Source organism: Oreochromis aureus, linkage group 12, assembly GCF_013358895.1.
Source record: "Oreochromis aureus strain Israel breed Guangdong linkage group 12, ZZ_aureus, whole genome shotgun sequence".
Taxonomy (NCBI): domain Eukaryota; kingdom Metazoa; phylum Chordata; class Actinopteri; order Cichliformes; family Cichlidae; genus Oreochromis; species Oreochromis aureus.
Window position 1 is genome coordinate 29906198 of NC_052953.1, and position 251075 is coordinate 30157272.

Here is a 251075-nt window from a genome sequence, read left to right on the forward strand (position 1 = left end):
CAGCTCTTCTTGGAAGTCTATTAACTTCCATTTATCTTAATAAATATTTTACATGGAAAATCATTAAATAACTGTTTTCATCACATTTGTGGGGAGGTTTTCATTAAGTCTTTTTGTGAAAGACATTTTGTGAACAGTTCACCTTTAAATTCATAGATTTACAGAGATTTCGTTGCTGTAAAAGTTTTTAATTCCTTTTAAAAATGCCAATTCATGTGTGTTTTCCACGCAGATCCGTCTTCCAACAGCTGCTAGAGTTAGCATTCCACCGTTTAGGTTGTGGACAACATGACAGTGTGTTTGGGTTCACTGTCATGTCAAAAAATGAAGCAATTGTCAATCAAAAGCTTTCCATATGGTATTACACCATTGATCAAAACCTGATGGTCCTTTTCTGTCCTGTAATTCCATCAATTTTGACAAAGTCCCCAACACCACTGGGTGAAATGCAGCCCTAAAGCAGAGAGTTCCCCTATTTTTTTATTATTTTTTTTTTTCCTTTTTACAAATTGATGTTTTGTTCCTTAAGATTGGCTTAAGCCATCCTTCCACTGAGACCACTTCTGCTGAGGCTTCAGTGAACAGTAGAGGAATCGACTGATGGGCCTGTGGCACAGATGCATTTCTCACATCCAGTATCATATTTTTTGCTTGATGTTTTCCTTCTTTTGCCCTCTACCTTTTTTAAGGACAGACTGCACAACATGTCGAGATGTGCTAAGTTTTTAACTGATAGTTCTCTGGGAATCTACTTGCTGGTGCAAAAATACTATTTTATCCTTGTCAAACTGTGTTATCTTTGACATTTTTTTGAAGACTCAGTTAAATAAATTAGACCAAAAAAATAACACCAATACCTGAATAAAGTTAAAAATATATAGCCCTTGCAGCATTTTTCTACTTGCACAAAACAGTGCAGGCATACATATTTATATTATTAATATAGCAAATGTAGCTGAGACTCACGAGGAGGACAGTTCTCTTCTGTTTGCCAGAATTAAAAACCAACCAACCAACCAACTAAAAAGAGAGACATTTATAGGTACGGCATCTTAGACATTTATGAAGCTCTTGCAGCCCCTTAGACACACACACACACACACACACACACACACACACACACACACACACACACACACACACACACACACACACACACACACACAAAGCCAGAGAGAGAACCATGCCTGAAAACTACAGAAGAAATGACAAGAAAGCTTGTCTAAGAAAGTTCAGGCTGTGTTGAAGAATAAATGTCGTGATTTCAAATACTGACTTTCAAGTTTGTTTGAATTTTTAAAACAGAGTTTTAAAATTTTAAAGACATGAGCAATAACTTGAGACTCTTGAACAGTGCTGTACCAGTGAAAGTGCTTTACCTTTAAATAAAAACATAGCTCAAATCCTAGATGTGGAATCCTATTTAATCTAATTACGTTAAGTAGTGGCGTGATTTAATCGTGTGTGTTTATTAATGCTTGTCCGTGCACCGTCTGGGGAAGGCCTATAAAGTGGCACCAGCTGCATGTAACGGTACTTCTGGTGGTTGCCACAGCTGCAGGTTGTCAGCACAGCTGGAAAGCAGGGCGCAGTATTTGACCACAAGAGTGAAGCATTGTACCACATCCGAGAGAGTCAGCGGAGCGACCGTCCGTTCCTTATTATGGGTCGTGTAATACATGTATTATTGCTATATACACCTTCAGATATTGCGCGGATTTATAATATATGTTTTTCTATCTAAATTTTAACACTTGAGAGTACACATAGAAGGCTGTCAGTGACCCGACAAGCTTAGTTAGTTGTTTCAAATAATTTATTGTTTGAGCCCAATGTTTCTAGTCGGACAGAAAAGGGACCGAAACTAAACAGCCACGTAGTAAAAGGCGAAGCTCGCAAGAAGGTGAGTATTTGTTGTATTTTGTAGCATTTATCTGTGATATATTTTATAATTTATACTGGGGTTTGTAACAAAGGTGAAGCCAGGTGTTTTGGTGAATGACTTTAAGCGTTTCAGAAAATGGTCCTATGAAGGCGATTCCAGCTTGTAGCAATTCTTAGCTTGACAGGTCCCGTGGCTAATTAGCAGTCACGTTAGCTTCACTAGCAAGTGCTACCCACCTAAAGTTTAGTGCGTCTTTCTTGTCATTGTCAGTTTTATATGAAGTGAAATTATTCAGCCTAGTCGCTGGGAATATAGGGGCTTTACAGTAACGTTTGCCATCAACTGTCTTGCTTTTTTTCCCGAGTTGCCGACTCCGAGTCTGAGTCTGAGTAGATGCTAGCACCCTAGCTACTAGCAGCAGTTGTAGCCGCTGTGCGTCCAGCGGCTGCACCAGTCTTTGCAACACACCCTATGAGTCAAAGGTTATCATTTATAGTAGGATATGATAATAATATAACATGTCACGTGGAAGGGCTTTGCAGAGTACTGCTGCCACTGTGTTTTAATCTTCGGAAAGGCTTAGATTTAAATATCAACTATCCTTGATAAGGCGTATCTCTGGTAGGTTGTACACATACCCTCACAGATTTACTTCAGTGGTGCGTGGCTGACAAATAGGCGATAAAACGGGGAAACTTTTGTTGCATTTCTTTTTAAAGTACACATAAATTATTGCAGAGTTAAGTTATATTTAACCTCAAAAGTCCACTTACCAAGGTAGTTTGTTAGTATTTAATTATAGCTTATGTTTATAAAAGCAGGCTGTTGTTACGTAATCTTATTAGTGAGTAAAACAGATCCCTGGTGAGTCCTTATGGCTTCTTCTGTGTTGCATGTTGATCTTTCTCATGTGTCGCAATCTCAATACTGGAGCTACAAGTTGTTATATATTTTCTCTCTTCTTGTATGTGCTCCTGTAGACTGACATGCTCTCAGCTAGTCTGCCTCCTAAGACGATGGCGTAGTGAGATGCCCTTTCAAGAAGTGCACCAGCAGTGCTGTGACTGTTACTTTTCTTAATGGAAGTGGATACTGAGCAGTCAGTGGCAGCCCAGATGGAGGCCAATACTTATCAAGAGGACCATGTTATAAAATCCAAAGAGGCTCAAGCCCATGCTGTGGAGCATGAAACGTCATTTAAAAAAGGGCTGGAAAACCCACAGGATGCAAAGGGGGATATTCATAACGGTGAGTAAGCATGCTTTTCTGGAAAGGATCACTCATTCCTAGATTGTGAGGTATCCAGTTCAAGTTCTGAAGTGTAATGGTGTCTCTTTTATCTAACACTTGTATTCTGCCATGCATGAACTGTTTTGGTGGTTATGACTAGCCTCTCTGGGCCATCTGCAGCTCCATGTTACACAGGCCTTCGAACAAGCATATTATATAGCTGAGCTGAATTCTAATTTTTCATCATCTTTTTACAGTGTTTCGGTTTTTTTTGTTTTGTTTTTTTGACAGAAAATATGTGTACAGAATGTATCTAATTGTAATGTATGTAAGTGTACGAGTTTGAGGATACACATGAGACAAACTGGAAAAAGTAGCAGGGAGATTTTCTCACACAGTGCGCTACCCAGAAATACAAAATCCTCCAAAATAGCTCAATGTTGATCAGTGTGCTTTTGATGTGTTAAATTATTTCAGGGCATTGTTCTTTAAAGTGGCCTTTAGGCTCCACTTGTAATTACGGGGAGTTCATTTCATTTGAAATATAAATGCGTTTTACTGAATAGTGTACAGAAATATTTTTTGTAATTATATTTGGAAAAAGCATTTGAATATCTCATTTATTTTCTGTACATTTAAATATCCATAATTACATTAGCAACAAACAACATCATTTAAAAAAAAAAATGTAATAAGATTTTAAGATTTTACCACAAATAAACTCATCTCAGCGGGAGATTTCTGGGATGATTTCTTCAGTTTTGAATGACAGCTGCTTGGCAGACGTTCCCGCATTCTATTGTTGAAAATGAATCACGTTTTCCTACTCCATAACTACTTCAACCAGTGACAAGAGGACATAGAAAATGTCTGTCATGTAAAATGAACAAACCACTTCCACCACTGACAGAAAATGGCAAGTTTTGTCTGTAGTCTGTGGGTGACAAAGAAAATAGATTTCCAGTCCCTTTAAATATGTTTGTGTTGCAAGCTGAATCCCAGTTTTGCTCCTATAAGAGTAGATGCAGCTAGGAGGGATGCTTCAGTAACAATAGTGTTACATGAATGTTTGTCGTTGCCTTGTGCACGTAAGCTATTGTTGCTTGACAAAGTTGTCTAGCCAGTTTGCCAAAAGAATCACATCTACTCAAACTAGTTCACAAGAATTTCTCATGACTAATTGTTGGATTCCTGAGGGCTTTTTCCCCCTTCCTCTTTCAGGTCCTGTCAATTCAGATGTGATGCCAAATGGAAATGGACTGGCAGAGGGCTTTGATACTGCAGGGGACACCCTGCCTCTGACAGCTCCTCCCCAGAGCACCAGCTCCCCTGTCAACTCGCAGAACCACGAGCCCTCCCCAGGTGTGGCTGCTTATCCACCCATGATGCTAGAGAAGTCTGAGGGGGCTAGTGCTGAGGTCACGGTTCACAAGGGTGATGCATTGCAGTCACTCAGACTCAGTATGCCTATGCAGGAGACTGAACTGTGTAAGCATAAATTTATGTGCAGTGAATGCCCCCTCTATAACCCTTTCTATTTTAACCTCCCGTTTTGATGTGGAGTGTTTTGGTCGTTGGCTCATGTACAAGTGTTTGCTTTAACTCCCCTGTCTGTGTGTTATCTGGACTGAAGGATTCAGTGAGGATTTCATTTAGCTGTTTGACTTTACCTCCTCCCTGCAACTCCAATAGCAGTCTTTTGTTTAACTAGAATTTCGTGTGGGTGCTTTTTTTTTTTTTTTTTTTTCAAGACACTATTTGAGTTCATGGCTTTGTTTTGCTCCTAATCACTCTGATACATGATCTTTTACATGGTATTTTTAACAATTGGCACGGTTGCCTTATTCACAGTTATGAAAGCTTATATTTTGAAGCATGGCAATAACTCCTGATTTTGTTTGCCTGCACATTATAACTCCTACAGAGAATCAAAATAACTCCACAGGAAAAACCCACATGAAGTATCTCTTAATTGTTGGTGAATACACAGCTCTAATTCAGTGTACATCTATTGCAGTATTATAGCTGCGTACCTCTATACTATAGGAAGCCTTTAATTTTATGGGTGTAACACACAACAGTTATGTAACATCTGCTCTAAAAATGGCATTAACCCTTAAGTCAAGTGGCAAACCTTGACTTACTGCCCATTGCTTTTTACTAAAACACACTTCGTGGCCAAGTATTAAAATAACTAAAATTTGAACAATTTGTTTACCATTGTCATTTGAGAACCAGACCTCCAAGAAGCTTCACTCACCACCATGCCAAATTCCAGCGTTTGCAATCGTGACATAATAGGCTGTTTAAATAATCTGCTTCGTTGTAGTTGGATAGTATATATTAAGCGGTAGCATTTTTCTCTTTGTTTTAACTTTCCTTGCCCTTCAGCCAACCAGAAACCATCACTGGAGATGGAGAATGAGGAGAAGATTCGCCTAGAGGCTCGCCGGCGCCTGGAGGAGCAACTAAAACAGTACAGAGTGCAGAGACAGAAGGAGAGGGTGGGTGAATTCAAAGGGAAAATAATGTTTTTCTGGCAAAAAATATACACATAAACATTTGCACCTTGGTGGAGGAGCTGTTTTATTACCTCAGGACCTGAGAGACTTCCAGCCAATGAATACAAAATTATATCACAATATTTACATGATAATGTCAGAGAAGCAGTCCTTGAACATAATCTTAGGAGAGGTAGAGTGGTGCACCAATTCAGTGTCACTTGTTTCTGCTAATTTACTTTTTCCTGCCTTTTCCTGTGACATTAGTTTAACTTTTTGGCTATGTTTGTGACTTAGATTAGTAATTGTACAGTAATTACTGGACTTATTCTAAGGAGTTTTCTGTTACTTGATGTGAATATAAATATTTACACATTTATTCCGGTTATTTTTGCAGCACACTCATTTTACCAATTAAAGAATAGATGTCAAGTTGTTCTTTTTGATTCAAATACAACCTCTGATTCTCTCTTCTGTTTTTTAGTCTCATCGTACCACCACCAAGAGCAGACCATTCAGTACCCTGGATCCAGAACTTATGCTACATCCTGAGGCACTACCCCGGGCTAGTACTGTTGCCATGACCAAGGAGTATTCCTTCTTGAGGACCAGTGTCCCACGTGGTCCCAAACTTGGTAGCCTTGGAATTCCCCCTCCCAAAGAGAAGAAGTCCAGGTCACCTCGCCCTAACAAGATCCACTCCTTGGCTGATTACAAGTCTCCTGAGAATGATGGTGGTGGTGGTGGAGGAGGAGGAGGAGGCGGCATAAAGGCAGCAGACATAAGCTCTGTCAACTCCACTATTAGCTCTGTGTCCACACTGTCTGAGATCAGTGTGACGTCAGAGTGCAGTACTTCTGAGACAGAGGCACAGTCCGGTGCTCCCCTCCACGTCCGGGACAATGTGTCAGAAATTGATGGCAGTGAATCAGGGGTAAGACCCGGGAATGATGGCAACGACAGTGACAGCTCTTCCTACAGCAGTGTGTCTACCAGGGGAACCTACGGTATGCTCTCTGCAGCAGTGGAGAGGCAGCAGGGGCCATACACAGTAGATGGACGCGAGATCGCCCCTGAGGCTATGGGTCAGTTCCCTTCCCTTCAGGAGGTTCTGCAGGCAGCCACTGAAGAGCAACACTTACTGGAGCTGGAGCAGGAAAGAGAAGGGACAGCAGAGCCTCGTAGCCGCAGGGACAGCTTCTCCAGCAGGTGACGATTTCTTACAAGAAAGGCAAATCAATAAATGTTTGAATGTATTTTTTGAGTAATGAGGTTAGTAAAATAGTAGTGCAGTTGTGGTTACTGTGTATTTTTCTGTAATATCACTTGAAGTAGTGTATGAGGGAACCTGAAAATTCTCATTTTGGAAAAATGTTGACATGTATAATCTTTTGTTCAACCTCTCAACTCATTTGTTGGATCTTATTCACTGAGGTTGTTTAAATTTGTTTTAGTGTTTCTTTGGAGAGTTCTGTGATGGGTCATGATGAAGTGCTCCAAGTGTTGAAAGAGAAAATGAGGCTTGAGGGCCAGCTGGAATCCTTGTCATCTGAGGCCAATCAGGTAATGCAAACCATCAGTAATATTTTATTTATTTATTTTTTATTTTTTTGGCCGTTTTGGTCTTCAGTTCCTAATATAACCTTGTGGGCGACCAATGTAATACAAGTACACACTGAAAATAATCGGGCTACATGCTATAACCACCTGCCCTGTCTTCTAGGCTCTCAAGGAGAAGACAGAGCTTCAGGCCCAGCTTGCAACAGTGAATGCACAGCTTCAGGCTAAAATGGAGGAGGCTCAAGTCAGCAAGGAGAAGCAGAGTGCCCTCACTACAGAGGTTGGCACACTACGGCAAAGCTGTAGCCAGCTAGAGAAGGCTATGGTAGAGCTCCAGAGCAGTCTAGAGAACAAGAATGCCAGTCTGGCTTCTCTAAGCAATGATCTAAAGGTTGCTGAAGACCAGTACAACAGGCTGATGGGGAAAGTGGAGGAGATGCAAAACACTGTAACCTCAAGGGACAATACAGGTGAGTGATGGAGACTCAAATGGCTGAGTGTATATACTCACCTCCACCTCATATTTTTCAATTTTATGTTTTGATCCTGCGCTTTTGCAGTTCAGGAGTTGCGTCAGCAGATGGGTGGTCTTCAGAGTCAGCTTCAACAGGTGCAGCTGGAGCGCAGTACCCTACAGAGCCGACTGAAGACCTCCCAGGCCGAGATTGATTCACTTCAGCAGGTCAGACAGTGGTACCAGCAGCAGCTAGCTCTGGCCCAGGAGGCAAGAGTGCGTCTGCAAAGTGAAATGGCCAACATGCAGGTAAGTTTAATGCCAATGCAGTTGGTTTTAATGTCACGGCTTGGCATTAGTTGTCATGGTGGAGACAAAACCATTGACATGTCTGGTTCTGTTTGTTTTTTTTTATAGGCTGGACAGATGACTCAGATTGGTGTTCTGGAGCATCTGAAGCTGGAAAATGTGACACTGTCACATCAACTCACTGAGACCCAACATCGCTCCATCAAAGAAAAAGAACGCATCGCTGTACAGCTACAGAGCATTGAGGTATTTTCTCTGACATCTTTTCTGAATATACCAGCTTCAGGTTTAAATCTAAAGTCAAAATAAACTACACGGTAACTTTGTTATTTAGCCAAGGGAATTAAATAAAACCAATCAAAGTACTAAAAACTCAATCATAGGAATTGCATTAAAATTTGCTTTTAACGGTTTGTGTAAATGGGTATATTGACTATATTTGAACTTTGTTTAAAGTGCTTTTACGATCTGTAATGTAGGCCGACATGCTGACCCAAGAAGCTGCTTACAAGCAGATCCAGGATGCAAAGAGCATGGTGGAAGATGACCTGCAGCACAAGCTGGACGAATTTGAAGAAGAGCGAGAACGGTTAATAAAGCTTGCCAACACAGCCAGCACCCTGGAAAGAGAACTAGAGCAGGTAGTCACGCCAGATGTAATCATGACTTATTTGTCACCCTGCATGTGCAATAAAATTCTTAGACGTAATTCTTAATTTGTAAACTCTGCTCTTAATGTTCTGTCTTAGGTAAAGCTGACCCTTTCCCAGAAGGATGCACAGCTGCAGACACTTCAGAAGGAACATCTGGAGCTGATGCGCCAGCTGACAACCACTCAGGAGAACTTGCACACCAAAGAGCAGTCCATCAATCAGCTAGAGGCCCGATACCAGGAGCTGGAGGCCCAGCTGGCTGAGCTGCAGACAGAAAGCACTGCCAAGGATGACAACATCCAGTACCTCCAGAACGAGAAGATTGTCCTTGAGGTAGCACTGCAGGCAGCCCGGGCAGACAAGAGCCAACTTGATGAGAGTGCTGAGAGGCTTGGAGAGGATGTTCTGGTGACCTCAGATGTCTTGGATCAACTACGACAGGAAATCCAAGTCAAAGCCAATCAGGTATGAGACAAAAGATGTGTTGAGGTAGAGTTAACTTATTTTAGATTTACCTAAAATGTTTATAGCGGTTCGGAAATGTTTGTGATGGGTCAAAGAGGGTTGTTTTTGTGCCTGAAGAATGAGGATTAGAATTTTTTATCCCCTTTTCTTCAGTGTAGTTAATATTAATTTAAATAAAAGTCAAGTAGCATTGATACAACATATAGTGAGTAATGAAACAATTGTATTATGTTACAGATTGAAACTCTACAACAAGAAAATAATTCCCTGAAGAAGCAAGCTCAGAAATTTAAGGAGCAGTTCCTGCAACAAAAGGTAAGACGCCTTCATAGCTTTTACATGACGTTATATGCTGCCTGCATGAACTTTGTCAGCAGCAACTCAGAAAGACTTAATGTACATTTATAAGCCACTTGTCAGAGTGGCTCCCAGCTGGCTAAGGCTGTGGCTGTCGTGGGAGTATGTATTGTAGAGCCAGATGGCAGACACATTCTCTGGAGGAGAGCGGTGTTGACACGCCTCACTGGATTGAGCATTGTCCAATGCTGCTTTATTTTGCATTGACAGACTGTCATGAAAAGGGTGGAGTTAGTTGACAGAATGACAGACTCATGCACAGCATTGTGTGCCTTTCAAGATTTGAGTTATTGTAGGCTCTCTTTATATGCATGCATTAACATCTTGGTCCATCAAATAGTAATTGAACTGTTTTGAGCAACACATGACAACCAAATAAGTGTACCAGGGACATTAAAGTTTTTGTGAAAATGTCTCTATTATCAATAAACTAATCCCGTTTGTTCACTGGGTGTAAAGAAACTATATTAAAAAGAAGTCAGCTGCATATTTTAGCATGGTTGATAGTAACATATTAAATAGTGGCAACACATTTCTTAGCCAACAAAACAAGGAAAAAATTAGACTAACCCACAAGTCTAATACGAAGAAACACTCAAATATTAAATTAAATTGTGCATTATGAACATTGCGCGTTATGCTCCAGACAACAAAGAAGAAAAACCACTTAAACAGATATTAAACAGATATTAACACAGAAGATGTTCATGTATTACTAAAATATAACCAGAAAAAACCCCATTTGAAAAACGAATAAATCACAACTGAAAGTATGGCGCATTGTGCCGTGCATTATGAATGAATGATGCTTGCTTTTCGAAAAATCGTGACGTTCACTTGAATAACTGTTAAAATCTAAAATAACAAAACAATAAATTATCCAGCCATTTTCTTCCACTTATCTCACTGTGGTGTTCCCAGACCAGCTGATAGATCTTTCCAGCATGTTTGGCTGGATCACCGTACGCAGGTGGTGACAGCCTTAGCTGTCTCCTTTTGATGTGGTGGAGCAGCGGCTCTACTCTGAGCCCCTCCTGAATGACTGAACTCCATACCCTATTGCTAAGGATGAGCCCATCCACCCTTCAGAGAAAACTAATTTCCGCCATTTGTATCCATGATCTCGTCTCCTTTAAAGAACTAGCAATAATAGTGTTAACCAAACGATCAGGCTGATTAACAGATTTATGGCGTTTCTCAACAACATTTAGGACACAAGAATTTACCAGCGTTGGGTATCAATGAAAATTTTAACAATTAGATTAAATGACTGGTAAGTCTGTTACCGACTACTGACAACAGCGATTATTAGTCGACTAGTCCTGCACGTCCCTAATTTTAAACATATACAGGATAAAAGGAAGCAAATATGGTATTTGCTGTCAATTTGTTAAAAAGCAATGTGAATTTATTAGCACTATAAAAAAAATCAGCAAGTTCAGTCTTAGAGAGATTTTTCATTTTAATTTTTTTCTTGCTAATTCATAAATGGCAGAACAGACTTGTGTCCTCTCATTAAAAGGGTAGAAATATATTTGCCATTTTAAAGGTTTTACAATGGTTCACTATAGCCGTTTTCATTGGTGGACTGTGTCCATGTTTGGCCTGCAAAAATAAAGCTTATCCATCTCTTTATGAATAGACAGCATCAGTGAATTAAATCTCTCTCAAACCCTGGTGATGATGCAGCCCTGTCTCCTGCAGTGCTGTCAGTTCTTGTTTTTTCCCTGCTGTGTCAGTCAAGGCAAATATGAGTGAGACTACTTGCACATCTCCAAAGGAGCAAATGCTTCATAAGTATTTTGTTCCACTTTAAACATTTTACTGGGGCTAAAAATGCCATTTACTTCACAGGTGATGGTGGAAGCATACCGCAGGGATGCCAGCTCCAAAGACCAGCTGATCAATGAGCTCAAGTCCACCAAAAAGCGTCTATCGACGGAGGTGAAGGACCTGAAGCAGGAGCTACTGGCTGCTCAGGGGGAGAAGCAGAAGGCAGAGCTGGAGCAGACCCGGCTGCAAAAGGAGGTGGTGAGAGTGCAGGAGCAGATGAGTAACATGGAGGCCCATCTGCAAACCATTCAGAATGAAAGGGATCAGCTTGAAACCCAGATTCAGGTACTGTTTGTCTGATATTTGCTCATGGCATTACAGTATTATATTAATAAAGAAAATATTATATTGACCTTGGGTGTTTTTCTTTTACGTGAATGTGTTGGGTTTTTTCCCCAATGCAGTCTCTACAGTTTGATCAGAGCCAGCTAGCAGCAGTGACACAGGAGAATGAAGGTCTAAGGAAACAGGTGGAGCAAATGGAGGCTGAAGCCAAGAAGTGAGTCATGTGGTCCCACAGTGATGATTTGGCCCATGATGCCCCTCTATGTAGTCATTTGGTATTTATAAATAGAAACAAGGGGTGATGCCTAAACTCCTCATAGAAATAAAAGTTTGTATATGTAATTTTTAAAATTGTATCAATCCTCAGAAATTCTGTGTTTGTTATATCTGGAAGTAAAATACATTTTTATTTAATTTTTTCATTCATATGTTATTTGAAATAGAGCCATCACTGAACAGAAGGTGCGTGTGAAGAAGCTGGGAACAGATTTGACCAGCGCTCAGAAGGAGATGAAGGCCAAACACAAGGCCTACGAGAACGCCGTGGGCATCCTGAGCAGGAGGCTCCAAGAGGCTCTGACTGACAAGGAGACAGCCGAGGCAGAGCTGGCTAAATTGAAGGCCCAGGTATCAGATGAAGGGAACAGCCAGGCCTTGCAGGTAATGAACACTTCTTTTAAAGCTTCAAGCTGCAACATCTATTTAAAGAGTTTCAAGCATTAGAAGAAGTATCACTGTTAGAAAGCTATACCTGCTCTTATTCATTTATAATTCATATCACAATAAATAAATAAAATGGGTGCATTAACTCCTACAGACATGTGTTACAGTCTGTACACCTCTTTTATGATGGACAGTGCTTACATAGGTGGTAGGGATCAGACATTTTTCCTGTAAAATGCCCCTCTACAGCATAATGGATCCACTGGATACCCTCACTATGGAACCCAGGCCTATATCGTTTATGTTAAAGTATGAGTCATCTGTCTTTCTCTCCAGACCAGTGCCTTTGTGCACTACTCAACTCTCAAATGTGCATTAATCTTGGTAATGCCAGGTTTATGCATTGCAACCATGTTGTAACAGCCCTCTCTACAGCTTAATTACATAAGCTAAAGTTAATGTTAAAAATATCATCTGATTCTGAATGCGTGAGGTTTTTATTTTCTTTTTTTGACAGATTTCTTTTTTATATGGATTGACCCATATTCTTGTCATTTGTTACCATTTTCTTGTCAGAAAGTTGTATGCCCCTGCATTTTGAATATAACTGTAGTTGTCGGCTAACTCAAACATTTATTTATTTGTCATACAGAAGAAGATTGAGACCCTACAGGCTGAACTGCAGGCTGTTACCAACAGCAAAGCTATGCTAGAGAAGGAACTTCAAGAAGTGATCACCCTAACATCCACAGAGCTAGAAGAATACCAGGAGAAGGTTCTGGAGCTTGAAGATGAGGTAAACGTTAATCTTTCATCTTATAGCTCATATAGTTTTTTTTCTCAGTTCAAACCTCTTTTTAGCCCCTTTCAGACATGCTTTTCTCTGTTAATCTCATGGCATCTTCCAGCTATGAAGTGTCTCCCCAGAATCTTGAGATGGTCATTTCACTAAAAGATCATTCGCTTTGGAGAACCAACCAAAAGGCAATAATACAAGACAGACAAAGTCTTCAAGTGACACACTTCTCCTGCTGTCTATCTGCTTGTGACAAACATGATTAATAGACAAAAGAATAAATAAAATATACGTATGTTAAGATTTCAAGAACAGCAATCTTGAAGCATAAAATGCATTAAGACATTGTCACTTCATGTTCTGTCAAATTTCTTGCTAACACTGTGGCTTATGTTGATGTGGGTCATGTAATGAAGACTTGAGGAAGATTATCGTAAAACTGGCTTACGTATGAATACCAGAATGCAATCACTGATAATAGAATGATAGGTTAGGTGTCCAATGTGTGGAAAGAGCTTAGTTGGTTCATGGAAAAAGAAATAATTTCATGAACTTTTACATCCAATTTTTCCTTAATAATGATAATACTGTGTATGAGCAGTTTATTTGCACTTCTGAAATGATTCAGTTCATATGTTTTTTATTTTGTTTTTTTGTATCAATGACATATATTGCTTCCACAGCTTCAAGAATCACGCTGCTTCAAGAAGCGGATCCGAAAGTTAGAAGATGCCAACAAGAAATTGGCACTTGAGCTGGAACACGAAAAAGGAAAACTGGCTGGATTAGCTCAGTCCCACAATGCACTGCGGGAGCATGCCAACATTCTGGAGTCTGCTTTAGCAAAGAGGGAGGCAGATCTTGTCCAGCTCAATTTGCAGGTAAAAAAATAAAATAAAAATGATTGCATCTAATAATATAGATGTGGGTTTTGTTCTTTTGGGGGTTTTTTTATTACCCTGGTGACATAAAATGTCATATTACCTGTAGACTAAACTAGAAAAGTGGGGTTTCAGGTTCAAGCTGTTCTGAAGCGTAAAGAGGAGGAGGACCAGCAGATGAAGCAGATGGTACAAAGTCTACAGCTGGCCTTGGAAAAAGAGAAGACCAAAGTATTGGACCTGAAAGAACAGGTAAGAGTTCTGTGCTGCATATTAGGCTAAATTATGATTTCCTTCTCTTTAAGCTGAAGTACAACCTCAAAATAACTCATAATAAAGTATTTTGGGAGTTAAATACCTTTTTGTTTTGACACAATTCCACAAGACACAGCAAAAACCTTCTAATCTATAAATCGAACTGATTAACTGTCACATGCCTAGCTCAGTACGTTTTCCTTTTTGACACCAAATTGGGAGTAGCGTGGTCTTTGGATTTCCCATATTGTTATTATGGAATGTTTCCTTTAGGTGGCAGCAGCAAAGGCTGAGGCAGCCCACAATAGACGGCACTACAGGGCAGCCATGCTGGAGCTGTCAGAGATCAAGAAGGACTTGCAGGCCAAAGAGGACCTGGTTAAAGCTCTGCAGAATGAAGCCCACAAACTACAGTGCGTGCATTTGCCTCATTAAAGAATGATTTTAATCTAATACTGTGTTACATAACCTATAGTATTTGACGATTTGCTTAACAAGTTGCTTAACAAACTCTGCAGGGCTCAGGATGAGCAGCACGCTCAGGAGGTTGCCAGGTTCCAAGAGGAGCTAGCTGAGGCTCACTCCCAGCTCCAGATCCTCCGGAAACAACTGGACGATGAACTGGCAAAGCAGCCGCTCACTAACCAAGAGGCAAGTAATCGTTTTGGGTTACTTTACCTGTTAGTTGGGCTACATTTGTATTCCAACCAAAATATTTTGTTTTTGTTGTTTGAATGTTGTAATATTTGATACTGATTAGCTGAATTGAATCAAATACAACACTTGGGGTTATGTAGTCCTTATTTCCTATAAACATTTCAGTGTTCCAGTTTGTTAAAACCTGTTTTAGTCTCCCTCCAATTCACTGTTGGAGATCACCTCTCAGTAACACTGACGTCTAACACTGGCTGCTGGTTCAGGTTGAAGATTTGAAGTGGGAGGTGGAGCAGAGGCAGAGGGAGATTGAAGCTCAGAAGCAGCAGGTGGAGATGATGGAGCAGTGCCACCACAGGGAGCTCGACAACCTACAGACAGCTCTGCAGGCAAGCTTTGACCTGATTATACAGTATAGGCACAGTGTCTGATGTTTCCATGTTTCTAAATGCACAGAATCATATTCATGTTCAGAAAGAAGAAATCACTGTCATTTATGCCTCTTTCAAGCCATTTACTGGTAAAATAAAATGTCTGACTCAGAATATTAAAGTGGAGCTGGAGTCGGTACAGGAGGAGCTGAGCAGCACCAGGAAGGACAAGTTTGTGCTGCAGGCCAAAGTGGGTGAGCTGAGAAACAGCATGAAGACAGTCCTGCTTCAAAACCAGCAACTCAAACAGGACTTCAAACAGAGTCGTCTAAGGAAGGTGAAGCAACTTTTTGTGCCATGAACGGTTGTGTTATGTGATGTGTTTAGTGCTTTCTTACAAGTTCCTAGCTGTGACATGGCTGCAATTAGCATTATGTTGTCATCTAGCTGGGTGTGCCCATTAATTTCACAGTATGAGTAATGCAGGCATTCTGTCTTTTACAGAGATGTAAAGGTCAGTACTGCAAGTATAATGCCATATAAGATGTGCCTGCTGAAGATAATGTTTTGTTGTTGTTGTTGTTGGAGCAGCAGCGCATGGAACTGAAAAGTGACGGGAACCCATCCACCCCAGTAACGCCAGTTAAGATCCCAGACTGCCCAGTGCCTGCCTCCCTACTGGATGAGTTGCTGAAGCCTTCGACTTCTGTCAACAAGGAGCCACTCAACAATCTCCACAACTGTCTACGACAGCTCAAGTAAGGTCTTTTTTCTGTGTGAATGATTAGGTTAAACGTTATCAGCAAACCAACATGAAACTTTTTTTTTTTTTTGTAGTGCTGGGCAGTTATTCAAATGCCAGAACTGATGTAACAGTTTTTTTTTTCTGTTTTTTTTTTTTTTTTTTCCTTTCAGGGAGGAGATGGACAGCCTCCAAAGGCAGATGGAGGAACACACAGTAACAGTACATGAGTCAATGAGCTCATGGACAAACACAGAGGAAGGAATGGATCAACTGAGGCTTCAAAACAACATCTCCAACTCAACAGAGCTAAACAACATGGAGATGGAAAATAACAACCAAGGGGAACAGCAGCAATCATAACTAAAGAACTTTTTTCTCAGGCCAATAGAGAGAGAGTGGAGTTTTATCCACCAAGGCACTTTTTAGCCCCTTACACCCTTTCTCTTTTAACAATTGCTGCCAACATTTGGCATTTCTCCCATTGGCACAGAGGTGCGTTCGCAGAGTAATACTTTACATACCATAGCTTTATTCTTTCTTCTTTATTTGATGGTTGTGTTTTATTTGTGTTACACCTTTGTCACATTTATTTATTTAGAGTTGACAGATTACAACTTTTTGTTCCATGCTTCTTTTCCCCGTCTATACAAATCTTTCAGGTCATAATTTTTTTTTCCCCTCTCATTGTTAATTTAGCGTTTTTCCTCACAAAAATTGGCTACTATCCACGCAGTGTTAGATCTGTGGCATTCATGCTGCTTAATGATGACTGGCTTCATTTAAAGAAGTGTTTTCAGTGACAGAAACAAACCACGAGGCCGCCTAAAGGCTAGCCACCACATGTTCTTCCATTTATGTGTGCCTGTCTATGAGTGAAGTCATTCGTCTATGAAAAAACTGACATGGTTAAACAGGCAGCCTGTGTTAAAACTTTATCACTCCTGTTCATCAACTTCAAAAATTCACGCACAGTTGCAGTCAGTTATTTTGTATTGCCTCATGTTAAAATGCAGTGTTTAATATGTTTGCTGTAACCATATCACCCTGGGTTCTTAAACTCTAAAAAGCAAAACAAAAAAACAACAACATTAATATCAGTTTGTCTCGCATGGACTGCAGTAATTTGTACGCAAAAAAAGCCTTAAGCAATCTTTAATATGGTATAAAGGACTAATTTGTTTGGGTGAATATATTTCTGCTGAGGTTGTGTGCAAGATGTCACTTGTTATATTGTATATATGTGTGACTGCTTACTTAAAACCAGTTTATTGTAAAATATGTGGATTACATCAACTGACATCGCACACTTGATCAAAACTGGACTGACTGAGGGGTAAAGTTATAAGATGAAACAAAAAAAATACTTCTAATAACAGTAAGTGCAATCAGATGTGTTCAGTTTCTGTTACAGTTAATTAAGTTTGTATTTACAAAAAAAATGAATACCCCTGAATCACTTTTTTTTCCAACTGTTTCATGGGTAATGGGATAAGTTAATTGTTGTTTGCAGAGGTTAATATATTATGTACATGTCCTTTTTTTGTATGATTGTTTATTCATCATAATTGATAGTGTAAAGAAAAATGGAATCTAATGCAAACCATAAATTGGATAACAATAATAATTCTGCTGCAGCTACACTAACATTTCAGTATAGAGTGGTTGTTGGATGATACAGTAGCTTTCTGCATGCAGTTGTGCTGCAGCTGCTGTGCTGATGCTCATTCCCACACTAAAACGCTTAGGCAAATACCCATGTATGCTGATGAATTTCCAAAGGGACAATGCTTGGAGAATGCTTATTGAGATGAAGCAAATAACACAAAACATTAAATATGTTGATATACTGTGTTCCCATATGTTTTTGGACCGTGTTCTCTATTGCTTACAGCTTTGTTATATATATTATTTTTTCCAGACATTTTAACCCTGATTTAAAGTGCCGAGAGATGTGATATTGGTATTTATCATAAGATTGCACTATTCATCTGTCACGGTGTGCCCATTCAAGTATAAGTTAAATACGAAACTGTGTAAATTACCCCGTAGTTTTGTTTCCTGGTTCCCCTTTGAATTTTCTCTTTTCAATCGTTATTTTTGCTCAGGCAGTGTTGTAGACGGAAGCGGGTCCTCGCTCTGTGCATTTTGAAACCGTCGCGGTGAGAAGACACCTAGCAAAATAGCCGGGGAGAGGAGGAGGAGGTGGGAATGGTACAATTAAAATTATATATTAATATATCATTGACGTACAGTTGACCAGGGTACATGTTTACGGTTATATGCAATGTAAAACCAGAAAAAACTGTGCGTTTAACGTTCGTATCAGTTTTTATTATCACTAACCGGTAGCTCGAGTGGTTAGCTTCTTGGCTTGCCAGCTGGCTAGTGACTGCTAGCATGGCTGACAAACTCAGCTTCCTGAAATGAGCCGCATACCTAATGTCACTCTAATCTAATTTTCTAATTTTCATATTTAACGATCATTCGTGCAGTTAATCGTTTCAGTTATTTGAATGCCTTCGCCATGCCCTGCGTTTGGTTTACCCGATAAGTGATCAGTTTGGCCTGCGTACATGGCTTTGTGCTAACAAAAAATATTTACCATTTTCTTTATACTAGTTTTACATTTCAGATTCTTCATTGTTTTTGTATTTTTCTTATTCACTGTAAAATAGTATGTCTGTTATTAACTACAAAAATCGGCGCTAGGTTATCGTTTCCTTGAATTAGTCACGTCTACTAAGGCACAGCATGATGCTACATTAAAGGCTAGGAGAAAGTACGTAAATATGAGGACGGTTTATTTTTAACCGTAGACCAGCAGCCATGTCCCGATAAAGGGTCTTGTCACCAACATGCACAAAATATTTGACATGTTACGTTGAGTATTATTATTATTATTATTATTATTATTATTGTTGTTATTATTATTATTGTTATTATTATTAACAAATGTAAAAACCATAAACTAGTGATGTAGAACGAGTTCAGCAGTGATGTTATTTAAAACTATGTCACATTCAGTGTAAGGTGTCATGTAAATGATCTTTAACCACAACAGTAGCATATTTTAAGAGAAAGAAAAATTAAAAAAGTCGATTTGTGATTGGCTGCTGTCACTTTTAAGTGAGCTAGTTGTAAATTTTCCTATAGACTTAAATGCATCGTGCGCCCTCCCTTAAATTTGAACATGCGCAGAACGTGTTGTAAACAATGAGACTCTTCCAGACCGTCTCCAGCTTTGTGTCTGTCCAACAGTTTATCTGTGCAAAACTAAACGGTTTCCCATAGCTCTCCGTACATTCAATAAAAAATGTTCCTTGGTAAGTAAAGAGACACATTTGTGACTAAATGTTTTTTTTAATCAGCATCATCACTGCGAACACGTATCACATTTATTACGTTACAGCCTGAAAACCCACCTCGAATGACATACTTGGGCGTGACAGCGTGCGAATGAACATACTAATATTGTTATTATGCGCTCACTTTAATGCAGATTTATATTGGTCACTATTCCAGCCCCATCTACATCTTCCGAGCAGCGTCTGTTGTGCTAGCTTTGTCAGGCAAACTCCCGGCTTTTAAAGCTGACTTGCTGGTTAGCAGGCTAGCTAGTAGATGCTAGTCCAACACTGGTTTCGGTGGTTCTGTTGAGGCATAATATGCTAGGTTAAAATAAGCATTTGGTTCATCAGTACCACCGGGTGTTTTTCTGTCATATTAATTTTAAAAAAACAAACATTGAGGCTGTTGAAGACACATACTCATGCTTATTAAAGTTAAATTATTATCTTTTTGCTACTGAAAGGGGGGGGGGGGTCAGTTATGGTAGTATCAGTGTGTTACATTTTAAAACTTTGGACTGACTGTTGGAGTATATAAAATTATGCATGGCATTTAGCTATTGTGCACGCAGTAATTAAAGACTGTTTAATTGCACACGTGTGGAATGCAGTGGAAAATGTTGATATACTAGTTTAAGCCTGATTTAGACATCCATCAACTTTCAGTTTAAGTACTACTTAAACTCTCGGCCATTTGACCTTAGAACTGAAGAAGCTTCTCGGATGAGAGGTGAAACGTCTTCAAGCAACTTAAAGAAGTCCAGACGCTTTTCTTTGCAAACTCCTTTGATTAAGTACTACTTATTTTTAGGAGTAATGATAAAACTATAGTGTATAGGAAGTTGTTTATCAATAACTGCTGTTTGTAAATGCTGAAGTTTGTGCTGTGTTACAGGGAGCTGAAGCATGGAGGCGGCTCTGAGCAGGTTGAGGGGGCTAAGTGCCAATGAACTGTCCGAGGAGTTTGCCCGGGCAAACGTCAAGTGTGGACCCATTACACCCACCACCCGTGCCACCTATGAGAGGAAATTAGCCCGTATCCTGGCTGGACCAGAGAGCAATACCACTGAAACAGACAGCAGCTCTTCAGGTGGTGCCTTGAACATTGTGGCGGATCATGCCAAATCTCTGTCGTGTGCCACCTCGGCTGTTGTGCCCACAACCTCTGGAGCAAGCAGCAGTTCCTCAAAGGCTGCCAATGAAGAGTTGGACTTTGGCTACGGTGTGGGTCTCAACCCTCCAGAGGAAGAAGAAATATCAGAAAATACAAACTCAAACAGCTCTGCTGAGGGCAGTAACTTGCAGTCCAAAGTGGAAACTCCTTCAAAGCCAGCACAAGTGTCCCCAACCCTTTATTATGGAGTGTGTCCACTTTGGGAGGATGTCTTGGCAAGAAATGGTAAGAGAAACTCATCTTCTTACTTTTTAGAGTCCATTAGATATCATGTTTAATTTTGGTATCAAGAATTACTTGCCAAGTGTTGTTGACTTTGGGAATTGTAGAAACAATACCTTGAAACAATTTAGCATTACTTAACGCAGTTTAAAAACATGGTACAACACACTGTTTTTACCCCACCTGTTTGCCTTTCAAGTTGTGCAGAGGAACTGAGTGAGCCCTGCCACCAGTAAGACGATGGCAGGAATGAAGCAAAATGAGTTTCATTTTATAAACCCAAAAAAATCTGAACTATAGAGACACCTTCTATCCTAGTACAAGTTATTTTGGAGCAGCTTTGCTCTCTTTTCACCATCCTTCACCTGTCTTTACTGTTATTGAAAATAGCTGTGGAGATGCTCCCAGCTGCTGGATGGCTAGTTAGCATTATTCAGCATTCATTTGTTGGTTTAATTTTAGAAATGTAGTTATTACTGTTTATGTTTCCTAGACTGTGTGACATGATATTTGCCCTTTTAAGACGGTGAACTTTGGAGTAATAATTGTTGGATTTATTGTCTTGTAATAACCTATATTATTCATATGACTAGCATATTATCACAATGGCTTTAATTCAATGGCTCTAACAACAGAATTGCAGTAACTGTTTTGGATTACAGGCATTTTTAGACATGGTCCCCTATTGTCAGAGGCTCAATGGTAATTGAACAATTGACTAAAAAGCAATTTTTATGACCAGGTGAGGTCTGTTTCATTGTTAATGCATTACAAATAGACTTGATTTCATTTGGTATCTTTTCACTGGAGCTGTCACTATGAGATCCAAACAGATGCTGATGCAACTGAAGGAGGCTATCATTTGGCTGAAAACCAAAATAAACCTATCCTATCAGACTGATCGCAAAAATGTAAGAAATGGCCAAATAAACAATTGTGTTTATTCTTAAAAACAAATAGATGCACTGTCCAGTTTAGCAACTCCAAATGACTTGAAAAATCACAGAAGACAACTAAAGCAAATGTTAAGAAAGACTGAATAAAAGGGGGGTTACGAAATTTCACACCAAGTCAACAAAGTCAAAAATCTCAAGTAGGTAGGTGCATAACTTTCAGGGTTCACAATCAAGAGACGTCTTCATGAATTGAAATACAGAGTGTTTATAACAAGGCACAAACCACACTCAGTTACTCAGTTACACGGCGCAGTTATGGCGCAGTAAATATTATGGCATGGGCATTGTGTGACTGCTCATAGTAGCAGGATGAATTGTGACATGTACAGGGTTATAATTTCCAAAACTGATTTGACAGCATTTCACAGCACAATTGGATAACCACCCAAAGCCCAGTTTCTCAAGGCAAAGAAATGGGATATTCTACAGTGTTTGTCAAATAGCCTTTTAAGCTGCTGAAAATGAGGAGCTAAGTATTAAAATACATGTAATTCCAACAGTTAGTGTAATTATATTGTTAAACCGCTTGAGTTAAAGCTAAAAGTCTGCGCTTCACCAAATAAAAGCAATTTATATTGGACTGAAGCATTTAAATTTGCAGTGTTGTTACAAAAAGTACTTCAAAGGCAAAGAACAGAAGAAATGTCTCAGAAATATGGTTTGTCCAAATAATAATCAGATAATTAAGATAGTCAGACTTTTATAAATGTGTGTGTTGTGTGGGTTTTGTTTGTTTTTAAAAACATGACTGCTACAGGTGCCATGTTGCCAAAGTTCCTCTTAACAGATATTTGTTTAGTGGATGAACGCATTTTCGTTTTTTGGCGGTGAGCAGTCAGGCAGTAGGACAGCCTGACCCCTCTGGGGCAATGATCTAAATTCACTTTGAGCTTCCATAAAAATCAGTGCTGTTAATGTTAATCAGTCAAGGCAGGCTTTTTTTGTAGTTGCAGAAGCAGTGGCACTTACGTGGCTGACAAGACAGACAGGGCAAAAAATGTGGAAAAAACCCCAGCCACCGGTTAGGCCACAGTAAAACACAACAATTAAAGAAAAAATGGAGTACCAAATAAAAGAATTAAAATGGTTTTTGTGTTTTTCTGCAGAGGGAGCACATGTATACACCGATAAGAAAGATGCCCTTCAAGCTGTAAAGACGATGAAAGGAGCCCGTTTTAAAGCCTTTTCCAACCGTGAGGATGCTGAGAAGTTTGCTAAGGGGATCTGCGATTACTTTCCCTCTCCCAACAAATCAATCTGTGTATCTCCTGTCAAACCAGGCCTGCCCATTAGTAAAGGTAAGTACATGAAATGATTTAGGCTTCTCTTCTAAAAGAGCTATACAGTATTTTTTTTGTTTATTTTTTATTAAATTGAATTAGTTTTTATTTTCTGATCTTGTGTTAGTTTATTCCCTGATAAAGCAGTGCACCGTTATCAGTCAAAATTGTTATCACTTTTAAGTGAAGTGGCATCTTTAAGCTGATCGCTGTATTTATTACAGTGTGAATATAGAGGTGCAGCATAGTTCAAACAAAGATTTCACAGTTGATGTGTCTGACATGTTAAAAGACACAAGCGGATAAAAAGACTACAGATCGAGCTAGAATCCAAGTCATTGTGCAAAGCACTCCTGAAAAATTCTTCACTGCAGTGACCAGCTTCGTCTCTTCCTCCCTTCCACCCCAGACAACGTGGAGGTCGATACCATCAACCGGGAGCGTGCCAACAGTTTTAAGAGCCCGCGCTCCCAGGACCTGACGGCCAAACTAAGGAAAGCTGTGGAGAAGGGCGATGAGACGGCCTTCAGCGAACTGGTCTGGGGCAATCCACGCTATCTCATTGGCTCAGGGGATAATCCCACTATTGTCCAGGTGGGAACATGTAGTGAATACTTTTTGGTATATTCAGACTGTTTATAACACTGACTGAAAGGTGCATGGTATTTAGCATCTTAAGATAGCACACAGATGCCTCCACAAACTCTGGAAAGTCTTTGCTATTAATAGAGTAGCATGGCCTGACTTGTCATTTGTTGATACATAAATATTTTGACTATATCAGCACCAGCCTTCCAGTTACTGTGTGTATGTCAAGCTTATAGCTCCTGAGATTAAAAAAAACAAAAAATTGACCTGCTGGGTATGCTGAAATGGAATTTATGCATCAAAGTAATTCATGTGTTTGTTTTATATTTAAAAGTACTTTAAAATTGGGATTTAAAGTGTGTATAGTTGATGCTAGTATATTATAAATAACTCTGTTTGTTTATTAAGCTGCAGGTATTCAAATAAAATCAGTTTCATGTTGTTAATCCCTGATTAATCCCAAAGTTAAAGTCAGAATCTGATTTTTAGAAAAAAAAAAGCTGCAATTTCTGTTAACTGGAGATTAAAAAGGATTTCTGACCTGTTCCTCTGTGGTTTGCTATGTTCAGGAGGGCTGCCGGTACAATGTAATGCACGTGGCAGCCAAGGAAAACCAGGCAGGGATTGCTCAGCTGCTATTGGACACCTTGGAAAACCCAGAGTTTATGCGCCTCATGTACCCAGATGACCAGGAAGTCATGCTGCAGAAACGAATCCGCTACATTGTAGACCTTTACCTCAACACTCCAGATAAAGCTGTCAGTTCTTTCACACTCCCAACTGAACCTGAATAGATTCATTTTAAATAAGGTTACTGGGCTCTGTTCATATTATGATTATTTTGTTTTTTCCCCCTGCTGTAGGGCTTTGAAACACCGCTCCACTTTGCCTGTAAGTTTGGGTGTCCAGATGTGGTCAACGTCCTGTGCTCGCATCCTGACATTGATAAGAACCGTGAGAATAAGGATGGCCAGAAGCCTAGGGATGTAAGTAGTTACATTTTGAACCATTATTTAAATGAGCAGCGCACACAGATGCACACACACGGAGCCTGGATTAAACCACAGAAGTGACCATGAATGTGTACGCATTCATATGAGTGCTGTGTAGCAAATACGGTCTCTCTCAGTGCAATCCTTGCAGTAGTTGTTCAGGGAGGCACAGTTATGCCCACACAGGTTTTTAAGCTGTGACCTCTAAGCTTGCTTTTTAAATCCTTTGGCAACAATCACTCACTGAACATTGTAAGCTAAACTTAGATGAGCAAATTCTTTCCTCACTTGATCCAGCAACAGCTGTACATAAATGTCTGTTCACGCATCATTATTTCTTTTCTTTTTTTTGTTTCCCTCTTTCCCACAGCTTATATGCAGCAGAAAGAATAAAAGTCCAGAAGTGAAACAGAAGATAAGTGACTACTTGGAGGGTAAGGGATTAGCACATTTCTTAAAAATTGAGTTTGTGTTCTCCTTAGGCTGGTTCAACACACAGCATGTGACATCTTAGTTTTTGTTGTTTTTTAAAAAAAATCTGTCCTTTTAATATTTGTAAAATTTGAGTTGCTGTAAATTGGTTAAGTGTCGGTCATAATAGTCTTGTGAGCTTGAAAAAAGACCCCTGGATTTCTTTAGGTTTGAGACATGAAACGTATTCACAAAACTAAAGCAGTCCAGTTACTCTTTTCAAGCTCTCAAGACTGCATGGGTTAGTGTTACTGAGTGGGTATACTCATGAATAAACTGCAACAAGTTTGTTTTGCAAATCACAACAAGTTTTTGTTCAGTCTGGTGAGAGTTGAAGGTATCTGGTGTGCAGCGTCAGACTAGCATTTGGCATGACGTTCTGCATACTGTATTTCCTTATACATTTTGGTATGCGCACACTGCCAACACCATATGCAGCAGCCACATGACAACACATAAACTTAGATTTTGTTTTGACGTACTCTGCCAGCGTAAGGTTCGACTCCCACTGCTTCCACCTTTGACAATATGTAAATGTTGTCATGAGTCATGTTGTCATGCTGACTTTGAGTCTCTGTTGTTTCACAGACCGTTGCTATATCCCTTTGCTGAGGGCAACTGACAACACCTCCCAGCCCATCATTGGTGCTCCATGGTCACCTGAGTCCTCAGAAAGTCTCTCGCTAATCCAGCGACACACAAGAAGCCCCAAGGATCCCATGATGGCTGTCACTGCCTTTGCTGGCCCCCTAAGCCCCTCTAAAGCAAGTTTAAAAAAACCCAACAACAATAAAAAAAACCCTGCTTATCTGTGTATATGAAGGCCATAATAATTTTTTTTTTTTTTTTTAAACACGTATTGTCTTCCGCTGTAGGCAGATGATTTTCGCCGGTTCTGGAAGACGCCACCCAGAGACCGGGCAGAACTTTACCACCACATACTTAAGTCTGATCCTGACAGAGGGGCAGAGAGAGTTGGCAGGTACGTCCAAAACCTAAGTCTTATTTTACTTTCAGTAACTTTCTTAGTGTATTTGGAATATCCGTGTCAGCTGTGATGCACAGATGTCAGATGTTAGCTGTTAAATGCCATCTCTGCACTTTTCAATTCATTTTCACATAGTTATACATATTGGAAGTTTTCACTTCATTATGGATGATTAGCTAAACCACATGCAGATGCAGCAGTATTATACAGTTTTTATGTTTTGTTTTTGTTTAATGTTTAAAATGTTTTGTATTCCATATACCACTGAGAATAGAACAGCCCATTATGTAGCTATGCGAAGGTCGACTTATGCATTAACCTTCCCTGTCAATAATTGTAATAATTTGCTCTTCAAGTTACCAAAATAATATTTAGCAGTTTATTACTATTATTACTGCTATAATGGTGGATACTCATAATAATCATGGCTAAAGTTTTAGTTAATGAGGTCTGGGTTTGTTTGGGGGTCTTTCCCCCTGCCTCTTGGCTCTCTAAAATATTGGACAAGATATCCTTATTATGATAATTTCAGGTTTATTCCTGTTAAAAGGGAGTTTTCCCCTTCCTACTGTTGCCATGTGCTTGCTCATAGGTCATCTGATTGATGGGGTTTACTTACTATTATTGCAAGGTATTTATGTTTCAATATAAAGCACCTTGAGGTGACTGTTATTGTGATTTGGTGTGATATATTTAAAAACTGAATTGAATAGATCTGGCTGTGAGCAACAAAGTCCACCTGCTGTTCAAATTAATTTGTAAGGGAAAATCATAACAAATCTGGCTTAAAGGTAAGGGGAAGCTCATTTTAGAGAGCGGATGACCTGAGTGACTGAATCAAAGTCCAGTTTAAGATAAATGAGGACTAGTTTTGTGTTTTTTGGAAACATGCACAGCTTCTATTTTAAAGTCCAACAGTAGAAATATAAATATAAATTAATGTGATGGGTTAATTTTGTTTATGCATCCTTTTAACCCACGCAGATCAGCTTCAACATTAGCCACAATCATGGGGACACCAATAAATAAACAAATATCTTTGTTATTTAACCTAAATCTACGTCTTACCTACAGAGACCTAGCTCATGAGATGGGACACCCCTGGGCTGAATATTGGGACTTCCTGGATAGTTTTGTGGATCTGTCATCTGGTGAGGGGCTCCGCAAGCTGGAAGATTACCTGAGCAAGAAGGATTTCAGTTCACGGACTCATGAGGGGGCCGGCGAGAATGAAACCAGCAACAGGTTTAAAACCCCCTCTCCAGGTACAAAGTGCTTTATATTTGAGAAGTATGGGTTGCTGAAATGGAATGTGGACTGTGCATATTTCTGATCACATTCTGATTTAATGTGTTAATTTTAGTGATGTAGCGTAATCAGTGTGTTTCTCAAGTATAGCCTCTTGTTATATTAAATGGACTTTGCAAAGTTTCATAGCTCAATTTTTTGCCCTAAAGATTTAGCAAAGTGCACCACTCTTTAGTTTACACGTTTTTGTTACTCATTCTTCGCTAATTGCAGGCAAGCCCAAAAAGTTCTGCAACTCTATTTCTGTTGGTGCCTTCCTGGACGAGGGTGATGATATCAGCCTTGAGGAGATGAAGAACCGGCAGAACGCAGCACTCACCAGCATCACCTCCTGTGCTGCATCCAAGGACGTCCTGAAAGGAGCTGTGGGTGGCCGCGAGTTCCACATCGCACTACACCACCACGGGGCCGACCTGATCGAGACGGCTGCCGAGCAGGACCTGCTGTGCTGCTGCAACGACGGCCTCCTGTCGCCTGGTGTAGTCTGTAAAAACGGGGTGTGCTCCTCCTCCAGAGATAGGACTCACAATGGAGACAAGGTGTCCCCACGCACCTCCCCATCCTCTTCCTGCATGCTGTCGCCTATTTCCAATCTCATGGTGGAGTTTGAGCGCATGTCTCTGCAGGAGACACCAGACAGTCCCACCAGCTGCAGAGAGAGAAGGAGCAGTGGTGGGAACCGTCATAGGGAGGCTCGGGACTACAACTCCTCCTCAGCCACAGACCTGAGCTCTGGGCTGAACCTCCTGTCTCTCAGTCACAGCGGTCAAGATGGTGAGACTGTGGATGGGCCAGGCTGGAGAACAGAGGGAGTAGGTAAAGAAGAGAGGCACAGCAGCAGCAGCTCAGAGGAGTACTTTGAAGCAGAGGAGAGTCTGGAGATGCTGGGTAGGACTAGGGGGTCAGTGTCAGGGTTGCGCAATTTCTGCGCTAGGTCCAAGTCGTGGGACCATGGGGGCAGGGACTTAAGCAGCTCAGGATCCTCTGGGTCCTCTTATAAGTCCTTAGAGAACTCCCATGAGTTCTTACCCAGGACCCCACCACATGTCAGAAGAGGACTTTTTATTGATGGGTGAGTCACACTTGCTTTCACTGCAGAGGATTCAGTTTATAGCAGACAAATATATATATATGTATACAGCAGAAAATGTTCCTGAGAATCTTTAAGTTTGGTATTGTAAATAAAATTAAATATGAGACTATAGGGAAAAGAAACTGAACTACATAAAGCATTTGTGAATATTTTTGTGATAATCCAGAGAAGTAATGTGTAACACACTCTGAGCTAGATGCTGTTAGTGGAATGTGACAGGCAGACAGTACAAATTAGGAGTAGTCTGATGATCCCCAACTGAGCTGAAGTGAAGCTGATTAATCATCTGTCTTTTTTACAGTGATTCTCCAACTAAACTGGACAGAGCGGTCCTGTCAGCAATAGAGGGCACAGACATCGATCCTCAGAAGTATCCGAGTATTCATAAGTGGAAGAGCACAGTGAAGTCATACTCTGCCTCAGATATGCAGAGGTTAGTAAGCTTGTACTAACCTCTGTTTTACAGGCTGTGTGTGTGTTTGACGGCAGTTGTAGGCAGACTTAAAAAGAATAATGAACCAGGTGAATGTCAACAGTTAACATAATTTTATCTGTTCTGCTGCTATCTGTCAACTTATGTCCATTAATCATGGATTACAGTAGGCTAGGTCCTGCTTGGCTAATCTACATAAACTGTGAATTGGTGCTTTCTTGCTTGTGTTGGCTGGGAAGTATGCCCTTTTGTTTTTTTCCCTCTTTTTTTTTTTTTTTCCACAGTGTGCAGAGATGCAGCTAGGCCAGCACAGCTCCATTGTTTTCTTCTGTCTTACAGTTAGCATTATACCTAGTTAAATTTCCTGCAAACCCTGGTTCATAGTTGGTTCATAGTTATTCGTATGCTTATTTCACGTGTGGGTGTGATCCTGCTGGCTTCAAAAGTTTCAGTACCAGACTACAATGATGATGATAATACTGAAGATTTGCTGTGTAGGGAAGGTTCATCTCCAGAATTAATTTCATTTGAGAAATATGTAATGCTGGGCTTACACTGTGCGATTTTTGGCCCATTTTGAGCCGATTTTTCAGTCGTGCGACCGTTTTGGTGATCGGCCCGATTTTGACCTCCGTTGTGCGTCGTGCATCGTGTAGTATACGTGGGGTAACGAGAAGCGATTAACACCTCACGACCAGCTCCCGACCATCAATCGCTTGGTCGGGAGGATTTCAAACCTGTTTGAAATCCTCACGACCGTCGTGAGGGTGTCACCGCAGCCGCTCACACTGCGCACGCGCAAACACATAAACGTCGGTGAAAAAGACGGAGTAGCACAGCAGTGCAGCGTGTGATCTGGACACAAGCGATGGAGGCACTTGTAGAACTTTGGAAAGCTCATCTGAGCCTTTTCGATGTGGCCTCACAAAATTATCACGACCACAACAACCGTGAAAATAGTTGGATCTACATTGCTGCTCAATCACAGCTGCCTGATCAGTGTTTTTAGCAAAGTTGATGGTGGTGGTGTGCGTGTCTGTGTGAGTGAGAGACAGAGAGGCAGAGCGAGCGACAGAATTTCTGTTATAACCTTCATTTTTATGGACGCACAGTGTGAGCACTCAGGTCGCATCAGAGCATCGGGCCGTATAGTGTGAGACCCTGCATCGTGACATATGAACTTCTAACCCCTGCGAGTCAATCGTACAGTTTGAGCAGGAGCTGAATTGCGCGACTGAAAAAATCGCACAGTGTCTGCCCAGCTTAAAGCTGCTTCCAGCTTGCAGGTAACTTAACCAGGAAGATGAGAGGCTGCTGCTCAACCAAAGTAAATGTACCCAGAATGAGACACAGCTGAGCTTTGGTCTCTATTTTAGTTCTCAGACATCTGTCTGAGGTAGGCTCCCCCCCACTACTATGGCAACAAAAATCGTTTATTTGGGAAACGTTTTCAATTCAGCCAACTATGTTTCATTCAAAGTCACAACTGTTATTGGTTGAAACACAAACAGGGTAGGATCTGACCAATCAACGTGCCCGACAGTTTTTTGGGGGAGGGGGTTTGTTTTTAAATGGCCCTGGGATATTGGGCCATTGTGTGACCTGACAAACTGCTGTAGTGAGAAGTGAAACACATTTTCATTATGAAAATGATTTCATTCAGGTCAGCAGTTTACAGAAAATTTGCTGTCATCACTTGTGCCAGTGCATTTAATTGAAACAGTGTCTTATGCAAAATTAATGAATATGTGCCCTCTATCAGCTTATTCAGTGGCTGCAGAGCTTTTTCATGTCTTTAATCAGCACTAAAGGTCAGTTTAGTGCTGTAGTTGCTAGAAATGGGAACTGAGAACCAGTTCTGTGTAATATGTGTAACGCACATTTTTTTGAGTAACAACCCCAACACTGATCACAACAAAGAGGGGAACTGCCTCCAACATGCACAAACATTTGACCACACAGAATGCGGTTAATTTGCACAAATGTTATGTCTTTGATATGCGGCTTAGCGGTGACTCTCAAAATGTAGCCAAGGAGAATCGATAGAGAACTGATAAGAAATCAAATCAATAAGAGATATTGATGATAGAATTGAAATTGCTAAATTCTTATCAATTCTCATCCCTTGCATTTGCTTTTATTATCTTGCTTTTCATTACTGTTTAAGCTTAAAAACTGGCTCTGCACATAGCTTAGAAGCTGTTATTTTTAGAAAAAGAAGTGCTACAGCAGCCCCACATATTTACATCATGACAGAGGGCATCCACAGAAACATTGGCGGAAAAAAGAGAAATCAGTACTGAAATCTACAAGACTGACATTTAAACTACTGTACATTCAGATCTTACCGATTCTGGCATGTAAATGAACTGGTGTTTTCTATTAATTTGAACAAGGCTCAATCACTTGAATGAATGAGCCTTGAAAGAATGTGCTCTTTGCCCTTTAAATCATTTGTTAACTCAAAATCAAGAGTCCAAATACACCTCTTTAAATCCAGGGTGCAGAGATAAAGGCAACTATTAAACATGCACCTACTTAGGGTAGTCTCAGGTCAGTCTCCTAAATAATATGCTTTATATTTACCATTAAATTTATTCTAAATGCAAACACTGATTATTTTGTTGATCTGTATTGTGTAGCTGGCCTAGCCCTGCAGTGGTAAAACCACGACTCAGGATGCAGCATCAGACTCCCGGCTCTCCTATCAGCTGCCTGATGTCTCCCACCGGCCGCTTCAGCCCCGCTCGGCACGCTGCCTCGCCGGACTTCAGCCCCAGCCGGTACAGCCCTGCCAACGTTAGCTACATTCAGCGCCTCAAGCACTTGAACGAGCCGTCAGTTTAACTGCACCCACCTCCTGCGCTACAATGCAGCCATACCCCCTCCAAGCCCTGCCTTCCCTCACACACCCAAATCCAGCTGTACAGAGCTGGCTACACCAGAGCTCAGAAACCACAAACCTAACAGAAATATGCACAAAATGTCTGGAAGATTTGTATTAATAATGTATGGTACGACTCCTATGTAACACAGGAATTCTCATCACAGTTAGGTTGTGATGTCAACTCCAGACTTTAAAAGGTAAAAAAAACAAAAACAAACCTTGATCATTTATGTACTGTATGGGTGTGGACCATGTTGAATTGACGGTAACGTTATTTGTGGCAAGTGTGAAGCACCTGTATCATAGCCTGACTCAACTTTTATGAATATTGTGAACACAAGCCACACCCCCCAAAGTTAGTTGATCACTAAAACTTTAGTGAGGGATCCTAAAAAGGATTGTCACTGAAGATGTTCTTAAAAAAAAAATTAAAATGTCAATATTTTAAAAATTATTTTTTGTATGTTGGTCAGTAGCACAAAATTTAAATGTTTTTATTAATGGTGTTAAAACCGACTGCCATTTCCTATGTTTTTTTCCTCAGTTCAGGAATTGCCTTAATTTTCTGAAGTGATGGACCAGCTCTCTGTCAGTTTGGACACATTTCCTCTAACTCATACATGAAATGTATGGAGAATAAAGAAACTGAGATCTTCCATGTTTTTATTTTGTCCTTCAATAAATTCATACATTTTCCATCTTTTCTCGGTAGTTCCTGGACATATCTGGACTTTTTCTTTCTGTCGCTGTTGGCGACCTTAGAGACTGTGCAATTTTTTTCTTTCTTTCTTTCTGGAGTATCTTTTATGGACAAACATCTCCTACAATGTATGAATGACAAAACACACCCATCAGTATAGTATTATTTCAGATTTGGCTAGTGCCTAGTGTTGAGATCACTTTAAAGCTGTGTGAAGTGATTTTTAACCACTAGGGGGCGAGAAAGACTCAAAGTAAGTTGATAGCAAATAAACCAGATTTAAAGGGTTTCTATGGCCTGTTACAACTGTCTTGTTAATGAAACTGCCTTATGATACAGAGAATACAGATTAGTTGAAAGCTGCTTAAAGTTTGAAGTTGATTACCAGAACATGCGACCCTCATGATAGAATTTGATTTTAACAAAGTGCTAAGTAGAGCTTTGAGGCCCAAAATTTCAGTAATCCCTCAGGTGGTAAAACTGACTTCAAGTAAACTTGTGTAAATAATGGCAAGTTCTTGCAGTCCTCTAAAAACCTGCTGTATCCAGTCTGTATTGTAGGGATAACATCACTGCTGGGTGAGGGCTTATCAGCTGTGTCTAGGACTAAAAAGCCAATTATCCTGAATATTCAGATGGCCACTCGCATTTAAAGAATGTATTTTTTTTTTTTTTTTGTGAACTATACCTTTATCCGAGAGCACAAACTACTTCAGTGCGAAGATTGTGTCGTCATCCTCGTGTTCTCAGATGACAACAGATCTAATTCTGGTTTCTGAATGTGGAACTTTGCAAAAATGTACCTTAAAAAGAACTTCACATGCTTCTTGTGCTTTTAGCATTCTGTGCTTTATTAAAACTTAACTTTCATGGTGAATTCTCTTTCTGTATGTCTAGACCTCATTTGCTTTCAATTAATCAATAAAAAAAAAAACCCTCACTCTTAATTTACTGTTAATGTATCCACTTATTTCACTGGCTGTGTTATCAGTAAAATAAGAAATGTGACAAGTTGTGCATTCATGATTTTATTCACTACAATGGCACCACAACATAATCCTGAAATGTTAAGCTAATAGCATGTACAACAGCTTTACAAATAGATTGTTTTTTTTGGTTTGAAAAAACTCAGTCACTTGTGTAAACATTCTTCATTACATTCAGGAGGAGTTGCTATGCAGCTGTTATTCACTTCTGCTGGCATCCTATGGCACTGAAGTAATAACACCACCACCACAAAGTCTCTGATAACATCAGAGTTCAATTACAAAACAACACCATAATTTTTTGAAGACACTTAAGGAGAAACATGTCATGGGTCAGCCTATCAGGTCCGTGTTAGTTTGTCCGCGGGCATAAATCCTGCATCTCCAAGAGTCCTGAGGGCCACCCTACCACTGGGGCGGATGGTAAGCCATGTGATGCTGCCATTATTCAAACCCATGCGTAACCAGCCCTCTGGAGGAAACTGAAGAGCCCTGAGGAATAAAGAATACGATAAGTGTTACCAATGTCTACTTTTTTTTTCTTTTTCTTTTTACATTGGACTTAACTAATATCTTGATTTTTGAACTACTTTTTGTCAAAGTTATTCAGAAGATAAACTGAAGCTCAGTCAAACAGATCTAAGGGAATAGAAAAGTGTTCTTCAGTCAGTGACTTTAGGACTGGGACAGAATATCAATACATCAATATACCACAAAGCCTCCTCTTGTAACAACATCAATACACTGGCGCCAAATCTCTTCACCCTAACAGATTCCCCCACCTTAACAGAGGTCCACAGTTATTGCAGTGGAGCTTATCAGATAAGTGAGGGTTAACTAAGCAAATGTTAACCAATTTCCAGTGAAGAAGAAAATCTCAGGGGTAAAATGTATCGCAGTGTATTGAGTATTGTGTAATCTCAGTATCATGTCAGCATGGGCAATATCTTATACAATGGTGGGGAATAATTATTGGATTCGTTGCTAAATTTGAAAGTCTGCTCACTTCCAAAAAAAAAAAAAAAAAGTCTATAACTTTTATGATAATTTACTCTTTCATGGAGAAGAATATAAACAAAGAATACAGAAAGAGGAGGGATCTTGTTCCACTCCTCTTTACAGAAACTTTGTAAATGCTTTATGTTTCTTGGCTGCTGCTTGGCAACTCAAAGCTTCAGCTCAGATTTTCTACAGTGCTGAGATCGGGAGACTGGCTAGTCCACTCCATAATATGTATAGCCCCTTTTCCATTAGTACCTACTCGGATCGACTCGCCGCGGTTTTCAATTAGGTCATAGTACCTGCTTGGCCGGGATTTCAAGTGATCCGAGCAGGTACTAAAAATGTAACGTCAGACTACATGCCACTGATTGACTGGTCAGTAGCGAGTGCTTCTTTGTTGCTATGCCGGTATGTTTTGGAGCATCGTTACGCTGGAAGACTGATTCACAACCCATCTTCAATATTCCGACTGAGGGAAGAACACCGTCATCCAAAATTTTATAGTACAAGGCCCCGTCTATTTGCCCCTCAATGCAGTGAAATCTTCCTGTATCCTTAGCAGAAAAACAGCACAAAAGCATAATGTTTCCTTCTTGTTTGCAGAGGATCAAATACTTATTTCATTCAATGACATGCAAATGAATTTATAACTTTTTTTATAACTTTTTTTCTGGATTTTTGGTTGATATTTTCCCTGATTTCCAAACTTAACAAAATCAATTACTATATCACCAACAGTGCATTTATAAAATAATCTAACTTTGAGCAAAAAGAAAAGAAAAAGAAAAGAAAGAGGTTTTAATGAGAGCACAATGACACGAGTGAAGCACAAATTAGAAATCCTATGTGAAATGGCTTGAATACATTGATTAGCGAAGCAAAGAGCAACAAGTCTGGCCTCAGCTGAGCAGCGACAGCACAAACCTGCAGACAAAATAACGGATGACATTGGCATGACACACGATGATCTCATAGCTGTCCTCCTTCTGTTTGGGGTCAGCCCGGTGGATGTAGCGGCGGAAGGCTGCCTCAATGCGAGCTCCATCTTCGTGGTACTGCTGGAGGACAGTAGAAAGGTTGAAAGCCACCTTTGTCACATAAAAGGGTTCTGTATGAACCCCAAAGCAGAGTCAATGCATGTGTGCATTGTAGGAATACATGAAGAGTTTCATTCCAAAAAGAAGCCCACTATGTGGCAGATGTAACAAACGCTAGATCAATACATGAAACTGCTGCAGCAGCACTTCAGTCTCTAAAGAAATGTAATAGCTTACCTTTACTTTTACATTAATAATCCATCTTTATAGGATTGTTCCTTTGTCAACAGTTACCAGCTGGTTTAAAGCATGTGAATATATACAAAATGATACAAAACCAGACTGAACAGCTTCAAGACTCCTCATTTCCAATATTTTGGAAATTAACTCTTCTCATGATTCATTCCTATGCCAGTGCACTGATGTATTGGTTGACTTTCCCACCCGTAAGCCTCAACAAGCACTTGACAGGACAACTGCACAGACATGTGGGCAACAAAGTTACCTTAGGTATCAGCAAACCCGGGGAAAAAAAAAAAGAATATCAAACCTACAGCCCACTCCAGAGATGGAATGGACTGTAGCTTCTCTCACCACAGCATCAGGCTTCCAGTGAGTGACGGGTGGAACCGGTTCAATAGGCGCACCTTCTCGCAGCAAGTCACATCTCACTAACTCCACTCCTGGACCCACGGGGACATAAGAAAACTTTAATTTAAAAGTTCTAAACTTGAACAGTTTCAGAATCTACCAAACTTGAGTCTATGTGGTTGGCTGTGTTGCCTTTTCCATTTACCTGGGAGGTATTTACTGATTATGTTTGCTGTCTCCGTGGCCCTGGTCATGCTGGAGTGGATTAACACATCATACTTCAATCCAAGTGCAGCCAACCTTTGGCCGGTCAGCTCGGCCTGTTCACGGCCTGCGGATGGAGAGACACTGATCATTCCAACAATGCTCTGTCAGAAACAAGGAAAATCTGGGGGTTGGGGGGTATGAGCAAAACAAACAGACAGCCCCAGCACTCACCAAGGCTACCTCCCAGCATTACTTTGCATGCAGGCTGCCTATTAAGTTTCCTGTGGATAAAAATAATAAACACTAACCTAAAGGAGTGAGGATCTTCTCCTTGTCACTATTCCCGCTCAAGTTGTACTGGGAGTGTCTGATGAGGAGGATGTTGCGTGTAGCTTTCGGTTTGCTGTTGTTCTGCTCAGAGCTGGGGTCTTCGGTCGCATTCTCCTTCTTTTTCCCGTTGATCAGAGCAGATGGATCTCTCCTGGTCAAAGTTCAAGCGTAGTGATTTTGAGATTAGAAGTGGCTTACTGTCTCACGTGGTTAAGGTGAGGGCTGGAAAAGTGGGTCAATTTAACTGACTTTAAATCTGCTTGGGAATAATCCCTACGCCTGACCAACTTTTAAAGAGTTAAAAAACCAACACTTTTTTGGCCATCGGCAATGCACGATGACTTTAATGGCGTCATAAGTCATTATGGTCATGTCTTTCATTCGGGAAACACCTAGACTGCCAAGTTATGGTGATGCCTGCTTTAGTCCGTTACATAGCAGCTTGGCCCCGCTTGGTATGACGTTCAATACAGACGTAAAGGGAGAAAAATTGATGAAATATAACGGTGGTAGCCACGTCAGAACAAACAGCGGGTCACGGCACAACACATGTACTTACTTGTCCCAGTTGAAGTCCCAGGCGTGTCCGGTCGGGGTTGGCGTGTGGCTGGCAGGGGTCCACGCCGGCTGGGCAGCTTGAAGGACGGCGAATCTCGACCACCGACTGACCCTCTCTCCGCCCTGCTCTCCAAAGTACCCGCGGGAGTCGGCAGCTGCGGCGGCGAAAACCAAGACGGCTGAGCCTCCAGCGAAGCCGCAAATAAGTTTCAAAGTTTTCCTGTATGACATCCCGTAAGCCACCGAACAAGGAAACTAATGCTAGCTAATTAGCTGAGCTTAACAGTCGCGCTATTAACAAAGTGCACCCCCGCCTCTGCTGTTGTTAAATGGGTCTTTGACTTCTAATTTCAACTTTACAGCAAGGAACAGAAAATATATCCAATATGTTTTCTATGCGCAACTACCTGCTGCGCTCCGGCTGTTGGACGGATACTAAAAATACAGTCGATACAAGCGAAAGCAGACTAATCAGTTTCCTCTAAACTTTACGGTGTCCCGCATGAGCCAAAACAGTCAGCCTTCGCTCTCCCGCTTGAAATATGGAATTTTGTCGCGTGAGGGCGCACAGCTCCCCAACTTCACAGTAAGGTCCACAGCTTGGGCATTTTGTGCTCCGTTGAATGAAGAGGCTCTGTGAACTCCATTCATTCTGCACCATTTCACTATAAAATCATCGTAGGAGCCGCTCAAATCCGCACATAAAATCCTCCCTTACAAGAGCCCGCTCCTGCCTATCGTCAGTGCTGAGGGAAAAATAATAAGGATGCTGAAGTTAAGAGTGGAAGCTGAGTCGTTGGACAAATCAGTTCTGACTGCTGGGTGTTGTGTGCATGCTCGGAGCTAAGCGGAGCAGTATTTAAACATTTAAGAAATAGGCGTGCTACACACGACTGTTGCACATACGGGTGAGAGCTACCTGCACCGTGCAGCTAAGCAGCGTCCTCTTCCCAAACTTTAACACACGGTTTTGCATTAAATTAATGAAAGATACAGCAAATTGTTGAGGTGACGGATGAGTGTTTTCGAGGAAAGCGGATTTTTCCGCGTATAAGCGAAATCTCGTGGGTGAAAAAAAAATTATGAGAAAGAATTTGCGCAAATATCTTTCCTTACAATTGGTTCTGATTAAGACACTTGCCGGGTTTGCACCGAGGCTCCACCTTTTCGAGCGGTTCAGTGACCTCAGCAGTGGGCTGGATTGTAAGGGTGGGATTTCCAGGCTTTCACAGGGCTCTGTGTATTACTGCCTCTGTCTCAGGATCTGTGCAGCTTCAGCGATAGCGAGCACGGACTGCTTGTACCTTCCACAGCCATAGAGAGGCACATTCACACACCACACTGGATCTCCCTTTTCTTCTTCTCTACATGCGACTCCAATCGGAATAAATAATTAAGGAATGTGGAAATTACAGAATGCCCAACAGCGTTGGAAAGAGATTTAAACCCACCAAATACATCCCAGTGTCCACTGCTGCCACACTCCTGGTGGGATCGACCACTTTATTTTTCGTCTTCACGTAAGTTTGCACATTGCTTCCTCTTGATCTCATTCGGTGTGTGCAGGGATTTTCTTTCGTTATTTCTTTCTCTCTTTCTTTCCTTTTACAAACTGTGCGCTTCCCTCAGATTGACACAGACACAGGGTGGATAGGGGCTGGAAGTTTGCACGGGTGGATAGAGTCACATAGGTGGGATAAGTGGGTTTTATAAAGACAATCCCCTACCCCGGTGCTGAGATGCAATGAAAAAAAGCAGCTCTCTGTGCAACCTCGGACACGCCATTCAGAGGTAATACCTGCAAGGCAAACTTCCAATGAGCCTTGCAAGTTTAACAGGGCTAATGATCGTGGAGGAGACCGCGGTTTAGGCCGCAAACACTTCCCTTTAAAGAAAAGCCAGAGGCAGTTATTGATGCTTTTTTTTAATGGTTGCAGTGGAGCAGCGGTAATAACAGTGATTTGTTAAGAGGCACAGAAAAGAAAGTGTAACCATGCAGCAGTGGGGCTCGTTACATCTACCGTTAATGCGTCCTGCATACACACTCACACAGGTTTTCCTTTAGGAGAAATTGGAGGTATGGGCTGCCTCTGATCAGGGCCTACAGGTCTAAAAAATAAGGCACAGTAAAATCAGTTTTCCAGAATTTTTCCATGGTTTCATGGAAGGTGACAGTGGTTCATCTGCTACATTATCACCTTGTCTGTCAATGATCACCCCACCCTGGTAAAGGAAGGTCCCATACTCCCTACATCTGGAAGTCAAAACTGATGCTGTAAGAAGCTGAGATAAGAGCAGGGAGAGTGCTGTGCCTCTGATTCACCTTCCCTCCCTCATTCCCCCTCAAGTGGTAAGCCTCAGGCGAATGGATTATCATTGGAATCAGCATCACGCTCCATCTCACATCTGGAAAATACCTCGAGGGGGTGGGTTTGAAATTCATTTTGGGGACCTCTGACCTATAGAGGGATAGCTTGCCCACCTTCCATCTTGGATGGTCTGCTAAAGAGTGAAAAACTGCTGAATGGGATTCCTCACCCTTCAGCGGAGGGAGGTTTTGCTGTATGCCACAGCTGCCAATAGGAGACATGCTGGCTGTAGAGATGATTCATTCAGCAGCATTGGAACTGATTTCAGTTTAGACATACAAATGTAGCCTTTTCACATTAAAACTGCACAGGATGCAAGCTTCTTCTTCTTTTTTCTTTTTTTTGGTCTTCGCAGTGTGAATTGCTTGTCTCCACCTGGACAGTACATGCTTTATCTGCACCCTGAGTGGTTTTTGCACTCTCTCTCTCTCTCTCGCTGTCAGGTCATTGGCTGAGACTAAAGGAAACATATGGTGTTTGTGGGCTGTGTCATTAAAAATCCCAACTCTGCCTGGTGTACTGTCTGGGGCTTTGCATAAACAAATGGTCTGATTTACAAGTCTTGAAACAGAGTCAGTGTTTTGTGATTTCATATGAGATCTCCAAGGAGAAATCAGAATGTCCTCCTCCAACAGATCTTTTAGAGCATTATTAGTCCGTCTTTTGCTGGTGTTCATGTCAGTCTATACTTTAAGGTTTACCCCTAGCAGATGGTTGAAGAGTGAGGATTAGGCTTTACTTTATTTCACCTTCATTTGCCAGGAAAAGGCCCTAAGAATTGACTCGTGTATAATGGAACCCCCCTGGGGAGCGGTATACGTCCAAACTAGGCCATGCCTCCTCATTCTCAGACACACGCAGAGTCCATTATTTCATTATTTTGAATTCAGTCTAGCCTTGCGCAAAGACACGCTTCCAGTTTTTATCTAATGCATATTTACCGGACTCCAAATTGCAAACGCGCCAGTGAAACATCCATAAGCTATAGCAGTCTGGAGTTAAAGATTAAAGAACTACATCAGTCCCTGATGCACACATGTAGATGCAGATTGCCAGGGACACAAATCTTTTTTTATTCCCGGGCTTCAGTGTGCTAAAGGTCTTACTGCTGCCAGCACACCGCTTGGTGTCATATGGGCAACTGGGGTGTCCATGGTGTGTTACCGTGTTTGGCTTACTGACGCCTGACAGTTTGTGTTTCCCACTGAGACTGAATTAGAACATGTTAGTACAGAATTATTTATATAGCCTCACAGCATGACCACGACTCATCACAAAAAATACTGCCAATAAATTAGGATTTTTAGTCACGGTTTAGCCATCACATCATCATCATCCCAGCCTAATCTGTGGTGCTTAGTCCTGTTACTGTGTCTAAATGTGTCCCAGCTTTGTATGGCTGTACCTTTTTAGTATTTTTTCAGGATGGTCTGATCACTGACCTTGACCATATGTATGTCCTGGAAATAGGACTGTTAGTTTCCAAGTCTAATAGTTAACATGTTAGAGCAGGCATGGAGATGTGTTGAAAAACAGGCGTCGATCGTCTGGGCAAGGCTTACGCTCTGCAGTGCTTGGAGTGTGGAGGTGATTTATGAGAGAGGTGGTCAGTGGTGGCGGTTGGAGGCTGAACATCACCGGGATTGAGACCAGAGCTGCAGACGATAGCAGGCCAGGCAGGAATCTAATCTTCAAATTCCACACATTTCCTCCTTTTCACCATTGTTTCAGTGAATCCAACTTCATTCTCTACCTGCTGAATGCTTGCATTTGTGTTTCATTAAGAGGTGCTTGTGAAGATTTTTAAGGGTATTTTTGACATGGTGGCTAAGAGAGTGCAGATTAGTCAATAGAGGGTCTAGAAAGGGCTAGAAGGAGGAAAAGAAATGAACACTACTGCAGCACGTTCATGGATAGAGCCTGGTCTGTGTTCTGTGCGGCTTATCTTTGTGGAAGTCACAAATCCACAACAGTAGCAGGACAGAGTAAAAGTTCTACAGTTTTTCTACAATCCAAGGGTTGGTGGGGTTGCTCCGACTTCCCCAGTGAGAAATCCAAGTTGAGGGGGCATTCCAACAAAAATTCCAACTGGGAACTCAAAAATCCTGACTTCTGAATTAATGTGGAACACACCATTAAGCCAGCCTCAAAGTTGAGATTAGTCTAACTAAGGACACGCCCACTCTACAGTGCTAATGGTTAGCTTCCATGTCATGATACGAGTTTCTGAATTTACCTAATATTTCATGGTCTCTTGCAGCTACAATGGAGTTAGTCTGTTCCTTCAATTTAAAAAATTTAAACTGGCACAGACATTATTTAAAGAGAAGATGTGGCACTCAAACAATCTTGAAGGATCTAGGAGAGAATTCAGAAATACTAAAGACCCCCCAGCCCAAAGACCCAATCAGCATTAATCACCCGTCATCTCGTGATATTATGAAACTGTGACCGTGCATTGTAAAACTATAACTTGCAGGGAAACGTCTTGCAACGCCTCATGTTTGCCACAAATTTGTTTGCCTTTTAAAGCCATTTCTAAAAGCTATTTTCGCCTGCTTCCTCACCATAAGGGGGCGCCACAGTGGGTAGCTTTGCTTGATTGACGTGGGAGAGTTTTAACTTGATGCCCTTTCTGACGCGAACCCGCTTCACTATGGAGTCGTGCACGTTTAATATCCCAGTGACCACTGAAGTGAAAATGACTGGTATCATCCCATTGATAGGCTGCGTGCTTCAAACCATCTAACTGGATCCAATTTAAGATCGCTGCTGAGTTTCAGGAAACTTTGGTTCTGTTTCATCAGGTGTTTCAGCTAAATGCTATTCACAGCTTTTCTGTGGAATACTGAATCACTGAAAACACAACTGAATGTTTCCATAGTGATCCTCCTCCTCATCCTGGGTGTGATTTCTGTCTGCTCAGTTGCTGCTGTCTTTTTGTTAAGGGGATCAGTAAAATGACTTGTAATCATTAATGTTTCACCGCTTGGTATTCGTGTTCGTTGGAGCTCATTTGCCTTCCTTGGTTGTGACGTTAGTGGCTTCGAGGCGAAGTGGGTTTGACTGTAGTTAAATCAACTCTTGGTCTTGTCTTGTTTATGCTCGCTATGGTTGCCAGACTATCTTGGCCTGCTTTAAATATTGCTCATATGACGCTGGGACTGATTTGGGTTTAGTTTGTTTATTTAAATAGACGATCGAGGACCCTTTGTCAAGTTTGAGCTGTCTCAAGGGCAGAGCATTTCTCAGAAGAAGGAAACTACCCGCTGGCCTAATGGCTCTTTCCATGTCTGTGCTTATGAACAAGCATCTATCAAATCTTAAAAACTAGAGAAGCTAAGCCTCCCTGATGTGATACTTCAGAACATGGTTGCACATTTGAACCCAGTGAGCTTTTGCAAAAATGTTGCCTGATTGCCACAGGAGTAGAAAAATTCCACTTGTAAGTCAAGTTCATCAGGATCCATCTTCAGCTACTTTCTACTGAAAAAAACTTTCTTGATTTCTCCTGTCTGCAGCTTAGCTGGGTGCTCCGACCTCACAGGGAAGGGCTCACCTTCTTTACAAATCCTACCCTACCCCTGGGTCCTGCCCATATTCAGTGAACTATTCTGTCCTCGCACGCTATCGCTGCTTTAGGTTTCAGTCCCTCAGCCCTGTTGGATAAGAAGCAATCTTGTCCTAGTGTTACACAGAGGATGAAACTTTGATAATCTTAACAACGCTAAAAGCAGCTGCAAGACGTGCAGACTCACCAGGGCTTAAACATCCCCTCGGCCTGTACATAAAATCCATGCAGTGCAGTCTCGTGGTTTGTAGAGATAGCTGCTGTATTTTATTTTATTTATTTTTTTCACACTGAGGATGAAAGCAGTAGCAGGTCAGTTCAGTGTGGCTAGCTTTGTCTGATTAGATAACACTGTAATTTCCTCTGTAGGTCCTCATCTATCAGCACCTTGGAGTGAGGGCTTGGAGATTGACAACTGCAGTGCAGGGCTGTGCAACATCCGCTCTCAGAAGGTAGTTAGGGTGACAGAAGGGGCCACATTTCACTTAAATAAATTTTTAAAGAGTAAAATAAAACTGACCTGAGACTTCTCTCCTCACATTACACTCTGATAGCTTGTAACAGTATGTCTTTAGTCTGTGTGGTAGCTTGTGATTAACTATCATTCTTATTGTGGTCTATGGTTTACCACACGGCATTTTTCCCAGCCGGGAATATTATTACAGATTGACCAGTTTCCTTCTTCTGCAGCTCTCCATATCCTGAAAGCTGCTGCAGCAGCTACTCCACATGGAAGTCAAAAGATGGTCCCTTTTTTTTCCTGAAACACCACACTTAAGTCAGAGTGAAGGACTGTATTCACTGGGAAGTATTTACACTTGCAAACAGCCGTGGCCCTGTGTGATGCCCCCCACACCCTAAATGTCTTCATTTGATGGAAAAAAAAAAAGAGAGAGAGAAAAGAATCAAAACTCCTTTGAAATGCTGCGTCTTTGATGCCGTCATGGAGCTTCAGCCTGAGATCATTTCTATTTAAATCCAACAGCTTTGTTATTTATTTATTTATTTTCATCTGTATGTGGCAGAAACTAAACTGCAGTGGCTCATATTAGCTCATTACAGGCATACTGTTTTGGTGAATGTGCTGTTTGTTTCAAGGGAAAATGTAAACGGTGTTCCACAGTACTTGTTGTTGTAAAAAAAAAAGTTTTTTAAGTGTTATTTAGGTTAGTGAGACTGTGCTGGTGTCCACAGAGTATCAATTACTTTCTTCGTCATTAGCATTTGTAATTTTCCCCACATAATTTATTTTTTTTTAAACAACGACTGCTTTCTGATTTCAGACAGTTATTCGTGGTTATTATGCCGATACAAAAGTCAGTAGGAATGTAAGTGAGATGGAGCTTGGCGCAGTTGTTGCACCTGTCACGTCTTTGATCTATTGCATAGTTGTGTGCATCGTGTTGAGCGTAAATGCGAGCAGAGCTTGGATGGATCGCTGATGTTTTGATGGACCGCCGGTGCTTCTCTGCTCGATCGGGACGCTCAGTTGTCACTCCATCACCTGAATCTGGACGCCATCTCTAAAATATTTTCAGCTGCTGACTATAATGGGACCATCAACGTGACTTTCAGATGTACATCTTGATCTCATAACGGTCAAAATGAGCAGGAATCTTAAGTCCAGCTCAGTCCGGCACCAAGTTGTGTAGAGCTGTGTTTGTCTCAAGCACAAAACTGCACAATTTTCACAGTACAGGCTCTAAGCAAGGTTGAAAACCACACTTGATTTTCTATTTCATGTGACATTCCAGTTTGTTTGACAAAAAGAAAAAAACCTAAAACACGGTGGGCACTGGTTTTTATTGTCAGTGGAAAGCTCCGTATACTGTTTTAAAATTAAAGTGCACTGAATTCTCCTTTTTATCAAACTGGATTTTTAGTTTTTTCAGTTTGTATTTTTATCTGAGTGTATGTAACCCTGAAGGTGCAGGTGGACAAGAAGAGAGTTGTAGCACTACCCTGCAAAGTATTCATCTCACAAGTTTCTTTTGTCGTGGAATGAATATGCTAATAGTTACTGAGGGAGTTCTGCCTTACAATTAGCAAACAGCTTGTACAACCGAGATACCCCCCACTCCCTCCACACAAACATAAACCAGTGCTTTCCTCTGTGGTAGGGAAACATCATATATCTGCCATGTCTGTCAAGCCAAGGTATGTTCAGCTGTGTTGTCCCCTCAAAGTAATGTTAGTTGTTTCTCGTTAGGGGCACTGTACCATGAGTCTTTGAGCAACTGACCACACTGCGCGTCACACAAACGCATCAAGTTAAGCTTTAGACTGAGGGTGGGCTTTTGTGATTCGGGCCAACTTTGCAATAAGTTTTATTAGGGCTGTGCGATATGACCAAAATCTCATATCCCGATATAAGAATTCTATCGTCCGATAACGATATAAATCACAAAAATGTAACATTTTCTGTAAATTCTGTGAATCTCGGGCAGCTCGACTTGCGTGAAGTGTTTCCAGCTGCGCGTCATGTAGCTGGAGTCGAGTATTTTAACTGATGCATGAAACGATACATTTTTAGACATAAGTTGTAACGGCTGCCGTTTTCTTTGTGAGTATTTATTACACGGCGTGCTGCGGGGAAAAGCCTGTTCTAACGTTTGAGTCTAAGGTTTACTTTTTAGCACCTGGCGGCTCTTTTTTGCTTCTCATCCGTAAATACTCTGCGTCTTTCACGTGATTGAGTTTATTTTGAAAAGTCTCAACAGGATCTTGAGCTTTATTGTGAAAGGTTTATGTGGAACATAAACAAGCGGACACGCGATGGTGTTACCGTCGTTGTTGCTAACCGCAACGTTGTCGTGCGCTTGTCCGTCTGTAGTGTGCAGTGTTGGGCAAGTTACTTTGAAATAGTAATTCAATTATAGTTACTAGTTAGTTCTACAAAAAAGTAACTGAGTTAGTAACTGAGTTACAATATTCTAAAAGTAATTAATTACTTGGAAAAGTAACTATTGCGTTACTTTAAAAAAAAAACAAAGAACATTTAACCCTCTGGCGTCCAGGGTATAATTGGCCATTTTTTTTACTACTCTTGATTTTCTCTCCACATTTTACCTTTAAAAACTATTTACTTTGCCTTGTTTGGTATCATTCTTTTTAGCGCAACCTCACGTGTCTGAATTTAAAGTTATGTTCTCATTTTGTCATACTGTATAACCAGAATTGATCTAAAATCAGACAAAAAACATAAAATCACAGTAGAAAAAGTTATATTTTTACTGTAACAACCATAAACATGTTTAATGAATCATATTTCATAACTTCAAATGCAAATATTAATTGTCAATTTTAAAATCCTATGCACAAGTTTTGCAAACAACAAAGTTATTTGCATCCATTTACTTTTTACCCCTTTTTAAAATAACCATTTCAAACTATTTACAGAACAATCAGCTGTTCTTCAATAAGATGCCACACAAATTATATGTGCCACTTCAAAAAAATCATTTCTGTCCACTATAAAGGAGAACATCACAGCCTGATACCTGCAGGTCTGACAGCAGCAGGTGTATCACTCCTGTTTCTACCCGGAGACAGCAGTCGCCTCATTGTTCTGACACACAACACAAAACTATCCACAACACTACACACTAACTACACAAGACAACACATTAACTACACACTCCAAACATGCTAAACGTCACAAATCTCACATCTCGCTCTGTCTCTTTTCCTGCTCTCTCTCTCTTTCTCTTTCTCTCTCTCCCTCTCTCTTTCTCTCGCCGTCACTCCTAAAACTTTTTTTTGTTTTGTTTTTTTGCTCATAAGCAGAGAGTGCTTGCTAGCGCTAACGTGGTGAAACTATTGAGGAAAAAACGCTGCGTATATATTGTTTATCATGACTCTGGTTTTACGTGGCCTATCGACACAATTTAAAAACTGGCACCTTGTTGCTTTGTCTTTAAGTGGTCATGTGATTGACTTACCACGACTACTTTATTCTTCCTCAGTCAAACAGCAGCACGCATGCGATTGTTTTGCCTCCTTAGCTCCAGGTGTTGTGCTAGACAGTGATCGTGATTACCGTCCGCGCGGGAGCGCGCAGCTGCTTAAAGCTGTAGCGTCCAGATTACTTACAGCTACTTCCGTGCAACTGATATAAGATGCGGTAAGCTGAACACAGCTTCAACCGTCTGTTTGTTGAAAAATAGTAACGGACCGCGTTTCCTTGTTAGTAACTGTAACGCCGTTGTAACGATAGGAATAGTAATTAGTTAGATTATTCGTTACTGAAAAAAGTAACGCCGTTACTTCCATCACTGGTAGTGTGGTTATATTAAATATAAGAGAAAGAGAGAAATTAAGAAATTAATATAGCCACTACAGTGACCATCAAAACGATGAAAAAATATTGCTGTAAACAGTTTATTTTGCGACACCACGAAACAAACAATAGCGTAAAATGAAACATAGACGTTTTTATATCGTCATCCGATATATATCGTTATATCGAACAGCCCTAAGTTTTATTGTGTATTTATTTAAGCTTGTTAAACTGCATTAAAGAACTCAAAATACAGTTTAATTCAGCTCATTAAAAGCTTTGTGTTGACTTTTTTTGTTTTTGGTTTGGTTTGCCATAAAAGTTTTAAGCACCCTAATCTGTAGAGGGAGGCAATTAAAAAAACAAAAACAAAAAAAAAACATGCTCCTAGATTTCCTAACACATGGTGAGCTCCAATGTGTGTTCTTTAAATCAGGCCAAACTCTGAACTTGTGGGCATTTATTTGATTTTCTCATGTAGTCTGTTTGAATCAGACAAATGTAACACAGCATGAAAACGAGTGCCTTTAAGTTTTCCAGATCAATATAGTTGGATGGAACTTTTTAGATTCTTCTTGCTTCCCACCGCAGCTCATGACTTTTTTTTCTTCCTCCGTGTCTATTTAAAGTGCCTTTGGTTTCTCTGAAGCAGTAACTTTGTGGAGCCAAAAAAAGTAAATTGTGCCTTGTGATGCCGTAGTTGAGCTAAATGGATCCATGTGGACTCGGCGCACAGCAGTGTGTGGGCGAAAAGTGCGGGAAAGTGCACTGAGGTGCTCTCAGAGTTTGCTGTGTGCTTCTGTGCCCTCCCACCAGCTGAACAAGCCCAGGCCTCCTGGAAAGTCTCCTCTCGGGGAACATGTGGGATCAATTTAGACCTCCAGCCTCTCCCTCCTCGGGTTTCTCCACCCTGTTTTCCCCTCCTGTTGTTCTGCCAGGGAGAGAGACCTTGACTATTAATAAGTCACAACAGAACTTTGCATCTTAACACCCTAGACACAACAGCTTTCTGAGAAAGTGTAGTGAGCTGAGGCACCTGGTGTGTAACTGTTCACATCTAATACATCTGGGGAGCTCAGCAGATAGGCTCCATTATTATGCCGCTTTGCCACCTTTTAAATATGTTGAAATAAGCTGCCACAGCCAAAAAGACCAGATATCATTTCTATGTATATCTGTGTAGAAGACCACTTCACACATCCACTTAAAGCTAGTGCAGAAGTTTGATGTAATTTATCATAGCTTATTTGAAACTATTCTAAAATAGGAGACAGGATGTGAATGTGGAAGGTGTTACTTTTATGATTATCTACAGATAATTATCTCTCAACTTTTCACTTCTCTAAAAGCCCCACTATAAGCTTCTTGCACTACAGTTATGCTGTGTAGTTCACTCTCACAGCTCTTGTCAGGGTTGTTTCCACACACAGCGGGTAGCTGTTAGTAAAACATTTTAAAGCCCGCTGCTGTAAACCGCCTGCGTGGCACCGAGCAACCAACTCAGTCGAGCTTTTAGCACCTCTGGATCTGGTAACGAGAGAAAAAAAAATGTGTCGGGAGCACGCTGAATGCTAGATTTGCATGTGCAAGGTTGACAGAAAAATAAATCCTAATGTTGTAGCAGCTTGCGAACAAGTATCCCATCATATCAGCTTTAAAGATGACAGTGTGTCGGTGTAGCGTGATTTCTTGTTACAGCCAGCCAGTTTTACAACAAAAAAATCGGAGGAAGATTATTATTTTTCCACCTGCAATCATTTAAATTTGACCTCCTCGTCCTTGGATGTGTATACATGGAAGACAGAAACAGGAAGAGCAGCAGCCAGACCACAGCACAGAACTATAGCTAGACATTGATATGACATTGAGGCAGCTAGACTTGAGGTGGGTTGCAAAGTGGTTTGCAGCATTTCAGTTCAGTTTAGATCAGCTGAGCAGCATTGGAGCTTGAATTTTCTGCCTTCCTGACTGAACTAAGGTACTCCTAGATCTAATGCAGGTTTTAACATAAACTTGCACTTGTACACATTCACTCTTGTCTCTGACGCTGTCAGTCTTGAGCCATGATCACCTGTGTTAAGCTTGTGTACATTCCCTTTGTAGCTCACCACAGAGGCAGCGTTATCCTGCCATGTCTGTCACATGCTCTTATTTCACACCACTCTGGGCAGTTCATACTCAGGTAGCATTCGATTCATATTTCATGTCACACCTCAGCCTGCCAAAATGCATTTGCAAGCATATAAAAGTGTCCTTGTTCAGAAAGACCTGTAAACAAAAATTTACAAGCCTAGCAAAAAAACATGAATCTCATAATAGAGTTTTGTTTCTAACTTTTATAGCGTTATCCCCTCAAGACCTGATTTGTACATTCTCATATTTTATGATGTTCTTCTAGCATTCAAACATACGGGCAGATACAGTCCTTCTTTCTTGTTTTTTATGCAATTACATATTATCACAGTTTAAACCTGGAGGATCGTTTTTACAGGTCAGAGACTGTGCAGTCGACTTATGCTTTTTTTTTTTTTTATAGCTATTGTTATATAGCTATATACTGTTATAGCTACTGTTTCTGAAAACAATAAAGAAACCCACTGATGCACTTCTACTATTTTTAGTACACAACGTGACAGAAAATCAAAAAAGTGAATAGAATTAATGCTCTTGATCTCACGAAAGGAAGTTGTTGACATATTTGTGACAGAGACGGTGCGCACAACTGTCCAGTGTTGAACAGTGGGCCAGCTCAGAGCTGTGGATTTCCTCTGTTGGTTTGTTTTCTTTGGAACAATTCTGGAGAAAAGTGCATTTTTTTCTGTCTTGTACATGCACAGCTGATGCAGTCATAGCTCTTTCAACCAAAAAACAAGGGCAGGAAGTTTGACTCAGCGTCTGTGCACAGAAAATATTTTACTTCTCACTCATCTTGTTTTGGTGGAGTTCAGTGGTACAGACCGGAGAAACTTCAGTGTGTCATCTTTTTTTTTTTTTTTTTAACATTACGACATCATAACAGTGGGTTTAGCTGGGCACTTGATGTCATTATTGAGCAGTAAGCACTCCCCATTCAGAACAGCAAAGTGGATCATCTGTTTTGTATCTGCAGGTTTTGGTACTTGTGTCGGTGCTGGAGCCTCTCTGTGAGCTGTTCTGTGCATTTTGAAAACTTATTTTGAGGATATACTCACTCTCTAAGACTTTCTAGTGGTATATCTGCCACTGCTATCATTGTAAACAGCATTATAAATGTGCTGTGTTAGAAAGATTTTGAGAACAGCAGCGAGAAACGGTAACTCGGGATAGTGGGACTTTCTTTCAGGGTGTAGGACATTTTCTCTTTCTTTTGCCTCTTGTCTTGCAGGGTGTCAAAGTGATCCAACTTGAGGGGGGGGGGGATCCCTGAGCCTGATCTATTTGGTAAAACCATTAATGTCAACAGAGCAAGCCAAATGAATTAATGTGCGACTTTGATGTCGGCACTTGGAGGCATTTTACTTCAAATTAGGATCTTACTTGGAGTTTTAATCTGACCTGCGCGTGGCAGGGATCTAATTCCGTGACCTGGCTGCACTTAGTTCAGCAGCCTCAAAGCGTGTGATCAGAGCTGACGTAAACAACAGACTTTGTTGCCCAACCCTGCCCCCATCGCTACTACCACCGTGTGCATTCCTAGCAGTGTGAATAATTGCTGAAGTCCCGATTAAACTGCTGTAGAACTATTAGCCGCTTGTCCAAATCCGGCTAATCCTTTAAATTGTTTAAAAAGTGTTCCCGTTGACAGGAAGGCCGTCCTTCCATCAAGGGCCGGGGCTGATTGCCATGTCTAGACTGACACGTGTGGTCCTCTCGGTTTAAATGTTTTTCTGCTTGCACTGATTGAAACCCTTAAAGCTCGTCCTTGTTGATCAAAATGTATGTATTTAAAGTAATGCCTTCATTTCTGTGGTTCTTATCTAACCACAAAACATTCCCACCTTATTACTTACATTAAGAATATTTTTTAATTAAAAGTTTCAAATAAAAAAAAAATCAAATTGGTGATTAAATATGAAAAAGCGCATCTATCTAAATATGTATGTATTAGTGCTTTCAGCGTTAATCTCGTTAAAATGACGTTAACGCCATAACCGCATTAACGCGGCAAATCTTCGTTAGCGAGTTGCGTGGGGCTGCACGGCGTTAACGAGCTAACGCGTTAACGTCATTTTAACGGGATTAACGCTGACAGCACTAGTATGTATCTAAATATGTGCTGGTTTTTCATTTGCAATTCATGTTCTTGAATACTTGCTTGCCTTTTCATACAATTAATCACATATCATGTTGGCTGAGACTCATAACTCTAGAAAATAACAGCTAAACATTGTGAAAGGGTGTATTTAAGCCCTCTGGCTAAAACTGATCTTTTTCTAATTTTACCAGATGGTTTTGTACCTTAAAACAAACTAAACTGAAGAAGTGATCGTCCCAAACAGGAGCAGACCCCATGTGCTGTGGATAAAAGTTTGAGCTATGCCTCCATTAGCATTAGCATTATGTTGGTCTGCAGCAATGATGGTAACCAGCATGACTGAGGAGGACAGAGCGGACGGGCCTGTGCAGGTCATGTTGTGGGAAGTACCCCTCATGTCTCTCATGTCTCAACTAAAAAGATGTCATTTATCAGCTCATGCAGCTAGTTTTAAAGCATGACCTCACTTGAAAATTGAGCACATTGTGCGCTCACAGTCAGCTGCCCTATTGTGTGTAGTGAGTTCATTGATCCACTTCTAGAGAATTTGTCCCTTCTGTTTATCTCCTGCTTTGCCTCCGCGGTCTAAGACCGATATTTTTACACTTTTATAACTGTGGCTACATTTCTCTGCTGACCCGAGCGTACACTGAGAACTTTATCAAGAAGTATTAAAAAACAAAACAAAACTGTGTTTAATTGATGTTAGTATTAGTCTCCCAGAACACAGAGAGGATTCAAATCTACACGGAGAAAATCGGGGCACAGGAGAGCCTCTTTACTACAGTTCATGTTCCTGATCGCCTGCTTTAATTTGGCCGCACCCCGCAAGATGATAGGATGATTTTCTTCTATTGTTATGTATGAAAACATTTCTGTTTGAATCTGTCTTATAGCACACAGAGACTGGCTAACAGCTAGAGATATTTTCTCTGAATATGGCCCTGGGGGTAAATCCTTACCAGTGAGGGATCCAGCTGTGTACTGTGCAAGTTACAGCATCTGTAGTGTGGAGCCAATTTGACCAAAGTGAAGTATTCTCTCTGCTTCTCACTCTATGTGCAATTAAAATACTTCTGTACCAGTTTCACCACAGAAGTTCAATAATTCAGCAGTTATAACGTGTCTCTTTGCATTATTCTCACGAGGACGCCGGCTTTTAGCATCACTGAATATCAGACAGGCATAATCTGTGAATATCAATTAGTGTGTTTTATCGATCTTTGTACGAGGCCGTACTCAGCTCTGTACGCACTGCTCTCCTTAATTCAATTCACATTCTGATCCTGCATATCCTCGACCACCGTGTGTTTTGTGACAATAACGTCCAGTGCAAGTGTGCTTTTTTTTTTTTGTATATTGGCCTCTCAAACATTTTACCCACCTAAAGTCTTTGCCGTGATTCGAGCGAAGTCAGTTTCACAGTCCCGAGTGCGCCATAAACATCTTTCACAAGTTTCTCCATGTCTTTCACTCCTCCCCAAACGCCACGACTGAATGTCCGCTTTTGGTTTGTGGAGACGCCGCCTTTCTGAGGGGATGCACGTATTTTTGTCACCTCTGTGTGGCAGGTTACAGTCCCTGCAATATGTGCCTGTGGGTTTAGCCCGCCTTGCCATATCTGTCTTGCTCCATGTAAATGAAATCATTCAGGGTTGCAGAGCTTATCTGTGACAGGCCCCGGCGTTTTCTCGTACCTATAAGCATATTCCTGCCTGCACTAATATGCTGGGTGCTGCAAATTGAGAAGCTCCCCCTGAGAGTGTGTGCAGAATGTTATTAGTGACTTTCAGTTCTTCCCTCGAGATGTCTGTCGCATTTTACTCTCCGAACAAAGTTTTCGTGGCTTTTTTTTTAAAGGAGAGCTTCTATTGCATACGTATTTCTTGAAATGCAGTGTTTCATTTTGTTTTTTTGTTTTTTTTATTCCTCTCGTTTTATTATCCATATGTATTCACATTTCTTGCATGTTTCTCACTTCTGAGTCCTTCTTAGCGCAGTGCGTTTGGCTTGAAATGGTTACTCCTGGCCCTGTTTTTGAGTATGTTTTAGAAGTCTGAGCGCAGTAAACAGAGAGATGACCAACCAGGGAGCCATAAATGCCATCCACAATGTTGTGACAGATTGGATTGAAAGCCCAAATGAATAGCTACCCCAGAACGGAGGAGGAGGAGGAGGAGGAGTGGAACTCACAGTCACAAACTACACCTGTCTAAAAGAAACACCAGCAGCATGAACAATTGTTTGGGTTAGTGCAGAAACAGCAGTAGTACAGCTGTCTTAACCCCCACACACCTCCCTAAGTAAGCATGCAAACGTAGCTCAGATGTCAGGTTTCGCCCTTGGAAATACGGCGGTTCAGCTCGGATAGTGATGGGCCAAGAGTTGCCGTTGCGTCTGTAGTGGCTGGAAAGAAAGGTTTTCCTCTCAGCAGGTGGGGTGACAGGGAGTGTGACAACAGCTGCCCGGGAATCCATCTTCATGTGACATGGGCTGAGGTGTGGTGACAGCTGGAATGAGAGGACACAGATATGCAGAGCTGAACTAAAGAGGAAAACAAAAAAAACCCAACCAGCTTCTGTGCATCAGCCTTCTGCTTACACTATAGAGTCCCACAAAGTGATATTTTTAGACCATTGCTAATACAAATCTGAGCACCTGTCTCATGGTTTCAGGAGCCTGTCATTATGCTAGTCCTGTACACATTAACAAACAGGTCTGCTGCCATTGTCTGCAGTCTGTCAAACCTCACAACAGCTTCTTTCATTACCGTAACAAGCATGAAGGACGCCTATATGTGCAGTAGATGACCCACTAAAACAAAGCATTGTATGTACAACCAAAAAATTAAACATATTTAAACACTGTTAAACGGAAAGATAATGCTAGCTGCATATTTGCACACAAAGCCTGCTTGTGTGACAATCATGGACTACACAGTATAATGTGAAAGTGTGCATACTGCTTGGCATTACAGTTCACAGATATCAGCACCATATGTGGACATTTGTGAAGCCTGCAATGAGAGTCAAAGCATCTTGATGCCACAACCTCGCGCCTTGTGTGCACATGACAAAAAACACACATGGTAGTGCTGATTTTGGTTTTGAGCTGATACAAAGGGCATGTATTGTGGATACCAATACCAATATTTTTAACCTCTAATGGCAGCTTACATGGGGGAGCGGTGTGTTATAAGATAAGATAAGATGACCTTTATTAGTCCCACAGGTGGGAAATTTGTTTTGTTACAGCAAAAGTGCAAAGTTATGTAGCAGAAATTATAAAACACTGGAAAGCAATAAAATACAATAAAATAAAATAAAATAAAATACCATATACAATAGAATAAAATAGAATAGAACAATATATACAATAGAATAAAATGGAAATACAAATACTATATACATATATTATTGCTTATGAGATGAATCATCACTGTGACTTAACAAAACACACCTTTCAGCTTTTCGTGTATTTTTTTTTTATTGCCAAAAAATGATTTATTCAACACAATTTAGCGGGCGACATACGCTGGTATTGGATCGACCAATAGGATCAATCCAATACCAGCACTGGTATCTATGCTGTCAATATTTGGATTTATCCGTCCACCTCCAATATGGTGCTTTTCCTCTCTACATCATTTGGGAACTATTAAGTGCCCTCCCAAATAACTATGATTAGCAGGAACATTAAGCAAGCCTGCAGGAAAAATTACGACTTATTATATGTGACTGTCGACACTTTTATGTGTCTCATTAATATAATCGTGTCTCTGTGGCCCGCGGGGTTGGTCGTACGCTCCTGTTTACCTCTGAAAAAGCAGGGCTGTGTGTTAAAGCAGACGTGCGGTGCTGACTGGGAGGGGAGAGCTTTGCTGGTCCTGCCAACACATTTTTCAAGCCCCGTTGAAATCATGCCTCGCGGTATGCTTAATGAAGCACTGGGCAGAATGAGCAAGAGTATTGATCTTGCTTCTAATGGGTTATGCATGAAGCTGAAGCTAATTATATTCTATAGACTACACAGTGGAGAAAGTTTATGACGGCAGTGACATGACCTAATCATTTCACAAGGGGTGGAGCTTCATGTGTGCCACAGTTGGAGGCAAAAAATGGCATCGTATTGAGCTTTTGCTCCCATTTACTTCCTTACTTTGCGAACAGAATAGCAGAATAGCCGCGCAGGGTCTACTGTAAAAGACATGCAGTTGTTTGCACTGCTTACTTGTAACATTACCTACAGCCCAGAATAACCAGTTCACCCCACTGTGTCAGACACTTCCTCACTCTGTAACCGTTTTTTTGTCCCTGCTGCTGTTCAGCTGCTGTCACACACTGATAAATGTTCTAGTCTGTATGATGTGCCCCCAAAGGGAAGAGCAGAGGTAAAGTTGTAGCTCTGATTTTGAAGTTTAGAGGCCGTAATATTAATGTAATAATAAAGTGTAACCACACAGGACAACAGGGCACCTCTTGTCCTCATCTGGCCTGCGTACAGACCCTTCATCCATGACAAGCGTGTTTACTGCTCAGCCATTGCTTGTGTGCGTTACTGCTTTACATTCAGTGTGTGCGTCAAAGCTTGCAGAGCCAGCGACAAGGGCTGCCATTCAAACACTTCACTGCGCTCATTTACAATCTGTTCTCCACATTGCCAGGCTAAGTGGTGACTGAGCGAGGCCTATTTTTAACTTCCCAACGTAACTGGAGCACAGTGCTCCTTCATTGACACGAGTAGCACAGCTAATAGGCAGGTAGTTGTCAATCAGCAGTTATAGTTTCTTGTCATTTCCCATTTCCGTGTGCCGTCTCAGTTTTTTTTTTTTTTTTTTTTCTTTTTTTTTGTCTTTCTACACAACATCATGAATAAACAAACAAACAAAACAGAAACAGCACGGCAGATCTGGGATGGCTTTGCTTTTCTGTAATTGTTGCTTGCTGGTACCATTTAGGAGTTTATCTTGGCTGCGAGACTGGAAAAAAAAAACACAAGCATTTTGTGCTCTGACTGAGCTGGCCAGCTGCCAGCCCTTATCTTCAAGCCATATCCAGGAGGACATTTTTATCACACTTCCATGTGTACAAACTCAAGAGCCAGAGCAAACAGCTCTGCTGAACTTTTTTATCTTTTCTTCCCCCTCTCAGACAAAATGCATCATCAAGTACAGGGAAGTGCAAACATTAATAAATCTCGGAACTCTTCGGCCTCTCCACGTGGGCGTTTACTTTGAGGGGATATCACGAGCTGTTAGATTTAGCCTATTTGCTTGCATAAGGTTTGAGCAACCGGTGATCATCAGCTGAGGCTGTGACCTTCCTCCACTGGGTATGAATGAAACAGATGGGTTGGGACTTGCACGGGGAAGTGACTCTGCTGATGACTCCTGTGCATCAGGGCTGCCTCTCTTTGCTCTCAGAGCTGCATGTGCTCACATTCACACAGTGATCTTTTAATGTGGGCTGAGGTCAAATTGGTCTCAGCCAAATCAACATAATAAGTTGATCTGACTGTATTAGGATACTAATGTCTGTGTGAGTGTGCATTTCCATGTTTCTAGCAAAGGCTACTGTGAGTCCTAGTCTAGCAAGATTTACATTTAAAATTGCTCATCTTAAAGATGTTATGGAACCACAATGCTGTAGCACAGTTTCATGTAAAGCAGTGTTAAACTTTGCACAGTTTACTCAAACCAGAGTAATAACAGGACATTTGCTAGAATCTCGGGTTAATTCACATTAAATCTTTTATGTATTTGCAGCATTAGAGCAGCATTTTGGCAGCTGACTCGATATAAACTAGATTTCTAGTTCTCCTTGAAGAAGTGCCGTGAGCGCTGGTCCAACCGTGTGCCTCACTGTTGTGTTTTTAGCACATTTTGAACATCACTGGAGCTTTGTGGCGCATAGTTATAAGCTATAAAATCTTTGTCTACACAAGCTTTGCTATAAAATACTGCTTATCTGGTATGGTAGACTTGTAGGGTTTTTCCACAAAGATCACAGGAAATGGGATCTTATTCCTTTCAGAGCGATTACTGCGGTGATACCGTGTGGTGACTTCTAGCAATGAATGTTGAGATCATCACAGTCTGTGTGAAAGAAGTGGAGAGGTTACTGAACGACCCCCTTCCCCCAGGTTGGCTCATTGTTTGTACCAGACTGTTAATCCATATATCTTTGATGGAAAATATTGAAAGTACCAGACTGTTGATTCAGGAGTATTCTGTCAAATGAAGACATTTCTATGACACAGAACAGGTTAAATCAATCTGAATATCACCGGCTTCCTCGTCAGCCTGTAATGCAGACCAGTCTGCTTTTCTCCTGTTACACCTGCTGCGTTTTACAGGAAATTGAGTGTCTTAGAGCTCTCTTGCTTGGGTACTGCCAGTTCCTTTGATGCCAGGCCTAATGAGGTTTACATGAAGGCCCAGCTGGCAAAGGCCCTGCCCCAACACCGGATACTGACTCAGGAGATGAGGATTGGGTCTGTGCTGGAGGCTGGAGGCTCGTCCCCCATTCCAGGGACTGCTATTGAGGCTATTACACTATGTGTGCCACACATCCAACCTACACCCTTGTGAAGGGGGACAGGGGTGTATGTTGGATGCAGCACATTTCTCCGTCTTGCCAGATATAAAGCTATATTTATCTACACAGGATAACTTCTGATCCAACACCCCTACACAGCACTGCCCCAAGTGAAGCTTATAAATTTACACATACACAGTTGGCAGTGGCTGATTATCATGTATAACGAGAGTTTACAGTGGCAGCTGGAGAAACTAGACACCAGTTTGCAAAGCAGGGTTTAATAATAAATGTGGTATGCTGTTGTAACATTTTGTCCCGTACTTCACTGCATGAATAAAATAATATGGCTCCAGAGCCACAAAACATTTCATTCCTGCTAGCGGGCACAAGACAGCAGTTCAAATATTTGGCGTCATTGGCAGGAAATTAGGTTTGCTGATAGGGGTTTAACGAATTACGTAACAGCTTGCACACCGTAAACAAACGCACAAAGAGACATTTGCTGTTTCCCGTGTTCAAAAAAAAAAAAGATCAAACATTACAGGAGGTATTAGGTAGGAATGCTTATTTCTGTTGCATAATAGCTTTTATTTTCAAAGCTCTACACTAACCTCATTTAAAATTATGGTATTGGATTGGTTTCAAAACACTTACTGTGTCTTTAGCGGAGCCTGGTAATGTTGCATTTTAATGACTGTTGCTACTGAAACAGCTAATTGATTGCCATTAGTGAAGTGCTGCCTTTTGTAAAAATTAGACCAGTTTGTAACTGCAGGTGACAGTGAAAGTATCGTTATCATCTTGTGAGTCTTCCTGTGTGTGTGTGTGTGTGTGTGTGTGTGTGTGTGTGTGTGTGTGTGTTCCTACTTTAGCAGGAACTACAACAGAGGCAGTTTTAACTACTTTGACCAGTGTTTGTGTGTCTGTCTTTGTTTGCACCGAGTTTATTATTTTGATCTTCTCTCTAACATACTTCACAGTTTTGGAGTTGACATCAAAATGTTGGCTGTTATCCAACCAGATGTAAAAGTAAAAAGAGCCAGATGTGTGGACAGGGGGGGGGCTGTTGATGCCCCCTGCCCCAGTTTCTCATTTGTAATGTAACTTTTTAATATAGTGTGTTTTGAAAAAAACTGTTTTTAACCACGTGTGGACTCCTCCAGCCCGTCTCATCCGAATATGGTTCTTACTCTGTCGGTGCTGATTCGAAACACAGTGGATTGTCTGAATCCCACTGTTGGCACGTGTTGCATTAAAGGCTGCAACTGGAACTATCTGATGCCTTGTCTCAGAAGCAGGAATCTGCTCTGCGTCCCTAAAACTACGTGACCAGACTGCTGTTGACAGAAGCTACGTTAAGCTGCACAGAGCAGATGAGGAGACCAGGAAGTCCATATTTAAAATCAAACACCTTTCGCAGACTAAATGCTTCTGAAACACTCAGATGTGCTCTGAAGCCATGCAATATGCGCTCCAGTAACAGCCAAGAAGAGAAATTAATGGCATGTTTGCAGCATAAAATAAAGTTTGTCAAAGGCAAGTTCCTGCCAGTTGTTGGATCCTTCCAATTCCTATATGATCTGTATTTATGTTGAGTCTAGTGGCGCAAAGACACATGGGGTATGGAACAACCAGCTGCGTCCTTTAAAGTCAAGCTAAGAAAAAAAACTTGTTTAGGGAGCAGATTTCCATTTGAAAACTCCATAACAGTAGGCTAGAAACGGTGACACATCCCCTGTATAGTGATGTTGGCATGAGGCATGTGTGTCTTTTATTAGATTGACCCCACAGGGCAAAGGTGAGCTTTGAAACTGGCAGAGAAGCTGACTCAGTGTTACGAAGAATCACAGCGTACTACTCGCTTTGTGCCGAACTCCAAATATAGCCAGTTAAACACAAAGATGCGCTGACATTTTCTCCTGTGACACCTAACAGCTTGAATAGACAGAACAAACAGGAGTTTACACAACAAGCTGTTCACGCACAATGCCGGGGCACGCTGGGGGCAAGGTGCTTAACCGAGGCTTTAGCTTGTTAGTGGGTTTTTTTGGCGATGGAACCGCGGGTGTGTGAGTGTGAAGTGTGACCTGTCACAGCTGTAACAAAGTGTGATGTCATGGCAAGGTGAGAGTGAATGCAAGGCCTAGTTTTCCATGACTAATCCCTGCAGGATGGGATGCTTGACTCCACATAATCCCAGCTAAGTGATTACGCTACTCTTTCTGTCCATTGTATCAGTGCATTCTGCTGCTTTATTTTTTTTTATCTGCTATTTAATGGATTTTTTTTTTTTTTTTTTTTTTTTTTTTTTTTTTAAACACGCATTTCTGGAGCCACCCATGCCAAATATGTAGGCACTCTCCCAGAGCATTAATGTGCTGCTTTTATCCAAAGTGCCTGCATTAGAAAGGTGTACAAATTTAGGATGGGTGACTCCAGGAATAATGGAAACACCATCTACGGCAGCGTGAAAGCGGTGCAAGATAAACCCGCCTAAAGTTAGTCTGCAGCATTGCGAGTGGAGTTCAGTTTTACCTTGTTGTTGCCATGCAGAGTGTGAGAAGAAGAAATTGCATCCATTGTTTAATGACATATAATATAGCTGTTAAAACAGCTATATTATATTTCAGTTTAATTCAGCTTTATTTATATTGTACCAAATTATAACAATAGTCATCTCAAGGACTTTATATTGGGACCTTACAATAACAGAGAACTACCCAACAATGATGTGTCCCCCAATGAGAAAAAACACTTGGCAACAGTGGAAATAAAAAACAATCAAAACACCTTTTTAACAGGATCAAACCTCCAGAGTAACCAAGTTTAGGGAGGGGCAGCCATCTGCAGTGACCAGTTGGGGGTTAGGGGAGAAAGACAAAGTGGTTAAGTTTAAGACATAACCACCAAATTTGTTTTCTTTAAAATGGTTGCAGCCTGTGCTGCTGTAGTGATTTGTTGTTTATGCAGATTATGGCTGATTTGAGTAACTACTGTAGTACTAGAGTTGAGCAGCTTGCTGCACAGACATAGTTACTCATAGCTACTGCAATCCAGTCTGCAAACCCCTGGCACCAGCTGGTAGTACTTCCTTAGAAAAGATTTAAAAGCATGTGGTGATTCATTTCCTCTTCAAATGTTGTAGCAATCTATCAGAACACATGCTGTTTGATCTGACTCTAGAAAATTTTATAATTTCCAACTTTTCTGTGAGTCACACCTCCAACATGACATCCGAGGGATTCTGTTGTCTAAAGGAGCTTCAGGGCACCAAAGGCCCCTGAAAGTGGGTTTTGTTACATATTGCTAAACTGCATGTTCGTTGTTACACTAAAATAGAACAATGTCTGCTGTTTGGTTCCTATAAATATATTTATAAACTCTTTTTTTGTGTATTTTTTCTGCACATTCGCAGTGAGACACAGACTACCTTTCAAATGGTAATGTATGTGGATTTCAGCAAAGAAACATTAACAGTCACAAGTTGACTATATACCTTTAGAGAGGTTGTAGAAGACAGCGATGCCTTCACTATCTCAGTCTTGTAATTTGCTGCGGATGGATGACTGTGGGAGATGGCATGCAATAATTCACATAAATATTGTTCCAGGTTGTTTATCTTTTGGCGGCCATTAAGGTCAATGTTCCACTGTGGGGTCATCTGTGAAAAATGGACTTGTAAAAAAATCCAAATAAAAACAGAGAGCCTGACTGAAATCACCCTATTAGAGTTTAATGGAGGGCAACTAGGTCCAGCATTACTATAGCTGTTGTCATCACCAGAATAAAATGGTGAAACTGAGATTTGTTAGCACAAGTTTTGTGTCAGTTCTCCCCCTTTTTACCTTTGCGTATTCCATACCAAAGTTTAATAAGTATGTATAAGTGTTTCCTACAGATTTAGTTTCTATTTGTTTCTATTTGTGCACATGTACATTAGAGCTGGGCGATAAAACGATAACGATATGTATTGCGAAATAACTTTTTCTCGATAGAAAAATTAAACTATTGCGATAGGCCTCATCTCTCTTGCGCTCTTAAAAAAAAAAAAAGAACAGCCAATCCAAATTAAGTAGCGCAGAGCCAAACCAAGCCAAACCAGCGTCACGTCACGTGACTTGTTATGTACAGCTCAAGTATTTATTATTGTGCGATCTATTGTACAATATAAAGCGCCTTGAGGCGACTTTTGTTGTGATTTGGCGCTATATAAATAAAATTGAATTGAATTGAATTGAATTGAAGTGCCAAGCCGCACGTGTGTATTTGTTTGGGAAGCAGCCAGCCGCCGTGCCGCCCGGGTAATGGAGGAAATGAGTGTGCTGACTAGAGAAAAATCAACCGAGAGCGTGACCGAAGGTTATCGAAGAGAAAACAGATGATGGTTCCAATGCCGGAGAGATTGTCGAACGGAAAGGCCATAGAAGTTTCGTAGTGTGAAGGTATTTCAGCTATTTCAAGTCTGACAAAAAACAGAGTAGCGCGCACTGTAAATTGTGCCGAAAGCAAGTCTGGAAATACAATAAAGCGGTGCATGCTCAATCTCTGACTGAAAGCGCTAATTAATTCATTCGGCTTTTGTCAGACTAAAGTAACTGTTAAAACTGTTTGAAAAGCTAAGCTTTACAACAAGGAGAGATTGAGAATTTCCTTTTAGTTCTCAGTTTATTTGATATTGACAAAAGTTAGTCAATTTTGTCTGTTCTTCTGTAAAACGACCTAAGATTTATTTTTTTAGAATTAATATTTTGTTTCTAAGTGGAATTGACAATTTAGTCTGTTTTGTTTGTTCTATTTTGAAACTTAAACGCTTTAGCGGCTGCCCTTTGTGTAGTTTGCAATATTTGCCTTTTTTTAATCTGAAAAAGTCTCATGTTCCTTAAGTACATCTACCCTGTTGAACTTATTATGGGAAATAAATATTTAAATCAAAACAAGCTGCTGATTATTTCAAATATAGTTATTTGGCTTATATCGTGATATATATCGTTATCGCCTGAAATGAAAAAAACATATCGTGATATGAAAAAAATCTTATATCGCCCAGCTCTAATGTAGATGCGTGTGTATTTATAACTTATAGCCTTCACAGTGGAGCAATATCATCTGCTTCCTCTCCAGTGAGTCTGTCATCCTGTGGAAGGACTCAGACTCCAGCATCTCAGACTGCAGCTGGTTCTGGTAGCTTTTGTTCTGCTCTGGTAGCCTCTGTGATTTTCAGCATAGAGACCAATGAACCGGTTCTCCACATTTCTAACTTGTTCTCCAAAAGCAGATGAGGGACTGTTGTCGGCAGATGCAGTCTTTGGAGCAGTGGAGTTTGATTCTGTCTGACCGCAGGACTAGCTGGTCACTAGCTAAACTAAACTTTAAAAATAAGCGCAACATAACTGGCCACTAGTTGCTGTTTTGTTTTGTTTTCCAAAGATAAAACAAGACATCTCAAATAAAACTACCAGTAACTATTATGTGTCTGTGTGACCTTGTCTGCTAATTTGTCAGCAGTGTTAAAAACCCTTGAATTGGTGCTGAAATTGTGGAGCACTAAATTGGAAATCTGCCGCTGTGTATTTTTAAGAAAACGGCTCACTGCATGAAAAACATTTCTAACCTACTTTTTAAACACTCAAACGTTTGTCCTCTGTGTATTAATTACTCAAAAATGGTGCTGCTGGTTGTCAGAGATGCTGAGTTTCTGACTGTGGGCTGTTGTAGCCCTGGAAAATGTGTCATATTATTATTCCTTCATTCAAAATGTCACGATGCTCTCTGCCCAAAGAGCCATTTCTCTGCAGAGGAGTGACACATTTGAGGTAAAGCCCTAACTGTTCCAGTGTGGCATTAAAGCACGAGCGTGTAGGGTGGTGGAAGAGGAAAATGAAACAGGAGGCGGTTTGTGTTTTCCTAAAAGCTGCCAGCAATCAGAGAAACAGCTCGTGCCGGAGCGCCGAGCTGTTCGTTACCTGCAGGCATTGTTTACAAGAGCACTATGTTAATACCTTATATTGATACTGTGGGTTGTACACAGCATTCATAATAGAGTAAGGGAAGTGAATTGCCCGTTGCTTCTTGGGTGTTTAGTCCTTACCAAGCAATTATCTGTCATCTATGTGACCTTTGTATTTGATCAGCTATGTAAATGCAGTAAATGCAGGGTTGTTTTTTTTGTTTTGTTTTTTCTAAGAATTATTCAAAGTAATGGGTGTCATTTTTTTTTTATGTCTGAATTCATGGGAATCGAACACAGACCACACAATCATAAATCAAGAATCATAAAGATTAAGGTTGGCATTAGAAGCTTTCTGTTTTTAGTCTGCTTGGAGTTGCAGTTCTGTTGAGGAGACATTTCCTCAAGTTAGCGTAGTACGGTGGCCCTAGGAGGTCAAACACACTGCAACCTAAGAAAACACCAGCAAATAGGAAAATGCTGCAAAGGCATGCAAAACATACAAAAACAGCCTCACAAAACACAATGGAAGTGTTTTTGGGAAACAACAACCTGACAGAACAGCTGCAGAAGTGACAAGCTAACAGTAAACGGCCAATAGCAAACATGTATATACATTGTTATATGAATCATGCATTTAAAACACACCCTAGAAGTCCCTGGCAAGAGCAAGAGAGGTAATGCATTTGCCAAAATGTAATTTTAAAATTCCCCAACATTCGTCATTGTCTTCCGAGTTTAAGCTGTAACATGTTTCCCAGAGGTCCACTGAGATTCAGGATCATTCTCTGAAAAGAGGTACACGAAGTTCTGTGATCCTAATAAGTTTTTGATACCAGCTTGTAAACGGATAATGCTCAAAACTTATTTCCCTTAACCAAACGAAACCGAACGCTCTGTTATCGCTGGTTAAAGTGTAAAATCATAGTCCTTGGTTCTCTCTACAGAAAGTTAGATCTTTAAATGGTTTGCTTTCACGCTGGGTTTCAGTTCTGGGCAAGTTAAGAAGTAGACTATGCTGTTGTAAAAGCTTGTAAAATATGTTGTGGTGACCACATTTCAACTAAGTGGGAAAGACACTGTGCAAAATGTTTGAGTTTAATCTGCTCCCAAAATTCAGATGAGCTGAACCCTTAACCCCACAGTCAGTGCGTGTCAGTTACTCAAGTCATGCTTTACAAACCCATACTGTGTGTAAAGTGGTAATAGCCTATTGGTGGTTGGACCTCCCACCTATGCTGTCCCAGAAGGCCTCTTTCTCCTACCTGCTGCTGGGTCGTCATATTTTCCACTGTGGGTTGAAGCAACAGACCATCCAGGCCCAATAGAGCATCCATTCATTCACTGAACCCAGGGAGGAAGTTGGAGGCTGTACTCAGCCACTCTTCTCTTCTCCTTGTGAATAGGTGTGGATGTAAGAGGTTCATGAACTGTTCACTTTATTCGGGGCTCAAAAGAAACCTATGCTGCTCATAATCCAGACTCTGGGGAGATTATGAGGAGTGAAGGCAGCTTTGTTGCAGGGAGAAAGGCACATCTCTATTTCAGTGGCTGCTTTTAATGGGATCCTTGGTTCACATACGTGTGTTTACTGTGAACTCTTCCTACTTCTTAGTCTAAAATAGGCCAATGAGCAAGATGTTAGTCTATCTACTGTGGATCTGAGAAATGAGTGCTTTACATTACTGATTTAACCCGTAAAGCCACGGGACTCAAAACCAGGCTTTTTAAACAGAGTCCTGCCGTTAGAAATAGCTTCATGCATATGTGATTTTGGCGTTTTGACATTATTGCCGGCCTCTCACTTTGTGATTAATCATTATAGGATGAGAGGACAATTAATACCCGTCTGCTTCTTTTCTCAGCAGATAGAATGAGACTGAGAGCCAGCACCTCTCAGCAACTGTCAAAAAAACCCCCCAAAAACTGCTGAACATGACGATACAGGGCCAGTAAACAAGAGAAATTATCCTCTAATTAAAACTTTTTTTTGGCCGTAAAGTGGGGACGTGAAGTTATTTCCGCAGTGTTTATTTATAGTCAGGCCAGGTAGTGGAAACGGATCAAGAATATTTCAGTTTCAAAGGCTTCAAATCATGGGACGCTTTTCTCTGTGTGTGAGCTGTGAAGTGCCAGTGACACCCCAAACACACACACCACCACCGCCGCCACCTCTCTTAACAAGCCATAAGAGAGACACTGTAAAATCTCTGCTCTGATTGGCTATATGCCACAATCACAAATAGAACAAGAATCAAATCGCTGTCATTTTTTTTTTTTTTTTTACACTTTACATATTTATTAAGTTTCCGGCGTTTAAAAAACAAGACAAAAAAAACAACAACATCCGATGTAAAACCATAAGCTAAGTCATCTTCAGGGAAGCAATTTTTCACTCCAAGAATCCCTTTGCTGATTCAATCTCTTTCAACCTGCTGGAAAATGAATTGAAAGTCTTACATGTTCAGCCAGCAAGGAGGCGCTTTGAGTCAGAACGACTGTTTGGTTTTCACGGTGCGATTTCAGGCCGTGAGCTGATACTCTCACCGAGATAAAACATAGGTGCGGAACCTATATGTCAAGAACGCAAGGCTTTAACAGGTGGAGATAGAAAAAGAAGATGGAGAGGGGTGGTGTGGTTTCAAGTAAAAGAGTGAATTATAAAAAGTCTTGGCTTTCTAGAAGAAGGGGAAAAAAGCAAAGAAAGCTGAAGTCATGGCTCGGTTACTGCAGGGAAAGGAGAGTTTGAAGTCTTGGCAGTGGCAGAGATCAAACAGAGCAGAGATGAAGCTTTTATTCACTGAAGGAAACATTTGCTCTCTCTGTCACGAGTGGCTTCTTTGGCCTAAGATTATACTGTCTTTGAAAGTGAGATCACAAATTGCCTTTTGCATCCTGTTGCATCAGACCGGGTCAAGTTCACAGCAAGGACGAACCTTTCTTAAGAGAACAGACACACATACATGCTGTTTATTAATCTGCAAAAGTTACATCGGCTGGTCCTCAGGTAATCACTTCACATCAGACGCCGAGCCTCCTGATGGCGAGTCACGAGGTATACCGATCGCGTCAGGTCCTATGTTGGTAGTCAACAATGAGTGTCCTGTTCAGCACAGGCCCTCTAGGCAGGACGTCATGAATCCTGCCCACCGTACTGATAAAGCTGTAAAAGCGCAGCACTCAAGTGTTTCAAGTGGAACCAAACCGGAACAAAGTGTTGTCCGTGCAGGAAGATCAGCTGAATCTCAGATGTTTCAAACCGCCTGCAAACTGTAGAGAGGGGCTGAATTCACAGGGGAGCACAGTTTCAGGAAATGTGGTGTTACAGTGACTCCAGCTCCTTTAGTCTTGTGTTGCTCCTTCTGCTGTTAATAGATATGAGTTGAGTGAGCAAACGAACATCTTTTAACTGTATCAATCATCTGTACATATTCATACAGAGTACACAAATACAGAAACAGTTACACAGTGGTAAACCTACTCATTTATATAATGTATGAGAACATCATCAGTGTCTGTTTTGTTGGGGGGTTTTCCCAGTACTTTTCCCGTGTTTACTCTGACATACTGTATTTGAATATTTCTTTTAGTCAACAGGCTGATACATGAAAACGGCGTATCAACATTGCACCACTAATCATAGATAAGAGTGTGTCATGACTTCACACTTTCACAGAGCGAATCTCTAAATATTTATACTAAGAGATAGGAACCTGTGCTAGATTAAAAACTGCTCACTGGCTGCTGACAAAATGCTGTCCGGTGAAATTTCATTCTAACATTATCACTTAGAAGAGCTAGAGGCTGACAAGCTAACAAGTTAAAAACAACAAGTTACACCCTTGTGGTATTGGTCAGTGGCACATGTACAGAGTAGTAAAACCGACACGTAGCTTGGAAGGAAGGACAAACTGGATTTGACAAATCTGGACTAATTATGCTTAAATCAGATTAAAGATCTCAAAGATAAGATTAACACAAATGCAGAGGTATTTAATCAGCAGCACTATGCAAAGGTTTCGAGACACCCCTCTTTGTTGTTGGGGTTTTTTTTGCTTTTCCAAGGAGTCAGACTGTCTTGTATTTTTACGTGGTCTAGTTCTCCAGGTTTCTTGAAGGTCTGCCAAACGTTTTCTTAGGACATTAGCTGTTTCTTTTTTGTTTGTTTGTTTTTTCATTGGACTCATTTTCAGTCCAGTCCTACCTCGCCGTTGTTAGAGGTATGGTGTTTTATTTGTTTGTTTTAAACTGATAATTCAAATAATTCAACCATATAACAGAGACTTGCTGAACCATTGTTGTGTCTACAGGCCAATTAGCAAAGAACCAATTTTAAATTGTATCTTCAGGCACTTTCTTGCTACCAATAAGATGATTCCCAAAAAACCTTTTAGCTAAAGATTTAGCACATTTTGGCATGGCATACAGTTTGTCCTTAAGGAAACCGGACAAGTGGAGGATAAAAGAAGAAGTAGCAGACCTAAAAAGTTATCTATAGCAGATGACAAACTATCTGAAAATGTCTGAGAAGTAGGAACAAAGTAGGACCTGACACAGGACCTAAGAGATGCATCTGGCGCTTCAGTCGATCAGTCTGCTGTAACCTCATCAGAAATGGTCTCAGTGAAATGGGGGCTATCAAGAAGGAATTCTTAAGGAAGAAAAAATAGGGAGAAAAGGCTGAGGAATGCCAAACACAAGTCCAGTCCAGTTCTTACACAAGAACTGGACTGATAATCAGTGGCAACAGGTCTTTTGGAATGATGAATCCAAAGTTGATCATTTTAGTTCAAATCATCATCAACATGTATGGCGGTAAGGAGAGAGGCCCAGCAGTGTGTCTACAGGCATCTGTAAAGTATGGTGAAGACTATGGCATAGTTTGGGGCTGCATTCTTGTCAAAATTAATGGAATAAAATAATGCAGCAAAGTACCATAAGATTTTGTTACCATGCAATTAGGGCTGTGTGATATGACCAAAATCTCATATCCCGATATTAAGACATCTATCGTCCGATAACGATATAAATCACAAAAATGTAACATTTTCTGTAAATTCTGTGAATCTCAGGCAGCTCGACTTGCGTGAAGTGTTTCCAGCCGGGCGTCGCGTACCTGGAGTCGAGTGTTTTAACTGATGCATGAAACGATACATTTTTAGACATAAGTTGTAACATCCGCCGTTTTCTTTGTGAGTATTTATTACACAGCGTGCTGCGGGGAAAAGCCTGTTCTAACGTTTGAGTCTAAGGTTTATTTTTTAGCACCTGACGGCTCTTTTTTGCTTCTCATCCGTAAATACTCTGCATCTTTTACGTGATTCAGTTTATTTTGAAAAGTCTCAACAGGATCTTGAGCTTTATTGTGAAAGGTTTATGTGGAAAATAAACAAGCGGACACGCGATGGTGTTACCATCGTTGTTGCTAACGACAACACATAAAAACAAGCGCTTGTCTGTCTGTAGTGTGGTTATATTAAATATAAGAGAAAGAGAGAACTTTAGGAAATTAATATAGCCACTACAGTGACCATCAAAATAATGAAAAAATATTTCCGTAAACAGTTTATTTTGCGACACCATGAAACAAACGATAGCGTAAAATGAAACGATAGACGTTTTTATATCGTCATCCGATATATATCGTTATATCGAACAGCCCTACATGCAATACCATCTGGAAGGCATCTAAGAGGCAAGGGCTTCATTTTTGAGCGTGACAATGATCTGAAATGCACTGTTAATGTGGTAAAAGCATACCTGGATGGAAAAACACACAATGGAACACTATCAGTCATGGACTGACCTTTCCAGAGTCTGGACCTCAACATTTTTAAAGCAATGTTGGATCATCTTGACTTAAAATGAAAGAAAAGGCAGCCAACATCCAAGAAGATATTTGAATGTGCTTCAAGAAACCTGGAAAAGGATTCCTGAAAACTATTTACAGAAATTACAAGAAGGCTTGGCTCAGAGACTTCAGGCTGTTTTTAGACATAAAGGTGGTCATAGTAGATATTTACAATAAAGCTCATTAGTATCATACAGACTCTTGTAACCTTGTAAGACTGCTTATTCTTGTTTCTGCATAGCTTCAGTATTCAGTGTTTAATTTGAGAGCAGGAATATAAAGCTTGCGGGAAATGGCGATAATTTAAAAGTCTGTCCAAAAAGAAGAAAGATTAAGTAGAAGCCCATAACAGCAGCTGTCACTGGCTTTAAAATCCCACGTTAGTCAAAACCAAGTCATCAGAGTGGACTTTTTTGTTTTTCACGTTGAACTCTCACAGCTGAGACACAGAAAGGAAAAACAAGGGCTTTTAAGTAAGCCAGGAACACTGTCCCATGCTCGGATACCCCGGGCCTTTTCCTTCTTTTTGTATGTTGCTGGACTGACACAACCCATGCGTGTCACATTGTGTCCACCACAAAAACTAAAGCTGCACCGGCCATACAAAGTTCATATTTAGAAAGATTGTGATTGTGCTTGTGTGAATAGCCGGCTCCCTAGACTGGCCCCAAGGGCCTGTCAACCTTATTTCCCCTTTGATAACATAACACATTTTGGCTGCTACAAGAGAATTTATGTCTGCTTGCTCTCTGGCTTCTCCACCCATTTATGGTGATAGCAGTGGAGGACTACTCCTGCTGTATTTTTCAAGGCCAAACCCAGACCCCACTGGTTCTTGGGAGAAATTGTTTTCATTACAACTTTTCAAACAGGCCTCTGAGCCATTCTGCCAGCGTGATAGGGGAAACTATTGAAAACGAGACAAATTGGTTTCAGGCCCAGGGGGAAAACTATAATTAGCAGATCTCAAACTCTGCTGCCTTTTGTGAGAGCTTTGCTTTACTGTACTGTGCTTTTGCCATGACGGTCCCTCAGTCAAAGGGTGCGATCAGTCTGTCTTGTGGCTGCTGGCAAAGCCAGACTCGCACCATATTGTCCAGTCACTCGCTGTCCGCCAGCGTTGCACTGCCTGATTGGCGTCTCGGTTTCACGAGCAGCCTTGAGGTCGAAGAAAACAAAGGAAAGTCTAAAGTAAACCTTGTTGCCTCCCACTTCCCTCCTTCCACTTATTACTCTGTCTTTTCTCCTACCCCTACTACTTTCTGCAATCCATATTGCCTCTGCAGCCACTGTGAACTCTGCTCACGTTTCCTCTGTCTGGAAACAAGAAAATCTTTTCTCCTTGCTGCCCCAGTTGTTGGCAACCAAATTCTGTGCAATGGGCCATTCAGAAATATTCCGACTACATTAACTCAGCAGTAAAGAATCTTTTTCTATTTCTAAAATTAACAGGTATTAACAGGCCCAGATTAGAATCTGGTTTAAAACTAGCTCCTAGTTATTGTGTCCTCACCACTGTGGTGACTCGGGCTTAATATAAGTTTATAATGCAGATCTTTGTTTATGTTATGTCATATTTATGACTTTTTTTAAGTTAACGTAATCTTTTGATCTTCACTGCAGTCTGGAACGTCATGAGATTTTTCTTTGACCTCTTTTTTGACTGAAACACTCTCCAAACACAACACTCACATATTATTTGTTGGATTTGAATAGCTTCTGGGCCTTTGGGTGTGGCTGGTTAATGTTAGGGAACAGCTTTCGATTTTACTGACTTTCAGTTTTAAAGTAAGAATAAGCTGAAGGACAAGTGTCCAGTCACCATTGTGTTTGAAGGCCTGCACAGTCAAACATTCTCCTGGTGGGGGGTGGGGTGTGTGAAAGCTTTGGTTTCTTAAGTGATTTTCCTCCTGGAGGTTTCCACAGCTCATTCCGAGCCCAAGGCTTTTGTTTCTCTGTCCACAATCCAGGAAAGTCAGGAAGAGTAAGAAATACAAGTGAAAACCCCACACACTGAAGAGTGGGGGAGGAGAAAGAGTGTTGGCATTCCAAAGGGTGGATTGGAGAGGATTTGGTCCTTTAAATAGAAGCACCTGTTCATCTGGGATTAGTAGGAAGTAGAGCTCTATTTTGGTACAGTAGGATTAGGGATGAACCAGTATGGTTGTTTTTTTTGTTTTTGTTTTTTTTTGTTTTTTAAGAGCTGATGCAGAGAGCGATTATTCCAGTGACTTTTTTGTGGTAGTTTGTGGCTCCCTTCTAACTTAGCTATTAGTGCAACCTAGCTTCATACCTGATAACACTAATAACTATAGCAAAAGTAGCCAATTCTTTTTTTTTTTTAGTATTTGGCAATGACTTGTACTGATAATCAGTTTCTCGGATGTAAGGTATCTCTGCTGTCATTCAGTTAGACCGAAATAAAAGTAGAACATAAAATTGTGGTATTCAGAATGCAAATGCAAAATGAATTGTCCTATGTACTGCTACCAACCTGCATCGCTCTGCAAGCTCACCAGCCTGGTTGCAGGTCACAATTACTTGTGACAAATAACAGATTGCAGCATGCTGGACTTAGCTCGACACCACAGATTAGTAACTGCAGATGGCAAGGGACTGAAGGGCATTTTTAAATGCATTCATCAATAAATCCTTGGAGAAAAAAATAATCAGAAAAATTCCAAATGTGTGAGCGGATAGGGGGCAATCAGCTATCCACTAGTGGGCATATTTTCCCATCTCACCTGTAGGACAGACTGGCTGTGAAACAGAGTCATGAGGCTCCCATCTGTGGTTGCAGAGTGTAATTAAGTCACCCTCTGGCTCTTGCCAGCTTATGGAGATGCCTGGAACAACTGGTTTTGGTAACAGTTTATAATATGCCCACCAACTCAGGGTGGAATTCCAATGTATTCTATGTATTATTTAAAATAAAATGCAATTATGTTTACCTACACATACGTAAAGGTAGGTATATTAGAACAAGTTTTACATAATCCAAGAGTAAGCACTATATAACAGGAAAGGAGACACAAATTATTCTGAGAGTAATTATAAGTACATTTATATGCACTTCATAATACAGACCATGCCCCGAAAACTACAGCACACTTATGATTTCTTATGCTGTATTTAAAATTACTTGCAGTATAATTTGTGTCTCCTTTCCTCTAAAGTACCTTATGTTTGCAAGATGTAAAATTGTTCATGCATTACATAAAATAACTTACGCATTATTCAAAATTACTTACAATATAACTATTTTTGTTTTGAGTTGTGGGCTGTATTATAAAATGTTAGCCTGGTTTCTTCTTTGAGTTCCATTATAATGTCCTAAAGTAAAACCACTGGCCAGAGCTTTTTAATAGGCACTGCTCTGGTGTTTACAATACACATACTGATCTTATCATCAAACCCACAGCAAGAACATGAATGAGCACATTTCTCGAAATAAAAAGTGCTCATAAATTGAGGAAGTCATTCTTTTATTGATGGTGATTTTAAACATCTAACCTTTAACCCACAGTGGCTTTCTTTGGCTTCGTCAGGGCCTCCTTCCTTTTGGTAGGAAATTTTCTGGTTTCAGTATTATTTTTAAAAGATGACGGCAAGCAAAAAAAAAGAAACCCAAAGTGCAGGCTACAGACAACTTTATAGTGAAACCTTCAGAGACCTGATAAGGAGATGCACATGTGCTCTCAGTCGTCCAGATGGATAGTGCAGCTATCTGTTCAGGGATGCATGTGGATTCACTGCACACACAGGACACACTCATGACCGCCACACAGTATGCTTTGTGTGAGTGTGGCCTCATACCAGATTTTCGAGTTCAGGATCGAAGCACTGTAAGATTTTGCTTTTGCAAGTGGGTGTTTAGATTTTAGCAGATATCACATTACACCAAAATGCAGTCGTGCTTTTAGAAATACACAGTTTTCACTCTAAACCTTGCTCGATCTCGCCTTTACAAGTGTGAAAGCATTTCTGAACATTGCCATTATGGAATATTGGCTTCATCTTTATGCATTCAGCTCTAATTGTTTTTAGAGAATCTGCTAGCCCCACCTAGCAGACTCAAGGGGATTTTTTTTTTCTGGCTGGCTTCAAACAGACTAAATCACAGATGACTCTACTCCACCTATAATTGGGTCAGCATGTGTATTTATAGACAGAATGTCTTTCCAAACCCATTAAACACAAAACGGAGCTAGTTGCACTAAGTAGCCTGAATTGTGCGCTAAGTAAACAAAAGCTCTCATCAGTTTCTGTCATTAGGACCAGTTAGACGATCACTGAGTGTAAAACACAGCCTCTGCATAAGCTGCTATATTACTCTGCCTAGCAAAGGACTAGAAAATAATTCTTCATCCTTCTCATCTTCTCCAGGGATGCACAGTAGTAACATTAGTAGATATAGTGAAAGAGAAAAATGCATTAATCTTAATAAAGACCATCAGTCTCTATTCCAGCATGTTGCCAACCTGCTACTCACCATAACTGTGTTGAGCCTTTCAGCAAATGATATGGCCAGGAATCACTTAACAATTCAGTAATGAAATCCCACACCCTTAATGTGAATGTTGTTATTGTAAAAGCCTAGCCAAACACTCCCCCCCCCCCCCTATTGAATCAGTGGCGACTTGACATCAGCGTTTATCCCTGCATATGGCTCCTGCTGCTCTGACTCTCCAGCTCCTGTCTGCCACTGCTACAGCGACAAAAGACCTCGACAGCCCCCCCTAAGCGGATCAGACCTTACATATTGTACCACAATTTCATTAAGGGTCACAATTCGCAGGGCTGTCATGCCATAATAAACTCCCCAGTGCAACAGGAGCAGATGGTGCGACCCAAAGCATCAAGGGAGAGACATCCAGAGGAATCCCTTTAATAAGGGAAGTAGGCCGGCAGCCGGTGCTTTAGAAGATAGCGCCTGCCTTTTCATATGATGCTCGCAGGATCCTTTGGTGAGTGAGTGAAGCCAGATACAGAAACTGTAAATCGTGGTTTGGGCTTTTCAGGAAGTCACAGGGCCACGCTTTTCATTTTCTTCCGTCCAAATTGCTGTAAATCAGTTTCAATCAGCAGGAACCAAGCCTACACATTTACATATTACATTCATACAAAATCCTTTTCTTTTTATCCTATTACCGTTGAAAATCTGAAATTCATTTTAAAACATGAGGGCTAAAACATATGGTTGCTATGATTTATCACCTTTATTTCTCAGGGAGTTGGATTAGTGGTCTCATGTCATCAGAAAGTTTTTCAGCATATTTTTGGTTCTTCACCCTATGAACCCTAACACACACCCACATACGTGCAATAATCTGTTGCGATCAGCAGCGCCACGATTGACATTGCCACAGGTCATGCTTTTAGCCCAGGCTCCTCTCTCTGCCAGCCGTCCTTATTATACTTTAATCAGCAGCTTAAAAAAGGAAAGAATGGATGCTCAATTGAATGTGCTTCACAGAGGAGCTCTTATTTTTGATGGTAGAGCATAGACGTCGTAACCGTCCCCGTGAGGTTTTAACGTCAGCGTCCTATATTTACGTCTGTCCAGCAGCAGCCAGTTTGCCAGCGAGGCTCACTAGGCACTGGCGTGTGAATAGGCACTTGATGTGAAAGAACATATTGATGCTCTCTGCTTAAACGCTAACACTGGTGTAATATCAATTATGCAACTGTGCAGGGTAACGTTCAGTGCGTAAATGTGCCCAGTCATGTATTTGCCATCATTTCGTTCGGAGCTGCAAAATGCTCACATTCAAGACAGTTCAACCCAGTTTATTGACCTTTCTGCCCTCTGTCTGTCCCCGTCTTTGTACTCAAGTTCCCAGAGAACACTGGTGGGATTCTGCCCCACGCTGCCAGCCTGTATTTCTAAAAGGAATCATTGTGTTGTCTTGTTGCGCTCTGGTAAATCAATGGGACTCTTTGTTCCCTCTGCAGCATGTAGGACGTGGAGCCCGGGCCTGTGCAGACGTCACGATTGGTGCCTGCTGTAGACCGAGTGGGTCTTTTTTTTTTTGTATTCTCTGTCTTTTAGAGCAGATAGTCACATTTCATCCCCGTCCCGATAGATACAAGGAATGAACTATGATATTAAGATCTGCCATATTCAATCATCTCAGAGGTTTCCCCTTTGCACGTTTCCTTGCTCTGAGCTCCCTCTGTGTAAATAGGTGTGCATGCATCTCCACGTGCAAGCATGCTCATTCATAGGTAGTGTTCGTGTTTGCTAGGGCTTTCACATTTTGTTCACGTGTCTGGGCGTAAATGCTCATTTTCATGTTTTTGTGTTTGTGTCCCTCAAGGCCTGCAGCTGATCTAGATTGCCTCTGGATTAAAGGGGAAAAAAAATCATTTTTGACAATGTACAATTAAAATTCCCGCAGATGTGAAGGGGCTGCTGATGAGTTTCTTCAGAGGGAGCGAGCAGAGAGGGGTGGGAGGCGCGGAGACGAAGATGAAGGAGAAGGAAGAGGAAGAGGGGGTGGTGAGGGGCACTCTTTAGGGAGGTTTAGTGAAAGCACCTGCCTCAGCTCTGGGACTCATGATGGATGGAGAAGAACAACTGAGAGGGGGGAGGTGGGGTGGGAGCAGGTTTGAGCTTGAAGTGAAGGACATTTTGTCCTGCAAATTTTTCCCTTTAGCCAGTTTGGCACGCATACATCAATTCAATAAAGACACAAAGGTGCTCAGGATGGGGTTAATTCATGTTAAACCCAAGCAATTCCTTTGAGTCGTCCAAAGTTGATTTTTTTTTTTTTTGTGCCTTGAGAACTTCGTCAAGTTCAAAGATCCTGAAATTTAATTCAATTCTCTCATTTAAACTTCTGAACCTTGGCTATGACTCAGTTTCCCCTTTAAGTGACTTGACTTCAAATCTGCTTCTTTAGAATACGACATCAATAAATCACTGCTGCATTTTTGATACATAGCTGGCACAAAGAAGCAACCATACTGACAGGTTCTGCATAGTCTCAGCTGGATTTACATCACATCCCCAGTGACTGGTTTTATTTGTAAATTTGCTTTATTGCACAGCTTTCTGTTAGTGGTGACAAATGGGATTGTGGGGCAGTGCTGTTTTAAGGAGACCATTTAAAATTTTTTGATGTGTATTTATTTATTTTTAATTTTTGCCAGAAATGAGATGAGGAAATCAATACCACTCTGATGTATGTCCAATAAATAAGAAGCTATAGTGAGGCGGGGACTGCTTTAGCCTCCTCTGTTAAGATTTATAGAAGTAGCTGGTGGGGAACATAAAAAGGTCCTGACAAAAAACAATGAAGTTAAAATAACATTTTAGATGAGAATTCTAATGTGAGATGAGTATTGTTCAGTGAGATATTAACTTGAAGTTTATTTGTTTGTTGTTGCTGGTCCTTCATGTTCGATGGTTCATCTCGCTATCTAATTTTGTGTATTTCCCTTGTATTTTTACATTTTTAAATAAAAGTACAGAGATATACGCTAGCAAGCATTTTGACTTTAAGAACTCACTCATGCATTTAGAAAATAGAGCGATGTTCACAAAGACTACACCTTATACCCTCACAGTGAAAAAAAGCATGCACAATTTGTTATTTCCCATGCTGGTGTTGTTCCTGCATCACCATAATAATGCTGGTCCAGGATCAACACCAATATTGCAAATGACCAATGACATTCAGTTAGCATTAGCCAAGATGTTAGCCAAAGCTATTCAAAACCATTGTTAGCAAACCAACACGAGTAACCTAAATTTCGCTAACAGTGAGCCTAACTTGTTAACATATTTATATTATTGTATAAATTAATAAAGTCAACATTTGAAATGCTTACCATTAGTTCCAGAAAAGAGTTTTGAATAAACAAAGGATTTTTTTTACCCCCAACATTGCAATGCTATGACATGATTAGACAGTTGCAATGTTGATCCTGGACAAACATTATTATAACAATGATCTGCTTCCAGGTTCCAAGCTTGTCTACAGTTTGTGAATGCTGTGAAGCAGGAGTGTTTTTTGTTTAGCAGGTTTCCTGCGCTGTATAATATACTCTTTATAAAGAGAGCAAGGTTGTGAAGACACGTCAGTTATCCTTATTTACGGTCTGTCTGCTGTACTGAAACTCCAGAACAGTTTTGGGATGCTCTCATGTGTTATTAAAACCAACCTTGCTTTTTTTCAAGCATTGGCAAAAATAATCACCGAGATATTTTCTGAGCTGCTACAAACCTTATGTAAACATTTAATTGTAATATCGTCTTCTTAATGTACAGGAAAATTGTTTGTCAGTCAGTACTGTTTAACGGCACTGGCTCATGTTGCAATGCAAGATAGTATTTTGTACTAAATAAATATATATATATATATATATGATATATGATTTTTTTTTTTTTTTCCACATCTGTCAGCTCTTTTATTGAAATGGAAAGTACAGCATTATAAGCTGCATATGGACAATCACTTAGGATTAAAAAATAATAATATTCCAACTCTGGCTGAATATCCCAAAATATTATATTTAGAGGAAGTCCAGTATGCCTTTAAGCCTTCAGTGTGTTAAAGGTGAGCAAAAGGTCCATATTGCTCCAAATGAAAGAGCCGAAGATTTTAAGCCTAGAGACTGGATTTGATTTTGCACATATTGAAATGGAAAGAAGCTTTAGGGACTGCTCCAGAGAGAAACATTTAGAACACAGGGAAGACATTAATTACGTTACCTTGAATATGTGGACTGGACTTGGTTAAATTTTACAATATCCACTGCTAAGTTGGGTTAGTCTCTTTTCTTTGGGATTTTATACTTTAAGCAGAATCTGTTTGGTTACTGCCTCTGAGGTCTGGTGTGTTGTGGAAAAGAATAGTTCCATTTTTAAAGAATAACATACACCTTTGATTTTTGCTGGTCAAGTAGCTTATGGTGGCTAAGATGCACTGTGACAACACCTATTGGTTTCTGGGTTCTGCATTTTGAAACTTCAGTGGTTTGGCAACTATTATGTTAGGTTTTTTTTTTTTTACCTAGAAGTTGGCATATCTGGACACCAGGGTGGGACACTCTTTGCTAGGAAGCTACATCCGTAAACTGTACCAGAAACGATACCTGTTTATTAGTGCTATTTAACAGTCTAGCAAAATAATAGAAGAAAATTATTCTTGTATAAGTTTTACCATAGAGTACCACACTATTATGCTACATATTTCTACTGAAAATGCTCAAAAAAACACCAAAATCATAAATACTGTTGGTAGATGCAGATCGAGGTGAAGACTAGCAGACAGCTCTTAGCTATAGCTGCCTATTGCATTGGGTTCATTTTTTGTTGTTTGACTAACATTGCCCACCAAAAATAAGCTACTGGATGCAAGAAACATGGCTGCAAGGAGGACTACCACACTACCTGAAACAAAGAAATGTTCAGTGTTAGGCCTTTTCCCCACAGGAGCATTTTATCACTCTGAGCAGCTTCTGGAAGCTGGTGTGTGTGCACAGGTTTCTTTGAGCTAATTCCCTCAAAACTTAACCACATTAACCCGAACCACTGGCTGTGAGGGAGGACGTATATGTGTGAACATCCCCTCTTGTTTTATTACCAGTAGAGTTTTGTCCCATTCATCTCTGCCAACCTCTGTGCCAGTTCCTCTGTGTGTGTGTGTGTGTGCGTGTGTGTGTGTGTGTATTAAAGTGATTGATGAACAGTTCATTAGGTTGATGGGCTCTGCAGGGGCAGACAAGCTATCAGCCACAAAAGGTGGATTTCAAATACAGCAGAATTTGCTGTGGCAAGATACCAGCTGCATCAGCGGTTTGGAATGGCTACTTCCTGAAGTGAATATATATATATATATATATATATATATATATATATATATATATATATATATATATATATATATATATATATATATATATATATATATATATATATATATATATATATATATATATATATATATATATATATATATATATATATATATATATATATATATATATATATATATATATATATATATATATATATATATATATATATATATATATATATATATATATATATATATATATATATATATATATATATATATATATATATATATATATATATATATATATATATATATATATATATATATATATATATATATATATATATATATATATATATATATATATATATATATATATATATATATATATATATATATATATATATATATATATATATATATATATATATATATATATATATATATATATATATATATATATATATATATATATATATATATATATATATATATATATATATATATATATATATATATATATATATATATATATATATATATATATATATATATATGTGTATATATATATATATATATGTATGTGTATATATATGTATGTGTATATATATATATATATATATATATATATATATATATATATATATATACACATGTGTATATATGATTTTAACCATTTCAGCATGTGTTCTCAGAAAGCTTTGTGGCTCTAACAGTCACATGAACCGATGATAAGTTGCCCACAACCACACTCCTGAAATACCGGTGTTTGTTTTGGGCTTCAGCCCAAACTACATGGCAGGACTTGCATCATGCTGATGCCACTGTTTGTGTGTTCTAGTTTGAGTGTTACTGTGTATTTGTGTTTTTAATGTGTCCTGTTTTCCTCATGAAACTCTCCAGCACCTCCACACGATATCTCCGGCGGGCTAAGAAGGCTGCTGTGTTGTCTTTGAGAGCTGTGTGTGTGTGCGTGTGTGTGTGTATGTGTGTGCGTCCAGCCCTAACTTAGCCTCAACTTCCTGCAGGAAGGGAAAGGAAAGGAGAATTGCACTGACCTCACTGGTGTGGATGGAGCACATTGCAGATGGTGCACAGAGATAAATGGCCATAACAGTGATAAGAGAGCCATAGAGGGTGGGGTTAGAGAGAGGAGAAGGCACATTGTGCATTAAGACCTCGTCTTGCTTCCTAAAACTTGGACAAGGCTTGGACTTTATCTGACTTTTACATTGTGCCTGTTTGTGTGTGTTGCTCTCTGTTTATCTGCATGTGTGTCTCTGTAGAGGCTGCTGTATTTCTGGAGTACCTCCTCAGGTTTCAGCTAAGATCTTCTTATCTCCTCCTCCTCGCTTCTTCTTAGAACTGTTGAGTCAGCCGTGTGCTCGAAGGGATTTGGCATTGCTGCCCTCTGCTTTGGCTGCCAATAAATTTGCATTTACCGAACTGACTGGCCTCTGTCAGTGAAAAATGTTTGATAAAACGCAGGATGTATTGAGTTTCCTTATTTGGTTCATTTAAAATTGCTAAACATCAAACTCTCCTCAGTGTTAAAATTCAACAATGGCCCTTACTTGCTTTTCCAGAGGTTTCAGTTGCATCTTTTTCCTCACTGACAGCACTAGTATCTTCAAGTGCTAGATTTTTACGACAGTTTTACAACAACAAAAAAGAACATAATCCTCGAGTGAAAAGACTTGAAATCATTACATTATGTGATATGATTACACAACATCATTGCAAAGTTATGACTGAGGTAATAAATCCAACGAGAGTGGCACTTTTAGGCCCCTTTTCTGTGAAACCAGGTCCCAGTTTGGATTTAGGAGACAAACACCATCTCTACTTTTAAGATTAGGCTTAAAAGTGTCCGCTTTGATAAAGCTTATAGTTAGGGCTGGATCAGGTGACCCTGAATCATTCCTTAGTTACACTGCTATAGGCCTAGGTTTCTGGAGGCTTTCCATGATGCTCTGAGGTTTCTTCATCACCTTTTTTCACTCACTGTGTGTTTATACCCCACTTTGCATTTAATCATTAGTTACTATTAATCTCAGGCTCGCTTCCACAGTGTGTCTTTTGTCCTGGCCCCCTCACACTCAAACAGTCGCGCTCGATAGTTGCCCCTCCCTGAGCCTGGTTCTGCTGGAGGTTTCTTCCTGTTAAAATTATGTTTTTCCTTCCCGCTGTTGCCATGTGCTTGATCATTGTTGTGGTTTTCTCTCTATTATTGTAACATAAGGCAACTTGAAGTGACTTTCTTTGTGATTTGGTGCTATGTATATATAAAATTGAATTGAATTATCAACATTATAAATAAACTGAATGTCAGATAAACACAATAAATTCCTGTTGTTCTCATGCCATTGGCTGTAAAAGATGGATGCAACTCATCCTTCCCGTTGTATCGACTGTACAACACTACTGGTCCAGCACGTAATTATCCGAAAATAGGCCACAAACCAGTCTGAACGACTCTGTCTGTCGCCTCTTTGCATCATAACTCTTGAGACTCTTGGCCACACTTGCAGGCTGCCATGTTTGGGACTTGGAATAAGAGTGGCTGGGAATGTGACACAGGGCAAGCAAACTTCTTGAGACATTGCTTTCCATCCGTACATATCAGCCTGGCAACTGAGTGAGCAGACCAATGGTTGTTTGAAGCTGGGGTGTCTATGTTAGCAGTATCCAGCCACTCATACATGCATACACTTTGCTACTCTCTAAATAACCCATAGTTACAGCACTTCTCCTGTTAAGCCTCTGTGTCTTTGGCCCCATAAGCCTCGTTTATAACAAATGACCCATGGCACTGTACTGGTTTCCAGTTTCCCAAGCGGTGCCTAAAAGAAAAGAAAAAAACCCCCAACAACGACAAAATAGCCAGCCATGTGTCATCACTTGGACAGCCCACACAACCCACCGTGGCTGTGTTTGTTATGCCAGTTTGGTACACATGTCATTGCCAACAGTTTTTCATCAGGAAAAGTGACTGCCATTTGATTTATGGGATTATGAGAGCAGATGTTGTTGACTTGTTATTTTCCTGTGGGAAAGATGAGTACTTTTGTAAAATCCTTATTGGGTAAATTAACAGGGAGATTGACAAAGTATTGTAATGTTTTTTTTCTTAATACAAAGACAGTGAGTGGGCAGAAGAGTGAAGATGAGGCAAACACATATACACACACACACACACACACACACACACACACACACACACACACACACACACACACACACACACACACACACACACACACACACTCTCTCTCTCGCAAGCACTGTCTCCTTTCACCTCTTCCATATGAAAATATTTTCATTTATCACCAAATGTCATTCATCTCCATCTGCCCCTACAAAATGCTTACACACATTAACTGGAAACAGTACAGGGAATGACTTTCAAATGTTTGTTTGTTTGTTTGTTTGTTTTATTCTTATAAAGTCATATTTCACTGAAACATGAGTGTAAGCATTTAGCCATAAATACTGAATTACACTGCTCTTTTAATATCAATTTGAAATGAAACCATGCGTTTTAGCATGAGCCTTATACGTGTGGAGTCAGGCGACGCTTGTAATAGTATCACTTCACAGTACGCTTATTTATAATGTAATGTAATTTACTGTCGTAAGCTGGTTTGGATACTGTGCTTTTCTGCGCTGGGCAGCCTTCCTGCTGTCGTCTTTCTGTAAACAATCAAAATGGGATTTGTGAATATGTAAATGTAAAAGGGCAGCGTGAGGGGTGAAAAGCATTTAACTTGATTTCAAACGGAGCCTTTGTGCAGCCATGAAAATGCACGCTGGGCTCCGAGCATGCAGATGGCAAACAGTGTACCCCGCGGCTGCTCGGCTTCCACCTCTGCTCTCTAGTCTCAGAGCGAAGCCGACCTTTCCACGAGGCTCCAGAGAAGCAAACACAAGTGAAGTGTGTTTTTTAGTCTTTAGTATTGTTATTAATTTGGAAAACTGTACATGCCTTATAAACATAAATTAGCATAAATAAAATGAAACACAGACGGCTGTTTTTTTTTAAATTACATTTTTTACAGTCAGCTATTGAAGACCACATCTTTGTCGTTTGTCTGTGCTCACTTTAAGTCTCGGTTAAGACTCAGATTCGCTTACAGAATTTGTGACACGGTTTGTGGGGAAGCCAATCAAGGCGCAGTAAGCCTCCAGCTCACAAACACACAGAGGGAGGACAGTTTAAAAATCATATTTATAAATCCTGTTATGTTTTTTTTCCCTTGTACAAAAGGATCGGTTATTAATTCTGAATTGAGGCCAACTGGTCGGACAAAAAAAAGCAATGCAAAGATTTCACTTTGGCCTCTGCAAGCTTGCAGTGGTCACTGCTCACAATTTTTCTGACATGTCATGCTAAAAGCAATGACTAGACTTAATTTAACTACATACTCTAAATGCGAGGTTGAGCGCCAGTCGGGCTGCTCTGCAGTTTGTAGGCAAGGAAGGAATAACTTGGGGTTAGAGGAAGTTTAATTTACGATACCCACTCGGTCTGTGAGTTCTCTGCTTTTCTGCCTGAACCTGCCTCAAACCGTTCTGCTTAACATCTGCAGTGAACACACCTCTGTTTCCACTGACAACAGGCTCGCTGCCGCTGTGTGTGGAATACCAAATGCCTTGTGTGTGAATACAAAGCTTCAGGGATGTGTTTGTGCTGGAGACTGGCAGGTCCTAAGGGAGTTAGAAGCAAGTTATGGTGCTGTTCACGAAACCTATGAGGAGTAAAATTAGTCTGACAGAAACTGCACAGGAGGAAGGAACCGGCGCTGATTTGGCAGGTGGGATTCTGTGATGGACTGTGGGAACTGAGGTCCTAGGGAGATGATTGTAGATGGCATGTATATAACAACTGAGATCAAGCTCTCACAGTAATTTCCTTCAAGACTACAGTTCTCTCACACTGCCTCTTTCTTTTTAAGTCATAATGAAAATTTCCTTCCTAGGGGGTAAAATGATACCAGCCTTACAATGGATTTTGGATCACTGGGTCTCAGTAGGCAGTCTGTACAAGAACACCCTCCCTCGTGTGTCCCACTGGGTTGAGACTTAATGAACTAATCAATGGGTTGGTGTTCTCAGCAGGAGCTGAATACATTACTGTAAGTGTTCCTTCTGGCCCAGCAGCGTCTTCTACCGTTATGGGTGTAATTCCAGCAAGGACTCACTGTTCAAGATGGCTCTGAGATCCAGATAAAAGGTGACATTAAAGTATTTTATTGTTCATGTAGTGAACTTCTATCACTTATAACATTTTGACACCCTAACTAATGTACTGATCAATTAATCTCAAGTTGAGAAGGCAAAATATCAAAAGTCTGTTTCTGACAGGTTTTACACGTATAGTTCATCGAGCACTACTGTGAATGAATCAGAGACGTACTCTGCATATTAATCCATCTTATTCACATTCCCACAGACGACCACGTCTTAAAAATGTCTATGTTGGACAAAGAAAAGTGCCACCTCTCAGTATCAGTCCCCAAAGCTCTCTGGATTCAGTCAGCTTTCTCTTTGATGGTTGTTCAGACTCTGCCCTCCATTTCTCCCAGTGCTACTAAAAGAGCAGATTACAGCAACTTCAAAGGGAAGGCTGTTTTTTTTTTTTCCTGCTGTGATCCAAAAGAAGGAAAATGAGGGACAGACAGATCCGAGTAGTCAAATAGCCTTAGGATGTGTAGTGGATACCATATAGATGCTTGTCATGGTGGGTGATTGATTGTCACAGCACTGTTTCAAGCTTCAACTGTGACTAATGGAGCGGTTGAGCCATCTTAAAAATCATCAAATTCCTCATCAAACACATAATTACTTGACAAAGACTGCAGTGGCTTTTCCTCCCTTCAGGTTTTCTGGATTTTAGGGGTTTACCTCAAAAAAGTGTTTCACTAAGCTTGTGTTGAATCAGCAGACTCAAGCCTGTGGTTTTCTTAAGACGGGATTTGTGTCCAGGATTGTGTTTTTTCTTCCCTTTTACTTCTTTTCTTTTAAAAAGACTGCTGAGTTATCATCAATGGGTTGGTGTTTCCCAAGGGTTTCCCAAGGGTAGATATCAGATACACTGTTGTTATTGTTATTGTTATTATTACACACAGTTTTGGTGACATTTGTCTATCATTATATTATCAAATGATGTGTATCTATTAGAGTAGTTTCATTTTGGGTTACATGACTTTCTTCCATAAAACCATCCCAACATTTGCGTCTATACTTTCTCCCTCTCCCTCTGTGAGCAAATCCAGCTCCACGCACTCTCAAGCTGTCCTCATCGTTACCAATGTCCTCCTTGTTTTCAGATCCCGTAGTGACATAATTTTGTCAAAAGCACATATAAAGTAATGATGCAGCCTAAACGTGGTAGAGTCAGCAGACATGGAGGCCTCTGCTCTGTTCAGAGGGCAGCAGCAGCACATGCAGTTTACAAAGTGGTAAATGAGCTGCATAGCTCTCTTTCTGTCTCCTTTTTTTCTCTTCTTAATGTAAATATAGATCAAATGAACAACTCAGCAGTTGTCGCTGAGCTATGCATACATGTGGTTTTTGTCCAGTGATTTCACAATGATAAAATCTGGATTTTGGAGACTTTGGATGCTCCAAATATTTCTCACTTTTTCCTACTAAACTGTTATCTATACTACACTGAATTCAGCTGGATTGAATTACAGTGTATGTGAATACAGACAACAGCGAGGATGTAAACAGAGTTTTGACAGCTGATACAAGGCGGCGTGTGAACACGATGCAGTGGCATGGCACTGCGCTGTAATTCATGTCGTGTAATTATTTATGGTTTAGAAAACAACAGCTCTACACTTCTAATTCTTTTTGCTCACATTTCAGTATGGTTCCATTAAATCACCAAGTAGTTCTGACCACCCCAAGGCCGTTTGCGTAAGTGTTCACCAAACATGTGAGTCATATTTAAATGCGGAAAGAGCTCATTTGCACTTTAACAATGCAAATGTATGACGGCAGAGTTGCAGTCTGCCTCCTACAGACTTTCTTCCTTTGTTGTTCAGCAGGAAAATCACATGTGTAACCCGAGTAATGATGGGTGGATTTACATTTAAGTAGGCATGCGTGGATGCGACCTGTAATGGTACTAGTAGAAGTGATTTAGAAGATGTTTGCTGTGAAAGCATTGATCTGGCTAAGGTTAGTGAGGAGACCGCAAGCTGCTCTGCCAGCATGGGAGCGAGCTGTGGGCTGTTTCTTCCTAATCCTGTGCTTTTATCTCCCTTTTCATCCTCATCTCAGTCACGAGACGAAATATGATTTTCATATTTACTCCCTGGTAGAGACGTTGGCTCTGCACCTCTACCTCAGTGTCTGTGAGGTATTTGGCCGCATGCAAGCTGCTGTTTTAAATGCCGATCGGGCCGGAAAGCTCTCCAGCTCCTGTTTGCAGCAGTTTTAATTATCAAAAAGATTCCAGGACTTTCTTCCATTTTGGACTTTAAGCCACGGTGGGAGCAAATTCATTACTTTACTGCACTTTTGGCAGAAAAAGCCCTTTCAGCTTAACAAATGATCCAAACTATTTTCTTTTTGGACATTTTTCTTTTTATTTCTGTATTTATTTGCCTCAGTTGAAGTATCATGGTTACACTTAGCGTGAGCACTGCTTACCACTCAGGGCTGATAAGCACTCTGTTGTTATTTGTTACTCCTACACAATTAACCAATGTCTGTGTGCTTAATTAGACTTTCTTTCAGTCACATTTTCCTCCCACGCTGTCAGCTCCCAGGTTCCTGAAATGGTTGCTGTCAGCTGCACTCCACACCCCCACCCTCCTATCTGACTCGGCTGTATCACACACTGTGCACAAAAATACATGATCCCTTGACAAGCAAGTAAATTGGGATTTCGGGAGACTGTGGGGCTGCGTCCCATTTCTTTTCTTTGATCAATTTTTTTAAGCACTTGTACTTCACTTGTTGCCAAAGCTGTGATGACACAGCATACTACTACTTACTACTCACTGCAGTGTGAATGTCAGTTCTGCTGAGATGTACTTTGATGTTATTGTCTTGTAAAGGAAGATATGTGCAATGTGTGTTTTCAGAGAATAAGCAGGGACAAAAATCTGCCCCTTGTAAGACTTTGCCTTATATCCTGCATTTTCATGTCGCAATAAATCGCTCCACCTGTTTCCGATTTTACATGGGTAAAGTTAACCTAAGTGCCCAGCTCTTTTAGGACATAATAAATAAATATATATATATACACACACACACATATATATATCTATAATGAATATTTTTGTGGCCATTTTGGAAACTTCAACTACACATCTAGTTATAGACTAGAGTTAGCAGTAATATGATGCAACAGTGAGGGCGGATCAACCCAATACTAGCTCTAACAAAGCTGAAGAGGGCTGGATGTGTGAAAGGCCAAATCGTCCCTGTTAGCGCTTCTCTGTTCTCTGTCTTTTGTAGAGCCATGGCTCTGAATAATTCAGCAAAGCAACAGCAGACTGGCAGAGCGGGAAAGGAGATAAATGGATTGAAGCTGATCTCGAGTACAGGAAGGAGTTTTTGACGTCACAATGAGCTGGGGAGGCATGTTTGGAGATTCAAGTGTTTGTATCTGAGTCGTGTGCCAGCCGGGCGTGAGTGTATTAGTCATTATGTCGGGATAGAGTGAGAGAGTCTCTCTTTGAACCCCCAGTCCCTACACCCCCCACCCCCACCCTGTGAGATGTTTCATTAATTCATGAATCCTCTGTGAGGTTCTGACCTGCAGGGTCTCTGTGGTATGTCCAGCTGTAGGTGTTAACACCTACAGCCATTCTGATGGCGTTTCATCTCCAGAGAGGCAGTCGGCTTGAATGATGACACCCTAGGAAGCAAACAGTGTCTTGACATTTAAGTGCAGGTGACTGAGCAGAGCTGTGAGTCTTACTCAGGTGTCTCCACACTTGAATGTTTCACAGCCCTTATTGAGCTATAATTTGCAGGCGGTGGAGAAGGTCGGTTTGATGCAAAATGTTGCTCATCCAGGTTTGGTAAGAATATTTTTAGCCACGCTAGTGGTGGCTTTTGGGTGTGAGTGTTGAGGCTGGAGTATTTCTAGCTGATGCATCTATTGGCTAGCAGATCCCAGTGCAGACTACATCAAGTTTAAAGTTCATTGTGAATGAGTAAGACATCAGCTGTTGTGCCAAAAACTCAATTATTTTAATTGAACAGTAGCTACTATTAAAGAGGCCAGAGTTTCAAAGATTTTAGAAGATTTCAACCAGTTTGGGGTTTTTTGTCAGCTTTGATTGCTTGGGCACAAACAAGCTGATGCAGGAAAAACGCTGTACTTGGACTTTAGTGACTCACTACAGCATAACTTATATAACTGTGAAGTGGTGCATTGAGTGGAGCCGCATAGTAAGAAATCAACAATAGTTCTTTTTCAGTGAAGAATTACTCCCAACCTCCAAACAGAAAGATACAAATTGAGTTCAAAGATAGCACTTCAAATCCTCCTCATCGGGCTTGTATGTACTCATGTAAAATAGACATTTTGTTAGACACTGCCCTGCATCGTAACTCAGTAGAGGCTCATTCTTGGGAAAGTCTGTTTTCTTGTAACACTTTTACCTTTGCTGTTACTTTTTACGTGGTTATGGTAAAGACAAGAAGGGGAAACGCACCGTTGATGAAAATGCGATGCTGTTTAAATGTTTGTTACGATGTGCTGCTCAACAGACAGAAAGGATCCTGATTGTCTTTGTCTTGATGTGTGTCTCTAGGTGCCCCTGGTTGACTAAAGTAATCTCGCCCGCTGTGCCTCTCTACAATGGACTGGTCTTCCTCTTCGTCTTGGCCAACTTCAGTATGGCAACCTTCATGGACCCCGGTGTTTACCCCAGAGGTTTGTACCCATCCGAGGAGCTTTGAAAAGGTTTTGATCACAGTTTAAACTGTAAACTTTCTAAGAAAAATCTTATTACAATATTTATCTGCCATCTAAAACATTAGTGTCTGTCATAAAGCATGTGCACATAAATGTAAGTGCTACATGTAAGTAATGGTTAAACTCTGCTGAGTCCCCATTTAGAAGGTGCTCTTTATTTATTTCTTTTTTTTATAGCACCACATTTATCAGAGAACCACCCTACAGCGTTTCATTACCCTATTATCTGCCTCTTACAGTCTACCAGCTTCACATGCAGAGCACTGGTGGAGGTTATACAAGCCTTCATATTGCACGGTGTATTAAGTATCTTTCAGCTGTTCAGCCTGTCAAACAAGCTGCACTGACCTCTGCTCCTGATGCAGGCAGACTCCTGAGTCTCACCCATAGTGGGTACTGATGAATTCACCCATCCCTGGACATGTTTAATTTGCTTCTTGATGATAGAGAGAGTCTTTTCTGCTCATAAAGGGGAAATAATTAGTATGTTGTATATAGTGCCAGTTAGCCGCCTCCACAGGCCATGACTGTAGCCTTCTATGGCAGCTGTCTTGGTGTGTTTTATAGACTAGTGGCAGATGAGTTTTTCTAAGCACTTGATGTTATATTTGTCAGCCAAATAATGATATCTGCGTCAAGACTGTAAAAGTAAAGTGCAGAGAGAGGTTTCTCTTCCCTTTCAGGTCATTGACAGCACTTGCAATTTCCCCCTTTTTTTGAGGAAGCCACTAATTGAGGTGATGGACAAAAAAGGTGACTGGGGCTAATAAGACTTTGCAGTTATAAGCAAATATTTTTAGAAAGCTGTTCAATTTTTTTGCAATTCAAAGCAATTTTCCCAATGAAGTGTGATTTGTGGAACAAAAATGTTTTGGCATTGTGAATGATTCCATGAATCTTAGAAAAGCTGCGTTTTATCATTCAATGTGTGGAGGGGTGACTTTTGCTTCATGAAGTTCATTGATTTATTTATTATTATACTTAAACTGACACGCTTTGTTTAACCAGTGTGGTAAAAAAACATTCTTTATGTTTTTATATATTTAAACTAGCCTACAAAATGACTGTGTGATGTCAAGTACAGTGTATGTGCTTTTGTAACAATATTTTTAGTTCCTTTCATTCAATTTCCTTGGGATCAGAAAATCCAGCTTCAACGCAGCAGTTTTCAAGCAAAAAGCTATCTCTCTAATACATGGCACCAACAAATAAACAAAGTTAGCAGCTAGCTGGTGGTCATAATAGAGCATGTAGAAGCTATTAAGTTCATTTCTCTGAAGACAATTAGAAAGAAACTGAAACTTCAATAAAATGCTAATGTTGTAGTTTGTTCCTGTTGAAAGGGAGTTTTTCCTTCCCACTATCACCAAGTACTTGCTCATAGGGTGTCGCTTGACTCTTGGGGATTTCTCTTTGAGGCGACTATTATTGTAATTTGGTGTTACATGGATTTTATTGAATTGAATTGAAGTATTGGGCCACCTACATTTTACACCTACAGGAGCTGGTTGGCCATGGAAACACAACACCTCGATGTTTTTGTGTTGTTGTTGGTGCCGGAGGAAGTTTGGAAGTCTGTAGTAATTGCAACAACAGAGTGCTGAGACTTTTATGGATTATAAGCCTCAGCACTCTGTGACCCCGGTCTGTAACTTTATAGGTTCTGTCACTTCTTGGCTGAGTTGCTGTGGTTCTTTAACACTTCTACTTTGCAATGAAAACACCTGAATTCAGAGATTAAGAGGTGTGACCCAACATTTTTGTCCATGTAGGCTAGTTCTATGTCACCATAGGAAATGGCATGTGTTTCAAGTGTTCATTTTTTCACTCGAAGGGCAAAGATTATTTCATGCCCACTAACAGCCAATCATCATTGACCACAATATTGAAATGTTTCTCCTTCACTGTGTTTAATTTGCCAGCCTCATGTCCTGTAAATATGCACAGTTCACCCGTTCGTGAAGGATGAACATCTGACACAAAAACATACGCTGGAAAATAAAGTGACTCATAATTCAAGAACAAATTGAGCATTACATCCCACATGAATGATGTTCTACGTGGCCTTCACACTGGCAGTCTTTCAAGAACAAGCATTCAGAACTAATGAAATTTATCTGAACATCACGGCAGTTAACATAAAAAATGATAAAGAATCACACTGTACGCACAATCAGCTGCAAATAATAAAACTCCTTAAACAGTTCATACATATTGAAGCCCAGACACAGAATTTTAGGGGGTGTTCTGTTGTGTGTGGCTGTGGCAGTGGATGTTTTGGACCATGTGGGCTGAGGGTCAGGGCATCTGTGGATCAGGCTTTCGAGGACGCTCAATAGGACAGGGATGTGGGCTATCACCTTGTTCTCTTTGTTGCATTTCTCAAGAACAATCCTAAAATGTTTTGGAGTCATAGGGAGGCGGCTGCCACTGGGGTGCACTGTTATATTAAGGAGAGGGGTTTGCATTTAGTCTATAGCAATGCTCAAGTGGGTCAATGCTAGAACCCAATGTTTCCCAACAGAAGACTGAGATGATGGGTGCCATCCACTTCATCTGTCAGTGATTTTAATATTGTGGCTGATGGCCGGTCGCTGTAGATTCGACTGAATGCAGGTGCCTTAATCTAGTGCTAAAAATAAAAAACAAACTGTATATTTTAGGTCATACTTCATTTGTTTCCTGAGTTTCATGCAAAAATAGAATTGAGTTTGACAACGGCGGTGTAGACTGTACGAAACAGGCCAATGCTTTGTTCACCGAACAAGCTCGGATGGAGCATTTGGAGGAAAGAAGCTGTCAGAGGAGATGCAGGCCTAACTGCTGTTTGTGTTTGCTGGTTTGGCAGGCGGTTTTGCTTCAAAATCTATTTGAATTGACTTGAGAGCCATAATAGCAGAGCAATCTCCCACTATGGAGCTGTTTATTTCTGTGCTATACCTTTGCTTCTTTCTTGCTTGGTTTCCTTCTGCATGCGTGTACTCAGCTACCCGGGTCAGTTATTGCTGTACTGTGAAATTATTTTCTGAAGTTGGACTTTCATGCAAATCGATCAAATGTGCTCCTTTGATCAGATGAAAGCTATGTTGCTTTAGTACAGCTCCACAGTAAAAACAACAAACAAAAAAGCTCTCAGCTGCAGGAGATGTGTTCCTTTTTTCTCTCTGCATAGAAAATAAGGAATACTTTCTGTATGGCATTACATTTCTGCTTGTGGCTAACAGTTGCAGTTCATCCAACAGCAGAGCCAGACACTGGGAAAGCTCATACTGCAGTTTGCAAAGTACGGGTTTAATTATCTTTTCATGTCAGATAAAGCAAACCGATAATTCTGCCAGGGTTTGAGGTCTAACTCCCATAAAAACAAATCCATTTTAAGAATGTATAAACTTGTGCAAAATAAAGCCAGGCAGTCTCTTATTCTACACGAGTCACACGGTTGATCAGCTCAAAGCAGACCGAATAGGTCACGCTTACAAAGATGTTCATAACTCTCAGGGTTTGCTCTCTCTGCAGCTAACAGTAGGGTGGGCTTCGTTTGAGGTGCTTCCCTGTTGTCCCTGTCAAATGGAATCATAAAGCACAACCGCGTGTCTCTTTCTGGGTTTGTTTGCAATGTCTTCTTCTCACCCGCATGAATGTGTCTCCGTTGCCCCACAGCGGACGAGGACGAGGATAAGGAGGATGATTTCCGGGCACCGCTCTACAAGAACGTGGAGATCAAGGGCATTCAGGTCCGGATGAAGTGGTGCGCCACCTGTCACTTCTACAGGCCCCCTCGCTGCTCGCACTGCAGCGTCTGTGACAACTGTGTGGAGGTGTGTGTGTGTGTGAATACCGAAGCATGAGTGCAAAAAGAGAGTGTGTGTGTGTGTGTGTGGGGGGGGGGTTCACTGCATATGAAATCTAAATATGCATCAAGGTCAGAGTGACATATAAGTATTTTATCAAGAATCAGACGTTGTCCAGTTGGCATGTTCAGGCATATTTGATATGAAAAATAATGCAGATTTTTTTCTTTTATTGCATATATTTAGACTTTCTGCCAAGGATTAAAGCGGGGAAGCAGCATTTCTTATTATCTGTGTTTTTGGCAAGAAAAATGTCGTCATTAAAGATTATAATTACTGGAATAAATATAAGCTTTTGGCAGCTTTAACAGTAAAACACTGTAAGACTACACATTGGTACACACAGAGGCATAAAAATACACAGGGACATCAGACATTAATACACAAGATGCAGAATTAAGCAGCTTGTATTCCTGTATGTGTTTTTCTTCTAGAAACTGGAAAAAGGGGGGTGAATGTTTGATGATCAAAACAATGGAATTAATGAACAGTTTTACAGGGATGTAGATAAATTTATGTCTCAGTAAGATTTAGGACTACCGGGAAATCACATATGCAATAGGCAATACAAGACATTTATTTAAGGCGCAGCATGATTCGGAGTTGTTGTTTACTGGAACAACAGGAGTCATAAAACTAGTTTCCAACTAAATTCCCAAGCAGTGCAAAACAAGGAGAAGAAGAATGAATGCCAGAGTTCGAGCTGTATGTATGAGGTGGATTGTACCTGATGATTAAGTGCTTTAAAACCTGCATTTTTATTTCTTTCTTTTTTTGGCCTTCGGGTTCCAAAAAGAATTCTGACTGTAGAGATCTATGAGGAAAAAAAGGTTCTCAGTCAGAAAATGTTTTCCTAAAAACTTTATATTCTCAGTCCCTTCTATCAGGTCTGTTTTATAACAGAGCATGATGGTAATTTAGTAAATTATAGTCCCAGTTACAGTAAAATAGACCGTGAAGCTGTCTCTACATGCAGTGTCCTTGATTTCTCGGTCACATGCCGGCCACAGCAAACACGCTCAACTGGTTGCTAAGGCACAAACAAAGGTGATGTTGACCACGTCTATCTTTTATTTATAGTTTATGTTCCTATGCCTGAAAAATACACTAAGTTTTAGCATTTGAACCCCCCCCCCCCCCTCTCTCTGAACCAACTATACCATCATGACTTGCTTACATTTTGTGGGGGGTTTTTTTTTTTTCATTCTTAAAACCTTAAAGAGTTCTTCTGATTGGTTTCTCAGAATTTCTAAATAGAAAACTCCCTCCCTTTCTCAGGACTTTGACCATCACTGTCCCTGGGTGAACAACTGCATTGGACGGAGAAACTACCGCTACTTCTTCCTGTTCCTGCTGTCGCTGAGTGCTCACATGGTGGGAGTGTTCTGTTTTGGCCTCATCTTTGTCCTTGATCACAGAGAAACGCTGGGAGCGCTGCACACCACTGTCACGTATCCTTACACTTTTGTAAATCCTACAAAAACTTTACAATCATTTTGTGTTATTGGCTTTAGATTCTTTAGTATTTCTTGTAAACTTCCTTCCTTGTATCGTGCGTATATGACTCGCACTGTGACCTTACATTATTATGACCTTGACCTTTGTGCTCAGTTTGGTGGTGATGTGCATAGCGGGTCTTTTCTTTATTCCAGTCATGGGACTCACAGGTTTTCACATGGTGCTCGTAGCTCGAGGTCGAACAACCAACGAACAGGTGAGGAGATGTTGGCGCTGAAAAGGAACGTGCGTTTATTAATCAAACAATTAGTGCTGTTACTGTTTATTGGTGTAACAGCTCCACATAGAACAAGAAGAAATCAGAAACTATTTGAGCATGTTAAAGGCAATAAACATATACACACTTAGGGGAACATCACACACAATACTGAACAGCACAGATATTCCCATGCGAGCCTTGTGAATGCATTTTGGGTGTGTGTGTTCACACTTATACATCTTTGTGAGGACCAAAAATTTGACTATTACTATATTTGTGGGGACCAACAGTCCTTTATGGGGCCCAAATTCTTGGCCCCACAAGTTTGAAGCCCTTTTTGGTGCTCAAAATGTGGTTTTAGTGTCAGGGTTACAGCTAGGTTATGGTTAGGGTTAGGCATTCATTTTTGATGGTTAGGATTAGGGTAATTGGCTACGGAAAGCTTTATGTCAATTAGATGTCCTCACTAAGATATAAAAAGCAAGTGTGTGTGTGTGTGTGTGTGTGTGTGTGTGTGTGTGTCCATTCTCTGTATGTTGGCCGTGGCCTTGTGCTTACTTTGCTGCCAGCTAAAAACCAGCATTTTGTTCTGCAGGTGACGGGCAAGTTTCGTGGAGGAGTAAATCCTTTCACCAAGGGTTGCTGTGGCAACGTGGAGTACGTTTTATGTAGTCCCCTAGCACCCAGGTAAGATGCTTTACTATGCTGCGTGTGTGCATTGTATGGGTAGCTAATACATTGTAGAAACTGTCTTGTCTTCCTGTTACATACAGTACATCAAGGCAATACACGTTCATATGTATGTCACAGCTTACTCATACTTATGCATGTGCCCAACAAAGCCCATGAAATCCACGCTGTACCAGCAAATCACCGCAGTGGTAACACAGGCCCTTACGTGTCTATGCACATGCTCTGAGGTGGCTGCAGAGGTGTTCTGCCTGAAAGCAGCCAGCAACCCTGGGGGGGAAGGCAGATGGCTGAGAGAATTGGCTCACTCTGTAGAAACAACAGTTAATGGGAAACGGCGCGGAGCTAGCCAGCCTGCTTTTTGCTCACACGCACACAGAGCATCACTAAAACCCGCCCCATTACATCCTATTGGGATGAGCCCCATCCCATAAAAATCAACAGTGTGACTGCAGAGAGACAACAACAGGTTGGGGTGAAATATTGTGTGGCTGGTGTTTAGCTGTTGCACAGGCCCTGATGGGATCCGCTTTAATTTACTGAATCAGTGACTCATATAACATCAAACCTGACTGGGAGTGAATGGTCTGACAGCAAAATCATTGGCTTTCCTGTTTTTATAAAGGTGCTGATTACTTGAAATATGTCTCGAGTGCTCAGAAAATATAGAACAGTTTTTTTTTTCCTCAAGTTTCCGCAGTGACAGCCTTGAAAAGCCAGCTAAACATGAGCATTTGTGTGTGAAATGTCTTTTGTAAACCATGTGGCAAGTCAGTTGGGATACCGGCGTGTCAGTGCATCACAGAGAGGCTGACATGCGTTGATAATGAAGTATAACTTTCAGTAGATGACTGTAAATAACCTGTTTGTTAATGTGCTGTAAATTTTTCATGAAGGTACATGCTGGACCCCAGGAAGAAGCCACACGTCAAAATTCAGCCCCCGTTCATCAGACCAGATCTCTCAGACAGGCAAATCACCATCAAAGTCAGCGACAACGGTATCCATAGCACCATCATCAGCTCCAAGGTGACTAGCTTGCACTTACTAGGGAGCTTTCCCTTGTTCCTCTATCATTCGTGGCACAGTCCTTTTTCCACTACAGAGGACACGTTAGCGCGATAAAGCAGAGTTTTAGGATATTATTTAACACCTTAAAGACGGACAACTCAAATGGGGAAAATTATTTGAGTTCAAAAGGATGTGGTGAGTCTGTGTGACTAAATGTAAAAGCAAGCATGTCTGCAACTGATTTGCAAATCTCACAAACCTGCAATAGAACACGTGTTCCAAATTTGATGTCAGCAACATGTTTTCAAAAAGTCGGGACAGGCCCATGTTTACTGCTGTGTAGAATCCCCTCTTCTTTTAACAGCAGTCCGTAAATGTCTGAGGAGACCAGCTGATGGACTTTTGGGACAGGAATGTCTTCTCATTTTTGTCATATAGACGATTCTAGCTGCTCAAAAATTCTGGGTTTTCTGAGTCATATTTTTTGTTTCATGATGCATCAAATTGATGAAAGGTCTGGACTGCAGGCGGGAGAGTTCAGCCCCCTGTACTCTACTGCTGTGAAACCACTTTGTTGTAATAGATGCAGATTTATCGTTGTACTGGTGAAATATGGAAAGACATAGTGTGGGTGGGAGCATATGTCCTCTAAAACCTGACTTTCAGCATTGATGGTGTGTTTCCAGATGTGCAAGCTGACAGTTATATAGGCACCGATCCACCTCTTTACAATCAGAGATGCAGGCTTTTGAACTGGGCGCTGATTGTATGGAGGTATTTAAAATGAGCATGGCCCAGAGAAGATAGAAGAGTTTCTGAATCATGTTTGCATACAGCTTCTTCTTTGCTTCTTTGATAGAGCTTCAAATCTGTATTTGCGTCTTGTATGGTGACCTGTGTTCAGAAAGTGGTTTCAGGAAGTGTTCTTAACACCATGCAATGATTTCTTTGACAGAATAGTGTCTGTCTTCAGTGCAGTGAGGGCCCCAAGATCACTGATATCCAATATTAAATTTTAGCCTTGTCTCTTGCACACAGAGATTCCTCCAGATTCCCTGAATCTATAGTACTGTACTGTAGATGATTAAATATTCTAAATCTTCAAAAGTTTCAAGTTTTAGACAGTGTTGTAGCAGTTTAGTGAAGCTCCGCCCATTTTCATTTCTGAGGAACTCTGCCTCTTGAGGATGCTTTTTTTACACCCTGTCATGTTACTGACCTGTTCTCAGTAAACCTAATTTAGCCACCAAATGTTCCTCCAGCTGCTTCTTTTTAGTTCCAACCACTTTTCTAGCACTTTTTCCAGCTTCCTAATTTTTTTAGAACGTTTGCCGCCATTAAATTCGGTGTAATACAGTAAAATGTCCCAGTTTAAGCATCTGATATGTTTTCTTTGTTCTAGTGTGAAAACAAATTGGCTTTATGAGTTTTCATAGCATTCTGCTTTTATTTACATTTTAAATGGTGTCGCATATTTTTTGGAATCAGGTTGTGCTAGCATTTACCCAGGTCTGTATAATTAATGTTGAATCGGTCATGTTGAACTTGTGTTGTCATTAGGAGCATTGAAGTGCTGCGTGAGCACTATGGTACACGCTACAACTTTCATAGGCACTAAAGATGATCCTAGTATTCATCAATAATGTATGGAGTGAAAAGAATCCATTTAGTATTAATCCACAGAGGACAAGAAATACATTTCCAGCTCTTATCCTCCACCAGTTACTGCCCATAACACAGAGGCTGACAAGAAATTTCACAACAAATCTTTTTTTATGAATGCACACACTGATAACACTGCATAACAATATGGTTACTTTAATACTAACAAGACTTATGTCAACAGATTATTTTATTATTCTTCAAAAATACAGGGGGTTATGCAGAGGATGGCACAGGTACCTCAGTTCAGTTTAAATCTAGACTGCTGCGCACTTGCTGATAAATTTGGGGTGAAACACGTGCGTCAGAACGACTAAAAGAATGAAATATTATATTGAGCAATTCATATTTAATTTGACCCGCAGGTTAGACTAAACAGACTGAAACTCGTCTTTTTGCCTTTAAGCAGCAGATGAGATATGGGAAAGAGAGCAGAGGAATGACATGCCGGCTGGGAAGTCACCCTTGGATTGTCCCCAGACTCTGGAACATTTTTGTTCCTTATGTTGTTAACTTTTGGAAAATCAGAGTCGGCTTTCTTAAGTAGGCCTCAACTGAGCAGTTAATTTTATTGCAACTGCCTGTTCTTCATGTCTGGCTGAAGTTTTGTTTTGTTTTATTTTTAAATAACCATGGTTTGTCGCATGTATGGTTTGGGAAGGAAAATATTAAGAGGAAAGTTAGTCAGCTCTATTACAATGGAGTAATTACTTCCTGATTTCTGTGCTTAGTCAGGGATCTTTCTGCAACTAGGATTGATTACTTGGATTTTCTTGTCTGCCTGTAACTTAAGTTCTTAAGAGCTGGCTGAGAGGTACTGGAGAAAATTGTATTGATTGCTAAATGACAAAGTCGTGTCATTTGAAGTTTGGTGCCATCTTGGCCTAATAATGCAAGTTTTTAAAGGGGAGAGATCTGCAGATGGTGACTTAAATAGAAGCACAGCTGACTTCCAGCTCAAGACTGCGTCAGCTGCTACCAGCATTACATCCCTTAATCTGAGAATCTTAATCCAACTCTGCCATTATTTTCTGTTTTCATTTTATAGCCCCTACTAAGTATAAATTTAAATGTAGACTAGTTGCCATGTGCAGGTTTGCCACCCCGAAAACCCTCTGTGACACTTTGTGTTTGTCTCCTGTCATTCGTATAGTCCAAAAGCAGCCTCGATGGTTTAGATGACAAGGAAACCCAGCCGCCGCTGCCACCCAAAGCTGATAGGTACAACCAGCTTAAAAGCCAGATGACCTCCAGTGAAGGTAAGAACCACAGAAACACAGCCCTGACTCCCTCTCTGTCTCTTTCTCCTGTCAGTCATCATCAATCCCAGTTCTTGTTCTTGTCACGGTTGCACCAAACAGCAATTCCCAGAACTTCCTCTGTAGATCACTAGTGTCCTGGTTTGGGAGCTGGCTCTAGATTAGCCTGATGAATGTCCCTCCCAGCGGCAGGTTGATGGCCTTTTTCACGCCTGGCCAGAAAATCGGCAGTGATTTGCGGTGAGAAGGCAAGCTCTGCTCTGTGAATCAGCACCAGATTTGTGGTACGATTTCAGAGTGAAGCGTTGCAACGTAAATCACCACCTTTTTTCGGGTGGGGGGGTGGGGTACAATGGCAACTGAAAAATGCCTTTTGAAAACCATCCGTATAAACGACGAACCTGGAGGTAGTTTTACAGCTAAGGATTTTAGCCTCCATTCAGCTGTATGAAATGGTTTATAGTGTAGTGTGAAGAGCAGGTTTCTCCAGTGTCATGGTGCATTATGTCAGTGACTGAAAACTTTCTGCTCTTCCAAAGAGCACTACTGCTGCCTGGTGGTGTTTCAGGTCACTGCGCCCGGTCTAGCGTCACCTTGCCTTTCGAGGTAATTTTCTGAACTCATAACCTGTGGACACAGGTGTTCTTTGCGTGTTTCTCCAAAAAGATTCAGGCATCACCGCTGAGACGTGGCTGCCTACTAAAATCACCTTCTTTAAATGCATTTGGGTTTTGCATTTTACTCAAGAAGAGTGTTGTTTTTCAGTGATGGGCAGTTGGCTGTTGCTGGACTCAGATGTGTTAAATATTAGTTACAGAACTGATTCTTCCCATCTGGCTCCCCTGCTATTCCAGTTAGTTTTGTTGTGTAGAAACTGTGATTGTGTGGTTTTGCAGAACTCTACAGCTTCTTATCTCTTGACCTTATATACTATAATGTGTTGTTGCTTTAATCTGTAGTTTTTTAACACAGGGTTTATATTGTTTGTATTGCAGAGAGTTCCCTGTCTGGTAAGACCCACCCATCCACTCCAGCCATGTACAAATTCAGGCCATCCTTTGGCACCATGCCCAAGGTCCACTACCACACTACAGAGGAGAAGGTAACGCATTAATGTTATTATGTATTATACATATTTGTGAAACAATGAGCAGTGAGTCATCATAAAGTGCCAAAAGGCTCAGATGTTATTTTGACATTTGCCCCTTAGATTGTCATATCTGATGACCGGAAGCCCTCAGCCATCCTGGAAGAAGGTGTTCGTGGTCATGACTATCGATCTGAGCCGAACCTGGACCTGCCTGAATATGCTAATGCTCCCCTCCACCGCACTTTTCAGTCCTCGCCCCTCCAGCTGGATTCAGACCCCATCAACTCCCGGACTCTCAGCCTAAAGCAGGGTCATGGCCGGCCAGAGAAGGGCCAGCTCCCAGCACTGGAGCCACGGACAGTCACTTCAACCCCCTACAAGAGTGTCTTCTCTCCCAATAATCTCTCCAACCGCAATGGTAGTCTATCCTATGACAGCCTGCTCAACCCCAGCATTTCCCCAGCTACTGCCAGTGAGTGCATGGCCCACCGTGGTGTTCCCTCTGTGGGGTTCCACTCACCCTACCTGTCCACCAAAATGTGCCACATCCGGGAACCTGATATGCAGAGACAACAGGTCCCCCCTACCTACAGCCCAGTGATATCCCCCAGAGTGGTGGGCAGACAGTCCCCTCACCTGAGGGACAGAGACCCATCTCCGGTGCGCTACGACAACCTCTCCCAGACCATCATGGCATCCATCCAGGAGCGAAAGGAGAAGGAGGAGAGGGAGAAGCGGCAGATGCATCACGGGCGCTCTCAGACCCATATCTATGCCCAGGACTCTGGTGTCTTTGATGGGGGTTATGGCCTGCCTGCCAATGCTTGCTACCCAGATGGGCCTCGTGGCCCTGGGTCAAGAGGCCCAACACCTCCAGCCTATGGAGGCTCCAGGGACAACCTAATGGGGGTTGGACTGATGAGCTATGGTCAAAGAACCCCAGTGCTGCGTCATGCTGGCTCTACACTGGGCCGTGCACCTAGGACTTCACCCACCTCCCTGCACACAGATCAAAGCAGCATCAACAGCAGCCAGAGCAGAACCACAGGCCCAGAGGGCCCCTATCGCTCCCCGGCCCACCAGCCCCATTCCCCCGCTATGCCCCGTTCCCCTTCTTACTCCCGCCAGAAACTCTCTTACATCAGTGCTCACGAGAGGATAGACTCACCTCGTCTAGGGGGCCCAAGGTATGAATCCTAATGTAACTCCTGGGGTACTGCATGCATTGTACGGAGCCAGGGTCTGGAGGTCACTGAACGTATTCTCGATGGAAACGCTGCTCCCTCTGCTGGACACAACCAGCAATACATAGGGCACTAGGGTACTGCTAATCGAGGCAACATGTAGCAGTTGTGTCATGTATGTTTTTTTTTGTCCCGCTGTTCTGCTCATTTATTCATAAGTTCTGTCTGGTGTGTGAAGTCGTACACATTCTGTTTTGATTTGTTTGTTTGCCTTTCTAGTAGAAGTTAAAAAAAAATTTTTGTATTATTTCAAAAAAATCTGTTGAATAAAACTGTGTGACAACTCATTACTTTTTCATTTTGCATGCTCTTTACTGACTCCACTAACATTTCCAAGCCTTTTACTTTACTAACAAGTAAACACTTGACTAATCATCCATGTTGCTGTCTTGTTGTTTTGGGTGGGTGGGTGGGTTCTGGCTGACATATAAAATTGTGTTGCTGTTCCAACTGATGTGCATGTTTTCACATCCGTTAGTGTTTGATTTGTTTGTTGAATCATTTCTTATTCTTCTCTTTCCACTCAGAGAGGCCATGAAAGTTAATGGGCAGATGGACTGCCACCCGAGTGCCCAGGGTGCCGCCCTCAGTCCCAGTCGCCACAGTAACGTCAAAAAGGTGACAGGCGTAGGAGGCACCACATATGAGATATCAGTGTGAGCAGGGACACCGCATCCACCAATGACCCACAGTGGACGCTCTGCCACAGAGAGATTCTCCTCTGTTATTTTAATAAGATAACAGGCAGTCAGGGGTGCATAGTACCCCCCTGTTTTGAATTTACTCTCCAAAATCAGAGGATCTCTTTGCTCTTTTGAGGGTCTTGTTTAGCTATATGCCCGTGTGTGTTTGTGCCAGAGGGGTAAGTTGTCGGTTGATAACGCTGCAGACTGTACTGTGCGTGTGCAGAGTGTTTGTCGTTAATATTTTGTAGTCCATCGTCGTGGTCGTGAGAGTGGACCATCCAGCGAGATCATCAATGTTTTTACCGTCGTCTCTCATCTGTGGTTATGAAGCATTTGTTGTTCCAAATGTTACACGCAAACTTTCGCTCCAGCGAACGCTGAGGGCTGAGCAGAAACACTACAGATCGATTAAACACTTGACTTGCTACGGATTTCTGCAAGAAGACTCTTTTCAGCTGACCTCAAAAAGTCAAGGTGCTTCACATTAACTTGTACTGTTCATGCCATGTCTGGTGGAGATGTGATGGAGGTTTATGTGGAGACGATATGTGCAAGGGCAGTAAAAAAAAAAAAAAAAAAAAAAAGCAACACAAGTGAGATGAGAAACTGGAGATGGTGACAAGGAAAGAGCTCTGCAGAACAGGAGTGGGTGTTCCGCAACTCTGACATGGTTATTTGATTGGGTGAAGACTGTATATAGAAGATGTTCTTAACCACAATACAATGACATCACCCATTTGTTTGGAGTTTCCTGTTTTGAAGGACTAACTTTAGGATTTAGTTGAGTTCGTTTTTTAAAAAACACATTTGAAACGGAGGGCACAGCTGGTCAGTTAACATTAGTTAGCATCCTCGATTAGCAGATTGCATCTGTTTTATACTGTGACATCAACTGGATGCTAGTTTTAGCCTGTGAAAATCAGGCTTAAAACAAACTGTACTTACTGCAAAAATCAAACAGAACAGCTGACTCATTAGTTCTCCAACTAGTACTGGTTTAGTATGCTAGAGAAAGTGAGGGGTGGAACAGAGGGCACTGCACATCCCAGTGTATCCCATGCCTGACTGTCTCCTTTTGTTATAAATGGGACCATATTTTACTAAATTAACACCATGGAGTATTAAAAAAAAAATCAAAAAAACTTGATTCTAGCTACTGATACCATGAACTCATTTGGAAAATGCATTAAAAATCAAGTGAGATGTAGGATTAGTGTTTGGTTTTTTGGGGTTTTTTTGAAGTCCATAAGACTTTTTTTTTTGTAACCAAAGGTGTTGCCCCCTGTTGGCTATTACAACAAATGCAGGTTTAAGGCACTAACGTACTGGTTTCACTTTCAGAGGATCCATCCATCCTTACAGCGCGTGGTAAGGGGTTGAGGAACACCCACTGTTCTACAGAGTACCTAACTTTTACTTTAGTTTTGGGTGGTTGCATTCCAAATTGAATGAAAAAGTCTCGCTTTTAATGAACACACTTTATTTTTCTAAAGAATTTTCTCAAGAACTCATGCATCCAGAGATGCAGGTTGACATTAAATTTAATATTATAAATGTCTCCACTTCCTGTCTGTGGAGTGCAGATTTTTAGGGTTACAAACTAACACAGCCCCGCCCCTTTACTCCAGTAATGAGGATTGAGTATCTATTCATGGCTCTTTTTGTTTTTTCAGTTAGTGATTTCAGCATGAGCCACATCAAAAGAGCTGGGGTGATTATATTGTGCTCTGAAAGACCAGAATACCTCATCCCAGTGTTTCTCACCGAGTGCAGAATGAGTCCACCCTGGAAGCAACCAAATGAAACTTAGTCAAACTCAAAAAAAGGAAAAATATTTAGTCAATAAGCTATGTTTTTGCTATAACTATACATATAGGAAGATTAAATGAAACAAATCAGTCTCAGTTAAAAACAAACAAAACCAAACATTGGTCACACTTTTTTTTGTACTTTTTTTTTTTTTTAAAAAGTAATCTTTTTATATGGAATTGGTGTTTTGAGTGGAGTTTGTTCTTAAATTATAATTTCAATAAATGGATGAGATTGTGAAAAATGGGTAAAGTAGATAGAATTTGTTCTATATGGCAGTGTTAAAAACAGAAGTTATGACATAATCCACAATGATATGAACTGTCTAAATGATGAAGTCAAGGACTGGGCTTTGCATAAAAGCAGCCTTGATCTTTAAGTGCCAAAAGCGGCTACACACCCCATCATCTTCAAAGAGACAACAAATAGGTCATGTAATGCTATGTCACAAAGAGTAAAAATGCCAAATTCATTCATTTGCAGTAGCTGTCTGGTACAGCTCTGGCACTGCGGTTACTTTTTTGTTTCTTAATCAAAAAAAAAAAAGTAATACCTTTAAAATAGCTGATGAAAACTAAGTGGAGAATGACACAACATGCCAGATGTTACTAGAATGTAAATGTCGCATTTGGTTGCATTAACAATAAGCCATTGTTGCCTTTTGGGAAGAAACTTTTTCATACGAAGCAAACTATGGCTGACTCACTTGACAGTGAAATAGCATTAGTGTTTTGTACTGAGCAGCAGGTGACACCTGTGACCATCTCTGACTGGGTACTTTCTTGAACCTTCTGGCAAGAGTTGTCTCCCATTTAAGGTCTCACCCAGCTGCCTTACCAATGAAGACAGTACTGCAAAGCACGATCACACTGTCTGTTCCAACTCCTGTATTTGAGAAATGATTAAAATAGTTTGTTGTGAGGCTGTGGTATACAGGGCTAGTTTTTTGGAAATTCGGATGGGTAGAAAGTGGAATGGCAAAATGGAACATCTTGAAATCCCAGAACAGACCAATAGCTGCTGAGTTTCCTGAAAAAGCCAATCAATCGTGACTCCCAGACCCTGTTTGACCACATATCTAAAGAGCTAATCGATGTCATTCCTCTTTAAGATGACTGCCATTAGTCCGATGTTTTTCTGGGATGGACATCACTGCAGGTCAGGGGCCATTCCTGACAGTCAGCAATGACTCTGTTGCGTCAGCCACAAGCTGACTTTTGTTTTCTGAAACTCATATAGAAAGTTCAATGTGTATTAAAAATGAAGAATATACTGTAACTGTACATGCGTTCCTATTTTTGTGAAGAGGAAATATTTCCCAATGACCTGAGCAGAGTAAATAAAGTTTCCGACTCTTTGAATCAGACTGATTCTTCCTAACAAGAAACGAGTGATTTTATATGAATGCAAACGTGTGGTCTTTGACAGCTTTTATTCGAAGTTGGACGAAACATTTCAAATCATTTGTGCGCAAATGAAAAGACACATTTCATCCATATTCATGTATTTACAGATGCACTGGCACTTAGATGCACTTCAGAGGCAAGGTTAAGAACTCAATTAGTGGAAAGAAAAGGAGAGGGTGGTGAGCACACAGATCAAACAGGGCACACTCTGTTACATATACTCTACATGCTTTGAAGTCTGGGAATGTTATGATCTAAACAATACAAACTTGATTTACTAGTGAGGAACGCAAGTCAGAGCATAGCTGCACCAAACTGATGGACTCTTTACTTTGGGCTTGATGTTTGTCAGGACAAAAAAAATATTTTTTTTTAGCTAAGTGCATCTCATTTCCTATCAGTTAGCCATCAGTGCACACTGCACAGAGCAGTACTCATCTGATGCCCCTCAACTTTCTGGAGTGGATTCCCTTCAAATCAGTTCCCGACAGAACTGATCAAAGAAGGAACTACTTCTGCAAGGCAGTCAGTGAGAAGTCTTCGCCTTACTTGTTGTCTAACAGTGGAAGCATTAACAGTGGACATGGCAAGGCGGCCCACTGAGATGCAAAATGGGATTTTATACTTAAAATGCACCTCTGTAATACCTGGTCAATGACCCTGCGCTGCCATCGAGCAGGCTACGTTATCCTCTCCCTCTACAAACAAAACTCTTTATCAGAATAGCAAAAACAAAACAAAACAAAGAAAAATACCCCAATGTGGGAATCGTCACTATCACAAGCCTCTTTTCACAGTTTGTTTGAAGTAACATTGAACTGTAGATGACAACGATGGAAAGCGTGGCATTCCATGGCGCAAAGAGGGAAAGGGGTGGGAAAGGAAGGACTTTTTCCAGAAAAAAAAAAAATCACTAGCGTGTATTTTTTCCCCCCATTGGCATCAAGGACTTGTGATCTTGAGGCAAAAACCAATAAAAAGAAAACCTAATAATATTATGCAAGTGTCCAAATTCAGTTCATTTAGAGTCTATTGTAGAAAAAGAGGAAAAACCGATATACTGAAGATCAGCAAAAGCAAGTTCTTGGTTCTCAATTCTTCTCATCTTTCACCTCCTCCTTCTCATCTTTCTTCTCAGTCTCCTTTTTCTCCTCTTCCTTCTTTTCCTCTGATGCCTTGTCTTTCACAGAGAGTTCCTCCAACTTCTCTGCCACCTTGTTTGCACTGTCGGTGTTGCCTGTGAAAAGAAGAAAAAAAAAAAGAAAAAAAAAAATGGGGACAGGTGCCATTAACTTGGAAGCAATGCTGCATTCTACAGCTATGAATGTTCTGTGTTGTATAAATATAACCTAAAACACCAATTATCAAAAATAAGGATAACCCAAAGAGACAGACAGGCAATATTGGATCATTTTCCTCAGTAAGAGGCACATACATGTAAACCCTAAGGTAAAATTAGAACCAGATGTTTACAGTCACCAGGACGACAATCAGGTGTAAGCAAAATGTGTGGAAATGTATCAACAAAAAAAGGGCTAGGTAGCAAGACAATGACTCTCAGCATACACATAGTTCTCTTGTCAAAGAAGAGTTACATTTATGGTTTTGAAAGGTGCAAAAGTACCGTAGGCTTACTCAGCAAACTCTACAACAGTCTAACCTTTCAATGACACGAACACCATGGGCCTGTGAAAACTGAATTGTAATGTAGCAGAACATACCGACACCAGTCTTTTAGAAAACCAGTAAAGTGTTACATTCTGCGTGTTCATGTAGCAGACAGAAAAAGTCCCCAGCTGAAGTTGGCAGCAGAGAACAGAGTGTGTCTGCATGCTCACAGCTCCTGTCCTTATGTCACGTTACTCTCAGTTTGAATTCAGTCTTAAATCAATACAAGTCACTTTAACCTTAGAAAAATGTTGCATTCAGACTTCTGAAAGTATTTGCTACTCACATGTTTCCAAGTAAAATTACTGACAATTAGGGGTGCAACGGATCAAAAATTTCACGGTTCGGATCGGATCACGGTTTTAAAGTCACGGATCGGATCAATTTTCGGATCAAAAAAATAGAAAAAAAAGACAAAAATTCTACTTGCCGTTTACTTATTTAAGTATTTTTTGTCTATTAAAAAAACATTCAACTGAAGACTCATTCCACGCACTTATATAAAAACAAATTAAGGTGCAATATGGACATTATGGACCATGCTGGGCAGCCTCTGCATCCTCTGCACCCGGCCATAAACAACCAGAGGAGTCTGTTCAGTGACAAGTTGCTTCTCCCAAAGTCAAGGACCAGCAGACTTAAAAAGTCCTTTGTCCCACACGCCATCAAACTGTTTAACTCCTCGCTGGAGGGGAAACGGGGACAGAGGAGGGGGGAACAAGTAAGCTGTAGTGCCTTTTCACTGTGCAATAGTTTTTGTTAATATCCAACGGTGTAATAGACTCACAATACTTGAAATGTGCCGTTCCCTTGTATTCTTATTCCTATTTATCCTATTTATCCCTTTTGTATACTCTGTATTTATATATGTGTATATGTGGTATATTTCTGCTCACATTCTGCAACTTCTGTCGGTGCTGTGCTACTGGAAACTGAATTTCCCGGAGGAACCCATGGGATAAATGAAGTTTAATCTAATCTAATGTAATCTATAGGGCAGTACAGGGCTTTGTATCTACCACTCCGCTGTGATGTAACGAGCGGTCACGGTCACGTGGCTTTCCGTTGCCCTGGAGCTCCACCCATTTGTAGTTTGAGCAACAGAAGATGCCTGGGACAGTTCAGCCGTAACTTTAAACTTCTCCTGCTCATACATGCTTGGAACGATCTTGTCACTGAAGTGGATGCACAACGAGATATCATAGCGTGGCTCAAGCACGTTCATCACAGTTTAAACCTTGTTTTGCACAACAGACGACGGCCTCCCGTCTGCAGCTAAACACCCCATTAGCTTTTAGCTTTAGCCCGGTCGGACTGGGCAGCAAAGGGCTGCTTAAATGCCGCAAACTCCTCTGCTCCGCTACTTGGACCGCTGGCGCTGATCATAACTACCGCTTGACAGACTGACCACGCGCACCACACGCATACTTTTTTTTCTTTTTCGAATCTTCGGATCACGTGCGTACCGAACCGTGGAGTGGGATCGGTTCGGATTTCGGATAAACCGTGATCCGTTGCACCCCTACTGACAATTCCTATCTAATGTTCATGTGATCTACATTATGGACTATTTTATGTTGAGAAAACTGTTTTACTTCACTTGCTTCTCAGAAAATTCACATATTTAATTATCTAAAGAACAAAAAAACCTAAAAGTTTAGGCTTCATGTACCTGTTTGCTCTAGATGTTTTCTGACTTCCTCCTTGCACTCATCAAACTTCACCTTGAACTTCTGAGCATCTGTAAACAGAACATAATGTAACATAATTTAAAATCCAAGTTAAAAAGCTCTGGGAGAATTGATGTGTAATGTTGAAGTGGGTACCTAAATACTTACTTTCAGCATTTAAAAAGCGGATTGCCAGAAGTTCGGGTTTGGGGCATTCATCTGCATAATCAGCTAGTGTGTTCCACACCCATGCTCTGTCACTGCCAGCATTGGGCTTCAGCTCCATCATTGGTAAAACTGTGGTTAACAAGAACACATTAAGTGCAGGTATGACCACAGTCACTAAAAGGGATTTGTTTTAAAAATCTAGTAGTTTCATAGGGAATTAAACACACAGGTGCACCATTTCTTTATCTCCCCTCAGGAGTGAATGGAAGAGTAAAACACTCATGCATCTCAAGTCAAACACACACACACACACACACACACACACACAAAAAAAATAAAAAATAAAAATCACAGTCTGGATTGTATCACAACCGGATGAGACTACAAGCCCCAGTACCTCCAACACCCACACCTCAACCTCTCGTTTGCTCATCTATAGTTCTGTTGTTGCCACTAATACCAGGGATTTCACTCATTTAACCATCGTGGGGAAGGGGGACGGGGGGATCACATGGGGCCTGTGGTCTTTTTGTATTTACATGTACATCAGAAAATGTTTGCAATAAAACCAAGAAAAAAATCCTTGGACACACCAGTCAGTGAGCACACCCAGGATTTAAATAACACATCTTCACACCACTCTACCTGTACCACCACTCAGAAATATTGTTTAGGTTACATATGGCCAATTGTTGTCATGACATGAACAGCAATGAAATCAGATTTCTCAATTTGACTCACTGTGATGGTTGGCACAGATCTTTAAAGTTCGATCTCTCCTCATCAGGAGGCGGATTGTGCCCTTCTCTTTGTGTTTCAGCAGCTTGACGTCTCCAGTTCCTCTCTCCTTCCACTCTGGCGGGTCGTTTTCAGAGGCAAAACGATATAGTTTGGCCCGCCTATGAAAACAGCAGAACACCTCAGTATTTCGAAACTGATCAATGTATCTCGGTTAATGTGTTCACATGGTAAGCAACTTGCATTTTAAACAGCTCCTCCTCATCCTCCTCTAATGTTTTCACATCCTGCTCAGGAAGAGACACGATGGGCTCAAAGTGGGGATCATGATTAGAGTCTTCTGCACCATCTGCAGTGGTATCGTGGTCTTCCTGGTCCTAAGAGGAAAAGCACATTAAGTTAACTCAATTTCCCCCCCCCCCCAAGAAAGTACATGGTTTTAATGTCATTCTTTAAATTCAACATTTGAATTCTAACAAATGAGCCACAGAGGATGAATTCTTCACTAGTGTTAATAGAGTTCAGTGTTAAAGATCCATCATTTTCTTCCACTTATCCAAAGGCTCTCGAATACAAAACTGATAGACAACAAACGTATTTAATATTAAAAAGTTAAAGAGAATAAAGATGCTAACTATTAAAACCATTGGTCAACCAGACTTAAGTGATAAAATCGACCTGAGCTATTATAAGCATCAATTAACTAATTATTAAAGGGACACTTTATTCTTACCTGCTGCTAGCTTTGTTTGCAACGTACACTGGCTACCCGCATAGCAAGTTAGCACTAACCCAATATATCGCTTAAGTCTTTTCTAATACAGGTATCCTACATTAACATGACTGACATTATTAAATAAAAATCAGTACCACCATATTTCAATTAATGCTGTCACTGTGTTGGATATTTAGACGCATACTGTAAAACTTTGCTAAAGTTGTAGCTTTTACTTTATTATTGTCATCAAATACTTATCCAACTTTATTTTTTCCTAAGACAACTCGTTGTGAACTTGCCTAGCTAGAAACACAGGCCTTTCACTAGCCGGCTAGCCCGGAGCTACCAATCGGACTTTCTCTTTTCTTGCACCTCTGTGCATTTTGCTCAGCACAACCGCCGTATTTTTTCATTAACTTGTGTGATTTTCGGCCAGTCTATTCAATGTAACACCGTCATTGCTAACAGACAGTAAACAGCGCCCTGCTATAGAGCTAACACTAGCTAACTAATGTTAGCAAGTATTGTGCTTGGCAGACAAAGGCAAGCAACCTAGCTAACCTCGTTGCCCTGAGCTAGTGAGAAGTATACTAACTGAAAAATACCCCGTTTAAAAAACTGACCGGTGTGATCGTCTGGTAGAAGCACTAATGTTCTTTCGCACATCACCTCCCTATGCTAATGTTCACAGTATGAAGCTAATGTTAACACGTTTGCTGGCTGGACACTTTGAATTACTGAGCTCGTGAACTGTAACGGAAGTGTTAAGAGTGGAAAATTTTACAACGGTTACACTGTGCATTTTCATAAGTCCATTGGCGTTCCGTTACCTTTTACATCACTAAAAAAATATCAATTAGTGGTTCATAGCATCACCAAAGACAAGATGATTGTCGGCATTTCTTGCACACGGCTTCCTTTCGAAACTTTGACAAATTATGACACATGAAAAACAATGTTTGTCACAAAATTGTTATTTCCTAGCAATCATAAAGCATTACATGACCTAGAACGATAGACCTCACCTTTGGGTCTGCCATATTATTGTAGATGTTTGTAGATTATGAGAGTAGTTTGAGAGATTCAAATCCCAAACTGGCCGCCGTTTCCCTTCAGCTTCTCTCACTTCCTGCTACAGCTTTCGCGCGCCGAATTCTCTACGCATGTCCGCGCTCACGCTGTCACAGCACGCGCACCGCCTCTCTCTTCTCAGGGACAGCCGTCTTCACAAATATGTTTTTCCTGAGATATTATTTTCAATAGAAAAACGTAACCACTTTTATCGAAAGAAAAACAGAATAACCAATAAACAAACAAACCAAAAAAACTTCGGTTTCAATAATTGTCACTTCACTTTTCGATAGGATATATTAACATGTTTCTACAGGATCAATAACTTCTGCATACCAGTTGTAGTACCTTTATTATGTAAAATGAAACACTTGTACAACTTGACGTGACTTTTATCCAGACTGTGACATCTGGTGGTCTGCTTGACAGCCATAGAAAAGTGCTACAAAAGTACTAGTCCATTTACCATTTATCAATCATGGCTTCAGTGTGCAAGACAGAATACGTGTGTGAAGGAGAGAGAGACGGGGATAACAGTGAAGTTGCAAGGAGAAGAGGTAGTGACGATAAATGAGCTTAAATACCTGCAGTCAACCATCCAGAGCAGAAAATAGTGCTGAAATACTTAAAGGCTCAACCATCTTTCTTTCTTTTTTAAACAAGTGAACTAAACAACAATATGTAATGGAGACATTACATTACAACAAAAGGACAACAGAACAAAGGAGAGATTGTGAGATATTAGTGGCATAAAGCTGAAAAGTAGTAGAAAACTTGCTGGTGAATGAAGCCAAATGTATCCTATCTAAATATTAACAGACTCTTTAAAATACACATTTCTCCCAATGAAAGCATGAAAACAGAGTTATGAGTGGTAAAAAAAAAAAATTTCTAATGAAACCAATGAATGACATTATTTTCATAGTAAAGTCTGGTTTTAAGACAATCTGAAAAAAAAATCACACATGATTCTTAATTGGCACATAATTGTTCTGAATCAACACACTTTTTCCAGTATGCTATATAGCATACTGGAAAAAAGTGGGACTATGGCAATATTCCATACATGTGTTTAAACTGTGTAAAGACTATACCATACATACAGCCCACTTTGATCTTAACTGGGCTTAATGTAAATGTGAAGAAGTTTAACTACACATTTAGTCCCCGAGATATCTCAATAAAAGAAAAAAAGTCATTTCAAAACCACTTCTCCGTTTTTATAAATTCTAAGTAAATGCTGTAGTAAAGAAGAAATCTGTTAGCGCGATTCTTTGAGTTTAAATTGTATGAAATAAACGTGTAAAATGACAGCAATAGTTCTGATACTCCATTGCCCAGACTGTGCCGTAATTATAAAACACAAAACAGAAATGAAATGAAATTAATTAACAGAAATTCTGTCCAAGTGACCAAAGTACACAAACTGAAAGCCGGTGGGATGCCTGTCACTTTAACAAAGTTCATAGTTCAAGCTGCACGTGCTTGAATCAACATGGCGGCGCCTGCTAGATAGAAGTGGAGCAGAAAGTAAATACAGGCACGGGAAGGTAAGGAGCTCTCGTGAAATGTTACCGCTAGTGAAAAACAGCACACACGCAAAGTGTTCCGTTAAAATGCCAACGTGGTTCCTTTGAAGCTGCGAAGAATGTAACTTCCTGCTCGAGCTAGCATCAAGTCTTTCAGTTTGCCCTATAACCAAAACTTAATTACTGAAAAGCAGTGAATGCATGTACTGCTATGTAGGATAAACGCATTGTTTTACATATTCACCGTGACACGTTAATTGTAGCAGTTATTTGAAAGTTACACAATACCCTAAACCAGTCTTGAGAGTAGAGCGTGCGCGTTTGAAATAGTACCACTGTGTTAAAAGTTACCAGCAACATCTAGTCTTTGGTAATCTTTATGGTACTTTTTTTCACGTTTTAACACCGTGAATGCAAGGTCCTGATAGGCCTACCTATTGTTTGGTGTTTTAGGAATCAGCAAAGTGATGGCAGATATCACTAGCAGCCCAGTGGGCATCACTCCGCCATCCCTCTCCCTGGAGGAGAAGCCTGATGACCTCGCCAAAACTGATGCTGCCAAGCCTGATGTTCAGGCTGAAGGAGAAAGCCAGGCAGCTTCTGACCCCGGCGTGTACCGCTACATAAAAGAGGACCTGTTCACATCGGAGATATACAAAGTGGAGATCAGGAATCTGCCCAGGTTCGTAGGCTTCAATGACCTGAAGAAGTTCTTGGCCAAGCACGGCCTCAACCCACACAAAATAAAGCTGTTTGGCAGGCAGACGTTTGCTTTTGTCACCTTCAAGAACGAAGAGGAGCGTGACAAGGCCATGAAGATGGTGCACGGCATGCAGTGGAAGGGCCAGGTGCTAAGTGTCAAGCTGGCCAAACCCAAGGCAGACCCCATCTTGAGGAAGAGGAAGGAGAATGAGGGGGAGAGCGCGGGAGGCCCGTCCCCATGCAAACGAACAGACGAGGGGGACGAGGAAGAGGAGCCGCTCAGTGTCCAGATAGCCAACGTTGTGACACCTCTGTGGAACGTGCCTTATGACGAGCAGCTGAAGAGGAAGGAGCAGGAGGTGGTGGCGGTTCTGCAGAAGCTGGCCAAGTAAGTGTAATATAATACAGATTTTGTGTGATTTATAGGTAATATTGTGGTTTTTTTTATGGGACTTCCTTACATGTCATTACAACTTAAACCTTGATGTTTCAGAGAGATCGGCAGCACCAACAAAGCCATGGTGCCGTGGCTGTTTGCACAGAAAGGGAAATACAACAACATGTGTTGTCCTCTGGAAGCCCTCCGACCGTCTCCTACACAGGTATACTTCAACTAGTCACCTTTATTTGTCCATAAAGGCAGGTGGTGATGCAACAGTTTAAAAAAAACAAACAAAAAAACACACAAGATAAAAAGTGACTAATTAGAGATGAAAAATGGCATAGATAAGTTTATTCTGTTTCACAAGCTCTCAGCTGTTTTCATGTCTCTAAATATTGTATATAATTTAATACTCATCCTTCTGACCCTGTTTCTGATCATGGCAGACAGAGTACAGAAACAAGTGTGAGTTCCTCATATCGGTGGGTGCAGATGGCGAGGATAAAACCATCGGTTTCCGCCTGGGGAAATACAAAGGAGGCTCCTGTGCTGTGGTGGGGCCGGCTGACACGTGCCACGTGCCGCCGGAGGCTAAGAAGGTGGTCAGCGAGTTTCAAAAGTTCATCAGGTATTATTATGTGTGCTCATGAGAATCTAGGAACAATTTAGTTTGGGGAACTAAAGCTGCTTGGAAAAAGTAGTTGAACCTAAACAAAACAAGAAGATGATCAAATTCATAATGTACGTGTGATGTTATTTGAGAAATATCATACAAATTAGTCACATGCTAGCAAAAAAAAAACTGAAAGCAAGTTGTCCGAATGATTTTGTTTCTAAAAGCAACTAATTGCTCAGTCTTGCTGTGATTGTTTGCAAACAGGACAACTCCATACTCTGTGTACAGCCCAGAGACATATGAAGGACACTGGAAGCAGCTGACTGTGCGTACTACGAGGACCAAACATGCCATGGCCATGGTGTTCTTCAACCCACAGGTAATGAAATGTTGAAACTGAACTCGTGCCCCATGCTTTTAAAGTTCCCCCTTTTGATTTGCTTTATTTGTTTAATGACTCTTAGAAACTTGAAGAAGAGGAACTTGGTGCTTTAAAGAACTCCATGAAGGAGTACTTCACAGAAGGAGAGGGGAAAGACAGCGGTGTGACCTCGCTGTACTTTGTTAGAGAGGGCCAAAGGTAAAACTAAACTATATGCTCAATAAGTCATAATCTGTATGAATTTAATGACTGAATGTCATCTCAATAATACTCTATTTACGTAACTCCTTTTATTTTCTTTTTGCCTGTAAAGGAAATCTCCAAATCCAGAGGATCTGCCCTGTGAGCTGGTGGCTGGAGAGAGCTGCATTCAAGAAGAAATGCTGGGTTTAAAATTCAGGATTTCTCCTCATTCATTCTTCCAGGTGAGGAAGAGCAGAAGCTGCATGTTGTGGAAGTTATTAAGTCTGGTTTGCAACTAGAATATTTCAGGATTTCTTTCTGAGGATCAGTGAACACCTGTTATGGCAGGCATGGTAATTCTTTTCTGAAGTTCTGATCTCACCATGTTATCCTTCTGCAGATGGGGTGAAACGGTACTTCTCTGTGCTGTGAACAAGCAGCTAGTCTCTTCTAAGGCTCATCACAGAGCCTAACAAACAGCAGTAGATCGCTGTACTCCACCATGCTTTACTTTTTTGCAGGCATTCCTAAAATGTGGAAACATCTCGAAATACAGGGGTTAACTCAAAAGTATCCTACAAGCCTAGAGTGACTGAATTTAATACATTCATCTTATTAATCGGTGGCTAGGACACTTGGGTATGGTGTGTCCTTGGTTGGTTATTGCCAAGGCAGCAATGACCAACTTCATTGATGGTCCCACTTGTGTTTACCAGTTTTAACATCAGGGGGTTAGCCTCCATTAACATTCTGTGTCTGTGTGCTAGGTGAATACAGGAGCTGCAGAGGTGCTGTACTCTGCTGTGGGGGAATTAGCCAAGCTGGATCAGGACAGCATACTACTGGATGTGTGCTGCGGGACAGGAACCATTGGCATATCTTTGGCTAAGGTAATGTTTTTTTGTGTCAATGTGTAAGTGTCGTGCGCATTTTCTCATTAGTCAAGAAGCAGGACAAATGCACGCTTACCAGGTGTCATGTTGCCTTTTTTCCCACTCTTATCTCTAGAGGGTGAAAAAGGTGATTGGGATTGAGATGTGCCAGGAAGCAGTGGAGGACGCCAAAGTTAATGCAAAGCTGAATGGTAGGCGTCGTGAACATCATCGCTTTTATTTTTTGTAGCATTTAGTTTGGGTAAAGTGCATAAGTTATGGTATTGATGTGATAAACTTTAGTAATTGTATGCGTGCTGCATCCCTCACTTTCTTTTTTGTGTTTTAAGGTCTAAGTAATGTTGAGTTTCACTGTGGAAAAGCTGAGGATGTGTTCCCCAACATCCTCAATGCTGTCGTTTCACCCAGTGTGACTGCTATCGTAGATCCACCACGAGCAGGCCTACGTGAGTGCACGTTATGACCAAAAGATCTAATCAGGTTAAGGTGGTTGTAGTAAGAGATTAATTTTTTTTGTTGTTGTTTCTTTTTCTTAGACTCAAAGGTGATACTTGCAATCAGGAGAGCAGAGCACTTAAAGAGGCTGGTTTATGTGTCATGTAATGCCAAGGCAGCAATGACCAACTTCATTGAGTAAGTGAATTTTTTAATAGAAAATAAGCCAAAATAAAACATTTAAATTGTGACTCCAACTGTGGAATTTTTTTTTCCTTCAGTCTGTGCAGAGCTCCATCAAACAGAGTTCATGGAGCCCCATTCCGTCCAGTGCGATCAGTAGCCGTGGATCTGTTCCCTCAAACCATGCATGTTGAGATGATTCTGCTGCTGGAGAGGGTGGACTACAGCAAAAACTCAGCTTTATAGCTGGAGAAATGGGTCTCTGTGCAGTTTGATTGGCAAATTGGGCTTCCTACTCTAAATGTATCCACACAGTACTCTGAAGAATTAACATTCTGTCATTTACATATTTGTAAAGCCAAAAAGTAACAAGTTACCATCTAGTTAAATCCCAGTTTTCACAGTGAGCGATAACTGTAGTGTCTTTTTGCATGAACTTTTGTTAGCTTTGACCTCAATTTTAATTTTCAAACTAATACTGTGTTTTCTGTTATTCCAAACAGTATTCCAGAACTGGCTAAAAGCTTAACCAATAAATTACCACCTCAGTTAACTTCCCCCTGTTTAGCTTGATCCTTCAATCACTGAATAAACAAAAGCTCTTGTAGTTATTAGTCAAGACATTTTTATTTTGCATAACAAATATCACCAAAGTCATGGAGCTCAGGTTGCAATACATACTTCATAATCTAGGCAGCAACACTTCAAACAAGTCATTGGTACAACTTAACAGCAACACATGAAAGCAGTATCCCCCACTCCCCCCGACACTGATGGGCTTTGCATGAAAACACATACACAAAGGAAAAGCACATTCGTAAAGTGATCTGTACTATCACAGGAGCCTTGTGTAAACCGATGTGTCCTCTTGTAGAAAAACCACCGGCCAAATACTTGATAGTGCACAGCAGATTCCATTTTGTTCCAGCAAGTGACGGGTCTATGCATTTTTCGGTTAGAGATCCATCCATTCTCTTCAGTTCACAGCAACATTGAGTTTTCTATAAAATGCATAAGACTATAAGCTTTGGTATACACAGTTTCATCAGCTTGTTGGACTGAATGACTTTATCGCTGTTGTTCACAATCAGTGCCAACTAAATTTTACAAGGCTGCCTTGAAAAAAAAATTATATTTGTGGCAAACGTACACAAAATACACAGTCCATTCAGGTGAATCCTACCAATCTGGACAAGTTGTAGGCATATTTTCTTGAGACGTTTCTTGGCCGTCTTTAACTGAAAACTATCTAAACAAATGCTTTATCAAGTAAATAGAGATTGGTCTTTCCACTTCCTGCTGAAGGGTGTTTTAGGTCCAATGTACAATATATACTCTTGAGCCCTTCATGAAATGGATTAACTAAGGCAACATGTAACCAACATGACTTTGTTTTTTTTTAAATAAGAACATAAATGAAAAGGAACTGAAATGTGCTTTGTGGTTAGCAACTGTGCATGGCATTAGCATATGAATAAAAATCCAAGTAGGAACTAAAAGCATAAGTGAAATGATCCCCAACATATTACAGTACTGTGTCCCTGTGCTTGGGGTTAACTGCAGTGTCACCATGTAGCAGGAAGCTCTTATAGAACCTGACCTTCACCAGCTTAGGCCTAATGTCAGATATTGTATGGGCACATGTGCGTGCCCTTTTATACTTATTTAGAAGACGTAGCTTGGTATCATTCAGAGATGGTGTCACAGTTTTTTTCCAAACAGAGAACCAGCTCCACAGCTGAGTTAGTAGTCGGTGAAATTCATTACTTAAAATTAAATGAAGGAGTCCCTTTTTAATACAGTCGAATTTAACAAATGTGTATGCATTTTTATTAAGAATATCGACTGACATCACTGGAGTTTCATATTCCATAAAACAATCTGTATTGGTATCAGCGATGAAGACATCAGTTGGCCTCTAGCTTATGTCTTTCACTGAAACAAATGAAAAAGGCAAGACCCTCCACAAAGAAGAAGTCAGCCCAAATATTCCAATAGGAATTATTCCAGGAAGAAAAGCAACAGTCAATAAAAACATCTGACAGGACACGAGTGTGTAACAACAGTGAGCACTTCACACCGCATGTTGCCAACGTGCAAACCAAAGACAGCATCTATCAATTCTGGGGACAAACAAGACCGCACACAGCTGTATTCATCACTCACCACATCCATAACACCTACCATTAAAATACCAAATAAAAGAGGAACTCTGCTTCTCAATTAAATGAACAGTATAAATACAAGTATTAGTAGTCCCTTTCAAATACTTTTAGCACAGAGAAAACTATCAGCTGCTGGTACTATGCGATCATGACTGGTGAAAACAAGACTTCAAAAATAAAACCAGTGTGTGCAGTGGCTTTCTCCACTTTAAGAGGCATGCAATTCTGTTTTCATGTGGTTCATCTTATCAAGTAATGGTCACTTTTCTGCACACTGGGGGCAGGGGAGGGGGATTTCTCCTACTGCTGTAATAAGGATGCATCTAGAGAGGTAGACGATATTCGCTCTACAGTCTGTTCAGTCCTACACTTACCTCTACCAGCTTAACCAATGAAAACACAAGTGAAGGAAGCAAGCAGTAATATCAGCCCGGTCAATCTTTTACTATATTGCCATTTAGATCTCAGTGATGCATAATTAAGTGGTGGAAGGTGGGGGGGGGGTGTGTGTGTGTGTGTGTGATGTCTGAGATGTCTGACAGTGACTGGTTTTCAGTGCTGTGGTTCATCAGTGATTTGAGATTTAGACGTCGACAGTGCAGAGGGGTTCACTCCCCGGCTGGGCAGATTCCATTATGGTCATCTTGGGTTTCTTCCTTGTTTCCTCCTGGTAGAGAAAAATAAGTAAGCACAAGAAAGACAACAAAAACAATTATTCTCAAGTATAAGATTTTGGGTAGTGTACATGCAGTCTGGTCAACCAACAACTAGAAGTTACACTCATTTGGTTTTTTTTTATAAAAAAGGAAGACAGTAATATTTAGAACTAAAATCCCATTAAGAACCATTCTTACCCTCTGTGCAGCCAGTTTAATCATCTCTTCTTGCAGTTTGTTCAAGATATGAAGGTTTGGCTTGTTCTTTTTGGCATACTGCTGGAGCTCGATCACGCTCTTGTCGGAGCTCTCCTGAGAAGTAAAATAATTTTGTAATGACATAGTACAGGACACATGACACTTCATGATAACACACTATCCAGCTGATCAACACATGGCAGTACCATTCCAACATGTGCAGAAAATTGGTTCAATTCTACATCCCAGTCACTGGTTTAAAACCCAAAATCAATGACGTGGCAGCCCATCCGTTGTTGACCAATACTCTAGGAGCAGTGCTTCTCATGACTTGTGGATGGCTGGATGGACAAACGCTTTGTCATCACATAAGCTCATTTATTATAGTAGCAGTGACTCTGGGTGGATGACTGGGATAAACATAGCATCCAGCTTTATTTAGCTGGACACTTCAAATGTTCCAGCACTGACCCACTCACATCGTTTGTACTGTCATAAACACCCAGTTACCATATTAATTAATTTATAAAAAGCAGCATCTTCTTGTTCTTCATCCTGTTTTCAGACCCGAACTAAACTGTGGTTTGAAACAGATGAAAAATTGACTGCTACTTGCTCCAATTCTATAGAGCATCCATTGTTTATCAGTATACTTTAACAGGTGCACTCTGTATTGGTCACATACAATGGCTTGCAAAAGTATTCGGCCCCCTTGAACTTTCCCACATTTTGTCACATTACAGCCACAAACATGAATCAATTTTATTGGAATTCCACGTGAAAGACCAATACAAAGTGGTGTACACTTGAGAAGTGGAACGAAAATCATACATGATTCCAAACATTTTTTTACAAATAAATAACTGAAAAGTGGGGTGTGCGTAATTATTCAGCCCCCTTTGGTCTGAGTGCAGTCAGTTGCCCATAGACATTGCCTGATGAGTGCTAATGACTAAATAGAGTGCACCTGTGTGTAATCTAATGTCAGTACAAATACAGCTGCTCTGTGACGGCCTCAGAGGTTGTCTAAGAGAATATTGGGAGCAACAACACCATGAAGTCCAAAGAACACACCAGACAGGTCAGGGATAAAGTTATTGAGAAATTTAAAGCAGGCTTAGGCTACAAAAAGATTTCCCAAGCCTTGAACATCCCACGGAGCACTGTTCAAGCCATCATTCAGAAATGGAAGGAGTATGGCACAACTGTAAACCTACCAAGACAAGGCCGTCCACCTAAACTCACAGGCCGAACAAGGAGAGCGCTGATCAGAAATGCAGCCAAGAGGCCCATGGTGACTCTGGACGAGCTGCAGAGATCTACAGCTCAGGTGGGGAATCTGTCCATAGGACAACTATTAGTCGCGCACTGCACAAAGTTGGCCTGTATGGAAGAGTGGCAAGAAGAAAGCCATTGTTAACAGAAAACCATAAGAAGTCCCATTTGCAGTTTGCCACAAGCCATGTGGGGACACAGCAAACATGTGGAAGAAGGTGCTCTGGTCAGATGAGACCAAATGGAACTTTTGGCCAAAATGCAAAACGCTATGTGTGGCGGAAAACTAACACTGCACATCACTCTGAACACACCATCCCCACTGTCACATATGGTGGTGGCAGCATCGTGCTCTGGGGGTGCTTCTCTTCAGCAGGGACAGGGAAGCTGGTCAGAGTTGATGGGAAGATGGATGGAGCCAAATACAGGGCAATCTTGGAAGAAAACCTCTTGGAGTCTGCAAACGACTTGAGACTTGGGCGGAGGTTCACCTTCCAGCAGGACAACGACCCTAAACATAAAGCCAGGGCAACAATGGAATGGTTTAAAACAAAACATATCCATGTGCTAGAATGGCCCAGTCAAAGTCCAGATCTAAATCCAATCGAGAATCTGTGGCAAGATCTGAAAACTGCTGTTCACAAACGCTGTCCATCTAATCTGACTGAGCTGGAGCTGTTTTGCAAAGAAGAATGGGCAAGGATTTCAGTCTGTAGATGTGCAAAGCTGGTAGAGACATACCCTAAAAGACTGGCAGCTGGAATTGCAGCAAAAGGTGGTTCTACAAAGTATTGACTCAGGGGGCTGAATAATTACGCACACACCACTTTACAGTTATTAATTTGTAAAAATAAATAACTGTGTACACCACTTTGTATTGGTCTTTCACGTGGAATTCCAATAAAATTGATTCATGTTTGTGGCTGTAATGTGACAAAATGTGGAAAAGTTCAAGGGGGCCGAATACTTTTGCAAGCCATTGTAACTAAAAACTATGATGCACAATGCTGAGTTAAAGCTAGAGAATGACGAAAAGGACATTGGTATTTTTTGGGATCCTGTGGAAAACAATACTTAAAATCCCACATGAACTATATTAGGGACCAAAACATTTTCTTCATCTTCAATAGTGCTTTCTCCTAAGACTTTACAGCAGCTGTCAGTCCTTACCTTCTTGACCATCTTATTGCTCTCTCTGCCGTACATGCGCAGCAGTGAGCCCCAGTTCTTGACGTGAGGATGTAGCATCTGCAAGATCTTCTGAGATGCTAGCTGTTTGCCAACCCTCTTGTTCTTGCCTAGTTACAAAGATGACAAATATAAACAACCTGTCACTAAAACTCACATATTAGCAAAACAGGTCTGCAAAAAAAACATTAAAATTCAAGGAAAATAATCGTAATAATATGGACTTCACGTAAAAAGCAATTCTAACAGCTGCTTTGAACTTATTTATAACACCCAGCTATGCTCTTGCCACATAAAAATACAAGAATTAGGGTCTACTTACACCAGCCACGCACAGTATGTTTCCCACATGTCATCACATATTCACTCTTCTGGTTCTTCCCTGGGATCACCTCAAATTTAATGCTAGTGTCCCCCATCCCGTGGTTTCTGCAGTAAGGAACAAACATTTGCTTTCACGTGGATATTTAAGCAGCCAACCAGAAGAAAGATGGTGAGGAGGGACTAACAGCTCGTTTCAGATAGAGGGTGAAATCAAAGACTGCAAAAAGGCCCAGTAAAAGATCGTAAGGATCATTTTGAAAAGTTAATCATGCAGAGCTGCTCTAATAACAATATGGACGTAGTCGTACGAGTATAAATCCCATAACAGGTGATATAAAAAGGCATGAGAGAGAGAGACAGCAGAAAAAAGGACACACACCACTTTAACAATAACACTTTAACAATAGTAATAAATACTCAAATCAACTTTACCTTTTAAGGCACTCATGAAGAATCTGATATGGCGATAGTAGTCCTGCTTTGTTGGTCAGCTCATAAACTCTTGAGTCTTCTATACTGATATGATTAAAATACTGCAGGAGAGAATACACTGAATGTCACCACTGCTGTGTCATCTTTAACTCTAAAAAGATGTGTTTTACATGTGAAGGAAGTATTATATGAAAATCTTGGCTTCAAGGCCGGATATTGCTGACATTCACCATTGAAGGAATGGATGTTTAAATGTTTTTAATGCTATTTATGTCACCATCTGCTACTGAGTGTGTTGGTTTTTCGATTGTCTGGATCTATATAGTTACAAACTACATCTATACATGTGTTTGTTTTTTCTCTCTTTTGTCACACCTGCGTAAAGGAAAAGTACTTGAAGTGATGGCAGACATCTAAACTAATACTATGCTCCCCTGTACTTATATCAGTCTTAAAACTAAGGAAGCCGTCAAATAATGTACATTTTATTATATGCATAACTTTAATAAACACTTAAATTGAAAAGGAATTGCCTTCAGAATTAGGATTTAGCGTTGCTTCAAGAGTAAGAAAAAAAAAAAAAAAAAAAAAGAATACACAGAAAAAACTAAAAAGTACCTCCAGTTCATCGCCTTCAATGGGTTTCTCCTCCGAGGTCTGCTTCACAAAGTCAGGTATGAGGATTTCCAGTGTTGCTCGAGCTGCAAAGACCCAGTGAGATTTTACAGCATGTGAATGTGCAAATATTTACCACATGTAATACAGCATACTGACAGTTGTTATCGCACTCCATTGTGGGAAGGTGCAACAAAGAAAGACTGTTCTTGTAACCCCTTGACTTTTCAACAGACTTATCTCTCACAAAGCAGATACATGTAAGCTATTGAGTGACAATCAAGTCTAAAGCACCTTTTCTATCAAGTACCTACTCGAATCAACTCGCCACGTTTTCCATTAGGTCATATTACCTGGTACCATGTACTTTTTTAGTACCGACTTGGCAGAGATTCCAAGAAATCTGAGCAGGTACTCTCACACTAGGTGGTACTCATTTGTAATGGAAAACCAGTCAATTGGAGTCAAGTTGTGGCTACTTGATCCGTGTAATGGAAAAGGGGCTTAACATGATGTTGTTGTTTTTTTTAATGTCCTTATGTTGATTATTTAAAAATGTATACCAATTCCAAAGGACAACCTCTAATACAACACCAGTATTTTTTATATTTAGCTGTGACCAATATCATCAATATATCAATATGATCAAATGTCTAATATTGTAAAGACGAATTACCAGCTTTATTCTTGGCAAGTTTTTTACTGCTTGCAGTCCCTGTGCCATACGTGACACCATCTATAATGACTGACGCTCCAAAGGGTTCACTTGGGTTCTCTGTGGAAACAATGGGAAATTAAGGTCAACATCAAAAACGTAAAAAAAAACAAAACAAAAACACTTTTACTAGTTTATGCACAACAAATTCTGATAGAAGATGAGTGGAAGAAGCGGGGTGTACTATGAGATAATATATCAGGCTTTCACACTGGTTACCCAGAGTTTTTGCTCCAGATTCAACACCAGGTTACAGCGAACGGTAAAAAGAAAGCTACTGACATAGCTCGCTAACCTACTAATCTTGCTTCATAGTACACCCTTGTAAATTATTGTATTACCTTTGGACACTTAAAAAAGAAGAAAAACTTACCACAATCAAAAAAGTTGTAAACAGGTCGAACCTTGAGGATACGCTGCATATATTCATGTAAGATGCAAACTTCAGACTTTCCATTAGGATTTATAACAAATTCTGTGGAAACAAACAATTCATTGCCTCAACAAACAAAAACTTCACCAGGATATGTTTAATATCTAGTCCCGAACTGTATGAAATGCACACAGTATGAATCAAAGGTACTGTCACCTTTCTTAGTTGGAGCATCCTGGACTGACAGTGTGATGAGCTTCTGGTTGGCAGGCAGGATAGGTCTTTCTGACTCTGCCTGTTTCCTCTTCATGTCTCTGTTGAACTGTCTTCGCTCAGCCCAGGTGCGAAACTTCTTGACAGTGACTTGTTCAAAGTCAAAGCATTTCTCCAAGTACAAGCGAAATTCTTCAAGTTCTGCAAGGAAGATTCAAGAAATCAGATGATTATTTTTACTTCAGCAAAAAACAAGCAAGCAAAGAGAAAATAACCTTTCAAAAGTCACTGCTAGTGTGGGAAGCTGTTTACCTATGGACTCATCCTTGCACACCTCCACTTTGGCCTTGACCTGCCCTAAGGCTCCTTGTGCGGAGTCACAGGGTAGAGACTCTTTATTTTGGATGCTGTTGTCAGTGGTACCTTCTCCATCCTGACCTTCACCAAGGAGACTGGAGGGTGGCATGGCATCCTGGTCCTCAGCCGTAGCATCTGATGTGCCTGCTTGCTCTCCACCATTGGCCTCCTCAGCAGGCTTGACAACAGACTCCTCTGCATCAGGCACCACTTCCCCATTCAGCTCCCTTTCCTCCTGTTCCTTCATTTTCTTGTAGTGTAGGCAGGGGATGCTGCTTACAGGTGGGTCATGTTTCTGTTTGAACAATACGTTAACAGTGCTGTAAGTTTGACACTGACTTAATTAGGGCTGTTCGATATCACAATATATATCAGATGACGACATGAAAACGTCTATCGTTTCATATTACGCTATTGTTTGTTTCGTGGTGTCGCAAAAATAAACTGTTTACAGCAATATTTTTTCATCGTTTTGTTGGTCACTGTATAATTTCCTGAAGTTCTCTCTTTCTCTTATATTTAATAAAGCCACACTACAGACGGACAAGCGACTGTTTTTATGCGTTGTCGTTAGCAACAACGACGGTAAAACCATCGCGTGGCTCCGCCGTCCGCATGTTTATTTTCCACATAAACCTTTCACAATAAAGCTGAAGATCCTGTTGAGAATTTTCAAAATAAACTGAATCAAGTAAAATAGAATGCAGAGTGTTTACGCATGAGAAGCTAAAAAGAGCCGTCAGGTGCTAAAAAAAAAAAAAAGAAGAAGCTTAGAACAGGCTTTTCCCCACAGCACGCCGTGTAATAAATACTCAAAGAAAATTCACTCGACTCCAGGTATACAACGCCCAGCTGAAAACACTTCAGGCAAGTCGAGTTGCCCGAGATTCACAGAATTTACAGAAAATGTAAAATTTTTGTGATTATATATCGTTGACGATAAATGCCTTATGTCAGGATATGAGATTTTGGTCATATCGCACAGCCCTAGACTTAATTTTAAAATTAACTGGAAAGCGTCCATAGGCTTTGAACAAATAAAGTAAAATCTCTCAAAGTGATGTTTACCCAGCTGTAAAATGTTTAAGATGTAGCTCATCCAGTGCCAATACGTTTTGGGGGGAAAACAGAGTGTCGTTATAGTCTTATTTAGGCAAAAATATTTGAGCCTTTGTTTTCTCAAACACTGTGTCAGTATTGGCAGGGTTTCCAGTTTTCATTTCATAAAAAGGGCCAACCCCTTTATATCAGTAATTTCACACTAACTTGAAAAACAAAAATAACAGCACATCAAATGGTTGTTACTTTTGCACTATGTGAATTAACTCAGATTTAACAGGAATAAACAGGCGAGAAACAGTACAGAGTTTAGGCTTCTGGCAGCAGACTACTTTAGTCCAAACTGACAGCATAAGCAAAATCCGTCACTAATCTGTTTAGAGAGTTGACAGAGGCAGACGTTTAATCTACGCAAAGCTAAATTTTATTCCACTAATTTCATTAACAGAAACAGATGTAAAACTTATGCCATTCTTACCCTAATGCTTCCAGTGCCAAGGAAGTACGGTCTGGACCAAGTGACCACTCTGGTCTCTCTGTGCAGGTAGACTGGAATGCCTGAATTATGGAATGTCATTATCCATCCATCAGGGAGAGGCTCGGTGGGAGGACGTCCCCGACCTAGTACACAAGAAAATGTAAATATAAGTACTGCATATTACACTTTGTGGTATACCTCATTACTAATACTAAACATTGACATTTCTAGACATTTAAGACAAATTAGAAGCTGCTTTTTTATTTTTCTGGAAATATGTTGACGCTCTACTCTTAGCAGTAATCATTACACTTCAGGTCACCCTGTTGTAAATAAGCACCGTGCTAAAAATCTATGGGAGTTTGCCCCCCATGAAAAAGACATCGCTTTTTAATTTTGAGAGTGAATTATGTTCAGCTCATGGGTATAGGGTCAAGACTGAGAGACTATTTGCTATTCATTACATCAATTCTCAAAACCAAAACTATCAGGAACAGGCCTAAATGTTTCTTAGCTGGGAGAGTGAAGTGAAGTCTATTCATTACTTTACATCAGAATGCGACCAATGCATTTAAAGTTTCCTAAAAGAAAAAGTGTGACAGTGTTCTGAAGTTGAAAAAATGATTTCTGAAGGAACTTTTAGGAATTTGGAATATTTCTGCTTTGTCTTTTAGGATTTCAAACCAGACTGGTTTAGTAGGTCATTCTGTGTAATGCAATAACAACACTCTGGATTCATCAAAAACAGCAATGACCATGTGCTGTTAGACTGTGTTAACCTTTCAGAGGACTTCTTAGTTGTCTAATCTATTTATAGAGAGCACATTTACCAACCAGTGTCTCAAAGGACAGCAGGTTATTTCCAACTCACACACAAAAATATGAAATGAAGCAAAAAACAAAAAACAAACAAAAGTAACTAATAGGCAAAATATGTGGCACATGCACGACAGAGTATTTGCAGTATATTTCAGACCATAGACCCCTCCCCAACTCACTCTTCAGGACAGTCTTAATTTTGGTCATCATGGGTTGAACTCCTCCTTCACCATCTGACTGATGATCACTGTCCCCACCATATTTATCCTCTGCCGGGCGCATCTTCTTTGGGACTGGCATTCCCTCCTCCAACAGAGCGTCAACATCATTGTCAAATTCCTCCTAGAAGAGTGAAGGGTTAAGGCCAGCAGATGATGATTGTTGGGCAGTTCTAGAGAGTACTGAATTCTTTATAGTCTTTTCTCAGACATTGTGTGTGTGTGTGTGTGTGTGTGTGTGTGTGTAATTCTGTAGAAATATAGAAAGAAAAAAAAACAAAAAAACAAAACAACACATCACAGCTGGAAAATGGGGCATAAAAGCAATTCTGAGTTTACAAAGAGAGGATATGCCCCTCTGTTAACTAGCCAGGTGGTTTTTAAAAAACCCCTCAAACAAACAGAAAAAAACCCCCTTGAAAACAGGAAAAGGGCAAGCATTTTAAAAATTGACCAAAGCTCCACAGTTGTGATTTTACTGGCCAATATTCCCTCAACAGATACCAGCTGGTTCGACCCCAACCACAGTGAGCTTAAAGCCTCTCAAAATGGACTCTCTAATGATCTTACCAGAATTCATCCGTCTAACATTACTAGTTAGACGGGCTACTAGAAAATCATATGAAGATTTCTTTTGGGTCAAATGCAAACTCCGCAATTGAAGGTAAAAATTAAAACACTGACCTCTTCCAGCTTCATACTTCACATTTTCAGTGATTTAAAACAAAACAAAAAACATTGGTTATCAAACATTTACTTAACATTTGGTCCTGGTTTTATAAATAAAAGATTGAGAACAGTGATGAAATATGACATTAAGAAGTGTACTGTACTTGCAGTGACTGTAGTGTTTGTGGTCTGCATTAGTCCTGCATTATTATGTATTTGGAAAGAAGGACAAACTCAGTGCGAAGTTGTCATTAAAAGGAGATACTGTAAATAAAAGTCCAGTCATACCTCATAAGAGTAAGCCGTGACTTCGTCATATGCCTGTTCCTGCTGAACTATGACGTCAGACTTAAAGCCTCCATGCTCTCCATCGTCAGGCTCCAGGAAGTTCTCGTAGAGGTCATCCAACTCATCCAGGACAGCAAACTCCACCTTATTTTCTAGATCTACCTCTGCGTCCTCTGACTTTCTGCCTGCAGCATTTGCTGCTCCACCAGTCACTTCAGCTACCTCCTGCTCACTAGCCATGTCATGCAGCTCACCATTGAGACTTTCTAAGCCATCCTCACTCCCTGCCTCCTGCCTCTCACCTGTATATAAAACCTTTCTCTCTTTGCTATTACTGCTTTCAGTGAAGCTCACACTGATCTTAACATCTCTAAGCAGCTTGAGATCTGGCAGAAACTTGGTGACCGGGGGAGCATGGCGGGCTGTTCTGGGGCACGGTGGGGCGGGACTGGCCTCATCTGAGAGATGACTACAGAAAGTCAGTGAGCCCCTGCTGAGGGGCTGCTGTGTCTTGGTTTCCCCGTCCCCTGGGGTGTATGTGTATCCATCACCACCAGAGCTAACGTCCATTACCTCTGCGTCACTGGACGTTTGCAGGGGAGGTGGTGGAGGTGCTCTGCCCTCATCTAGGCCAAAATCATCAGGTGGCTCCAAGGGGAGAGGGGGTAGAACATCGTCTATCTCCATTTCCTTATAAATATATAGCTAACTTAAATAGACTGAAATTTTAATTTTAAATTCTTTACTTAGTAAGATGCTATTTTCTTATCTAAACACAGAATGCATGCAGAAGCACATCCCTGTATAGGCCACGTACCAGAGGTGAATATGCTAAGCTGACTACATTGTTCTTTTCATTAATGTAGACAGCTTTCAGAATCACTGTCTCAATTATTGGAAATCACAATGCATTCAGCTTAATATGGGATCTAGGCACTGATCATCCTCCACTGCGATCTTGTGGAAGCTAGAAAAAAGGGACCAGTGAGAATAATGTCAGAAAACACAACTTTATTACTATTACAATACGATATTTAACGTAAAAATAGCTTCCACAAATAGACGTCTTTTGGCTTTGAATTTGAATACGTTGTATGCAAACTATACATTTGAATAAAATGGAGAACAACCACTCTTTAGCGCATCTGTTCAGCCCGAAGCTTCACAGTGGGCCCCTGCTAAGGTTAGCATCAATGCTAATGAGCTGAGCTACAGCTCACCGAGCAAACCCGCAAAGGTCAGCAACCCATAAAACAGCCAGATATTTGGGATACAGGCGTACTCACTGATAAATATGACACGGGTATCTCCTCTTGGGCAACTATCTACCTTTCTAAATTAACATAATTCTCGTCGCGCCGCCATCTTGAAGAAAATCCTACCCGCGGCTCCCAAACTCATGCCCCGCCTTCCTCTACCGGCTTTTTCAGAACCGGATGTTCACATGGCCAATCACTGCATCCTTCAACTATGTCAACCGCCATTATTCGGCCAATCAACACGACAGCGTCACACCTCGTGGCCTATCAGCAACATGGCAATCACCCAATACCAACGCCTGTATGCTTCGAGTTTTTCCCTAAAGCAGGGGACACAGTCCAAATTCTAGTGAATTCTAGTCCAAATTCGAATGAAACCAACAGTAATTGTAACAACTTCTCCAGCACTCTCATTCCTTTCAGTGGAAATAAATATATTTGGAAAACCTTTACATTTAAGCATCACCCACCTAAAACAAATGATGGGCAGCCTAGCATATCCTGAGAAAAGTAAAGTTCAGTATTTCTCAGTAAATATGAATTACAAGAGCTATAAAGGAACATGTAATATTTTTGGAAGTTACAAATATAACGAAAATATTTGTAACGTTTTTTAATCAAGGTCTTTTCATTGAAAGAAATCATTATATAATCACAACAATAATTTAAACATAAAAGCAGAACAGCATACTGCTTATGAACTGAAACCCCACCCTCCCGTCTGCCGAATAAAGGGGGGGGGGTCAAATTAGGCAGTGTGATGAAAAATGGACATTTATAGACATTTCCACAAATTGTACAGAGGCAGCTATCCATCTTTCCATTTGTCAATTAATGTCAGAGATGGTTGCCATCTGGCAGAAACTTATCTTTTCCACTTTAAAATACTGCATAACTTCTATGATCCAGTGTGAACATGAAAGGGGTGAGGAGTCTTTCCAATGCAACAGCACAAGTCTCCTGGCTAACAGAGTATAAAAGGCTATCGTTTTCAACTTTATTTGTGTTCAGATGCCTACCCTGTGGGACGGTACCAAATAGTCCAACAAAGTGACATGGATCAAATGGCTCTCCTAAAACTTTAGAAAGAGTAGAGAAGACTACTTGCCAAAACTGATGACGCACTGAACATACCCAGAACATATGTAGAGGGATGGCTGAAACCTGCTGACATTTATCACAGGTAGGACCCAGATCTGGACAATTTAGTCATTGACCAGTGTAGTCCATGTACAATTTTATTTTTCCAACCGTCGCTTTATTTAATTTGTACATAGCACTGTACACAGCCACTAAGCATAACAAAACAAGTAGCTAAACTTACATAAACTACAAGCTACACATACTACCTTCATACATATAACACCACAAAAGGGAAAAAACAAACAAACAAACAAAAACACACAAAAAAACAAAAGAAAACAGAACCAAAAAAAAAAAGGAGGGGGGAACTGTGTGCGATTCCCACCATACATTACTCACACTTGCAGGTATACGTTACACCTAAATTAGAAAGTAATAGTTTGCTGGTTATAGTTTATGACAGTTCACATCAAACAACCTTTCCTGGAAGGATCCAACTCAAAAACTATACTAAAATATAATGACAGCATCCATCTCATCATAAAATTGAAACAGCCAATAACATGAACAAAATAACTCACAATCTCTGTCACAAAATAACTCACAATCGGCTCCAAAGTGTTTTCTTGAAACAGGACATCTAACAGTTAGGTCCATATATATATTTGGTCACTGACACAAGTTTAGGTTTGTTTTTGTCGTTGTTGTTTTTTTCCTTGTTTACTGAAACATATCTCTTTTTAAAGGGACCAAAGGTAATTCCAGGGGAAAACTTGGGTAATTCCTTCATTCTGTCATTATTGAATGGTCAACCTGATCTTAACGCAACTGAGTGTGAATTTCATATGTTGAAGACTATAGGCCCACAAACAAACAGCAACTAAAAGTCGCTGCAGTAAAGGAGGAAACCAGCATCTGGTGATGTCCATGAGTTCAAGACTTCAGCCTGTCATTGCGGCAAAGGGTTTTCAACCAAGTATTAGAAATTAAGATTTTATTTTCACTTATTTAATTTGTCCAATTACTTTCTGGCTACCTGAAATGAAGGCTTGTGTTAAAAATGCTTTAGTTGCTCAAATTTTTATGCAATCGTTTTGTTCAACCCACTGAATTAAAGCTAAAAATCTGCACTAAACTCCACCTTAGTTGTTTATTTTAAATTCATTGTGGAAATTTACTGAACCAAAATTAGTGAAAAGTTGTCTCTGTCTAAATATTTATGGACCTAACTGTATTTGCACATTTAACAATATCCAGAGTATCTTTAAGCTAGAATCACTGCTATGGTTGTTTTGACTCAGCCAAACAGTTAAGTTGTGGTTTACATCCATGTCTGTCCACTCATGATACAGTCAGTTATGGCAAAAACCCACCTTTGGTTATTGACTTGCATTCACTTCATGAATGAAACTGAGTGAACATTTGTCCTAGATTAACACTGTACATTCTTTACCTTACAATATAACGTGCTTTGAGACAAGAATTGTTGATTGTTAAGTGGTGCTATATGAATAAAACTGAACAGATCTAAAGAAGGGTTCCTGAAATTTAAGTTTATTAGAACAGGACACATGGATGACTGCAGCCTGCTCAGATCAAGGCTTTGAAGTTTCAAGTATTCCAGTTCATCCAAGAACCTCAGCAGTTTCTGTTAAAATGTTGTTGTTTTGCTCCCCCATCTCAACCACTGAGCCTGGTGATTTCTTTAGAGGAAAAGGACAAAAGGGAACAAAAAGACACTGACTGCAGAGATGCTGATCATCTACACTTTGAAATCACAAAATCACAAATTGACATTTTCTAGAAATCCTTATGTGTTGAACTGAGCTGTTTAACTTGAACAGTGAACAGTGGTGGAAGAAATATTTAGATCTGACTAGAGTAAAAATAGCAACATTGCAGCACAAAATACTAAATATAGATAGTGTAATATATTTAAGTGAAGCTCCTGGTTTCAAAAACAGAATTATTATTATTGTTATTATTTTTACTAAATTGATGTCAAACTGCAATAGAAAAAGGCATAATATTTGAAACAAATATGTATCAGAGGTTTTTGAACTCAAATCTCTTTAAGATTCAGCTTTAATTTGTTGTTGGTTTGTCTGGATACTGTAGCTCCTGTGAAAACTAAGGTCTCAATTCAGAAGTACCTGACTCCGTGGTATAATTCTCAAACACGTAGCCTAAAGCAGATAACTCGTAAGCTGGAGAGGAAATGGCGTGTCACAAATTTAGAGGATCATCATTTAGCCTGGAGAAATAGTTTGCTGCTTTATAAGAAAGCCCTCCGCAAAGCCAGAACATCTTACTATTCGTCACTGATTGAAGAAAATAAGAACAACCCCAGGTTTCTCTTCAGCACTGTAGCCAGGCTGACAAAAAGTCAGAGCTCTTTTGAGCCAACCATCCCTTTAACGTTAACTAGTAATGACTTCATGAACTTCTTCACAAATGAAATTCTTATCATTAGAGAAAAAATTACCAATAATCATCCCACAGATGTAATATCATCTACAGCTACCTTTAGTACCATTGATGTTAAGTTAGAATCTTTTTCTCCAATTGATCTTTCTGAGTTAACTTCAATAATTACTTCCTCCAAACCATCAACGTGTCTTTTAGACCCCATTCCTACAAAACTGCTCAAAGAAGTCCTGCCATTAATTAATTCTTCGATCTTAAATATGATCAACCTATCTCTAATAATCGGCTATGTACAGGCCTTCAAGCTGGCTGTAGTTAAACCTTTACTCAAAAAGCCATCTCTAGACCCAGCAGTCTTAGCTAATTATAGGCCAATCTCCAACCTTCTTTCATATCAAAAATCCTTGAAAGAGTAGTTGTCAAACAGCTAACAGATCATCTGCAGAGGAATGGCTTATTTGAAGAGTTTCAGTCAGGTTTCAGAGCTCATCACAGCACAGAAACAGCTTTAGTGAAGGTTACAAATGATCTTCTTATGGCCTCTGACAGTGGACTCATCTCTGTGCTTGTCCTGCTAGACCTCAGTGCTGCGTTTGATACTGTTGACCATAATATCCTATTAGAGCGATTAGAACATGCTGTAGGTATTACAGGTACTGTGCTGCAGTGGTTTGTATCATATCTATCTAATAGACTCCAATTTGTACATGTAAATGGAGAGTCCTCTTCACCCACTAAGGTCAGTTATGGTGTTCCACAGGGTTCGGTGCTAGGACCAATTCTGTTTACATTATACATGCTTCCCCTAGGCAGCATCATTAGAAGACATAGCATAAATTTTCACTGCTATGCAGATGACACGCAGCTCTATCTATCCATGAAGCCAGGTAACACACACCAATTAGTTAAACTGCAGGAATGTCTTAAAGACATAAAGACCTGGATGGCCGCTAACTTTCTGCTTCTTAATTCAGATAAAACTGAGGTTATTGTACTCGGCCCTGAAAATCTTAGAAATATGGTATCTAACCAGATTCTTACTCTGGATGGCATTACCTTGGCCTCCAGTAACACTGTGAGGAACCTTGAGTCATTTTGACCAGGACATGTCCTTCAATGCACATATTAAACAAATATGTAAGACTGCTTTCTTCCATTTGCGCAACATCTCTAAAATTAGAAATATCCTGTCTCAGAGTGATGCTGAAAAACTAGTTCATGCATTTATTACTTCCAGGCTGGACTACTGTAATTCATTATTATCAGGATGTCCTAAAAACTCGCTGAAAAGCCTTCAGCTAATCCAAAATGCTGCAGCAAGAGTACTGACAGGGACTAGAAAGAGAGAGCAGATTTCTCCAGTATTGGCTTCCCTTCATTGGCTTCCTGTTAAATCCAGAATTGAATTCAAAATCCTGCTCCTCACATACAAGGTCTTAAATAATCAGGCCCCATCTTATCTTAATGACCTTGTGGTACCATATTACCCTATTAGAGCACTTCGCTCTCGCTCTGCAGGCCTACTTGCTGTTCCTAGAGTATTTAAAAGTAGAATGGGAGGCAGAGCCTTCAGTTTTCAGGGCCCTCTTCTGTGGAACCAGCTTCCAGTTTGGATTCGGGAGACAGACACTATCTCTACTTTCAAGATTAGGCTTAAAACTTTCCTTTTTGCTAAAGCATATAGTTAGGGCTGGACCAGGTGACCCTGAATCCTCTCTTAGTTATGCTGCAATAGACGTAGGCTGCCGGGGATTCCCATGATGCATTGAGTTTTTCCTTTCCAGTCACCTTTCTCACTCACTATGTGTTAATAGACCTCTCTGCATTGAATCATATCTGTTATTAACCTCTGTCTCTCTTCCACAGCATGTCTTTATCCTGTTTTCCTTCTCTCACCCCAACCTGTCACAGCAGATGGCCCCGCCCCTCCCTGAGCCTGGTTCTGCCGGAGGTTTCTTCCTGTTAAAAGGGAGTTTTTCCTTCCCACTGTTGCCAAAGTGCTTGCTCATAGGGGGTCATATGATTGTTGGGGTTTTCTCTGAACCTATGAAGCGCCTTGAGGCGACTTTTGTTGTGATTTGGCGCTATATAAATAAAATTGAATTGAATTGAATTGAATTGAATTGTTTGTCTTGATATTCCTGCATTCTCTCTAAAGCTTTTGTTTTTGCAATCACAGAGCTTTGCAGACAATATACGGAGCTTGATCAGCAAGACTCATGATCTCCAGTATTACGGCATCACCTCGTATCTGGAGAGCATGGGTACCACGTATGTGTCTGTGCTGACCGAAGACAGATCTGCTGTGTCTGTCACCAGCAGCATCAACCACATGTCACTGTCTGGATGAATCTATGTCACTGTTAGGAAGCAGCTATCAAAAATGTGTCTTCCTTTGAAACTGAAAGATTGAAAAGGTTTAAGAGATTATTTTTAGAAGCTGCTTTGTAAAATTTCTGTACTCTGTACATGTTGTCATTCATTTACCGTTTTCTACTTACAGATTTGGCTCCAAATTCCTGTCTCCAAGCACTGGAATCATCCTTAATGATTTGCTGTTTGACTTCTGCACAATATCTAATTTTGGTAAGGGATCAGCAGGATGCATTTTACACTCAATATTAATGAAATACAAGCACAGGGAAGAGCATTGTGGAGATCAGGATGCACAGTGAGGATTGTTTCAAAACTAATGACACAGAGTTTATTTTATTTCCTCCAGTTATTTTCCTAGGGAATGAATAAAGTCTATTTAGAATTAATTCATAAGCAAGGTTTTTGTTACATTCCAACACACATTCATCAGAGGAAAAAAGTAAAACAAAAAACAAACAACATTTTCTTCAGCATTCATCAGTGTCTGATGTCAGATGCTGAACAAAAGTAAATGGCACATGTCAGGGTTGAATAAATGCCCTTCACCCTCTGCTTCACATCATTCAGAAGCAATCATTTTGTGATCATTTTTCTCCTAACAGTGATGAGTGTGGATTGTAGTTTTGTCCTGTCACTCAAGGCTTTTGTTGTATTTCTCAGGAGAGCAGCCTCCCTCCTCTATGGCTCCAGTTCTGCTGAAGTCTCAATCGAAGACACTGGTGATTGGATCGACTGGTGGGAGTATGATCACTACTGGAATGGCCTTGGTACGTGTCCATGGCAATCACACAAATTGCTAAGGAGACAAAATGATACAGACCCTCTGTAGTGTAAGAGTAAACACTGTAGTCACAGAAGTTTTCACCCTAATCCATTCTTTAATCATCACTTTCCCATCTGAAAGACTGCAATGTATTCTAATATTTCTCTCCAAGGCGCTCATAAACCACCTTTGGTTTGGAAAGAGTCTTAAGGACGCAATTAATACTCCAGTTGTTTATGTCGACTCTGAAAATGCAGTAAAGTTTGAACCCAACTTTGAAAAGGTACGTGTAAATATTCAGTGTATTTAAATGATAGCACAATAAGAAATTCTGCTTTTGTTCCATCTGAATCTCTTCTCCTCTTTGTGCTTCAGGATGTAATTGAGGCTCTTAAGAAAAAGGGACACAATCATCAACCAGCAACACGATTCTACAATGTAGTTAACGCTGTGGAAAAGGAGGACAGCTGCATCTCTGCATGGTCTGCTGAAAGGAAAAAAGGCAAAGCAGCTGGTTACTGAGGCCAAAAGCCAGGGATGTTAGTTTAGTAGCATAGCTTTAAGGTTATAGATACTCCTGCAGCCACAAAACCACAAAATTGTAGCCAATAGTGTGTATACTACTTAAAGATCATTAAACAAGATGCTGATTATTGTTCCATTCTCCCAGTAAACACTTTCCTAATTAGTTTATAGTTTCCGTTCATATTTTCAAGTCTTACTGAATACATGCATGTTTATTTTGCTAATTTTATCCCCACAATAGTCCAAAAGGATCATAAAGTAGAGTACAACATTATTTTAAATTGCGATACCATCCATGTGGTCATAAGGATGTGTGACATCATCTGTGAGACATCAAATTTAAGATTCAGTGACCTTACATTGTTTTTAGAGAACAAAACTTTTCAGTTTTAATATCTGATTTGTTGTGTGCGTACTAATTTAATCAGGTTTAATTAGGGTTGATATAATATTTTTTATGACATAACTTTTAGTATCCGAGATATAAATATGAAGTCATGTGATCTTACGTTGTAAGATGTGAAGACTTATGTGCTTTCTGTGCTGTGGTGTTTTTTTTCTTTTCGTCTTGTCCTCCTCTTTCCTCATGTATTGTGTATTTCCATTGTTTTTTCATACCTCTCTAACCTGTCTTCCAAATGTTATGTTCGTGTATTCTGTGTATGGTCAGATGGGGTGCTCATGATAGTCGTCTGGCAGCCTTTAAAAAAATTTCCCTCGGGATAAATAAAGTATTATCAATCAATCAATCAATCAATCAATGATGCCACTTTTCTACAGCAACTGGCAATACATAAAATTTTAACTAAAAAAGCATGTTGAAATTTCAAATTTTAATTAGCTTGACCACAGAACAGTTTTCCATTTTGCCTCAGTCCATTTGAAATGATCTGTGGCACAGAGAAGATGCAAGTATTTCTGGATCATGTTTACAGAAGGCTTATTCTTTGCATGACAGCACTGTAATCTAGATTTTCACTTGTCATGGATAATTTAGCGTTGTGAAAACTACTTGAACAAACTTGTAAGAAAAGTTGTAAAGTCCTGCTTATTCGAGATCTGCTGAAATATGATGTTGATAAACAGTTATTTAGCCCAAATGTTTTTCTTTTTAGATTATCACACGTCCTTGATGCTGATGCTATCCACACTTTAAGTAGAATTTGAGCAAACCGGTTGTCCTATTATTAGATACATGTATATTTGCGAAAAATATGCATCATATATTTTAACTTATTGATTTATTTATACAACACATATAGATATAATATATTTTGAAAGAAAACAAAGATTTTAAAATACACTTGAATGCAGTTGACTCAGACATCTCAGTTTCAACAAATGCTTTCAAAGGTTCTTCATGATGGTTGTGTTGACAAATTTGTCCAACTCTGAAGCTAACAAAATACATGTAAGCTAAAGACAGTTCATATATGTTTCAATTTAAACACAAAATATTGTTTAGGTTTTTATTTTCCCTCAAGTTTAGTTGTAAATTTCAGTTAGCTGAATTTTTCACACTTTAGTTTTTATTTCCGTTTTAGATCACTATAAATAATTCATTTTTGAGCAGTCCTGACAGATACCCGAGCATTCAGCTGCACTTGATATTAGTTCAACATCACTGATCAGAGACCAAAAGTCACAATTTTGATGCAAAGTGTTTATGGTTTGGGTGAGGAAGACCAGCACGTGGCTTTGCAGTGGGACAACGACGTGCACGCTATCCCTGGTGGGATCAAGCACACGGAGGAAAAAGCTGAGGTAAGAAAGGTCCACCCAGTGTCTTGCAGAGATGAGCACAAATCATCAGCGCTATGGGACCCCTCTCTGGAGCTTCTGCAGCTCTACCCTGAAAAATGACAGTGACAAACCAGCCATCATTGTGAGATTTGCTAACAGAAAACACAAAACAGCACTGTTAAAACAAGGAAAGAAACTGAAAGGATCCGATGTCTTCATGAATAAACATCTGATAAAAAGAAATGCCAGGAAAAGCACGCTACTTGAAGAAACAGGAAAAAATTCAAAATACATGGACCACCAACTGTAAAGTATTCATTAAACTCAATGGAACACCGGAACAAGCCAAAGTGTTGGTCATCAGAAATATGGATGAGCTGGACAAATACTGAGGTTCAACTTACACTGGAGGTATGAATACACATGTGATGTGACACACAACACAACAAATGGCACAGTCTGAAAGAACTTCATCTGCATCTGGCAACAATATCAATATAACTCATTAGAATTCTGTTTATGATAATCTGGAACTGAGAACGTTTCGATACACAGACCATAATGTTCTAGACTTAGAAAAGGATATAGACCTGGAAAATAATGTCTTCTATAACATCAGCAATAACTGCTGCTACTTCACTGATGAACAGTTTAAACACACCATCAACACGGAAAACAAATTATCAATAATCCATTTTAATAGCAGAAATCTGTATGCCAACTTCAACAATATAAAGGAATATCTAAATGAGTTGACAAATCCATTTGGAATTATTGCCATTTCTGAAACATGGATCAATGCTGAGAAAGGACTGGACTTTGGACTGGAGGAATATGATGTGAATTTAGTAAATAGAAGGAACAAAAGTGGAGGGGGAGGAGCTGTGTATGTGGATGAAAACCTAAATTACAAGGTGGTGGAAAGTATGACAACTGCGATTGATAATTTATTAGAATGTATAACAATTGAAATTTATAAGGAAAAAGAGAAAATGTAATAATTAGCTGTATATATAGAACACCTGGCTCTAGTATTCAAGTATTTAATGACTTCATAGAAGAAATATTCTCTAAAACAAATGAAAAAGTTATGTTTATCTGTGGTGATTTTAATATTGACCTGTTTAATCCGAAAAAGCATAAAATGACCGAAGAATTTCTAAACTCTATGTACAGTTTGGGTTTACATCCTAAAATAACCAGGCCTAGCAGAATTACACCACATTGTGCCACCTTACTCGACAATATTTTCACTAACAATATGGAAAACAACATTGTTCACGGATTATTAATTAATGACATCAGTGATCACCTACCAGTTTTTGCAGTTTATGACACTATTTATAAGAAAAATCAGCATGAAGAAAAACTGAGATATAGACGTGTAAGGACAGAAGAAACTATGAATGCACTTAAGAACGATCTATTAAATCAGGACTGGGACAATGTGTACAAAGAAACTGATATTGATATTGCAAAAACTGTCCAACAATAAAATACAACAGAAAGCACAAATATTCAGATAGACCATGGATCACTAAGGGTTTACAAAATGCACGTAAAAAGAAAAATACACTCTATAGGGAATTCCTAAAACAAAGAACAAAAGATGCTGAAAATAAATATAAAAAATACAAAAATAAGTTGACCAATATTATACGTGTGTGTAGAAAGGAGTATTATATCAAAACATTGATCAACAATAAACATAATATGAAGGGAATATGGGATGTTTTAAACAGTATTATTAAAAATAATTCTGGACAACAAAGTTATCCTCAATATTTTGTTGACAATGGCAATATTATGGAAACACTGCTGATGTGGTCAACAGCTTTAATCATTATTTTGTAAATATTGGACCAAATCTGGCAGAACAAATTCCTGAGTCACTGCCATCAGTAGACTGTAGTGAATGCCTGATTGATAGGAACCCTAACTCAATGTTCCTCACAGCAGTGGAGGAAAAAGAAATAATTGACACTGTACACATGTGTAAATATAAAACATCTACTGATTGTAATGCTATTTACATGAAAATCGTCAAGAAGGTCATAGAAAGAATTGTAGGACCTCTAACATATATTTGCAACTTATCATTTCAGACTGGAAAAGTTCCAAACAAAATGAAAATAGCTAAAGTTGTGCCGCTGTATAAAACTGGGGATAGACACCATTTCACAAATTACAGGCCTGTTTCTTTACTTCCACAATTATCCAAAATCCTAGAAAACCTGTTTAATAAACAATTAGACAAATTCTTAAATAAATATAAATTACTTTCTGACAGTCAATATGGATTCAGATCAAAAAGATCAACATCTCTGGCATTAATCGAATCAGTTAAGGAGATTACAAAGCATTCGACACAATCAATCATGACATATTAATTAATAAACTGGAACGGTATGGGATAAGGGAGGTTTTACTGCACTGGGTCAAAAATTATTTAATTGACAGGAAACAATTTGTGAAGCTGGGTGTCCATTTCTCATCATGCTTGGACATTGCTTGTGGTGTTCCATAAGGCTCTGTACTGGGTCCAAAATTATTTATTTTTTGTATATACATGATAATCCCTGGCACTCTGGGACTCTCCATCATTTGACCTTAGAACTGAAGAAACTTCTCGGATGAGAGGTGAAACGTCTTCAAGCAACTTAAAGAATTCCAGACGCTTTTCTTTGCAAACTCCTTTGACTACGATGACCTGGATGACTGAGAACCTTCACAGACATATATACATGATATTTGTAAGGCATCTGATATATTAAAATTAGTATTATTTGCAGATGACACAAATATTTTTTGTTCTGGGGGGAATCTAAAGGAGCTGCTGGATAGAATTACTTCAGAAATGTGCAAAATTAAAAAATGGTTTAACAGAACAAACTATCTCTAAATCTAAGTAAAACTAAAATAGTCTTATTTGGGAATTCCCTTAGAAATGCACAACTGCACATTCATATAGATGGTGTGGAAATTGAAAGAGTACTTGAACATAAGTTTCTTGATGTGATTTTAGATGATAAATTAAACTGGAAGTCTCATATAAATAATATACATAACAAAATTTCAAGAAGCGTTTCATTTTTGAGTAAAGTAAAACACATTCAAACTGTTTTCTAAAAGATAACGGGGATACAATTTGAGGGGGGAATTAAATTTAAAACATCCTTATATCCGTACAACATTAACAAGTTTTTGCATCTCTGTGTGTGGAGTGAAGCTGTGGAACAGACTAAGTAAAGATATGAAGCAATGTCCGAGCATGGCGCAGTTTAAAAAGCGGTTTAAGGATATGGCTTTTGCAGGGTACAGGGAGAAGGTAGAGATTTGATAGGGTGTCCTTGTCCAATATTTTCATGTGTGTGCGGGTGCACGGGTATGTTGGTATGGGTATATATATATATCTGTAGGTTGTGTATCCTTTGAGGTGTTACTGAGGTTATTGAAAATGTGTATATGTGTATATGTGTGTATGTGTATATATGTATGTATGGATAGAGAGAGAATATATATATATATATAAAAATAAAAAAATACAAACACACGTAACATATAATATAATTGCAAGGAGGTATTTCTGTAGTCTATTGATTACTAGATAGAGGAAAAGGGGTGGGATTAAATAAGCTTATGCTTCTTCCTGCTCCTTTTTGAACATGAAAGTTATTTGTAGTTGTGGTTGCTCGTTTTCCTTTTGTTTTGCTTTGTTTGTTTGTCTCTTTTTAATTCTATGTTGTTGTACTTTTTCAACATGTTCAAAATAAAGATTCAATCAATCAATCAAACGTCGTAGCAGCTACCTCTGCTTACCACAAACACACTTCTCCGTTACGTTGTGCCTGTCAGTACCCACACAGCGGATATATGTGCGCAATACCTCTGGGAAATCAACAGGCGGTTAACTGTCAGAGGAAGTGAATTACCGACGTTTACGCAGAGAAGAAAGCAGCGATGCCTGAATCAACCGAGCACGTTGAGGGGGCAAATACGTCTCCCATTTGCCCCCTCAACGAGGACATTGAGGACGAGGACGTTGGGGGGGCAAATACGACTCCTATGTGTCCCCCCAACGAGGACGTTAAGGACGAGGATGTTGAGAGCGCAAAAACGACTCCTATTTGCCCGCCCAAAGTTCTCCGCGTATTAGTAGCAGGTGCAGTTGGTCTAATTGTAGGTGCTCTAGTAGCTGGTCTAGTAGCTGGTTTTAATGGGTATTGGAAGGGTAGAAGTGAGTGTGTCAAGGACCCCAGTGCTAATTGCCCTTTCTCAAAAGCTGCTGTGGCCGCAGACTCCGAGAAATGTTCACAGATTGGACGGTGAGTAACATTTTAAACTTCTGACACATTTTTGTTTTTCATATAACACATAATATTATGCACTGTTCCAAATGCAAACTTTAGTGATAAAAGATCTTTGAGAACTGCGTAACTCGCGTCTCATCGTGGAAGTGTGTGGTTATGTCTCCCCCCCCTCCATATCAATTTACAAAATGACTACTCCTAACTAAATTTCTACTTCTTTACGAAACCAATATGCCATTATATAAAAGGCAAAATTCCACGTGATTCTGTATAATACAGATCAATGAAAAATCGTCTTTCCGTACTAAATGATTTATTGGTCAAAAACGGAGAAAAAGCCTTATTACGTAGAAACTATGATTCTTACAGATGTGTGTGTATTGTCAACAGAAAGTACGGTATAGAGATTAAAAATATCATGCCACATTTGACCTCTGACCTCTTCTTCGAGGTCATTAGATTGATCTGAAGGTTATAATGCTAGTAATGCTATTTAGAACTATTTAAAAGTATGTTTCTTTCTAGTGATGGGAATTCAGACTCTTTTAAGAGAGCTGGTTCTTATGGCTCAGCTCACTGAAAAGAGTCCTCTTTGGCTCCCAAGCGGGTCATCAAATTTTCTTTTTCTGAAAATAACTTATTAACAAAAATAAAGTAAAATCATGTGTAAAAGAAATTAGTATATCAAATGGTTTATGGCTTCATGGCTTATTTTTTTTCAACAAGTAACAATAATAAATTTTAAGGAACAAAAACAAATACCCATCTCTGATTGCATGTATAATATTTCAACTATTTACAGTCAAACGATGGACAGTTACACAACAAAATATACCTTAAAATATGCTAAGCAAAAATTTTAAAAAAGCATAAAGGTAACAGTTTGACTGTTTAATTTTTCAACCTTTCCAGCTGGTTTTCTTTGTATCCGCTGTTGTTTACTCGTGTGTGTGTGTGTGTGTGTGTGTGTAATCAGATCCCATCATTAACTTCAAAGATCCAGATCTAAGACCTGTTTTGTTCCCAATTGAAAAATCACTATTGTTACTGACATCGTCTGTACTGACAACATAGAGGCATATAGGGAATGATATCAGTACAGTATCAGGGTAAAGCGTGTATTGGACATGTTGGTCCAACATGTGGATATCACACTTTGCCTCTCCTAATTTAAACTAGAGATGGACCGATCTGATATTACTTATCGGTATCGGTCCGATACTGACGTAAATTGCTGGATCGGATATCGGTGAGAAATAAAAAATGTAATCCGATCCATTAAATATCAAAAAAGCACCTCACAAAACTTGCGACACGGCGTAACTCGGCTCATAACTGTAGCACGTCGGAGCAGTGCGCTCACGTGATAGAGCGGCTGTGTGTATTTGTAGCCTCACTACCAAACCAGCATTTCATCTCCGAGGAAGTTATCCCAGAGAAGTAAAGCAAGTGTGTAAGTTCATCTCTGAATGTTTGTAAAGCGTACCTACGTTAAGCTTAACAACCGATATATGGAGCGACTGCCTCTTCTCTCGCCCTCCGTCTCCTGCCGCTATGAAACTGCTTAACGATCAGCTGATCGACTTTTCTGTCGCGAGTCCGTCTCTCTTCTTTGTTTTCGGCCCACTTTGCACCAGAAAGAGGAAACCAGCGGCTGAACAACAGCAGCACGTTTAACCTTGATAAGCTGTCGTTAGAATTTATTTAATATTACTTTCTAGACCAGGATCCTTTTCTACGTAGCTGACGGCTGGTAACTGTGCAGGGGCGGATCTAGCAAAGTTTAGCCAGGGGGGCCAATAGGGCATTAACAGGGAGAAGGGGGGCACAAAGACATACTTTTCTTTCTTATTCTCATTTAAAATGTCTAGCTTTTAATAAATAATTATCCGAATCTTACACCCAAAGTTTTAATCTGATGTAAAATGTATAGAAGTCCATTACTGTATATAGTAACTGTTAAGTCTAATATACCCTAGTAAGCTATAGTACTTTTTCCTTTGGGAAGATACCATCTGTGCAGTCTGCAATTCTGTAGAAGAAAGATGTTGAATCTATTTAATTATTCTTGAAAAATAATTTATTTCTGTGCATTTTTTTTCACACTGCATCAAATTAAAGTTGATTACGTTGATTAAGCATCATGAGGTGGAGGGTGGGGGGTGGTTCCCTTTTTTTTTTTTGCTGGGAGTTTGCAACCCTATTAGTTAGGTTGCTTAATATTTCTGCTAAGTACTCTTTAAAATACCAGAATAGGAAGGATGGAGTAGGTTTAAGTTTATTAGATTGATCAGTATTGCTGAACTATGAAATATTTTGGGTGCAGTGTATTTTTTACATACAGGTATAACAGAATAGCTGTATTGTTGTTGTTTATTTAAACTTGAGTATGAACTTATACAAAATGCAGCAAGATATTAAAAAAAACAGTTTTATTGATTAAAAAACACACTATATCGGATTAATATCGGTATCGGCAGATATCCAAATTTATGATATCGGTATCGGACATAAAAAAGTGGTATCGTGCCATCTCTAATTTAAACGCATACTTATGTTGCAGTAAGCTGCAGTACCAACAGTGATATTTTATTTCAAGCCAACATGAAAAGAAATGTTTAAAGATTTTTTGCTGCAGATTGTGAAGAACAATGCATACCATTCAGTCAGTTAAACACTGGAATCAAAAGTGTATCTTATTCGAATGATTACTGGCATATGGGGTGGCTGTAGCTTAGGTAGTAGAGCGGGTCACCTCTTAACCGGTTGTTGGTTCGATCCCAGTCTGATCCAGTCTGCATGCCAAATATCCTTGGGCAAGATACTAACCCCAGGTTGCTCTCTGATGAATCCATCGGAGTGTGAATGTTTGGATGTAAGTTAGGTAGCACTGAAAACCTGGGTGAATGAACAAGTTGTATAAAGCCCTTTGCTAGTAGAAAAGCCATTTACCATATTACTAAAACATTTACATGTAAATGCATATCAGCTAACTAGTATAACCCTTGGTATCAACTTATTTAAGTCACAATTCTAGTATCAAGTCTTCCCAGTCCCCTAAAGAATATCAGCTTACATTCACCATTTTTCTGATTCTGTCATTTCTTTTTTTTTAATTACTCAGCTTTTTCTCATGTAGGGTTCAATTCAGTTAATTTAAACCTTGTAATCTTCAGTCTTATTTAAGCTCTTTTTGCTACTGCTTTTAATATTTTTCTCAGTTTATTTGTTTGAAACAGTATATAATAATTTACTTCCACTGTTTTTTATTTGCAAACACAATGCTACTGTCTTTTCTGCATTTTTTTGTATACAAATTTTTAACTTTCTCACTAATGTATAAGTCTTTGGATCAAAATAAAGTTGGTCCTCCTTATTCACCTAAGTCAGTGCAGGTTCAGTGCAATTACCAAAACCTAACACAGGATTAAATCCTTTCACTTTTAAACTGTTGTTTAAATTGCTTTTCTACTGAAACTGAGCACTCAAAGTGCTTATTTCCATCAGAGAGCTATGTGATCAGCTTCATCTGTCCAGCATCAAACCCTATGCAAACAATCTTGGTGTGATATTTGACATATTTAACTTAGTGGTTAAATACTGAAATGAGGACTTTTCTTTCTGTGAAAGATGGTTAAATTGGGATTCATGCTCTCATTTCCTCCCGCTTGGACGATTACAACTGACCTTACAGTGGTCTCAGTCAGTCCTCTCTGCCCTGTCTCCAGCTTGTCCACAGTCCTGATGCTAGGCTCCTCACAGACACCAAAAAAGTGGATTTATACATTTTAAGATCCTCCTGTTTATCTGGAAATGATCACGTTAATTAAAAAAAAAAAACAACTTTTTGTTTGAGCGTTTTTTTCCCCCATTTTTATTGACAATAACATTTGAACAGAAGACAACAAAAGGAGGACCAACCAAACAAAAAATAAAGAAGGGGGATTAGGCCATAGGTATAAGTTTGATATAAAAAGGTTAGAAGTTGAAAATTATGTACAACTTGGATACATATTATTACCAGAGGTAATATAAAGGAATACCACAAGACTCTAGAGTAATTTCTCAGTAAGAAAACATTTCCATTTCTTCCAGTAGTGCTCACATTTTTCTGAGGACAGTCTCAAGGAGAAGGTTAGTCGCTCCATAACGTGAATTTCGTGTAGTATTTCTGTCCAGTCCGAAACAGTTGGCGGTTCCTCATTCAACCACTTGTGTGTTAAAGCTATTTGGGTGGCCATCTGAAATACCTGTAGCAGGTATCTGTCTTGTTTCTTCAGTCCAATTGGAATGTTGCCTAAGTAAAAGACACTGAAACTCCCCTCAAGATGTAACCCAGTTATCTGCTTGGTTCTTTTGACCACTTCTGTCCAGTAGGGGGCGATTTTAGGACATTGTCCAAAAATATGGAAGTGGCCTACTGAAGTATATCCCAGTGATTCCTGAGATTAGGGACAAAACAGGTTTTAATTTTCTAAAATATATTTTTTGATTTTTCAAAAACATATTTATATATAATTGTTACACAAAGTTTTGGCTGTCTCACCATGTTTTGGTACAATCTCCCAGGTGTAACATTTTTTAATAAGTTATGTTTTTGCTGGAGAAGTGCAAGGTTTTTGTCAACACCGTCAGACACAAAGAAATTGTTTATGCACATATGTTTTCAAAGTAATTATACCACATTTAAAAGTAAGATTGTTTTGGCTTTTTATTATTAGAGTTACAGTCATACATATTTTCAGAAGCTTGTATTTAATCTCTATAAGAAACAATCATATTAAGCAGAATGCAAATTACACATTTATTGAGAAAATTACGTATTTTTATTGGAAGATCATGAGGGAGGAAAATATATGGTTCTCCAAAAGAGAAAAATAAACCAAAACTCCATATTATGGAGTTGACAAGGTGCTGACGGTGGTGACACACTAGTAGAAAACAAGATATTATTTCTTTCAAAATGACCATTAAACCATAACAACCTTTGTAATATCACAAGACACATCATAACAATTCTGTTTTTGCACATGTCAAGTTCTACATTTTAATAGTTCACCAGCAAGTAGCTGCCTGCTACTCCTTGATTCCTAAAGTACTCTGTGGTTGTGTGTTTAGACCCTGCTGTACTTTCTCTCCTTTTGTCTCTCTGTGCTTGTTTCCAAAACCTTCTTTATTTTTCTCTTTTTCACTCTATTTCTCCATCTTTCCCTTTCCTTTATGAGAAACTCTTTCTTCAACTCGGGCTGGCTGTTAAATTTTTCTCTCCTTCTTTTTTGATACTCCCTGTTCCTTCTCTTTCGTTCCTCTACTGACAGGTTCCCCTTTGCTATTCTAGCCTGAAATGTACCATTTTGTAATTACTATAGTTTTTCTGAACCTGATGCTTTTTTACAGATTAAGGATGAATATTCACAACACAATTATGCATTAAGCAATAGAGATGCTATCCGGTCTTTAAGTCTGATGTCATTAGCCGTTTCCAGGTCCAAACTCCGCTGCAGATCCCAAAGTCAAAGGAACTCTGCGGTATCACTGAGAGTTACAAACTGTCCAAGTTCTTTCATCTTTAATAAAATGATCAGTGTGGCTGCTCTACCAGGTGTGACATCCAGGCATCCATGAAAACAGAATATATGAAATTTAACAGAGTTAGAAGTTAGATTGCTCGTTTCCACCTGAACATGATATACCAGCTCTGCTACCACTTCCAACATAAATGAAGACAGAACACTAAACAGCAGTGACTATTGTCAGGTTACTGAAGTTGGGCTAGCTTGTATATAGTGATGTGATACATGATCGCTAGCGACACAGCTATGTTAGCATAATATAAACACAGTGAAGCTGGAGGATGAATGCTAACTTTTTCCCGCTTGATAAAAGTTAACGTTCCCGATGGTTAGGCTGACAGTGATCACTGACTGTTTTTAGGGGCTTGTTTAGATGTAATAGAACAAGATAAAAAGCATTAAAACATTTTAACAGCACAACAGGCTTAATAAACACAGAGTAGTTTAGGCCTGGAAGCAGGATTCATACATCATCACTTAAAGACCAGCTCTCGGGGCACAGCTAGCTCAGTAGATGCCACATGATCGGAAGCTTGAGCGTTCAAATCCAACGAACAGCGGCTATCCTGGATTTGTAGCTGCCCACTGCATCACTGAGTGAATGGGTTAAATGCAGAGGACTAAGCATTTTCCTACAGGATTAATAATGTATACATAAACAATGAGATTCAAGATAAGGCAAATTTGATAGTATTTGACACATCTGTAAAGCAGAAATATCAGTAAAATACACAGGAAGTAATATATCTGAAATATTAGTAAAAAATAACTTAATATAAATGGTGAATAGCACACTTTTGTGGCATTTGTCAACACCATTGGAAAAAAGGGTCAACACCGTCAGACAAAAATCCTGATGGTGTTGACAAAATACCCTACTTTCTCTCATAACACGTTTTTCTGACAGAAGCCATCTTGTTTTTCATCAGTTGCTTATGGCTTCTACAATCTACCTAAATTAAGCTCTTTTTACAAAAAAAAAAAATTAAATCTTGGATTACATCGACTTTGGTGTTGACGGACTATTGTTGTAACACATAGTTTTATCAGAAAAGGTATGCAATAAATGAAATAAAAATAAAAGAAATTATCACAGCAGTGACCTCATGGCATGTGTATCAAACAGGAAGTGGTAAAGGGGTCCTCAGAGTGTGAGCTACCCACAATAATTCCTGATTTTTTTTTGTACTTTTAAAAAAATCTGATGGTGTTGACAAAAACTCTGGACACGATTTTAATCACTTAAAAAATATGTCAAAATAAAATTTAAATTGCATATTTTGATATTATATAAGGTATTGACTTAAATACTTAGTGACGAGAGCCATGATGTTTAATTTTACATTACTTTTAATTTTTTTTCTGTATTTTAATATTATCAAACCTGCTTCTGGACAATGGATTTTTAAGGTACTGGTAATGTATTGCACCATTTAAAATATATATGTATAAAAAAATGCAAAATCATACTTTTTAGTATAAAAATTGCCTTGGTTTGTCTTTTAGGCAGTTGGGTTAACACTTGTATGCATATTTTTAACCACAAAATTGGGTTTTATCTGCCGGACATGTTTTGTCCCTTATCTCAAGAATCACTGATCTACATTTCCTGCAACATTTACCATTTTCAGCATTTTTACTTTGGAGTTCTTTAATCTTAGGTAAATGGTAAAATGGCCTGCATTTAGATAGCGCTTTACTAGTCCCTAAGGACTCCAAAGCGCTTTACATATCCAGTCATCCACCCATTCACACACACATTCACACACTGGTGATGGCAGCTACATTGTAGCCACAGCCACCCTGGGGCGCACTGACAGAGGCGAGGCTGCCGGACACTGGCGCCACCGGGCCCTCTGACCAAAAGGGGTGATTAAAAAACCTCAGAGTTTTGTTTCCAGGTGAACTCTCTCCATGAATCGGAGCTAGAAGTAGTGGCTGTGGTTTTACATATATTAGACCAATCTTCTTCAGATGGATTTATTCCAGCCTCTTTCTCCCATCTGAGTTTAATGTAGGTGGTAGACAGTTTCCTTTCTGTCTGTGTATTGAGTAGGTCATAGAGATTTGTTTTGTCAGTTTCCCTTTACATGCATTTATAAAAATTTGCGCTAATGGCTTTTTTCTCCTTGGACACAATATTTGTATTAAAATGATGTCTTAATTGAAGATATCTAAAGAAGTCACCCCTCTCCAGGTTGTAACTGTCTGACATTTGTTGAAAGGTATCGAAACCTTATTGAGATGATATTTTCCAGTATGCGGTAATACCAAAGTTGCACCAATATTTAAACCTACTATCAGTTTTTGCGGGGGTGAATTCTGTGTAATATGCTGGCCAGCGTAGTATTCTTGCATCACTTTCAAACATTTTGTCTCTAAGTTCCTGGAGCCAGATGCTCAGTGGGACTTTCATGCAGTTGGATACTTTGTTTAAAAGTGACTGTAATAATGGTTTATCCCCGTGAATAGCTGGGAGAGGGACATGAACTTTATCCTGATCTATTTTTTTCCACCTGGCATCACATGTTGGATCACACCATGCTATCAGGACTCTAAGCTGTGCAGCCTTATAATAATTTTCAAGACATTGGAGCATTGGAGAGCCATGCCACCTTCATTTCTAGCTAATTGCAGTGTCTTAGTGATTAGGTTAATTTAATTGTGGGACGTGATTGAGATTAAAATCCAATGAACTGTGCATCCTTAGCACATGCAACAACAAAGACAACACATCGTCGTGTTATTCAGTCATGGCAATTTAATTGTGGGAAACTATAATTTTAATAAAGATTAAAATTAAAGTAATTGTGCACACATGATAACAATAACACTAAAGTGATAACAATGAACTGTTTCAGGGACATTCTTCAGAGAGGCGGCTCTGCAGTAGATGCTGCCATTGCTGCGCTGCTGTGCACCTCCATCATCAACCCACAGTGTGCGGGGATTGGAGGCGGGGTCATATTCACTGTGATGGACAGATCCGGTAACAAGACACCTTCCCTCCTCTTAGCTCAGCCCCGCTGGGGAATAACATAGTAATATGTCATATTTTCAGAGGTAAAGTGAAAATCATCAACTCCAGAGAGACTGTCCCCAGCAACGTGAACTCTGACCTGCTTACGTCGTGTCCTAAAACCACAGAGTGGAGCATGAAGTGGCCGCAAGGTGGGCTGTTTTTCTGCCATAATGCTAATATTTATAATGGTTTAGTCTAATCTGCTCTTGGACTCACATTTATGACAGCTAATTTATTCTGTACAGGTCACTGCTAATGCACACTGTGAGCCATTCCTCTTTCCTCAAGAAAGCAAAACAGAGATATTAAAAAAGAAAAGGAAAAAAGAGATAAAGCAAACCACTACGTAGGGTTTGGCTGTCGGCATTTATTAAAGACAATGAGTCGGTTTCATATGAGTCAGCGTAATCTAGCATAAACACCATGAAACACGTGCTAATTAGTTTCAGAAACAGCCAGAGATACTGAAGTAGTCAGATTTTCCTTCTAACTGGTCTTTCTTCAAATCATGCACAAGATGTAAACACAAAAATGTTAAAGGTGTAGTCAGTTATCTGTAGAGGTATTTTTTTTTTAATTCAGCACTTTAGTCTGCAAGACAAACTCAGGATATTATTTAATTACTCTAAGCAGACTGGACAATCAGCGCTTCCAACTCCAGGCAGTCAACAGCAAACCAGCTAAACAACAGCAGCTGGTTATAAGCTAACATTAAAGCTTTCACAAATAGGAAACTCAAGCCTGCTTGAGTTTCCTATTTATGCTTGCCAGAATGCTGTCCCATCTTAAATTTCCTCACAAGTCCATCTTTATCAGTCATTGTTTCTACATCTTTGGCTAATCTCCACCTGTTCTGTGACAGATTATCTGTCTGTGGAGGTGAAGCTGGAAATCTTGTGAGATCCTGAAGTGGGGCCAGACACACAGGCTGCTGTGGATGCACATGTCCCTGTCTCTTTTGTTGCTGTCAGCAGAGTACAAATGACCTTCCTGCATTACTTCCTGATTGTCTATAGTGTGTTGACTTTGAAGCGAAGCTGTGGATCCATATATAGAATGAGCATAGTCTCTGTTAAGAAGCGTCTTTATACAGCATTTGAGTATGTGATGGACAACAATAAGAACTGGGAGTATTTATTATAGCAGTTCACTTGTGGCAGATATAAAAAAAATAATAAAGAAAACAGAAGTTAGAATATGTGTGAGAAAGATGGATCAAGAAAAGAAAGGGGGCTCCAGACACCATTTATTTATGGGGCCAAGAGTTCTGTGCTACACCCCTGCACACAGGCAGAAAAGTTAGTATAAGATATGCTAAATGCTTCTTTAAGCCAGAAATAGTGTAAATATAGTGAAATAAACTAAAAGTTAGAGTAGGATGCAAAATGTTATTTATATGTATGTTAGTTAGTTTATATGTTATTTCCAAAGCACCAAATTATAACAAATGTCATCTCAGATCATTAAAGGTCGGGACCTTACAGTTTACTCAAAACACGAGCAAATGTATGTGTGACTTTCCAGCACTGACTATCCATTATCTATCTAACCAGATAGCAGATGGATTGGGGTTCCTGGGGAAATTCGAGGTTATGAAGCGGCACACCGGCTTTATGGGAAGTTGCCATGGGCCGACCTCTTTCAGCCGACCATCAAATTAGCCAGAGAAGGATTCCCTATTCCTTACTACCAAGGTCAACACATCCCACGCATTGGTAACACGTCACTACGGTATGAAAAACACCCACAATGTGATTTCATAAATACAAAGAGCAAACAATGAATGTTTCAGCTTTATTTCACTGTCTTTGTCTTTTAGGGAGCTATATTTAGATAAAAATGGGAACCTGCTTAAGACTGGTGATACTGTGAAATTTGAGAAACTGGCTGACACTTTGGAGATGATCGCAAACGAGGGACCAGATGTGTTTTACAAAGGAACAATAGCAAAGAATTTAATCAGTGACATACAGGATGCAGGTATTATCAGACGGGATTCATCCTGCTCTCTTTTCCGACAATTTTCTATGTCTGCCAGGCACAATGATCTAATTACAAATTAACAAATCGATTGGTTCTATAAAAATCTGTCATGATCCCTCACAGGCTACACTGTGATCTGTCTGGATCCTTTCAAACTCTTGATTATGAAATGCATTGGGTTCATTTTTGCTCAGCAGAATCATTTGTTTCACTGTTTTTGCTCAGGTGGAACACTCACACTGAAGGACTTGGCATCGTATCAAGCTAATGCAGGGGTGTCAAACTCCAGGCCTTGAGGGCCGGTGTCCTGCAGGTTTTGGATCCCACCCTGTGTCAACACACCTGAATCAAATGATTAGTTCATTACCAGGCCTCTGGAGAACTGCAAGACATGTTGAAGAGGTAATTTAGACATTTAAATCAGCTGTGTTGGTTCAAGGACACATCTAAAACCTGCAGGGACACCGGCCCTCGAGGCCTGGATTCCGACACCCCTGAGCTAATGTGACTGATGCGTGGAATATTTCTTTGGGAGAGTACTGGATGTACTTCCCTCTGCCCCCTTCAGGAGGAGCCATCCTCAGCCTCATCCTCAACATCATGAAAGGTTCCTGATTGTTGCTTCTAGCATGTAGAGTTTGTTTCATATAAGAAAATGATCCTTATCAATCTTTACAAATGTGATACACTAAGAATCGATGTTTTAAATAAAAGAAATAACAATTATTTATATTTTCAGGATACAAAATGAATTCAGAACCTAAGACGACTGATGAAAAGATTTTGTTTTATCACCGTTATATTGAAGCTTTAAAATTTGCCAATGGATTAAAGAAACATATCCGAGATCCAAACTTCAGCTCAGACAAAGTAAGTACCTCAAAATCCTACAGATTTGCAAGTGCTTTGTTGCATATAGTATGATTCTATTTAAGTGACTAAACGGAGCAATACCACATGAGTCTCTGCTCTGCCTAAACTCACTGCTCCACCTACGCCTGCAGCTCATCCACAAACCACATCCCACCACAGTCAGTTTATGCACATTGATAATGAGTTGTGGTCTGAAGTTTTTTGGGTTTTTTTTGTTTTTTTGTTTGTTTGTAATATCTCTGAGCATTGCACAGTCGGACTTTGGGTTAATTTGCTGCGGTGAGATTGTGACTTTTGTGTTAATGATCAGTTTATCAAGGGCAATTGCATATCACTGCGTGGCTGCTACTTACCCTTTAGGTTCTTATAGAAGCACTGAGGATGTACTTATTATTTTACTGCATAGAGTACTCTAAAAAAATTCTTTGTGTCTCAGCTTTTCCCAGTAACTCTGCATCTTCATTTCAGCACAATTCTGAGCAGTGATGTAACTTATAAAATGTATAAGTATAAATAAAAGTTTTAAAAGCAGATAAACCAAAATTAGTATTATTTTAGTATGTATTTAGTATATATTGTTATTAATATTATGATTATTTTTAGTATTTATCAATTTTGTGTAATGTGGTGTTTTCCGATGCTCTGTATTTCACACAGACAGCAAAGAATTTGACAGAGGATAGCTTTGCCAACCACATACGGAGCTTGATCAGCAGCGACAAGACTCATGATCCCCAGTATTACGGCAAAAACTCGTATCTGGACAGCATCGGCACCACACATTTATCTGTGCTGGCTGCAGATGGATCTGCCGTGTCTGTCACCAGCAGCATCAACGACGAGTCAGTACCTGCATCATTCTGTTTCACTGTTAGAAACCAGCTGACTTTTCCACAACACAGTGTCACAGGGTTTAGACCTAGTTCATTTAATGTTAATTCTTTACAGATTTGGGTCCAATGTCCTCTCTTCAAGCACTGGAATCATCCTCAACAACCAGCTGAATGACTTCTGTGGTAGAGCTGATAACATCTTTCATGGTAAAGGATCAGCAGGATTCCTTCTAAATTTAATATTTATTAACAAATATTCTGGACCTCAGTTCTGATTTGTATAGTGCTAATTTGCAATTTTAATTAATCGTCTAAACTAATGTGTTAAGCATGGTTAATATAACATATACTTGGTAAATATGCATGTTTGTACGTATTAGCATGTCACAATATAAGAAATTTGAAAGAAAATATAACAACACCTGCACCATGAATTATTAATCTAATAGTACCAAAAAAAGCACCATTGGGGAAATTAGAGGAGAAAATGTCATTTCATAGTTCATTGTGGCGCATCATGTTTTGTTTATCAAGAAAATGGTCAAAAAAACTGCCAAACAGAAGCACATCAGGTAAATTTGAATTAAAATGGCATTTTCAATTTAATGCCATAGCCTGCTGAAATGTTCTGAATGTTTAAGAACAGGCACAGTTGAGCTCTGAGTGAACTTCTATAAACACAAATCACATAAGCTCTCTAAATCTGTCCTGTCTTCCTCACCTCACTCTTCAGCTGGTCACAGCAGATGACTGCCCCTCTCTGAGCCTGGTGCTGTTGGAGGTTTCTTGCTGTTAAAAGTGAGTTTTTCCTTCCCTGTGTCACCAAGTACTTGCTCATAAGGGGCTCATCTTAGTGTTGGGCTTTGTCTCCATTGAAGGGGGTTAACCTTAGAGATGGACCGATCTGATATTGCGTATCGGTCCGATACTGACCTAAATTACTGGATCGGATATCGGAGTGAAATAAAAAATGTAATCCGATCCATTAAATATCACAAAAGCACCTCACAAAACTTGCGACGTAGCGTAACCCAGCTCATGACCTTATAGAACATCAGAGCAGTATGCGTCACGTGATAGAGCGGCTGTAGTGTGCGACACCTGTCGGCAGTCTGGATGAGCATTTGGAGCCTCGCTACGTGCTTTCAAACCAGCATTTCATCTCACAGAAAGCTATCCCAGAGAAGTAAAGCAAGTGTATAAGTTCACATCTGAATGTTTGTAAAGCATTCCCACGTTAAGCTTAACAACCGATATATGGAGCAACTGCCTCTCATTCTCTCCCTCTCCTTTTGCTACTTCAATCGTGAAACTGATCAATGATCATCTGATCGTATGTCCTGCTGCAGGCCGTCTCTCTTGTTTGTTTATCGCCCACTTTACGCCAGAAAGAGGAAATAATAATCAGCAGCAGCTGGTTTAAACTTGAGAAGCTGTTGTTAAAATGTATTTAATATTACTTTTTATACCAGGATCCTTTCCTACGCAGCTGACAGCTGGTAACCGTGCAGGGGCGGGTCTAGCAAAGTTTTGCCAGAGGGCCAGGTAGGGCATTAACAGGGAAAGGGGGGCACAAAGAAATATTTTCTTTCTTATTCTCATGTCTAGTTTAAAGAAAAATTATCTGAATCTTACAACAAAATTTTTCATCTGATGCAAAATGTATAGAAATCCATTATTGTATATAGTAACTATTAAGTCTAATAAATACCCTAGTAATAGTAGTGCCTACAGTAGTTTTTCCTTTGGAAAGGTACCATCTGTACAGTCTGCAATACTGTTGAAGAAAGATGTTGAATCTATTTAATTATTGTAGAAATATAATTGATTCCTGTGCATTTGTTTTACACGTGCATTAAATTAAAGTCGATTAAGCATCATCAGGTGGAGGGTGTGGGGTGGTTCCCTATTTTTTTTTCTTTTACTGAGAATTGGCAACCCTATTAGTTAGGTTCTTTAATATTTCTGCTAAGTACTTTTTAAAATATCAGAATAGGGAGGATGATGTACAGTAGGTTCATGTTTATTAGACTGATCAGTATTGCTGAACTATGAAGTATTTTGGGTGCAGTGCATTTTTTTTTTTTTTTTGCATACAGGTATAACAGAATAGCTTTGGCTTGAACTTCTCATCATTCACAGAGATTCATGGAGACATTTTAGACTGTAGTTTTGTCCTGCTATTCAAGGTCTTTGTTGTATTTCTCAGGGGAGCGGCCTCCCTCCAATATGGCCCCATCTGTGCTGAAGTCTCCGTCGAAGACGCTGGTGATTGGAGGGTCTGGTTCTGAAATGATTCCACCAGCAGTGGCCTCAGTACGTATGCATGGTAAACACACAAAAGTGCCATTACATATGAAATAAGATATATTGATGCGGACTGATGCCCGTCTTTGCTGTTAAAGCTTGGCCCATAGTAACAAGATTCTTCACCCTAATTTATCCTGTAATCATCACTTTCTCATCTCATTTTTTTTTTTCTTGTCAAGGCGCTCATGAACCACCTTTGGTTTGGAAAGAGCCTTAAGGAGGCAATTGATACTCTGGTTGTTCTTGTAGACTCTAAAAGTGAAGTAAAACTTGAATCCAAGCTTGAAAAGGTAATTTATTCAGTTTATTTAAATGAAACATTAATAACTTCTATTTCTCTTGTTCCATCTGAGTCTCTCTCCTCTTTGCTCTGCAGGATGTAGTTGATGGTCTTGAAGCTAAGGGACATAAAATAGCAAAATTCTACAACACAGTTAATGCTGTGGAAAAGGCGGGCAGCTGTATCTCTGCATGGTCTGATGAAAGGAAAAAAGGCAAAGCAGCTGGTTACTGAGACCAAGAGTCAGTGATGTTAGTTATACAGCGTGGTCTTAAGGTTATGATAGCAGAGGTGTAGGTTTTAATGTTTTCAGAAATCTCTCAGTCAGAACATGGTATATTATGTTTAAGTGGAAACTAGCGAGCTAACTCCCTGCTAACTTCTAACTCTGTTAAATTTCATAAATTCTGTTTTCATGGATGTTAAACTTAAATGTTACACCTGGCTGATCATTTTATTAAAGATGAAAGAATTTAGACAGTTTGTAACTCTCAATGATGCCACAGTGTTCGTTTGAGTTTGGGACCCAGAAACGGTTAATGACGTCAAACTTAAAGACCTGATAACTATTTCAAACTATTTACAGAACACTAATAGGAAAGGGTGGTTTTGTTTTTTGTTTTTTTTAATTTTTGCTCACAAGCGGAGAGTGCTTTTGAGCATTTACTAAGTTTTTACTGTTTCTTCTCGCAGTAAACATAAACAACGATAGTATTCAGGAAAAAACATTAAATATATTTTTTATCATGACTCTAGTTTTACGTGGCCTTTCAACACACTTTTAACACAAAAGTGGAGACTCTGGGTTGTCTTGGGTTGTTGCTATGTCATCTTAAATTGGTCCTGTGATTGGTTTAGCATGGCTATTTTTCCTCAGCAAATCAGCAGCACTTGTGCGATTGTTTCACCCTGAAGACAGCTTCAACCGTCTGAGTGTTGAAAAATAGTAACGCGTCCGCACCGTATTTTCTTGTTAGTAAGGGTAACTGCGTTGTAAAGACAGAAATAGTAATTAGATTACTAGTTACTGATAAAAGTACTTTTAACGCCGTTATTTACGTCACTGCTCATGTGTCTAAAAAAAGTTTGTAATATTGAAAACATAATGCGATGATCGGATTATTTAAATCCCAAATTTAATGCAAAAATAGTGCAAAGACAGCACTGTAAAAACTAGAATGTTTTTGAAAAATGTTAGGGATTGATATATCTGCCTCAATTTTATACAATCAATATGACCTTTTAAATATTTGTTCATCATAAATCATAGAATATAAAATATGAAGCCTATGACTATGTTTCTTCAACCTGCATCAGGCCAGCAGGAAGAGACTGACTGCAGAAATCTTTGGTTATATAAAAGATTGCTGGAAAAAGAGCTACAGACTTCATGTTCCATTCCACCAGTAAACAATTCATATTTTCAAGTCTCATCAAATTCATGTTTACTTTGTAAATTTTAGCCCACTGGATTGTCCAGAATTGAGAGAAAGTAGGGTACACTTTAGGGCAGCCCTAAGTTATTTATCAATTGATTTGTAGTTTAAACAAAAAAAACAAAAACATTAGGAGTCCAACTACACAAGTGCAGTTACTGTTACAGGCATGTCAGCATCAACAAAGCTAGATCTCACAGACTGTTGGAGCTAAATAGAAAGGTCAGGTCAGTTTTTTATCTGAACATTATAAGCCACATTTAAATGCTTTTCAATATTAGTTTTTTTTTCTTCATTTTGCATATTAAGATTTTTTGCACAGTTCATCCTGCTATTGTTTTGCTGTTATAAAGTGTGGGTAATTCTGCTGATGTGCTCAGGATAAAAGTTAATCAGAAAAGGAGTTTGAAAAGCAACAGTTTTGTTTTTTATAGCTGTTTAATGTGTTTTGACTGATAGGAATAGATTACCTGGACTTGAACTGAAAATGTTTTATTTTCAAACTGTCAGTTTTGTGTACAATAAATTCATTTCTTCAGTGTTTAATGTCTGCCTTGTTTTCATTATTGGATTACATCCAAGCTGGCCTTTGGAAATCACGAGTCAGAAACTTTATGTTCTACAGAAGAGACAGAAGCTTATAGAAAACAATTGCTTTGAAAACACACAGGTCACGTGATTATGACAAAATCTGAAGTTTTGGTGCTCTTCACCCCAGCTCCAACAGGTGGCATACCTGCTGCTTCAAGGTTCTGCCAGGCACCAGAATTCACATTTTTATCAACCGGAGTGATTTGTAATAAAGATTTGTTTTAGATACTACCGCTTTAATTTATTAAATGTGCATGTGTAAAGAAAACGATACCCTCTCTCTGACTTGAATTTAAAGTGTAATCAAATAAATATTATATAAATAAATATTCTACTTGAATAATTACTGGCATACAAATGGGACAAGGCAAGACACTGCTGGGTGAGCTCATATATGCACTTGTATAAGCAGAGAAAGAGTGGCACACCGAGCTGGAAACTTAAAAATTTCTCATTAAAATATCTTCCTCACTATAACCGTTTATTCACATACTGTGATAAAAAAAATAAAGCAGACAGAGCTGAAAACCAACTGTAAACCTGTGTGGTTATTACAGTAAATGTAGTAATGTTACCCAGAGATATATTTGGGGGCTCACTTGTGAGGGATGGCGAGGATAACCCATCCCACGTCCACAGCCAAAGAACTGAGCAAGAGAGAGGTGGTTTAGTGCAGCTCGAACTAGCCATTGTATCTCTACCCAGAAAGCCAGTTAGCGGCTAGCTGACTAAGCTATCAGAGTTAGCTCCAATGACGGACACAAGTTATAGCAAGGACTGCATAGCAAAAAAGACTTTAGACAGGCAAGGCTGCTTGTGACATTATCCACTCTGCTATAGCCTGATTATAGACTCAGCACCCGAGTGCCTTCATTGCTATGTATGGGTGACTTCAACCATGTCACCTTTGGCTACACTGCTAACTTTCACAGAGGAAGAGAAATGTAGACGTACTGTATGCTAATGTTAAAAACGCATACAGTTCCTCTTCCTTCCCCCGACTGGTACGCCATGTTCCAGAATTACAGGCCTGTGGCAGTGACTTACACGTCATGAAGACATTGGAAAGATTCATCCATGACCAGCTCCAGCCTATTGTCATGCCACAACAAGATCCCCTTCAGTTCCCCCACCAGCCCCGGCTTGAAGCTGAGGACACCATCATATACCTGCTCAATCGTGTCTACGCCCATCTGGACCAGCTCTCTACCCTCTACACAACAGACTTCAGCCACTGCACAGAGACCTGCCATCTTCAGAAGTTTTCTGATCACTCTGCGGTGGTTGGATACATGGGTGATGAGAGGGAGGCTGTGATTGTTCGCACTAAAGTAAAAACCACCATCACTTCATGTGGATACCCCTTCGGTGCCAGCTGCGATCTCAAGGCTGGAGCTGAACAACAACACCTTGAGAACGACTGTGTTTAGACTGTTCTTCCCATCCTATGCAAGGCCACCTGGGTTGGCTGGAAGACTGTTTACTTAGCCTGGCAGGGCGAAGGACACTGTCTTAGCTGAACTCTGGACACATACACACACATGCACACAGACATATATATGTTGTCCCCTTAAACAGGGGAAATAGTAAGGAGAGATGAAAGAACGGCACAGACACGCAGCTCTCACTCTTACTCGTCTGTATTGGAGTGAGAGTGAGGAGGAGGCACGCGAACCCACCTACTGGAGCCCTGAGGCATTAACAATGGATCAACGCACAATCAACCCAGGCAAAACTTTCACTACTTATCTCCCTCTATATTCTATATTCTATTTGAAAACAAAGCCAAAACAACAAATAACAAAATAATAAAGGCATCACACGAAATGTAAGGAACAGAGATGTACAACTTCAAAACTAATCAAATTTATGATCCACCACATATACACATGCAGATGTACACTCATCCCCCTTCCCCCTCCAAATGCCTTCGACGCTTATTCCCCTCCGATGCTGACGGTGGATCAAGGACCAGCGCATATGCTGTAGACCCGGATGTACTGTCATCTGTACATTGGCTGTCTCTCACCCTTTACCCACCCCTGCTGCTTGTCATGTGTTTCTTTGGTGTATTAAGAGTTTTTTCATGTGCTATGTGCAGAGGTGTTTTTTTTTCTGTTCTCAAACTGATCTCCCTATTGGAGCTCAGTCTGGGGGGAGTTATTTTTTTCTCCTTATTTTTCCTCATGTAAATGGCCTGTATTTGTTTAGCGCTTTACTAGTCCCCAAGGACCCCAAAGTGCTTTACACATTCAGTCATCCACCCATTCACACACTGGTGATGGCAAGCTACATTGTAGCCACAGCCACCCTGGGGCACACTGACAGAGGCGAGGCTGCCGGACACTGGTGCCACCGGGCCCTCTGACCACCACCAGTAGGCAACGGGTGAAGTTGCCCAAGGACACAACGACCAAGACTGTCCAAGCCGGGGCTAGAACCGGCAACCTTCCGGTTAGAAGGCGAACTCCCAACTCTTGAGCCACGATTGCCCATGTGGTGCATTTTCCATTGTTATACCTCTCTGACCTGTGATGTTTTTGTGTAATGTATGTATGGTCGGAGGGTAAGATGGCGCCGCCATTGCGTGCAATAGGTCGGCAGCCTTAACATGAAATTTCCCATTCGTGGGACTAATAAAGGTATATCTTATCTTATTGAGTCCTTTGTCACATGGTGCAAGCAGAATCCTTTGCAGCTCAGTGTGACAAAGACCAAAGAATTGATTGTAGGGGTCCTCAGGAAGTACAAACTGGCCTCCAACCTGCTGCTGACCTTCTACTGCTCGTCCATTGAGAGCCCGCTGACATACTGCATGTTATGACAGTCGCACTAAGGCGGACAGCGTAGTAGTCAAGGCAACACATAAGATGATCTGTGGCCCTTTCCCCTCCCTGATGGACATCTATTCCTTCTGCTGCCTCAACAGAGCAACAAACATTATCAAGGACAGCTCCCACCTTGGTTTTGACCTGTTCAACCTGCTTCTCTCAAGAAAGTGCTACAGGTGCATCAGTACAAAGACTGACAGGCTCAAAAATAGTTTCTTCCCACTAACACATTCACTAACTTCTTCTCTTTGGCTCTGACAGAGGCGGTCGCATCTCTCTCCCTCTTCCTCATCTTATCTTTCCTGCTTTATCTTTATGTCCTTGTCTAGTTTCGTCTACCTTTAACCCTCAGAGAGTCTCTCATTCTTGTTCTATAAAACCTAAAGATGGGCTCTGAGGACATGTAGATTGGCTGTAAAATTGGATGCAGCTCATTTGCACTAAACCCAAACAACCACCATTTCTCTCATCTAACTACCCAAGTTGCTGCTAGAAGGCTGAGGCTGGCTGAAAACAACAAATTCTTCTCCCTTATAACAAGACTGTGTTATGACTCTCTGCAATACACCTTTCAAGGCCACCAAGGTTGGCTGTAGGAGAGTATCACTTCCTGTTCCTGCTCAAAAGCAGTGGAGCTTTTGAGTAACTTATCTGCTTAGCAATTTAATTAAAAATTTTTACATTCTTTTTTCATAGTATAATCTTTATGTGCTTCATCCAAAGCACACTTTCTGTGTACTCACTACCTAATTTATAGCCAAAGTATTCACTCACTGTGTCTTTACTGTTTCTCCAGCTTAGCTTAGCTCGTAGCCAACTCGCTAATAGCATGGCCTCTGCACCTGTCCCTCCTGCACTTTCCTGCTCATTGTGTCATATGTTTCGTTACTCCTCGGCCTCCTTTAGCAGTAATGATACTTGTAACAAATGTAGCATATTAGCGTAGACCCTGCTAGCTGTTCCCCCACAGACCCCAAGCAGCTGGGGTAAGAGGGCGGCTGGGTGACGGTGAGGAGGAAGCATAGTCTTAAACAGAAGCCCCAGGTACACCACCAACCTGTTCATGTGTCTAACTGTTTTTCCCCACTCGGCGACACACCCGCTTGGGGTCAAACTCTGGTAACTGGTGATTCTGTTCTCAGACATGTGTAGCTAAAGACACCGGCAACCATAGTCAATTGTCTTCCAGGGGCCAGAGCAGGTGACATTGAGGGAAATTTAAAACTGCTGGCTAAATTCATTAAAATCATAATTCACGTCGGCAGTAATGACACCCGGTTACACCAATCAGAGGTCACTAAAATCAATATTGAATCGGTGTGTAACTTTGCCAAAACAATGTCGGACTCTGTAGTTTTCTCTGGTCCCCTCCCCAATCAGACCAGGAGTGACATGTTTAGCCGCATGTTCTCCTTAAATTGCTGGCTGTCTGAGTGGTGTCCAAAAAACGATGTGTGCTTCATAGATAATTGGCAAACCTTCTGGAGGAAACCTGGTCTTGTTAGGAGAGACGGCATCCATCCCACTTTGGATGGAGCAGCTCTCATTTCTAGAAATATGGCCAAATTTATTAACCCCTCCAAAATATGTGTTAGAGTCAAATTGTTAAATGTTGCCATTATTGTGCTTAAATTTGTAAGTCTTGGCAATTTATTACTTCCAGGCTGGACTACTGTAATTCATTATTATCAGGATGTCCTAAAAACTCCCTGAAAATCCTTCAGTTAATCCAAAATGCTGCAGCAAGAGTACTGACAGGGACTAGAAAGAGAGAGCAGATTTCTCCTGTATTGGCTTCCCTTCACTGGCTCCCTGTTAAATCCAGAATTAAATTCAAAATCCTGCTCCTCATATACAATGTCTTAAATAATCAGGCCCCATCTTATCTTAGTGACCTTGTAGTGCCATATCACCCTATTAGAGCACTTTGCTCTCTCACTGCAGGCTTCCTAGAGTATTTTAAAGTAGAATGGGAGGCAGAGCCTTCAGTTTTCAGGCCTCTCTTCTGACCCTGAATCCTCCCTTTGTTATGCTGCAATAAACGTAGGCTGCCGGGAAATTCCCATGATGCATTTAGTTCTTCCTTTCCAGTCACCTTTCTGGATGCTGCTGTCTACACCGGAAAACTTTCACCCCATACCCACCCCTGTTGCTTGTAATGTGTTCTCATGGTGTTATGGTGTAAAGATTCATGTGCTTTTTGTGCAGATGATATTTTGTTTTCTGTTCGCATACTGATCTCCTACTAGAAGCTCAGTCTGTGAAGAGTTCTCTTTTTCTCTCCTCCATGGATATATTTATGCATTTTATTTATTTATTTTTTTAAATACTGTCCATATGTATATAGTGCGGCAGAAACTGTGCACCTCACCCCCCTTTCTTCTCCCACACATTTGCACTGAGTAGGAGATGCTCTGTATGTCATTGTAGATCTGAATAGTGACAATAAAAGCGATCTATCTGTTCTATCTGATTTTCTGGATATTTATAATTAAGCTATTGGTATATATTACATTATATTATATTGGCCAGAGGGGCCGATGGCGCTCTATGGCAGCCTCGCTTCTGTCAGTCTGCCCCAGGGCAGCTGTGGCTACAACTGTAGCTTGCCTCCACCAGTGAGTGAATGAACAGTGGAATTGTAATGTAAAGCGCTTTGAGGGTCTCGAAAAACATGTGTGAACGGCAACTGTGAATAAAGTGCATGCTGAAAAGCATGGAAACATGGTCGGGTCTGCCGTGGATTACTTACAGCCATATATAACACTGATAAAAACAGATGACTGAAAGAAATGTTTGATGGAAAAAGGAAACACAGTGTTGTGCTGCTAAACTTTGAGGTTTTAAGTCACCAATGTTTAAATAAGAAAATGCCAAGAGGAGACTCGCAGCCCTGAGTCTGCATGCAAAACATGAAAACTCCATAGCAGTGATACTTGTTCTTACATAGGTGCATACATAGGTGGTATTGTTCAAGTGAAACAAGAAGATCTCATTTTAAAGTACATTTTTGCCATCCTGTGATCTCATTTGCCATATTCTCCTAACATCTTAGAGCTATTTCCAAACAAGAATGTTTATGTTAGATTCTGTTTTAAATCAGGTTGTGATTTTAAAGTCAATCTCATAGAACTGACTTTAGAGTAATGTACAACAATTGTAATAGTCATTTAATGTCAGTTATAATGAGTAAATTAAATCAGGAAATTATGTTCAAATGTTTAATAAAAAAGGCCCTGATGTCCACAGAGTCATAGAAAAGACTCCGGAGGTCCCTGTACATGTACATAAACCTGTGACAAAAAGTTCAAACTCAGACACGAACATAATGTTTTCCTTCACGTTGTGGTTGAACTTAGCGCAGCTGTGGCTTTGTTTCTAGTGGAGTCTGGTGTCTGCTGGATCCAGATAAGCCATAATTTTGACCCAAATTTTTAAACTGAAAACGCAGCTTTATTGCTCAACAAACTCTTCATAAAATAAAAGTTACAAAAGCAAAACAAAACTCTATACCGAGATGCTGGAGGACTGGAAATCACAAACACACAGCAAGTTGAAGGTACGACACAACAGGGAGCACAGGAAAACACAGGGCTTATATACACAGGGGAGTAATCAGGGAATGGGCAACAGGAGAGAGACACAGCTGGGAGAAATTAGGCTAACGAGACAGGGGAGAGGTAAAACTGAACACACTGACATGAGACATGAACTTTCAAAGTAAAACAGAAAATCAGAAACAAATCACAAAAAACGCAAACTTGACACAGAGAGAAAGACAAAAAGAAGTTGGCACATAAAACAGAAGACAGTGACTTAAACTAAAGGCCAGAACACCAACTAATGTAAAATGAACAAAACCAAGAATAACCCTTAATACAAAATCAAAACAGCTCAACTCAAAAACTCAAACAAATCATATATTTAGGAAAACAAAACAGAAACAGAAAAAGTTGGTTTAAAATTGACCCAGAACCATGACACTGGGCTTTACACAGCTGTGACTGCTAACTAGCTAATGAGCAAAAGTCAGAATGTAGATAACCGGGAAAAGTGAAAACGTATAGATGTCATACTGTATAAACAAGAAGAAATAATTTTAGTAATTCTGTAATAATACTTACATGTTGCAGTTGCCTATACTGTTGACTTTAAAGTGTTTCTAGTAAAGTTACCCTAATCCTACCCCAAAAGGTTTATTCTGTTCATCTGGACGAAGTGTTTTCAGTGGGAGAAACATTTTCTCACTAATCCAAGTGGCTTCTTCAGTCTCAGCTGACTGCAGGTTTCCTCAGCCTTATAAATAGTACATTTGCCTAATGACTGAACAATGGACTGTGTGCGATGTCAGTTCCTTGATCATTAATATGCAAAGTGATGTGACCATTGATCAACAACCACTGATCAAAGCCCACTGTTCATTGATCACAGACCATTAGTACCATTCATATCCTCATCAATGAAAAAGTGTCCACAGGCCTGTAGGTCTGAATAGACTGCGAAATCCTGGCCTGACGAGCAATGTTCCCTGTAATTTTTCATGTGTCTGAGCGAACACACAAACTCCCTGAGCGATCCCTTGGACCACTGTGAGCGACATCAGATGTGTGCACTGTGGTCACGCGAGCATCGAATCCATCCAAGTTACATGGTTTATTAAAATCAAATCAAATTACAGCAGTTACATTTATGTTAGAGTACTTTAATTAACTACTTTAGCCCACTTACAATGAAAATGTAAAAAAAATCTAGTCATTGACCTGTGTAGTATGTTAACACTATTGGAAGTAAAAATAACTTGAACTCCAATTTCGAAAACACAACTTTCTTTCTTTCTTTCTTTCTTTCTTTCTTTCTTTCTTTCTTTCTTTCTTTCTTTCTTTCTTTTTTTTCTTTTTTTTTTTTTTTAATACAGCTCTGACTTGTATTATGAGTATAAGTCTGTGGTCTATGAGAGAGTCCTGTAACTCTCTGTCTGCAAAATATAGTATATAATGACCAATGTTGGGCAATTAATTGTGTAGTTACTTCTTCAAAAAAGTAACTCAGTTTAGCAAACAAAGTTTTTTGGAGCTATTTTGTTAAATGCAGCCAAGGCCTTTTTTTAAATAAACATTTCAAACTATTTACAGAACAATCAGCTGTTCTGCATCAAATCTGATGCCACACAAATTATTTGTGCCACTCCAAAAAATAATTTCTGTCCACTATGAGATAAAGGAGAACAACAGCCTGATACCTGCAGGCCTGACAACAGGAGATGTATCACTCCTGTAACACCTGTAACATTCAGCAGTCGCCTCATTGTTCTGACACACACAACAAAACTATTGACTACACTACACACTAACTACACAAGATTTGCGCTAAATGTCTCAAATCTCTCACATCTCAAAACACCGCCGTCACTCCTAAAACTTCCCCCCGTTTCTTAACAACTAGATGCCACGTTGCATATCATTTTTTGATTGGTCGACATGGTACTTTTTTGGACGAATAGGAAAGGGGGAGCGGGGGGTTTGGTTTTGCTCACAGGTGGAGAGTGCTTTCGAGCCTTTTTTCTTATAAAATGCCGTTTTTACCGTTTCTTGCCGCAGTAAATATAAACAACGACAGTATTCAGGAAGAAAACATTGCATTTTTTTTAATCACAACTCTGGTTTTACGTGGCCTATCAACACAATTTAAAAACTGGTATAAAGTCCACACTTTTTCCGTCAATTGTTCCGTCTGTCCTGCTCACATCTCCAATGGTTGTACACGTTGTCATTAACGTGGCTTCACTCCACATCAGCCACGCCGCTTTGCTAGCTAAAACTCCGGTGTGGGCACATAGGACGCTGTCATAGCCTGTCAACCACGTTGATTGGCTGCGTATACGAATGTGAATCGCATCATTGGCTGGACTATGGGATAAGGTGGCATCGTTCTAATCCCATACGGGAGCAGCCAGTCACTAACACTGCAAAACAGGATTGTTAAAGTATTAATTTTAATTTCAATTCAGGTTAGATTTTTTTGTGCGCAACACAGATTTTCTGTGCGCAGAGACCGTTCCAGCAGTGCGCAATTGCGCACGTGCTCAGCTTAGAGGGAACATTGCTGACAAGTTAGCTCTTCTATGTTTTTCCATCCCCTTAGTCAGAGGTACTTTGGTTTCCCTGATGTATAAATCATGGCAATCCTCCTGGCACTTAACAGCGTAAACTACATTACTCTGTTTGTGTTGGGGGACCCGATGCTTGGGGTGGACCAATTTCAGCATGTTTTGGTAATTAAAAGCCACAGCACCAGAGCATTCTTTAGGTGCCTTCCCAGCTATGACAAAAGCCACTTTGTCTGTTGGAATGGTGTTCGCTCTGTGTTGTAGCATCCTGATGACACCCAGTTTGTGCTCCAGTGGATGATGAGAGTTAAACCTTAAATACTGATCCGAATGCGTAGGTTTAAGGTATACAGCAGCATTTAAATGCCCCCTATTACTGATGGAAATCTCACAGTTTAAGAAGGCTAACCTGCTGTCAGTCATTTTCAGTCATTGCGCTGTTTATAAGGTTGCAGAAACCTGCAGTCACCTGAGTCAGTCACTTGCGTGAGTGACGAAACGTGTCTTGTGGAACAGCTCATGATCCAAAGCATACCAAACCATCTATACAACAGGGCTGCAAGTGGCACTGGGACATAAGTGTTTATTGATGATGTGACAGGACAGAAGCAGTCAAATGAATTCTGAGGAGTTCAGGATACCCATTGGGTTTACTTTGCCAAATGGATCATCGAGGCCTTGCCATATTGGTCCATTTGATCGACCTTTGTTGTTATTATTTATTTTATTTTATTTTCAGTTGTTACAGACGGGACAGACATGACTGGAGAATAGGAAAGGGAGAAAGAAAGATGAAGGAAAAGAAAAACAGAAGGGAAGAGGGACAGTGAGAAAGGGCACTTACAAAAGAGAAAGAAGCAAAAAGAGCTCCTGGATCACCTGTTGAGAGAAAAAGAAGAGAAAACAAGCAAAAAAAAACCAAAAAACCAGAGCAACATACTAAACACAACACCATCGCATTAATCTAGCTAAGTGTAAACAGCAGTAAATACTAAATATTGAATGTTGTTGTGCAGCACGCAGGACCGACAGCGCACAATGTACTTTGTAGTAGCAGCCAAGACAGGTGTAGTTTATGTCTACGAACAGTGAACACCCGTGTGCACACCTGTGTGGATCAGCGCGCTTGTATTCAAAAGGTTTCCCCATGTAACGGTCTGCTCGAGGGTGTAGAGAGCCTTAGCCCTGTCCCCCAGGGCATGAAGCAGGCATGGAGGAGATCCAGGCTTCAGACATCCAGAGGCCCCAGAGTGCGACAGCCCAAGGAGGACCACCGGAGGGGCATTCGTGCCACCCTCCTGGGAAGAGCTGAGGAGAGCCCCAGACGAGGTGTCACCCAGTAGCCACGGAGCAGAAGCCAGAGGGGGCTGCAGTGGCGTGCCCGCCGGCTCTGCCGGCAGCCAGCTGTGCCAGAGTGAACCGAGCTGCAGGCCCAGAGGCCGGACTCACGAGGGCCCCCTACACCCCGGAAGAGGCCTGACTGAGCAACAGGTGCCAGGCCCCACCAAGTAGCCACCGGGAGTGAGCTGGTACATACTTGAGTGCCCAGCCCCGGACACCAAGAATCACCAACGCACCGACCCCTGAGGGCATCAGTCACTGGCAGGGAGTGTGGTGAGGGGAGATAGGCCTCCATAAGTGGAATATTCTCATATAATGAGAATGAGAATATTATGAGTGGCCAACACAGTCACCTCATTTTAACCTAATTGAGCATCCATTTTAATTGTTGAAGACTAAAATTTGGACAAAAAGGCCCACAAACAAGCAGCAACTGAAAGTCACTGCAGTAACACCCAGGCAGAGCATTAACAAAGAAGAACATCTGAAAAAAGGAGGATCTAAAAAAGATGAACTAAAAAGGAGGATCTCACCCTTTTGTCTTTTACCCTCAAAGCAGCTGTTGTGTAATTCATTTACATGCATTAATATAAACAAATATTTGATATATATGTTGACCCGTCCACCCTGTCAAACGGACAATAAAAAGCCACAGCTTTCAGTCTAAAACACGACAGAGGCATTGTGATGGCTTGGGCGTGGATGGCTACCAGTGGCACCAGGACACTAGAGTTTATTGATGATGTGACAAGACAGAAGCAGCCAAATGAATTCTGTGTTCAGAGACATACTATTTGCTCAAATCCAGCTAATTGCAGTAAACTGGTTGGTCAGCCTTTCATAATCCAGATGGACAATGAACCAAAACATACAGCCAAAGCAAGCCAGGGTTTTATTAAAGCAAAGAAGTGGAATATTCTTGAGTGGCCAACTCAGTCACCTCATCTTAACCCAATTCAGCATGAATTTCACTTGTTGAAGACTAAACTTTGGACAATATGGCCCACAAACAAGCAGCAACTGAAAGTCACTGCAGTAACACAAAGGCAGAGCATTAACAAAGAAGCTCTGGAAAAAGGAGGATCTAAAAAGGAGGATCTAAAAAAGAGGAACTAAAAAGGAGGATCTGACCCTTTCTTTTTCTTTTTCCCTCAAAGCAGCTGTTGTGCAAATTCATTTACATGCGTTAACATAAACAAATGTTTGATATAAATGCTGACCAGTCCACCCTGTCAAATGGACAACCCAAAGCCAAAGCTGTTAATACATAAACTACGCATGTGACAGAGACTTAAGCCGACCACCTTCTGATGGAGTAGCCATCTCTTCCAATTAGTTATAGAGTTAATAATTTGTCAGCTACCAAATCACTTGTAAAATTTCAGAGAAAGTAACTTCCAGAGAACAGAGAAATAGATAAGAAAGAACCATGCTTCGGTCAACAAAAGTTTTGATTGTGGGTGCCATTGTAATAGCGGTTGTTATAATTGTGGGTGTTCCTGTGGGTCTACATATGAGGTCCAAATGGTCCAGTGGAACTTCCTCAGAAGCTGCAGGCTGTGGGAAATGTTCAAGGACTGGATGGTGAGTAACGTTTTAAACTTTTGACACAGTTTATTTTAATCAAAGGCTTCTTACGGTGCATAATATGCAATTTTCTAATAAGTAACTTTAGCACTAAAATGTCTCTAACTCCTTAACTCACGTAATCATTGTGAAAAGTATCATTTTATGTTGTTTCCCCTCAACACCTATTTACAAAGAAGTACTCAGGTCTTTGCAAATCATGCACACCACCTCACTAATTGTGAGACATTGTTGTTTTTAATAAAATTTTATATATATCTGTATATCTATATCTATATCTATATATATACATACATATATATATATATATATATATATATGTATATATATATATATATATATATATATATATATACACATCTGTGCCAAGTATAACCTGGAAGTCCTGAGGTCAAAATGGGAGATGCCCCCAAGGGTGATGGAGAATGACCGAGCTAAGATCCTGTGGGACTTCCAGATACAGACGGACAAAATGGTGGTGGCTAACCAACCGGACATAGTGGTGGTAGACAAACAGGAGAAGACGGCCGTAGTGATCGATGTAGCGGTTCCGAATGACAGCAATATCAGGAAGAAGGAACACGAGAAGCTGGAGAAATACCAAGGGCTCAGAGAAGAGCTCGAGAGGATGTGGAGGGTGAAGGTAACGGTGGTCCCCGTGGTAATCGGAGCACTAGGTGCGGTGACTCCCAAGCTAGGCGAGTGGCTCCAGCAGATCCCGGGAACAACATCGGAGATCTCTGTCCAGAAGAGCGCAGTCCTGGGAACAGCTAAGATACTACGCAGGACCCTCAAGCTCCCAGGCCTCTGGTAGAGGACCCGAGCTTGAAGGATAAACCGCCCGTAGGGGCGTGCTGGGTGTTTTTATATATATATATATATATATATATATATATGTATGAGAATTTTGCCATTTATTAAGCACTGTTATGTATTGCTATTATATATTTAATTAGGTGTCGGACCACACAGCGGAGTTGCAGTAAGAATTCCTTTAAAGCTGCAGTGGCTGCAGACTCTAAGAATTGTTCAGATATTGGACGGTGAGTAACATTTTAAACATTTGACACAATTTGTTTGTTCAGTATGTTGCTAACAAAGGCTTTACATGATGCATAATATGCAATTTTTCAAGAACAAACTTTGGCGCTTAAAGGACTAAACTGAATTATTAATCTGCATTGTCAAAATCATGGAAGCATTTAAATATGTTTTTTTCCTCTACATATTTACAACTTCCCATAAATAAATTCTAATTCCTTCTCCTATATGAAACCCATATGCCATGTTATAAAAGTAGAAATTCAGTGTGGTCTATGCAAAATACAGATCTAAACATGCAATTTATTCCCTATTTGTGATTCATTCTACCAGAAACATATATTTGTTTGGTTCTGGGAAGGCTTCACTGGAGAGGAAACTAGGATGCATCATTAAGATCCAAGGAAAAGCACCATCACTTAGGACTGTATAGGTGTTGGTTATCTAGCAGTGACATTCAAATTAGTGGCTTGGCGTCTTTCACCTAGTGTAGCAATCACAATTGTTCTCTGAGGGCCAAAAAAAAAAAAAAAAAGGCCAACAGATTCATTTTCCAAAATGGACCATTTCAGCTTTTGCTATATTGGTCCACTTGATAGTCATATTTTATTAGATTTTTTTTTAGGATATTTTTTATTTTGCGTTATTACACTCACTTGCTTGTGTTCATTAAGTTTCCCCATGTAAGCATCTAATATTATGTTTGGGGAGCCACAGCCCTTCTAGGCACCAACACCTCCAGAGGGGCAATAAACCCCCAGACCAAGGAGATGGTCCCCTTTACTCTGGGGTGGAGACAAAGAGACGGGTCCCACAGCAGCAGGGAGGCCCACCAGCCCAAAACCCTGACCGGCCAGCCTCCTCCCTCCCTCTCTCCCTCCTATTAAGATATTTTAATGATTTTACCACTCAGTGTGTCAATCTCTCTGTCAATATGAGTGAATGAAACTCACCCAGCGGTATGCTTCTTGCTCTCATCCATATGGCAATGGTAAATGGACTGGTTCTTATATAGTGCTTTTCTACTATATCTGAGCACTCAAAGCGCTTTATACAACTTGTTCATTCACCCAATCACACCCCTTTACACATGCACTTTTCTAGGTTTTAAGTGCTACCTAACTAACATTCATACACACTCATTCACACTCCCATGAATGCATCGGAGAGCAACCTGGGGTTAGCAACTTGCCCAAGGATATTTGGCATGCAGACTGAAGCAGACTGGAATCGCACCAACAACCTTCCAGTTAGTAGGTGACTCACTCTACTACCTGAGCTACAGCTACCCAATATGCCAGTAATCAATCAAATAAGATTCCAGACGTTAACTGACTGAATGGTATGCATTACTCTTCACAATCTGCAGCAAAAATAGCAATAACAGCGAGGGTATTTTTTTCTTTTACACATGTGGGTGTAATAAATAGAAGCGGTAGTATCAAAAACATTAATTCAGTAATTACAAATGACTGATTCATAAAAATGGCAATCCTGGCACATTAAACTACCGAGAAGCAGCAGGTACACCTTCTGCTGAAACTGGGGTGAAGCTAGAGCTGGGCGATATAAGATTTTAAATAATCAGCAGCTTGTTTTGATTTAAATATTTATTTCCCATAATAAGTTTAACAGGGTAGATGTAATTAAGGAACATGAGACTTTTTCAGATAAATAAAGGCAAATATTGCAAACTACACAAAAGGCAGCCGCTAAAGCGTTTAAGTTTCAAAAGAGAACAAACAAAACAGACTAAATTGTCAATTCCACTTAGAAACAAAATATTAATTCTAAAAATAAATCTTAGTTTGTTTTACAGAAGAACAGACAAAATTGACTTTTGTCAATATCAAATAAACTGAGAACTAAAAGGAAATTCTCAATCTCTCCTTGTTGTAAAGCTTAGCTTTTCAAACAGTTTTAACAGTTACTTTATTCTGGCAAAAGCCGAACTACGGAACTTCTATCGCCCTTCCGTTCTACAATCTCTCCGGCATTGGAACCATCATCTGTTTTTTCTTCGGTAACCTTCGGTCACGCTCGGTTGATTTTTCTCTAGTCGGCACACGCATTTCCTCCATTACCCAGGCGGCACGGCTGCAGCCAGGTGCTCTTGGCTGCTTCCCAAACAAATACACATGTACTTGTGCTGTACGTAACAAGTCACGTGACGTGATGCTGCGGCTGTGATTGGTTCAGCTCTGCGCTACTTAATTTGGATTGGCTGTTCTTTTTTTTTAAGAGGACAAGAGAGATGAGGCCTGTCGCAATAGTTTAATTTTTCTATACTGTCTATACTGTCTTTATACTGGACAGTATAGAGTTAGAATTCAGTTAATTAATCTATATACCATCATCTTAAATGCAAATTAGTCTCTCCTACACTCTAACCCAAATCTGACTATGAGCACCACAACCATTGTGCACAAGTAGGGCTGTGTATTGTCACTGATTTTTACAACTGATTCCATTCTGATTCAGGGCCAACTTCGATTTGATCCCTGATTCAATTTGATTCAATTCGATTTTGACTCCAAAATATTGTAATTATGATCATTTATCTTGGATATCTACTGTCGAAAGAACCCTCAAAACCTTGTAAATTAAACATATTTATTTCCAAATTAAGAACAGATCCTGAAGCAGTTACAATATTGCACTTTTTATTTAACCTGTGAAACTACAGGGGTTTTCCTGAGCCATTTTTGGGAAAAAGAACAAGAAACCCCCCCAAAAACAAACAAAGCAACACACAAACAAAGCAAAAAACTGCGCAATTACAGTGTGTTTGCTGATGTTTGTTGAGCTGATAAAAATGTTAAAATTAAAATTGCCCAATGCTTAAAAAAAGTCACTACTTTCATGTTTCGTCCTACTTTGTAGTGATAGCTAGATGCTGAAGTACTGCGAACACAACTTACAGACATGTACACTCCTTCCAGCCCACTTTAACCCCCGAGTATAAACGCTTTACTTTTTTGTTTAAAACTTGGGAGTAAAAGTATAAAGTTGCCAGAAAAAAAAAATCAGTTAAAGGGTTTCACTCACTTGATGCTATGCAAACTCTTTAAAATGTTCATCTGACAGTGAGTGACATTTATTTTTTGATACACTTTGTTCTGTTTATATGTACTAACAAAGGCTTTATACGACACATGTAGTGTTCTAAAAGCAAACCTAACCACTAAAACATCTTTGGAAGCTCATTAACCCATGGCATCATGACGGCATGTTTATCTTGCTTTTTATTTCTCTGCACCGTTTCTTTGCTTTACACAAAATCTGAAGTATTTAGGAAACAAAGGAAAACACAGTAATGATAACTGTGAACTCTTTCAGGGAAATACTAACATCATGGCAATTTAATTGTAGGACATTAAAATTTTAATAAAGATTAAAATTACATAAATTGTGCACTCCTAACACACATGATAAAAATAACTCTAAAGTGATAATGATGAACTGTTTCAGGGACATTCTTCAGAAAGGCGGATCTGCAGTAGATGCCGCCATTGCTGCGCTGCTGTGCACCTCCATCATCAACCCACAGAGTGCGGGAATCGGAGGAGGGTCCATATTCACAATTATGGACAGCTCTGGTAAAAAGACACCCACATTCCCCACATTCTAACGCAGCAGCTCAGCCTTGCAGGAGAATCAAGTAATAACATCTCATCTTTTCAAAGGTAAAGTAACAATAATCAACTCCAGAGAGACTGTCCCCAGGAACGTGAACCCTGATCTGCCTAAGTCATGTCCTAACACCACAGACTGGAAGCAAGGTAGGATAACAAAATACCATTATTTAAAGACCTGCATCTGTTCTCACCTTTTTTTGTAGGTAGTCTTTCTTGTTTTTCTAGATCAATCTGTTTTCATGTACTAGCTTTTTGCTTGCAGTTTTGGTTGGAGCTCCACATGGAGTAGTGGAATTATGAGATAATGACAAAAAGTTTAAAGAACCCTGTTTGGTTTGTCACAAGAAGAGCAGCAGATCCTATCAGACAATTCTTTTAAGTGTAAATGTTTCTTCTTCATGAAGGTTCACTTAAAGTAGGTCACATAGTTTTTCTTGTTTTTGTTTTCTTTTTGTTGTTGTTTTTAACAATTTCTTCAATTTCAAAGCAACTAATATCATAATTAAATGACCTTAATAAATTGGTTGGATGACTGAACTTTGTTGTCAAACTACGTGGCTGCTTTTAACACTTACAAATGATGCAAAATGTTTTAGTCTAAATTGCATTCAGACTCACTTCACAGCAAAACTAATTTATCCCATATAGGTGACTGCTATTACACACTGTCAGTCATGTCTTTCCTCAAGAAAGCAAATGGGATATCCTAAAACAAAAGAAAGAAACACAAGGGAGGCAAAGCATCTCTTAAATTCATTTTCAAAGAAAAGTGAGCAGAGGACAACTAACAGGGTAAGAAGAGTTATGCTATCAGCAGTTATTAAAGGTGGTGAGTCAGTGTCAGATGTGACACTATCAGAATAATCTAGCACAAATTAACACCATGAAACACATGGTCCTTAATTTCAGAAACAGAAGCTACAGTGAAGTAACAGGTTCTTCTCCAAATGTTGCACATGTGACATAAGATGAGCTCACAAGAAGCACTTTTAAGCACTGTATGTGGCTTTTCCTAGTTCTAATGAAACACCATCAGGCATCACACCAGCATTACATTTTTCATGTTTCACAAACAGCCAAGTACATTTGAAAGACTTTCAGACTGCCATACATAGTAGATCTAACTTTTGCTTTTGATACCATATAACGTTTGATAACATCAAAGCACACAGACAAAACTCAGAAATGACTGTTTTCATAACACGTAGTCATAGAAAAAAAGTAAAAATTTCTTTAAAATATAAGATTTCATGTATGAGGACATAATATTAAAAACATCTGTTCATTACCAGGTTCTACAATCCCAATTAAAGAAAAGAGAAAAAACTGGGACTCTGTGTAAAATATGATTAAAAACAGAATGATGTAAAAATCTTATAAACCCAGCTACAAACACCTTTTGCTGCCGTCAATGTAAAACGTAATTCTTTGGGACTGTGTGGGGGTTTTATACGCAGGCCACTATGGGCCCCAGTACTGGCTGAAATGTAGGGCATTTAGTTCTTAGTGTGGGCAATCCATAGCCTGTTTGCACTTGGGATCCAAAAGGGTAAAAGCGCTATTGGCCCTGCATGGCTTAGCCTACAGGAAAATCGAGAACCTATTTAACCATTAAGTAACTGTGGACTGCAGTATGTTGAAAAATAAGTGTTAAAATGTTATTTCAAGCTATGTAGACTTATTGGCAAATCATAGTTTGTTTGTTTTTTATTAGATGGAGTGCATGAACAGTTTGTTAATGACCATGACAAATTGATATATACAGTTATTTATGGTGGCCCTGAAAGGCCAAATGGACTGCAACTTAAGAAAACACCAGCAAATAGAAAAACACTACAAATGCACACAAAACACAACAGAAGTAGAAAAAAATTAAATAAAATAGAAAAAAAAGGAATCAGGAAAAAAACACAATGAAAAAAAAGGAACAAAAACTGAAGTGTTTTTATTTTCTTTTTTTCTAATTTGTTTTTTTTTTCTATTTCAGTTGGGTTATGTGTGATTATGTCGTGTTTTTCTATTTGTTGATGTTTTGTTAAGTTGCAGTTCGTTTGGCCTATAAGGGCCACTATAGGGGTTATTGACTCAGCTCTTTATTAAAAAAAGAAAAAAATCACTAAACTTTTGAGAAAAATACATCAATAAAGGAAAGGTGTCCATAGACACTGTGCATGTATAGTACCTGTGCTATACATATCCAATCCTACACCCCTGCATGTAGGCCTCAGAAAATAGAAAGACAGGATATCATATACAGGCATTACCTGTATACGATATCCTGATATAGATGATAAACATTGTTATAACCAGGAAAAGTCTAATCATGTATATATAGTGAAATAAATACATGTAAAAAGCAAAGGTAAGTATAATATGCAAAACATTATCTATGATATAGCCAATTATAAATTCGCAAAAAGTACAATAATTACCTCTGAAATTGAATACATTAGAAATCATTTAAAATGATATAGTGCCAAAATATAACAAATGTCATCTCAAGACATTAATGTATCGGACCTTACAGTTTACTCAAAACATGAGTAAATGAATGAGTTACTTTCCAGCACTGACTATCCATTATCTATCTCATCAGATAGCAAATGGATTGGGGTTCCTGGGGAAATTCGAGGTTATGCAGAGGCACACCGGCTGTATGGGAACTTGTCATGGGCTGAACTCTTTCAGCCGGCCATCGACCTGGCCAGAAACGGGTCGCGTATTGAATACGTCCATGGTCAATACATCCAACGCATTAATAATACGTCAATACGGTATGAAATACACCCACAATGTGATTTCAAAAATATGAAAAACTAACAATGAATGGTTCAGCTTTATTTCACTGTCTTTGTCTTTTAGGAAACTATATTCAGTTGAGAACGGGAACCTGCTTAAAACCGGTGATACTGTGGAATTTGGGAAACTGGCTGACACTTTAAAGATGATCGCAAACGAGGGACCAGATGTGTTTTACAACGGAACAATAGCAAAGAATTTAATCAGTGACATTCAGGATGCAGGTATTATCAGACGGGATTCATCCTGCTCTCTTTCTGACCATTTTCTATGTTTGCCAGGCACAATGATCTAATTAGCTCTGTGAATCTCTGCCATGATCCCTCAAAGGCTACACTGTGATCTGTCTGGATCCAGTCAAAGTCTTGATTATGAGATGCATTGTGTTCAGTTTTGCTCAGCAGAATCATTTTTTGAATGTTTTTGCTCAGGAGGAAAACTCACACTGGAGGACTTGGCATCGTATAAAGTTAAAGTGACTGATGCGTGGAATATTTCTTTGGGAGAGTATCAGATGTACTTCCCTCCACCCCCTGCAGGAGGAGCCATCCTCAGCCTCATCCTCAACATCATGAAAGGTTCATGTTATAGACACTGACTGTAGAACTGCTACTCCAAAATCACAAAATCACACTTTCTAACAGTTATTTATATTTTCAGGATATAAAATAAATAAAGAACCTAACATGACCGATGAAAAGATATTCTTTTATCACCGTTATATTGAAGCTTTAAAATTTGCCAATGGATTAAAGAAACATATCAGAGATCCAGAGTTCAACCCAGATAATGTAAGTATCACATGGACAGATTCATGGATAGATTTACACCTGCTTCTGTTGGATAGAGTAAAATTATTTTTAGGTAATTACATTTAGTCATGACTCAAACAGTGATAGAAATATTGAGATCCCTGACGTGAGTAAAAGTAGGAATAACACAGAACAAATCACTAAAAATAGACAGTATAAAATTTTTAAAAGTAAAGTTCCTGGTTTCAGAAAACCAACATTGGTTTCTATCAGTGTTACATCAGTAGTCACTTCATTAATTTGTGAAGATATTTTTTGCAATTTCTCTGAGCATTGCACAGACTCTGACTTGACTGTTAGAGTGAGACTGTGTTAACACACCTGAATGCTCCAGGCCAGGAAACTGCCAAACGTCTGCATTTATAGAGGTGCTCCCAGTTGATGATGATTAGTTAATGAAGTGCATTTGATTATCAGCACCTGCCTCTAATTACCCTCTTAATTCTTATAGAAGCAGCAAGTCTGTACTTAGATTTTAAAGGTCTGCAATTTTTTCTTTAAAATGATAATTCTGACAAGTTGTGTAACATTTGACAGAAATAAATAACGAGTTTTAAAAGCAGATAAACCCAAACCATGTTAATATTTGACTCTAAATATTTTATGTAATTTTTTTGGTATATGTCTTGATATTCATGGATATTGTGTAATGTGTTAATTTTTTATGTTCTTTAGTTCACAGAGATGGCAAAGAATTTAACAGAGGATAGCTATGCTGACTACATACGGAGTTTGATCACTAACGAGACTCATGCCCCTGAGTTTTATGGTGACACCCAGTATGTGGACAGCACAGGTACCACACACGTTTCTGTCCTGGCTGAAGATGGATCCGCTGTGTCTGTCACCAGCAGCATCAATGACATGTCAGTATCTGAATGGTTCTGTTTCAATGCTGGGAACCAACTATGACATATTTTTCTTCCTTTGAAGCTGAATAATCAGAAAAGTTTAAGAGATAATGGAGAAATTAATCACAAGGAGGATGCTAGTTTTGTAGACCATTTAATATTTTTTTCTTTACAGATTTGGTTCCAAGGTCCTCTCTCCAAGCACTGGAATCATTCTCAACAACCAGCTGTCTGACTTCTGTGAAAGACGTGATAACATCTCTCCTGGTAAGGGAACAGCAGGATGTACTGTACTAATATTTTTTAAATATCTAAATACACAGTCATAAAAAACAGACCCATGTAGTTAAATCCACCATACTTAGACTGAATACATACAATAAACAGTAATGTGACTATTCTGCTAAAGAAAAGCCTTGCCGCATTATTATGCGTTTTATTTTTAAGCTTCTCTAATAACTCCCATATGGATCATAATCATTTTACTTCAGCAAGTAGGAGGGGGTCAAATAAAAAAAATGATTAAGGAAATTGAATTAAGGAAATCTTATTGTTTATTAATGCTGAATTATCATATAGAAATTAAAAACCTATAGTTGTGCGCTATTTGAACACGCTGCCTGCCTGCAGCACTAAAGGAATTATTTCGCCCTAGCAGCACCGGCCCCTCTCTTCTCCTCCTCTTCAGTTTGCCTCAACATAAACTCGTTATATTCTGTGATATGTTGACTGTGAGGTGTTTGACGAAGTCAGTGGTGTTGCCACAAAACCTCACTGTCTTGCCATATGTATCGCAACCTGCGTCTTGGCTACTTTTGGAGGAAAAATATGTCCACACATGACTCAGTTTACTTTCAGCCATTGCTGTGAGTGCGCACGCCAAGAGGCTGCGACACATTTATACAGCCGTATTTTGCACATGACTATGAAAGGCTGACGAGGAAGTAGTTTCTTCCAATTTAGACGATCGGAATAGGTTTCTTTCCACTGTGTCCCTGTTAATGGAAAAACTACAGATTTATCTCAAATTACATAAATATCAATATTTTAATATGACAATCGATTCTAGAACATAAATTACTGGTGTCAGAAGATTCGATATTTCTATATCAATCCACACACACACACACACACACACACACACACACACACACACACACACACACACACACACACACACACACACACACACACACACACCTCAAAACAAGGGTGCATAAATAAGTACAGCGCATGAAAGGTCCTGCCACCAAGGCACCCAGTCACCTCCATTTTAGGCCTTCTCCTTCTGAATAAAAGAAACAACAGCTGTTAATGTATTCAAACAAAACAACCCTAAATACACCCTCTGTGGTTAGCCCTACTGCAGAAACACACTGGTGATCTGCAGCTAGGAAAAGGGCTTCCTTCCAGTGGTGTAACACAAAAGAGAATCTACAAATCAAAACATTCAGAAACCAAATTTACAAACACAAAATAAATTAAACCTTCAATTTAGAGCAGACAGCTTTGCAGTATTACTCGAAGTTGCTACATATATGATTGCTCTAATCAAATAATTTAATACATTAAGATGCACAAGGTTCCATATGTTACAGCTCAACCACTTCTCTAAAATGTTCAACTTCCAGTGAGATAGCAAAACAAGCAAAAAGAAAAGACAAAAAGCAAAAAGCCAAGATGCAATGGACACATGGCAAAAAGAGGAATCCAAAAAGAAAGGCAAAGCAGCAGTACATGTGCAGTAGCAGAGAAGCAGTAGCAGCCCCACTATAAAGTTATTCCTGCCCACTCTGGCCCACACTTCTGATCAAACGGCATCTCCCAACTTGCAAACAAAGTGGCCAACAGAAGGCTTCAGTGACATGTACACAACTCCTACCTGTAAAAGCTATGGAAGTCAGGTAACCAAAGGTCCGGATATGCACGGCAACAGGTCAGTGAGTCAGGGATGCTTAGGTGGCAGCTATTATTTATAGTAGTGCCATCTAATGTGATTCGCTGGTAGTGTGATTAATAAGCCAATATTGAAATATAATATTCATTCTCCTACACAAGCATAAGTTAAAAAGAGAATAGGTACTTGGACCACAAAGAGCCTTTTCTTCCCAGCTAATCTCTTCAGCCAATAATCAGCGACATAAATTGTAACACGCCTTTCAAAGACAAATACTAAGCATATTGTGCACCATCATATCAACAGCTGACTCATCAAGCACATTCTTAAACACCTGTAATATCCAGTCAGATGCTTTGATTGCAACAGGTGAAATCAATTCATCATGCTCCATAACTTGATCTGTGTCTGCTGATTAATCTTCCTCGAAACCAGTAGCTTGCCTATTAGAACCCATTCCTAAAAAACTGCTCAATGAAGTCCTGCCATTAATGATCTATCTTTATTAATGGGCTACGTACCACATGTCTTAAGGTGACAATAATGAAAAAAAGGTACAACGAGAATATACTTAGACTAGGGTTTTATTACATCTCCCAACACACTGATGCTTTCTCATAAACATATAATTATGTGGGTTTGTGGAATTTGTCATGTTCATCCTCCATGTTTGAATACAGTGGCTGGAACACGCTAACAGCATTTTATGTATTTACGTCACACGTATTCAGTTGTTTTGGAAGGACATTTTAATTTTTGCCTACAAACTTAATTGAATCCATTTGAGAATAAAACTGTAACATGACAAAATGTGAAACAAGTGAGATGCTATGAATGCTTTTAGGATGCACAGATGCATATATCTATCTTATGTATGAAATATTTTTGAGTTACATGTTTTCGTTTTAAAGTTTATTTATATTTTAATGATACCTGGCCTACATAATCCACTTTAAATGCTCTACTATACAACCTTACCTAACTAAAACTAGGCCAAAGGAATTCATGTGAGGTGAACTTTCAGGTATCTGTACTTTACTTGAGTATTTATTTTTCTTTTACTTTTAGCCCCCACATTTTTAAACAAATATCTTTACTTTGTACTTTTTACATTTTCAAAATGGACCCGTTACTTTTGGTTCAACTGTATCATTCATAGTTTTTGTGCTGGTGAGTTGTTTGGAGGGAGTACAGGTGTCTTTAAGTTGTGTTTGATACTTTTATCTATCTAGTTCTACAGAAGAGAATGATTCCTGAAAGGAGGGATGTTGGAGTGTGAAGTGGCAGGACTGGTAATTTCAAATTTAATGGTTCTATCAGCTCAAAAACCATCAGCAAATACACAAACTGTTTGTGTGTAGTTTGTCCAGCAGCTGTATTTCCCAAGGACAGAAAATACTTTAAGCTGACTTAACTCAGAGATGGAGAAAGATGGAGAAAGACAGATAGGAAGGTAGAGAAAGAATGGAGGCTAGATTTGAAGGTAAGGACTGCTCAGTGATGCTTGATAAACTGGAAATTTGAAGTGTATATGTAATGTCCTCATTTTAACCACATATTGGATTTGTATTTAATGTGTTTTGATAAATTATGTATTACTAAATTGTACACGACCAGCTAAACAAACTAAGGTATACTAACTTTGTGTTATTCAAATGTTGCATGAAAATACTAAGTAGCTCTGTGCAAGATAATCAGGTTAGTTTGCAATACTGTGGTCAATTCAGAGTACGGGACTGTGTGTCTGGTGCACAGTGGCTGTTGTGCTCTTGGTTTAGATTACATAAAGTGTAGCAGAGATAAATTTACATTTAAGCCATATAAACATATATATAGTGTCAGTGTAGGGGTTGCATATCAGCGATGATAAACTGCGTACATCTTGTTAAATTCAGTTGTATAAATCTACAAGTAGCAGCAGGTCAGCTGATCACAGCCTGTACACAAAGAAAACCGTCTGAAGCTCACATAAGAAACTAAAACAGCTTGTGTCCTAATAACAGATTTAAGTTCATTTGTAATAACTTGAATTTAAATTGAAATAATATTTGCTTTCTCATGTATAAATTTTATTTTATTATGATAATAATAATAATAATATAGCAAATGTTCAGCTACCTTTGTACAAAAATTGATAGTAGAATTATCCTTCAAGGAGTTACGTTATACTTTCTTAATTACATATGTACATTTATGTACGTTTCAGAGCCTGTACCTTTTCGCTGTTACTTAAGTAAAAAAGTTGCTTCAGTACTTCAACTTTTACTGGAGTAGTTTTTTAACATGGGTTTATGTACTTCTACAGTAAAGAAAGTGTGTACTTTTGCAACCTCTGATTATATCACATTGTCCTAAAAACTCCCTGAAAAGCCTTCAGTTGATCCAAAATGCTGCAGCAAGAGAACTGACAGGGACTAGAAAGAGAGATCATTTGCCTCCCATATTGTTTCTTTACGTTGTCTTTTTGTTAAATCTCAAATCAAATTTAAACATTTTTCTGTTCACATACCTGGTCTCAAACAATCAGTCCCATTTTATCTTACAGACCTTATTGTACTGTATCACCCCAACAGAGCACTTCATTCTCGCACTCCAGGCTTACGTGGTGTTCCTAGAGTACTTAAAAGTAGAATGGGAGGCAGAGCCTTCAGCTTTCAAGGCCGTCTTCTGTGGAACCAGCTTCTTGTTTGGATTCAGGAGACGGACAGTCTGTCTACTTTTAAAAATACGGCTTAAAACTTAAAAATTTTATAGTTTTTTTAAATTAAATTTTATAGTTAGGGCTGGATCAGTTCAGCCTGAACCCTCTCTTATAATGATAATTATTTAAGGTTTGGAATTTGGGACAGATACGTTAACACATCTCTGAGCACCGGGTACTTAAAATATGGAAAAGCAAAACCAAAATATGGGAGGACAGCTTTAAGTTAAAGCTGTCCTCCCATATTTGAGTATAGACAAAAATCAAATTTTACAATAATGCAAAATAAAATTTGTAGAATACAAAAAAGGTGGAAGAAAATGCTGTTTTCCTTGAAAGCAGCATTGAACAAATACAATAAGTTGCATCACATGTACTTTCCAAAGTGTTTGCATCAGAGTCATTTTAAATTTTAAAAATCAAATTCAGAGCTCTGGATGAAATAATGGAGTTTCAGTTACCATAAACATCTGTCAAACATCTTAGTCTGCTTATAAATTTGGGCAAACCTGCAGTCAGCTGAGAATGAAGAAGTTACTTGGATGAGTGAAAAAACATTTCTCCGACTGAAAATGCTACATCAGGATAAACAGAATCAACTCGCTGGGATTTCCTTACCTGGATGATTGAACATGGATCATTTGATTGTAATACAGTGTTTTGAAAACTATGAATAGTGACTAAAAGGAAGCAATGATAATAATTTTGTTATTAGCTCTATTTTACTTAGTACTACTATCAACATTTAGTTTAAAGACATGTTTAAACTTTCTAAGACAATTGTTGTACTTCTCACTGGAGCGTCCTCCTTCCTGTTTGGCTCCAGTTGTCCTGAAACATTTGTGCACATGACTTATGCACAGATTTGTGTGTGCGTCCTTTTTATGAATGAGGCCCAATCATTTTTTCTTGTTCTTCTCACATTGATGAGTCTGAATTGTAGTTTTGTCCTGTCATTCAAGACTTTTATTGTATTTCTCAGGGGAGCGTCCTCCTTCCTCTATGGCCCCAGCTGTGCTGAAGTCTGAGTCAGAGACGCTGGTAATCGGAGGATCTGGTTCGACTATGATTACAACTGGAATGGCCTCGGTACGTGTCCATAGTAAACACAAAAACTGTGATAAATTGATGCAGACAGATGCTCCTCTTTGATTTTATAGCAGGTATCACAGTTAAGACCTTCACTCTAATCCATCCTGTAATCATCACTTTATCATCTCAAAGATTGCTGTGTAATTTTTTTTATTTCTCTCCAAGGCGCTCATCAATCATCTTTGGTTTAACAAGACCCTTGAGGATGCAATTAAAGCTCAAGTTTTTTTTGTCAACTCTAAATACGAAGTTATGTTTGAACCTGAGCTTACCCAAAAGGTAATATATTCTGTGCAGCCATATGATAAAATAAAAAATCATACTACTTTTGTTACATCTGAGTCTCCTTTCCTCTTTGCCCTGCAGGACTTACTGGATTCTCTTAAAGCTTGGGGACATAATATAACAACATTCTACAATGTAGTTAATGCTGTGGAGAAGAAGAATGGTTCTATCTATGCGTGGTCTGATGAAAGGAAAAAAGGCAAAGCAGCTGGCTACTGAGATCAAGAGTCAGTCTGACCTTCTTTCACTTTTCTGTTCAGGTTGTTTGTTCACATTCTGATCCCTGTCCTGCAATTCCTTACAGGTTACAGCTTACAAAATAAATTGTATTTGAATTGGGAAATCAATTCTTTTAAATCCACCTGTAGATCCAAGCCCCGATAAATGGGAGTGTTGCATTTTAAACTGAATTTGATTGTATCTATTGTCGTGACACCTGTAGTAGAAAGAGATTGAAGCCTCCCTCTGGCCGCCTCTACATCACAGGTAGGAGAGGTTAAAGGTCTTTATATCCAGTCTTATGTGATTAAAAATGTGCTATAACAGAGCTTTTCTCTATTTCCTAATAATAAAGCATTTTTTTTCTTAATCAAAGAGAAATTAGAATATGAGTTTGATCAATCAATAAATGAAAAACATAGTGTGGCTAGTGGAAATAACGTTTCTAATATCCGAGTTTTCTGGTGGCTTATGTGTGCACTTGAGTCAGCTTCAACCTTGATATTTTTGTGTGCGTCTCGAGGAATGCAGGAAGATAAGAACCTGCTCATCATACACATAATTCTAAATCAGAAAAATAACATTAAGTGCTGTAATTGTGAAACACAGAACCATGATTTATATTTGGTTTTACTGATGATTAACACAGTCGCACAAACACCCCAAACTGTTTAAAATATAACAACATATTAAACATATTAATTGTATGTACCAGTTACATATTTACATTTGCTTGTATGTGGTTAAACTGAGGTTTAATTATGGTCAATGTCCTAATATTGGCATGTTGAAAATATATACAAATAAATATGTTTATCTTAACTAATGTAACGAATCAGAAAAAAGAACAACAATGATTCTAATGACAAGCCTCATCAAGAGTCTGACACTGGTGTGTGTGGGTGCATGTGTGGTACAGGATGGGTGTGAAAGTGGCACATTGGAGCCACTAATCTCAAAGAAAGGTCTGACTTACAAAATATGATGTACATCTGTAACAGTATGATTTAATAACAGAAGTTCCATAAAAAAATTGAAACTGAAAATAAATCATAATCAACATAGTTTTAAAAAGTAAAAGAAAGTGTTTCTCTGGTTTTGAAATGAGAAGAGATTATGTTACATTGAATTTTCATGTGAAAATGTGCTAAAGACAAATCGAACTGATGTAGAATTACATAAAGGTAGATAACTATAGTTTAAGTGATTTGATTATTATTTTGTGATTTTTACTATTTGATCTTGCTTTTGCTTCTCTTTTGCTAAATTCATTTAATAAAATTTCCTGCAATAAAGTCTAAATTGTGGACATTCACTTTTCAACCTTTTGTGAAACAGTAAAGGTAGAAGTCTGATTGTCTGTGAAGCTTCTCAGTCATCTGGGTCATCGTAGTCTAAGAAGCTTGGAAAGAAAATTGTCTGGAATTCTTTAAGTTTCTTGAAGACGTTTCACCTCTCATCCAAGAAGCTTCTTCAGTTCTAAGAGCAACTGCTGGAGAGTCCCAGATTTTATACCCTATCTGGTCTTTAAGTTATGATGTGATGAATCCTGCTTCTGGGCCCAAACTACTCTGCGTTTAATAATGCTGTTGTTTTTTAAAGATGTTTTAATGTTTTGCATTTTGTCCTATTTAATCTCAACAAGCCCCTAAAAACAGTCAGTGATCACTGTTGGCTTCTCTCGGTTATTACCACTATTCATTTTAAAGCTCAGTTTTTAAAACCTTACGATGCAACTTTAGTGCAGGGAATGCAGCAGTATATTAATGACTAACCTCGTATTGTGGATGGATTATCTCAAATGTTCTCCTGCCTGAAGTTTGGTCCGTTTACAACATCCTGCCATGCGATTGTATTTGTCCATAACCATCAGGAACCCTCACGTTAACTTTTATCGAGTGGAAAAAAGTTAGCGTTCATCCTCCAGCTTCACTGTTTATATTATAGCTGTTTCCCAAAACCTATGTGGGCCGGGTCCTTCGAAGACCGAGAAGGCCGGAAGTGCAAGGCTGTGAAATGTGACAGTCTAGCCTTCAGATTTGTGTCACCAGCTGTCTCGGTGGAGTTTAATAAACTCAGCCATCTGCTCCTTGCTATCTAAAATATAACAGGACACTGCTGTAAATTCTCGGCCATCTCACACTTCTATTTAATCAGTTTTCTGTTTGACGTATATTCAGCTGTGTAAAAACCCTAAAGGAACCCACCCGAGGGATTAATAACGTTTTATTTAATCTAATAACTTTGATCTCAGCCAAACCGATTTACTCCGGAATGAATAAAGCACTGAAAAAAGCCAAACAATAACATTTTTAAGTTATCCGAGTGACTTATATATCATGTTTAACCTGAGTAGCGAAAGACCGCGGGGGTCTGAAAACGATGAAGGGAGTCCACTGTTCTTGCCGGCTCAAGTGACCATTTAACCCCCCAGCTAGCTATCGAGTGGATGGGTGACAGACGTCTCCGAAAACGTCGGAGCACTTTTGCAAATATGCGATGTCTTGATAAACCAAGCAGATATTTGAAGTTTACACAGCGACCTTCTCGCCTTTTAAATATGTTAAAAGTTTATTTTGTGACTCAGAAAGATTAATAAGAGTAAGACGTAGAGTTTTTCATTCTAAAATGCCGCCCCTACTATCTGCCATTGGAGTTCTCAGGTGTGTTTTTGGCCATTGTTTACATCCAGCCACGAGCTGACTCCGCGGCAGCACTCGACAAACTCCATGATGTCATTAGCGCATTAGAGACTACTCATTTATACGCTGTTTTTATCATCGCTGGTGACTTTAATAAATGCAACTTATGGACTGTACTCCCAAAATACCACCAAGACGTGACCATTCCTACCTGTAACAAGAACACCCTGGATCATGTCTACAGCAACATACATGGTGCATATAGGGCTCCACTACGTCCCCACTTTGGACAGTCTGACCACATCTTTCTGTTCATGTACCTGGCTTACAGGCAGAAACTGAAACAAACGAACCCTGTCATCAAACCTGTTAAATGGTGGACCCCAGAGTCTGAGAGCATCACACAGGACTGTTTTGCTGAAACAGACTAGGATGTGTTTCAAACTGCAGCCACCATAGAGAACTGCTTTTGGTATTGTATCACTGTCACTTGGTCTTCGCTCTCTCTGCGGTACAGTATCACTTCCTGTTCCTGCTCAAACACAGTGGTGTTTTTGAATAGCTTATCTGCTTAGCAATTTAATTAAAAACATTTAGATACATTCTTTTTTCAAAGTATAATCTTCACGTGCTTCATCCGAAGCACACTTTCTGTGTACTCACTACCTAATTTATAGCCAAAGTATTCACTCACTGTGTTTACTGTACTGCTAGGCAATTTTGCTAGCCTGGTTCTGCTGGAGGTTTCTTCCTGTTAAAAGGGAGTTTTTCCTTCCCACTATCGCCAAAGTGCTTGCTCATAGGGGGTCATATGATTGTTGGGTTTTTCTCTGTATCTATTATTGTACGATCTACTGTACAATATAAAGCGCCTTGAGGTGACTGTTGTTGTGATTTGTGGAATAACGGTCCCACCGTAATAGATGTTCCAGCCATGTGTTCCAGCCCTAAACCTAACCTTATCCCTAACTATAACCTTATGCCTAACCTTAAGAAGTATTCCGGATGGGTGAGAGAAAAAGAAGTAAACTTGGCTGTGGTGTTGTGCGCATGCGCCGCGTCTGCGCAGAAACATTGGGTAGGATGTTTTTTGAGGTAGGATGGATTCCCAGAACACCAGGTTTATGTAGTCTTCAAGCTTGTTTTCATAGAGCCTAATGAAAGGAGAAATGTTTGACCTATATGGCAACACTTTGAGCCGATCTTTCCCAATAAAGTATTACACATTATATGCCTGTGAATTATTCAACTGATGATTAAATTAAAAAAAAAAATCAAAAGAAAAGCATTTTCATGTATTTCACAAACAACTTTATCTGTTTTACAAAAAATGATTATTTTTACAGTGATCTACATTTTTGCATAGAGGCCTCTTGTCACAACTATCACCCCTTTGCAGATGGATCCTAATCCAAGTTATTCATTTTTTTTTTAAAACTGACCAACTGGAAACCATTTTGCAGTTGTGTTGCTCAACTGGAAACTACTAGTTTAGTATCTGAAGCATCAGTAGTTGTTTGTTTACAAATACCCATCAGTGTAGTGTTGTGCATAGAAAGACAATTCGACAAGAGAAATTGCAAGAATACTTTAAATCTCTTACTGTGCTATTAACTACTGCCTTCACAGACAAGAACAGAAAAAGGAGTGAGAAGGCCCGAATGCACAACTGTCCAAGAAGACAAATATCTCAGAGTGTGTAGTTACTGACAAAGACAAGTTATCAACTGGTAGCTGCACTAAATAGTAGCTGTCAGAGAGCACTGAGGTGGAACACAATTTCAGCACTGAAAGTGCTTTCACCACCAACCTCTCTCTCCCCAGCAAAAGGCAAGGAGCCAGGTTTCACTAACTGAAACTAGTTCAACAATCCAGCAAAGACTGAATGTTAGCCACTACCTTATGTAGTAATGGTGACGAGGTCATCAGGAACAGGTGCACAGATTCCTTTGACGCACACAGAACCAGGGGCTGGGCCCCAGAATGAGTGTTGCCCCTGAACACAACCAAAATAAAAACAAACACAAGCTGATTAGAGGAAATGAGAGAATGAGGAATAAGGAGAGTGAGAGAAAATAACCCCCCCAAAAAAACCCCCCCAAACAAACAGAAAACCCCCAAGAACAATTAAAAAAAAACAAAAAAACAGTGTGCCATGACAAGAACACTGCTTAATACCATAAGTTAAATATGATGGATCCAACATAATGGTCTGGAGATGCTTTGGAGGTGTTAAAATAAGCTATTTGTATGGAATGGAAGGTAACTTAAGTAAGGAAAGTTTTCAATACATTTTGCAACGCTACGTGGACAGCACTTGATTGGGCCCAATTTCATCCTATAACAGGATGACCTAAAACACACCTCAGCAATATTTAAAAAATAATCAGTCGGCTAGAATCCTGATTATAATGGAGTGGCCAGCACAGTCTCTGGATCTAAACACTATTGAGCTGTCAGAACAGCTCGAACTGTTTGACAGGGAGGAAGACCCCATCATGCCAATCCAACTTGTGGTATTTACAGTGTTGGGCAAGTTACTTTGAAAAAGTAATTAATAGGGATGGGTACCGGTGTCCGGTGCCATCTGACATAAACGGTAGTAACCAGACCGAAAAGCAGCGCACATTTCGGTGCTTTATTTCGGTGCTTTTTTTTTTTCCTGAGCCAATTCTAGCCAATCATTTTACGTTTCCGAGGATAGTAGGCGGGCCCAGGTACGTATGTTCTTTTAGAGCAGAGCTACAGATTAAAAATGCCCAAGGCCAAGCGGTCAAAAGTCTGGCTGTACTTCACAGCAAAAGATGCAAACTCAGCAGCCTGCAACAAGTGCTTTAAGCTGATACTGTGATACTGTCAAAGGAGGTAACACCTCGAATCCGATGAAACACCTGGCGACGCGTAGCGTTTTTTTTAAAAGCCGAGAAATGCGCCATATTTCATAGCTTGCTGCGAGACCTCACACCGTGCACATCTACTGAGGGTGTGGTGCCTGTCAGTAGCGGTTTTAGATACGGGCGACACGGGCGGTTGCCCGGGGCGGCATCGTGGTGGGGGGCGGCATCACGGGCATCGGCAAAAAAAAATTAAAAATTGCTCGTACTCATGCTGCCCCGACATCATGCCAGCGCATATTGGGGATGGCATAGGCACCGATCGGTTTTCTATCGCCCAATTGCTGGGAATAAGGGCGCCCTCCGTTTGCGGGGTACGCCTGCTGCTTGCGGCACAGGGAGGAGAGGGCGGGGCGGCGGGGGGTTCTCTGGCTGGAGCAGCATCTAATAACCAACTCGCAAAATAAAACAAAATAAAAACAAAGCAACAACATGAAAACACCAGACATTATGATACAGACTTATAATTTGCACCGATGTTTTTCTATATTTCCCTCGGGATGAATAAAGCATAATCAATCAATCAATCAACCAATACACGAAAAGTGAGCGCGAGAGCCCTCGGCCTGCTCGCTGCTGAAGTCAAAGTAAACTTTATTGTCATCTCCGCTACATACAGTCCAGTATAGAGAGAGACGAGACGACGAGGCTCCAGTTACAGCAGTGCAAGTAAACGAACAATAAATATTTAAGAGTAAAAAATAAATATACACTTTAGGACCAGGAGTAAAGGGATCAATAACAATTTAAAATGTATATTTTATATTTTGTTGATTTAAAGTCTCACACACAACCCGTTTTTAAAGTTTAAAAAAAGAGAAATGAAGAGGAGTGTAGCGACTTCCACAGTTGCTAGAGGCCGGGGACTGAGCCTGCCTATTTGCCTGACGCGCTGTGAACTTTACGCAATAATGCGAGAGGTGGAATTGCTTGCTTGTTTATTAAAGTGCTTGAAAAGTTTACAGAGCAATGTGATCGGCTCATGATTCAAACTCTTAAAACATCACAGGCTCTAATGCAACAAGGGGAAACTCGTTGTGTTGCGGTCAACAAAAATACAGCTACCCAGCCCTGCTCTGTCAAAATCAAACCAGTGAAAGACAGACTGACAACGCCCTCTTAATGTCACCGCTACCACCCACGTGACTCCCGTTACACATCACCATAGCAACCAAACAAATGAAAACCCAGTGATCATTAAAATTCAATACATTTAATTATGGCTCCTACAAGGAGAAACGAGCAAAAGATACAGGTAAGCAGATGTGTCATTGGATAATGGCAGGTCATGTATCCTAAAACATTAAGAATCAGAATACTTTCTTAATTATGTGGGTTACAGTTCCTCCAAGAAGAAATGGTAAAAATAGTTACAGTAACAGACTAAACTCCAAACAATATATACAATAATATAATATTAATATAATAGTAATTAGTCAGTGTCAATTGTTGATTTGTCCTGTTCTCATTGTATGACGAATTATGATGTCTGTTTAGTAGCCGTTTGCATACTATATTTTCTCTGTCTTCATATGTGTGTGTGTGTGTGTGTGGGGGGGGGGGGCGCCAGAGGGAGTGTTCGCCCAGGGCGCCAAATAGGCTAGGACCGCCACTGGTGCCTGTTATCGGACCTGGAGTTAGCAACATCCCCCAAAAATCCGAAGAGTAGAGTCCTGGCCCCTAGCCCTGTCAGCGTAGCAGAAATGATGACGATGATGATGGCAGCAGCAGCCGTTATTCTCTGCGTGAGTAGCTTCATGTTGTTCGTGTGTAATTTATGTTGAGTATGCTAACCACATTATTACATTAATGCATGTAAGGTGAACTAGCAAACACCGTCGTAGTTACATGCGGCTGTCTTCTTGTTTGATGGCAGATACTCCCTTCACTCTGGCCAAAAAGGCTAAAATGACCAAAGAAAAAGTGGAAAACAGCTAAACATGAGAGGTTTTTGGACAAAGTTTGTGTTTTTTCCATTGTTTAAGCACTGCTTCCAGCCAAGAGTGATACCATATATGCCCTATAGCTGCAGAAAAGGCTTACATTGTTATCTTTTTACAAAAAAACAAATAAACATGAGAGGCTTTTGGACCAATTTTGTGTTCTCCATTCTTTAAGCACCGGTTTGAGCACCGTTTAAGCACCGGCACCGTTTCAAAAGTACCGGTTTGGCACCGGTATCGGATAAAACCTAAACGATACCCATCCCTAGTAATTAATTATAGTTACTAGTTACTTCTTCAAAAAAGTAACTGAGTTACAATGTTCTAAAAGTAACTATTGCGTTACTTTAAAAAAAACATTTAACACTCTGGGGTCCAGGGTATAATTGGCCATTTTTAACTACTTTTGATTTTCTCTCCACATTTTACCTTTAAAAACTATTTACTTTGCCTTGTTTGGTATCATCCTTTTCAGCACAACCTCACATGTCTGAATTTACAGTTATGTTTTCATTTTTTACATACTGTATTAACACAATTGATCTAAAATCAGACAAAAAACATAAAATCAGAGTAGAAAAAGTTATATTTTTTAGTGTAACAACCACAAACATGTTTAATGAATCATATTTCATAACTTCAAACGCAAATATAAATTGTCAATTTTAAAATCCTATGCACAAGTTTTGCAAACAACAAAGTTATTTGCATCCATTTACCTTTTACCTTGATTTTTTAAATAACCATTTCAAACTATTTACAGAACAATCAGCTGTTCTGCATTCAATAAGATGCCACACAAATTATATGTGCCACTCCAAAAAAATAATTTCGGTCCACTATAAAGGAGAACATCACAGCCTGATACCTGCAGGTCTGACAGCAGAAGGTGTATCACTCCTGTTTCTACCCGGAGACAGCAGTCGCCTCATTGTTCTGACACACAACACAAAACTATCCACAACACTACACTCTAACTACACAAGGCAACACATTAACTACACACTTCAAACACGCTAAACGTCACAAATCTCTCACATCTCAAAACTCGCTCTCTCTCTTTCTCTCTCATGACCCTGGTTTTACATGGCCTAACAACACAATTTATAAACTGGTATATATCACCTTTTTGCTTTGTCTTTAAGTGGTCATGTGACTGGCTTACCACGGGTACTTTATTCTTCCTCGGTCAAACAGCAGCACTCATGCGATTGTTTTGCCTACTTAGCTCCAGGTGTTGTACTAGACAGTGATCGTGATTACCGTCCGCGGGAGCGCGCAGTTGCTTAAAGCTGCAGCGCCCAGATTACTTACAGCTACTTCCGTGCAGCTGATATAAGATGCGGTAAGCTGAACACAGCTTCAACCGTCTGTTTGTTGAAAAATAGTAACGGACCGCGTTTCCTTGTTAGTAACTTTAACGCCGTTGTAACGATAGGAGTAGTAATTAGCCAGATTACTCGTTACTGAAAAAAGTAACGCCGTTACTTGTAACGCCGTTATTCCCATCACTGGGTATTTACTCCAGGAAGTATGGGGTGAAGCCTTATCAGATTACCTTGAAAAATTGACATGTAGAATGATTGTATTGCTGAAAGAGGTGTTTGTTTTGAGGAAGGCAAAGTTGGAAGAACACATTCATGATTTGATTTCCATTGAAATCATTATTTCTAACACTGATTATGTCAGCATTTCCTGCCCATTTGCTACATTTCCTATTCAGACTAACTTCATGTCTGATCCCAAACATTTGACCAGTAATATCTCTTTTTATTTCTTTCTGTCTCTATCTCTTTCGAGGAATAGATAGAAACAAGTCCTGATACATTTACGGCGGGAGGCCGGGGGGGTATCATTCTTTAATAGGTACCGCTATACCTGTGGGGACAGAGTGAATGATTACAAAGTCAGCAGATCCCACAGATTAATAATACCTTACTACGGTAGGAAATGCATGTGATTATAAAAATATGAGGAGCAAACAATGAATGTTTCTGTTTTCTCTCACTATCTTTGTCTTTTAGGAATTTATACACAGATGAGAACAGGGCCCTTCTTAAAACTGGTGATATTGTGAAATTTGAGAATCTGAGTAAGATTTTGGAGATAATTGCAGAGTAGGGGCCAGATGTGTTTTACAACGGAACAAGAGCAAAAAAATTTAATCAGTGCCAGGTATTGTCAGACAGGTTTCATCCTGATCTCTTTTTTGACCCTTTGTCTGCCAGGCACAATGATCTAATTGCATTTAAAAAAAATGACTCTGTAAAGCTTTGCCATGATTCCTCACAGACTACACTGTGAGCTGTCGCAATGAATTAAATGATTATGAGGCATTGTGTTCAGTTTTGCTCAGCAGAATAATTTGTTTAAATGTTTTTGCTCAGAAGGAGCACTCACACTGGAGGACATGGTAAAGTTACAGTGACTGATGCGTGGAATATTTCTTTGGGAGTACTTCCAGATGTACTTCCCTCCACCCCCTGCAGGTGGAGCCTGATTGTGACCCAAATCCGTTTTCACACCTCGGCTCATGTGATTGGGTAGAGGATCATCAAGGGGTCCTTTTGTCCCTCTTTGGGGGGTTACTGCCACGGGGTTTAAATCTGGGACTCTCCACCATGTGACCCTAGAACTGAAGAAGTTTCTAGGATGAGAGGTGAGACGTCGTCAAGCAACTTAAAGAAGTCCAGACGCTTTTCTTTCCCTGCTCCTTAGACTATTTTCTGTAATGTTTTTATTTTTGATTCTCTTCTGATTCTCTCTATGGCAAAAAAATAACTAACGAGACTCATGATAACAATTATTACAAAATCACCTCAAATTGAGACACCACTGGTACCACACATGTCTGTGCTGGCTGAAGATGGACCTATTGTGTCTGTGATTAGCACCATCAATGACAAGTCAGCACCTGCATCATTCTGTTTCACTGTTAGAAAACAGATATCAGACATTTTTCTTTCTTTGATAAAAAACATAATATTTTTTTGTTTAAAGATTTGGCTTCAAGGTCCTCTCTCCAAGCCCTGGAATCATTCTCAACAACCAGCTGTTTGACTTCTGTAACAGAGCTAAAAGCATATCTCCTGGTAAAGAGATCAACAGGATGCTTTTTACATTTACTATTTCTATGCAAATACAAGTAATCAGATGAGGAGGGCAGATTATTTCAAAACTAATACAAAACTAATATTTTTTTTCCTGAAATTATTTTCCTGACAGTTCCTGACATTTCTTTAAGTAAAGCTTCAGCTTATCTATCCACATAATCCTTTCATAACTTTCTGACACATATTTCACATTATAACCTCCTAGGACCTGGCGTCCACATATGTGGACATCACATTTTTGGCTATTTAGACCAAAATACTCAATTTTGCTCTACAAGGGCCTGATATCCACTTACGAGGACATTATACTGCCACTGCTCTATTGAAATTTTAAACGAATATCCTCATATGTGGCTCTCATTTTTCTTAGAAACAAAAATAAGGTAAAAAAAAAATAAAAAATCTGGTAATTCTTTGTTTTTACATTCATCGCGTCCCAAACAGCCCAAATATCAAAGAGAAATTAAAAATGCATGCCGTGAAAGAGTTTGGGTTTTAGGAGGATAAAGGGTAATAAAGATGTTAGTCCGTTTGGGAATAGTAGTAGGCTGCTCAGCCAGTTTTAATTGCTGTGAATGAAAAAATCCACTTCACACTGATGATATAGTGACAGAAACACAAGGAAATGTTAGTAATAGTTTTGTAACAAACTTCAAATACTCTCCATACCAGTCTGTCCAATGATATAAATCAAATAAAAATGGATACTTAAAGAGTTTCTTTTGGATGCTGTTGCTACTTACTGGTAGTAGCTACAGTATTCGTATTAATATTCAGTTTAAAGATTTGTAACAGCCAGGCCTTCATCATTTATTCATTGCTCATTGTTGGTATGCACGGTAAGAGGAACTTCTAAAGTTGCTCCTAGAGTTTGAACAACTTCCCATATGAAAGTATTTAATCACTGATTTGTTTGTGAAACGTTTGTACATATGATTTATACATAAATTTGCATGTACATACTGGTTGTGAATGAGGCCCAGTCATTTTCTTTTTGTTTTTCTCACATGGATGAGTCAAGATTGTAGTATTGTAGCCCTGTCCTGTTGAATTTCTCAGGTGAGCAGCCTCCCTTCTCTACAGCACCAGCTTTGCTGAAGTCTGAGTCAAAGATCTTGGTCATTGGAGGGGCCGGTGGGACTATGATCACAACTGCATGGGCCTCGGTATGTGTCCATTGTAATCACACAAAGTGCCACTAAGATAAATTGGCTCAGACTAATGCCCATCTTTGTTGCTGTAGTAAGTGTCATAGTCACTACTTGCTTAATTTTAATCCATCATTTTAATCCATCCTGTAGTCCTCACTTTCCCCTCGCTAAGATTGCTATTCTTTTATTTCTCTCCAAGGCACTCATGAAAGAGAGTATATATATATATATATATATATATATATATATATATATATATATATAAATAAATATATATGTATAAATCAGCGTTCAAGTCATTTAAATAATTAATTATATAACAATTAATGAAATTAAAACATTGCAAAATGGGAATAGAAACAAAACTCATTCTGCCCTATTCTTTCAAACACTCCACTCCTTGATTTAATCTGAGCACTCAAAGATGGTGCCTACAAATTGATAACCAAAATATTGATGAGCTGTAGCATTACATAAGGCTCTATTTGTCATGGTCAGACGGTCCTCCCCGGACGACCTGTCTATGTGTATGTGTGTGTCTCTCTCTCCTCCTCCCCACCCTTGTTGTCTCCACCCAGCGGCTGACACACCTGCACCTAATTTGCCACCCAGCTGTCGCTAATCATTCTTCGTTTTGGGCTGAGGTATTTAACTGTGTGTCCCGACGGTAGTGATGGCCAAATGAAGCTTTCTGAAGCATTGAAGCTTGTATTGAAAAACAGTTCATTACTCGAAGCTTTTCAACACAGTCCTCTCCGGTGACATCTGGTGGCGAAAATTATGAAGAGTTCTCTCTGATATTGGGCCACCGTTGCGTTGCTTTGAACATGTAATTGTTTTTTTTTTTTCCTCGATTGGGGGGCTGAAGAAATTGTAATGCTTATTTGCTTAATACATTTTGATCAATAAACTTTCCTTATGTAAACATGCACCATGGTGTGGCCTTTCTTTGCTTATGACTCCTTGATGTCGGTAAATACAATACGTGAGCAATATATATAATATACATATGATAATGTACAGCACATTATGGAGTATGCTCCTGCTGTGAGGTCCTGCCTCCAGGTACTTAGCAATTAACCACTGGACACCTGGATATATATATATATATATATATATATATGTATATATATATATATATATATATATATATATATATATATATATATATATATATATATATATATATATATATATATATATATATATATATATATATATATATATATATATATGTATATATATATATATATATATATATATAATGATCACCTCTTCGCTATCTGTCACCATCAACACACTCCACAAATCCCGTGAATGATTCACTTCCTTATATCCATTTGAATCAGGTACCGAAGCAGTTACGTGCGTAATGAAGCTTCGGACGTCACTGGTCACGTGACTTTTGCAAAACGAAGCAAGCCTCGACACAGTGCTTTTGAACCAGTGTGTTGTTTTTTTCGACACACGCTCCGGAGCGTCAGCTTCACGCGGGCCATCACTACCCGACGGCAGTCGACGCTGGATTGTACTTGAAGCTCGGTAGTAAAGGGTGTTTGTTACTTGCAACATAGCTTTAGCCGGCTAGCCTTCTCACCTGTTGTCGTCGCTCGTTTGTAGGAGGAAGATATACGGAGCAGGAGGTTGGAGAGAAGGAGCCCGCTGGATTAAGCTCTCGGAGGAGAAAACGCACTCGGATAATCACTTTGAAAACTCACCTGCACACCACTGGGAGTTTGGAGAAGATCACTGTTGGATTTTTGCACTTCGCTTTGTGTTTTGAGACTGTTTTTGAGCACTGTAAATAAACGCACTGTTTGCTTCGCATCCAGAGCTCCGCGACTGAGTCCGTATTTTCCCATTACCCGTGACACTATTTGGATGTTTGAGGCACTGATTAATGCACACGTGACATTGATACCGACACAAAAATTATGACTGCTGCAGTTAAACTGACAGTCTCTTAGTCTGATTGGACTGGACAACATATGAGATTGGCTTAAGAAAATACTGATGTACAATTGTAGTCAGAAGTTTACATATACCGTTACAAACCCCTTACTGCAAACTATTTATTTACAATAAACTATTTATAATTAACTTACATTATCAAAGTAAACAGGAGATTAAAAAGATAGCAAAACAACATCAGCGTCTCCAAGGCCAAAATGGCAAACAAACACAGGTAATCCAAGTCCTCATGCATTGCACATTAATACATGTCGCAGCCAGAATGCTTGCTGTGTCTCCCAGCACAGTCCAAATTCCAGGAGACAGGCCATCAGCTGGACAAGACTGTAGAAAGCCCTTAACCCATCACAGTCAGTGCACAGCTGCAGATGAGGGAATATCTGGTCCGAAATCCTGTTGGAAATTCTCTGAAGTGAGTATGTGCTAATCATAAAGACAATATAAATCTTTTACAGTGTCTATGGTGCTAACTAATGCTTTGTCAGCAATATGAAAGTGGACATATTCCAAGTAATATGGGATAACTACGTCTTGCACTTAAATGTTTATCACAACATTTTTAGCTTGATTTAAACAGTTAGTGTCTATGGTTATCTTTTTAAAATGTGGTTAGCAATACAGTCTTTATGAGTCTGGCTCCTGCTCTTGAACTGTCAGAATTTTATCATCCGAACTCATCATGTTTACACTTTTCTTCTCCAGTTGGTTTAGCACATGTTCATTAGTGAAGGTAGTGAATGTAGATGAATTTTAAAAACTGGGGTTAACCATCCAAAGCAACATATATTGTGACAGAAGGATAGCAGCAAAAGTTAAAATAACGCTTTATAAGATGGGTGTATGGCCTGTTAAGATGTTTGGAGGTCTGGAGACGGTGGCACTGACAGAAAGACAGAAAGCAGAGTTGAAGATCTTAAGATTTACTTAGGGAGTGATCTCAAAGCACATAACCAGAAATGAGTACATCAGAAGGACACCTCAGACTGAGTGGACAAAGTGAGAGAAACCAGGCTGATTGTGTGGACAGGTGCAAAGGAGAGACAGTGGATATATTGGACAAAGGAAGTTGAAGATGGAGCTGTCAGGCATAAGGAAAAGACAAAGACCACAGTGAAGGAGGACATGTGACAGAGGGGGACGCTCGCAATAGGGTGAGCTGGAGGCAGATTATTCACTCTGACGACCTCTGAAAGGAGCATCTGAAAGAAGTAAAAAGAGCTAGCTATAATATGATAATAAATAGCTAAAAAAAAATTCTGGCATAAAATAAAATGTACAGTTTAAAAAAAACTATTAAAGAGAAAATTATTTCAAAACAAACAAAGCAAAAAAACCCAAAAACAAAACAGGATTTCAAATGGCTCACCAAATATATTAAAACAGCGTAGCAAGTGTTAAATCAGCTTAGTAAAGTGTGCGTTTAGTGTTGTTACATTGCAGGGTTGAAATAAACTGTTAACTTTGGGGAGCCAGGGCCTTGCAGAGATGTTTAAAGGGGCACATTGACCAAGGCTGAATAACAACAACACACATTCATGAAGAATCTCATATGGAATCGCATCATACTATATCACTGTTGTGAGGTGGTGACAAGGCAAAGCAAACATAGCCTATGTTTTACCTGATGGGTACAATGTTGCTGTTGAGGGGTTTCTGCTGCTCCTGCTGCTGACAGTGCTGGAGGGCAGGGCTGTGTTGATCTCGGACTGTAGACATTAAAAAGTCCATAGGAGAGATGGTAGCTGATTAATCAAGTGTTATGAGATAATAACAAAATACAAAGATTGGTGACAGCGATTGGAAGCATAAGGCAACAAAAAACTGTGAGAAATAAACTCGGTTCTGCCTGTGAATCACTCTTTGCTTGTCTTCCTCCTTCATCTCCTCATCTGAGGTATCACTCTCCACTTGCTGTCCATCTGAGAACAAGACACAATTTGCTATTGCATGAGTCTATTATTTAATAGTCCACACTTAAAAACTTTCGCACCTAATCCATAATAAAGTAATGATAGAAAATGTTATAGAAACATCCTTACAAGGCATGTCTGGACTGTGTTATATCATGAGTAATAATTTGAAAAAATCTATATACATAAAACACACACACACACACACACACACACACACACACACACACACACACACACACACACACACACAGTGACATTTTAGACATTCTTCAGAATACTGCATATACTATGGGCACAAGTTTGGATCATGGAGCTGATCCAGAATCCTTCCCTTATTATTTATTCCTAGTGCTATAATAATAAAGTAAAAAGAATACAAAAATAAATATAAAATAATGTATGTTTGACTATCCATTCTGTACAGGCAGAAGGTTTATTAAATGTTTAAAATGTAGAGGTACAATAATTTTGCTGCTGTAAAATAAGCATTTTGTCATATTTAAAATATAAATCTAATATAATCTGTTTCTTAATGTATGTTGTTTAAAATACAGTGTGTGTTTTTTAAATATCACAATTATAATATTCCATAATTATGTGGACATGCATATTACATCGTTTTAGTGAAATATAAGCCCTCCAGAAAGCCAGGAAAAGCCCTGTAACTTACTTTAAAACTAAATATGTTCACTAAAATGGTGGACAGAGCTACAGACCCATGTCACTATTACCCAGTTAGCTATCAGCTATGACCAGCACTACTTGTGCAGTTAATAAAAGGACAGATAATGTTTGTCGCGCTGTTACACACACAGCACGCTCATTTGTTTCAATTCGTCAGTTGCCACAAGACAACTTACCAATGTGCACATAATAATCTAATACTCCTGTATGCTATAGACTACAGTGTACGCTGCACACCTACTTACTGGTTGTGTCACATCAGTCTGTGTCTCTGAGTTGATTTGTATTTCTCTTACAGCTCCAGACCGCCCAGGCAGGGCGCTCAAGCCCCTTCCGCCCTCACCTCTGCACGTGCCTGTGGGGAGCAGATGCCTCTCTGCCTGACAGATATATTGTTAGGCTCTGTCCCCACTCTCTTCAGTCTTGTGCAAGGGACAACTGATAGATTTTATACTTGTGAGCAAAGACAACGAGTAGCATTGTGTTCAACATGAAGCTGAGATAAATAGTCTGGAGCTTGTCCATTAAGTGCTCTGTATGCAAGTGTGAGAATTTGAAGACATAAATAATATTAAATACAGCCTCTGTATTGATCTTTGATTCAGCTTGTTGTTGACGTGACTACCCAGGTACTTCACTACTTCACTACTGTCACTACAGTGGACAGCTATTCAAAGGCTGTTTTCTTGTATTTGTCTCAGTGTTGATGGTATACTTGCACATAAACCACTACATTGGACACTGATGTGTCACTCCATACCCTGCCACCCACTGGACATGTAAAAAACTCTTTGAAGTACATGTTTTAAAAAATGTTCAAAAATCTTTTTTTCATGCCTAAAGATGAAAAAAAATACTTATAGGTTGTCATAATTCATGCATAAAAGGGTTAAATATATTATACCCCTTGCCCGTGTTGTGGAAGTTTTTCCACTTAAATAAAGCCTGCAGATGAGCGGTGAGCGGTAGCCAACATTCTTTAATCCAAAGCACACAGAGACAACGGACAACCAAGCTTGGTGGAGAGCCTGCAGGACCACGGGGCAGGGTCAGCAGAGTCTCACTGAGCCTTAGCATGGCTCTCATTTAAATACCTTCTCCAGGAACAAAAGGCAGTACACAGCTGTTTCACACTTTAAGGTTCACACTCCCTTGCTACCTCCCAGAGTCCTTGCAGAGACAAAAGACTCTTCCTGTGAAGTGGTCTGCTCCCCCCCAACTTCCCTCTTACAGTATGGGTGTCAGACATGTTAAAATCCAGTGGCACCAAGGCATAATACAATAAAATAATGTGATTAGTACATCAGTTGAAAGAAATTCCTATACAATCGCAATGCAACTTCTGCATGCATGTCCATTTCACGTTTTGGAGAGGTGAAGTGTGAAATGTACATGGTGGACTGGCGTATCTATTACACATTTTGCCATGCTGTGAGCATAGAAATCAAGAATCAACTACCATATTATTTAAGTCAAATTGTAGAATCATCCATGTTTTATTTATTGCCCACTCATTGTCAGTAGTGTAGTTGGAGTTTGGGTGCCCCCTAGAATCCAAGAAATATATTATTATTTGAGGTTCAAAGCTGCTTTTTACCTGTCCATTTTGAGACAATAAAAAGTAATATTCTTTAAATTCTATTCCTAAAATTAAAATCACAATTCAATTTCACGTGAATAATATACAATCTTTTGATTTGACTAAAGCAGAACAATATTTAAAGAAAAGTTAAGGTCTCCACTTGTCTCAAAAGGCCTTCTGTTTTTTGTTTTTTGTTTTTTTTTGGCTGTATTATGCTTTTAAAAATATCAAAATCCATAGTGGGATTACTACAAAAACAAACAAGAAGCACTCTGAGAATGCAAATCTGTATTGTATTTTATCTCTATTAATATTCATTGCAGATGCAGACATGGAAAGCTGGAGTCTGTGTTGGGATCGCCAAGTAGCTGTTCCTGGTTCTCCAGCTGTCGTGCCTGTGTAGTTGGTGCACTGTCCCACAACAACACTCATGTTCAAGATTTACAAAGGGCCAGATACCTACATTCAAGCTACCTTCTCATAACAGCACAGTGATACAGAATTTTAGGATTTGTTTTAATAATGCACAAAAATATTACAACTTAACTCTTAAAAATGTTAATCAAGAAACTGGGTTTTATGATGTGCAGTGCTTTAATTTGCTTCTCTTGCTATCTATGCATTTTTTCTCAGTAGCCGATGTCTGATACCTTCACAGGTGTTGAATAAACAAATGTTTGACCCTCACACAGAGCAGCTGTGCACGTCAAATAATAAGTGCCACAACTTTCAATGTGTTAATGCATCAACTTCACTTGCAACACAGGTGGTGGACCTTAAAGAAGGGTAACAGGATTGAATACACGGTTGTGCAACAATGATGATTCTGTAGTTTATTGTATGTTTCCTCTACATGAACTGTGGGAGTAGTAGCACTGATGTTGGTCGCTATGGTATTTTTAACTGTGGGTGATCCTGTAGGGCTACGTGTGAGAATGCACAAATGTGCTGTTGCAACTTCCTCAAAAGCTGCAGTTGCTGCAGCCTCTGAGAAATGCTCAGAGATTGATAGGTATGTTATGGAGCCTCGCAAGGCAAGTTGAAGAAAAAAAGATTTCAACATGTATTTTGCGAGATGAAGATAGTGCTTAGTGGAAGGGGAAACACTCGTGGCTAGGTGTACTTTGATCTGGTGGTCTTTGTTGCATTCATTAACAACCAGCTGCAGTACTCTGGACAGCTTTACAGGTAGCAATGGAAGAATGATAAATGCAAAGAAAAAGTCTTTCTCAAGATCTTGCAAAACGTTTGTGGGATCTTGCAAAAGTAAGTTTAGACAGAATTTGTTCTGTTTAGTGTGGTACACAACAGCAATTTTCTAAGATCACACTTGAGCAATAAATTGACTTTGTGAAGTCCTTTATCAGTCTTATTGTCATGGGCGTATCATATTATCTTTTTCTATACATTAGATTTTATTTGTTGTCCTGTATACCAATTTGTCATTCTTTGTGAAATGCAGATGCGATTTCATATAACAGTTCTATGCAAAACATGCATGCTACTTTCATGTTGCACATTCTACAACAAACACTTATTTTCTCGTGAATAAAACTTATAACTAAAAATTACAAAACAACCCTCTTTAGGTAAGGAAATCACAAAAGTTTAATCTGTGTCTCTGGACATACATATTGTCAGTGGAAGAAACTCATCCATTCTCCTGACCCCTTCTTGAAGATGGGAATCACCGCCTCGGTCTACCAATCCAGAGGTAGCACCCTAATCTCCATGTAACATTGTAGAAACGTGTCAACCAGGACAGCCTTATAACATCCAGAGCCTTCAGTTACTTAGGGCAAACCTTTTCCACCCCAAGGAGTTGTAGTTTATTACAATAAAACAAACAGTCAAAACAGCCCTGGTCAGAAGCCAACAAGAATTAAAATATAACAATATAAAAATAAATGCTAAAAATAAAATTCAAGAAAGAATTCATGATGCACGAGAATGTGTGAGAATACAGATGGGGACCTCTGCCAGGCGCTCCAAGTGTACCCTCACTATACGTTTAGGCACCCCAGGTCTGTCCAACATCTTCTCCTGCGACCTGATCTAACTAATTACCAGGTGTTGATCAGTTGACAGCTCAGCATCTCTCTTCACCCAACTCTCCAGAACATACAGCCACAGATCTGATGATATGATTACAAATTCAATGACTGACCCGTTCCCAAGGGTTTCCTGGTACCACTTATAGACTCACCTATGTTTGACCATGGTGTTTGTTATCAACACAATGTTTTGCACAGAAATCCAGTAACAGAACACCGCTCAGGTTCAGATCTGGCAGGCTAATTCTCCCAATCACGGCTCTCCAAGTCTCACCCAACACTGAAAAAAAAAGGGATTGGCCAACTCTTGGATTTACGTAAACATCTTGCGTGTATTTAACATAAGTGCCTCATGCTTTAAAGTTAAGTGTAACTATATAGTGTAGAAACTACATGATATGCAGAGAGGCTAGATTAAATTGTTCACATCATGTTCGAGTGAAGTAAGTCAGTAACTTTCAGTCTTGTACGCTTTGGATCGTGGTTTCAGGAAGGCATCCATCTCAGTCAAATCGAGCAAATTGGGTGGTTGTTACATTAAAAAGTCTAACTTGTAATTTAAACACAATAATATCATGTTTCTATAAACGTAATTAAATCATGAAGGATCTGTATGAAATTCAACAACTTAATTTGTTCTTGTTGAGATGACATGATACAATCTAGTAAGAGTGGTTAGTTGCTGAACTCATGAAATTCACAAGATCGCATACGAGATGTCAAACTGCAGGAAAATCACTGGAGTTATAAGAGGCAGACAATTACACACACACCACGTGCATGCTATTGCTATTTATTGTGGTTTAACCTGTCACGGACAAAAACGCATAAAAAAAATTCTGCATCAAGCCTTGAAATCATAGCTTTCCTACTTTTGTTAAGTCTGGATTGTTGGCATGGTGGTTAGTGCTGTTGCTTCACAGTAAGAAGATCCTGGGTTCAAATCCACAGTCTGGCTAGTTTGCACTGGTTTCTCTCTGGGTATTCTGGTTCCTTCCCACAGTTAAAAGTCATGCAGTTGTTAGAGTTAGGTTAATTGGTGATTCTACATTACCTGTCAATGTAAGTGCAAATGGTTGTTTGTGACAGACTTATGAGTTGTCCAGGGTGTACCCTGCCTTGTAACCTATCACTTCAGGGTTATTTCCCAGCCCCCTGCAACCAGGATAAAGATAGGAGGATGGTAGTTGTTGTACATCCATTCAATTTTTATGGTAACCAGGATCTAGACTTTGTTGAACATTACATAATATGAAGAGAACATGTAGTATTTAAGTGACCAAGTAGTATTGGGGTAAAAGTTATTGAATAGTGTTGAAATAAAATGACAAAATTGTGAAGGATTAAAATATTCCAAGAGCTCAACTTACTTCATCTAAACATGTTTCAATCGCGTTTTATGAACACAAAATGCACAGGTTTATTGAATATGAAAAAGTTGTGTTGATTGAACTCAATTGTTTAAGTTTCTGCCAAGCAAAACATTTGTGTGCAACCGATGTCCACTATTGAATCAAGTAAATCCAACATGGCCTTTTTTTTCAGTGAACCCAGGGACTCCAAGAAGGCCGGGTACCCTTAACTGTTGTTCGGTGCATAGGCATAAACGACAGTCACACATTACCAAACCCGAGGGTGCAGGGAACAAACCTTCTCATCCACTGGGAAAAACTCCAACATACAGGCAGCAACCTGAGGGGATGCTAAGAGTTCCACCCCAGACTGCCGCCTTTCATCAACTCCAGACTGAGACAGGTTGCAGCCCCTCACCGGGAGACTGGTTCCAGATCCCGAGCCACGCATTGAGGTAAGCTCACCTATATCAAGCGGGTAGTCTAGTCTCGATTGGGATGGGTGCAGTGTGTGCACTCGACCCCTATGGTGCCTCCTGTGTGTGGTGGGTCTACAGGAGGGTGGGCCCATGTCCCTTTTTTGGGCTGTGCCCGGGCGGAACCCATGGAGTACCGCTGTTAACAAACACTGAAGCCCAATTAAACCAGAATAGGACATTTTTAACAAACTGAAATAGTAAGGCACATCAGCTCCTATGCTTGCAACTCCTGATATTTAAGCTACATTTGGAGGGTGCTCAAGCCTGGCCTGAACTTGCCTGTGACTTGCAGGATTGCTTTACCCTGCGGGATCCTTTTGGGATCTCCGTCCTCCTTCTGTGCATGATTGAAGAAATCAATCTCACCTGTTTTTCATTTGCTGACTAGCTGGCCAGTATTTATGCTGAAAGCAAACCTTCAGTCTTTCCCTGAGTGTTGAACTAACTGCAGTAGTTCCTGTTGTTGCCTTGATGATTACCCTACAATAACTGTTCTCGCCTCTATGCAGATGCCCCATGTTTATCTCTGTAAGAAAGTTGTGGAGGAGAATCTGTTCCTGTGTCGTGTGTGATCGGAAGCTCTAGTTTTTCCTGTCGGACTTACCTTTACAACGGACTTTGCAAACAAATACTGTAGATTTTCCTTGCTTAAAGATTTTGTAAATAGCTATTTTTTCACATGCACTGTAATTGAGCCTGCCCCCACTGTAAATGAGTTTTAGTCAGGTTTCAGAACTCACAGCACAGAAACTGCTTTAGTGAAGGTTACAAATGATCTTCTTGTTGCCTCTTACAGTGGACTTTGTGTGTACTTATCCTGCTAGACCTCAGTGCAGCTTTCGATACTGTCGACCATAGTATTTTATTAGTGCGATTAGAGCATGCGTACAATATAAATACAGCATACATTATACATGCTTCCCTTAGGCAGTATCATCAGAAGGCATATCATATATTTTCACTGCTATGCAGATGACACACAACTTTATGAATCCATGAAGCCAGATAACACACAGCAATTATTTAAATTGCAGGAATGTCTTAAACACATAAATACCTGGATGACCTCTAATGTTCTGCTTCTAAATGCAAATAGAACTGAGGTTATTGTACTTGGCCCATAAAATCTTAGAAATATGGTATCTAAGCAGAGTCTTACTCTGGATGGCATTACCTTGGCCTCCAGTAATGCTGTGAGGAACCTTGGAGTCATTTTTGACCAGGATATGTCCTTCAATATTTCTCCTATATTGTCTTCCTTCATTGGCTCCCTGTTAAATCCAGAATTGGATTCAAAATCCTGCTCCTCACATACAAGGTCTTAAACATCCATCCATTCGCTTCCGCTTATCCTTTTCAGCGTCGCGGGGGGGCGCTGGAGCCTATCCCAGCTGTCATAGGGAGAGAGGCGGGACAGGTCGCCAGTCTGTCACAGGGATAATACACAGGGACAGACAACCATTCACACTCTCGGTTTGCAGTCCTGAATATCAGGGCACAAGCAGGATTCACTGCACTGTTAATGTTAGCTGTGTTATATTGCTGCCTCTGTTCGGTGGTGTCGAGCCAAACGGACTTTAACGTTTGTTTGAACGAGCTGACGGTTCTAAGCTGAAAGAAAGATGCTTTAATCACAAGAGTCACACGTGTCCACTGTACCATCTGGGAACTCTCCTTGTTTAGCACTCGTAATAACACAAACACTAAATCCTCCTTCTCTTGTGCCGTTTTGTAGCAGTGTATACACCTGAGACTGTCACCTGTCTGTCTGTCCTGCACTCTCTCTTTTTCTTTCTCTCTGCTTGTTGAATAAAAGTATGAACGTGTATTTATAAGTTACACTTGTGTTTGAATCCTGCAGCTTATCACACATTTGATGTCCATGTGTAACGACTGCAAGTGTCCAGAGTGAGGACAGACTGAGGGACCCAATGCTGCACATCATCTGTGAGGCTTTGCACCCCTGATGATCCACCAGGACAAACTCAGCAGTGTGTGAGGAAGAGGAGGAGGAAGAGCCAGCAGCAGCTGACAGATGGAGAGAATAGACACACTGTTCCCTTTTTGTGAAGGACTGCTAGAAAGGTTTAAAATAACTAATTGTCTGTCCTGAATCAGTCTTATTAGGTAATGTTCAAATAATGTTATCATTCCAGTGTTTTCAGTGTGGGAGAAAGTACTCAGGGCCTTCAAGTTACACACTATGAAAGGCAGCAACAAGTTTAATATCCAGAAACCTAAAGTATGTATCAGCAGCAGAATGGAGCTAAAAATAAATGTTTGTTTCAGTTCTATGAAGCTTTGAATATTTTGGATTAGTAGTACTGCTGTGTTTGTTAAGTCATATTGCTGTAATTGTTTATATGCTTTATATATTCTGAGGTAAGTTGATCTATAGTGTTACATCATATTCTATAAGAATGTTATGTGTTTGTAGACTTTCTGTCCAGTTTGACCCATTTAGCAGAAGTCAGCCTGTTTAAGGCTCTGATATCTATTCTGTATGACTTAAAGCAGTTATGACATGGTCTGATTTTCTCACTCAATAAAGGAATATTTAATATATCAGTCTACTCTTCATTCTATCAGAAACCGTTATCACAGCTCGTACATTTGCTTTTTACACATATATGTAAGCATTGGGCCAAATTTAGTAATGCCAACATATTAAAAGAACAATATTTGTCTCTTATATATAATACATTAGCTAATTGTTATTTACTAGCTAATCTTAAAATGAATGTTCAGTACAGAAATGAAGCCCAACAATCATGTCCTGTGGTCTCAGCCTCAGATACTAAACAAATCACACAAAGCTCATGTAGAAACAAATGAACAAAATATGTTCTCCTTCATTTCTGTCAAACAAAGCTGTATGAAATGTTTCCAGCTGTTAGTGTCATGGTTGCTAGGCACTAGGCACTTCCGGTCTTAGCGGTCTTTGAGTACGCGGCCCTTGAGGACCGTTAAGGCTGTGCACTTTAATGCTGCAGACCCTGAATTTGGATACAGCAAAGTAAGGCAATAGCTGAGGAGTCAGCAAATTAGGAAGAACTAGACCCAGGCAATCAACACCTATGCCCTGCCCGCGATCAGATACCCTTTTGAGAGAATAAGCTGGCCAAAAAACGAGACAGAAGCCAGTGACATCCAAACAAGAAATTTATTTACCATGCATCAAAGGGTTTTACTCCAAATCCAGCACTCTGAGAGTTTACACTAAGGAGAAGGAAGTAGGCCGAGGACTAGTGAGTGTCAGAAACATTGTCCAAGATTGTCCAAGATGAAACAACAGACATCATATGTTGCATGTGTGTATATATATATATCTATATATGTATATATATAGATATATATATATGGACACGCCTTTGGAGCAGAGGATCGCAAGTTCGATTCCCGCCTGGGGCGTCTGTATCCAGTAAGGGTCGACCCCCTATGCTAAGCAAGCCTACCGTAGACATGAGCGAGACAGATAAATATGAAGGCATGCCGGCTCGGACGTCGCCCAGATCAACAATGTCCGCGTCAGGTGTTGAGGAACCAGGGCACCCTGACGACAAGTGGGCTACTGGAACAAGAAGGCATCGGTGGGCAAGAGACGAAAACAGGGCGTTGTTGGAATGCCCTGTACTGTCAACAGGACCCTAAGAGCCTTCATCAGGAACTCAATGGGGATGTGGCGTACAACACTAGAGGCCAACTCCAAGCCCATAGCACAAGTCACCATCAAGTGCGGGATCTACCAAGGAGATGCTCTGTCCCCACTGCTGTTCTGCATAGGCCTGAACCCCCTCAGTGAGATCATTAACAAGACTGGCTACGGATACCGACTATGAAACGGAGCGGTTGTCAGCCACCTCCTGTACATGGATGACATCAAGCTGTATGCGAAGAGTGAACGAGACATCGATTCACTGATCCAGACTACCAGGCTATACAGCAATGACATTGGAATGTCGTTCGGACTGGAGAAGTGTAGTCAGATGGTAACAAAGAGAGGGAAGGTAGTCAGAACTGAGGGGATTGAACTACCAGAAGGCAACATTGCAGACATAGAGGACAGTTACAAGTACCTGGGGATCACGCAGGCGAATGGGAACCATGAAGAGGCCGCTGGGAAAGCTGCAACCACCAAGTACCTGCAGAGGGTCCGGCAAGTCCTGAGGAGTCAGCTGAACGGTAAGAACAAGATCCGGGCCATCAACACCTACGCCCTGCCCGTGATCAGGTACCCTGCTGGGGTAATAGGCTGGCCAAAGGAGGAGATAGAAGCCACTGACATAAAGACAAGAAAGCTCCTGACCATGCATGGAGGGTTTCACCCTAAGTCCAGCACCCTGAGGCTGTACACTAAGCGGAAGGAAGGGGGCCGGGGACTGGTGAGTGTCAGCACCACAGTCCAGGATGAGACAAGAAACATCCATGAATACATCACAAAGATGGCCCCAACTGACAGCGTGCTCAGTGAATACCTCAGGCAGCAGAAACCCAAGAAAGAGGAGGAAGGCGAGGGACCATCATGGAAGGACAGGCCACTGCACGGTATGTACCACCGGCAGATTTTAGACCAAGATGGCGGCGCGTGAACAACGCGAGGCTCAGTGTCTCTCCAGAATCTGCTATTTAGCGGTTTTTTATCTACTTTTAACCGGATTATTCATCCAGAATTGCTGTGCGTTGCTGACCTACAGCAGACAAGAGATTCTGGACATCTGGACTCACAACTCCAACAGTTTTATCGCCGATCTCCGACTCATCCCAGAGATCTCCAGAACACCGGAGGCTGCCCACTCTCCCCGGCTGGGCGGAAGTGCACGCAGACGGCGAGAACGTAAACAAAGGCGAGGTAGGCGCGGAGGGCTACGGGCTAAGCTAAAGCTAACACCACATCGGCTCCCCTCTCCACTTTTTAAAACACTTTATGGATTTTTTGAAGCTGAGCTTTTATACATGATGAATTGCTCTCTTCAGTTGGGTGTCTTCCCTGCTGACTTTAAAACGGCGGTGGTGAGGCCCCTTCTGAAGAAGAGCAATTTGGATTGTAATGATTTTAATAACTACAGACCTGTATCCAACTTACCATTTTTAAGTAAAATTTTAGAAAAACTTGTTTTTATTCAGATTAATGATTTTCTGAATGATAAACAGATCCTAGAAATATTTCAGTCTGGATTTCGGGTGAACCACAGCACAGAGACCGCTCTCCTAAAGGTTTTAAATGATCTTAGATGTAACTGGGACTCCCAGAAGCTCTCAGTCCTGGTGCTACTGGATCTAAGCGCAGCCTTTGATACAGTAGACCACACTATACTTTTTAAACAGACTGAAACACATGGTGGGCCTCTGGTGCTGTACACAACTGGTTCACTTCCTATCTCTCAGACAGAACTTTTATGGTGAGTATGGATACATGCTCCTCTAAGATCCATAAAATGACATGTGGTGTGCCTCAAGGGTCGGTTTTAGGCCCTGTACTTTTTAATTTGTATATGCTCCCTCTTGGCGACGTCATCAGGAGGCATGGAGTGAACTTCCACAGTTACGCTGATGATACTCAGCTGTATATCTCCGTGTCTCCTGATGACACCAGACCAATGGATGCCCTTTAACTGTATTTTAGATATAAAATCTTGGATGGCAGAAAACTTTTTACAGCTTAACCAGGACAAAACTGAAGTTTTAATCATCGGTCCTGAGGCTCAGAGAGAGAAACTCTTGTCTAAATTACAGGCATTTTCACTATGTCCTTCACTACAAGTGAAAAACCTGGGTGTTATTTTTGACTCTGAGCTTGGTTTTATCCCACATATTAAACATGTAACCAAAATTGGATTTTATCATCTAAAAATATAGCCAGAGTCCGCCCCTATTCTCTCACGGGCCAACACGGAGATGCTGATGCATGCTTTTATTACCAGTCGCATTGATTACTGTAATGCCCTGCTCTCTGGTCTCCCCAAAAGAATATTTCACCTTTGCAACTTTTGCAAAACTCTGCAGCTCGTGTGCTGATTTAAGACCAGAGGGCGGGCCCACATTACACCGTAATGCTCCCCCTCATAATATCTTTGTTTGGTCAACATTATTTTCGTTTGTACATCTTGAGTATATATCTCATCAATTAGGTTTCTCTTCTTTGCCATTTCTGATTTTGTCTTAGTATCAATAGTGTTTTTATGTGTGGCCTCTAATTGTAATAGTTCCGACTGCAACTTCTGGAGTCTTGCAACTTTGAATTTTTAATATTAGAGGTTATAGCAATAACTTTTCCTCTCATCACTGCTTTGCACGCATCCCACAAAATCGGTGGGGTAACTCATCTTTATCATTGAATTCCAGGGCAAATCTCTATTGTATTTTATCTCTATTAATATTCATTGCAGATGCAGACATGGAAAGCTGGTCCTGGTTCTCCGGCTGTCGTGCCTGTGTAGTTGGTGCACTGTCCCACAACATCACTTATGCTCAAGATTTACACACTGCCAGATACCTACATTCAAGCTACCTTCTCGTAACAGCACAGTGATACAGAATTTTAGGATTTATTTTAATAATGCACAAAAATATTACAACTTAACTCTTAAAATGTTAATCAAGAAACTGGGTTTTATGATGTGCAGTGCTTTAATTTGCTTCTCTTGCTATCTATGCATTTTTCTCAGTAGCCGATGTCTGATACCTTCACAGGTGTTGAATAAACAAATGTTTGACCCTCACACAGAGCAGCTGTGCACGCCAAATAATAAGTGCCACAACTTTCAATGTGTTAATGCATCAACTTCACTTGCAACACAGGTGGTGGACTTTAAAGAAGGGTAACAGGATTGAATACACGGTTGTGCAACAATGCTGATTATGTAGTTTATTGTATGACACCGTTATGTTTCCTCTACATGAACTGTGGGCAGTAGTAGCACTGATGTTGGTCGCTATGGTTGTTGTAACTGTGGGTGTTCCTGTAGGGCTACATATGAGAATGCACAAATGTGCTGTTGTAACTTCCTCAAAAGCTGCAGTTGCTGCAGCCTCTGAGAAATGCTCAGAGATTGATAGGTATGTTATGGAGCCTCACAAGGCACGTTGAAGAAAAAAAGATTTCAACATGTATTTTGCGAGATGAAGATAGTGCTTAGTGGAAGGGGAAACACTCGTGGCTAGGTGTACTTTGATCTGGTGGTCTTTGTTGCATTCATTAACAACCAGCTGCAGTACTCTGGACAGCTTTACAGGTAGCAATGGAAGAATGATAAATGCAAAGAAAAAGTCTTTCTCAAGATCTTGCAAAACGTTTGTGGGATCTTGCAAAAGTAAGTTTAGACAGAATTTGTTCTGTTTAGTGTGGTACACAACAGCAATTTTCTAAGATCACACTTGAGCAATAAATTGACTTTGTGAAGTCCTTTATCAGTCTTATTGTCATGGGCGTATCATATTATCTTTTTTTCTATACATTAGATTTTATTTGTTGTCCTGTATACCAATTTGTCATTCTTTGTGAAATGCAGATGCGATTTCATATAACAGTTCTATGCAAAACATGCATGCTACTTTCATGTTGCACATTCTACAACAAACACTTATTTTCTCGTGAATAAAACTTATAACTAAAAAATTACAAAACAACCCTCTTTAGGTAAGGAAATCACAAAAAGTTTAATCTGTGTCTCTGGACATACATATTGTCAGTGGAAGAAACTCATCCATTCTCCTGACCCCCTTCTTGAAGATGGGAATCACCGCCTCGGTCTACCAATCCAGAGGTAGCACCCCTAATCTCCATGTAACATTGTAGAAACGTGTCAACCAGGACAGCCTTATAACATCCAGAGCCTTCAGTTACTTAGGGCAAACCTTTTCCACCCCAAGGAGTTGTAGTTTATTACAATAAAAACAAACAGTCAAAACAGCCCTGGTCAGAAGCCAACAAGAATTAAAATATAACAATATAAAAATAAATGCTAAAAATAAAATTCAAGAAAGAATTCATGATGCACGAGAATGTGTGAGAATACAGATGGGGACCTCTGCCAGGCGCTCCAAGTGTACCCTCACTATACGTTTAGGGACCCCAGGTCTGTCCAACATCTTCTCCTGCGACCTGATCTAACTAATTACCAGGTGTTGATCAGTTGACAGCTCAGCATCTCTTCACCCAACTCTCCAGAACATACAGCCACAGATCTGATGATATGATTACAAATTCAATGACTGACCCGTTCCCAAGGGTTTCCTGGTACCACTTATAGACTCACCTATGTTTGACCATGGTGTTTGTTATCAACACAATGTTTTGCACAGAAATCCAGTAACAGAACACCGCTCAGGTTCAGATCTGGCAGGCTAATTCTCCCAATCACGGCTCTCCAAGTCTCACCCAACACTGAAAAAAAGGGATTGGCCAACTCTTGGATTTACGTAAACATCTTGCGTGTATTTAACATAAGTGCCTCATGCTTTAAAGTTAAGTGTAACTATATAGTGTAGAAACTACATGATATGCAGAGAGGCTAGATTAAATTGTTCACATCATGTTCGAGTGAAGTAAGTCAGTAACTTTCAGTCTTGTACGCTTTGGATCGTGGTTTCAGGAAGGCATCCATCTCAGTCAAATCGAGCAAATTGGGTGGTTGTTACATTAAAAAAAGTCTAACTTGTAATTTAAACACAATAATATCATGTTTCTATAAACGTAATTAAATCATGAAGGATCTGTATGAAATTCAACAACTTAATTTGTTCTTGTTGAGATGACATGATACAATCTAGTAAGAGTGGTTAGTTGCTGAACTCATGAAATTCACAAGATCGCACGAGATGTCAAACTGCAGGAAAATCACTGGAGTTATAAGAGGCAGACAATTACACACACACCACGTGCATGCTATTGCTATTTATTGTGGTTTAACCTGTCACGGACAAAAACGTACAAAAATTCTGCATCAAGCCTTGAAATCATAGCTTTCCTACTTTTGTTAAGTCTGGATTGTTGGCATGGTGGTTAGTGCTGTTGCTTCACAGTAAGAAGATCCTGGGTTCAAATCCACAGTCTGGCTAGTTTGCACTGGTTTCTCTCTGGGTATTCTGGTTCCTTCCCACAGTTAAAAGTCATGCAGTTGTTAGAGTTAGGTTAATTGGTGATTCTACATTACCTGTCAATGTAAGTGCAAATGGTTGTTTGTGACAGACTTATGAGTTGTCCAGGGTGTACCCTGCCTTGTAACCTATCACTTCAGGGTTATTTCCCAGCCCCTGCAACCAGGATAAAGATAGGAGGATGGTAGTTGTTGTACATCCATTCAATTTTTATGGTAACCAGGATCTAGACTTTGTTGAACATTACATAATATGAAGAGAACATGTAGTATTTAAGTGACCAAGTAGTATTGGGGTAAAAGTTATTGAATAGTGTTGAAATAAAATGACAAAATTGTGAAGGATTAAAATATTCCAAGAGCTCAACTTACTTCATCTAAACATGTTTCAATCGCGTTTATGAACACAAAATGCACAGGTTTATTGAATATGAAAAAGTTGTGTTGATTGAACTCAATTGTTTAAGTTTCTGCCAAGCAAAACATTTGTGTGCAACCGATGTCCACTATTGAATCAAGTAAATCCAACATGGCCTTTTTTCAGTGAACCCAGGGACTCCAAGAAGGCCGGGTACCCTTAACTGTTGTTCGGTGCATAGGCATAAACGACAGTCACACATTACCAAACCCGAGGGTGCAGGGAACAAACCTTCTCATCCACTGGGAAAAACTCCAACATACAGGCAGCAACCTGAGGGGATGCTAAGAGTTCCACCCCAGACTGCCGCCTTTCATCAACTCCAGACTGAGACAGGTTGCAGCCCCTCACCGGGAGACTGGTTCCAGATCCCGAGCCACGCATTGAGGTAAGCTCACCTATATCAAGCGGGTAGTCTAGTCTCGATTGGGATGGGTGCAGTGTGTGCACTCGACCCCTATGGTGCCTCCTGTGTGTGGTGGGTCTACAGGAGGGTGGGCCCATGTCCCTTTTTGGGCTGTGCCCGGCGGAACCCATGGAGTACCGCTGTTAACAAACACTGAAGCCCAATTAAACCAGAATAGGACATTTTAACAAACTTGAAATAGTAAGGCACATCAGCTCCTATGCTTGCAACTCCTGATATTTAAGCTACATTTGGAGGTGCTCAAGCCTGGCCTGAACTTGCCTGTGACTTGCAGGATTGCTTTACCCTCATGGATCCTTTTGGGATCTCCGTCCTCCTTCTGTGCATGATTGAAGAAATCAATCTCACCTGTTTTTCATTTGCTGACTAGCTGGCCAGTATTTATGCTGAAAGCAAACCTTCAGTCTTTCCCTGAGTGTTGAACTAACTGCAGTAGTTCCTGTTGTTGCCTTGATGATTACCCTACAATAACTGTTCTCGCCTCTATGCAGATGCCCCATGTTTATCTCTGTAAGAAAGTTGTGGAGGAGAATCTGTTCCTGTGTCGTGTGTGATCGGAAGCTCTAGTTTTTCCTGTCGGACTTACCTTTACAACGGACTTTGCAAACAAATACTGTAGATTTTCCTTGCTTAAAGATTTTGTAAATAGCTATTTTTCACATGCACTGTAATTGAGCCTGCCCCCACTGTAAATGAGTTTTAGTCAGGTTTCAGAACTCACAGCACAGAAACTGCTTTAGTGAAGGTTACAAATGATCTTCTTGTTGCCTCTTACAGTGGACTTTGTGTGTACTTATCCTGCTAGACCTCAGTGCAGCTTTCGATACTGTCGACCATAGTATTTTATTAGTGCGATTAGAGCATGCGTACAATATAAATACAGCATACATTATACATGCTTCCCTTAGGCAGTATCATCAGAAGGCATATCATATATTTTCACTGCTATGCAGATGACACACAACTTTATGAATCCATGAAGCCAGATAACACACAGCAATTATTTAAATTGCAGGAATGTCTTAAACACATAAATACCTGGATGACCTCTAATGTTCTGCTTCTAAATGCAAATAGAACTGAGGTTATTGTACTTGGCCCATAAAATCTTAGAAATATGGTATCTAAGCAGAGTCTTACTCTGGATGGCATTACCTTGGCCTCCAGTAATGCTGTGAGGAACCTTGGAGTCATTTTTGACCAGGATATGTCCTTCAATATTTCTCCTATATTGTCTTCCTTCATTGGCTCCCTGTTAAATCCAGAATTGGATTCAAAATCCTGCTCCTCACATACAAGGTCTTAAACATCCATCCATTCGCTTCGCTTATCCTTTTCAGCGTCGCTGGGGGCGCTGGAGCCTATCCCAGCTGTCATAGGGAGAGAGGCGGGACAGGTCGCCAGTCTGTCACAGGGATAATACACAGGGACAGACAACCATTCACACTCTCGGTTTGCAGTCCTGAATATCAGGGCACAAGCAGGATTCACTGCACTGTTAATGTTAGCTGTGTTATATTGCTGCCTCTGTTCGGTGGTGTCGAGCCAAACGGACTTTAACGTTTGTTTGAACGAGCTGACGGTTCTAAGCTGAAAGAAAGATGCTTTAATCACAAGAGTCACACGTGTCCACTGTACCATCTGGGAACTCTCCTTGTTTAGCACTCGTAATAACACAAACACTAAATCCTCCTTCTCTTGTGCCGTTTTGTAGCAGTGTATACACCTGAGACTGTCACCTGTCTGTCTGTCCTGCACTCTCTCTTTTTCTTTCTCTCTGCTTGTTGAATAAAAGTATGAACGTGTATTTATAAGTTACACTTGTGTTTGAATCCTGCAGCTTATCACACATTTGATGTCCATGTGTAACGACTGCAAGTGTCCAGAGTGAGGACAGACTGAGGGACCCAATGCTGCACATCATCTGTGAGGCTTTGCACCCCTGATGATCCACCAGGACAAACTCAGCAGTGTGTGAGGAAGAGGAGGAGGAAGAGCCAGCAGCAGCTGACAGATGGAGAGAATAGACACACTGTTCCCTTTTTGTGAAGGACTGCTAGAAAGGTTTAAAATAACTAATTGTCTGTCCTGAATCAGTCTTATTAGGTAATGTTCAAATAATGTTATCATTCCAGTGTTTTCAGTGTGGGAGAAAGTACTCAGGGCCTTCAAGTTACACACTATGAAAGGCAGCAACAAGTTTAATATCCAGAAACCTAAAGTATGTATCAGCAGCAGAATGGAGCTAAAAATAAATGTTTGTTTCAGTTCTATGAAGCTTTGAATATTTTGGATTAGTAGCACTGCTGTGTTTGTTGCGTCATATTGCTGTAATTGTTTATATGCTTTATATATTCTGAGGTAAGTTGATCTATAGTGTTACATCATATTCTATAAGAATGTTATGTGTTTGTATACTTTCTGCCCAGTTTGACCCATTTAGCAGAAGTCAGCCTGTTTAAGGCTCTGATATCTATTCTGTATGACTTAAAGCAGTTATGACATGGTCTGATTTTCTCACTCAATAAAGGAATATTTAATATATCAGTCTACTCTTCATTCTATCAGAAACCGTTATCACAGCTCGTACATTTGCTTTTTACACATATATGTAAGCATTGGGCCAAATTTAGTAATGCCAACATATTAAAAGAACAATATTTGTCTCTTATATATAATACATTAGCTAATTGTTATTTACTAGCTAATCTTAAAATGAATGTTCAGTACAGAAATGAAGCCCAACAATCATGTCCTGTGGTCTCAGCCTCAGATACTAAACAAATCACACAAAGCTCATGTAGAAACAAATGAACAAAATATGTTCTCCTTCATTTCTGTCAAACAAAGCTGTATGAAATGTTTCCAGCTGTTAGTGTCATGGTTGCTAGGCACTAGGCACTTCCGGTCTTAGCGGTCTTTGAGTCTGTGACCCTTGAGGACCGTTAAGGCTGTGCACTTTAATGCTGCAGACCCTGAATTTGGATACAGCAAAGTAAGGCAATAGCTGAGGAGTCAGCAAATTAGGAAGAACTAGACCCAGGCAATCAACACCTATGCCCTGCCCGCGATCAGATACCCTTTTGAGAGAATAAGCTGGCCAAAAACGAGACAGAAGCCAGTGACATCCAAACAAGAAATTTATTTACCATGCATCAAAGGGTTTTACTCCAAATCCAGCACTCTGAGAGTTTACACTAAGGAGAAGGAAGTAGGCCGAGGACTAGTGAGTGTCAGAAACATTGTCCAAGATTGTCCAAGATGAAACAACAGACATCATATGTTGCATGTGTATATATATATATATATATATATATATATAGATATATATATATGGACACGCCTTTGAGCAGAGGATCGCAGTTCGATTCCCGCCTGGGCGCATCTGTATCCAGTAAGGGTCGACCCCTATGCTAAGCAAGCCTACCGTAGACATGAGCGAGACAGATAAATATGAAGGCATGCCGGCTCGGACGTCGCCCAGATCAACAATGTCCGCGTCAGGTGTTGAGGAACCAGGGCACCCTGACGACAAGTGGGCTACTGGAACAAGAAGGCATCGGTGGGCAAGAGACGAAAAACAGGGCGTTGTTGGAATGCCCTGTACTGTCAACAGGACCCTAAGAGCCTTCATCAGGAACTCAATGGGATGTGGCGTACAACACTAGAGGCCAACTCCAAGCCCATAGCACAAGTCACCATCAAGTGCGGGATCTACCAAGGAGATGCTCTGTCCCCACTGCTGTTCTGCATAGGCCTGAACCCCCTCAGTGAGATCATTAACAAGACTGGCTACGGATACCGACTATGAAACGGAGCGGTTGTCAGCCACCTCCTGTACATGGATGACATCAAGCTGTATGCGAAGAGTGAACGAGACATCGATTCACTGATCCAGACTACCAGGCTATACAGCAATGACATTGGAATGTCGTTCGGACTGGAGAAGTGTAGTCAGATGGTAACAAAGAGAGGGAAGGTAGTCAGAACTGAGGGGATTGAACTACCAGAAGGCAACATTGCAGACATAGAGGACAGTTACAAGTACCTGGGGATCACGCAGGCGAATGGGAACCATGAAGAGGCCGCTGGGAAAGCTGCAACCACCAAGTACCTGCAGAGGGTCCGGCAAGTCCTGAGGAGTCAGCTGAACGGTAAGAACAAGATCCGGGCCATCAACACCTCGCCCTGCCCGTGATCAGGTACCCTGCTGGGGTAATAGGCTGGCCAAAGGAGGAGATAGAAGCCACTGACATAAAGACAAGAAAGCTCCTGACCATGCATGGAGGGTTTCACCCTAAGTCCAGCACCCTGAGGCTGTACACTAAGCGGAAGGAAGGGGCCGGGGACTGGTGAGTGTCAGCACCACAGTCCAGGATGAGACAAGAAACATCCACGAATACATCACAAAGATGGCCCCAACTGACAGCGTGCTCAGTGAATACCTCAGGCAGCAGAAACCCAAGAAAGAGGAGGAAGGCGAGGGACCATCATGGAAGGACAGGCCACTGCACGGTATGTACCACTGGCAGATTTTAGACCAAGATGGCGGCGCATGAACAACGCGAGGCTCAGTGTCTCTCCAGAATCTGCTATTTAGCGGTTTTTTATCTACTTTTAACCGGATTATTCATCCAGAATTGCTGTGCGTTGCTGACCTACAGCAGACAAGAGATTCTGGACATCTGGACTCACAACTCCAACAGTTTTATCGCCGATCTCCGACTCATCCCAGAGATCTCCAGAACACCGGAGGCTGCCCACTCTCCCCGGCTGGGCGGAAGTGCACGCAGACGGCGAGAACGTAAACAAAGGCGAGGTAGGCGCGGAGGGCTACGGGCTAAGCTAAAGCTAACACCACATCGGCTCCCCTCTCCACTTTTTAAAACACTTTATGGATTTTTTGAAGCTGAGCTTTTATACATGATGAATTGCTCTCTTCAGTTGGGTGTCTTCCCTGCTGACTTTAAAACGGCGGTGGTGAGGCCCCTTCTGAAGAAGAGCAATTTGGATTGTAATGATTTTGTTGAAAGATTTTATGTTTTATATGTTTTTATTCGTTGTTTTATTATCTTTCATTAACAAGCATATCATGAAGTGTTCATATATTTCATAAGATTTGCTGAACTTTTCCACTGTTGTGCAAGCTGACATTTAACTCTACAACACAAATAAGTTAGACAGGAAACAGATGCAGCACCCAAACCACAAGAGTTGAAAAGTGCACCACGTTTCCTAGAGGAAGCAGCCAGACACACATGTGACACACACACACCCACACACACAACCATTGGTTTAGAGGAACTTGTAAAAGAGGAAATGTGATGTGCTTGCATACGTGATGTAACCTATAAAAAGAACTGTTGCCTGCACTCAGGGTGTGGGTCTCGCCAGAGGCCTCACCCCGTCTTGTGAGGGTCTCGCCAGAATCCTCACCCGTGCGCCCGCTGTTATTATATTCTAACTGTCTGAGTGTCTTTATTCAACCTGAAGAATGTCTTATTAAAAATAAACTCTTGACATTTAATTGGTCCTTCGAGCCGGATGTAGGACATCGAATTATAACTAATTTTATGCTCCAACGGAGTGACCTCGTCGTTTCCTGACATCGTGGAGAGCCCGCGCTGAAGTCTGTCGACAGCCTCTTTCCTATGAAGGAGAAAAAGACCAACTGCGTGAATTCGGGGTTGGCCAGCGTTCTTAGTAAGAGGTCCACGATCCTGGGGAACGAGGAGGAATCTCTGACCGCACTTATATCATCATAACCAGGTGAATATTAACACTCAAAGGCACATCGCGAATAATCGTCTTTTTAGATTGACACTTTTCTAAGGGAAAACTCGTCCTGTAGGGACTGGCAGTTTAAAAAGACTCGCTTAGTAAGACGAAACTGGCAGTCCAGAAGAGACTCGTTTCGCAATAAAAAAAAAGCTGGTAGTCTAAAAGACTCGCTTGTAAGACGAAACTGGCAGTCCAGAGGTGACTCGTTTTCGCAATGGAAAAAAAAGCTGAGTCGTCGACAAAGTTTACTCCGGGAGTAAATGGGAAAAGGAAGGTGTCAATTAAAATAGGATTACACTGCCGCAGTATGTGATTTGTTTGTATTTAAAAAGAGGAAGTGAGTGTCATTTGAAGAGGGACAGTAGGACCCTACACCACTTCTATTGTTTTCCTGTGTCGACTGAAATACTGGTGAGGAAGGGAAAAGGTTGCGCTCCATCGCATAAAATTAAGGCCGCCCTTGACATTAGGACAAGGGTAGAAGGCTGCCTTAATAACCTCCCCTAACTCTAATACCAGAGAAGGTCACACAGTTCTGTTTGTAGTATTAATAACACAAAATCAAAATGGGAAATAAGGCAACAAAACTCACTGCTGACGAGCAGTGGCTAGAAAAGAAATGTCCAGGCGCCGGAGAAATTAGTGCATATAGATGGAGAAATCCAAAGAAAACTAAATGTCCCACGCGGGAGGGAAAATGCATTAACTAAATTATAAGAAACCCTCCAAGCAGAAATAAATACTGAAAAGGAAGCTAAAAAGAAATCAAAACATACATAAGAGTTGTAATATTTTAAAGCATGGAAAGAGGAATGAAGTGGAATAAACAAAAGGTTAAATTAAGGTTGACTTAAATTAAAGCAATGAAACAAAATTGGGAAGACAACCAAGCTGAATGAATAGAATGCGTGAAACCAGATAATCCACACAAATATATCAAATAAAAAAGAGATGCATAAGGTATTATTATGGCTGTGTCATTGTTCAGCCAAGGAAAATGTCTCCAGCTTGGGAGGTGTGAAGCTGCAGATTCACACAGACCTTTGATGGATACATAATAAAATATAAACTAATATACTATTGTATATTAGTAGTAAAGTAGTGTATTGTGATATACTATTGCTGTTATAAAAAGGAAAAACAATACAATGATAACATTAATAATGACATACTATTAATAGGAAGACGCACCTCAGTCAGTTATGATGCAAGGTGGAAGATTGTTAAAAGTAGTCTGATTCAAGCTTAAGGTTTGCTCAAACTCAGTACAATGATATATGAGATAAAGAAAATAAGGAAATAACTACACTAATCAGGTGCATAGAGACACTTGACCTGCTTGTAAACCTGTCATCTTAGATGAGACTTTGTTAAGATGAAGAGCAAACCTATACTAACAACTAATGAGCCAAACCAGTATACAACAGCTAAAGCTACAGGTTTGAGAAGCTGAATAAAATGAATTAAATATGTGGACACTACCAAGCTGATGAGCAAGTTACACATTTTTTTTTAATTTTTATTTGTTTTTTAGAGCAGAAGCTGCATATTAAAGGTCACACATGCAGCTGTCTGTGAGCTCAGTTTTTCCTCACACTTCTGCTTTGTTTCTGGCAGCAGCTTTTTCTTTTCTTTTGTGTCCTTGATGATGATAAAGTCCAGAGCCAGCTGAGAGCTGGGTTATCTGTTTTGTTTTATGTGACAAGGCTGAGAGATTAAAACTTAGTTTCTTGTTTTGAAAAAAAAAAAAAGGAAAAAGAGGTTTTGTGTTTCTCAGCCAAGAACAACTACAATTTCATTTTCTGTTTTGAGACAGGATAATAATAATAATCATAATAATAATAATAGAACAAAGAGTGATGTTTTGTTTAAGTGTTGAAGCAGGCTAATACTGCAACATATCGTCTAGTGCATGATCTGCGAGCAATATATGAAATCATCTTATTTATCTTTAAATAAACTCCAATTATGGAGACCTGAAGTCACATGCTTAGGGCACACCCTCAGGTGAAGGCAGAAAGCTACTAAACAAAGAAAAGAAGCTATACAGAATGCGCCACAGCCACAAAACTAAGTATTCACATTCTTTCTGACTCTTTGTGAGCCTGAGTTATGACCTTGGCTCCCTGTTTTTCTGCCTCCACCAAGGGTGGGGGTGACGCTCCGTGGCTCTTTACTATCACAAAAAAAGAAAAGAGGCCCCTACTCTCTGAATACAATATTCTCTTCATAACTCGGCAGTATGAAATGTCATGAAACAGTGTAACTCACTCACAGTAAATCAGCAGTATAGGATAATACAAACCTATCTAATAAATCTAATGATTTTCAAATTCTTTTAACTAAGAAGTATGATGTGGCCTCCAGCAGTATTATGATTCACTCATTTTGATTACAGGTATAATGTAATATATGACAGCATAATAATCTCACAACTGCTACAAGCACATTTGCCTTTCTTAACACACGCGAGTGAAAGGCAACTGTTAAGAAAATGCCCTTTTGGGTGAGACAGGCCCAGAGGCCCTGCATGCAAGCGTGCTAACACACATACATGCAATGAAGAGCAGCTTACACTAGAGCACACACTATATGTGCGCCTCTATATCTCACATTGGTGTTAAAGCAGGAAAAACTTAATAGTTTTGTTATCAACTGCTGAATTTACCCACTACTGACATTTAACTCTCCAGCTTGCAGGACAATAGGTGAAACGTTTGTGAAAACAGAGAAGGAAAAATAAAGACACAGAGAGAGTCTGGTATGACCAAGCAGTGACCAGACAATAAATTTAGTTGGTAATACAATAAATTGTGAGATGCTTTCTCCTTGATTGATGCAACACAAGTAATTTACTGTATGGAGGAAATTCTCTTTTGTGATAATCTTTTGAACGTGCATTTCTGTTGACCTGTCAACTTAGCGCATTATAAGCTGATATGCAAATTAGTTGATTGATATTAGATTTGAAAAATAACTGTATTATAAAATAAGTGAATAAGATGTAACAACGGTTGAAATATAGTTTTTGTTTCTAGTGTGTGGAGAAGGTTTTATCATGGCACACATCTGTTTACATGGGAGGAAACTCCTCATGTGATGCGACATTTAGCAGTTTGCAAGTGTGCAGCACATCAGAAGAATGACTATGAAATTACAAAGGAAACAATTTTACTGACAAAGGATGAACAAAAGCAGCTCCCACAGCTGAGCAAAAGAAATGGCTGAAATGCGGAGCGAAACTAAAAGAAGGAAAACCAATACTTCCAAAATCTCTACACAAAACAGCAGTTTTAGTGACACATGGAGTTACTCTCCATGCGTCAACAGGAGGGATAAGAGATATAATCTCCAAAATACACTCTAAATTTCGAAACTTCAGCAAAATGCTGGCCAGAGTGTACAGGCCTAGTAAAAATGTGGATGAGACTAACCCAATGCTTGCAGAAACTGACACCATTTGAAATTGTACATGGTAGACCTTTTCCTCTGCCCATCACCAGTGAACCAATAGACAAATCAGTTAGAGAAACAACCCTAGCAGAATGGATGACAAAACTGCTAGAGAACAAAGAAATAGTTCTGAGCAACCAACTGCCGAATGATTCTTCTCCAGTCTCTTCCAGGTTGAAACCAGGCGACTGGATCCTGATCAAGGTTCTCCAGAGGAAAAACTGGAGCTCACCGAGGTGGGAGGGCCCTTTTCAGGTCCTGCTAACGACGCCAACAGCGTGCAAGACTGCTGAAAGACCTTCGTGGATCCACCAGAGCCACGCCAAAAAAAAGTACAAGGGGACACAAGCCCAGACGCCAGTTCACCTATCATCTAGTGATCTGTAAGTGGAGGAGAGGGCAGATTGGGTATACCCCGCCCTCTTGACTTCTCGCTTTCAGTCGACACACTAGGTGATCTGGTGAACTTGGTCGACCTGAAGAAACCCCATTGTAGCCCGAGCACTGACCTAGCCCCACCTGCCCGGTAGAGTAAAGGAAGATCAGTCCAACCTGCAAAACCAGAAGAGCAACCCATCACTCAAGATGTGTCCTCATCCTGTGGAATCAGATCCATGACCATGGTCTGCCTATGGAGACTTAGAGTCCCAGAAAAGCAGGGTGTATCTTTTGTTTATCCAAATAAGACACTGCAACCGGAATCTTCCTGGCACAAGCTTATAGCCCGATAGCAACTGAGGAAGAAGAAGACTGTGTTTAAAAATTTCAGACACTTCACATGATGTAGCAATTGAAAATGCGCGAGCAAGTGAATGTCTACTGAAGTCTATAGAGTATGTGTGAAATATATTAACAACAGGAGGGAATGTTGAAAGATTTTATGTTTTATATGTTTTTATTCGTTGTTTTATTATCTTTCATTAACAAGCATATCATGAAGTGTTCATATATTTCATAAGATTTGCTGAACTTTTCCACTGTTGTGCAAGCTGACATTTAACTCTACAACACAAATAAGTTAGACAGGAAACAGATGCAGCACCCAAACCACAAGAGTTGAAAAGTGCACCACGTTTCCTAGAGGAAGCAGCCAGACACACATGTGACACACACACACCCACACACACAACCATTGGTTTAGAGGAACTTGTAAAAGAGGAAATGTGATGTGCTTGCATACGTGATGTAACCTATAAAAAGAACTGTTGCCTGCACTCAGGGTGTGGGTCTCGCCAGAGGCCTCACCCGTCTTGCCGGGTCTCGCCAGAATCCTCACCCGTGCACGCCGCTGTTATTATATTCTAACTGTCTGAGTGTCTTTATTCAACCTGAAGAATGTCTTATTAAAAATAAACTCTTGACAGATTTTAATAACTACAGACCTGTATCCAACTTACCATTTTTAAGTAAAATTTTAGAAAAACTTGTTTTTATTCAGATTAATGATTTTCTGAATGATAAACAGATCCTAGAAATATTTCAGTCTGGATTTCGGGTGAACCACAGCACAGAGACCGCTCTCCTAAAGGTTTTAAATGATATTAGATGTAACTGGGACTCCCAAAAGCTCTCAGTCCTGGTGCTACTGGATCTAAGCGCAGCCTTTGATACAGTAGACCACACTATACTTTTAAACAGACTGAAACACATGGTGGGCCTCTCTGGTGCTGTACACAACTGGTTCACTTCCTATCTCTCAGACAGAACTTTTATGGTGAGTATGGATACATGCTCCTCTAAGATCCATAAAATGACATGTGGTGTGCCTCAAGGGTCGGTTTTAGGCCCTGTACTTTTTAATTTGTATATGCTCCCTCTTGGCGACGTCATCAGGAGGCATGGAGTGAACTTCCACAGTTACGCTGATGATACTCAGCTGTATATCTCCGTGTCTCCTGATGACACCAGACCAATGGATGCCCTTTTTAACTGTATTTTAGATATAAAATCTTGGATGGCAGAAAACTTTTTACAGCTTAACCAGGACAAAACTGAAGTTTTAATCATCGGTCCTGAGGCTCAGAGAGAGAAACTCTTGTCTAAATTACAGGCATTTTCACTATGTCCTTCACTACAAGTGAAAAACCTGGGTGTTATTTTTGACTCTGAGCTTGGTTTTATCCCACATATTAAACATGTAACCAAAATTGGATTTTATCATCTAAAAAATATAGCCAGAGTCCGCCCTATTCTCTCACGGGCCAACACGGAGATGCTGATGCATGCTTTTATTACCAGTCGCATTGATTACTGTAATGCCCTGCTCTCTGGTCTCCCCAAAAAGAATATTTCACCTTTGCAACTTTTGCAAAACTCTGCAGCTCGTGTGCTGACGAAGACCAGAGGGCGGGCCCACATTACACCGTAATGCTCCCCCCTCATAATATCTTTGTTTGGTCAACATTATTTTCGTTTGTACATCTTGAGTATATATCTCATCAATTAGGTTTCTCTTCTTTGCCATTTCTGATTTTGTCTTAGTATCAATAGTGTTTTTATGTGTGGCCTCTAATTGTAATAGTTCCGACTGCAACTTCTGGAGTCTTGCAACTTTGAATTTTTTAATATTAGAGGTTATAGCAATAACTTTTCCTCTCATCACTGCTTTGCACGCATCCCACAAAATCGGTGGGGGTAACTCATCTTTATCATTGAATTCCAGGGCAAATCTCTATTGTATTTTATCTCTATTAATATTCATTGCAGATGCAGACATGGAAAGCTGGTCCTGGTTCTCCGGCTGTCGTGCCTGTGTAGTTGGTGCACTGTCCCACAACATCACTTATGCTCAAGATTTACACACTGCCAGATACCTACATTCAAGCTACCTTCTCGTAACAGCACAGTGATACAGAATTTTAGGATTTATTTTAATAATGCACAAAAATATTACAACTTAACTCTTAAAAATGTTAATCAAGAAACTGGGTTTTATGATGTGCAGTGCTTTAATTTGCTTCTCTTGCTATCTATGCATTTTTTCTCAGTAGCCGATGTCTGATACCTTCACAGGTGTTGAATAAACAAATGTTTGACCCTCACACAGAGCAGCTGTGCACGTCAAATAATAAGTGCCACAACTTTCAATGTGTTAATGCATCAACTTCACTTGCAACACAGGTGGTGGACTTTAAAGAAGGGTAACAGGATTGAATACACGGTTGTGCAACAATGCTGATTATGTAGTTTATTGTATGACACCGTTATGTTTCCTCTACATGAACTGTGGGCAGTAGTAGCACTGATGTTGGTCGCTATGGTTGTTGTAACTGTGGGTGTTCCTGTAGGGCTACATATGAGAATGCACAAATGTGCTGTTGTAACTTCCTCAAAAGCTGCAGTTGCTGCAGCCTCTGAGAAATGCTCAGAGATTGATAGGTATGTTATGGAGCCTCACAAGGCACGTTGAAGAAAAAAAAGATTTCAACATGTATTTTGCGGAGATGAAGATAGTGCTTAGTGGAAGGGGAAACACTCGTGGCTAGGTGTACTTTGATCTGGTGGTCTTTGTTGCATTCATTAACAACCAGCTGCAGTACTCTGGACAGCTTTACAGGTAGCAATGGAAGAATGATAAATGCAAAGAAAAGTCTTTCTCAAGATCTTGCAAAACGTTTGTGGGATCTTGCAAAAGTAAGTTTAGACAGAATTTGTTCTGTTTAGTGTGGTACACAACAGCAATTTTCTAAGATCACACTTGAGCAATAAATTGACTTTGTGAAGTCCTTTATCAGTCTTATTGTCATGGGCGTATCATATTATCTTTTTTCTATACATTAGATTTTATTTGTTGTCCTGTATACCAATTTGTCATTCTTTGTGAAATGCAGATGCGATTTCATATAACAGTTCTATGCAAAACATGCATGCTACTTTCATGTTGCACATTCTACAACAAACACTTATTTTCTCGTGAATAAAACTTATAACTAAAAAATTACAAAACAACCCTCTTTAGGTAAGGAAATCACAAAAAGTTTAATCTGTGTCTCTGGACATACATATTGTCAGTGGAAGAAACTCATCCATTCTCCTGACCCCCTTCTTGAAGATGGGAATCACCGCCTCGGTCTACCAATCCAGAGGTAGCACCCCTAATCTCCATGTAACATTGTAGAAACGTGTCAACCAGGACAGCCTTATAACATCCAGAGCCTTCAGTTACTTAGGGCAAACCTTTTCCACCCCAAGGAGTTGTAGTTTATTACAATAAAACAAACAGTCAAAACAGCCCTGGTCAGAAGCCAACAAGAATTAAAATATAACAATATAAAAATAAATGCTAAAAATAAAATTCAAGAAAAAATTCATGATGCACGAGAATGTGTGAGAATACAGATGGGGACCTCTGCCAGGCGCTCCAAGTGTACCCTCACTATACGTTTAGGGACCCCAGGTCTGTCCAACATCTTCTCCTGCGACCTGATCTAACTAATTACCAGGTGTTGATCAGTTGACAGCTCAGCATCTCTCTTCACCCAACTCTCCAGAACATACAGCCACAGATCTGATGATATGATTACAAATTCAATGACTGACCCGTTCCCAAGGGTTTCCTGGTACCACTTATAGACTCACCTATGTTTGACCATGGTGTTTGTTATCAACACAATGTTTTGCACAGAAATCCAGTAACAGAACACCGCTCAGGTTCAGATCTGGCAGGCTAATTCTCCCAATCACGGCTCTCCAAGTCTCACCCAACACTGAAAAAAGGGATTGGCCAACTCTTGGATTTACGTAAACATCTTGCGTGTATTTAACATAAGTGCCTCATGCTTTAAAGTTAAGTGTAACTATATAGTGTAGAAACTACATGATATGCAGAGAGGCTAGATTAAATTGTTCACATCATGTTCGAGTGAAGTAAGTCAGTAACTTTCAGTCTTGTACGCTTTGGATCGTGGTTTCAGGAAGGCATCCATCTCAGTCAAATCGAGCAAATTGGGTGGTTGTTACATTAAAAAAGTCTAACTTGTAATTTAAACACAATAATATCATGTTTCTATAAACGTAATTAAATCATGAAGGATCTGTATGAAATTCAACAACTTAATTTGTTCTTGTTGAGATGACATGATACAATCTAGTAAGAGTGGTTAGTTGCTGAACTCATGAAATTCACAAGATCGCACGAGATGTCAAACTGCAGGAAAATCACTGGAGTTATAAGAGGCAGACAATTACACACACACCACGTGCATGCTATTGCTATTTATTGTGGTTTAACCTGTCACGGACAAAAACGTACAAAAAAATTCTGCATCAAGCCTTGAAATCATAGCTTTCCTACTTTTGTTAAGTCTGGATTGTTGGCATGGTGGTTAGTGCTGTTGCTTCACAGTAAGAAGATCCTGGGTTCAAATCCACAGTCTGGCTAGTTTGCACTGGTTTCTCTCTGGGTATTCTGGTTCCTTCCCACAGTTAAAAGTCATGCAGTTGTTAGAGTTAGGTTAATTGGTGATTCTACATTACCTGTCAATGTAAGTGCAAATGGTTGTTTGTGACAGACTTATGAGTTGTCCAGGGTGTACCCTGCCTTGTAACCTATCACTTCAGGGTTATTTCCCAGCCCCCCTGCAACCAGGATAAAGATAGGAGGATGGTAGTTGTTGTACATCCATTCAATTTTTATGGTAACCAGGATCTAGACTTTGTTGAACATTACATAATATGAAGAGAACATGTAGTATTTAAGTGACCAAGTAGTATTGGGGTAAAAGTTATTGAATAGTGTTGAAATAAAATGACAAAATTGTGAAGGATTAAAATATTCCAAGAGCTCAGCTTACTTCATCTAAACATGTTTCAATCGCGTTTTATGAACACAAAATGCACAGGTTTATTGAATATGAAAAAGTTGTGTTGATTGAACTCAATTGTTTAAGTTTCTGCCAAGCAAAACATTTGTGTGCAACCGATGTCCACTATTGAATCAAGTAAATCCAACATGGCCTTTTTTTCAGTGAACCCAGGGACTCCAAGAAGGCCGGGTACCCTTAACTGTTGTTCGGTGCATAGGCATAAACGACAGTCACACATTACCAAACCCGAGGGTGCAGGGAACAAACCTTCTCATCCACTGGGAAAAACTCCAACATACAGGCAGCAACCTGAGGGGATGCTAAGAGTTCCACCCCAGACTGCCGCCTTTCATCAACTCCAGACTGAGACAGGTTGCAGCCCCTCACCGGGAGACTGGTTCCAGATCCCGAGCCACGCATTGAGGTAAGCTCACCTATATCAAGCGGGTAGTCTAGTCTCGATTGGGATGGGTGCAGTGTGTGCACTCGACCCCTATGGTGCCTCCTGTGTGTGGTGGGTCTACAGGAGGGTGGGCCCATGTCCCTTTTTGGGCTGTGCCGGCGGAACCCATGGAGTACCGCTGTTAACAAACACTGAAGCCCAATTAAACCAGAATAGGACATTTTAACAAACTGAAATAGTAAGGCACATCAGCTCCTATGCTTGCAACTCCTGATATTTAAGCTACATTTGGAGGGTGCTCAAGCCTGGCCTGAACTTGCCTGTGACTTGCAGGATTGCTTTACCCTGCGGGATCCTTTTGGGATCTCCGTCCTCCTTCTGTGCATGATTGAAGAAATCAATCTCACCTGTTTTTCATTTGCTGACTAGCTGGCCAGTATTTATGCTGAAAGCAAACCTTCAGTCTTTCTGAGTGTTGAACTAACTGCAGTAGTTCCTGTTGTTGCCTTGATGATTACCCTACAATAACTGTTCTCGCCTCTCTGCAGATGCCCCATGTTTATCTCTGTAAGAAAGTTGTGGAGGAGAATCTGTTCCTGTGTCGTGTGTGATCGGAAGCTCTAGTTTTTCCTGTCGGACTTACCTTTACAACGGACTTTGCAAACAAATACTGTAGATTTTCCTTGCTTAAAGATTTTGTAAATAGCTATTTTTTCACATGCACTGTAATTGAGCCTGCCCCACTGTAAATGAGTTTTAGTCAGGTTTCAGAACTCACAGCACAGAAACTGCTTTAGTGAAGGTTACAAATGATCTTCTTGTTGCCTCTTACAGTGGACTTTGTGTGTACTTATCCTGCTAGACCTCAGTGCAGCTTTCGATACTGTCGACCATAGTATTTTATTAGTGCGATTAGAGCATGCGTACAATATAAATACAGCATACATTATACATGCTTCCTTAGGCAGTATCATCAGAAGGCATATCATATATTTTCACTGCTATGCAGATGACACACAACTTTATGAATCCATGAAGCCAGATAACACACAGCAATTATTTAAATTGCAGGAATGTCTTAAACACATAAATACCTGGATGACCTCTAATGTTCTGCTTCTAAATGCAAATAGAACTGAGGTTATTGTACTTGGCCCATAAAATCTTAGAAATATGGTATCTAAGCAGAGTCTTACTCTGGATGGCATTACCTTGGCCTCCAGTAATGCTGTGAGGAACCTTGGAGTCATTTTTGACCAGGATATGTCCTTCAATATTTCTCCTATATTGTCTTCCTTCATTGGCTCCCTGTTAAATCCAGAATTGGATTCAAAATCCTGCTCCTCACATACAAGGTCTTAAACATCCATCCATTCGCTTCGCTTATCCTTTTCAGCGTCGCGGGGGCGCTGGAGCCTATCCCAGCTGTCATAGGGAGAGAGGCGGGACAGGTCGCCAGTCTGTCACAGGGATAATACACAGGGACAGACAACCATTCACACTCTCGGTTTGCAGTCCTGAATATCAGGGCACAAGCAGGATTCACTGCACTGTTAATGTTAGCTGTGTTATATTGCTGCCTCTGTTCGGTGGTGTCGAGCCAAACGGACTTTAACGTTTGTTTGAACGAGCTGACGGTTCTAAGCTGAAAGAAAGATGCTTTAATCACAAGAGTCACACGTGTCCACTGTACCATCTGGGAACTCTCCTTGTTTAGCACTCGTAATAACACAAACACTAAATCCTCCTTCTCTTGTGCCGTTTTGTAGCAGTGTATACACCTGAGACTGTCACCTGTCTGTCTGTCCTGCACTCTCTCTTTTTCTTTCTCTCTGCTTGTTGAATAAAAGTATGAGCGTGTATTTATAAGTTACACTTGTGTTTGAATCCTGCAGCTTATCACACATTTGATGTCCATGTGTAACGACTGCAAGTGTCCAGAGTGAGGACAGACTGAGGGACCCAATGCTGCACATCATCTGTGAGGCTTTGCACCCCTGATGATCCACCAGGACAAACTCAGCAGTGTGTGAGGAAGAGGAGGAGGAAGAGCCAGCAGCAGCTGACAGATGGAGAAATAGACACACTGTTCCCTTTTGTGAAGGACTGCTAGAAAGGTTTAAAATAACTAATTGTCTGTCCTGAATCAGTCTTATTAGGTAATGTTCAAATAATGTTATCATTCCAGTGTTTTCAGTGTGGGAGAAAGTACTCAGGGCCTTCAAGTTACACACTATGAAAGGCAGCAACAAGTTTAATATCCAGAAACCTAAAGTATGTATCAGCAGCAGAATGGAGCTAAAAATAAATGTTTGTTTCAGTTCTATGAAGCTTTGAATATTTTGGATTAGTAGCACTGCTGTGTTTGTTGCGTCATATTGCTGTAATTGTTTATATGCTTTATATATTCTGAGGTAAGTTGATCTATAGTGTTACATCATATTCTATAAGGATGTTATGTGTTTGTGTACTTTCTGCCCAGTTTGACCCATTTAGCAGAAGTCAGCCTGTTTAAGGCTCTGATATCTATTCTGTATGACTTAAAGCAGTTATGACATGGTCTGATTTTCTCACTCAATAAAGGAATATTTAATATATCAGTCTACTCTTCATTCTATCAGAAACCGTTATCACAGCTCGTACATTTGCTTTTTACACATATATGTAAGCATTGGGCCAAATTTAGTAATGCCAACATATTAAAAGAACAATATTTGTCTCTTATATATAATACATTAGCTAATTGTTATTTACTAGCTAATCTTAAAATGAATGTTCAGTACAGAAATGAAGCCCAACAATCATGTCCTGTGGTCTCAGCCTCAGATACTAAACAAATCACACAAAGCTCATGTAGAAACAAATGAACAAAATATGTTCTCCTTCATTTCTGTCAAACAAAGCTGTATGAAACGTTTCCAGCTGTTAGTGTCATGGTTGCTAGGCACTAGGCACTTCCGGTCTTAGCGGTCTTTGAGTACGCGGCCCTTGAGGACCGTTAAGGCTGTGCACTTTAATGCTGCAGACCCTGAATTTGGATACAGCAAAGTAAGGCAATAGCTGAGGAGTCAGCAAATTAGGAAGAACTAGACCCAGGCAATCAACACCTATGCCCTGCCCGCGATCAGATACCCTTTTGAGAGAATAAGCTGGCCAAAAAATGAGACAGAAGCCAGTGACATCCAAACAAGAAATTTATTTACCATGCATCAAAGGGTTTTACTCCAAATCCAGCACTCTGAGAGTTTACACTAAGGAGAAGGAAGTAGGCCGAGGACTAGTGAGTGTCAGAAACATTGTCCAAGATTGTCCAAGATGAAACAACAGACATCATATGTTGCATGTGTGTATATATATATATATATATGGACACGCCTTTGGAGCAGAGGATCGCAAGTTCGATTCCCGCCTGGGGCGTCTGTATCCAGTAAGGGTCGACCCCCTATGCTAAGCAAGCCTACCGCAGACATGAGCGAGACAGATAAATATGAAGGCATGCCGGCTCGGACGTCGCCCAGATCAACAATGTCCGCGTCAGGTGTTGAGGAACCAGGGCACCCTGATGACAAGTGGGCTACTGGAACAAGAAGGCATCGGTGGGCAAGAGACGAAAACAGGGCGTTGTTGGAATGCCCTGTACTGTCAACAGGACCCTAAGAGCCTTCATCAGGAACTCAATGAGGATGTGGCGTACAACACTAGAGGCCAACTCCAAGCCCATAGCACAAGTCACCATCAAGTGCGGGATCTACCAAGGAGATGCTCTGTCCCCACTGCTGTTCTGCATAGGCCTGAACCCCCTCAGTGAGATCATTAACAAGACTGGCTACGGATACCGACTATGAAACGGAGCGGTTGTCAGCCACCTCCTGTACATGGATGACATCAAGCTGTATCACGAAGAGAGTGAGCGAGACATCGATTCACTGATCCAGACTACCAGGCTATACAGCAATGACATTGGAATGTCGTTCGGACTGGAGAAGTGTAGTCAGATGGTAACAAAGAGAGGGAAGGTAGTCAGAACTGAGGGGATTGAACTACCAGAAGGCAACATTGCAGACATAGAGGACAGTTACAAGTACCTGGGGATCACGCAGGCGAATGGGAACCATGAAGAGGCCGCTGGGAAAGCTGCAACCACCAAGTACCTGCAGAGGGTCCGGCAAGTCCTGAGGAGTCAGCTGAGCGGTAAGAACAAGATCCGGGCCATCAACACCTCGCCCTGCCCGTGATCAGGTACCCTGCTGGGGTAATAGGCTGGCCAAAGGAGGAGATAGAAGCCACTGACATAAAGACAAGAAAGCTCCTGACCATGCATGGAGGGTTTCACCCTAAGTCCAGCACCCTGAGGCTGTACGCTAAGCGGAAGGAAGGGGGCCGGGGACTGGTGAGTGTCAGCACCACAGTCCAGGATGAGACAAGAAACATCCACGAATACATCACAAAGATGGCCCCAACTGACAGCGTGCTCAGTGAATACCTCAGGCAGCAGAAACCCAAAAAAGAGGAGGAAGGCGAGGGACCATCATGGAAGGACAGGCCACTGCACGGTATGTACCACCGGCAGATTTTAGACCAAGATGGCGGCGCGTGAACAACGCGAGGCTCAGTGTCTCTCAGAATCTGCTATTTAGCGGTTTTTATCTACTTTTAACCGGATTATTCATCCAGAATTGCTGTGCGTTGCTGACCTACAGCAGACAAGAGATTCTGGACATCTGGACTCACAACTCCAACAGTTTTATCGCCGATCTCCGACTCATCCCAGAGATCTCCAGAACACCGGAGGCTGCCCACTCTCCCCGGCTGGGCGGAAGTGCACGCAGACGGCGAGAAGGTAAACAAAGGCGAGGTAGGCGCGGAGGGCTACGGGCTAAGCTAAAGCTAACACCACATCGGCTGCCTTTACCCAGTATTTTCCTCGCCAACGTCCGTTCTCTGGCAAACAAAATGGATGAGATACGGCTCTCCATGACTAACAACAGACGGATTATGGACTCAAATGTCATGTTTTTCACCGAAACATGGTTGAACAACAGCTGCCCAGACAATGCTATCGAGTTAGCAGGATGCCACACACACCGAGCCGACAGGCTAGCAGATGACTCCGGCAAGACCAGAGGTGGAGGTTTGTGCATTTATATTAACAATGCTTGGTGCATGAACTCCACTACTACTGAGAGTCACTGCTCACCTAATGCGGAGTTTTTAATGGTCAAATGCAGACCTTATTATCTCCCCAGAGAGCTCACTTCGATCATACTCACTGCAGTATATATCCCCCCCGACGCTAATGCTAGGTTGGCCATGAAAGAACTTTCTGCAGCCATTAACAAACATCAATCATTTTAACCTCAAACTGAAGAAAAGCCTTGACTCCGTTGCTCCACTCACCACCAAAAGATTAACGTAAAGCGTGTATCACCCTGGAGAAACGAAGAAGTCAAAAACTCAAAAAGAAATTGCAGGGCAGCAGAAAGGAGATGGAGGAAAAATAAAAATGAAATCAACTATCAAATACTTTATGAGCAACTTAAAATTTACAATAATACACTAAGGAATTCAAGAAATTCATACTTAAGCCAAAATAATCAGTAATAACAAAAATAATCCCAAGGTCCTCTTCTCCACCATAGATCACTTATTTAACCCTGATTTTAACAGCTCCCAAAGAACCCCCACAGACTCACTCTGTGAGCAGTTTGCAGACCACTTCAGGGGAAAAATCAATACCATCAGATGCGATATTTTATCTTCTCGCGATATGATTTTAAACACATCTGAGGGCTCGACTGTACCTGAGGAGACACTGGACAGCTTTGTCCTGATTAATGCTGAGAACCTTAAGAAAGTTTTCTCCACAGTGAGACCCACCACATGTCTTTTAGATCCAATCCCCTCTCCACTTTTTAAAACACTTTATGGATTTTTTGAAGCTGAGCTTTTATACATGATGAATTGCTCTCTTCAGTTGGGTGTCTTCCTGCTGACTTTAAAAGCGGCGGTGGTGAGGCCCTTCTGAAGAAGAGCAATTTGGATTGTAATGATTTTAATAACTACAGACCTGTATCCAACTTACCATTTTAAGTAAAATTTTAGAAAACTTGTTTTTATTCAGATTAATGATTTTCTGAATGATAAACAGATCCTAGAAATATTTCAGTCTGGATTTCGGGTGAACCACAGCACAGAGACCGCTCTCCCTAAGGTTTTAAATGATCTTAGATGTAACTGGGACTCCCAAAAGCTCTCAGTCCTGGTGCTACTGGATCTAAGCGCAGCCTTTGATACAGTAGACCACACTATACTTTTAAACAGACTGAAACACATGGTGGGCCTCTCTGGTGCTGTACACAACTGGTTTACTTCCTATCTCTCAGACAGAACTTTTATGGTGAGTATGGATAGATGCTCCTCTAAGATCCATAAAATGACATGTGGTGTGCCTCAAGGGTCGGTTTTAGGCCCTGTACTTTTTAATTTGTATATGCTCCCTCTTGGCGGCGTCATCAGGAGGCATGGAGTGAACTTCCACAGTTACGCTGATGATACTCAGCTGTATATCTCCGTGTCTCCTGATGACACCAGACCAATGGATGCCCTTTTTAACTGTATTTTAGATATAAAATCTTGGATGGCAGAAAACTTTTTACAGCTTAACCAGGACAAAACTGAAGTTTTAATCATCGGTCCTGAGGCTCAGAGAGAGAAACTCTTGTCTAAATTACAGGCATTTTCACTATGTCCTTCACTACAAGTGAAAAACCTGGGTGTTATTTTTGACTCTGAGCTTGGTTTTATCCCACATATTAAACATGTAACCAAAATTGGATTTTATCATCTAAAAAATATAGCCAGAGTCCGCCCTATTCTCTCACGGGCCAACACGGAGATGCTGATGCATGCTTTTATTACCAGTCGCATTGATTACTGTAATGCCCTGCTCTCTGGTCTCCCCAAAAAGAATATTTCACCTTTGCAACTTTTGCAAAACTCTGCAGCTCGTGTGCTGACGAAGACCAGAGGGCGGGCCCACATTACACCGGTTTTACAATCGCTGCATCGGCGCCCGTGTGTTTCAGGATCGATTTTAAAGTTCTTTTATTGGTTTTAAATGTCTTAATGGTCTTGGGCCTTCTTATCTTTCAGATCTGCTTTTACCATACGAACCCTCATGGACCCTGAGGTCCTCTGGTACTGGCCTTTTGATTGTCCCTAAAGTCAGGACACATACTCACGGGAGAGGCAGCTTTTCAGTGGTATGGTCCTCGACTGTGGAACAGCCTGCTGGAGGAGCTCAGGGCCGCAGAGAACGTTCATGTTTTTAAAACAGGCTCAAGACCCACCTTTTAATTTAGCTTTTAACTAACGCTTATTTATTTAATGCTTATTTATTCTATCCTGTTATTCTATTTATATTATTAATTTAGTTTTACCTAATACCTATTGATTGTATTCTTATTCATTTTTTATCTTCTTACTCTGTTTATACTTATATTTATATTATATCCCACTCTTATTTATTTTATCTTTTTATCCTGTTTATATTCTTATTAGGTCATATCTCCAGTGTTTCCTCGGAGGGGGCTCTCTGCACCGGGGCTGTGATCGACCGTGGCTGCTGGGGCCCTGTGGGTCCTCTGAGCCTGGCTGGGGGGCTTCTTTGCCTCCCTCCTGCTGTGTGCCCAGCCTGGAGGCTGCGGTCTGTGACCGTCTCCCGGTGCAGACAGCTCCCTGTGATAGTGTTTCCTCACTTGGCTAATGCGTACCCAGCCCAATTTTACTCTTTAGGTGTGTGTGTGTGTGTTTGTGTGTGTGTGTGTGTGTGTGTGGGGGGGGGAATGTGTGTATCATGACCGCTTCTGTTAATGACAGTGCGGGGAATGAGTGGGAGGGTGGGGTGGGGTGGGCTGCTTTTAACCATGTAAAGCACTTTGTGCTACAGTTTGTTTTGTATGAAAAGTGCTTTATAAATAAAGATTGATTGATTGATTGATTGATCAGAATAAACACCCCGAGGCTGCTTTTATTGTTGCTGGCGACTTCAACCACACCAACTTAAAGACAGTCCTCCCCAGATTCCACCAACATGTCTCCTGCCACACCAGAGGAGACAAGACTTTAGACCATGTTTATTCCAACTTGGCTGGAGCCTACAAAGAAACACCCCTCCCACACATTGGACAATCGGACCATCTCTCCCTGTTCCTCACACCTAGGTATTCACCACTCATCCAATGTGTGAAACCTGCTGTGAGGACAATTAAAGTGTGGCCAGAGGGGACAGACGCAGTGCTCCAGGACAGATTTAAAAACACAGACTGGAATATGTTCGCCAACACAGACCTGGACCAGTACGCCTCATCTGTACTGGATTACATCTCCGAAACCACAGACAGTGTCACCACCCAGAAAAGGATCACCATGTACCCCAACCAGAAGCCTTGGATGAATCGGGATGTTCGTCTCCTCCTGAAGGCCCGCAACACTGCTTTTAGGTCAGGAGATGCACACGCCTACAGTACGGCTAATCTAAAGAATATGGGCTCAAAATGTGGTCATAAATATTTTGTACTTGTAAATCAGTTTTGTACTTGTAAATCAGGATTTGTATGTGTAAAAAAGATTTGTGTGTGCGTAAAAAAGATTTGTATGTGTAAAAAAGATTTGTGTGTGCGTAAAAAAGATTTGTATGTGTAAAAAAGATTTGTGTGTGCGTAAAAAAGATTTGTATGTGTAAAAAGAATTTGTGTGTGCGTAAAAAAGATTTGTGTGTGGACTTAGACAAAAACCCCCTGCAAGTTACAACTACGAATTTTGACCCTATTTTTCTTCCTTTCATCTGATTGGTCAATGTCATGTCAATCACACATGTAACAATCCAATCAGAGAACAGATGGGTTTGGCTGTCGGAGGGGTGCTTTGTGGAGCTTCAGGTCCTTGAAGGGAATAAATGCCCTTTTACATGCCAACCCAGCGTTTTCCTTCATCACCTAGAAGGAAAACAGTCTGTGGTCGTCCGAGTTTGGTGATTTTAGATTTTTGTGTCACAGGTCTACGTGCTTAATACAGGGACTTCCACAGGCTTTTCAACAGCGCTGCGAACCGGGGGGGGGGGGGGCAATGTTTTGGAAATGACAGTCTTCATTACAAAGCTTTCTTCGTTATGAATTAGCATACATGTTTTTATTGAACATTTGAAAAACTAGCAAAATAAACAGAAACTCTTGTAGAGGACATAAAGTCAGAGATAGAAACGACAAAGAGCAGGTGCATCTAGTACAGGTAGAGCTGCTGCAAAAACCCACAGAGCTCAGCAGCCAGTGCAACAAACTCTGGATCCTTAGCTTTTAGTTAGCATTAGCAGCACATCCTGCGTCCGATGTGAAAGGACTTTTATGCTGCGCACTGTCACTCACAGCAATGGTCCCGGGTCAGCCCTGACTTTGTGTTAAACTAATCCTAAAGTAATAATGGTATTTCTAACCACTGACATACCACAACTTTATCCTTTCAACAGCTGCTGAAAGTTAGGGGACCTAGCTGCTATCGGATATTTTTATAGAGATCCTCCAGCTTCAAACTGTATCACCCTTCAAGGACCTGCAGTTCAAAAAAGTGACCCTCCGACAGCCAAACCCATCTGTTCTCTGATTGGATTGTTACATTTGTGATTGACATGACATTGACCAATCAGATGAAAGGAAGAAAACTAGGGTCAAAATTCGTAGTTGTAACTTGCAGGGGGTTTTTTTGTCTAAGTCCACACACAAATCTTTTTTACGCACACACAAATTCTTTTTACACATACAAATCTTTTTTACGCACACACAAATCTTTTTTACACATACAAATCTTTTTCACGCACACACAAATCTTTTTTACACATACAAATCTTTTTTACGCACACACAAATCTTTTTTACACATACAAATCCTGATTTACAAGTACAAAACTGATTTACAAGTACAAAATATTTATGACCACATTTTGAGCCCATAAAAGAAGGGCATCAAAAAAGCCAAACACCATTACAAAAAGAAGGTAGAAGAACACTTCTCCAACTCCAACCCCCGACGCATGTGGCAAGGACTCCAGACCATTACAGACTACAGGACCACCAAACCCTCCCCCGCATCTTCTGATGTCTCCTTCCTCAACGAGCTCAACAACTTTTATGCTCGTTTTGAGCAAGGGAACCCCACAACCACAACCATAAGAGACATGACGCCAGACCACCAACCTCTGACTCTCTCCCCCACCGATGTAGGAGCGGTGCTGAGCAGGATCAATGTCCACAAGGCTGCAGGTCCTGATGGCATCCCCGGGCGTGTTCTCAGAGCGTGTTCTGGGGAGCTTGCAGGAGTGCTCACAGACATATTCAATCTGTCCTTGGCCCACGCTGTGGTACCGGCCTGCTTCAAATCCACCTCCATCGTCCCCATACCCAAAAACTCCAACCCATCTAGCCTCAATGACTACCGCCCAGTAGCACTCACCCCTATCATCACTAAGTGCTTAGAGCAGCTGGTCTTAGCACACTTCAAATCCTGTCTCCCCCACCCTGGACCCCCACCAATTTGCATACCGCCAGAACAGGAGCACAGAGGATGCAGTCTCCATCGCACTGCACTCTGTCCTCTCACACCTGGACAACAACAACACCTACGCCAGAATGCTGTTTATAGACTTCAGTTCAGCATTCAATACAATCCACCCCTCACAACTCATCAGGAAACTGACAGACCTGGGCATCAGTTCCCTCATCTGCAAATGGTTACTGGACTTCCTGACCAACCGCCCCCAACATGTCCAACTGGATAACCGCTGCTCATCAACAATCACAATAAACACCGGTGTACCACAAGGCTGTGTGATGAGCCCTTTCCTCTACTCCCTCTTCACCCACGACTGCAGACCTGCTGATGGTTCTAACACCATCATTAAGTTTGCAGATGACACCACGGTGATTGGCCTCATCAGCGACAGCGATGAGACCGCCTACAGGGAGGAGGTGGATCGTCTGGCTGAGTGGTGCGACACAAACAACCTGCTGCTTAACACTGAGAAGACTAAAGAGCTCATCGTGGACTACAGGAGGAATGCTGACCCACATCCACCCATCCACATTAAGGGGACGGCTGTGGAGCGTGTGAGCAGCTTCAAGTTCCTGGGAGTCCACATCTCCGAGGAGCTCACCTGGACAACCAACTGCTCCAAGCTGGTCAAGAAGGCTCACCAGCGCCTCTTCTTCTTGAGGACTCTGAGGAAGAACCACCTGTCCTCAGACATCCTGTTGAACTTCTACCGCTGCACCATCGAGAGCATCCTGACCAACTGTATAACAGTCTGGTACGGGAACTGCTCTGCCTCGGACCGGAAGGCGTTGCAGAGGGTCGTGAAAACTGCCCAGCGCATCGCCGGAGCACCACTTCCTGCCATAAAGGACATCTACAGGAAGCGGTGTCTGAAAAGGGCTGGGAAAATCATCAGAGACCCCAGTCACCCATCACATGGACTCTTCACCCTCCTGCCCTCTGGGAGGCGCTACAGGAGCCTCCGGACTAAGACCACCAGGTACCGGAACAGCTTCTTCCCCACAGCTGTCAGACTCCTGAACTCTGCCTCCTGACATCTGACCCACGTTAAACTCATGGACTGAACATACACATACCCAGAACCACTAGCACTTTACCACTACTGTATAGTTCTGTGTAAATAATCATTCTGTACATATGATAATTTTTAATCCTACAACTGTTTATAACTTGCATAGTTCACATTTCTGTATAACTGTATATCTCAGATTTCTGTATAGTTTTTATTTCATATTTATATCCTGTTCATAGCCTGTACATAGCTTGTACTCACTACAGCCTGTACATACTTATAGTTATAGAATATTCATAACATACTTCACACCGTGTACATGATAACATACCATAATAAACCCATTTCTGTAATATACTTACACATCTATATTATTGCTAATATATATTGTAATATATCTATATCACGGCTAAAGCACTTTCTGGATGGATGCAAACTGCATTTCGTTGCCCTGTACCTGTGCATGTGCAATGACAATAAAGTTGAATTCTATTCTTCTATTCTATTCAGATAGAGGAGGTGGCTGATATCCAGAAATCCTACCAGTGGCTGGACAAAGCTGGACTGAAAGACAGCACAGAGGCACTAATCATGGCAGCACAAGAACAAGCTCTGAGTACAAGATCCATAGAGGCTGGGGTCTATCACACCAGGCAAGACCCCAGGTGCAGGCTGTGTAAAGATGCCCCTGAGACAATCCAGCACATAACAGCAGGGTGCAAGATGCTAGCAGGCAAAGCATACATGGAACGCCATAACCAAGTGGCCGGAATAGTGTACAGGAACATCTGTGCCGAGTATAACCTGGAAGTCCCGAGGTCAAAATGGGAGATGCCCCCAAGGGTGATGGAGAATGACCGAGCTAAGATCCTGTGGGACTTCCAGATACAGATGGACAAAATGGTGGTGGCTAACCAACCGGACATAGTGGTGGTAGACAAACAGAAGAAGATGGCTGTAGTGATCGATGTAGCGGTTCCGAATGACAGCAATATCAGGAAGAAGGAACACGAGAAGCTGGAGAAATACCAAGGGCTCAGAGAAGAGCTCGAGAGGATGTGGAGGGTGAAGGTAACGGTGGTCCCGTGGTAATCGGAGCACTAGGTGCGGTGACTCCCAAGCTAGGCGAGTGGCTCCAGCAGATCCCGGAACAACATCGGAGATCTCTGTCCAGAAGAAGAGCGCAGTCCTGGGAACAGCTAAGATACTGCGCAGGACCCTCAAGCTCCCAGGCCTCTGGTAGAGGACCCGAGCTTGAAGGATAAAACCAACCGCAGGGGCGAGATGGGTGTTTTATATATATGGGGAGAGAGAGAGGGAGAGAGAGAGAGAGAGAGAGAGAGAGAGAGACATAAAAGTCACTTATTGATAAATAGCTGAATAAGAAAGAGGAGCATGTGCAAAAAGGGTGTAGCTATTGCAGTATACAGTGTGTTAAGTGGATGAGTTGTACAGAGAGATGGCCACAGAGAGGAATGATTTCCTGTTTCGTTCAGTGGTGCTTTTTCGTAATCTCAGTTTCTCACTGAACGTGTGTGCTCCTGTGTCTGACCAGCATGTCATGGAGTGGGTGGGAGGTATTATCCAACACTATCGTTATCTTGGACAACATTCGCCTCTCTGACACCACCTTAAGTGAGTCCAGCTCCATCCCCACAACATTACTGGCCTTGCGGATCAGTTTATTGAGTCTGTTAGCGTCAGCAACCCTCAATGTACTCCCCCAGCATGCAACAGCATAGCACTGGCCACAACAGACTCGTAGAAAATCCTGAGCATAGTCTGGCAGATGTTGAAGGACCTCAGTCGCCTCAAAAAATAGAGGAGACTCTGGCCCTTCCTGTAAAGTGCTGTGGGTTTTTTTTTTTTTTAGCCCAGTCCAGTTTATTCTCAATGTATACTCCTAGGTATTTATAGTCACCCACAATGTCAACATTGACCCCCTGGATTGAAACAGGGGTCAAGTGTTTCCTGGTCTTCCTGAAGTCCACAATCAATTCCTTGGGCCTTAGTGAATACATCAGCAATTATAAACCTGAGAAAGAAGAGGAACCATCATGGAAGGACAGGCCCTGCACAGCATGTAACACAGGCAAAAAGGAGATGTGGCTAACATTCAGAACATTTACCAATGGCTGTACAAAGCTGGTCTGAAAGACAACACAGAGGCATGAATCATTGGCGCACAGGAACAAGCTGAAGCAGAAGATCAATAGTGGCTGCGGTCTACCACACCAGGCAAGACCCCAGGTGTAGGTTGTGTGATCACAGGGATAACATCTGAGATCTCTGTGCAGAAGGCGCAGTTCTAGGAACAGCGGAAAATGCTGCGCAGGACCCTCAAGCTCCCATGCCTCTAGTACAGGACGTTGTCTTGAAGGACAAAAGACCACCCACAGGGCGAGTTAGGAATATTTTTATGTGACAGTGAAAAAAAAGATTACCTGTATCCTTCTATGTATCGCTTGTCAAGAATAATTTTGTGTGAAAACTACTTAAAGAAACTTGTAAGAAAAATTGTAAAGTCCTGCTTATTCGAGATCTGTTGAAATATGATGCAGATAAATTGTTATTTAGGCCAAATGTTTTTTCATTTTTAGATAATCACACGTCCCTGATGCTATCCACACTTTAAGTAGAATTTGAGCAAACCAGTTGTCCTATTATCAGATACACAATAATCATACATTTGTGAACAATATGCATATATTTTTACTTATTCGATTTATTTAAAGAACACATATAAACATAGCTGGACTGGCCATTGGGCATACCCGGTGGGCCGCTGGCGATTTTTTGTTTTTATGGGCCGATGGATTTTTTTTTTTTTTTTTTTTTAGGAAGGGTGTATATATAATGAAAGGTGTTGGATTGGCCAATTGGTCATGATCGACTCTGGGCTGGACCAATTACAGCCGAGGAGGCCGGATGCACCCTCCCCCTTGTTTAGCAATCTTATAGACGAACTAAAGAAAATGGAGAACAAAAAAAGGAAAGGTGTTTATGAAAATATCACTAAATCTGTCATTTATTAATTTTAATATTAATTAATGATCATGTCTCACCTTGGTCTTAATTTAAGGGTTTTCCTACAGCAATTGACAGATCACGTGACTTTCACGCATTGCATGCCGGGAACTCGAGGCAAAACAATCCAAGTACCGCATCAAATGCAAGCATTTGCAGCACCGCAAAACGTTCGTTCTCCGGTTCCAATACCTTCTTGGTTTTTCTTTGCCCCCCAAAAAAGGAATGTACAAAACTAAGGAGAACAATACCGGTCCGTACAAAGACAGACTCGACGAAAAGGCAAAGAAAAGACACGAGGAAAAAATCAAAGGAGTGAAAGGGTCAGACCCTTAGGAGCACACAGAGTGGACAAAAGACGTCAGCGTGCTGCCCAACTTTCACCACGCTCAGATTTATAATTATACGGTTCTTGGAGTGAGTGCATACACTCATGAAGTTTTTAGTAACTTCAGGTCACTGCAACAAGCCCAGGTACAGTTTACCAACGGATGGGTACAGGACCTTGAAATGCACCGTGTAGAACGAAAGACCATCGTACAAACAAAGGTAAGTTTACCAGTCTCATAAGTCATCGTCATAAATACACATTCGTTAACCGTTTATTAATATAACCTTTGAGCTCAACGGTAATTCATTAGTAGTGGAAATAATTTCTGGTACGCATTACAGAAATGTAGCAGTGACAATAATATTGTATGCTGTAATCGTACTGGACAATTAGTGATACAAGACAACTGTTTTATCCAGTGAATAAAAGTATATGTTTTTGTCAATGTACCGTGGTAATAACAGAAGCGAAACGCAATATTGTGTCAGGACAATTCACTATTTATGCACAATAAATAAAGTAGCATAGCGCGACCATTTCTGTTCAGCGCCAGACTTGCTTGTAATCTATATCACCAATTATGTTAAGAAAAATGACATATTAACTACTATAAAACACTGACCTTTGTGGGAATGCTTGGAGCAGACTAACATGTGAGCTGGAGTGTTCTGAGACGTTATATTTGGTATATCCAGACCATCCGTCGGCTCTTACTTCGGAAACATGGCTTAAAAAATTTCTCTTCAACGACGTAATCCGATAAAAAAAAACGATCTCTTTACCCGTTGGCTTCCCGTGGCTGTCATGCGACCGGCTATTGCAGTTATTAATACAACAGCTTCTTGCCATTTTTTGTGTTTCTTTTTATCGCTGTGTAACTGAGTTCAATTGAAAGCCTGCGTGTGCTAGTAACTCTTGCCTCAAGTTCCCAGAATCCTTTGCGGTTTCACCCCGAATGACG

At 40.3% G+C, this 251075-nt stretch overlaps 9 protein-coding genes, 1 long non-coding RNA gene and 1 other non-coding gene across 17 annotated transcripts; 7 read left to right on the top strand and 4 right to left on the bottom strand.

Moving 5' to 3' along the window:
* Nucleotides 1-1673: 1673 nt before the first annotated feature.
* On the top strand, nt 1674-17756 carry golga3 (golgin A3). Of its 2 annotated transcripts, none has more exons than XM_031743638.2 (24): nt 1674-1903; nt 2866-3133; nt 4337-4603; nt 5507-5619; nt 6101-6825; nt 7071-7179; nt 7340-7646; nt 7737-7939; nt 8048-8185; nt 8419-8580; nt 8689-9057; nt 9295-9372; nt 11269-11532; nt 11652-11746; nt 11976-12192; nt 12848-12991; nt 13675-13872; nt 14008-14124; nt 14401-14540; nt 14646-14778; nt 15048-15170; nt 15325-15489; nt 15744-15910; nt 16068-17756. In XM_031743638.2, the coding sequence occupies exons 2-24, from the start codon at nt 2965-2967 to the stop codon at nt 16255-16257; spliced, it is 4593 nt and encodes a 1530-aa protein (XP_031599498.1). In that variant the 5' UTR covers nt 1674-1903; nt 2866-2964; the 3' UTR covers nt 16258-17756. The 2 variants fall into 2 exon arrangements, with proteins under 2 accessions (XP_031599498.1, XP_031599499.1); XM_031743639.2 differs by having other exon boundaries at nt 1678-1903; nt 4337-4477.
* Nucleotides 17757-18013: 257 nt separating this feature from the next.
* Nucleotides 18014-32292, top strand: ankle2 (ankyrin repeat and LEM domain containing 2). 4 transcript variants are annotated; one of them, XM_031743667.2, is made up of 13 exons: nt 18014-18099; nt 20140-20643; nt 22703-22894; nt 23286-23470; nt 24034-24222; nt 24328-24450; nt 24827-24890; nt 25516-25691; nt 25803-25909; nt 26990-27180; nt 27437-28295; nt 28618-28749; nt 31392-32292. In XM_031743667.2, exons 2-13 carry the CDS (start codon nt 20151-20153, stop codon nt 31594-31596), a joined length of 2916 nt encoding a protein of 971 aa, XP_031599527.1. In that variant the 5' UTR covers nt 18014-18099; nt 20140-20150; the 3' UTR covers nt 31597-32292. The 4 variants fall into 4 exon arrangements, with proteins under 4 accessions (XP_031599527.1, XP_031599529.1, XP_031599528.1 ...); XM_031743669.2 differs by having other exon boundaries at nt 18015-18108; XM_031743668.2 differs by lacking the exon at nt 18014-18099 and adding an exon at nt 19097-19220.
* Nucleotides 32293-33348: 1056 nt separating this feature from the next.
* On the bottom strand, nt 33349-37531 carry pgam5 (PGAM family member 5, serine/threonine protein phosphatase, mitochondrial). Of its 2 annotated transcripts, none has more exons than XM_031743671.2 (6): nt 37049-37531; nt 36468-36640; nt 36158-36283; nt 35956-36044; nt 35249-35382; nt 33349-33814 (listed from the first exon to the last, which is right to left on the bottom strand). In XM_031743671.2, exons 1-6 carry the CDS (start codon nt 37276-37278, stop codon nt 33664-33666), a joined length of 903 nt encoding a protein of 300 aa, XP_031599531.1. In that variant the 5' UTR covers nt 37279-37531; the 3' UTR covers nt 33349-33663. The 2 variants fall into 2 exon arrangements, with proteins under 2 accessions (XP_031599531.1, XP_031599530.2); XM_031743670.2 differs by having other exon boundaries at nt 35249-35379; nt 37049-37529.
* Nucleotides 37532-38256: 725 nt separating this feature from the next.
* Nucleotides 38257-105972, top strand: zdhhc8b (zinc finger DHHC-type palmitoyltransferase 8b). Its single transcript, XM_031743624.2, has 11 exons — nt 38257-38567; nt 89429-89550; nt 93253-93410; nt 94722-94894; nt 95055-95157; nt 95756-95847; nt 96747-96879; nt 99677-99782; nt 100778-100884; nt 100993-102059; nt 102644-105972. Exons 1-11 carry the CDS (start codon nt 38464-38466, stop codon nt 102774-102776), a joined length of 2298 nt encoding a protein of 765 aa, XP_031599484.1. The 5' UTR covers nt 38257-38463; the 3' UTR covers nt 102777-105972.
* A 54-nt stretch (nt 105973-106026) lies between these two features.
* Nucleotides 106027-112171, bottom strand: ranbp1 (RAN binding protein 1). Of its 2 annotated transcripts, none has more exons than XM_031743643.2 (6): nt 112005-112171; nt 110505-110638; nt 110265-110422; nt 109524-109652; nt 109358-109426; nt 106027-107254 (listed from the first exon to the last, which is right to left on the bottom strand). In XM_031743643.2, exons 1-6 carry the CDS (start codon nt 112017-112019, stop codon nt 107109-107111), a joined length of 651 nt encoding a protein of 216 aa, XP_031599503.1. In that variant the 5' UTR covers nt 112020-112171; the 3' UTR covers nt 106027-107108. The 2 variants fall into 2 exon arrangements, with proteins under 2 accessions (XP_031599503.1, XP_039476389.1); XM_039620455.1 differs by lacking the exon at nt 112005-112171 and adding an exon at nt 111603-111956.
* On the bottom strand, nt 107719-107847 carry LOC116323358. Its single transcript, XR_004199698.1, has one exon. It is a non-coding gene; the product is annotated as a small nucleolar RNA SNORA77 (small nucleolar RNA).
* Nucleotides 112172-113501: 1330 nt separating the features above from the next.
* On the top strand, nt 113502-117913 carry trmt2a (tRNA methyltransferase 2 homolog A). Its single transcript, XM_031743660.2, has 12 exons — nt 113502-113600; nt 114033-114669; nt 114775-114883; nt 115110-115291; nt 115544-115658; nt 115744-115859; nt 115975-116086; nt 116612-116734; nt 116853-116928; nt 117067-117183; nt 117274-117370; nt 117454-117913. The coding sequence occupies exons 2-12, from the start codon at nt 114047-114049 to the stop codon at nt 117599-117601; spliced, it is 1818 nt and encodes a 605-aa protein (XP_031599520.2). The 5' UTR covers nt 113502-113600; nt 114033-114046; the 3' UTR covers nt 117602-117913.
* Nucleotides 117914-117963: 50 nt separating this feature from the next.
* dgcr8 (DGCR8 microprocessor complex subunit) lies at nt 117964-130817 on the bottom strand. The gene is made up of 14 exons (XM_039620454.1): nt 130684-130817; nt 129398-130364; nt 128402-128564; nt 127404-127546; nt 125822-126161; nt 125513-125710; nt 125297-125398; nt 124885-124983; nt 124212-124294; nt 123594-123694; nt 123160-123266; nt 122820-122947; nt 120375-120488; nt 117964-120187 (listed from the first exon to the last, which is right to left on the bottom strand). Exons 2-14 carry the CDS (start codon nt 130082-130084, stop codon nt 120104-120106), a joined length of 2349 nt encoding a protein of 782 aa, XP_039476388.1. The 5' UTR covers nt 130085-130364; nt 130684-130817; the 3' UTR covers nt 117964-120103.
* A 12685-nt stretch (nt 130818-143502) lies between these two features.
* LOC120442961 (glutathione hydrolase 5 proenzyme-like) lies at nt 143503-160724 on the top strand. The gene is made up of 13 exons (XM_039620357.1): nt 143503-143898; nt 152318-152445; nt 152518-152627; nt 154032-154209; nt 154298-154458; nt 154687-154722; nt 154958-155068; nt 155201-155331; nt 155992-156176; nt 156283-156374; nt 158377-158483; nt 158657-158767; nt 158854-160724. The coding sequence occupies exons 1-13, from the start codon at nt 143881-143883 to the stop codon at nt 158989-158991; spliced, it is 1506 nt and encodes a 501-aa protein (XP_039476291.1). The 5' UTR covers nt 143503-143880; the 3' UTR covers nt 158992-160724.
* An 11590-nt stretch (nt 160725-172314) lies between these two features.
* LOC116331956 (glutathione hydrolase 5 proenzyme-like) lies at nt 172315-189273 on the top strand. Its single transcript, XM_031754794.2, has 13 exons — nt 172315-172646; nt 173606-173692; nt 177162-177289; nt 177377-177472; nt 179925-180102; nt 180191-180351; nt 180559-180705; nt 180788-180918; nt 181615-181805; nt 181966-182057; nt 187371-187477; nt 187646-187759; nt 187847-189273. The coding sequence occupies exons 1-13, from the start codon at nt 172492-172494 to the stop codon at nt 187982-187984; spliced, it is 1725 nt and encodes a 574-aa protein (XP_031610654.1). The 5' UTR covers nt 172315-172491; the 3' UTR covers nt 187985-189273.
* An 11867-nt stretch (nt 189274-201140) lies between these two features.
* On the top strand, nt 201141-204875 carry LOC120443039. The gene is made up of 2 exons (XR_005615088.1): nt 201141-202110; nt 204594-204875. It is a non-coding gene; the product is annotated as an uncharacterized LOC120443039 (long non-coding RNA).
* The last annotated feature ends 46200 nt before the right edge of the window (nt 204876-251075 follow it).

Bases quoted from the DNA above. Each gene is read 5' to 3' on its own strand.
- golga3 (XM_031743638.2), top strand. From the start codon at position 2,965: ATGGAAGTGGATACTGAGCAGTCAGTGGCAGCCCAGATGGAGGCCAAT. The intron at 12,193-12,847 runs GTAATGAACACT...TTTGTCATACAG, and splicing joins GGAACAGCCAGGCCTTGCAG to AAGAAGATTGAGACCCTACA. The intron at 15,171-15,324 runs GCAAGCTTTGAC...TGTCTGACTCAG, and splicing joins ACCTACAGACAGCTCTGCAG to AATATTAAAGTGGAGCTGGA.
- ankle2 (XM_031743667.2), top strand. From the start codon at position 20,151: ATGGAGGCGGCTCTGAGCAGGTTGAGGGGGCTAAGTGCCAATGAACTG. The intron at 20,644-22,702 runs GTAAGAGAAACT...GTTTTTCTGCAG, and splicing joins GGATGTCTTGGCAAGAAATG to AGGGAGCACATGTATACACC. The intron at 27,181-27,436 runs GTACAAAGTGCT...CGCTAATTGCAG, and splicing joins GTTTAAAACCCCCTCTCCAG to GCAAGCCCAAAAAGTTCTGC.
- pgam5 (XM_031743671.2), bottom strand. From the start codon at position 37,278: ATGTCATACAGGAAAACTTTGAAACTTATTTGCGGCTTCGCTGGAGGC. The intron at 36,641-37,048 runs GTAAGTACATGT...AACTTTGACCAG, and splicing joins TGGGACTTCAACTGGGACAA to GAGAGATCCATCTGCTCTGA. The intron at 35,383-35,955 runs GTGAGAGAAGCT...ACTGTCCTCCAG, and splicing joins ACTGGAAGCCTGATGCTGTG to CAGTACCACGAAGATGGAGC.
- zdhhc8b (XM_031743624.2), top strand. From the start codon at position 38,464: ATGCCCAACAGCGTTGGAAAGAGATTTAAACCCACCAAATACATCCCA. The intron at 93,411-94,721 runs GTGTGTGTGTGT...TCCCTTTCTCAG, and splicing joins TCTGTGACAACTGTGTGGAG to GACTTTGACCATCACTGTCC. The intron at 94,895-95,054 runs GTATCCTTACAC...CTTTGTGCTCAG, and splicing joins GCGCTGCACACCACTGTCAC to TTTGGTGGTGATGTGCATAG.
- ranbp1 (XM_031743643.2), bottom strand. The intron at 110,423-110,504 runs GCAAGTTGCTTA...CTGTTTTCATAG, and splicing joins GAGGAGGAGCTGTTTAAAAT to GCGGGCCAAACTATATCGTT. The intron at 109,653-110,264 runs GTGAGTCAAATT...TGTTAACCACAG, and splicing joins GATCTGTGCCAACCATCACA to TTTTACCAATGATGGAGCTG.
- trmt2a (XM_031743660.2), top strand. From the start codon at position 114,047: ATGGCAGATATCACTAGCAGCCCAGTGGGCATCACTCCGCCATCCCTC. The intron at 115,292-115,543 runs GTATTATTATGT...GTTTGCAAACAG, and splicing joins GAGTTTCAAAAGTTCATCAG to GACAACTCCATACTCTGTGT. The intron at 117,184-117,273 runs GTGAGTGCACGT...TCTTTTTCTTAG, and splicing joins TCCACCACGAGCAGGCCTAC to ACTCAAAGGTGATACTTGCA.
- dgcr8 (XM_039620454.1), bottom strand. From the start codon at position 130,084: ATGGAGATAGACGATGTTCTACCCCCTCTCCCCTTGGAGCCACCTGAT. The intron at 126,162-127,403 runs GTAAGAATGGCA...TTGTTCAAACAG, and splicing joins TTGGCACTGGAAGCATTAGG to AAACATGACCCACCTGTAAG. The intron at 123,695-124,211 runs GTACTTTTTAGT...TCTCTCCTGCAG, and splicing joins TTGAAGGCGATGAACTGGAG to TATTTTAATCATATCAGTAT.
- LOC120442961 (XM_039620357.1), top strand. The intron at 154,723-154,957 runs AAGCTAATGCAG...TCCGACACCCCT, and splicing joins GAAGGACTTGGCATCGTATC to GAGCTAATGTGACTGATGCG. The intron at 158,484-158,656 runs GTACGTATGCAT...TTTCTTGTCAAG, and splicing joins TTCCACCAGCAGTGGCCTCA to GCGCTCATGAACCACCTTTG.
- LOC116331956 (XM_031754794.2), top strand. From the start codon at position 172,492: ATGCTTCGGTCAACAAAAGTTTTGATTGTGGGTGCCATTGTAATAGCG. The intron at 172,647-173,605 runs GTGAGTAACGTT...ATATTTAATTAG, and splicing joins AAATGTTCAAGGACTGGATG to GTGTCGGACCACACAGCGGA. The intron at 181,806-181,965 runs GTCAGTATCTGA...TTTTCTTTACAG, and splicing joins ACCAGCAGCATCAATGACAT to ATTTGGTTCCAAGGTCCTCT.